General features: G+C 38.9%; 4 protein-coding genes across 15 annotated transcripts; 3 read left to right on the forward strand and 1 right to left on the reverse strand.

Annotated features, from left to right (window-relative positions):
* Positions 1-13,246: 13,246 nt before the first annotated feature.
* SLC10A4 (solute carrier family 10 member 4) lies at positions 13,247-16,001 on the forward strand. Its single transcript, XM_065837443.2, has 3 exons — positions 13,247-13,820; positions 14,194-14,404; positions 15,046-16,001. The coding sequence occupies exons 1-3, from the start codon at positions 13,435-13,437 to the stop codon at positions 15,559-15,561; spliced, it is 1,113 nt and encodes a 370-aa protein (XP_065693515.1). The 5' UTR covers positions 13,247-13,434; the 3' UTR covers positions 15,562-16,001.
* Positions 16,002-16,105: 104 nt separating this feature from the next.
* ZAR1 (zygote arrest 1) lies at positions 16,106-17,735 on the forward strand. 2 transcript variants are annotated; one of them, XM_065837667.2, is made up of 4 exons: positions 16,106-17,037; positions 17,126-17,218; positions 17,293-17,367; positions 17,437-17,735. In XM_065837667.2, exons 1-4 carry the CDS (start codon positions 16,222-16,224, stop codon positions 17,578-17,580), a joined length of 1,128 nt encoding a protein of 375 aa, XP_065693739.1. In that variant the 5' UTR covers positions 16,106-16,221; the 3' UTR covers positions 17,581-17,735. The 2 variants fall into 2 exon arrangements, with proteins under 2 accessions (XP_065693739.1, XP_071663582.1); XM_071807481.1 differs by having other exon boundaries at positions 17,293-17,735.
* Positions 17,736-20,792: 3,057 nt separating this feature from the next.
* FRYL (FRY like transcription coactivator) lies at positions 20,793-191,101 on the reverse strand. 11 transcript variants are annotated; one of them, XM_071807478.1, is made up of 64 exons: positions 190,970-191,101; positions 171,630-171,838; positions 115,970-116,169; positions 109,613-109,666; positions 103,868-104,007; positions 103,319-103,415; positions 100,907-100,986; positions 100,319-100,399; positions 99,682-99,850; positions 98,605-98,697; positions 96,039-96,137; positions 94,475-94,576; positions 91,616-91,660; positions 88,814-88,917; positions 88,083-88,191; positions 87,047-87,133; positions 86,227-86,398; positions 85,390-85,522; positions 85,045-85,152; positions 83,497-83,734; positions 82,669-82,854; positions 82,485-82,571; positions 81,435-81,703; positions 80,820-81,015; positions 79,757-79,881; positions 78,397-78,454; positions 77,331-77,422; positions 75,747-75,919; positions 75,113-75,273; positions 74,464-74,574; positions 73,302-73,456; positions 72,964-73,063; positions 71,646-71,814; positions 70,602-70,861; positions 69,519-69,659; positions 67,849-68,017; positions 66,482-66,566; positions 64,700-64,812; positions 63,978-64,128; positions 63,522-63,625; positions 61,718-61,903; positions 60,304-60,508; positions 59,264-59,385; positions 58,614-58,804; positions 57,829-57,923; positions 55,993-56,600; positions 55,260-55,357; positions 54,224-54,394; positions 53,107-53,247; positions 51,021-51,218; positions 49,603-49,764; positions 49,245-49,319; positions 48,359-48,535; positions 45,496-45,699; positions 43,802-43,972; positions 39,723-39,976; positions 37,376-37,583; positions 36,198-36,347; positions 34,968-35,066; positions 30,243-30,311; positions 25,808-25,825; positions 24,782-24,892; positions 23,242-23,438; positions 20,793-22,887 (listed from the first exon to the last, which is right to left on the reverse strand). In XM_071807478.1, the coding sequence occupies exons 3-64, from the start codon at positions 116,087-116,089 to the stop codon at positions 22,629-22,631; spliced, it is 9,105 nt and encodes a 3,034-aa protein (XP_071663579.1). In that variant the 5' UTR covers positions 116,090-116,169; positions 171,630-171,838; positions 190,970-191,101; the 3' UTR covers positions 20,793-22,628. The 11 variants fall into 11 exon arrangements, with proteins under 11 accessions (XP_071663579.1, XP_071663577.1, XP_071663575.1 ...); XM_071807476.1 differs by lacking the exon at positions 190,970-191,101 and adding an exon at positions 190,676-190,942; XM_071807474.1 differs by lacking the exon at positions 190,970-191,101 and adding an exon at positions 185,265-185,463.
* A 28-nt stretch (positions 191,102-191,129) lies between these two features.
* On the forward strand, positions 191,130-208,546 carry OCIAD1 (OCIA domain containing 1). Its single transcript, XM_065837614.2, has 8 exons — positions 191,130-191,271; positions 192,016-192,100; positions 195,797-195,850; positions 196,333-196,380; positions 201,350-201,479; positions 203,638-203,843; positions 205,176-205,325; positions 208,095-208,546. Exons 1-8 carry the CDS (start codon positions 191,221-191,223, stop codon positions 208,130-208,132), a joined length of 762 nt encoding a protein of 253 aa, XP_065693686.1. The 5' UTR covers positions 191,130-191,220; the 3' UTR covers positions 208,133-208,546.
* Positions 208,547-211,412: the final 2,866 nt, after the last annotated feature.

The following is a 211,412-nucleotide window of genomic DNA, read 5'->3' on the forward strand; positions in this document are numbered from 1 at the left end:
TCTCAGAGCACCCTTCCGAAGCTTGTTTCCCTTCAGACCTTGGCAGCAAACAGATCTGGGCAACCTGTTACCAGAGCTTCGTTATCTGACTGGCCCTCATGCCCCCCATCTGGGTTAATACTGCCCTGACATTCACAGCAGCTGCTGCTTCTCCTGTGCTACAGACGGATGCCAAAATGCTGCCAGGAGAAAGCCATGCTGGACCAAGCCTGGGGTTACATGGAGTTTGGTCTGCATCCTGGTCAGGGCTGAAAGTAATGCCAACTGCACCTGCTAGTTGACATAACCTGGTAAATGCTAAGTTAAAAAACCACTACATAGTCCTTCTTCTTCAAGCAGAGCTGTTTGTCTTGAAGAAGATGGGCAGGAGTATCTATCTTGTGAAATCTTAAATATACCTTCATCACTACCCTCTATCAGAAATTACATTTTATTGAAGCAAATACTGCCATTTTGAGTTCCCTCTCAAAGAGAAGGGGAGTAGAGGGAGATCAGGCAAACCCTTTGCTCTTTATGCTCACCCTCAGCTCCTGCTTCAGCCATGAATTTTTCAGATCCAGGCTTGTCCACTTAGCCCTACATTTACTCACCCAAACACTGAGCCCAGGGCGAGGTTGTGTTGTTTCTGCTCATCCGTTCCCCCACAGGGCTAATGCAGACACATAAAACCATTGTTAATGCTGCTTCCACTGACCTGTCTTCAAAGGAGCTCTGAAAACCTCGTCCTGATCTTCATCATTTTAAAGCCGTGCCTGGATGCTGGTGATAGCAATGTGGTGTCACCGCTTTTACTCAGCCTCAGGACGCCAGCCCAGAGCAGCCTCCTCCGTCCATGCCCAGTCTTGCTGCCAGGAACCGGCAGCTCGTGAGCCACAGGATGCCCCTGGTGCCCCTGCTAGCACATGCAGCATGGTCATGGTCACAGCAGCCACCGCTCACATCACACACCGCTCCTCCCAGGTCGCTTGTGCAAGGCTGGCACTGTTGGCTCAGTGCACACAGCGCTCCTGAACACCTGTGTGACCAAAAAAAAGAAAAAAAAAATATAATCTTGGTGCAAACTGGGCTACAGGAGACCCTCAGTTCCCACTGTCACACACACATTTATTTTCTTGAGGCTCAGTTCATCTTCGCTGAAATTAGTACCATAACTCCCATGCTGGGGGCACGGGGCAGGTTGTGCTGCTATTTAAAGAAAGGGTCAGCCAGTCAGTTCATATCTTGTCTGATACAGTGGGGTAAGTTAAGAACAGAAATTTGGTCGACCTTGGTTTATAAACCCAAATGTCAGAGAGCAGATAATGTCTATTGTAAATGTCAGAGATGAGGGATTTCTCTTTTCCCTTTGGAAAAAAAACCCAAATATTTAATTTATGTATGCTGTCACTCATTCAGGCTCAGCTCACGCTGAGGTGAATGGTACTGCCCAGGTACACAAATACCTAGTGGGAAGAGTAAAAGGGACTTGCTTAAAGGCAAGGGGCTGCTTAAGAGCCCAAGCCCAGCTCAGCCCTCTCTTTCAGCAGCAAAGCAGCTTTCAATAATACAAGACTGCTAAGGGCTGGCAAATTAAGGCTATTTCTCCTGATCAGAAAATCAGGATTTAACCAATATCTGGTGGGCATCTCACTTTTACGATTTTTTTTTTCTCCACGTGAAACTTTGTGTGGGGCAGTGAAATGAAGTCCTCTGCAGGCACTTGCACCCCTCCAGCCCTCAGCACCAGCCCTCCTGCCCAGTGGCCCATTCTCAGTAGAAGAAATGGAAAACTCCTTTTCCAAAAACACCTCACAACCTTCTGTTCAAGGCTTGCTACTGCGTAGCAGGCTCATACAGATTTCTAATCCTTATTTTCCCACCATGATGGAGGTGCCATGGCAGCTTAGGGCTCCTCCCCCGGGCCAAGTGCCTCAATGGCAGAACTGAAGCACGAAAAACAAGTGGTTCTTGTTATGTGGCTCAAACCGCACAAGCTCTGTGGGGCCTGGGCTCAGCACATCTCTCCCACTCCTCGTCCAGACCATTCTTCTGTGCTGCCCTCCCCCTCAAAAAGTCTCTCCACTTTTTTTCATCAACAGATTCCTTCTATCAGCCTGTTCCCACTTTCTGCATCCTCCTCATTATGAGGATAATTAAATAACATTAATTACCAAAGCAAATCACTGAAATCTGCCTCTCAGGAACCTCCCTTCAAAATTCAAAACAACATGCAGGTTACATTTACAGTCCGTTTACACACTCTTTTTAGCCCTTCTATTTTACTGTCTTGCGTGCCTTTTCTAGTCTTAGAAACATTGCTGAGGTTTCTTTTTTTGCTCCCTTCCCAGGACTCTCCAGACACTAGAGGGGGTTCTTGCTTTCTCCGATGCTTTTCAGTCCAAAGCTTGGTCTAACTCAGCTTCTATTCACCACATTGTCCTGAACTTACACTAAACTGTCCATGAAGTCCTGAATTAATTTAAATGCTGCATTTACACCAGGAAAGCCCCAGTCAGGAAAGACCAAGCCATGCCCAGCTGGCCACACAAAACACCTCTCGTACAGGTATGTGACTTTATCTTAAAGAGATAAAATTCAGCTTATTGTTCCTGCACATCACCTTTCATTGTTAGAGATGGCAGGCTGCACGCCAGGTCATTAGTGACTGCTCCAGCACCAGCTTTGATACTTTAATCTTGTTGCCTAGATTTTATGATTTAGGACTTTTTATTTTTCATCTGTACCGCAGGGTCTGAACTATCCTTGCTAGAATTTTTACTCAGTGTCAGGTGGATTTAAACCTCCTCCCACTGGTCTGAGTTTTTCCAACCAAATATGTAGCAACACACAGCATCACCTCATGTCTGCAGGATGTAAACAAGTCTGGTACTGAGCTACTCGTAGCTGGTGTGGATTATACGAGACATACACCCTCTCTTCTCCCCACGGCAGGTCCACCTGCAGTTAACACAGCACTGGAGTAGAGCCTTCCTCTGGAGCAGCTCCTCTGAGCAACCTATGTGCAGCAAAGAGCCACCAACTCCCACCAGCACAGCTGTGAAATTACAGGGGTGGGAGCCTGTGTCACACAGGGGTTGCCTCAGCTCTGGGGCAACAGCAGCACCTGCAAACTGATGCTGTTACTGCTCTGCAATGGGGAGGAGGAGCCAGTCTCTTTTTCTGCTTCCCTGGGGTTCCAGATTTGGGCATGTGATCCAAGAAATCCCCTGGGAAGTGGTCAGCTGCCACCTGCGTTTTCACACTAGCGACAGTGGAATTTGCATTTGGTATATTGGTGCTCAGGTCGTTGGTTGCCCGACTGCTCTCACTCTTTGTTATGCTCTTAAAATTGAATTTTGATTACTTAAGGTCTTTCTAAAATCCGCTCCTTAGTTCTCAGATAATGTCTTTTCATTATCTAGTAAAGGTTGAGGTCACTGCCCAGCACCGAGCACTTTGGGATCTGTTTTTCTTTGTGCTTCTTGGCTTCAGTCTGAAGCGATACACCTTGTGAGGAGGAGTTTCTGCATTTCCACGGGAAGTGGTGACTCTGTTGTCTCCCCATCCATCCCTGACCCCTGTCCTGCACGGGGCTCCCTTGCCCAGAGGGGTTTGGTTGGGTGAACTTCCCCTCTAGGCCCGGGGTTACTGCACAGCAACACTCACACCGGGCTGGAAGCACTGAGCCCTGGGACCTTACACAGCTCTTTGGGCACCCACTCATACAGTCCTGGTTCAAATCGACTTCGGCAGCAAGACTGTCCTGCTGATAATTACTCAGCATTTAGGCTAACCCATGTATATATGGGTAAAAATACCTGTTGCAAATACTGTATTTAGAAATTATATGTAAAAGATGTATATGTAATAGATGTTCTATATTTAACACATTAAAATTAATTTAATAATATTTATAATCCTTTGCTTTCTGATCTTATCAGGGACTGAGCAAAGGTAAGGAGCTCTTAAGGGATCCATTTTGTACACGTTCATTCTAATCTCTTTTTCTCCTTGAATTCTTTCACCCTGAAATAAAGCACCAAGGGCTTTTTATTCCTTCCTCCTACTATCCAATCTCAAACAGCTCTGTCCAAAGCCCGCTATCTGGCAAGCAGATAAGATGCTGCCAGTTTAACAAAATTCGCAAGTGGTTCAGGTCTGGGCTGTGAACCCACCCTGCCGCACCCAGCTTGGCCGGACCGTCTTGGACCCCCATGTGCTGCCAGTGGTTATCACAGCAGAGGACAAGGAGCCTTTGGGCAGGGTACCAGCAACCAGCCCCTCCACGCCGCCCCACAGCAAAGTCAGGGGCTGCAGCTCCTCCTGCCATGGAGGTGTTTGCCTGACCTCTCCCCAGCCTTCTGGTTTTATTTGCACCATCAGTATCTAATCTGAATCTCTCTTAGCACAGCATAAACCCACTGCATTGCTGTAGACTTGTGGGGTTATTTTGCAAAGCTACTTGCATTTATTTCCTTCTCTCGAACTGCTCATACTCTAAAGCAGCTCAACAAACCTTTCCAGGTTGGGCATCTTTACCTGCTGGTGAAGGCAGAGATGGCAGAAACACCTAAGAATGTAATATTTCCGAAAAGACAGGGCTTCAGACAAATCAAACTACTCACAAATTTGTGACGGATGTGAATAACTATTTTGCTAAAAATAAATATTTTAAAGTCAAAATGTAAAAAAAAAAAAAGGAATTACATTTAATTTAAAAGTTGGCACAGTTTAGAAACAGCATAGAAGCACAAAGGTTAATGAAAGATTGTAGTAGATTGATTTTTTTAAATAGCTTTGATTTTACTGTAAAACTGATTTTTCTTTTTTAGTTCAGCTCGAAGTGACATTCTCGCCCAGCCTCCTGTTCAGCACAGACACGAGGATTTCAGCCAGGTCACAGCATATCTGAGCCACTGGCTGCAAACAGCAGTTGCTGCACCCCAGCGAGAACATCTCTCACCTGCACCCAAAACATAACAAGTGATGGGGAGCTGGTCTGCCAATGCCCTTCCCATTCAAACCATGCACCCTCTTCCTCCTCTGAACTTGCCTTGTTTCCGTCTCTAAACTTTAGATTTACTCGTGCTCTTCTCCACTAGCACAAAAAAGGCTCTTTCCTATTATTAAGACTAGCAGCCTTTCCTGCCTGCATGTCATTGGAGACTTGTGGCTAAGTTCTCCAGTAGCTTCACCTTGGATACACAAAACAGACCCCCATCCCCTCACCGTTACGGCAAATTTTTCAAACTCAAGCAATTTCACAGCATTTTCTACATTGTAATTTATCAGAATTATTTTTAAAGATGAGACTCTAGAAAAAAGAGACTTTCAACTAGTGGTAGAGTCAACACCTCAGGCAGGAAAAAATACCCTCCTGGCTTCATACCTGGCATTTATGCTTACATACCCCAAAAATGAGATGAAATATCTTGTTGATGGAGACATTCATGCTTTCATCTTCCTGGCAAAACAACAGTTACACAAAACCCAGGGTGCATCTTCCTCAGCTGCAGCAACATGCAAGTTCTCCTGATACCATAGGTTCAAAAATTCAGAAGACTCTCTAGGTTATTAAAAAATGTCCTACTTTATCATGGTTTTAAAAGTGCACATAACAGGTCAAGGTTATTTTCATGGGATTAATATACAACATTATCTAAAACAAGTATTAAGAGATTACTATTATGTTTGAGATTTATTTCTTCCGTTTGCTGGAAATGTCTTTGTAGACAGCTTGAGATTTAATTTAGGTAATAGTGCACCGATTTTGAATGGCTTATTTGTTGATTTGCATTTCTGATATTTATTCAATAAAAATTTGGCGGCAGGACAAGAAGCATTTTTATCCTATGTTTATACAGTTTCTCACACAAAACAGTCTTAGTCCACATCTAGGTGCCTTAGATGCTGTGATACAAATGACAACTGAGTGCAAAGATTTTTTTTGCATGACTTGAGACAGAATATCGATGCTTTTATCTTTCCCATGGGGCTCACCATTAACATCCCTTTTAATATGGAGAAAGCTTTGGCAGGAGAAGGATGTAATTTGTCTTGGGAGTGTCTTTGTTCCAATTAAATGAATACTCTATCAAGCAAATGCTGCTGTAGGTATTATTAAATTTATTGCTGTATTTTTTTAATATTTAAACTATCCTGTGAGAGAAGACAGTCTCGGTGTCATTTACTCTGATCTGGCATTTTTTTGCCAAACCCAAAAATATATATTTTATAGGCACACAACCACATTTGTGTTATCTACCTCCACGTTACCTCCCTTGATTCAAGTTCCTAACCCTGACCAGGTTCCGGCACAGGAAATTCCGAGGGGGCTGCGAGCCTCGATGGGCGATGGAAGCCAATAAAACCAATAAACCCAGCTGGATCAGGGCCTGCGACTGCACACGCATCCTGAAGTCCCCCTGCACCTTCCTCTTGCTGCCGCAGGTGCTGAACGGGCCGTTTGCGGCGCTCGCGGGGAGGAAAATCAGGACGGCAGCGCCCGCGACGTGCCCGTCTCCGCACGGCTGAGGCTGCCTGCGACAGCCCGCGGTGCGGAATAACATTTGACTTTTAAAACCGAGTCCAATGCCTTCAGAGGCATTGGACTCGGTTTTAAAAGTCAAATGGTATTCACTTCACCCCCTGTCCCTGCCGGCCTGGACGAGAAGTTAATTTTGGCTCTTCTGGATGGAGGTATGCATTAGTCATCAGGTCATTTATTTTATTATGACTTTTCATCTTAATGCTGATAATACTCCAACTCAAGAAAAAGATCAAATGGCAAAAAAAGGAAACAGTGTCTGAGGCAGAATTATTTCCTATTTTAATTTGGGAAAGGTATCTCACATAAAGGCATTTAATTGCCTACAGTTGTAAGGGTACAACCTGCAACAAATGACAGTCAGCAATCAATTTACAAGATCATTCCTCAATGATCTACTGGTTTCTCCTCCTGAAGCCTTCTCCTTAATGGGATAGTTGGCAAAAGACCTCTGCACCTCATTTTTAAAAGGTGGATCACACAGCCTTAAACACTTAGTTCTAATTATGAATTATTGGAACATGGTGACCCAAGTCGTGATGCACTTTGTTGCTGATTAATGGTCTTCATACATCTTAAAAATAAACACAAGGGAAGACCAAGTATGATGGGAGGGGTTTGTTATAATAATTTCTGCCCTTGACTGCTAACCCAGAGCTTCAGTGAAAGGATCTGTTCCCAGCTGCTCAGGGAGACTGAACAGATGCAGGGACACAAAGGAGATGGCGCAGCCGAGCAATGAGGCTTATACTGTTTCCCTTCCACACCACTTCAATTTAATAAAATCTTGGAGGCTATGAGATGCAGAACACTTCTCCCAGGGGAGACGTAAATACAGAGTATTTATGTATGGACTGAAACAGGCATAATTTGGAAGAGGAATTGGAGGGAGCAGGGGACAGGGCTCCCATGAATGGAGGAATCACAAAGGCAGCAGGGAAGAGGAGAGGCAGACTCAGCGTGGCACAGGAGGGAGGAGGAGCAGGGGGAGGGTGTCTGGATGCCAACCAGTTTGCTACCTGGGCCAAGGGGAAGGGAAGGATGATTTGGTGGGATCGTGGCTGTAGAGAAGACAGCAGGGATGCAGGGATGACTCCCGCTGAGGAGGGGAGGAAGGGACACGTATCTATTTTTCCCCACACTGAAATTCAAACCCTGGTTCTGTTCGAGGGCACTGGCCATGGGGTAGAAGATGCTGATTATTGTAGAGATTCACTGAGCAGGATCGAGCTGCAGTGCCATGCTAAGGACAGGAGAGAGGGGAGTTTAAGAAAAGTGAGCTTGGGATGAGGCGTGACAGGGCTGTGGTAGGGCCAGGTGTCACGTTGAAGAACAGCAGAGAAGCCTGGGAGGCAGGGAGGACAGGTCTGTCCCAGCCCTTTTGCTCTACAGACACCTGTCAGAGCGAGGAACTTAGGGGAAGCCCACAGCTCTTGTGTGGTCTCCACCTCTGTGGTCCAGCTTCACTCTGCCTTTGTGTGAAACACAAGCGGTTCAGGGCAGGAGCAACACTGATTGATTAGAACATCCTCACCCAGGCACTTTTTGTCCGGCCTTAAAGGTTTCTTAGGAACAACTGATTGGCAAGGAGCTCAACGCTGCATCTTATTTTAAAAATGTATTTTCTTGCCTGTTTGGTGAACCAGCTCCCAAACAATATATATGTATATATAAAAGGCACTGTGACTGCTAAGATCTCATAGTTGCTGGTCACTGGCTCAGTGAAGGTGGGCTATGGGCCAGGGGTGGCCAAAGGTACAAAGTCCCATCTTGTGCTGCTGCTCTTGAGACAGGGAGTGGGAACCAGGTGTCAGAGAGGGACCTGGTTCAGCAAAGGACCAGCTGACACGTCCTTCCTAGCAGAAAGACTACCATGGAAGAACCAGCAAAATTGCCAATATCTCTGCACAATTATGCTTCAATTCCAAACTTTCCTAAGCCACAAACATGACCGCTCTGGATTTCAGTTATAAATAAGAATAGGTATATATTTTTAACGGATTTTACCACAAGCTTACCCTAAACTGCATGTAGGGATCATGAGATACACCTCAAGGATTATTTTTATCCAAGACAACAGCAAAGACTGTTTTCCCCCTTGCCACGGAAAATTATTACTGTCCTACTAAATCTTAAATTTAATTTTTATTTCCATTCATAACCTAGGTGCATAACAAGTAAAGCAGAAACAAAGGGATTACATGTCCCATTAAAATCAGAAACCGCTCCTGCTAGGTCTCACCCGAACATCACTTTCACAGCAGTGTTTTGTCCCAGCCTCCTTAAAGGTGCTGATGGAGAGCTTTCCATCCTCCAGGACAACCCCCTGGAGGGCTCTTCCTCTGCAAACACCCAGCACAGCTGCACAGATCAGCCGCCATGGACACGCAGAGAGGCGAAGCGTGACTGACAGCAGGTGACACCATCCCACAGGAGCTGAGCCCCGCTGCCTCCCGCAGACCTGGGCACGGCACAGAAGGAGCCAGGGCGGGAGGAGAGGGCAGCACAGCACAGCCATAGCACCATTTCCACTATTTAAAATATTCTGGGTAGCAAGTTGAAATGGGAAGAGCAGGAAAACAGAGGGTGCCTGCCCTTTGCTTTCGCTTTCCACCCCATCATCCTGCTTTTATGCAGTGCTCATAACCACAGCACGCACACACTTCAAGTGCAACACAGTCGGGATTTAGGCTTCAAAGTCCAAGAGTGTGATTTATCCATAACCTACTCAGTTTATCTGTAACCTACTTGGGATTTGTGAACCAACCCTTCTTGCCTGAGGCTCCTGAGTGTGTGGAGCGACGGGCATAACAGCTGCACAAACTGAACCTCCTCCTTTTGCCCCAAATTCAGCACAGCACACAACACACACAGTGGTTTCCTTTGGGGGACACTGAGGGGACCTCCTTGCATATATGCAATTATTGCAGTTTTGCAATAATCTGGGCTATGGCAGATGCTTTTAGTCTCTGGCAGAAAAAGCAAGTGATTGAAACAACATCATCTCCACACAACATGCTGGAGCAGTCACTAGCTGAGTGAACAGCAAGGTCACTTTGCTCATTTCTTACAGCACTGTCAAAATTCCTTACAAACCTACTCTTTATTTTTCACCTTTATTTCCAGCTAAATACAGGGAAGGCACAAAAGCTCGTTATAAAAGAGCAAACAGAATTCCTAGTGTTCGAAGAACTCCTGCTACTCCAGACCAGCTTATAGCATGAGTGCTTCTCACAGAGGCACCCCAGAAGGGCTCCAAGCAAATGAAAGCTTAAACCAACTTTAATTCAAAACCAAAACTGAAACCAAATGACAGAAAACAATGCAAGCTGGGGATAATCCAATATCAGGCAGCACTCCAGCGACATTTAGTAAACTTCAGGTTCGATATACCAGTTGGGGATATTATCACCATACGATCACACAAGAATGATGATCCACAGCGTGCATACACTCCCTCAAAAGAAGAGGCCTCTCACCCAAAGGTACCCAGAAGTAATAATCGCTTTGCCCAGGGAGGGGCAAAGGCTCACTGAAGGATATATTCAGGAGATACAATCACTCACCAAGGAGAAGGTGAGGGCTCTCAATCTCAGGAAGTCTCCGTAGACAGCGTCCCTGATCTAAGGGGAGGGCTCCAGTCAGTCCTGCTGCTCTCAGAACGCCACTCCAAGGGGGTTGAGGGCCCCATTTTATAGCCTGGTCGGCTGTGGTCATGACCAGCATGGTCCAGAAGCTTTTCTGGGCCTGGGGCACCTCACTGGCTGAGAACCTTCCCTGTTGACCAAGGGTCTTGCCCCTCCTGCGCCCCACCCAAGGGGTATATTTGACTGGAGTCTCCGTGCCCCAGGGGGTGGGGGAACTCGACAGTTGGCATCGCCTGAAGTGGGTACGTGAGGACAGCCACAATGGGGCACAAAAGGTGCTAAAGAGCCATCAACTGTTGTATTGAAAGCTCTGGACTTTATTGGGGTAAGTGAAACTGCCATAGTGCTCTCCTATGGAAATCAACCCCCTCCTAAGAAGAATAATGTAAGGCAATATTATTTATAAAAGTTACAAATTACAACAAGGTCATATTTCGATTAGTCCTTTCCCTCCCCCTTCTTGCTCTTGCTACCTCTTATCTTCTCGCCCATTTTTCAGCCGAAGGACTAACGAGGAATAATGTGGGAATGATATATGATCAGTTTTATTTGACAAGTCTCTTTCTACTCAAATAGTCAATCTGTTGTTTCCAGTAATAGCAGGGTAGGCAGTACGTGTTCTCCCACCCTTCACAAAAGAAAACAGAGAAGTAATTAGCCATTGATTTAGATACTCCAGGGTGTGCACTACGTGTGAGCTGGTTGCCGTGCAGCCAGATGCTGCAAAACTACTTAGCATCACTCCAGACTGCACTTTAACGATGACATATCGGGAAAGCCTGCAGCAAGTTAAAGAGACAAGAACCATGTTCAGCAGCAGATACAACATTTTTTCACTCTACATACTGGATGTGAAAATATGCCAGGTGCCACCGAGGGTGACAGATGGACAATTAGCGAAGCGCATCAGCTGGGTTCAGGTTTGGCTTTCCCTGAAGTCAGTGGTACTGCTCTTGTTTAAGCCAAGAGTTAAGCTTGAATTTTGGCTGATATATTTAAAAAAACTCTCAAAACGTCTTGATTTGTTACGATCTTCTCACAACATTTTCCCATAAGAAACGCTGTACTTCAGTGTCCCTTGAAACTGAAGCTTGCAATGACTGGGTGGTCTCTGAAACAGGACACATCTGCTTCACTGCTAATAGAGCTTCACCATATCTATGTTTACTGAGCTCCTCCTGTAACTGCCTATATGTTATGACACAAAAATATCTTCCCATGAGCAGCCCTGTTCTAGCAGCTTGAGGAGTGACACTCACAGATAAAACAGAAGGCCTGGCCTGTGCCCTTCACACCTGCTTGATAAGCAGCTGCTTGGTGCTCTGCACAACTGACCCAGCCTGGGCTTGCCCACGGTGATCCCATTCTTGGTCCCACTGCAGGGAAACCGCATGGGCATTACTTACAAACCAGGGAGGGTATGATAAGCAAATGACCTGCATGTCGGGAAGCCAAATATTGACTATGTGAAGGACAGGATAAGGTACGCAGTGGTTAAGTCTTCAAGGAGCACAATAAATACACGCCAGCACTTTTCTGCATGTGCCGATCCAAAAATTAAGTCTAGAGGACACCGTTGGCTCAGAAAGCCAACCAAGCCCCACACTCCCCCAGTGCAGCAGCACACAGAGCCCAAAAATATGAATGAACTAAAGTAATCAGGAACCTATTTTGTTGTTCAGCTCTGATGACTCATCTTCCCTGCACTCTCCTTAGGCTAATGACAAGGAAACAAACACAAGGAGAAGACTATTGAACTTGACATCATTTTGGCAGAGTTGCTGTACCTGGGATTTTGTCACTAGATGCTAGATACACTTCTTGTGTTGCCTGTACCCCAAATAAGAATTAAGGTTTAAGAAGCAAATAGTACTCTCTTTTTCCTCTTGAGTCACCAAATAATTTCTACTCAATGCCTGGGATAGCCTAAAATTTCACCAAAATAAACTTCTGAGAACTTGCTGCCTGATGGAGCTGAACGTGAACAACTGGTCAGGGTGCCTCCTGTACGCTCCTTAAATTCAGCGCATCCCTCTTGAGATGCGACTCGAGATGCTCCATGTGAAGCAGAGTGGCATGCTCAGTGTGGGAACCAAGGGGCAGCCCCTGGGGTTGCTCCATGCCGAGCTAGCTACTCCCACCCAGGAGCAGTGATGTGAAGTGGTGGCTGCAATCCCTCTAAAGCTGCCACCTGAAAGAAGAAGAGACGGCTACGCTTCCGAAACGCAGCCAGTAGCCATGCGAGTGCAGAGAGCAGGAGTCACTGATGTCCACCCTGCTTGCAGAGGCTGCTCCTTCTCTCTCAGGAGCTGCTGCCCTTGCGAGCCCAGCTTGGCATCCCATACAGCACGGGGTGACACACAATTATTAAATGAAAAGTACAAATAGTGGAAGCATAGATGTTGCAAAGCACAGCTTTATGACTGACAACACTATATCACCCTTGGATGTGATTTTTGTGTTGACGGTCTCCATTTCTTACCCTGGTCTGAATACTTGTGTGCCTGAGAGCTTGTCTGCTTCCTCTACCTGCGTCACCTGCTCTATAAAGCCTCTCCTTACAAGCTTCTGTGACTCACCAGCAGAAAGTGGTGGGCCCCCCAACCTCCTAGAAGGGCTCTTACTCCTTCCCCAACAATTCCCGCAGTTTTCACAGCAGCCGGTAATTTGCTTGAAGCAGCAACGATCTTGGCTGTCCCTCAGCAGAGGGGGACTGCTGCTGCCCACCCACATCTCCGGTGACATCGTGACACTGATTGCCTTTTTGATACCGATGCCGAAGCAAATCTCCCGATATCACATTCCTTCTGCTGGAAAAGCCGGGCCCGGCCCTCGGGAGGATGTAGGTGGCTGTGCCACGTCCCGAATGCTCTGCGGAAGGGACGCACCGGGGAGAGGGGCCGCGGCCATGAGCCCCCGCCTGCTCTTCCCCATGCCGGGGCCGGGCGGGGCTGGCGGCCGGGCACTGCCCGCCGTCGAGGCGGCAGCGAGACACCGCCCACGCCGGGGGTGGCCCCGCGTGGGTCCGGGGATGCGCGGGCGGTGCCCGCAGTAGAGAGCCGGCGCGCAGCGACGGACGGCGGCCGCGGCACAGCAGCAGCGCCCGGCCGAGCTGAGCCGGGCCGAGCCGGGCCGGGATGCGGGCTCTGCGGACCGCGGGGGCCACGCGGCTCCGCATCCCACACTGACGGCCCCCACGCCGCTCGCTCCCTCCTCCGGGGCTCGGCGGGGAGCCGGCGGCTCCCGGCGGCCGCGTAGCCCATGGCCGGCTCCGAGCAGCCCCCGACGGCGGCGGGGGGCGGCGGCCCCGACGGCGGGTCGCTGCCGGGGGGCGACGAGGCTTTCGGGGATCGCTCTCTCAACCAGGGCTTGAGCGTGCTGGTGGGGCTGGCGCTCTGCGTGACCATGCTGGGGCTGGGATGCGCCGTGGAGCTGGGGCAGCTGGGCCAGCAGCTGCGGCGGCCCGTGGGGCTGCTGCTGGCGCTGCTGGGGCAGTTCGTGGCTATGCCGCTGCTGGCCTTCCTCCTCGCCCTCATCTTCGCCCTGGACGAAGTGGCGGCTGTGGCTGTGCTGCTGTGCGGCTGTTGCCCCGGGGGAAACCTCTCCAACCTCATGTCGGTGCTCGTCGACGGGGACATGAACCTCAGGTAGGCGCCTCATTCCCTGTCGCCCTCAGCCCGCCGGGTGCTGCGGCGGCCTCGGGACGGGAGGAGGGGTTGCTGGGCACCTACCGGCGGTGGGACCGGGACGGACGGACGGACACGGCGCGGCTGAAAACCCCCAGCCCTGGTCTCCTGCCTTTCCCGAGGCCGACGGCTCTTACACGAACCCCGACACATACGTCCTGCCCTCTTCTCTAAAAAGCGTGCCTGCCCGCGCCCTGGCCGGGGTGGGGGCTCTTGCCGTGAGAAGCGACAGGGCGACTGTAGAGCCGCCTTCCCGCGGGGACTACGGCTTCCTGGGGCAGCCCCCCGGCCGGCCGGGCGCTGATCCGCTGTCTCTTTGGTTCCCCCGCCGCAGCATTATCATGACTGCGTCCTCCACGCTGCTGGCCCTGTTCCTGATGCCCCTCTGCCTCTGGGTCTACAGCCGCCACTGGATCAACACGACCCTGGTGCAGCTGCTGCCCCTGGGAGCAGTGAGCCTGACGCTGGGCAGTACCCTGCTGCCCATCGGCCTGGGGGTGCTCATCCGATACCGGCACCCCCGCGCCGCCGACCTCCTGGTTAAGGTAGGCACGGCACTGGGAACTGGAAGGCGGCTGCTCTGCAGGGGATGCCGGGGATGGCATTGGGGACAGGGTGGGGGGGTCCAACGGCAGTAACCTTTCTGGTCCCTCTGAACCAATAGTAGGTTCACACCGGCATATTCCACTACTTAGGTGGAATATAAGGACTTTTGTAGTCTGGAAATAAAGCGGTGAAACAGACAGCGAGGGGAAGGGCAGTGTACCCCCTGCATACAGGAAGCAAGGCAGCATAGCGCTGCACCCTGGAGCACAGGCATTCCCCGGCATCCTGCTCTCTCCCCGCTCCTGCTGCAACCAGGGGTAGCAAAACCAACCCCACAGGGATGGCAACACCTCCTTAAAACATGCAAACAAATTAGCTTAATTACAAAAGGAAAAGTGAGGCAAAATCCCTGGCTCTCTAGTTTCCCAGCAAGTCACCCCAAAGCAAAATGATGAAGGGCGATCTCGGCCTCTTCCTTTCCTGCGATATGATCAAACACTACCAAAGTCCTGAGCCAGGAACAAACCCAAAAAGGGCAGTGCAACCACAGTTTGCAATTTAGACTCTTTATCAAGTCTGTACCTGCTATGCTTATCCTTTTAAACTAATAACCCCCCTGTTTATCAATATCTGTTGCCAGATTTCCCTGTGGTCCCTGTTGGTGACTCTGGTGATCCTGTTCATCCTGACTGGGACCATGCTGGGCCCAGATCTGATAGCACATATTCCTGCGTCTGTCTATGCCATTGCAGTGCTGATGCCTCTAGCAGGGTATGCCTTGGGATACGGCTTAGCCACGGTCTTTAAAATGCCCCCGCATTGCAGGAGAACAGTGTCTTTGGAAACAGGATGCCAAAACGTCCAGCTCTGCACCGCCATCCTAAAACTCACCTTCCCGCCAGGGCTCATAGGGGGCATGTACATGTTTCCCTTGCTTTACGCCCTTTTTCAGTCAGCAGAAGCAGGACTCTTTGTGCTGGCATATAAGATGTATGGGAGAGACAGCTACAAACAAGATACACTTGGTGAAGAGGAAGACACGGATATTTCCTACAAGAAACTGAAGGAAGAGGAGGTGGCCGATACTTCGTATGGCACAGTGACAACGGAGGAGCACAACTCCATTCAGATGGAGCCGACGCAGACGGCGCTTTAGGCGCGATAAGGAGGTGACACCCAGGGATGTGTGATGTGTGTTGCGCTTGCAGCCAGGCTGGGGCCACGCTCATTGCTGCGCACGCGGAGCTGCCCAGCCTCCATCATTTCTCCAGCCACTCCCATTGTACAAGGTGATGTGTGTTTATTACCGTGACAGTTGTATTTCCTCAAAAATAAATATGAAAAAAAAAAAGAGAAAGTATCACTCCAACGCAAATAACTACATCCTTGCACAAGGAGCCTCCTGCCCACCTAAAAGTGCAGCAGGAATGGGTAGGAGGAAGGAGACGAGTGTTTTGCAGAGGCGAAGCCAATACGGCGCCAGCGTGGACAAATAGGCAAACCATCTTGCACGCGCGTATCTCTGTGCCTACCACCTGCTGTAAAAGCATTGTGCTCGTTGTTCTCACCACAAATACATGGCAAAGCTGAACCAAACCCACGTTTCCCGCTGATTAATCCCGTGGGGAAAAGTAAGGGCCGCGCTGTGCTGGGGGGCTGGGGGAATCCCTGACCGAGGCCCCACACCCTGATAAGAAAGGGCCCCCACGGTCCGCGCTCGTCGGGGGCGGAGGAAGCCCGGCCTGGCCGCGCTCCCGCCCCGCCCAGGGGGTATTTAAGGCCGCCCTGCCGACCGCGTTGCCCCGGGTGTAGCGCAATGGCAGAGGAAGCAATGGAGAGCTACCTGTACGCCGCCTACCACCCCTACTCCTACCGCTACCCGCCGCCCAAGGGCAAAGGGGCAGCGACGGGCGGCTGGCGGCCGCGGGGCAGCGGCTACTTCTCGGGCTACGGGGAGGCGGCGGCGGCCGCCGAATACTTCGACAACTACCAGCGGGCGCAGCTGAAGGCCATCCTCTCCCAGGTCAACCCCAACCTGACACCGCGGCTCCGCAAGGCCAACACCAAGGAGGTGGGCGTACAGGTGAACCCGCGGCAGGACGCCTCGGTGCAGTGCTCCCTCGGGCCCCGCACGCTGCTGCGCCGCCGCCCCGGTCCCCCCGCCGGGCCACGTCCCCGCGAGGCCGAGCAGGAACAGGGCAGCCTGGCCACCACCAGCACCCGCGCCGTGCGCTTCCCCCGCACCATCGCTGTCTACTCGCCCATGGCGTCCCGCAGACTTACCGCCTTCCTGGAGGAGCCGGGTCCGGAGCCGGAGCGGCGGCCGCAGCAGGAGGAGGAGGAGGAGGCGACGGCAGCGGCCGTCGAGGAGGAGACGGCTGCGCTGCGAGAGCAGCGGGAGGCGGAGGCGGCCGCCGTGCGGGCGAGCTGGGAGAAGCCACCCGAGAGTGGCACCGAGCCGTTGGAGCAGCGCCCGGCCGAGCCGCTAGAGCAGCGTCCGGCCGCCACTGCGGAGCTGCCAGCGGCGGGGCCGGAGGAGAACCGGGAGGAGGACGCGGCGGCGCGGGCAGAGCCGGCGGCCGCCCCTCAGAAGCGGGAGCCGGCGGCGGGCAAGACTCGCCTGCGCTTCCAGGTGAGGGGCGGCCGGGATGGGGGAGCGGAGCGGGGCCGGGCTGGCCCGGGAGGCGCCTGCCCCGTCGAGTAACGGTTGTCCCCGGCAGTTCCTGGAACAGAAGTACGGCTACTACCACTGCAAGGACTGCAACATCCGCTGGGAGAGCGCGTACGTCTGGTGCGTCCAGGGCACCAACAAGGTATGGCAGGCTTGGCTCATCCCGGCCCGGCGCCGCCCCGCTGCTGCCCTCACTGACCCCGGCCTCCCCTGCAGGTCTATTTTCGGCAGTTCTGCCGGACCTGCCAGAAGTCCTACAACCCGTACCGCGTGGAAGACATCACCTGCCAGGTAAGGGGCCCTTTGTTCTGTCCCGGGCCGCCTCGGCCCGCGCCCGCCGACCGCCATCTTCTCCCCCAGAGCTGCAAGCAGACCAGGTGCACCTGCCCCGTGAAGATGCGCCACGTGGATCCCAAGAGGCCCCACCGCCAGGACCTCTGCGGGAGGTGCAAAGGGAAGCGCCTCTCCTGCGATAGCACGTTTAGTTTCAAATACATCATATGAGTGGGATGTTGTTATTTTTTTTTGTTTGTTTTGTTTAGGGCTCTTCTAGAAAACTGCAAGCAGAGCAGATTTTTTTTTTTTTGGTTGTTCTTGTTCTAAGGTACTTAGTGAGGTGTAGGTAGGAAAGCATGCAAATAAAAGTATTGCAAAGCACACTCAAATGGTTAGGTGGCTTTCTGCTCAGACAAGGGTGCATGTTGCAACTTCTGTAACTTGCATGGGGAAGAGCCTACAAATATTTTGTAAATCAGTTACAGTTTTGGCAGCAACTGACTCAGGGTCTTGAAGAATCTGAGGTGGGAAAGGATACCAGCTATTGCTCCTACCCTTGAACTAATCATACGTTGAATGAAGCTCAACATCAAATTGGCGTCTGCAGTAGGTAGTAGGGAATAATTCATGAATAAAACACCTAATAGTATCCACTTACTGTGCATACTATTCCATTTAGAAGGTCTTCTGCACCTGTTTTTCATCACTAGAAAACAACTGAGAAGTGCTACATAAACACTAGGTCACTTCTACTGGCACAGCTGGTCTGCATTTAGCTAAGCTGGTGTTCTTGCCTTGTAGACTAAAGCCAAAGAATGCTTGCAGTTCATGCATCTTGGGGACAGATCTCACAAGCTGCTGTGATTGTCTCTTGGTAAATGAGTTGCCATCTTTACCTCCCCAAGGTTATAAAGAGAAGTGATACTGTAAAGGCTCAAGGTGTGATATTGCATCTGCCTGCCTTCCTCTTGTACCTGCAGATGATGGATAAGGAGCTGTGCACTTAGTGGCTTACACTTGATGAGTTTGATCTTGTTATGGCTTAGCTTTCTGTCAGTGGGGAAGGATTGAACTCCTGCACCCTTCTGAGACTGGGTTTGCAACTAGAAATTGTACTTCTAGTGTTGGGTGGCAATGGCAGAACCAGCATGGTTACTCCCAGATGATGTTCCCACAGGCCTGTTGGCAGTCAGTGGTAATGGACTCTGTAGGGCCACCTCACTTTGGGAATACAGCATCACTGTTTGAGCAGTCACAAGATAGTGAATCCTACACCTCCCACTAGTGTACCCTGTAGCCAAGGAGTTGGGTAAACTTGTGAGGAAAACCTAAATTTCTGAGAATGCTAATAAAGCTGTTAATTTTGAAGCTGAACATAATAATGCACAAAGTCTTTTGCAGAATTCTTGAGGTAGCTTCTACTAGGAAAGACTGAATTATCTTGGCTATAACAAACTTACCTATGCTTGTACCCAGCTTGAGACCACTCTATTAAAGACTAAATGGAGAACCAGTCTAAGCTGATACTGTGTAATGGCTTCGGTGCTGGGTGGAATTGCATCTCTAAATAGAAGACAGTGTATGCCAGGGTAGGCAAACATTGTCTTTTGTACCAACGAATGTCTATTTAGAGGGGCAGTGAGTGTTAATTCTGTAGGTGTAACTGATCTTGCCATAGATTCCTGCTTTATTTTAACATGCCCGTTTAAGTTGCTGCAGTAACTAAGCCTTAATGCCTCAGCACCCATTTATTGCCAAGTAATTTTATTTATTCTTGCTGCATTTTTTTTCTTGTGGCAGCATGAGGCACTCTGGGAACAAGTAGACCTACCACCCCGAGAATGTGGTACTGGTTTATTTTGTGCTTCTACCTGAAGCACTTTCCCCCGTATCACAGTAAAAGGAAATATTTCTTGCTTTACTGGCTCACTCAAAGACTTTCACATTAGTTCCATCCTTGCCATGTTCAACTTGGAAAGTACAGCTGCAGCTGGGCAGTTTTCTGTTGTAGATGCATGTGCCTTGCACTCACCTGTAGTTACAGTAATGAGCAGGGGCAAGTGTCCAGCTTGAGGAGGAACACAGCTGTGGCTCTCCTGGCAGTCCTAGTCTGCCTCAGCTTGCAGGTGCAACTGTGATCTGGGATGTCTTCATTGCCCTTGAAGGATATTTTTCAATATATTTTCCTGTTTGCCTTCCCCATGCTAAGGCCTGTAGTCTGTTTCCGATTGATGCAGTGTGGTAGACTGTGATGAGTCTGTGCACCTTGGTAATGAGTTTGAGAAGTTAAGCTCTGTGTCATATGGCAACTCACAGCAATATCAGCAGCTGAGTGCTTCCTATTTAAACAGATGTCCTTGCAAGCATTGCTTCGAGGATTACTTGCTGTGAATAGGGTGACTCTTACACAATTATCGGTAATATCTCAAAATGAAATCTAGTACAACTTACTTAAGAGTTGTCATCCCTACCAGCTACAGTCAAAGTGGCAATTGCTTCTGTTTGATGAGATGTAGACCAGGCCCAGTGCATCTGAACTGTATGGCATGCTTCTGCGGCAACTGCTAACAAGCAGCTGATGAAGGCTCCAAGTGGCAGGTAACAGCAAAGAGCCACCCCTGCTTTTGTGAACTGCTGCAAGGTTTGGAGGAGTGGAGTGCAGTGGGCAGCAATATTAAAAAGGCTTTTCTTTATCCTGTAGCATTCCTCAGTTCTACAGTAGCTCTATGTCACTCCTCTTACATAAATATATTCAATGCTTTTGCTGCTTGATGCCGAAGTACCATTCTTTATCCTTTTCCACTTTACTGCTGTCATGTCCTTGACAGCATCCGCTGTGTGTCACGAGCACTGGTTCCTGGACTCAGCAGAAAGAAGGAAAGCTGCTCATGACCTATGTGATGATGCAAAGCAGAAAGGAAACAGCCTTTGTGCTGCCAGTTCTTCAAAGATATCTTGAACTTGCCCTGTACAGCTTATTTTGCATGTGTTAGCTCAGTCAGTGCTGTATTTGCTGCATCTTACAGAAGTTGTCTGATGTTTCACTTGTTTCTGGACAGTTTCACCAGAGCTTCAGGTTTGGCACAGAACTGGCACCAAGTAACAGCTTATGAAACAGTTGAGAATGAGTAATTTTGGAAAAGCTTACAAAATTAAAGCAATATCGAAGACAATCGGCATGATTCTGCTCCATAAGGCAGGTTCACTAGTCATTGTAAATGGAGGAAGATGTTATAAGGAATTATGTATATTTAATTCAGATTTGAGTTGCGTGTGAAATCCTTTAACAGCTTCAGAAGATGCCTAGGAAAATGCTGTTGTGCTGATGGTACAGCAAAGGAAAAAAACCTATTATTTCAGCACACCCAGGCCTCTATTGTCAATGTTTAGTCTGTTTAGCTGAAATATTTAAACTCTAGCTTGTAAAAATACACAAAATGACAGATACAATGTCTTTTATTTTTACAAAAAAAGCTGGTAAAAGATGATGTAAATAAAAGTGTAATGCACCACTAAATAAAACTACTAACCCCAGTAAATACTTATTAAATAATTAAGAACACCATCTACAGTACCACAAAACCATCAAAATAATTCAATTTTATCAGGGACAGGGAAAACAATACAGTGATTATGGATGTGCCTTGACCAGTTACAGAGCTTGTTAGGATAACATAACTACTGTCAGCAGTCCAACAGCGTGCACAGTGCCTTCAGTTAATGCGCTTTCAGCATAATTACATTTCTAGTGGGGTCCAATTCCCCAAAAAAGGCAGAGCTAAGAATTTCAATTCTACATTCTAAACTCTAGAATTAGAGCCCATTAAAAAAAAAATCACAGTGGGTAAGAGATGTATATAAAAATACTGGGTGTTCCTTTCAAATCACAGGAATCATGGGACTACATTCTTTTTTTTTTCTGTTTTTCTTTTTTTTTTTTTTTAATTTTTTTTTTATTTTTTACAAAATGCTATTGGTTTCAACAGAATCCAGTTTGTTTTATGCTACAGACTTTGACACTGACCTAAGAGTATATTGCCTGTTTGCATGTTTTGGTAGTCAGTCTTCTTTATCTATATAGTCCCAATTCCTTAGGCTTAAGTTGAGTCATGAAGATGCATGTATGTGCATTCAAACTCTTTGAACCCTGCAGAGTACTTGGACTGCAAGTAATGTATGTGACTACTGACAGGGAGAATGCCCCCTTCCCCTCATACCTTTATACACCTACTGTCTTAACAGTGCATTGCACAAATTTACAAGAAAAATACTGGTTTTGCACTATACAGTTTCTAGAATATATACAAAAGAAAATAAGTTAACTTCTAATCAGAATTGCTGATGGGCAGCATATATCTTTACTATACATTTTAAAGTCTCTGCAGGCAGCTACTTTTTGGTTAGTTGTTATCAATATTTGTAACATAAGCACTGATCAGAGAACTGAGCAGCATTCCAATAAAGTTAACAGATATATTATTTCTTTTAGAAACACTGGGAAATCCCAGTTTAAAATATTATTAAATGTGCTAACATTTACACACTATGAGGATTAGATCTAATAAAATAAAATTTCTTCAAAAATAATCTTGCAGCTCTTTTAAGCATGCTCTCAGACCTTATTTAACAATCACCCATACCTTCAAAAAACAACTGTCACATAGCCATACATTCTAACTCACACACATCATCTCCTTGTTACAGACAACAGAAACAAATAAGACATTGAGAAGTCAATGGTTTTTGCAGTCGAAGTCATCCTACTCATGTTTGACCGCACATTCTTCATGACATTGCAAAGTGTCTCATTAGGTATTAGCTGATGATTATATCTACTGCTGCTGGAAAGCCAGGAAGCCTGCAGGTCTTCAGCCAAAATAAACCAGCCTTGATTTTAGCCTCATCCCACCTGCGATATTGGTTCAACCTTTAGAGGCTGTTACTGCAAACACCATTTATAGTTCTGTTACAACAGAAAATAATGCATATGTATGGTTACATTTAAGCCCTTTTCCTGTCATGTAGTTTTTATACATATATTTAATAAAAAAATACTACTGCCACACAGCTACTGTGTAGAAAGAGCAGTCAAGTAAGATGTTCATTTCAATTATCAGATTTTTACTCTTGATAAAACAATTTCTTGCTGTAATGAAACTGTGTTGGTTGTCCGGATTGCTGGAGGTTTTTTTTTTTTTCTATTTTTTCTTTACGAAAGGTGCTCAATAATAGTCTGAAGTGTTTTCATCATCAGTTCTTTTCTAAATGACAGCTGTTCAGAATCCAGTGCTCACAAGATTCATTCCTGGTTTGATTTTCCCTAGAAGCTGGTAGGATTGCACCATGCGGAGAGACTCTCGGATTTCTAGATTGAGTTCCATCAGCTTTGAGCTGGCCTCAGACATATCTTGGTTGGAGCCTACTACTGCGAAGCTACCAGTTTGACCAAGCGTCTGGTGACGGAAATATATATGCAGCAATGTTTGAACTGGGTCATCTTCAGAACTGCCAAAGATGTCATGGGGCCAAATAGATCTGTAAACACACAATTTGGATTTAAACATTAAAAAAAAAGTTAAAATATTCTTGATCTTTAAATAGACATTTGAACAGATGACATAGGAAAATTCTTTCTTCCCTATGGTCCTGATACTTAACCATTTTATTTTCTCAAAGATAAATTCTAAAGAACAAGTACTACTAGAATTGCTTTTTTTAAATTGCAAAATGCATATGAACAAGCAGTAGTGAAGCAAGAGTGCTTGTCCTTCTCAATAAGGACATCTAGCAGGAGCTGAAAAAGAACTGGAATAGTGCCTATAGCTATCTTTAAATTAAAAAGGCCAATTAACACACTCAGGTCTGAAAAAGTAATCCTTAAGCGCTTACCTGAAAGCCTTGACCTGTGCTACAGCTGATACAAACTCTCTGTTTCTCAGGGTTTCAAGGAGAGAGTGAATAGCTGTTTCTGTGCTGGCCTGGGAAGCCTCTGCAATTTCAATTTCTTCAATACCACTGTCAGATGCAGCCTCAGCCTCTTTCAGACAGCTCTCCAAAAGAGCAAGTTCATCAGACATGTTTATGACCTAAAATAAATAGAAGAGTGAGCCACTCTTTTTCAGCCAAATTAACTTTCAGCAGATCAGACTTTTCTTCCTTCTCCGTGCCATCATAAAGGAAAAGTATATCCAAGTGTTTGCTGCAGTTGCTTAAGTATATGGGTAATATAATGGCTCAAGCGTGTTTGTCAGGTACTTCCCCTGAAGAAATTTTAATCTCAGTTAAAATTTTGTTTCAAAAAAATACATTTATTTTCTCCCCACATCACTTAATAACAATTAAGCCAACACGAAGAGTTGGACACTTTGGGAAAGTAGAGCAGCAATTGTATTATGACAAGGACAACTTAAGTATGAAGAAAAAGTCTGGAAAAGTAGTAACGCAGCAGAATAATTGTAGTGCAGCCAGCATATATAGTGTTGTCTTTGGCTTAAGCATCAATATATGAGTAAAAGACAAGGCCATTGCTCAGAATATGATCCTACATCTGACTAACTTAGGTGGGAAGTGGGACAGGTGTGATGCCGACCTTCCACAGCATTCTCCATATGGAAATGAACTCACTTATTTGCAGCCTCAACAAAAATCTGGAGATATAAACAAAGAACATGCATACTTTTTACCTAAGCTACTCAAAACCCACAGACTTCCATCCCTCTTTTTCATTTTTCTCCCTCTTGCATCAAGCAAGGCCAGGCCTATTTTTTTTTCTTCCTACCTTTATCACCTTACAGACCCAGGGGAGAACTTTCAGAAGGCATTATTAATAGCCTAATGCATTCAGCTTGACTTGATTAACATCACATATGTACCACAAGTGCGCAGCTGAAAGACATTTTACTTCTATAGTTAGTACAACTAAAAATCAGGCGTAAGATGTCTAGAATGCATTACTGACTGCGCTCAGGATGGAGACTAAGGTTGCACAGTAATTGAGTGGTGGCTTAAGAGACACAGTTATATAAATCAGCTGGTAGCAAGTGACAGTGTTTGCAGTAGGAATCACTGGGGTGATGGAAAGGGGCTTCATCACAGAACTTGTAGATTGGAGTTGATGTGCCTTGATTGTAGCTTGATTAGAATACACCAGGAGTGCTGTGAAATATTTTAAATCCTCATCACTGGACTCCCTGTGTTCCTGTCTATTTAAAAGCTTTCAAGCTGTACAAAAATCACAGATAATTGAACATCTCAGGAAATTCTTGTGAACTCTACTTAAATCTTTTATTAATTGGCTATAAAACAGCTGGTACCCTCCTTCAGTTTCTAAAAAGATGTCCCACTGATGAACACGTTATCAAAATGTACTTTAAATGGTTTGGCTTTAAAATGTCAACAATTAGGAGGTAAATGGCATGGTTTTCATTACCTCTGCTTCTTTGTTGATTGTTTTCACTTGGCTGATAAGTTTGCAATAGGCTTGGAACAGAAGCAGCAACTGGAAATGCAGCTTGTATAGCCTCCGACACAACTCCAGCTCCTACAAATGTAAACATCATTATTATATTCAGGAAGTGCAAAACATCTGCTATCCAATACAAGAGAAAATCAATTACAAATTCTTCAGTATAGAATGCACAAAAATAATGGTAGTTATTTGGTTACTGAAGAAAATGCCAAAAAGATTTAGAAGCTAACTTAGCAGGAAGCTAACGAAAAGCAGAGGAAAGCGTCATTCAGTTCTAGATTAACGAGTAGTCTCTCTCACACAGGTTTAAAGTTTACTTTTCATAAGAAGCTACATTTCCAGAAAGGGGAGGGGGAACGTAAAATTTTTCAAAAGGCCTTTGAAACGTCATGTTCCAAGACAGTTTCATAGATCACTTTACTTTTATTGTTGCAATTTTACTGTTTTAAATTCAAGATCTAACATGCAAAAGAAACAGTGTGGTCTGTAAGTACAGGTATCTTTCTTAACCATTAATATAAATATGTGAGCACAGTATATAACCTGGCCCTTAGCTTACAATTGCCTGATGGAATAAAAGGAGAATAATTCCATTCTCAGAGGCAAGAATCGGGTAGCTCTCATTCTATGACATAAAACATCACATGATATATTCTTAAAGCAATGAAACATCAGCATTAATTTATGCACTGTCTTGATTCAATTTTTATGCGTCTAAAACGCTACTCAAAGGGCAGACAGTGTTAATACTGCTTCACGTACAGACATAAAAGCTAATGGAATAACCTATAATGTTCTACTAACTATAGGATCGTATTATCTAAAAAGGACCAACAGTTGAACAGGTTAGATGATGCAAAATTGAAGCACACAGCATTTTTGTAATAGTCTATGACAAGACATCACTATGTCACAAATGGATGAGACAGAGACCAGTTTGGTGACTGGCATGGTTAAGTATTTGATAAATCAAGAACCATCACTTACTGCTAGAATTTCCATTTGCTAAGCAAGAAGATGAGCAGGTCACAAAATACAAAGAAAGAAAAAAAGAGCAAGAATTAGTATAGGAAATAATTTTAATTTGGGTAAAAGATGTCCCAGGTAAAATGGAGGAAGAAATACAAGTAACATGCTCCAAATATACCATGAATGAAAAAAGTTAACAGACTGAATCTGAAGTGAAATTACTTGGTGCTATAACTAACAACAGACAGCACTGGCTTTGTTGTCCCACAACATGAGTAACATACTTCACTTACAACCCTGTCTGATCTTTATAGTCTTACGAGGTACGCAAATTTAAGGAAATCAAAACCAAGAACGCTTAGGCCTGAACATCTGTACAGTGTTCTTACTTGTTCTGTACCACTATAGTTTAAGTTAAAATATTGCCTTTTAAAATTTGAGATGTAATGTTAATTTGGATTCTGAATCAGTTTAGAAAATTCTTGGTTTTGCTAGACTCAGTTCTCAACAGCTCATTGTGAGATTTCTGTAATTTAATTGCACTTGGTTTTTACAAGCTACTTCAGAAAAACGTTTGGGAAAGAAGGACAGGGAGAGAAATAATCAGAAAATATATGTGTCAGACTAGGGACAGGAATTTGGTGCTTTGTACAGCACTAAGCCTATTGATGGCAGTTAAGCAAGTACAGTGGGCATAGTAAGCAAATGAAGATGCAATCAATGTCTGATTCCAACAGGCAGAAGCAGCTGAACTTTACTAAGCACACAGTTATACACAATGTGTATAATAAATTACATACTATGTTTTTAAAAGACTATGAGCATTGCATGTATTTGTTCTGTAGTCTGTGCTATCACATACGCAGCACAATTATTAGATAAGCAAAAACTTCCAATGCAAAGAACACCGCAGAGATAAGACCTTGAACTCCTGAAGTTGACCAGAATTCTGTGACTTGCTTTCATGAAGCACAGAGAATCAGACTGATGAGTGGTGTCCTGGTTTTGTTAAAAACCAAGTTTCTCTTTTAGTGAATTTGCCTGCCAGCTAAAGCCTTCATATTAGCTGCATTTTCCTGAAGAACCAGATACATGTTTTGGTAAACACAGCAATGGAATGTGAAGTTATTGATAAGCACGGATGGACATCTCACAAGAGGGGCAACGAGAAACAGGCAACCAAGAAACTGACCAACTGTGTACAACATTCCATTCATGTGAATACTTCATACAAAAGTGGGAGATCACAAGGATCTCGTCCCTTTTTCTCTTTTGCTTATGGCCGACATTAGGAGAGGACCTTGCTGGTCGTCCCTGCGAACTGAGGCCTAGTGAGAGACTGAATCCAGCTCCGGTTGGCTACAGAGTCTAATCCAGGACTTTGGGTGCTGGCTCTGCAGTTGCTGAGACTTTCAAGATTGATTTTGTATATTTTGTATTATTTTCTCTATTCTTATTAGTAGCATTAGTAAAACATTTTTAATTTTTCCAACTCTCTTCTCTCTGTCCTTCTTTCCCTCCTGATCGCCTGTGCTGAGTGGGAAGGGGGGAGAGGGAGGGGCAAAAGGGGGGAGGAGAGGAGGTTAACAATACATCTGCCAGGGTTTGATTGTCACCCCGCAATCTAAACCCTTGACAAGTGGCAGGGTTGATTATTTAATATTTTTAGTCATTAAATTCCAGTGTTCTTTAAGTCAAGTCTCATTATTACTGTAAGCCAGGGTCAAACTCATTTTCACTGGGGACCACATTGGCCTCGCCATTGCCTTCAAAGGGCCAAATGTAATTTTAGGACTGTATAAATGTAACTGCTCCTAAATTTATACAGTCCTAAAATTACATTTGGCTCTTTGAAGGCAACTGTGAGGCCGATGTGGCCCCCAGGGAAAATGAGTTGGACACTCCTGCTGTAAGCTGAAAATAATCCTTCTCTCCTCAGATTCATAGTTTGATAGCTATTCTAAAAAGTGAGGCTTTCCTTTAAAAATGGCTTTGTGCCTCTTCAATGTCTTTCACATACCTGCTCACCAGACAAATACTGCTTTTTTCTACCTGTCAGTCCTTTACAAACAGTGTAGCCAAAGTCCAGATGCATTCTTTCAGGCTTGTGTGTAAGTACTAATAGCAAAAATTCAGTAATTAGATTTACTTGCAAGTCTGCTGGCAATGCACAAGTAAGAACAGAATTAATCTCACTATTCCTTAGCTGTATTGACCACAATCCTAAAAATTAGTAAGAAAATCTTATTTGTGTTAGTGAATGAAAAATATGTTATGAATGAAGCAGCTCTGTTTTCCTAAGCAGGACAACACTTACATATTTTTAGCATTAACTGGTTGACTGGAGAGACTTAGCAGCCACACACTCCATTTACAAGGACTTTTGAAACAATGATCTTACACTTGGTAACATCTCAATCTCCTTCAAGTCACTACAAGCTTCTGTGAATAAATTTAGAACTTCTGTAAATGGTGTATATTTATGAAGCAAGATAACAGGACTCTGCTTTCTCAATAGATACTACACATTAAAATGATTTTAACTGAACCTGCAAGTGCAAGGAGCACATGAAGACAAAATTGCCAGTGTGCCTTGCAGGGTACAATGGAAAACTAATATCAAAACAGGTCTCCACAAATAATCAATGGGAATAGTCACATAACTTCTTTTCAGAGGCTATAGTAGCATAGAATGGTTTGGGCTGGAAGACCTTAAAGATCATCCAGTTCCAACCCCCCTGCCATGGGCAGGGACACGTTCCACTAGACCAGGTTGCTCAAAGCCCCGTCCATCCTGGCCCTGAGCACTTCCATGGATGGGGCATCCACAGCTTCTCTGGGCAGCCTGTGCCAGTGCCTCACCACCCTCATGGTGAAGAGTTTCTTCCTTACAGCTAACCTGAATCTACCCTCTTTCAGTTTCAAGCCATTACCCCTTGTCCTGTCACTACATCTTGCAACCATGAGGAAACCAGGAAGAACAGACAGAACCATCTCTCTGGGAATCCTGCATTCTCTCCATGCATGCCGCCTGCCCTCCCTTTCTTAGTTTCCATGGCTATGGAGAGGGAACATGAACATTTACCTTCATGGTAAGAACCGTTATGTTCTAACAGTTAAATGTTAGAACAGTTTCTTGGCGTATGTAACAACATTCAAAATACAGACTGTTGTACATGCTGCTTTTTAATTAATATATAGAACATTTACTGTATTGTAATAGTAAATGTTGTTACATATTTCTAAACCAGTCAGTATACAAAGATGTAAACCAAGTGTAAAATATACTAAACACAGGCAAAACAAAAATCCTTGCAAATGGCAGCAAATTATTTTGCTGTATTACCTCTGCTTATTTACATGAAATGGTTTTTTAAATGTGCAACTTCAATGCAATATAAAAGCCAAAAGTATATTACCACACTGTTCACTACTTTAAAAATTCAGGTGCATTTTGTGATTGAATTTAAAAATATACACATATATATATATATATGACATCAAATGAAAACTGTATAAAAGGAGAAATAGTCCATGGACACAGCAGCAATTTCTGTTGCTGAACACTACATTTTCAGCAGCAGAAACATGACCAAGTGCATCAATGAATAGAGTTTGATTGAATAAAAGGAATGAAATTCCTCCTTTTTCAGCATGATTTGGGTTTTCTGTCAAAGTGGCATTGCAAAAAGTTCATCTGCTACCTGCAATTCTACTTTCTTACATCTTTCACTGTTCTTATTACAGAAATCTAGATGGCAGATTCCTTGTACATACTAATAATAGTTTTTAGATTTTATTTTGTCTTTCTCTCCCCCCCCGTCAATATTATGCAGCTATTGTTTTAAAAAAAAGTCTTAGTCTGCTTGGGGAAAAGCTATCACTTCCTATAGCAATTAGTATGGATGACTGCCATGCAAATACATACAAAATATTGAACTAATATTAATCAATTACTTCACCTATTTTTGTTAGGTGATATTTTGACAAAAGTGTTTAATGAGATTTTTGCCATACTGCTACTTTACTCCCTGTTCACCCAAATAATGGCTCCAGAAAGGTCATACGTATTTATATAGTACTAGTTATATTAAATTCAGAAGAGGTTTTTGGCTAGACAGTTTATCTGAGCATATAAGCGATATTATAATCTTTCTTTGTTCTAGAAACAGCTGCAGAAAAGCGGACTTGCTGGTACACAGATCGTATCTACTCTGCTTATCTACTCAGTGTTATTAAGTCTAGAACCCAGGATGGGTTGCCAACTTTTATTAAAAAGAGCCGTATTTATTAGACCACTACTTCATAAGAATCTGTGTTTCCAGAAGATATTAGGATAACTGAAATGAAAAGCTTTTCATACATTTTTAATCTCTTTGCAAATATTGGAATTTTCGTGCAATAAAGGTGTTTTAAAATCTGATATCCAGACTCAAAAATGACATGCACCTACCTGTGCATCTGTGTTAGTGCCATGAATACCATCATCGGTACCAAATGTTCTTTTGCAGTCTTCTAGCCACTGCAAAATAAATATAAACAAGATTAAACATCTTCTGAAACAAAGCAAAATGAAGACTGTGCTAAAACTGTGTAACACAGTTCATCAAGTCTTGCTCCTTCTCAGATTACGTAAGAAATTGTGTTGGAAATCAACTGTTTACCGATGTTGTTTCCACTCATGATTTCTACTCTGCTATATCACTTAGTTTTTTATTGCATCCTTCAGTTGTACATTTCCTGTAGCTTTCGTTACCCCAGATGGGGATAGTACATCTTAGCATAAATACTAATCTGTGATTGAATCTGGGTACTGTTAGAGTGAGACATGGTAGGGGGTGGAGACAGAAAAATCACTTTCATTAAATGAGATATTTTCTCTTGCTGCACAAGGTTTACAACAACATGTTTTCTCAGCATTTAAAATATAGCACTAATTCAAACTAGATAGTAAGAGTAAGCCTGCTGTATTTCTTGGGACTGCTTTAGAAACAGAAGGAAATAGAACTCTCCTGTGTACATATGCAAGTTCAGGTTTACTGGATGGATAGAGAAAAAGAAATTATTCAATGGGAGCTCACACAAGCCAGGGAGATGAATTATTCTCACATCACACAATGCAAACATGCAGATTCCACTGTTTCATTAATACAGGGCTGTATTTAACCCCAATTCCTATAGCAGACAAGAAGTTTATTAATTTCAATGGATAATCTCTTCTTCTATAGTAGCCTTAACCAACCATGCAAATTTAAAAGTATTAATATAAAGCATTTGCAGAATCAAATATGCTCTTATTGGACAATACGACCCGATCACCTCATTGACACAGTGCCCAGCATATTTTTCTGTACAGTGAAAACAACAGCAAGCATGAGGTAATTCAGGTATTGAAATGGGAATGCGTCATGTTGAGATAAAGTGCAGATTATCTTCTGAAATGAAGAACAGGCTCTATATGTCCAAGGAAGAATAATTTAGCATACTGTGTGCTTGGTATCTTGAATCTCACAGGAAATCTTAGTGACCTTTTTCTAACCTTTGTCTGATGCAAGAAAAAGAAAAATGTGATTTCCCATCTGCTCAATTTAATAAAGGTTACTTAGTGAATTAACTAGGCCTGTGTGCTTATCAAGAGGAGAAATGGAATTCTCTGAACACTGTGGTGTCAGTTTCAATTAGTGACATGGATACCAATGTACACAGCAAATCTCATTTTTCTTTTATCTGGCAGCATTCATCGCTAACAACGGAGTAGGTTTCCAGTGGAACAAACAGCATCAGCAACTGGGAAGCCAGTATTTATTTTCACACACTGCCCTTTTAAGATATTTTTAAAATCTTAAAACCAGTCTGTCTAAAGGGTATGCCTAGAATGTTATGATGTACACATAACCTTGTATTTTCTGTTACACTTATCTGATTCAGTATCATTGCTCCTAATGCTCACATGAAGTCAAAGCAGTTTCCTTCCAAGGAAACAGAGCAATAGCTCCAAAAAGGTGACAAAATTGATCTAAAAACTCTGCACAGAATATATGTTCAGCACGCTAGAAAGACCTAAATTTTCTCTTGGGGAAGAGCAGCAGATTGTGTGACAACATAATCTTCTTAATATGTTTGCTTTACATCAATTTATGTTTTCACCATACATCTCCTACAGAGTGAAGAGCTTTACCTGAAAGCATAATATAGAGAAGTTTGTGGTTGGTCATGGTCATAGAACAGGTTGGTTTGCCAGATTAATCCCAAACCAGACATCCCAGACCACCTACTATAGGTACCTTTCTTATCTCAGTGCACAGGTAAGAGTTTCAAGCAACTGCAGCCCAAGCCTCTTACTTTTAAATTTGTTTGATGTGAATGCCAGTACAACTCATAGCACTGAGAGTGACAAACATCATCTATTAGGGTAAACCCTGAACAACAATTTTTCATTAACAAAGTTAATGTACAGAATTTTCCAGTGGTTGGTTCTAGAGGATACCAGATTAACATGCAAATTTTATTTATTTAAATATCTGTTAATTTATATTTACTTTATTATACAATAGTCCAACCAGCTTAGTTTGATCATTTTTCTGCATGAAAAAAAGTGAAGGTCTGCAACAAGCTCACTAGGTGTTTTGCCTAAATACTTTCAGATTGAATAGGATACATAGTACAATTGCCTGCAATAACAGAAATTCAAATTTGACTTGAGGAAGTCTTTTTCTATCATTCCCTATACTCTGTTTAATAGCACAGAGGAAGAAAACCAGTAAGCCATATCTGAGAAATAGCTTTGGGAGATTTTTTGTCCACATATGCTATGTAATACACACCACAAAGATATGAGGACCAACAGCTGAAGAAATGCTTTTAAAAAAGTTTTTACATAATAAATTATCTGAGATAATTAGTCACTACTTCTAAATTAACATGCTAAATAAATACTTAAATAATGCACCCAATTAGCTATATGACATTCTATCAAGAGTCAAAAACAATTTGTCAAAGCTATAGATTCTTTTACTCCTCAGTACTGCTTTTATTTATAAATAATTTAATAAAAATAAAACCCTGGCAAAATGTTCTCCATTATTTCAGAGCAATTACTTTCATCCTGTGAACCTTCTTCCTGCTCCAGTCACTCACAAAATCCTGTGGAGACGACAGGCTGACCACAGAAACATGTTACTGGACACCCTTTTGACAGCTGCACTACAGAAAAACAACTCTCACTATGATATAATGACAGAGGCCATCAAATTGATATCCACAGTCCTTTATCAAGTAAAATAAAATGCAAACAAGCTGTTAACATCCAGCGTGGATTTATGTGGATATGATATGTGGCAGTACAAAATTAGCTAAAAAATACACTAATTAATTTACTGCCATCTGAAATTGACACCATTTTAACTCGTCATACTTTGATCAATCAACCAAACAATATACTATTTTTATTGCCATGGTAAACTGTAGGTTAAATGAGGAGTTCACATAAGGAAAATTCCTCAGTGTTTGGATGGTCACCATTCTAAGGAACACAAAAGTTCCTCTCTGTCCTGCCTCGAATCTTCCTGTCTGACCCTGGGGCAAATCAGTCTCTCTGTGCCTCAGTGTTGCACTTTAAAATGAGGAATAAAATACATTATTTTCTCATAGGAGTGATGACAGCATTACATATTGGAGACTGTCAGACATGAAATATGACATTGAGTAAGGTAACCTTAGTCATTAGATGATCACTTTGTTTCTGATTAAGCCTAAATGGCAAAATGTAGCTCGTTATATTAGACCTCATGAGTTAGTTTACAAACAAATTGTTATTACCACAGAGCAAAAAAAGCAGCAACCCTTTTGCAAAAATGCTGTCTTAGATCCTAGAAACAGTTTTTCTACATTAACAGTGCTGTGTGGCATACTTTAGCATTGGTTTTAAGGAAACTCTGTTTCTTTTGAGATCCTTTCCACAGAAAAGTGGACATCTATTCTATTCTACTCTATTCAACAGATGAGCCGCAAGCAAGCTTTGCAAGGCAGATGCCATCGCTTCCTAATAAACTCTGCACGATCAGGAAACATGGAGCCACTTGTGCTGCACCATACAGCTCTGCCAAGATGTCACAGCCTGAATTCTGGTTCTGTTTCACATCACACTTGCCTATAAGTCCACTGTCATGGCCTCACAGTCTGCTGGTACCAGTTAAAAGTTCCTTCAGTACGAATCGTTTTTTCTCTACAACAAAAGTCCCATATATTGTCTCTCTCCATGGACGTGCAAAACTGATTGTAGATCCATGTTTTCTTTTGGCTCTTGAAATAGAAATCTTACCTGTTTCAGTTTTTTGAAGTTTGTATCTTCCTTCCTAAACGTCACACAAAGGTTCACAAAAACAAATATACAGACCCTTGCTACGGAAATGTTCAGCTTTTAAACTTTGCATTTCTTTGTAAAAAATATATAACCACTAGCATATATCTTGAAAACTAAACTGTATCATTCTAACTAACTGACACGAGTACCAGCCTCAATGGGATCCAGTTGCAGGATGAGAAACCTAAATTTATGTGTCTATGTATGACATAGCTGTTTAAAGCCCCCATTAGTCAGTGGAGATCCAGTCAACAAAAAAGAAGTCTGAAGACCTATTCAGCTGAGCAACAAGTCAGTATCTATATTAGGATAAAATGCATAGCCTTCTTGTTTTATTTTATTGTATTGACTTATACCTTGAATACTATGGGTGCTAAGGCACTTAATTCACATAGTTATCTATAAATCTCTTATTCCAGAGATGAACCTCACCCTTCTAGTCCAATAAAATAAGCCAGAACATTCATAAACAAAAAAATTATTTATTGACACTAAAGTTAAAAATATTTTAATATTTTTAAAAGAGGATTTTAAAAATTAGGAATGTGCTTTTCCCAATGCTTGTGCATTTGTGCAATGTTATATACTCAAAGTCAATTTCAGAAGTATGTGCAACAAAAACGAATTACACATAAGAAAAACATCAGGTTCAGATTATAAACACCAAGTAGTAGTAAGGAAAGGAAACAGGATTTTATTATAGAATATTTTCCCCCCAGTTTACATTTAGATACCTGTGTCGAGAGATAGAGACCTGCAACATTTTCCTGGTGAGTGGGTTCTAATATTTTTTGGTTTTAAATATAAGAGACTCACCTGTTCTGCTGCCTCTCTTTTGACATTATAGGTATCCAAGTGTTCTTGGAGCTCTAGAACACTGAACTTCAACGTTTCTAGCAGTCCACAAGACATTAGCTGAAAGATGAAAACAATCACCTCTGTGGTCACGTAACATCTGACTACAATCCATGAAGTCTAATACCTAAATTATATAATATGAAATTCCAAGTCCACATTTGGAAAAACCTCTCTTGATCTGCTGGCAAGTGCAAGCACAAGACTGATGACAAAATTTGATCACCCTTAACATCAAGTAAGACAATACTACAGTAATATCTGTCATTTTTCCACCATAATCAAGACATCCATGGACAGATTTCTCCCCTAAAGGGCTGAAAAATCCTGCCCTGCATACTCTTATCTTACATGGCAGCCATTCCACATATTTCATAATCTTTGTGGATCTTGCTTGGAAAGTTTTCCAGTTCAACTGTATTTTCTCTGAAAGCAGGAGACCAGAACTTCCCCAAATTCAAGATGTAAGTATATCAGGGATATGTACATTAGCTCAATGATGTTTTGTTTTGATGTCTCTTTTCTTAATTATTCTAGCATAGGTTTTTTTTTTTTTACTGCTGCTGAACACTGAGCTGACTTCTTGTATTAATATTTATTATAACTCACAATTTCAAGTTGCATAACAAACAATTCAAAGCCTTCATTGTATATTTGTAGCTAGAATGTTTTTCTTATGCATCATTGAATATATACATAAACGGTACTATTTTAAAAGGCAAAGTTGCTGCTAGATAAGTAGTCTTCCTTTTTCTTCTCTGTGCAAAGAATACAGAATAAATATGAACAAGCACGGAAGGTAAAAAATAGCAAGGGAATTTAAGTGATATCTAGTATCGGTAAGTTTCCTCACTACTGTTCATTGTTACAGCTGGAAGTTATTTTTGGAGGAAATGCACTTCTCACTTGTGTTTTCAAATGTTAGTGATACATAGTGGCTACCTAACATTTTAATTACTTTCTGATTTCAATTATAAAAAGCATCTTTTTTTTTTTACATCCCCAAATTATTCAGATGTTTCAATTAGTGACGTGTTAAAAGACAAAAATATAATTAACACACTTCATTAAAACCTTTGAAAACCTTCCCAAGCATTGCTATTGGCCAAATGTTAAAACATCATTTTGTGTGTTACTTAAAAATGTTTAAGCAGACAGGTATTTCAACATGTAAGTTCATGAGATTTTTACCGTTTCTGCATCCACGAAGACCGTTGGACATTCTGAACATATCATCATCACTTCCAGAGAACTTCTAAATTTGGTTCCAATGCGCTGTAGACTTTCGCCAAGAAAGCTGACCGAATCATTTGTTATAGATACAAACTTCCTTTGAATGGTCTAGAAACCAAATCAGAAAAAATTTATTTTACACTGTATTTTTACTACCCCTCCTCTGGCTTTTTAGATTAAGAATTTCAGAGCAAGAATTTTCCATCGTGAAAGCATATATTTTTATCGTTAAATTACAAACTAGTACATAATTTGTTCCGAATATTTAAACAAGTTCTTCCACGGATAAGGTAGAGTATGAATTCTTCACATATAATTTACTTCATGGTTCTAACCCCAGACCTCCCCATACATACAGGATAAAATGCATGCTAGTGTGGTAAAACAGAATGAGGCTTTCACTGGGAAATGTGATAGACCAAACAGCAGGCAAAATTAATATTGGAGATATAAGAAAGGGTTGGAGTTGTAAGGTCTTGGTTTGTAGTACTGAATCTGCTCTTAGTTCACATGGCATGTTGCCTGTAAATAAAATGGAATAATTGTGCTTCTATCCCATAAGAAGTTGCAAAGAATAATGTATGTTCAAGTAGTACCACTTTGAAAATGTAAAAAGCCCATCCCCTACACAGAGGGAGGAGGGAGCCAGAAAAAACAAGCACTTTGTGTTGGATACCAGGCCTATGAGGTAAACATAGTCAGAAAGGCATTTGAAACTTTCAGCTTTAGTGGATCTCCTAGTGTTTCAATTACTTTTTTTCAGGAAAAAAACTTTTCTCACAAGACAGATGTGAGATAAATTAATTGATGTCTGTCATAATGTGATCCCATAATAATGAATCCCACAGAATACCCAGGAGGAAGTAATTAATTCTGTAATCAGCACAGAACTTGGGTGACGTTCAGAAAATAAAAGACACTGATGCCACTCTCCCCACTCCCGAGTATAATCACTCCTAGACAATAAACAGTGTATGACCATATAACATTATTTTAACAACATGGGTTTTCTGTCTGCTTTTCATTTGCTTTCTAAGGCTTCTTGTTACCATAATCCTGCAGCTTTTGCAGTTACAGAAGGGAAAGCAGGAGGAAAGGGTTTCAGACAATCAACCAGGCACTGGCAATTCACTGACCTGAAACAATCTTGAGAAGACGTGAAATGTATAGACAGCACAAGATCCATCTGTATCTGACAGCATTTGATTGACATGGCAGCGCCAGGCTTGCTCTTCATCATCATATGCCACTGGTTGGAAAGCTGCCAATATGGCAGAAAGAAATGGTGAAGGAGGTGGGGAAGTTTGTACTTCTGGGAAACCATCTTGGTCGTCTTCATCTTGGCTACAAATAATAAAAACCAGAAATCAACCCCTCAGTAATGTTTTTAGGAAAAGAACCCTTTATTTTGCTAAGAAGAAAAAATAAGAACTTGGAATTCAGAACAGTGTTTTGAAAAATAAATAATCAACTATGGTAACTATGAAGCAATAAAAGAGCTGAAAATCAAAAACTTCTGAATTTCCAATATAAAAAATAGCTTATACTCTCAAATACCTCCAAAGTTTATTAAAACATGTTATTTCTACAAGTATCTACAAAGGGCTATTTGTAGGTGATATACATCTATATGCAGCACTACATATATAAAGCTTTCAGAAACGGATATTTTTTGCTTGCCCTCAATAACTCAATTAACATTCAATTCTTCAAATTTTTATCCATCTAGACATATAGTCCACCAATATCTATAACAAATTCTAGCTTTCCTTAAGAGAAACACAAGAGCTAAATTTAGCAGTGAAATACTATTTTATAACTGTCTTGAGTAACATCATAAGTGAAAGGAGACAGATTGGAACACTTTCATTTTTACGGGCAATCAATTTAATGGGCCTCTGTTCAAAGAGCATTCTGCAGCTATACCTTCCATTAAGCACCAAGCCTCCAATAAAAATATCAAAATATAAATTAATCAATGCCACTACTTACAATAATTAACTTAATTGTTAAAATTTTCTGTATTACCAGGAATGATACATTTTGACAGTTCTTGTATAATTGTACTTACACAGCAAAAATACGTGTGGGAGGATTCCAACTACAGATAGTTTATTAAAATAGTTTTTTAAACACATTATTTTTCTCTATAACAATCATGTCATTCACCGTGGCACCAAGTATGTCTTAAACAAGACTTAAACATGTCTTAAGAAGTGTGGGTGCTGTTTTTAAGGTACATTCATTTTAGTAGCACAAAGCTCAAGCTAAGATGCAATCCCTTTGAATATCTGTAAGGAGAACTTCAAAAAGATTTTCAGATATTTTCTAACTAGTGTATCAACCCTATAAATAATCACCCGTCACTCTTCAAACTAGAGCTATGGGGGTTTTGTTTGTTTGCTTAGTGTAAATAAACTAAAACCAGAAGAGATTTTTCAGTTGCTCATCAGGTAATAACTGCTATTAACTGGTACCAACCTTGACTTCTTGCAAGGCGTGTTGCAGTAGGTTGCACGTGGGATTACAAGAGTCAACTTCTCTGTCCCTGTACCAGCAGAAAAGCTCCTGTTGTGTCCTTTTCTGTAAAAGGCTCCTCTGACAGAACATACTCTGTGTTCCTATATACACCAAGTCTATGTCTTATTCCTCCAAACTTCTAAATAATTTTAAGTTTCAACAAGCCTATGAACAATTTGGATTTTTTTTGTTTGTTTTGGTGTGGGTTTTGTTTGTGGTTTGTTTGTTTGTTTTGTTTGGGGTTTTTTGTTTGTTTTCCCTCCTTAGACTGCTACCTTCAAGGAACTTAAGAGTTTCACTTGAAATATAAGTCAGCAAGCTAGGACTAACTATATTTTTTCCTCCCAATAATTATTTTCGCTCTCCATATTAAAAAAAAAAAAAATTAAAAAATGTTATTTTACTTTAAAATGCCTTAGAAATATACAAGAGACTGATTTAACTTAACACTGAAAATAAACCTTGTGCAAATTCAAAGACAAACTGGCCTGACTCCTACAGAAGCTTTGATTTTAAAAAATCCCAAACTTCCGCCCCCCCAGTCTTTTTGGGTGCCAAAATAGGTTCTGCCACAATTCAGAGCAATTTAAAGGCTTTTCCATGTTATACTGCTTGCAGCTGGTGGCTGCCAAGAAAATGCTCCAAAATGCCCTCTGACCTGTTTTCACATTTCTAGCCTATTGATGGTGATGAAATGTACTAGATTTCTTTATTCAAGAATTCTCATATTTTCCTGCACAGCTCTTTTCCCTGTACCAGAAACAACTGCTGGGCAAATTACTGAGTTTATTTGCTCTAACAGGCAAAACCAATAAAACATTGTTTTAGATGTGCAAACCATCATTTTAGATACTTATATTATGGGATGCATGGAAAAGCCCACACCATAAGAAAGCTTACTTTATTTGATTCCTGCACTGATAATAAGTAATTTCTGTTACTTAGAACCAATATTAATGTTACCTAGACAAGCCAGAGAAGTCAGCTTCTTCTTCTTCACATCTCTCATCTAGTTCTTTCAAAGCCAGCGTGACATCCTCTTCACAGACAGATTCAGAATAGCTCTCGGGAGCTGCTGCATCCACCAGTTCTGGGGTCTCTTCCAGCTCAAGAGACTCATGACAGACCAGGGAGTCTTGCTGTTCTTGTAACAGATACGACCCAGTGTCTTCACTAGCAGAGCTAACCTGTTCATCCCTTACTGCTGAACTGCCTTCCTGTGAATCAAACATACTTTTATTACTTTAATTGTCAGGGTTTATGTATTCTTATCAGTGTTTCTTACGGTAAAGTAACAGAGTTATAATGTTTACAAATAATCCATTTGTACTTTAATCACTCAGCCCTTTGGATTGTTCACACGGTTTTACTTGAGCAGAGACAGGAAGTCTATTTGCAATATTTATAAGTTCTAGTTAACACTGATATCCTACAATATGACTTATTATTTACAGCATATACAATTTCTCAAATACACTCAATTACATCTGTTAAGAGAACTTTCCTAGAAAAATATCTGCAAATAGCCTCAATCATATTTAGATCACAATAAACATAATCAAGACTTTAATATTTTACTTTTCCAGGTAAGGACTATTAATAAAAGTACTGCCTCATGCTTGCCTTTTGGGTCTGGAACTAGTACAGATAATTTCTTCTTTCTGTTCTCCATTTTAACAAGTTTCTAAAGCATAACGGACCAATAGTATAACAGATGAACAACGGAAAATGGGACATTCCACTGTTTTTATTATTTTGCCCTTACTGTTAATATGGAGTGCTCTAGAGGTTTAACCCTGAATCTCTAAATGTAGGCTTTCAATCACTGGCAATTATAAAGAGACAATGATTAAACTCAGCTTGGCAATATTAGAATGAACCTTTCTCCCTTCCCTCTTCCTGCATTAGCATTATTATTAACATCGCTATACTGAACAGAGGACTTCAGATTCAGTTAATTTACGACAAATCCATTTGAAACCTCTTATTGGATTTTTCTGTGGAATAAAAATAACATTTTCTTTTACTTGCTGTTTCCTAAAGGCACAGATTATCACAAGTTTTCATTCCTAGTTTGCTGGTCTTCCTCTACTGGCATATCCAAGACTCGCCAACAAACCTTTGGGCAGCCTCTAAGCATACACATCAGTTTATGGCTTTCATCAGGCTAAACAGATCCTCTGACAGACAAATTGCTGTACACATATTAGAAAAGGCAAGTCAGCTTTAAACAGAACTATATTATTTTCTTTCACAGTGATCCTAACCTTATCTCACTCTGACTATGGTACTCCTCAATGTGACACTGCTGTCACTTGACACAGCTAGTGACCTCACTTCAGTGCCTCTTTTGTAAAAGTTAAATCTGGAATTTTATCACACAGAGCAGCTAAGGCACATGGAAATGCAAGACACTTCTACAATACTACAGCAAAGTAATGTGCATTGAAGCAGTGCTCCATTTCTATTATAGATGCTACTGTACGATACAGAGCTGCAATGATCACGTCTGGTAGATGTACATATGAGGGATACAATTTTAGAAAACAGTTAGGTGCTAATTACTAGTTAATAAATTTACAGCTAAGTTAGTCTTCATAATGCCATGACTCCCAGTTTCTGAAGTTTTCTATGTAACATTGGACATGCCTTTACTACCAAAATGAATGTTCTTTAAGTAACTTAAAAATGGGATATATATAGTTGACAACTCCACAGAACCTGAGGAAAATGACTTCCGCCCACTAGGTTTAAGTGAACTATTTACGTAACTTTTCAGCATCCCTACAAAAGAAACAAGGAACTCAACTGCATCTAACCAGCACACACCCTTGTTTGTAAATAATGGCTTCAATTTAAAAAAAAAATTACCTAAGATAAATTTTGATACATATTTATTTATATTAAAAACATTTTGATAACTGACACTTGGCATGCAATGAAATGCCTGTATTGAAAGAATTATATAAAGTATATGCGCATAGGAAAAAACAACTGCACTAATGATTCTCTGCTGAGTTGTGCAGTATAAGAGTTCAGAACACAATCAGTTTTATTGGCTTCACAAATTTTTCATATGTGCATATTTCCAAGCTTATTCTGTTAAGAAGCAAAAAGGCAACAAAATCCAATCAGATAGCTCACTTTTGTAGAGAGGTGGCTTTAAATGTTTGAACTGTGCTTGAAGAAAAACACATGTATTGGACTGAATCCCATATTCTAGACAAGCATAAAATAAATGTGGAACACATGACATTTAGTGATTGCATTTATATGCATTAGTCATTAAACTAATTTACAGCTCAGTTTAAATGCTTTCAACATTTTTAATGACACTGGTGCTTTTTTGTGTGTATGTTTTCACCTGAATTATCAGAAGTACAGTGATTCTCTAAAGAGAGCTGCAGAAGAGCAGTGAATCCAAGTACCAAAGTAGGCTCCGAAAAAACTACAAAAATGTAACAAGTTGCAGCTGAGAATGTCCCACAAGCAAACAACAGAGAAGACGAAAGTTCTATCATGGTGAATTTCAGTCTATAAAAACCCAGCTTATATAGTGCTTCTCCCTTTTGAAATCTTAACACAAAACATCTATCCTATGTGGAAAAAAATAATCCAGATGAAGCCTTCTTCCTCACGCAAAATTCTGTTGGAACAAAAGTGCATGTTGTAGACAAGCAGACAAAGCACTAACAGAACAATCTGCCTGAAGGTCTAAGAGCAAGTGCTTTATGAAAGTTGAGACAATTTTTCAACTGCCATGTAACCAAACACTTTTAAAAAAAGCATATAGATAATCAAAATGGAAAAAGAATGAAAAATGTGGGAAAAAAGCTGCTTTAGAGAAGTCACAGTAATACACTTTTAGAAGGTGAGGATTTTATCATGGGAAACGAGTCACCCATATTTTCCCTTTGGTGTACTTGGAGCATGTGTTTTGTTCTTACAGTTATCTCCATTAAACGTTACCTAGGCGGGTGGTTTGCCTGTTAATAGGACTGATTTTCTATGTAGCAAACAGGTTTAATTAGAGCCTTTGTTCAGACAGGCCAGTCACCTGAACCAGTCAGTTGACTGCTAAAACCAAGTTTGCTGAAGACTTGTTCTGAAGTGTTAATGATGTACAGATTACTCAAATTAATAGTTTAATTTTCTGGAAAACTCAGTAAAACTGTACATTCTCTTCAAGATGGGATGACCAATGCTTGTCCAAATAAAAATAAGATTGCCAGTAGCACCAATAATTTTAACTGAAGAGATAAAGTCCACCTAAACCAAGCCACGTCAAATTATAAAAAAAAAATCCTGACAACCAACCAACCACAACCAAACAAAACCAACCAAACCAACCAACCCACAAAACCCAACATACTGAGGTTTTAAGCTACAACTCCTAAATATTGTAGGAACTGTAGCAGATAAGAGTATTATTTTGAGTTTTTTTCTTTTAAATTATTGAAAAGATTTCAAAACCCAAGAAACTGAAGTACTCACAGATTTGCAGGCGGCCAATAGCTTGAAATCTGTCTCAGTCCACATAGGCCTTTCCAAAAAAAGTATACCACTAGCATCTGTGGTCCTTTTTAAAGGATTAATAACGGAACCAACTGCAAACACAGCTGGCCTGAGGTTTTATTCCCATGTAGCACCAATCACATTAACCCAAAGAAAGCAAAAAAAAAAAAAAAAAAGGAAGGGGGGAATAATAAAGCATTTGAAAGAAAACGTTGCTCAAGAAGGATTTCAACCATATCAAGTCAAAGCATCTTGAATATTAGCCTATTTTCATTCTGCACCATGAAATGATCATTGTCAGCCCTTCAAGAATATTTTTAACCTGTGGAAGTTCCCTCAGTCCGTCCCAAGTAGTCTTCATACTGAGGGAACATTTTATAAGAACATCCCAACAGGTTAGAAATATTAAAAGCAAATCAAATAATCACTGTAACAGACGAAAATTCAGTTGAAAAGAAAGCCAAAGTTGCTACTAAACACTAGAAGGAGCCCAAATCAGCCATGCACCAGCCCACATTTCTCCCCACCTCAGGCAGCTGGTTGCTAGAGTTATCTAGAGAAGTTGCCTCCAAACTTGGGGTCTCAGTTCTGATTTGAAGCACCTCTTCTGTTCCCACACTGCTAGTGGAATCCTGAGACTGGAGTGATAAACCAGCATGATCTGATACTGTTTCGTCTAAGGCAGAATCACTGCTTACCTAAGACAGAAAAGACAGAAACGTGAAATTCTTCATAGTTTGTTGAACATACAAATTACATGGAAAAACACATCCATTTTGAAATACCGTGTATCAGTATGATCAGCTATTTGAATTTATTTACGTATTATGAGTTTTAACAGCTTTACACTAAAACCATTACAAGCTTCTGTCCTGGTTTTGTTAAAAACAAGTTTCTCTTTTAGTGAATTTTCCTGTCAGCTTAAGTCTTCTTACTAACTGGACTTTTCTGAAAGCTAGATACATGTTTTGGTAGACATAGCAATGGAATGCAAGGTCGCTGATAAGGATCCACATCCTGCCAGAGAGACAAGCAGTGAACTGAAACAGGTGACCAACTGACCAACTAAGTATTCCATCCCATTCATGTGATACTTCATATAAAAGTGGGAGATCATGAGGATCTCGTCCCTTTTGCTTATGGCCAACATTAGGAGAGGACCTTGCAAGTCGCCCCTGTGAACTGAGGCCCAGTGAGAGACTGAATCCAGTTCTGGTTGGCTGCAGAGTCCAGTCCAGGAATTGGGTGCCGGCCCTACATCTGCCAGAGCAGTTGCTGGGACTTTCAAGATTGGTTTTGTATATTTTGTAATATTTTTCTCTATTTTATTAGTAGCATTAGTAAAACATTTTAAATTTTTCCAACTCTCCTCTCTCTGTCCTTCTTTCCCTCCCAATCACCTGTCCTTAGTGGGAAGAAGGGGGCAGGTGGGAGGAAGGGGGAAAAAGAGGGGGAGAGGGGATTAACAAAACATCTGCCACGGTTTATTGTCACCCTGCAATCAAACCTTGACAGCATCACATGTATTTCTGTAACATTTAACTTTGAATAGAAGTTCGAAGTTATCCTTGGCATCCAGAAAATTATTTCCTTTCTTGTTCTTCAAGGTCTTTGGCACTGGTGAAATGCTAAATTAAAAACACGGAAGAGCAGAGCTCTTTGTTATGGGCAACCTTGCCTGAAGCCTGAAAAGTGGCATACTATCCATGCTGCTTCCCAACCAGTCAATTTTGTCCAAATTTTATTTATGTAATGCAGAGAGACTTCTCAGTGGCCAGCATTCTTGATTTTCCTCTGTTCCACGTACACGAGATTCAAAATCCATCATTAAATTAGCAATTTCATTGGTTAAACACAACAGAGGTTCCCACAGGATCACTTACTGCTCTTGTTCTTATTTAGTATTTTGGGTTTTTTTTGAAGCTAGGGATTCACAAAGACACAGTATATATAACGCATGCAATGTTGTGCTTAAACAAATATTCTAAGTATAAAGACACTAAAAAAATAATGTTGTACTGGAATTATAAACCTGTCATGTGTCATCAGCAGGTAAAGTAACTCTTCCCTTTCATTGATGTTGTTATGAAAAAGAAGCTTAGCCACATTAATTTAGCTCCTCTTTAGTTCACTTAGGCTGAAAGCATGAGCCATACTTATGCACTGAAAATGCAAGTGAAAGCTTAAGTTCTCAGATTCCTTTCACAGAAAAATAACTTGCCATCTGTGATCGAGAGAGTATCTGACTTGCAGTCAGGGCTGCTTCTTCTTCTGAAGACTCATCGGTATCTTCCTGGTTGGTCAAGTTCAAACTGGGTGTGCTACCAGAGTACTGACATTCTTGAAGAGACGGTGTGTCTCCTTTGTCAATACTGTCAAGAGAGCGCCTACGAACGCCCCAGTTGAAGTTGTCCATGCTTTCACCCTGTAATAAAAAAAGGTTACACATGTATGTATGTACGAATTTGAACATAAAATACATACACAAATGTAACACAGAAAACACAAGTACTGAATGCATTATGAACAGAGTTTCAATCAGCCCTTTAATTTCATTAGAATTGTAAATACCTTGTTAAATTATGTTTGTAGATAATTTTAAATATATGGCAAATAAAGTAGAAATCTTTCTAATATCTTCTTGGAAAGCAACTCAATATATAATCTAGAACTATATTGGTATCAATTTTATATATCTGACTAGAAAGTACAAACACACCACAGACAACAACAGATGAACAAGCCAGGGCACCAGGCTGCAACTTACCTGCAGCTCCTGGTTAGCAAAAAGGAAAACACATATAATTAGAAAGAACGAGGACAAACACTTAAAGATACTCTAGAACCAGGGAAAAATGTTTTATTACATAAGATTTGCCAACAATAAAAGACTGATTCAAGCTCTGAAAAAAAGCTTTAGTCAAAAAGCTAGTATTTAAAATAATTTCTCTTTCTAATGGGAGACTGATTAAAAAAATAAACAAACTGATGACAAAACACTAAAACCAGCATGCTCATGATACACTTCCTCTAGCATAACATGTAAACCAACTGTTTCAACAAACATTAGATGAAATTGTTTAACTAACACACACAAATCTAAACTGACCACAACCAACTGACAAAGCATCATCAACAATAATTATACACAGGTTGTAGAAAAAACAGTGTCCTCATTAACTTTCATCAGCTAATTTGTGTCAGTTTTATGAAATGCACCCTGAACACCAATAGCCAGAGCCTTTCTGTTTGCACATTTTAAAGCTGGGATACTTGGCTTTCAAACATCCAACATACTAAGTGAAATTCATATCTTAAAAATACTAGTGTCTTAATTCACAAGTACAATAATGATCTTTGATTTTCTCCAGCACTTTGTCAACCTTCAACAATTCCTCTAAGCAAGGTGGAAAACCTGAGCAGTTCACTTTGCCAGCCTACAGACAGTTACGAAAATACCACATCTAGCCCCAAATGTGTAAGCGCGGGTTCTAAAACTGCTCATACAGAGTGTCTCCTGTGATGACTCAGGAGATCATCATGACATGTTACATATGCAAAGCAAACTAAACATTTTGTAGTCTTTCACTTAGGGAGTTATTTTGCTCCAAAAAAGGTGAAAAGTTATGGTAAAGCAAAAGAATGCCAACAATAATGAAATAATACTTCTGTGGGCTAAAGCACTTCAATTTAATCTGAATATTACTCAGATATTAATGTAAAAGCCCCAGTTTATACTGTTGGCATTTAATTATTAGCAACAAGGAACATTCTGTAGTTTTGTGCAAAACTAGGCAGCTCTTTTATCAAGTGCACAATTTATATGTAATGCCCTAAATTTGTACAAGCTCTATTTTTTTTTCTGCAACTATAGCACTACATGTTGCGTACGGGCAAGTAATGAGAAATAATCTGTCTTTTCTTCAATATGATCTGCTATTAATACAGAAAATGAAGTTAAACTTGGTTTGGCAAAGTTTTCAACTTTTGGCATCCTGCCTGCAAAGCCCCATCTCATGTTAAAATATTTTTTTTACTGCTATTGAGCCTTGATTATTCTGGATTGTTTGACTACTTACATTCAATATAGGAAATTGTATCTGTATAATGCTTGCTCACATACATACAACAGACCATAATAAGTCTGTATTTTTCCTAGTAGATGCAAATATTGGCTGAAGTGAAGCATGAAGAAAGTGAGATAAAACCAAAGTATTAAGGGAAAAAAGCAAGATTTTGGAAAAAAGGGCTGGATTAATCAGAACAATCTCAGGGTTCAGACAGACATATATTCTTTCTTAGTAGTTTGTTGACTCATGACCTGCAAGAGTTTCTATTACAAATTCAATATTTTGTATGGACTGTAACAAATACACTGAAAGAAACTACAAAGTATTTGATTTCTTCTCCCAGTCCTTTTACAGTCATACTTTTAAGCTTTAGCAAACTCTAGTCTGAAACCTCTTATTTATCCCAAACAAATAACAATTGTTAACAGAATCTTTACTATTTCTCGATATTTAATTTTGCTTTACCTTCCCCTGTCTCTTTTTTTACAGGAGAAGAAGTGGAAGAAATGTAAGAACTGCAACAACCCAGGTATTATGTAGAAGTCAACGCAAACAATTATGGTGACCAAGTCAATTGTACAAATGAAACAGTATGTCATACAGTTTGTGACTTTGAAAACTATTCTTCACATTTTCAAAATGCAGAAACATGCCAGGAACAAAAATAATGCTATTTTTTTAACATATTGTTCCATAATTAAGCTTTCTGCTGCATCATACCCAGATGTTCAACCTGTCATTGGATAATACTGTCATATCACTTTCAGACTAAGCCACTTAACACCCCTAAAAAAATCCAAACTCTCACCCAAAAACCACCCAACAATTTGCAACAACGTAACACTGTAAAGTTCGCGACACAAGTTTCTTTATCATGCAAGTTCAATCATCTCATAAATTCTTCCCAATTGAATTAGTTAGAAGAGCTGCCAATTCTTTAGAATTGCACCAACATAACCTAATTTTTAAAACATTCTCAAAAGGAAACACACAGAAGAAATCCCAAGGTCTCACCTCTGCATCTTCCAATTCAACATCTAAAAAGTCAAAGTCTTTAAAAACTCCAAATTGTTGTTCACTGGTATTGTCTTCTACAGCCACTTCCTCCTCTTGAATCACTTCTTCTGTTGCTGAAATAAGACTAGTTTGTTGATCTCCAACGTCCAAGTCTTCATTAGAAGAAAACACAACCTGCAGATATGGGTAAAAATAGAAATAAAACCCTCCCATTTCTGTAACTCCAAAAGTCAGCTATTCTGCTTCCTGCAATTCAATGGCATTAGTGGCGGTTGGCTTACCACTACAATGCAAGTTTAGTTGTTTCAAGGTTAGTTGGATTTTAAACTACAGTTTAGGCAACAGAGTTAAAATTAAGTGCAGCCTCAAACACAAAACATCCAATTCTGGAGCAGCAGTGTAGTCCTGCTTTTCTGTGAAGAATGTCAAATGTTGAGAAAAAGCACCAAGAACTAGTCTGATCAACGGAGAGAAAAGACTTGAGTTCCAATCCAAAGTCTAAAGAAAAAGTCATGGTTTGATAACCACGTAAGATGAAAATTAAGAATTAAGAATTAATCCTAGTAATTTATCTTTGCTTTTAAACTTATAGTCCTCCCCCTACAAGACTGACATAAATCCACTGAGATGGCAACATTAATTTTGGCTGAATTTAAATACTGTTTTGAAACCTGTCTAGTGTCCACTGGACTTCTTGAGGAATAACAGTAATTTATTACTTATGATTCCATCTCTTTTTAATTCTTTGAGTGGATTTGTGAATTACTGAACCCAAACCAGTTTGTCAAAAACCGCTGTTCATAACTTCATCAATACCTGAAAACACAATAGCATTCTCACTACTGGAATTTAAAAGCCAGTACAAACCACCATCACTACTTACTGAAGGATTCTTGGGAAGGCCAGATTCTGGTCCACACAGAGAAAGCACGTTCATTAGCTTCTCCCTAGTTCTTCTCTGAAAAACATTCCAAAGAAAATCACATAGCAAGGTGTCTGCTGGAGGTCCACATAAAAATGTGAAAGTCTGCATTTTTAACTAGTCATCTTGCATACTGACATCCTCTAAAAAGAATCTTACCATTTTTTCTTTTCCCCAGTATTAGCTTTTAGTTTATGCTATATTCATTTACAGTTTTCCTAAGACACAACAGAGATTTCAAATTACATTTCAACAATAATTTCTGCATTCATAAACACCGCCTGTAGTATATGTATAATGTGCTTGAGACACAAAGTACCTGAGATAGTTGTGGCCTCTTCCAGCTAACAGGAACTAAGGCATTTGAATTGGAGCCTGATGAAGTTGAAGAAGTGCTTCGGGTGACAGCAATGACTTTCGGCTTCCCATTTCTACCAGCTGCACTGTGTTGATCACCATACTTATTTCCAATAATTGGTGTCTATCAAAGACAACAAATACTTTCTTAAAATTCAAATACTTATCAGTAAATACTACACATTTGATTTTACTATTTAGTATTATACAAAATGGAGGAGGGTTTGTCTGTCTGCTTGTTTTTAAGCATTCTATGAAGCCCATGCCTAATCCACTGAGCATCGGTGCACTGGGAAATAAAAAGCTGACTACTTCTACCCTAAGCAGCAGCCTGCCACTCTGCCCACTTGTGGTTTTTTGAATTATGCAAGTTTTATGCTGACAATCCAGTTACATTTTTAAAACACACTTTAAAAACAACTGTGTTCCAAGTTTAAAAGATGCAAAACTTCTCCATAGAAACATTCACAGACATCAACAAACAGTTTTCACAAACGGGCAATTTCACTAACACATTCACACTTCCAAAAACCAAAGACTGAATTCAGGCATTTGACAGAAAATGTTACTCCAATGAACTCTGTGGGAATTCATTTCGTCTTTCAATTATTTGCACACACTGAAATTTCCAGTAAGGAATTCACTTACCAATTTAAGTAATGCTCCTAAGACATCTGTATCTCCAATCAATATCTAGGGTCAGCTTGAACTGTGAACTCTTATTTTTGATTACTTCTAAACCTTCTACAGTTTTCACATCTTTATATTACACTGCAGCCATTTGGCTGTGCTCCATTTTTCAGACATAGAATGAGTATTGTCTGTATTAATATATTATTTTCAGTTCTCAGAAATCCTAACTGGGGGGTAGGAGTGTTGTTTTTAACTACAGCAGCTTTTTCTCCAGTTGTATCCATCTCACATTCAGGTTTCTATATTCTGTATCCCACTCTCCTCTAAATTTTCTCCCCCTCCCATAGTCATGCTAAAACTGCAGTACAGGGTTTTAATCCTCTCAGCCCTTGAACGCACAAGCCTTCATTTGTTGAAAGCCTGGAATGTTCAGCTGCAAGCAGCAGCCAGCTGCATTAGCCTGCTCTCTGACACAGCTGAAATACCCTTGAGAATAATCCTATTGACTTCTAGTAATTAACTCTCCAGACATTCAAATGGGTAAAAAAACAGAAACATAACATAATAGAATTCCAAATTTATCTTTCAATATGTCTCTAATTACATGTATGTAAAACTGCAACATCGGTTGTTCGTAAGAATTGTATTTATTTTAAAAGATATAAATGTAGACAGCTAACAGAAAACAAATCTGAGTTTGCAGCAGAAAGCCATTATTGCATTGTAATTTATATATATAGTAATTACCTCTGATATATCAAAATGAAAATCTAAGGTCTTCCCAGGTAACTCCTTGGAGACATTATTAAAAATTTTCGTGAAAGAAATTTCAGGAGAACCTATGTCACCTCCGTAAGACTTTGGAACATCGTTAGGTACAACAAGGCTTGCAGATCGAGACACCACCAGTTTCAAAATATTAAGGGCTTCCTTCCAATATGGACTCTAAAGAGAATGTACACAAATACACAAAACAATTACTTTGAAGAAGACAGCCATGTTTTATGTACAGTAGGATTTTGGACTGATTCACTGCAGGATTCCCACACCAGAAGCTCTCATCTACACGTGGTTGCCAGGTGCTAGCACAGGCAGGTCCTGCATGGCCCAGAAGACAAAAAATTATAGCATTCGAAACTAAAACAACTTCCACCTCCTGGTATTTTCAGTTATCTTACACTTATGGGCAGAGTAAACTGAATTTGAAACAGACAAAAATATTTTGTGCTTTACATTTCCTCAGATACTTCAAAGATCTTAAAAATGAGCAAAAAAAACATTTTCAAGGTTTTAATATGGTATCAAACCAATGGAGTGCTTAAAAAAGCAAGGGCAAAGTACAAGAACATACGTGGCAGAGCCTGAGTTAAGTGCATTCTCCTTAAAAAGCTGATTAAAGTAATGCAAATAATCCAGCAGTTTCAACTACAGAGACTGTGGAGGGAATCATAGAGGAGACTTACACCAAAAGCAGCACCTTGGGAGGGTTTAAGATTTACACTCCTATAAATGTTAGGATTCTACCTGAAACTTAAATCTTCTCGTTTTTGAAATCTGCAGGATGCCTGGAGAGTATTTTTTTTTTAAATTAGGATGCCATGCTTATTAATTTTTGGTCTTTATTGCATTAAAAAATGAATACCACTTTCAAGGCTCTAAGTAGTATATGCTTCTTTGTAGATAATGAGAGTTTTCAACAATTCCTGAATTTATGTGTATCATAAATATAAAAAATGTAGTCTCAAACTTGAACCATCCTGTAGCAAGTTATATTTCTTAAGATGCACTATGATTGCAGAGGACTAAAAAAGTCAGCTTAGTAGCACCACATTTAAACAATACATTAATTTAAGATCTTTTACCATCTATAGTAACATGTTTTATTGTCTCAAAAATACATGGGCTTCTCTGGAATTTTTTTTCTGATAGCTAGCATCTTTAATCACAACCACATTCCATGGCAGTGTGGGCTTGCACAGGAAGCTCAGATAAAGGTTGGAGGCGCAGCAGCAGCCATCAGGCCATGAAAACTACAGTTATGCTAATCTTTCCATTTTGCCTAATGCACTCTGACAGGAGCACAATATCTAAAGTACATATCCATCAATAACAAAACATCCAGGGAACACTACTCGTCCTAGTTAATTATGATTAAACCATTTGACTGAAATACAGTTGGCAATAATGGAATTCAGGAAAAAAAGAGAATGTTGTGCACTGAAATGGTTTTATGCTCTAGGCATTTTCATAAAATCTTTCAGCAAGACACTAGACCTTCTACTGTAAAATAGATTTTCAGTAAATTGTGTTCCAAGTACAAAGGATCAAATTACCTAGGGCAAAACACTCTTGTTCATCTTTCGGGGACTTTCTTTAATTAAAAAATGCACTTGAATTTTTTAAGCTGCACCTTAATGTTCCTCACAGATATATCAGTGAAAGTGATTTAAACATTCATTTGACTATAAAACTTCCTTTTGAAAACCTATACACTTAAATAAAACATTTGTGCAGTATTTAGCAGTAAACATTCCATTATGTTTTAATAGTTCGAGGATCATCTGCCGTAACTACATATGTAGTGTTGCCCACATCTGTAAATAGATGCACATTCATCCAGGTAACCTGTCCCACAAGATGTAAAGCAAATTGGACAAATACATATGCATATAATGAAGTACATAGGACAGAAAAAAAAAAAAGGAATCTGACTATCAACAACTGCTTTTATATCCGAAATAAATTTATTCTAAAAAAAAAAAAAATCAAGTGTAATTTCACTACCACTTTGATAATAAGCAGAAAGGCTTTTATAGTTTTTCAGAGTACCTACCTGAACATATTTACCAATAACTTTTATGATTTCCAAATTAAACTGCTTCACTGGTGCTGTGGATAGGTCAATATGACTCAGAAGACTGTAAATGATCTGCAGCAAGGACTGTTGCATACTGGATAACCCTTTCTCTAACAGCTAAAAAACAGGTTTACAAAAATACAGAATTAGGGCCTTTAATGGCAGTGAAAACAAATACTAAAATTAATTTCCACACATATTTATTTTTCCCTTCAAGAAACATAAGGGTACCACTTAATGCTTTTTGAAAATCTTGTTTTAGCATTAAAAAAATAACATAATGTTCTCTGTCCTAATTTTTTTTCCCCTGAATTTTGATGTATTTGTTAGCACAGATCTGAAGCACCTAATAATACAATACTTCTCACTAATGAAAGTATTCATACAAATTCAAAATCTCAAAGCTGCATGAAAAACACGTCTACAGCTGAGAGAAGGCTGGTATACACAAGATTATGAACAAAATAAGTACATCTAAGTTCATTCATGAGAATACAATAACATTTTTTAAAACCTGCATCAATTTGCAGTTATATACTTCAAGGACAAGCTCTACAAGTTTTTCATACAAGGTGCTTTTTTAAAGGTAATAACGGTTTTCCTGTCTGAATGTCTGCCAGTACCATTTATTGAATTCTATCATTTAAATGATCTTTGATTATACATGGTGCAATACTTACAAACCGAACTTTGAAATGAGTTTTTAGGTTGTGATAAGGACACTTTTGAAAGTATATTTGCCTAAAAAAGGTCTATTAAAATATGCACTAAGTATATTTTGCTAAAGCCAAGACAGTGTGTACATTTTATTCGTGTAGTACGGAATATAAATATCTATTAAAAAACACTGCTATGATAAAAATGGGTATTTTATTAGATGGATTATTATTTCAAGGTAAGTTTAAACTGTTGCACTCCCAACCAGCAGTCGTCATCCTTTTTCTTTATCCTAGAATATTTTATTCTTATTCTCCCATTATGGAAGATGTAGGGTTTTTTCCTCAATATTCAGAATAATGAAAAACTGGCAATAAGTAAATGTAATGTTGATCACAGATTGTCAACATGAGATACACTTTTATTAAAAATTTACCTCTGCAAGATAAGTGACGAGGTTAAACGTGGCATCTGAGAAAGAGTCATGCAAGTATCTACACACTACATTAATCCAGTTAGAACAGTCTCTGGAATAACTGTGTGTACTGTATAAACTCATCATATGAGCCAGATTGGCAAGAGTTGGTGACTTCTCCTCTGCACAAACCTGAAAAGCAAAGAGCATATTTAATTATATTAGAAATGACAATTTTTTAACCTAAGCATTCACAAGTCACTGTGGTTTTCTCAGATTTTACTTTGTTTTCTAGTAACTGAAGTCAAACTACTCATACAAGCAACATCCTCAGTTTCTGTTGAAACTTGAGTCTGGCAATTCACTATAAAACTAGTAAAGAGAATATTAGCTAAGAGACTTCAACTGCTTTTTCAAATAAATAAATGTTTGCGTCAAGTATAAATCAGAAAAGTTTAGCTCCATGTTCCTGAGTGGGCGACCGCACTCAGCAGTCATTCCCAAGCCTTGACCTGGCTCTCCCGCTTTACCATTCATCATCCTTCTTTCAAGCCCAGACCAGGCCCTGTCTACTAGCTGGAGTTGTAACAGACACTGCAGTTCAGAAGCGTCTCAAGGTTAATCACTGTGTACAAGTAACGGAAAGAACAGAGTACCTTTTCTTCCCTACCTGCCAGTATGAAAAGTGAGGATCGCTTCCTTATAATAAGCAAATTAGGAAATGTGCTTAAAAACTGATAAAGTTTATATTTAAGATTAAAAGTTCCAAAATCAGACAAGCAAGCAAAAGTAACACATTAACAAGTAAATATTTTCTTTACTTGTTTTCTTTGCTTGTTTGCACAACAAGCAAAATGTGTTTTTTCATTGACAAAGGGAAACTCAGGGGTTGATATGAGCACCAACTACACAAATTAGGACTGAGTCACATCTTTTAAAATACAACTTTCTACAGTTATTTCTGTGAAACTATTAGAATGATATCAAAGTATTGCATAAGGGAGCAGTAATGCAGGCAATGAACTCCTGGATACTCCCCAGGCATCATTTTACATACCTTTGCTATCCTGTCAGCTGTTTCTTTACAGAACTGAGTTGGGTTATCAAAATGTTGGATCAGATGAGGAAGTAGGCACAAGATGTTGAGGGGAAATCCTAAACACACACATAAACACAGTTATACCAGCCCAAATGATTTTAATATGACTTAATTTAATGCAGAGTTACGTGAGCATATAACAGCTTTCTGGTATTTAATAACCCTTAGAGTATGATACACACACATTCACACAGATAATATAAATTATATATTCACACACAGGTACCAGAAGTATGTATGTATGTAGAAGGTATATAAATGTGTCTGTGTATAGGTATAAACATGTATAAAATAAAAAATAATAAAAAACCAAAATCATCACCGGACCAATTAAGCAAAACTATCATGAAACTGGATAGCTTTAGGTAGTACAGTCAAAAATGTACAAATGTTTGACAGTCCTAAGCGAGCTATTTAGCTCATTAATATTACACGTGCTCTTAATACTTGCAAGCAAGTTTAAATTGAGTTAATAGTCAATACATACAGTTTTCATGGAGTACATCTTGGTAGATAACCATAGTCTGTAAGGTATTCCCACTATCTAGCACTGTAATATCACCAACTCCAAAAAGCATTTAACTGAAGGGTTTTTTTTTTTAAAAGGAAATGCATGATCACTACCGATTTTGATTACACCTAATATGATGGAAAAAAAAAAAATCATGACATATACAGTTATTAAAGATACCTGCTAACTGAGAAGGATCCACCAAAGCATGCCTGGAAATGGTGATGAGTTTACTGAGCAGATGAACTGTCATTTCTTGTGTAGATGCTGAAGTAAAGCCTTTCAGGAAAAGCTGCTGAAGGCCTGGAAAGTTATTCCACTTCAGTTTATTCTGCACCTTTTCTATCTTCTCCCGACTCTCTGATTTATCCAGAGGCAAGTGAATAAGAAGCTTGTTGAGTAGCTTGAGAGCCAAAAGGTATTCATACTCATAATCGGACTCTAGCAATGAAGCTGCAATCCAAAATATGGTGGCCATCAAGTTGACAGGGTCAGTAGTGGGCTGCATATCATACATCCCTCCCTCTCTGAGGGAGGAAAGGCTTCTAGTCCTTGCCAAACTTCCACTGTGATTTATCCTTCCATCCATTATATCCAGTGTGTTGCTCCGTCGACGGTCACCTCTCCGCTCACTGATTAAATTCAGTCTCAAAGAATTACTCCTTGCATTGCTGTAGTATCCCAAACAACTGCCACTATTCATGGGACTTGTGCTTAGATTTATCTGTCCAGTGCTTTTCCTATTAGCTGCATACTTATTTCCCATTACAGAATCATGGTATGAGGTTCTAAAAAGAGAAAAAAAAAAATCAATATTACATATTATTCCATGCAAAACACTTCAATGATATACAGTTTGGAAAAAGCGAAGAAAGGAAAACGATTTGACAGTAATCACATATCTACACATACAGTGAATCCTCTGCTTCATCATCAGAAAAGTATTATAATAGATGAAAATACAGAATTTCTAAATACATAGTTAAAACATCCTTACAGCATAGCATCCTGTTACCTCTGCTACCAAATTTATTTGTTACAATCCTAAAATAGCAAAATAATTACGCTACAATTCAGTAAAATCAGGAAAATTAGCCTACAGCACATGAAACATTACCTGTAAATTAAGATCTCGATTCCAACTTACTTACAGATGTGATAAAGGTAGAGAAATGAATGAATTAATAAATGAAATTATTTACTTATTACCTTATATTTGTCTGAAGTATTTGACCTAGAAAAACCAACATCTTCCAGTTCTGACACTGAGAAACTGAATATAATCCTAGAAATCTCAATATTTTTAAAAACTTCGCCATAACGTCAAACAAATAAAGGTGTCTGCATATTTAGGGATTTTTTTCAGTTTGATAAAATGTTATTGAGCTAACCATTCAGACTCTAATTAGACATGCAAATGACTCAGATTGTTGAATTACACTTCTCTGATATACAGACCACAAATCTGAGGCCTAAGAGAGACCACCATTTGCTGTAACTGAAGAAATTTCTTTCGTATTAACACTAGAAAAAAAATGTATTTCTTGCAGTACAAGAGTTTCACAGTGTGAAGCTTATATTGTATTTTAAAGATTGGTGCCACTACCTTCATTATACATATGGGGAAGAAATAAGACTCCTCCCAAAAATTATACTATTAATCAACGTAAGTAGTGCCTGATTAAACAAATAAAAGTTCTAAATATACTCTGTGGCTTTATCTTTGAGAAGTTTCAGAAGAACTGACAACATTTCAGAATTGAGCCATAAGGAACACCTTGAACAAGAGGATAAGTTGGAAAGGTAGCAAAAATCCTTTTTCAAAAAATCTCGATTCTTATGAGTTTTGCTTGTGGCTGAATGATAAAAACATAGAAGAGGAAGCAATTTTGCTATAAGGATACAACTGTTCTGCAAAGACGACAAGAAATTATTTCATTACATTGGTAATACAGATCTTTAACAATTCAAATGTATAAAAATGTGTCATGTAGCTTGACTAATAAAAGCACTTACTGAGAAAGGGCAGAAAGCAGATCGTAATGCTTCATGGTTTCAGCTAACGTATCAATAGCAGACTCTAAGGTCAGAAGCAGTTCTATGACAAAACCCTGAGGAAAACCACAGGTCATTATAAATCATGCAATATGCACAAGAAGATCACAGAAAATCTGTTGATGATGATATAAAATATAGAATCAGTATCAGCAACTAAACTACTATTTTGTGCTTCAATTAGAACACAATCCTGATGAGACAGCTCAAATTAGCAGTACAGCTTCAAGACAGGCAAACACTTCAATTTATTTCTAAATATTCACATAATTAATTCTGGTTTGCATTACTTTTAAGGATGGACTTAAAGATGGAGGTATTTAGACTCTCCATTTTGCAATATTAAAGATTAGATCCACTTCTTTAGAGGTACAGTTGCGCTAAGTTGGATAGTGGTTAGACACTTTATCAGGTTAAGTTCTTAGTAAAAGGTAACCTTAAATACTTTTAATATGGCTGATCTCAGGATTCTCTAACTAGAAAAGAGAAGGTGTTTTCAGGAAGCAGATGTATCTGAAAGTTTCTATTTCTGTAGAAGAGAATGTGCACAGCACGTAATTTAATTAGGTGAAAATTCAGAAAGTGTCACGATTAAAACTGTTTTGATATTTGAAATATCTTTCTCTAATACCAAAAAGCCACTGAATTAAAAATGCCTTTAAATGTTACTGTCATTAAAATAATAATGTAAGTATGTCATTTAGGCACGCAGCTTTCTAATAAAGTGTGGGAAAGATTTCAAATACCTGAGCTTCTTCTCCTGCATCTCCAACAGTTTCTACTAGTCTGGAGAGAACATCGGAAAGTGTAGATGCAGTAAGAGGCTGCTTCAGAGCCCTGAAAATCTGAAAGGACCTCCCAGCGTAATGTCGAGAGGAACAAGAAAGCGCAGTTTGCAAGGCAACTTCACTGAGACGGTGTTCCAATTGAAATCCTCCTATAAAAGCAAATAAACACTCAAGCAACACAATGCTTTATAAAAAAGAAACCCACTTGAGTTCAATGAAGAGTTATTCCTAACTTTAAAAAGCTTTCATCTTCTACATTTTTCTCAAGGAGTAATACTCTCAAAAATCTTTCCAGGCATATAAACTTCCACAATATTTAACAGTGGAGAGACTTGTGGAGAATAAAACATTTAAGATTTGAATATTAAGTGTCCACAATAAATTAATAGCATATTTCATCTCATTCCTAAAAGATTATACTTAGAACTGTCATAGTAGAAACAGGAACTGAAGTGTGCAATATAGAAGAAAAATCTATTACTTAGAAGCAGTAAGTGATCACCTAGAGCGATTTTATAGATAACCTGTAAATGTATAGGCATTAAAAAAAATTCATTTAGTTTGCAGACGTGGACATTTTATCATGCATTAACTGTTTCCTAACATACCTGAGCTAGACTGTTTAAAAATAGATACCACATGCTTTAAAAACACAGTTAACTGTTCAGCACTCTTTATATTGGGGTTCTTGGCTGAAACATCTTCATGATTCCAAAGCGGGCCTCTTTTCCTAAAAGTATAAAGTACACACAACAGATTATAAACCATAGCCTTTTCATTAATATTATTTAAATGTTATTTTAACCTTAAGGTTAACCGCAAAGGAATCTACTACTTACTGCATAAAAGAAACCATTTACAACTGCAGACACAAATTGGAAAGAAGTTTGACAACTGCCTGGTATACAAGAATATACAAGAAGTTATGACAAGGTGAAAAGCAGTATATCAGATTCATCTGAAATAACAGCATAAGTTTAGGAAGAGGTGTTCTCTCTTAGATAATATTTAGTTATCTAACAAAGAACTAGACCAAATAACACCACTATACACTTCTTAAAACAACCTCCTTCCCGTTTTCTTACCACCAATACACCTCACTATTCTAAATTTAGGCTGATGTAAAGTGTGAGTAATCAAAAGCTTTGAGAAACAGGCAGGATTTCAGATGTACACAATCTTGAAAGCTTTCTATAAACTATCACACAAACTGCACAAGTGTTGATGGTTTTACAGATGTTCTTTGCCATAAATTCCTGGGTTTTTTTTCCAGCTCTCTACTACTAGTTAATCCATAAACACCACACAAATCTTGCAGCTGCCTAAGCACATCTTTATGCATTCCGGTCCTAATCCTTTAGATGGAAAAGGGAATTCTAGAAACTGTGGCAAGCAAAAATAATCTGCACAGAACATGGCAAAAGACTTTTAAACACTCAGGTCATGAAAGAGTGTCCAAAATTCTCTGAATTTGTTGGAAAGATAGACTTGTTCATAGGCTGTATCACATAAAACCACTTCAGGAGTAAACTGTCTCTTACTGGTGATAAAACAGAGACAAAATTTGAGAATGTGATGCTAAATATTAAGAGGTTTGCCATATTTCCACAAAAATACATCTTTACAAAAATGAAAATTGAAATCTTACCTTGAGGTAATAAATTCTATGAGGGTTTTCACTTTTTCATCCTGCTCTACTGAAATGTCAACCTCATTGAGGATTGTGGTTTGCAGATGAGAAATGGCAGCACTTGTATTTCCTAAACTGATGCTAGAAGAGGTAGAACTTGAACTAAGCCCTGAGTCTGTCATTGGGGAGGGCTGGTAATCAGGTATAAAATCATGAACACCTGCTGAAAGAAACCCAAGATGATTATGTGCTCTCGACAGTATTAAACATATAAAAAGAAAAAATAACGCTCTAAAACATCAATAACATTGCAAATGTAACAAGATTAATTTAATGGATGCAATAATGTCAATGAAATCAACAAGTCTGATACATGCAACATCTCCACATGACTGGATCCCTTTCTAAAATCACTGCATTATGTTTGATTTTTTTTATTGGTAACATGATAGCTCATCGGCTTCTGAGGCACCTCATCTCAATAAGCCGAGAAAAATGATATGAACTACTTCCAAATAATGCACAGACAGGTCAGCTGGAAATGTTTGATGCTGATGTTATTATAGGTCCTAAGAGACGTTTTTGTATTAATAATACCAAAATACTGTGTCATGTTTAGACAGTTTTACCCCAAACTGTAAAGATCAGCAATGGATTGGTTTGTATACCATATAAGTGCACCGGTGAAGTTCTGCAAATAGATTTACATAAAAGAATTCTTCCACTGTGCCCACTTTTTAATTCCTCATTGCTATGAATATCGAAGTCACAAAACAGATGAGTGTTTTTGTTTAGTGACAAAACCACTTCTGGTGTGAACAAAACAGAATAAACAGATTCTATAGCAACATGCTGCCACCTACTGAAATAGTCTGAAATACTAGGTTTCAAAAAAAATGAACTATTTCACATTTCTTCAAAAACTACAATAGGCTCACACCCTCAAAATATTCCTTTCACAAAGAGATACATAGAAAATATATAATTTCCTGTATAATTACAATATTGTTATGTTTAAGGTGAACATGAAAATGTAATACTTCAAAACAGTAGCCTGATAGCCTATTGAATGATGCAACTGCAGCTGACAAAAGTCAGAAATTTAAAGTCATTATAAGGAAGCAAGAAATGTATCTTCTTGGGTTTTATATTCAAGGGCATTATAAAACCTGCTGTATTACAGATCCAAAACATAGAGCTGCCTCTGTGGTTTCCACTATTGTTGAACCACTTAACTGTGCTCCCTACTCCTGACAACTGGGCACTAAGTGCTAATGTGAGCTGTTTTCATTTTGACTTAAAATCTGAATAAATATATTTTAATGACAAGAGCTCAGGAAAATATTACAAATAACAAAAATTTTAATAATGCCTGGAAGAACAGATAACTTTCCATGTCATTTTAAAAAGTAACAATAAATCTACAGCATACCTGTGAAAGTATAATCTAAATGGGTAGTTTGCTTGACAGTGAGCACCCTGGCCTCGTTAAACTCTCTGTTTCTGAGCAAGACAGAAGCAACAGACTGGACATTACTGCCAGATCCCATCACTATCAGCAGATGCAAAAGCAGTCGTTTACAATGCTCATAGACTTCAGGATGACAGTGGTCAAAACCTAACACAAAACGAAAATGGAAAAGCTTTATTAAATCCAAAGGACATGCTGAATTTAATTATCTAAAAATAGCAGTATCCAAACTGGTCTGTTATACTTCACCAAATAACAGATATCTAATTCACAAAAAAATGTGGTTTTTTCAGTATTTCAATATAAAAATAAAAGCATACAGTTTAACAAACATTAATATATGTTGTCGTTTCTCACACTGCAATAAGAACTTAATCTGTGCTCTGTATGAAAATTACTACACGGAGAAAGAAAACATTTGAATTTTATAGTGTCTTCTACAAGACGAAAGGAGTAAAAGCGGCTCCAAAAGAAAGTGCCTTGAAACGACTCCAAAAACCTCTTTAATAATTAATCTTTATTAATATTTAGTTGTATTAATCTTTAGTTGATTTTTTTAAAATATTGTAAATATTAACAAATTAATGAGATCTCAAACACAATGGGAAACACTGATGTAAACGTGGAAAAGATCAGCCGCATAAATACCTCTCAACAAATCATTCTGAATGTCATCTCCAAGCATGTGGAGGAAAAGATGGTTGTCAGGGATAGTCAACATGGATTCACCAATGGGAAATAATGTTTGACCAACCTGATAGCCTTCTATGATGGCATGACTGGCTGGGTAGACGAGGGGAGAGCAGTGGACATTGTCCGCCTTGACTTCAGCAAGGCTTTTGACACAGTCTCTCACAACATCCTCATAGCTCAGGAAGTGTGGGTTGGATGAGTGCATGGTGAGATGGATTGAAAACTGGTTGGATAGCAGAGCTCAGAGGGTTGTGATCAATAGTGCAAAGTCTGGTTGGAGGCCTGTAGTTAGTGGAGTTCCCCAGGGATCAGTACAGGTTAGGGGCAGATCAGTTGGAAAGCAGCACTGCAGAGAAGGACTTGAGAGTTCTGGTCGATAACAGGCTGACCATGAGTCGACAATATGCCCTTGTAGCCAAGAAGGCCAACGGTATCCTGGGGTGCATTTGGAAGAGTGTGACCAGCAGGTCGAGGGAGGTTCTCCTCCCCCTCTACTCTGCCCTGGTGAGGCCGCATCTGGAGAACTGTGTCCAGTTCTGGGCTCCCCAGTTTAAGAAGGACAAGGAATTACTGGAGGGAGTCCAGCGGCAGGCTATGAAGATGATTAGGGGCCTAGATCACCTTTCTTACGAGGAGACACGGAGAGAGCTGGGTCTGTTCAGCTTGGAGAAGGCTGAGAGGGGATCTCATCAATGTTTATAAATATCTCCAGGGTGGGTGTCAAGAGGATGGGACAAGACTCCATTCAGTGGTGCCCAGCAATAGGATGAGGGGCAACGGGCATAGACTGAAGCACAGGAGGTTCCATCTGAATATGAGGAGAAACTTCTTTACTTTGAGGGTGACAGAACACTGGAACAGGCTGCCCAGAGAGGTTGTGGAGTCTCCTTCTCTGGAGACATTCAAGACCCACCTGGACACACTCCTGTGTGAACTGCTCTGGGTGAACCTGCTTTAGCAGGTGGGTTGGACTAAATGATCTCCAGATGTCCCTTCTAACCCCAACCATTCTGTGATTCTGTGACCTTTAATTCCTAAGTTACTAGGCATATTTCTGTAAGAATTTAGTTACCTATAAAAATCGCATGAAGCAAAAGATGCAAGTATCCTCCCCATTCCACCTTTACACTGTGGTCAACTATCAAGTCAGTTAAAAGGATCACTGCTATGTTGCATCTATAAACAAACAAAAATAATTTGTTAGAAGAACACAAAGTATGAACTTTATGAAGAGCTGCAAATAGTCTATTGTGCTATTAACAAATACTCTTTAAGTCTATAAACATCCACAGAATTGTATTAAGGGAAAAGATGAACACTCACTATGAAGACAGAAAAACTAGCCCTCCAAATTAAAAGGCTTAGAAATCTTAAATTGCTAAACGTGTGGAGAAAACTGCAGAAAATAAATCTACTGTCTTTATCTACTGTATTTAAATATATTGCCTTTAATCTCCTATATTTAAATTATATGTGCAACACAAATTAAAATATAATAAATTGACACCAACCCTGGTACAAGAGTTACCTGTGAAGAGACATGCCCGGAGGAGAAGTTTCAGGCAAGTAATCCACCAATGGTGACCAGCAACCTCCAGAGGGTGGAAAAGGTAGAGGCTCCCCTTGGTTGTGCTCCATCACCTTCAACCGCCAGTTTGAATACAGAGGCATTGAATCACCTAACATGAAAGATAATTAAACCAGAAATTAAAATACATATATATAATACGTTTCTGTATTATATAGTCTTCTAAAGAAATATTTTAAAATTCTTGAAAAGCTGAGATCTGGGAGGAAGAGAGGAGGAAGCAGCTGTAAACAGTAGTAGTTAGACATAGTTTAAAAAAAAAGGGTTATTTCTTTTAGCATAAGGATGATTACACAGAAGTAATTCAAGTAAGATTTTGTTGAATAGGTTCATAAAAACAATGGATGCACATAGAGAACATGGATGCTCGTACGGAAAAAAATCCAAAGTGATCTAATATAATTTCCTACAATAAACTCCTCCATTTGGGAAGATGTTCACAAGTCATTCCAGAGCACAAGGGAAGGAAAGTTTATTATCTCCCTTGCACATTCTATTGTAATCAACTGTATGCTGGACTTCCAATAGCAGTACTAAGACTGAGGAATGTAAAAAACACTGATAATGCCTGCTTCTTCACGTTCTACAACCTTTAACAGAAGTATTAACTTGTGAAAATTTTGTTTTCTATTCACAGAAATATTTTAAAATAAAAATATTACTTTTTTCCTCTTCGTATGACCCTCCAGAGCTGCTACTGTAGCGAGATTCTAGTCTGTGGTGCTGGCGGTTTAAGTTACTGTTCAACCCACTGTAGATGTCTAGATGTGCATAACTGTGGGAACAAATAGAACAGCATTAGTAACTGACATTCTGTGACAAAAGTTAATCAGTCTCTCAGTAAAACTGTATTTCAACAGAACTGTTATGCATTAATATTTCATCTTACAAGGACAATCAATATGATGCCAAAGCATCTCAGCTGTATAGACATACTTCCTCTAGCAATGTCAGATAAGGGGAATCAAGGAGATCATCCACTACAGATTAAATTTCTGTTAAGTCATTCTCATTAACATTTAAATACATTTACCATTATGAATAAGTTCTTCTCACTCGACCAAAATAATGAAATCCCTATTTGACCGGGCATAGACATAATCCTATACACACACGGTCCAAGATCCTACCTTGCTAATCTGATAAAGACATCAGAGGAATGAGAGTGCTAAAAGCACAATTTCCACGCCATATTTAGGTAAGTTTCTAAAATTCTTTCCTCCTGGCAAGTCCAGGATATACATGGTATATCTTAAAAAAAAGTATATACCCTGGGGATGTGTCAGGCAGCCCTATAGCAAATGCCAAAACTCACAGAGACTTTCAAAACTGCCTTTATCATTCTACAAGATTCTTCAGTTCCAGCCCCCATAGCAGCCAAATACTTGTCTGGGCCTTAGTAGGCTGAATTCTGAATGACACCTCAGATTCCACAGGCTTCTGTGATTTATTTTCACACAGCCCCCTCTCAATTTAATTGAAGTACTGGGGATGTGTCTATCAACATATTTACTAATCTAACCATATTGACATAATTATCCTTGGGAAGGAAAAAAGTGTCAATCAGGGAAACTATATTGGAAATATAATTACTAACGCTCTTGATCAAGTCATCATAAAATAAATGGGTTTGTGAATTTCACATAGTAGCTACTCCACAGTAACAGCACGTATACATTTTTTTCTGTGCACACTTTTTCTCATGCTAATTATAGAACCCCTACTCCCTTTTCACTTTAAGGCTAGCTATCTCATGTTTAACACAGAATGAGAGCATACCCACAGTCAGTTACTGCTAAGCTCCAAGCCCACAGCCTAAGTCCATGTCAGCCGTTTGCTTTCTACCACTCTCACACCATTACCACCGTCTGGCAAATTTCTACAAAAGACTGTTCTTAAGGAGCTCAAAAATTCAGGAGAGAGGCATCTGTTTTACAGCTGTCTCTAATGGCTCTTGCCACAGATACCAGGCATCCAAATACCCTACCTGGGAGAATAAACTAGCTTTCAACACATGGGCACTGTTGATTTTCAGTGAGCTAGGAAATCAATTTGCAAACTGGCTACATTACTAAAGATTTGCCCTTGATGTATCCATATCCATCTGCAGTATAATTTCTCTCATGTAGACATATGCAATCCAGCGTAACAGTAGCTAATTTAGGCATCAATAACAATATAGCTAAACAATACAAACCCTGACCTGGATGAGTCCCTTAACTTATTCAGTTTCCTCTGCAGCTTTTTGAGTTCAAATTACAATTGAGGCTGCTATTGTTAATCCCCACAAGTATTCCAGTTCTGTTGCTTATAACTCATAAACTTACATTCGTATATTTCCTGCAATGTAGACATACCTGGAGCCACTGAAATGCAAGTGTTTATAGTACCTAGCAGGAATTCCTATAATTCACCTAATAACTGCTCTTTGAGGAGATACTTACTTCTCTTCAATATTATCTTTTATATGTTTACTGTCAGGGTTGCCATCTGTGGGAGCTACCATTGTATTGCTACTAGAAGTGGTACCTGTGAATTATGGAAAAATAAAAAGATTGGTCAACAAAAAAGAGAAGCACTACAAAATGACATTTATTTCCTTGTCCATGCCAAGAGCCCTAACCAGGTTTACAGTACAGCAACTGGCACAAATACAAACTGAGCCACAGACATGACTTTCACATTAAAGAAAAAACTGTTGTTTAGACTGAAAGATTCAGAGCTGCTACCATTATTTCACTAACAGGAAAAAATCAAAAGAGTCTACTGCAGGAATCTCTGAATCTTCAATGTAAATTAAGTAGAAAGGCTTGTTCTTGAAGCCTACCTAGAGAGCTACTTCTTTCTTTCCTGTATGCTATACCTCATAGTAATCCATAAAATGTAGTTGGAATTTGGTACGCAGTTAATTCAAAACACAAACAGATTAGGGGTTAAAACCTAACAGCCTCTAGTGAAGCTTGTATCGATTTATTTTTAAGAGAAAATTACAAGTATCACAATGTATATACAAACACAATTTGAAATCATTTTGCACCCTCCCCACAGATTTTGGTACTCTCAATTATACTTTAGTGCAAGAGCTCCATAGGGTTTTTTTTGCACTTTTTAAACACTTTCATGAACAAGTGCCAATGCATCTATCTTGTGATCAGTCCAGGTTGCTTCACAACACTGACAGCTTCGCAGCACAAAAGCGAAGTCCTTGCTTAGACACACTTCCATCCACGCCTTTTGTGGCTCACTTTGAAAGATGCTTCACCAAAACCAGACAGCTTTTCCCCTGATTTCGCAGCATGGTCTTGGACTGAAGCATGAAGCAGACACTTCTTTTTTTTTAAATGATTGATCTATTGTTAATTATTTCTAAATAAATTCTCCTAAGCAAGTTAGGAAGTTCACTTAAATCCTCTTCAGCAAATCCCTACAGATGCAGCTTGTGTCTATAACAGATCCTAAAATGTAACAACTTACATAGATTAAAACTTACATAAGTTTTCCCAGTTATTTGACTGCATTGAAATAAAAAGTGATATAGCAAGGGGAAACAGTGCAAGATCTGAACACAGACAAAGTCTAATACATATATTAATACCAACCTGTTACTCGTGAACCTATCAGATGTTCTTTAATGAGAACTCCAGGTGCACGAAAACTGCAGATCTTGTAAAACAAACTTTCAACCTTATTTTTAGAAAAATAATACTGTACTCCTATTGAGTATTTACAGATGAACTCCAGTATTATAACTGGTGGATAAGAACATGTTTATAATTGGCAATAATAAATGTTTAAATTAATAAACTCTCACCTGAAGTGACAGAGGGGATTTTGTAACTGGAAGTAATGCGGTAATATGGTGGATTATCCATGTGGGTGACTCCTGAACTGACAGGATCTGTAAGCTGAAGTTCACTCACCAGCTCTTCTAGTAGTTGCATTGTTTTATCTCTACCCAAATAAACAATAACTTTCTTTACCTGCCATCAAAAACAAGTATATGTATATAAAACAGTTATGTACATAAATAAAATTCTTCTGCAGTGACTTAAGAAAAAATAAAAGGAAAGAGAGTTAAATAACACAGCTTTTTAGAATAAATATCTACCTCAGCTGTCAATAGCAGCAGGCATTGGAAACATATCACAAGAATAAGAAAGCCAGTCTGAGTTCAATGACAGTTATTTAACACGCAAAATACTTTTTTACAAAGGTTTTAGCAACATCTCAGATCAACACTGTAGCAAATGTATTCTGACATCCTTTCTTGATACTTCACAGTTGTGTTCTACACTATTTCTTTTCCTGCAAGTATTGTATTTTGCCTCATGCTATTCTACAGTGCTTTCACATATGCTTTGACAAAAAGTAAAATTGGTTTTGAGGAGGCTTGGAGTGGTTTTATTTAATAGTTATCATGTGGGAATAATGTTACTGCCATGATGTGACATATAGTGTGACAGGTGCTTTATTTCACTGTAGTATCTGTCTGCTTTTTGGGACTACCCCAAATTATAGCACAGGAAAAAAACATTTAATTCCCAAAATGCTTGAGGCCTGTATATACTCTGATAAGACTAATAGCTAACTATAGCGATATTTTATGAAGCATATAGTATAATAATTAAGGATTCTCCACTGCATCTTCAGCAAAATATTCCTGGTCACTGCTAAGCAGCAGCAGATGGCTGCTAGTCTGTGATTTCTCCAGGCATCAGTAAGTTCATATTTTTTCTTCCGACATTTTCTTGAGTCATTACTGCTCATTGATTGATTTCCATCCTTTGAGAGAACTCAAAGATGAACATTAAACAAGTGATCTGGGGCATTTAACTTGTGCAATTACTTTGTCACCTTGTTCAAACAGTACAGGCAAAGAATTTGGGCTAGAATGTTATGCTAGATTTCCTGATTTGCAATGAAAACAATTGCCAACCAATGAAGAACTTTACTTTTTATGACAAAGGAACAAAAACATGCTAAGACAGACGTAGACGTCTCATTTTCCATTTTTTATTATTTACTCACTAAATAAGATCTATGGTCCACCTAGTCCACCTACTCTGAAGTCTGACAACTTGAAACTGATGAGAGGGCTAGTGGACTGTTTCAGACTTACAATCCTAATTGTAGTAGTCAGTAAGTTGTCTTAAGGAAACCTCAGCTATTATATCTTTAAGGTGTGATATCCTTTCTGGTTTATTTACTTTCTCAAGCCCATTCTGTGAATGGTGGGTTTAACTAAAATTGATACTGAAATTTTGGCACAGATGTCCAAAGTAACTCAAACCAAAAAAACTCAGTTTGGTTCGTTCATATTATTTTGTGGTCACAAAATACAGGGATGACATTATTATGTGACTGGAGATTTTGAATCTAGAAATACTACCTCATATTTTTTGTTTGGTCACCTTTGCTGCTTGACACACAACTCATTTTAAAATATCAACAGTATTAAGGAGAGACATATCACATACTCACATAAGGCAAAAGGCTGGGTTCACTGTTCACTCCACAGATACTGATCAAGAAGTGCAAAATTATTTTCAGATTCTTTGGCCAGCTGTCTGCCAAAGTAGTCCAGACATTCTCTATCTCTGACCAAGCCACTTCATCACCATACTAGAAAACAAAATAAATATCTCTTCTGAAAACTCCAGTAGAAAACACTGTATTTGAAAGTGATCTGTACTGACCAAGTGGGGCAGGCTCTAGAAAAAGGAGACGTAAATCCTGTAAGAAGCTATTGCCCTTTTATCATTCCAGAATGAAGCTCTCACATATGTTCATTATAAACACATTCTGGAAATAACTATTTTATTTTATAGGTACAAATATACTGAAAATATATCTAAACATATTTGCACATATTATCTATTTTATTTTTATATCATATATATATTTCTATACATTATATAAGTATACAAACATCTATATGTGAACTCCTGTCTATTTTTTATGTATTTATTTACATATAAACTAAAACAAAAACAAACAAACAAACAAAAAATCTATCTACATTTAGCAGAGACCCATTCTCCCAGGTGCTGACAATCTTGAATAGAATTCCATGGGCCACAGGCTGCCAAGAGGTTTTAATTTGTAGCTTAAAACATGATCTCTCATCAGTAAGATTGAAACACATCAAGAAGTGGCAGGAGCACTACACATGACCAAAACCTTCTCTCTGCTGGAAGTAGCTGTCATAGGAAGGAGAAAGGTCTATTGGCCTCAGGCAACTAGACATCAGTTCTGAAACTCTACTTTGAGATCACAGGTATACAGGCGACTTGGTGTTATCTATACAACTAGACATCTATATTGCAAAACAATGGTTGTACACTGTTACTATATGTAACAATTACTATAGCATTTGTATACTATGTATTTCTCATAATACCTCAAAACTATACGGTATAGTTTGAGTATACATAAGCAACTCAACAAATATGAGCAACAACCCTTGAAAGTCTGGCAGCATAGTATCTCTGAAGAGCATTTTCTCGCACCCTAAACAGCACAATCCACTGGAACAAGGCGGAGCACTTCAGTGCTTAGTTTTACCTTTGCAGTCATATACATCAGATTGTTCAGAACCATAGCTGTAGCCTGTGGTGATCCCCAGCCTTCTCCTCGTAGCCATCGTCTACTGTTCACCATTACTTCTCTGTCTTTCAAAGAATCTTCTTCATCTTCATCTTGCCGACGAATGGTTGGCAAGGGTTTCAAGTCTACCAACTCAATATTGTTCATCCATGGCAGCAGATAATGCAGCATCACCTGTCTCCCGGCTGGGTGAGCTGTTTGGATTCTCTGACTTACTTCTGTCATTCAAAAATTAGGTAAATACATGAATTGCAAATCATTAATGAGAATTGTTTTGGTAATAACAATAAACATGAGCCCAGCAGACCAATAATAAAGTAATACTGATACAAACATTATTCTTTTTGCTTAGCTGATTAGTGCTATTTCATAATGATAAAGTCTGAAGTCTTCAGTAGAGCTAACTGAAGACACTGCTGACAAACAGTATGCTGAAGAAACCGTATTAGTATATGCATGTATATATATATATACATATATATATATATATATATTCCTCTAATTGTAGAAGGGAACTGAAAACCCAGAGCACATAAAAAAGTACCAAATTGGGCAAAGAAGCACTTAATCTTTTTTCTTCCTCATATTAGTCTTGGTAGTTTTTTTAATGGATGTGAGAAGTTTTTATTCTGCAATTGTTTAAAAAAGCTACGGAATAATATCTTTAAGCAATCTACAGTAAATAAGAAAGCACTAGAAAGAACAATAGAAGAATAATTTTTAAAGAGAGTTGAAAATTATTTATCTAAAGTGAATTTTCACAGCTATTAGAAAGTCAGTAGAAGTAGCTTTGATTTATGTTGTTTCCTGTTGAATATATTTCAAAGGTAAGTAAACAAAAATTTTCACTCAGTAAATTCAATTTTCTCCATGCATTATGACGGTGCTATCTTGTTCTCCTGACTTTAGTGAATTACATATAAATTAGTTATTGAAAGATATGAATTACACATTTGTTGCTTTTGACCTGATGAAGATTTTTGTTTTGTTTTAAAACCATACCTGAGAAGATAGCAAGTGTTAGTTCAGGATAAGTCCTTGCTAATTCTTCTGACAGTTGATAATATGACACAGAATACAGATGTGGTAAAGGAGAAGGCTGACCCAAAACCCCATCCATCCGCTGAACTTCCAGTTTGTGAGCGTAATGGAACATCTTTGGCTCCAAGATCTACAACAGTAATGTTCAGAATTTGAAGCTAAGTATAGCGCTACAATGCAAATCTTTATATAAAATCATCTTTTAAATGCAGGTATCTACTCTCATTTAATGTTTCACATCTATGCAGATCCCTATATATCTACAGTATTCACAAATGCTGGTAATTTCGTAGAAGACTAGCTAAGACTTACTCCACTTGATGAGTTTTCAGCAATAAATTCCAGAAATCTGTTTTCACAAAATACTGCACTAAATATAATTTTTTCTATAACAAAATGTGAAATACTATTGAACACTTGTATTTCCAAACAATATCAATATCTGCTCATCTCTGAGACATGGATAGTAGGAACATAACCTTTGATGTGGAAAGATGCAGCAGGAGGCTACCGCAGTTTGATACTTCAGAAGTCAGTTTTGGCTGACCTTAAGCAGAGATGTTCACTCAAGAAGAAAGAAAGGGTTGAAAGGGAGGGTGTTGTGAGTGCTGATGTATCAACAGGACTGTGACTTCAGTGGGGACTTAACTGTTGAATTTAGCTGAAAACAAAAACCTTTGAAAAAAAAATGGAAGACTCGTGGTCCGAGCCACAGGCAGCACATACTTCTTCATTTTCAAACATGAATGCTGTCTGTAAGATTAAGCTTACCTCTAAATGAACCTGGAAAGGAATATACATAAGTAAATTAAAAGGCTAACAAGATTTTCACTATCATCTCTCCACACAGATAGATGAAAAAATGTATGTACGCAAAAATCAGAAAACAGACTTCTACCCCAGCAGAGTAAAGGGACAGGACGCAACAGACTTCTCTCTGAGGTGCTGTTGGACAAATGGAGCTATAGATCACTCTGTTTCAGGGCCAAACCAGAAGCATCTTGATTTAGGTTTTGTATCTTGAAAGAGCAGGTATTATGAAAATAGAAGTCTTGAGTGCTTAGTTCATAGAAACAGACAGACTTCCACTGAAGTCTATCTGTGCCAGGTAAGGCTCTGGTCTAACTATGTACTAAAATAGAGGAGAAAAAAAATACACATCATATTCCATTACCGAAGAGACAACCAAATACCAACAGATTATGTTTTCTTTAAATTCACAGGGACAACTCTTTATTTTAAAATTAAAAAAAAATAACATCAAAATTAGCATACAAACCTGTAATAGTTGCATAGCAACTTCATAGATAGCCCTAGTAGAATCAGCTGCTTTAAATAATATCAGATTCAGGAGGGTCACTGTATCACACTGGTAATCCCTAGGAAAAAAATTGCAATTATGAAATAAGTAAAATTAATTTGTCTGTCTAAAATTTGAATTTATTAAAGTTTAATTGACAGGCATTATGGTATGGGATAACATTTTAAAATGTTTCTTTGGTAACACATACACACCAACAGGGGTGATCTCTTTTCTTTGGGGGAGGAAAAACCCAGTTCTACATGAAAGCACACTTTGAAAATGAAAGTTTAACGTTTTGAAAAATGTTGTAGTACCTGTTTTGGAACACACTGGCTATTGCTTTGAAACAGCCAGCTGCTACCCGCTTGGAACCTGTGTAACACCGGTCTACGGCCCAGTACATGAGGTTACTCTGGTCAGGGTTGAGTTCCAAGAGTAGCATGACTGCCTCACAGCCTAGCTGGTGAACCTGTATTCCAGAAAAGAACCCATATATATTTATAAATATAGAAAAAATGACCAACTTGCAAAAATGGCACAGAACAGGTTAAATAGATATTTAGTTAAGAAAACACAAACAAACCAAAACCAAACCAAACAAAAACACAAGGAAAAAACCAACCAACCAAACCAACAAACAAACCACCACAAAACCAAAAAAAATGCAATACACAAAATTTTCTCCATCTAAGACTGATGAGACCCCAGCTTAAAATACTGAGCAATTCTATCAAACTGTTTAATGTTCAACTGCACACACAGTCATAAATTATTGAAGCAAATAACTAGATAGCTCTTCTGACGTTTTTGTCCAAAGTTCCAAGGCTACCCTGAAGTATCTACTATTTTCACTCGTCTTACTAAAAGCTGAACACTGACCTAAAAGCATCAGATACAGAAAAGCACTTAAACATACGCAGGAATTCCAATGGGACACAAGCGACAGATCTACACAGAGACCTGCGTATTCTCTTGAAGCAAAGTAGCCCACTGAATCTGTATTTTTATTTTTATGTAGTCATAGTATTAGTGCAATGGAAGTCCCACCTTTTAAATCTAAATCTTGCCTTATTGTTTAGATGGTCTTAAGACTGGTCCTAACTCCACAGGACCCCAATGGACTCTACAGTCTCACAAGAGTTCATCTTCAAGATCTCATATCCTTTACATTTCTAAAAGATCTCCTGATTACTACAACTAAACCTAACTGATTAGTTTATAAAAAATAGACAAAGTTTCACTTCTTGCCCTTTCCTCTTCCATTCTGTTTTGTCTGTTCTTAGACTGCGATTAGGGACTGCCTTCCTCAACAGAGCGAGTACACATATTGAGGACAGTGCAAAAAATTGCACTACTGAAACAGTTTTGAGCTTAAGCCACTCTAAAGCATTTAGGGCAATCTGATCACAAAACTCATTAAAACATACGTTGAAGGCACTGATGGTCACAAACCCATGTTGACATTGCCTGTATTACCTTTTTATCTTGTGAATCCAAAATATTATCCAGCCATTTGTATAAATAGCCATCAGATGAAAGCCCGACGTTATCTGCAACAGGGCCACAACACAGTACAGCAGACATAGCCTTTAGAAAGTAATTGGAAAACACTCCATTTTAATAACTTAGACACAGAAAGCACTTTAACCAAGTCCATTAAAATATCAGAAAACTAACTTCTATCTGGTCAAGGGAGGAAGACCAAGGCTAATAAAAAAACGTTTAACATATTATTCAAGAAATTATTAAAGCACAATTTTCTCAACTACTAAATACAAGGAACTATCCATACAGATATGCCGACATACATAAGCGTTAATACGTCACTTTGATGGTTAATGTACTTTCAAATGGAAGCCTTTCTCCTTAGGCAACTGAGGACTAAAGTCATAGGAAGTGAACAATTAGCAGTAATTTTAAGAAATTCCTACAGCAAGTGCGGTAATTTACAGTATGGAAAAAGCCAAACTGTCATCAATTTACATGTAGGCAGAAGAGAAAAATAACTAAGTCATGAATGGCAACAAGAATGTGAAAACCACATCCAAAAAGCCCTAATGTTAAATTTGCATTAGAAAAGTTATCATAACAATCTATTTCCAAAATTCAAAAAGTGCTAAAATACCTTTAATGCACAGTATTGGTGTCTGTTAATTCGCATGTTCCTATCACTGTATCTGTCCAGGGGAGTAAACATGATACTAAAAGGACCTGCCCAATGACTGAACAACATGAACAGACTGTGGCGTAGACTCTGCTGCGGAAAGACACTTCTTCTCTGGTGTACTGTAAGAAAAGCACAGTCAGATGCACTCCTCGTGACATTCCTCGAAATTAAGTACGTAAAACAGAAACAGATCCAAACAATGAATACAAAAGGAAAAATTAGTGTAGAGAGACAGTATTTCAACATCATAATAGCTGGATATAGGTTTACTATTGTCCTTTTAAATGTCACTAGTGTACAAGAACAAGCTATTTATTAGTCTACAAAATTTAAATGCACTGCCAGCCAACAAGGCTTTTGCTAAATAAGAAAATTACTTGTATGCTTCCAAACAGTACTAAAAATTGCCCTGAACAACTCATGTTGCTAAAGTTATATACAAAATGGATGACATAAATTACTTTTATGGAAGTATTCTGAAACTTCAGAGAAAAAGTGGATTTTTGTTTAGTTTTCATTGTTGTTTTGTTTGTTTTTAATGTAGTGCATATTGAAGACAGTAATCAGACGTTTTTACAGCATTTTTACATACCTGGAACATTTTGAATGATATTTGCCACTAAGGCACTAAAATGGCATCGGATATCTTTCAATGTATCAGAATCCTTTTCATTTTCTGCTTCTAGGAGTTGTCTCGTTAGATCGACATACTCAAGTAAAGTGTTGTTGAGGGAATGTGTTTCATTATCAAGGCCACCACTCGCACTTAAAAATAAAATTTAAAAAAAATCAAATAGTATGATACATACAATGATTTTTGAAAACAATTCTTTATTTCTTTCTCTTTAAAAAAACCTACAACCTCATCACTGCAAATATTTACTTCAAAGTAATTTCTTCACCTCGCTTCTATTTCAGTGTTAAATAAAAAGCTTCAGTGGAAGCAAATAATTAAGCCTCACTACCAGAAGTCACTTTGCCTTCCCACAGACTTGGTTCTCACACTGGGGACAAGTGTTAAAAACAATAATAAAAAACCCCAAACAACCAACACAGCTGACTAGACATCAATACTAAAACAAATCAGAGATTAAAGACTACATGTGATTCAAACATGCCCTCCTTTGAAAAACAATGGTTAGAAGGGTCATTCCTTTCCTCTCAGCTCCCTCCTTCCACTTGTGTATTGAAGACAACTGAAATGCGTGCCTTGCGCACGATCAGCAGGATGGGGAGATTTATGTTAGCCCATAACTGCCTGCTGGCTTCCACCACAGAGTCAGACTGGCCTCGAGAGAAATGCTGACAGGGTGCAGACTGTAGTTAGGAGGTATTTTACATACACTAATTAAACACCAGTGAGTACCTTAAAAGAAGGGACGCTACGATTTTAATGGCTGCACTCTGAAAAATCAGCAGGAAGAAGGCAAGAAAGGCATTTTAACAGTGTTTCTGAAGCAACATTCTGAAATATCCTGTTTACTTGCTAAAGATTGAGAATTTCACGCTGATTATCTCGCCAACGCTGACAAATAAATCCTTAAGTAACACAGTCTAACTGCCTAACCGTCTCCTAACCTACTTGCCCTTACACAATTCCACCTGGATAGAAAAAAAATTTGCTAAGAGACTTACAAAACACATGCTAGAATTTTAAGTCTTCTTTCAAAGTGTCCCTACACAAGTAGGGTGAACTAATTAAAAAACAAACCCAGTAACATTCTGCCTCCCTCAGAAAGGAAAAGGTCCAATATTAATGAGCAGTAGTCTCCTCTGCACAGGACACACCGACTCGCATCAGGACTCTACATGAGGAAGAATTACAGACTGATCATCAAACAGTTGTAACTTGGGTTTTCTGATTTGTGTAATTGCTTTGATGTTTGAGCTCACACACAAACAAGAAGAAATTTGACACACTGCCTGTTCAAAGCAGTATCTCAGAGAATCTCAGCATTTTAAATAAAACACAGACCACTGTGATAAAAAGCACGGGGACAGGGAAGGATTAGAACCCAGCAAAATTCTGAGTTTTAGAAAACCGTGTCTATTTATTTAGTGGTACTACACTAAAAGTCACTGAAGAATTGTGCATGCTTTTTAGACTGGGTCATAAGAATACTAGCGACTTAATTTAGATGCATAAACAACATATTCTCATCAATGCTGCCCCTACCTGTGACTAATGACACCAGCATCTGCCAACAGCTCAAATATTCGTACTAGTTGTACTCGTAAAATATCTCGACGCCTGCGTCGTTTCATGTTCTGTTCAACAGAGGAAACACAAAATTAAATGAAGCAGAGGAAAAACTACGTATAAAACCAGTGCGGTATACAAAAGCACTATTATATCTGTACTACAACTGGCACCAATTACCAGCGGTGCCAACCTTTTAAGATGAGTTACCAAAATTGCTAGCATTTTTAGTAAAACAGACAATGAACAAACTTTTTCCCTGTCATAACTCCAAGATATACTAGCTTTGCTATTGCATGTATTCTCAAAATCATGTTTTTTATCAGTCTCCTGTTGCAAAGTGCAACATATAAAATGATGAACTGAAGTACAAATGCCAATCTTTCTACATATTTGCATGCAAGACATAGCCCAGTAACATTTTCAAAGAGATGTTCCATCCCATCATCTGTACTTAATTACAAATTTATTACTAATAAGAATATGACAGTAACCACAAAAAAAAGAGTAATCATCTCTGAGTTTGTATTTGCAGAGATTATTATTTATTTGAATACCTACCGAGGCTTCTAAACCTTGCTATAAAACAGGCTCTCCATCAGCAAATTTTTAATCATAGCAGTCAGTCAGGTGAGCTTACAGCCTTTTTCATTTAAAAAAAAATAAAGCTGCTGGACAGCAGAACTCGATTCTGCATCTCAAGTACTACTAATTGTGGGCACATTACTGATGATACAATGAAATAACAGCTGTGTAAAACTGTGCTTAGGTAAAAGAATTAAAACCATGTGGAAAAGGTTACAGAAATGTTTTCATCACTTGAAACAAAAGCTCTTTGATACAGGAATAATACAGAGCTCAAAACAAAGTTCTTCTAATGTAAACACCTCACAATCATTTTAAAAAGTAATATCTCACCCTTTTATCTGGTATATTGACAGTTTTTAGGAGCAGAAACTAAAGAACATAACATTTCTTCACTACCATTTGTGAGAAGATAGTTAAAACTGTGTAGTGAATATAGTAGAAAATATCTAATTACCTCTGGCCTTCTTTCAAGTGCTTCCTTAATTATAGGATGTAATTCTTCTATTAGTTCCCTGAATTAAAATAAAAGAATTAAAAGAATAAAAACAATCATTAAATTAACACCTTAACTGAAAGATGTTTCACAGCAACTAGTGTTACAATATAACTTAAAACACCCTCAGGTTTTCCTTCTTTACCTGTAAGTTTCTGAAATAAATCAGCACTTAAGGGAGATGTTTCCTAAAAAGATATTTTCCTAATTTGGAGACAAACTACCAAACGAATCTCTCAATAATTACCATGAAATTTGCATTCACCCAGTATTATGGCATATTTCTACCACAGATAATTTTCGTTTATTTTCATATCCAGGGTTCAACAAATCTTTATGGTGCAAATAGATACTATTAGGGAAAAAAAGTATGGTGGCAGCTTATCATACAATTCTCGTTCAGTTACGATGCATTTAGTTGTTAATGAAGATTGTTTCTTTAAGGCAAATAATGCTATGCTGACAGAAGTCAGGCTGGTGTCTAAGAAAGCTGAAGAGTAACGTGCTTTGAGGCTGTGGTTACATTCCCAATTTGTTCTGAAGGTTCACAGTCTTTATTACTACTCAGTTCCTTCTGCCAGACTGAGACTCTCTTATGACTCCAAAAAGCCAACAGGGAAAGGGGAAGGACATCAGTAGTATGGATCTATGCAGACAAAACAGTAAGGTAAAAACACACCGGTTTTACTTTAATATTTGTTAAGATAGTAAATACCTCCTCCACTTATATTTTTTTGAGTGTGACATATTTTTATTAGTTTTATTAGTGTATTAGTTAAGAAGTTACAGAAAGCTTACTTAGGAAAAAAAAAAGGGGCAGGAGGTAAAGAGGTATGTGCCATGAATTTCAGAAAACAGTTGTAACTGGTATTCTTCTCAGTTTCATCCAAAAACCTCTTTTTGGAATACAGTTATCGTGAACTTGCCACACAGAAAAAGCTCAGAAACATGTGCTTGTTGGTAACACCAATAAAAAAGGTTGGGTAACTCTCACAAACATGACTATAATTAACATTTCAAATGTTAATAGTCCACACAGTCTTTCCTTCCATAAGGGCAGCTTTTCATATCAACAAAAGGCATTTGTTTATTGTTTCAACTAACTACTTCTTCTTTACGCAGACATGACCTCTATGTAAAATTATTTCAACCTCTAATAATCTTTATCACAACACTAAATGCTAGAAAAGACAATAGCAATCAGTTTTCACAGCTTTTTAAAAACTCTTAAAAGAAAAAAAAAAGAAAGCTTTGTTTCTGAGCTCTGATTCCCCAGCTTTTTAATCGAGTAGCGTAAAAACAGATTAAACACAACAGCTACCTGAAAGCTCCTGGATTGGTCCTGCCAAGTCCCAGCACAAGGGATTCTGTGATTTCCATGCTCTCAGAGCGCATCATTGGAACTATGTGCTTAAACAGGGAGGAAGGGGATGGAATGCCAATGATCTAAGGGAAAAAAAAAACAACACAACAACCCAAAACCAGAATAAACCAGAATGAAGTAGTTACCAAACAATCAGGTGGTGTGACATTAAACATCTGCTGTAACTTTACAGTATTCTCACACTGAGCAGTGACTTAAAATTATAAAAATGAAATTTTGTGTCTTTAACATGGAAAGAGACGTTCTGAAATAGTAAAGTCCAATGAATGGCTCAACACGATAAACAGATGCTTTGCATGTTTAGTGCACCTGCCCTCCTTAGGGAGAGGAAGCAAATTTCTGGTGCCCAACACCTTACATTCCACTGCTGCTCTCAAAAAGAACAAAGCTTTCAGTTTACAGTTTCTCACACTTAGGGAAAGGATCCTGGTAACAAATGGGTAGAACAGGCTGCTCCTGTCAAAATTTTGCTACACAGTGCATGAGTTATCTTCCCCTCTACTGTACCTTCTACAAGAAACCAAAAAGGAGAGGAACAAAATGAAGAAGGGGAAAAAAGAATTCTGCAGGAGGTATGAAGCAAGGCAGATAGAAACCAGCCTGTGGTTAGGAAAAACATGACAAAATACATAATGCCTGAATAGGTCACTGCTTCAAGTTACTGAGAGGAGGGGCTATTCACTCAGAATTGCAGAAGTCTACTGACAGAAAACAAACAAACAAACAACCTTAATGGGAAACAAAACATTTCCTCATTGCCACTAGATAAGACATGACATGATCAGATTTTGTCTGAAAAAACATAAGCTTCTACAGCACAGACTGGGAGAAGCAAACAAAAACACTATCCTAAACAAATGAAAGACAACTACATACTAAAACTTGTTTTCAGACAGACTACACAAGTTTCTAAGACCATTATAGTTATATTATAAGCCTCAGTTGTTCCTACTTCCAATAACATGTAGATTTTTTTACAGCAAGCATTAGAAGAACCTACTCTTGAATCAATGCTATAACCACTGTCAGGAGTAGACGCCAGCGTCTCAGGAGGAGAACATCTCACAGAGCCTGCGGAGGTGGAGGAGTTTGAAGATGATGCTGCACTGCAGCAAAGAATCAGGTAGTTTCTCCACAGCCCAATATAGGAGTCACTGCTTGTAGTAGTATTCACTTTCTTTGCATTGATAGGGCTGCTATTAAAAACAAAACAAAAAGCTCAGTAGAGTTAATAACGCTTACCAGGTTTCACTTTGTTTTTCTACTGAATTTATTTTTCAATTATGTATATGCCATTGCTTCCAAAACTGTTAGCACAGTAAACTCTGAATAAGTTATTCAGAACAGATCTTTACATCAATAATATATGCTTTTGTAGTCAAACCTGTTGAACTACGATATGGCTGAAGGCATGAATTAATTAATCTTTAGAGTAGATAACCTTTTTCCAGATAGAACTGCTTTATGTTTTCATTATATAAAGTTGAATTAAGTCCACAGAAAATATTAACAGTTCAGATGTCACTTCACTGAAACATAACAACATTATAATGATGATAAAACTTGAAGGAATACTCAATAAAATATATTGTATTTATTTTAGAAATTAACTTACTTGATATCCACTTGTGGAGACAGCAGTTGGAGCCTGGTATAAGCAAACGTCCAAGCATAGCTTACAGCTGTTGGGCAGTGTTTTGGAAGATTTTCCTGTTTCATAAAACTTGAGAGGCTTATAATCCATGGATCTTGACCTTGGGTCACATGTGCAAATATCCATATATGAGATGGACTGACCACATCAAACTGGTGGCTGATTGGGGAGGAATTCCAGTCAGCCAGAGTTTGTAAATCTATTGAACTGGGACAGTACAGTAAAGTAGTCTGTGTGCAAGAAAAAGAGAACAAGGCAATGTTAAATAACAATCTCCTCATTGTTCAATATCTAATAAAGTATCAGTGTCAAAACCCCATTTGGAATAGATAAAAACACATGACTTCATATATGTGGTTTTGTTTGTTTGTCTGTTTGCTTTCCCCCCTGAAGTTCCTAGTGTGGACAGTTATATAAACATGCTGGAATTGGCTACTAGGAAATAGTAAATTCCAGAAAAAGACCATTTCACTCACAATGACTTAATTCTTCCAAAATATTCCAGACTCTAAAAGCCTTAGTACTGACTTCCAACTTATTTCCTAAACCTAAAATCGGAAGAGCTTCTCCTTAATATTTAAAAGTGAATGATAAATATATAAATAAGGAATTCAGCTGTTACTCACTGGTAGTTAATATAGCTTTCATCATGGATAACAGATACATTGTTAGACACTGTTTCAGTGCAGAAAGAGGCAGTGGTCTTTGCTTCAAATAAATTGTAACATATGAGCAAGAGGAAGAAAAACAGAGCTGTCTGTGTGTACACTGCAGTCATAATGACACACTATCGATCAGAAAGTGTACAATGGTGGTATCAGCCTCACAACATTCCTCGTGTTTTTTGAGGGTTTTTTTTTGTTTGTTTGGGTTTGTTTGTTCAAGGTGATAAATTGCTGATAAAGTTGGCATGGTCAGTGACACTATCATTTGAACTATATACAATTTATTTGGGACAGTTTTGCAGAAGTACCTTATCTTACATCTGACTTAATGTAAAAACTCTCCTACCTGGTCAGCCCCAGTGAGATGTATGAAACTCTCCAGGATAGTAGCACTTAGTCTGTCCATTACATCTATAGCCAAGTCATCATCACTCTACAGAAGACAAAACGCAAAGCATAAAATATTAACAGAAAGTCAAGGCAAAAGCAGTTTCATTAAGCAGTCACAAGAACAGGTCATCGACTCTTACCTTAGAAATTTCTAAAAGTGTGAACAAGGCCCTAATTTCTCTGAGAACGCTGACAGCTAATCTCCTGGTGGCAGGCCTTGTGCTGCAAAGGATGACCAAAGCAAAGCCTTCCACCACGTGAAATACACTGGAATAAAGGGTCCTCTCCAGAGGAAGGGTATGGGCAGCCCCATTGGATACACCACGCTAAGAAAAAGATGGCAGAAGTTGAGCAAATCAAGAAAATAATAAACACTACCAAGCTATAGTTCCATTACTGGCAATGGCAGATTTAATCACAAGGTATTTAGATCTTGTTTGGCTACTAATCAAATTTTGCATTATGAGAAAGGCATAAGATCAACTACTTTGGTTTTTTAGTATCTCTCTGAATTTAGTCCAAACAAATATCACAAGAAAGTTTTTCATATTTCACTTTCTGGCAAGAATGATGTAGTGAGAGTAGAATTAAAAATACATAGTACTGTTACATATAGGATTGTATAAAATTAAATTATTTGAACCCTTTCTGTTTGCTAGGAAAAAAATGGTACTTTTTTTTCTAGTTCTACTGTTTTACCACTCCTATTTAATATATTTCCAGTTACACATTATGACTTTCGATGTAAGCAAAAATGTGGCCATGAATAAATATTTAGGGAATATTTAATATTATTAATTTTTTTTTCAAAAATGCTGATTTAACATAATAGGTTTAAAAATCTTCAAGCACTGTAAGAAAGTAAGCCAAATTGTTATTACTTAACAAAACCAATAAAGCCTACTAATAGAATTGTATGTAGATTCAAACCACGTTTTAACACATCAAAGGATCTTATTTAGAAATACCTGAGAATCTTGGGTTTTATTGTGCATTTGAGCTGCTTGTTTCCATTGATTTATGAGCTGCACTAACATTTTTACTGCATTGTCAAGAAGCGTTGGGTGGACATCAGTCACTTCACGCACAATAAAATACACAAATCCTGAAAGAACATCTTCCCGCCAATCTGGAAAATCAAGCATTAATGCTTGGAGAGTATTGAAAGCCAAGGCACGAAGTTCTTCATCCATATGAATTGTCAGCCTGTTTAGAAAAAATACCAATATCATCACCCTAGATTGGCATACTCTTAACCAGCCTTTATACACTAAAGTTTGGTGTTAACTCTTCCTTCTTTGCTGTACAATGTAGAATATTTCCATGCAGATGAATTTCTGCACTGAATACACTGAAACTGGCTACTAACAGAATGTGCTACCACTAAAGCAAAACACTGCAAGACTTCACAAAAAGTAGTATAAACAAATAATTCTCAAGAGAAATGGTCAAGTCTTTCATACAGTGCAACTTCGCATGGATCTGAGCAACCACCTTAGAGCTCAGCAGGCAGCCACCCTGTGATGTACAGGTTGTCTTCTTCAAATTAAAATGGAAAGCTTTACTTCAGATATGAGAAAAACAACTTGCAAAAAACCATTTGTATATATACTTGAAAATACGTCTCAGTCTGCTATGACAGAAACTTATCCGTATTGTATTACCATTTAATACTTGATGTCTTTTATGCCATTTTTGTCACTGAATAAAAATTGTCAGAAAAACCTTAGTCTCTCAAATAATTACTTTTATATATATATGTATCTCAACACACTATATACAAATCAATACCAAGACCATTCCCACATTAAGCCTGGAAAAAAAAAAAAAAGCGGAAAAAAAAGCGAAAAAAAAAGAAAAAAAAGCAGGGGGGATTAAAAAGAAAAAAAAAAAAAAGGAAGGTTTATCACTCTAGCAATATGTAAAGTCTGTCTGCATGTTCCACAACTACATATTCTCAGTGAATGCTCAGTTTACCCACCTGGAAACACTTGGTTGTCCAGTTGCCTCAACTACTTATGAGTACTGATAAGGTACATTCAATTTAAACTGAGATAAGAGATGGAAGAATATGGGTAGTGTTGGATCAAAAAAATGGAAAAAGGAAGTAAGATTAGTAGAGAATACGACAAAAAGTTTCCCGTAAGTGCCTGCCTCATGCTTTGGTCATGTCAAACAAGAATACCTTTATGATCATTTACAGTATTAGCAACAGGAAGAAAAAAAATATAATAGTAGTAACAAAAAGTTAAGAGAAGTTCAAAAAACAAAGCAACGGGAATAAATTCCTACTTTTCAAAAAAATGCTCTCTAAAAAGAATTGTAAGATCTTCAGCATAAATTTACCTCCTGCTACTCTGGCCAGTAACACTTGATCAGCTGCAGAAGGTGGGCAGAAATATGAAGAATGGATTCTGGACGCCATAGACTTGCATCACTTAGTGCACTAACAAACTTTTATACAAACAGCATTGAAAAAGAAACATCCACCAAGAGCAGAATTTCACTCCCCTTACCTTGCAAGCAATTCAATGAGGTCAGTCCTGCTCATGCCATCTGGAATCAGTCTTGGGATAGCAGCAATACAAGTTCTGAACAAATCTATCTTAGGTTTTCTCTCACCCCTACAAAAATAGTTTGTAACAAACAAAACAGGAAAATCTACTTCAGTATACAACAAATATTTTCAATTTCATGGCAAAACTAAGGAGCTAACAATTAATTAATGAAATCACCATTCATTTAATAGTCAAGTAAAAAGCCAACACTTGTAATGCATTAGTGATGGCATCTGCAACATTACAGCATAAAAATACTAGGACATAACTGTGACAGTGAAAATATTGTAATTCAGTACGTACGTAATCATGTCTTCAGGTTCTTTATTGGACATCTGCACACTAGTCATGCACATGGGCCTTCCAACTTCTTTGTCCAAATGCCTAAGAATGCTATCTAGCGCTTTTCTGACTTGAGGGTAGTATATGGACATTCCTGAAAAGCCAAAGAGTTCTGATCACTTCTCTCATCTGTTCTCGTTTAATTTTCACATTTTTATTAAAATATTAATCACTTATTCAGCTCAGGACAAACTTCTTCTTGTACAAAAGATGACATGAAACTCACACTCTCAGTGTCAAAAGAAATGTATGAGTAGGAGGAGGTATTATATAAAGCAGAAGCTTCTTTTAGAAATAACATAAACAAGGAAGCAACCATTAGTTGCTTTTCTGTTTTCTCAATTCCAAGCATTTTAGTTCTAGTTTAAATTGTACATGTTGAAATAATCCTTTAGAGATGACTACCTCATCCACAGAATATCAACAAAAGACAGGGATCAAAACTGTCTTATGCCACTTCAGCTGTGGGACATTGGGAGGGACATTCTGGAGTGACTGCAAGGCACCAAAAGTTGCTATGCTATTTACTACACTAATCGCACTCAGGCTGCTCTGTGCTAATCAGACAGCGCAGAACACTTCAAAAAAAAGCCATGATTTAGTCCCAAACACCAGAAGGTCAATACTGACTGGCAGCCCTCTCTGAAGAATTAAAGCAATTCTGTTAGAACAGACTATCATTAGAGTCTGGCTAACTGTTAAATACAGAAATAAAGTTACACAAATGAACTGCTGGGGAATAACTGAGAACATATAGGCACATACTGGACTGCCAACTTACAAAAGAATATAACACACCTATAACTTTCGCTTCCTCATCTGTCAGCGTTTTATTAAGAAAAATTTTCTTCACACGCAGAGTATTTCCTGAGGGAAGAACAACTCCTGTTGTTGGCATTGGTGGTTCACCATCTTTCTGCTGCAAGCTATCTGCTATGACAAGGAAGACTCTGAGGCCGATATTCATCCTCTTCAACAACAAAAGTGGGAAGAAAAAGGAAAGAGAAAACAGAAGAACGTATAACATTAAAGTAACACAGATGAGGCAAAAGACGAATTGCATTTTTCCTCTCTTTTAAACCGACAGCAGTACGGTTCCAGTAGGACAAGCATTATTTGAATCTTACGGTAACAAAAGTAGCAAGAAAAAGTTCAATCCTTCAGTGCCTTCCCACAACTCTGATTTCAGTTGACTTAGCACAGACTAATATACCAAATACTTTATAGTACAGAGTGCTAAGGGACTTAGTATGAATCTCAACAATGACAAACTGAAGACAGACATTGCTTAAACATCTACTCTGTTAGATCGGATCGTGAGCCGTAAGAGCTGGGTACGACTTCCCTGAAAATAGGCTTTGCGCATATGCTGTAACAAAAATTCAGTCATACTGACTGAAATTATTGTTGAAATGAGTCTGCACTGTAGTGCTGCTAGCTTACTCACTGGAAATGAAACAGCAAGCGTGCACAACTATTTCTTTAGTTTTAGCAGATCACCCTTTTGGATATTCATTAATCTGCTTTCATTCCAGCTCAAAAGTGGTTAACCACTTTCCCCCAAGAAATTCCCCAATGTCCTGTTCTCTCTCTGCAGGCAAATAATGTGCTTTTTTACCTCTGGATTAATAGTGAAGGTTTTCGGTGATTTTCCAACACTAAGGAGATCAAATATGATTTCTTTCATCGCAAAATCCAAACGTTCCTATAAAGGAAAATAGATTGATAATCTCTTTTTCTGTTAACATACATAGTTTAATTCCTCGCCTTTGCAAAGGTGCTGAGCAGCATTTCTTAGAAGTTTAAGAATATTCAAAAGTTTTAAAAATATTCTTTTTATTCTAGTTATTCTTATGCTTTAATGTTCTTTTAAAAATATAGTACAATTCAACACAGCTCACCCCCTGATATGGTTGAACCATTTCTCCTTAAAAGAAACCCAGACAATTCTGCTCAGGTCAAACACATTTCTACAAATAAGCTGAACTATTTTAGGTAACTAAAAATTATTGATAAAAAGAGGAGCACTAGGAAACAAATATAAACATTGTAAGGGTTGTGTGTCCTGCCTCACCCCTGCATGACCCGAAGCAAACAATTTCGGGAGCTGAAGCAGAAACAAGCTACCTGTAAGACAGTAAAGCATGCCTCTCATCTATAAAGTTAAAGATGAATGGGAGTTTATCTTTTGAGATCATATCCTGCACTTGATATTATGAAAACAGAAGCACGTAAAATAAATGATGATGCAATACTGACTACACACTACACACATTGCATATTTTTTCTGTCTACAGAGGCTAGTTTCCAGGCTAAATATAAATGAATACTACTGTTCAAATGCTTTGTCCCTTATGAAAATATTATAATGTAATATACGAATTGTATTAGTGGTTTTTTTAGATATACACACACACCAGATGTAAATAATACTACTCATAATGTTCTTACACAAGAGTTACTGAAGTAAAATAATTTTGCTACTAGTAGAAACAGAATGAGTCACTTCATTTGTTATACATATTTGGGGAAATTATGTTCACAATATAAGGCCATTAATTCAGTGCAAATATTTCAAAAACTAACCTTAAATTTACATTTCTTCAAAATAATGTTCATCCTATTCATATAGCTCCACCTAGACATATTCTTACCTGAGCAATGAACTGAATAATCTTCACAAATATATTGAGAGGTGTGTCTCGTGGGACCACACTACGTGATCCTTTTGGAAAAAGTGCTGATACAATGCTCATGAGACGGCTACAAGAATTCAGAAACAAAAAGAAATTTAAAAAAACTTTTAAAAATAACTTTTTATAGTAGCATAGATGTCAAGAGATCAAATCTGGAAGAGTGTGGAGGGTTACAACTAAATAATGCAGACACATGCCAAGTGGGACCACCTACAGAAAGCACAGCCCTCTGCTGTCACAGGCACCAGTATCACAGGCTCGTTTATGAAGTGACCAGGATCCTGCTCTAACGTAGTAACGGTCAGGAGGTGGGGCCAAATCTGAATGACTATTCCAAACGCTCATGATGCTAATTTATAAAGAAAACCTTTGCGTTTCCAGCCCATACTTAGTGACGGCCACTTCACACCCTGTTTGTTCTGGTACCATTACTGCCTCTTAGCTTTAATAAGTTTCTTGCTTCTTGTATCTCCACCCTCTTCTATCCCTACAAAGACAAACTATTATTTCTCCTTGTCAAAGTAATCAAGTTTTTTTTGTTTGTTTTCTCTGTTAAGATGAAGTTTTTGTTCACCTGTTTACACAACTAGACCATCCCTGCGCTGGCTTCAAGATCTCTTTTGATATCACTAGAGGAAAAAAAAACACCACCAATCAATGGTTTCAAATCCTTTGCATAATGAACTTACCTTTGAGTTACAGTGTTGCTTTCACATTTTATTCTAATAACATAAACCCACAATAACCTATACAAAGATTCCAGTGCAACTCGGGACATTTTGGGATCTTTATTCTGTAAAATAAATGAAAAATACAGTTACCGTTGCCCATGAGACACTCAGAAAATTATATTATTACTCTTTTGACTTTTAAAAATATTTTCAATATTTTTAACAATGAAAACTGATGTGTTTAATACCGACTACAAGTTTTAATGTGTGTTCATAAAAACAACTCTGTAGTGCGTATTTCCAAAACTACCTGAATATTTAACTAGTAATTCCACACTATTTTACACATCTTTCACTCTGAGAGCAGGAGTAACTAAAAAGCAGATTTTCTTTTGAGATGAACACCAAGAATGTATTGCTTCCACAAACTTCCTCACTAGGCCATTGGTAACAAATACCCACTTTATAGCAAAAAAACTTATAGTTTGTCTAAAACATTGGAGTAGCTGCTTTGGATTGGGCACAAAGTCTAAGTCCATCATTCAGTTTATGACAGCAGACAGTAGCAGGTGCAGAAGAAAAGAATGCAGGGCAGGCACACAAAGACGCTTCTCTGGGGGTGCGCTCCAAGCTTCACTCAACTTAGCATTTTTCTTGTGGGCTGTATTTTTGTTATAACAATTAAGAGAGCTTTTTCTTGAATTAATATAAAATCTAGTGGCATAACTCAGTTTGAACTATGCACTCTATGAAAAACATTTTTTTGTCTTAACGCTGCTACTAGGAGGTTAGTTTTGCTCTTCCTAGCTCTTAAACTGTGTAAAACAGTAAGCAGCTAACATTCGTCATACTAACTCCAGCAATCCCTCTTCCAACTAGAGATTCTTGGTGTGTTTATAATCTTGAAATGTCCAAAGAGATTCTGAGAATCAGAATAAATGATTCCCAGTTATCATCTTTTTTGGAATTCTCCCAGTCAACAACAACAACAAAAAAAACCACAACAAAAACAAACAAAAAAAACACCAAAAAACCAAACCAAACCAACCAAACAAAAAAAACCCACAACAACAAGAACCACCTCCTCTATCTCCAGTGAAGTCCCTCTGCTTCAAGCGTCATTTATATGATGGCTTGGACCTAACTAGTCTCATATTTTGTGGCCTCTTCCAAAAGCCAGAGTGTCAGACAAGTTTGTCCTCGCAGGGCAAGCGGAGTGCAGTTTCACAAAGGATGTCAGTGGATCTGTGACCACACTGTTGGAACAGAGATGGGCTCATCCTCTGCCACCTCACTGCTCCCTCTGCATTGACTCCAGCAGTAACAAAGTCCAGCTCACACCAGCAAGCTGATCCAAATAATTTCACGGCCATATCTGCGCAAAAGACTATACAAAGGAGAGTAACTTGGACGGCTTTAACATGGGTGGGTTGGGACTCTCGATTTTTGCAGCAGGTTACTTTAAGAAAAGATAAAAGCCTATCACAAAGCCACAGAGGTAAAAGTGGTACTTCACAGACAAATACAACACATGACTGTTTAGCAGAATATCAGAGGGACCATCTTAACGCAGTCTATGTCAGTGATAACACTGTCCTACACCCCCCACAAAGGGGAGCTTCATTTACAAGTCCAGAAGAAAAGCAAAAATTTACACCTAATAAAAAAATGGTAAAAGTAGCAGATATTTTACAATGTGTTAACAACATTTCATCTGTTAGAGGGTTTATCATCCAGTATAGCTACTTCTGGTGAGTTTCGACCGAGTTAGCTTCTTCTTTATCAATAAAATATTTTGTTTAAAAAAAGTATGTATAAGGAGGCATTCACCTTTAAAAAGGACTGCAAAATAAATACAGCAGTACATCCAATTTCTTAAGCATTGAAAATTTTCATTATATCTTCCTATAACTAGGTACTAAACAAATATGCTAGAACAAAACGGCTTTTGGGGTCTAATTCATGGCACACTTCCTGTACACTTGGTATTAATACGTTCCTTTTTAGCTGATGCCTGTCAGATTTTAAAGCATTCTATCTGGGTTCTTTTCAAACACAGTCTTCTTTAGAATCCTAAAACTTTTAACATAAATTACATCAGCAGACTATTGAATAAGCTGTCAAGAACTGTATCTCTGTTACAAAACCAAAACCGTAAGGGCAAATCTACAGTGGTCTTACATGACACATTAAGATAAGTCAATGAAACATATCTCAATAAAGAAACAAAACAGCATTTTTTCCATGTTAGTCAAATGTAGTCACTTACTGATTCAAGTACTTTTTGTTAAACTTTTCTTCTGTTCTGAACTAAAACAATTTCTACTTTTTAAAACCTGCAAAACCAACAGTGTAAAAGTCTTTCAAGTTAGTGTACTGCAAGTTGTTATAGTAAATTCAGTTTCACATTTTTTCATTGTGAAAATGTTTTCAAGCTTGCTCACATGCAAGGCACTTTTTGAGATGAATTAACAGAAACCCATACATCTGAATAGGTATTTTACGTAATTCCAGTGGAAAAATGCATTGCTGTTCGGGGAAACCAGATGTGATATTAATACTTAATCTCACAAAGCCACATTTTCAAACCCATGGAAAAAGTGATGCTATATCATTTTCTGATCTTTCTCCTTTACTCCTTGGCAAGAAAAAAAAAATCTTTGAAACATCAGCTATTCTTAGTCCTGTTGCTTCTTAACAGTACAAACAACAATTTTACAAAGAAAGCACAAAATACAACAATAAACATAGATATCAAAACAAAGCATTTACATGAGACAAAGCAACGCTTCATTGAGTTATAACAACATATTAACTCACCTGCAGTGTTTCTATTTGTTTTCTGATACTGTTGTTAGATGGCATCTAAATAAAGCAATGTGAGACAGCAAAACATAACAAACATGAGAATGGGAGGCACATGCATGTTAGATGAAAAAAAGCACAAAACCAACAGATAGCTGTCTAGTAAGGACTCTATTCAGTAGAAATACAGGGTTTGCTATAGTGGCAGAAAACATCCCTCCAGCTTTCAAGGTTTTGCGGTAAGAGACACTACAATTAAACTGTGAAAAAAAGTTATTCTTTTCCACCCAACAGTGGTGCAGAATGATAGACACTTCCCTCTCCCATTTCAGCAGCTTTCTTAAATGTTCCTTCCTCTCCCCCGAAGAGGTGGTACGGATACCATGACAACTCAGCTTCATCCAAGAATCTATCAGCTTTCCTACAAACCGGCTAGAATTAGTCTATCTAAATACTAGTCAAAAAAGTAAGCAAAACATTTTACAATACTAACCCAGTGTTACTGTTTGCTGAACGAACTCAGAATTTTGCCCACTACAGTGTGTAAAGAAATGCCCTGCTGGGCTCAATGCTGAAGCAGCATCCCAAGCGCTTTGTGGGACAAGTCCAACTAGATGTATAGCAAAAAACACCCTTTGGCACATTCCCGGTCCACAATGACTGTCATAACTCACTTATCTGCTCTTTGCATCAGTCCAGACCCCTGCACTTCCTCCCTCCAGCAAGGCTAGGAAGTTTTCCTGTACAATAACCATGTTTTGAGGATAACTAAAGGCAGTGTGCACTGAAGCCCAGTACAAAGACTTTACAAGGGCAATAAATATTGCTAGAACTGGATAAGGATTCACAGCATTCTCAGGAGCATTATCAAGTACAATGCAGCACCAAAATACTGCAGGGTGAGGCAGGGTATGAACACACTGTACATCAAGTACTGTGGAGCAACTGCGAAGATGTGAGCATTCACACCATGGCAAATGAGCAATTGCTTATTTCTGTCACCAAAGTGTGACCAGATGGTGTTCATTGCTAGGTAAGAGTTTGCACTGGGCAGTCACCAGGGAATAAAGTGAGCAGCACGAATCTATGACCTATGTTACCTCTTGACAACTTGCTAACGGGCCTGTGCTCCTCATACAATGTGCCTGTGACAGAGTCTAAGTGTTGTCGTTATTTCAATTGTTAATTTCTTAATTTTAACTAGTACAGCAGGGATAGATAAACCTTTTCAGTACTCTGACTAGTAACTCTCCCAGTAACTCTCAAAATTATTTCACTCAATAACAAAGACACTAGAGACAAAGGATTTGGAATCCTTATTGCATTTTACATACTTAAGGAACTGCAAATAAAATAACTTTAGTCATTAGGAAATCACAAAATAAAATGGGGAAAGGGAAATCTAAAAGACTAACTGCTGTGAAATTCAGATTTATAAATTAATGAATTACTTATTACAGAGTGCATGCATTTAATTAGCTTCAGAAACAAAGAGGCACATTAATTCATAAGACACATGAGGACAGTGGAGATGTATTTTTCAAGACGAAACTCAACAAAGTTTCTGAACAAGGTAGGCATCCAAAAAAACAATAGTATTTGGTGGTCCAAATTAAACCAAGCCATAAAATATCCCAGAGAACTCACTGATGGCACAGCATCATAACACTCTAAATTCTGAATTGCAGAAATTCCTATTTAGAATTTCTGCTGAATAGAGCCTTACAGTAAATGTGTTAAGCTGTTAGTGGTTAACAAAACTAAGTAAAATACAAAATGCATGCTCAGCAACTACAAGTTAAACTCACTGGCATTTATAGTTTTAATACATCCATTATCAGCAATGGACATCATGCCAGAAAAATGCAACTCCTAGATTGTAAGGATTTTTTAAAAAGCTTTAAAAACAAAAGCAAAAGCAGCCTCCATAAGCAAAATAAATGACAAAACAAAAATCAAGGCAAATATTGCAAAAGAACTGCAATGTTAGATGAAAAATATACAAAAACCCAACAAGCAACAGAAAAGTGTGAAAGATGTCATGAAAACAAAATGACCCTTAAAAAACAGTCCAAGCAGCTAAACCTGTTTCCTTTTGACTTCATGCTGCTTTATGTATTTTACTAATAAGCTTTGGAATTGTCACTCATACCTAACGAGAATTAATATTGTGAAGGTGGATGAAAGAATTTATTAAAATTATCAAAATCAACACATTAGGCAAAATCATGAACTATGTTAATCAAAATTAAGGAAAGAACATGTATCACATTTAATGCTACAAGGAAGTCACTAAAACAAATCCCTAATTTCTAAGCATCTTGATCTCTTCATCAATCATCTCATGTTTACAACGCTGTCCTGAAGCAAAGAGTCAAAGGGACACTGTAATTTTTACTTGGAAAATATGTATCACAGGCTGTAGACAGAATATCTTTTCTGGAACCCCAATTCATTCTCTGTTCTTTCAATAAGTGAACAACACAAAGAAATTTTGCACTTACAATACATTCCACATGGAGGAGTAGAGAAGCCATGGATTTTCTCACATGTAATTTGCACATGAAGAATTACAGTTTGTACTTTCTCTGGCATAAATAGTGTTTATTAGCAGATACTTCTGCAGATTTTACTCAATAAAACTGATGGTCCCCAAGGCAGCGACATCTATTTCCAGCATTACATAGCATCACAAAAACTTACTAAGTTTAATACTAATGAAGACTTGAGACACTTAATTTAAAAAAACCCAAAATCACAGTGTCCTTTTAAACAGCCAAATATTCATTGTTTGTTCGGCATGAGAATGCCGAGAACGTACTAGAATAAATGCTATTGATTTGCAAGAGTTCCTGAATTGAAAAGGAGTCTTACCTTTAGATGTGACAAACAGTTCTGCAGGAAAACGTGCCAGTTATTTAAAAAAAACTGTTTCTGACTGACACACAACAGGCAGGTGATCAATGGGTACAAAGCCTATGAGCAGGGGGGAAAAAGAATTTATGAGATTGCTCTTTGCAGACCTCCCAAGTCCTGTACATTAAGAATGAGACACACGGTTGGTTCTCGCCTCTGTCTCTCCCTTGCCCAGCACCAGACCAGGCATCATGTCCTGAGTGTGCTGGGAGAGCTCGGGCTGTCAGACCAGGACAGTGGGACCGTGGGGAAGCTCAGCCCCCAGCAAGGCCTGACCTCCAAGAAAGACTGTGAGCAGATCTCACCCTTAGTAGAATATTTGCCCTTTCCCTGCAACCACATGATTCAGTTCATGGGGTTCTACGTGCTTGGAGAGGGAACTGCCTCTAAGAAGAATATTCAGGAAAAACATCATCAACTCAATAAAAAACCCAGGCAGACTTTAGGCTGTCAGAAATGTTACTTCTCCTAAAGTTCTACTTTAAGTAGGGAATGAAGCATAATCTAATAAAGTCTGTGATTATGCAGACCAGTGCAACTTTGCTTTGTTTTAGTAACGTGTGATTTGTTTAAACACTTAATACTTTAAGAGAATACACAACGATGATTCATACCAAATCTGACTGCAGATTATTTTGTTATGTATCAAAATTTAAGAATGAGGATGAACAGGTAAATTGTAATCTTGATGTAACAATTTTTCTGGCTTCATAAATTAAATGACACTGTAAATACTAACATCAACTATTTTATGTTATTCTTACATAGGAAGTTTAACCATGTACAATGACATATGCCTTATATGCTCAGAATATCAGAACATAAAGCTCATCCCTAAGATAAGATAAATCATTCTAAATTCACTTCCATTTACTGAATATGCCAATTGTAATGCAAAATTTAGCTCTACATTTCCAGCAAAATGAAGTGAATGAACTTGAAATATGGCTGCCACAGTCATCAAGAATTTCCAAATACTGCATTAATAATTAAACCCTTGCTAAGATGCAGTTTTAGGGGAAAATATTTGGGGGATGGGGGGGCGGGGATAAGCCACAGATATCCAAAAGAGATAATAAAAAGATGTTGGAAAAACAAGGGGTATGAGGAGAGGAGGAAACAGGCAGAGCAGGACTATTAACAGGCTCATATTTTGCTGGAAAAGTCTTGATACTTGTATTTTTTCATTAAACATAATTTAAATACACAGACTCCCTGAATCAAGTTCTCTGTAGAAAACACATTAGGTTAAATTATTCTGTGCTAAAATCCACTAAAATAATCAAAACCAAGCACTGATTTCAATACAGTCTCACAAGTGAGAGAACAGAGTACGTATCTTCCACAAAGAAACAAATCAAAATTAGAGCAAATGCACATACACAGTGTGAATTTAATTACACTTGAACTGTGAAGTTAATATTTAAATTAATAGATGTGTTAGCTATTCCTTATATAATGTACTAGCTTAAGAAGTCTAAGATGAGCAAAATGGAGAAGTTGAAATATTTCTTTAAAATACCAGTGAATGCTTCTTTCTTGAACTCAATTCAAAGGTAGTCTGATAAAGCATCTCCACAAAATTTTTCAAACATGGCACATTCACTTCATTTTTAACAGCCTATTAAAGAAAATACATACATAAATGGGTTTAAATACTTATACAGAAGGCAATTTGAATACACATTAAGTTGTCCATGAATTCAAGAACATTCAAAAGTTAAATCTCCATTAGATAAATATTGGAGTGTATTTATCTGAAATATAAACAGAAGCATAAGAACCTATGTCATACACTATAACCATGCAGTTTAAAAAAAGAAGAAACAAACACCCACAAAAAACAAAACAAAACACTAAAAACCTCAGTGTTTTAAGAATGTGGCCTGTATTCCATACTTAAAGAACAAAAATTATTTGCCCGCAACTAATGAATAAAAACTACACTGAAGCTCTTTAAAAGCGTAATTTCATATATTTAAATAAATAATAACCAAAACTTTCTCATTGTTCCCCTCTACAATGCTCCCTTTTTCTTCTATGTCCTCCAGTTCTGAAAAATGAAAACTTATGAAATGATACAGAGGATCACCAGTCAACCAGCCATGTAAGTGATCTTTGTTCAGCTTTCAGAATCACTGAAACAGGTGCATGGAGCCCTACACCTCTTTTACCCACTTCGTCCTTGCATATAAAATAGCATTCCTACCACAAACCAGGCAGCCACCTTCATCGAAACCCCTGCAAGTCTCTCAGGCTTCTCTCTAGATACCTGTGATGATCCTTTTAAACATTATTCTCAACCTACTGTGTTTATGTTTTATTTATCAAACTGGGGGGTGGGGTGCTGGAAGGGGGGTTGGCTTTTTTAGAAGAGATCTTCTATACTCATAATTTCCCTATAACATAAGGTAATTTTTTGTTAGTTTTTATTATTCAAAGTTATTAAGAGATATGTCATGTCCATCTTGCTACAAACACTGAGAACATTCATGATGCGAAGTATAAAAAAATGGTGTTTAGTATCTCTGTAACATGTACAAATCCTAAAAGAATGAACTGAGAAGGTACTTATGTTTTAAATCACTTCCAAAATTATTTATCTTTTGCTATTCTTAAGCTAGAAGTTGATCAGCACCCTGCTAGCTCCACATGAGAAATTAGTCAGTTGTTGCCAGCACTGCACTGTTGCTTTGGGATATAACCTTGGACTAACAGATCAGCCATAACGTCCCCACTGTAAAATATGCTGTCATCTGTCACACCTGCAGGGTCCAAATCAGCTCATATTTTAAAAAATGCCTGAATGACTAAGCAAGAGAATGACAGTAAAGAAGTCACAATGCCAAAACGTACTAGCCAACTTGCTTAAGCAAGTTTCTTTGCCAAGATACAGAAAAATATAGATTCAGTTCCTTCATCTACCTCACCAAGACACAGAAAAATCTAGATTCAGTTCCTTCATCTACTTCAAAAGGATTCAAACTTGCATCTCACATCTTCCAAGAGAATGACTAACCCTCTCAACTGCATCTCAATCTGGGATGGGGTTCTCTACTTCTATTTAAGCAGTTCTACTTGTATGAAACGATCAGCAACTCTGAGTCATAAGGGAAGATGAAGCCTCCCTCACTAACCGTTTAAAGCGCTGATTCCGGCCAAGCTTGTGGGAAGTGATCCACAGAACAGCACACACGCTCCGCACCTCTGGTGTGCCTGCCTCCGTGGTTACCACCAGGTAGTCCCCACTCCCAAATACTGCTTCTGCCTCAGTATTGTACCTGCAGATTTCACTATATTTAAATTATTCTTTTGCTAACTAATGTTCACATTTGCCTAAATGCTAAGTACTTTCACTATGCACCCCCACTCTGATTGCCGAGCAGCTACGGAGTTCAAAACAACAAACGTGTTCACTTTTTAACAGGACATGTAATTATTCTCTGGAAGAACCTAAGTATGACCAGGTAAGATCAAGACTTCAGTCAATAAACAGCTACTACTAACACCACCTCTCTGTGGTCATGCCTTAAGAAGAAAGATTGTTTCCTTTCTAATATTAAAAACAAACAAACAAACAACAACAAAAAACCACAACCAAACAAGGTTGAGACCATTTCCCCACAGCTCAGGGTGAGGCAAACCATTTGACTGACAATGCAGAGTTCAGAGATTTCTCTTCCTTTTCCTGTGAACTTGTTTAGTCAGCATCCCCACCTGGCTAGTCTTTGTAGATCCTTTTCTACAAACTGGGATCTACACACCCCAGTTCTCCACATAGAGCAAGATGTGCCCCTATAATCAGTTGTCACATGAAGCCATACCCTGACACTTCTCGGAACAATGTGCTGAGCACACTGTACCCTACCTCACCTTTGCTAATACAACTCTAATTTTAGGCAACAACCACAGCAAGTGTGTGCATCTTACTACGATGAAACATTCTGAGCTTGTGGTAAAAAGTCAGCGTGAGGTCTGCAGAGCTGCTGCAGCTTCGCATTGGCCTGTTGATGAAGCTTTACACAAGCCAGCAAAGAGAGTCTAACGGAAAGTGAGGGGAATAGCAGGGGGGGAAGAAAAATACTTACAGCAGCCACAGGAATGAGGATTTCCACAAACAAACCGGCAAGTGCATGTTTTATATCTTTATCTTTTACTTCCAGGAAGTATTGAGCACATTCCTTAGTAAGAAAGCATTAGAAAAATATTTAGAAAAAAGAAGGCAAGTGTCACTATGCCACAAAAACCACTAGCAGTATCACATCAATTGCAGTTTGAATTTAAAACATGCAGTGTTTAGTTAGTCATACATTCCTTGACAATATCAACTTTACAAAACATCAGAAACTTTAAAACCTGTTTCGCCAGCAACTAGAAAGAAATTGAAAGGAGAACATTTGTAACACCAGACAGCTATTTACTTTCTGCTCTCTACTGAAATTATTAGAAAATCACATTTTATTTTTATATAGTCACTTTCGTTATCAAGATGACTTCAATGCAGAGAAAATTTTACAGAGAAATAATCCATCCATACACATGTACGCATACTCCACTATAATAAACTGACCACTCTGGACACAATCTAAAGCACCTACGTGTACACTATTTAATTAAGGATTGAGATCAATGTCAATGGCTGTTAAACAGCTCTAATAAAATTTAGGACTAAGTTGCAAGGACTTCAGTTCCTGTGGAATAGGTGAGTTATCAAGTAAGGCAGTTTTTAATCCACAACCAAGAGAAGCAATGAAAGAGATTTTAAGTCTCTCTGAAAATAAACTGAAGTTTGTTGTTTTGTTTTGTTTTGTTTTTTTAAATGTTTATTGGCATCTCAGTTGTTAAAAAAAAATACTTTTTTTCTTTAACGCATTGCTTTCATAAAGAAAGAAAATTATTTGATTGCTACTCATTTTCATTTAGTCTCTAATATATTCATATATGTTTGCCACACTACTGAGACAATTGAGAATGGGTTCTCATTATGCTAGGTACTTACAAACTGCACAGAAACAAATGATTCATACCTCTGAGAACTTACTAAACAGGAAAGCATGAAGAACAACATACAGGTAGAGTGAGCAGTTGCTCACAGCATCATTGTAGCTTCATGACTTAAACAATCAAAATCATGTTCATTCCAGTTTTCTGTAATATTCATTTACCTGCATGAACTGAAATGATGCTTCAAAATCCTCCACGGGATACATCTTTACTCGAAAAAACTTCATTCCCATAATCAAACTGATGATACTTTGTACTACATGAGGACTCTGTTCTTTTTGTCGCAGTTCCTTTAATTCAGTGACAAACTTCTTCCTAACAGCTTGAAATCTGAACAAGGAATATAGATTGCAATTACGTGCATTCTTAGTTACTTTTATGTGATGTCTATAATTCTGAACTGATTTCTTTAGTCTGTTAATGATAACAGCACCTACAGTAAAATAAACACAATCAAGATGAACCCTGTTACTTGAAATCTAGGCATTTAAGAGTGCCCATGATAATAAGCACATTAGAATATGCTAACTTAACAACCACTGACTGATACCAGGCCTCCTTTCCCTGCACCTACTAGTTGACAACAAAGCAATTCAGTACTGCACTAAAGATTTTTTCTTGATTTGTTCAAATTTATTGTACTGGAACACAAGATGGTCATGCCAGATTACACCTGGCTATGCTTCACACTTAAAAGATTAGTTACTGGGGTCAGTAATAAATGCTACTATATTAAATAGCCTTTAAGTCTAGAGTCATTTTTCTCCAAATCCAAGAAGAGTCTGAGATGGAACTTACTTTGACTGAGCAAGAACTCCTGTCACTTCTGCGTATAAATCTGCAATAATATGCACATTCCCAGTGTTGGTTCCTGAATACCTATAGAGGAAAAAAAAAAAGGTGGGAGGGAAGTTGAGGAGTGGTGGAAGATGGGAAAAAAGGTGCTAAATACAACTTTGTTTTTCTAAAACCCCAGTGCGTTCTCAGTTACAAAGAAAAAGTCCATTTCATAGCAAGGTGGATTAAAACCATAAAAACAATGACAGTCAACCATAAAATGCATAAATGACATCTAAAGTGAGGTAGTTTCATTGAGCAGATACAGGGGACATTCTGCATAGAAGTTTACTATAGTTCGCAAAACTCGTACTTTCCTTACACTGGCTGGTCATGAAAATCACTCTGTATATTCTAAGCAAAATAAACTCAGCATTATATTGAACACAGCTGTGTTCTTTCAAGATATGTTTTCAGTTTAAAGATATCAACCAGTGTTAATTTGCAGTATTATCACATATATTACATGTGAGGCAAAGGAGAATGATCACAACAATCAAGTATATTCTGGTAATACACAGTATATTTTAAAGCACACGTGCAACTTACCCTTCCTTATGTTTAAAGTGCTTAAAAGCCAAGTTTAGAACTTCATGTACTAAAGGATCTGGCACTGGATGAACAGGTATCTGAAATGCAAGTATTGTTTATATGTACGTAACTATGCTTTTATATATACATGTATATATGAAGTAAATAAACAGTACAGATGCCCTGTAGAAATCTCTCCCACTACCGTGAAAGGATACATCCTTTGTTGGCATACAATATCAAGTCTTTCTGCCATATATGAACATTTACACAACATGTATTGATGTTCTCTTAAATTATTTCGTGTACTGGCTTTTAGGGATTAAATTAATAATAAAATAAAAACCAGTAATGTAAGCACTATTAATTTGTCATCAAAATTAGGTTAACTATGCATCTTTTCACACTTTCTACCTTGTGTGGGGTTACTATTACACATTTATCCTCAAAATGAAATTAATCTCGATATAAATGAAGACAAAACCAAATAATAAGAATGGAGAAGTTATTATCATCTCCATTTTAGACTTTCTGCAGATGAAAGCAGCCAAAACATGTAAGAATCTTTCTAGCAATAAGTAACAATTTGGTGAGAAACCAAAACCAAGCATTGATTAGAAGGCCCTTTTTTACTGAGTTTCTCTTTGACATGATCACTTTTCTCAGGTTTAAAAGAGCACATTTTTTAAAAAATCAGATGTATTGAATAGAAAAAGCACTATATATAACTATGAAGTCACAATATCTTTAACATTTCAAAGCAATTCAGGCAGGGACTAGGATAACCCTACTAAACATTACTGCTTAAGAGTGCTTAAGACTGTCACCAAAATATATTAGAAGAAAAGATTACCGCCTCGTCTACAGAAAACAAAGCACTCACTGCTTGATAATTTCATACTCTTCTGCATCAAAAAGCTATTTGTCCAAGAATGTCCAGTTACTGGAAATGGCTATTTACATGCATATTCATACAATGAGTAATATGTAGTCATTTAAGCAAGAGATTTTTGTTCCTACATTGGTCACATCTGTCACCCTCTCTCCGGTTGCTCTGTGCATATTACAGAAAGGGCTGGATCATACCCTTTGCACCCTCTAAAGCCAGTTTCTAAGAATCAAACAACGATAGGGCTCCCAGGAAAATGGTTGTAATGTGAATGTAAATACATCTATTGATCAAAAGCCATCCTTTCTGCGCTGTGTTTGCCTAACTGAAGATTCACAATTACAGGCAGAACACACCAACTCTCCTTTAGACAACTTTTAATGTTAAATTGATGAAAGGGTTCTCTCAAGTGGTGCATTTATGTTTAGTGGCCCACTGCAGGTCTCTAGCAGAAGAAAATATCTTTATTAGAAAAATACCTTTTTTGTCTGGAGTGACGGTGAGAGGCTCCCCAAGCATTATAGGAGTCATCTCTTCAAGACCAAAACTTTGGCACCTCTCTTGATATCCAAGTCACTGACAACATGTATTCTACTCAGCAGAAAAGCTAGTACCAGTTCAAAATACCGAAGCTACCAATGCAACCCTGCAACCCTAAACAGCCTTTTCCAGCTCCCTTTTTCTTTTGTACTGATAAAAAATTTAGGCAGGGAGACACCATGAACTAAAGAGTTTCTGTAAAACACTAACACATAAGAGTTCGATTGATTTAATACTGTTCTCTGCATCTCTGTGCATGCAGTACACAAATATCACTTTGGATGATTGGTTAGTGTCTCAAAGGACAGGCAACTCTTCACAACATGCCATACACAACCACATAAACATAAATCTCCTACAAATTATTTGCAAACTAAACCACAGACCTTACTGTACTTAGTACAGAAAGCCACTTAATTTTCCTGTACCTATGCATAAAAGACATTAACTACTTACGCACCTTAAACATGAAATTTGCTCATTTGCTTTGTTTCAAACCCTTTCTTACAGTAACTCTTTTCCTCTCTCAAAAAATGAGAGAAAAAAAATGCTGCTACTTGAAGCCAAACTCTACCATCTTGCAAATTTGATATTAACAGAAATTGTCCCTGACATCATCTAGCACTGAACTATAAGGGCAAGAAAAATTACATACCCTTTCTCATTTTTTTGAAAAGTGACATTTAAATCTTGTCATTCAATGATTTCATGTCCTATTTCAAAAAAAATTTAAGCAGACAAAAGGTACTGAACATAAATAAAATGTTATTTTTTACAGTTTTACTTCTTGCAGTACATCAGTAGCTTTGAATTAGCATATCCAAAACATGAAATAAGATAATGCAGGCAGGTAAAGAGAAGACAGGAGAGGCCAAAGGCTTTACGCAACTGAGAATGTAACTACAGTCTTGCATACACGCTCCAGTTTTCAATTAAAAAATGACCAAAACTGACATTAAAAACAAAGATCAAAAGAAGTTTGTCAAAGCAAAAGAGCTTACCTGTTTTAGAACCTCTATTAAAACTAAACAAAAAATGAAATCTACAGCTAAGTCCCTCCTTTCAAGTAGATAATCTCTTTCACGTTGTTGGTCATCCCTAAAAAAAGAAATCAAGAACACATGTATCATATACAAAATTGAACACAAATATTGCAGAGAAAGGGAACACGTGACATTCATGCAATCGTTGTTGCACACGTATATAAAATGGATGGTTAGAAAGACTTTGGGCTTTGGTCAATCACTGACATCGTTGTCCTCTCCTGAAAGGAGCTGCCAACAACCAAAACAATTCAAAAATGGGACAAACTAGATTGGAATTATTAGTCTCCACCTTCCTTCTGTATATCAACTCTAAAATCATCAAGTCACTTTATGTGTACCACTTATGCAAGTTAAATATACTACACCTCACAGAAGCCCATGCTCTTTCTACAAAGATTTAGGTAATAACAGATCCAAATACAAAGTACTTGTCAAAAAAGTACAAAGCACACCATTTCTTACAAGAGCACACAAAAACCAGACTTTTGCAAGGAAAACTCTTACCCCTTCGATTTTGTGCTAGACCGAGGTCTATATTCATAAGATTCATCTTCTGTTCCATTCTGACGCCTGTACCAGTCAAACAAGGTGCGTAATAAGGAGGGGAGACAGTGCTCTGCTACTGAGCTCATAGAGCTTATCAACTGGAAAAAAAAAAAAAAAAAGAAAAATAGTTTAGCATGATAATCTACAAATCCTAGACTTATAATAATTCTTTCAGATTGGTATTAACATTAAAAACTGTGTATCATATAATTTTACAGAGTGGCAACTTTATGTATCATTTTCATCCACGACAATTACTGTAAATATGACGCTCTAAGTCAATTATTATGACAAATTTAAGTAGACAAAGTGTTTCAAAGTTCACAGGGATCAACAGAATCCTATTTTTTTTTTTTACAGATAATCCATATAAAACAATTAAGAAAACAGCAGAGACTTTAGAATGTCCCTGAATGCTACCATATGTATCTTTTAAGTATATATACCTTTACATTACAAACAACAGATAAGAGATAACCCTCCTACGCCTTCCAAAACATGCTTCTTTGGTTATTATACAAATCAAAATAAGAGGTTTTTATATATTCTACTCTACTTTTAATACATTTGACCATCTAGATTTCAAGCTTTATTTATTTTCAGCATAACTCCCTTATCTACTGTCCTCTTTCAGAAAACCCACATGAGCCATAAACTTATCTGTGAAACAGTGGCAACAGAAACCATTATAGAACAAAGACCTTAACCTGGTATGAAACTTAAATTCCTGAGGCTTCCTTTAACTCATCAGTGCCCAGGCCTGGAGAGGAGAAGAATGACTGGAGAAAGACAGCACAAAGCAGCTATAAACTCCCTGCAGGGAGCAAACCCACCCCCAGAACACTGGCTGGAAAAGGAGTTACCACATTGCTCACTGGTGCCATGTATTAATTACCTCTTGCATCTTTCAAATAAGAGGTTTGAATAGAAGTCATCCTCAGTATTCTGGAGAAGCCAGATAAGACTCAAGCCATTATTTCTTTGTCCTCATTTGAAGCATCCTGGTTTTTCAGGTTTGGGAAAGGGATGGGGCAGGTAAACCACATGGAAACCTCAGGAGGACCTTTCAACCATCTGAATACTTTACTCAGCTTGTTAATCAGTCAGTTACTCAAGACACAAGAATTAGAAGTAGCTTTACCCTCTGAAAAATCTCTCAATCATGTAAACGAGTGGAGAAACTTCCTCAAAATAAGTAAAACCACATTCTGTAAATTCACAAAAATTTAAAATTAATCCCAATGTATCAACAATCTATATATATTCTAAATCTGAACAGGAACTAGGTTTCATTAATAACTTTTGACTAGAATAATGAGATTACTTTTTCCTTATTGTCTGTCAACTGAACACTCACTAACAATGGACTCTGAGGAAAAACCAGGCATGTTTGCTGCATGAAGGGCACGCAGGATGAGCGAACTGCACAAAAAGAGGAAGGCAGTTATTGCAGGCAACACAAAACCGCAAAAGTCTTTTTAAGACAGAAAAGAAACAGAAGCTAGAAATACTCTGTAGGCCTGCTATAATGTCTTGCATCTCAAAACAAAGGCTAAATTTTAAGAATACTTTCATTCTTATACTAACATACATTTAAGTCTTTATGACTTGCCTTGGAAACCAAACATGTTGTAAACCTGTTCCTTGCGCACCGATAGCCATACAAAGTAAATACCCTCTCAACCAACCAACATACATCAGACTTCTGAAAGTGGACACTAAAAACCAGATTAATTTTACCACTGTAAAATTACACTGTGATCAGAAATGAAGCAGCAAGAGATGAAAAGGAAGATGTACAAATTAAGATGTTGCTCAAGAGAATTTTCTGACATGGCAGAGGTCTGACAAACTTCCTTGGAAAAACAACCAAACAAACAAACAAACAAGGCAAAAACTTGTGAAGAGGGAGAGGAGAAGAGGAAAGAAAACCTATGAGGAAATTTGAGATGCTTATGGACTACTATTAAAGCTATCATCCTTCAATAAGAGGAAGCATCAGAGGACCAGTCTGTATTGATAACACTTCAAAACCTCTTCACTGAGATTTCATGTGCAAGAAATGGCTGTTGCTTCCATCAGCTTGGGGTACTCAGACATCTCCGCTGACGTCACCCCAGTCACAAGCAGAAATCACAAGCTAAAAGCACTACTGTATTTGGGGGGAAGAAAATGAAAGATTCGGAAAGCAGAAAGAACGAAGCCTCATCAGTTACTAAACTGAAGGTATTAGACTCAGTACCAAATCATCAATGTAAATGACAATCCTTAAAATGAAAGCTAAAGCTAAACTTGATAAAGAAGGGATCTATCACCAAGTAGAGCAATCCAAAATGTGTGTTGCCTTCAGAATTTTGCCTGCCAATTCCCATACCCCAGATAACACTGGAGAAATACATTGATTTCCCTTTCTCTGAAAATAATGATATATCCAATACGTACCCACACAACAGGACAGGAAAAGATTAGGTGAACAACTAAGTTACCCTATGCTGGCAATGTAACATGACTTCACAAAGCACCTCTCCTCTGTCCTCCTTCTGAACTGATGTGTTTATCAGTAGAAGAAAAATAAGGAAACTGCATTTTAATCTTTACCAAACCTTTTCCTTAGTTTTTCCTGCAAGCTTACACAGTACATAAATACTGCTACCATTCTCAAACATTCCAGAGGTTAGGTAATTTACATCAACTTCCACAGAAACAAGCTGTATCACATGCATTGAAAAATTCGTCATTGATTAAGTTCTAAACTCAGAAACTACTGGCATTATAAAGCATTTTCCTCTTGAAATGAATTGTCAGTTTTATATTTGTTAATTTCCTAACAAGTTTTGAATCCTTAACATTCTAATGAAAAGACATTGGAATGATTGGGAAGATTATATCTTTGCTCATATTACAGGGCTGCTAAACAGAACATGAGCTATATGTTTATTCTTTTTATTTAATTACCATACTGTTTGGATACCAAATGCAACCCCTCTTATTTTAGCATTAAATTATGCCTAGGTTGAAGGCAGCAATCCAGACAAAGAGAGATCCTGTAATGCCCAAGAGGACAGGCAGGGCTAGACTGGGCATCATGACATATTCTCACATTGCTCACAATGAAACAGCAAAGTCTGCTCCAGTTTTAAAGGCCAAAACACATTGTCAATTGCTGCACTTATTGTACTCAACAGCACATTGAGAGATAAAAAGAGAGAGATACAAAATTACAGGAAGAGGCCAGAGACCAAATCCCAGCTACAGGCAAAATCCTGATCCTGAAAACATCGCTCAGGTTGTGCCTAATCGCAAACAGCCTGAAGTGGCCTGAACCCCAGAGACACATCTGCTTTCAGCAAAGTCACCAAGATGGCCTCTGTGCGCTCATAAAGTTTTGGTGTCTTATGACAAGAGTAGGAAATTGCCAAGTATGATTCCTAAAACAAACAAAAGAAGAAAACTACAAGCTATTTCAGTTTCAAGCTGTACAAGCAAAAATATTTTAAGAAATGCCATATATGCTCTATAAAAAAATTCCCTTCTGGTAGCTTCTTGAAGCACTGGGAATGATAAAGGGAAAGCATTGCTACTAAAATGCTACATTTTTAATAGTTTAGAAGTGTATCAACATAAAAATTTCCTTATAATTTTCCAAAGTTTCATCTCTTTTAGCTAAATTTACATTTTTGTTCAAATTAAAACCCCAATGACAAACAAAAGAATTGTACTATTTGAAAATTAAATACTATGGGTTTTGCACACTCTGATCTAATAGCAACCCTCTTGGACTAGTTATGCTTCCAACAGAAATAACTTATCATCCCATTAAACAGCTATTTTACTTTCTCACGACAGGGACAGGCAACACTACACACCGTTCTCTTCCATCCCTCTTCCTCATCACTTACTAAGCTGAGAGAACAAGTGTTAACTAGATACCATCTTACTACCAGAACTCCTCCTGTGTTTCAACTGTGCTCTTCATATTCACAAAGTACAGCTAAAGCCACTTTTTAGACTCAAATTCCTAACTCTCTAAAGATCTCCAGGTGAACAAGGTTGGCCCAGTAACAGCACCAGCTTCTCTGCTGTGTCACTGAGTGCTGCAGCTCTGCATCTGGATCCTACTCTCTCCCAGACCCCAATAATCTCTTTTTACTCTGCCGTCTCCTGCCCTGATGGACAATTGATCTTAACACGGGTTTCATACACCCAGCAATGAACCAAGAGAAACCATCTGAACTCCTTTTGCCAAACGATGTTCAAAATTCCAGATCAAAACTGACAATCCCTGTCAGCACAAGGCAGCCATTCTGCTCTGACTCTCTGAAGCACTTTTTCAGTACCACTAAAATTCAGATCTCAATGAGCTCCAAGCAGATTACAAATATCAAAGGAACAAAATAAGAATTCACGCACACATATATATACACGCTATCAGAGCTAAGTGTTTTTAAAGTACTACGTTTTCAGGAAAACTAGTTTATTTCTATATTACAAGATTTCAAAATTTAAATGCTTTACCTCTTGTTTTTCTAAACACAGCACATTTTTAGAACCTGTATCTAGTTTAATACATGACTCCCAGTGATTTGCAAAAAAAACATGTTTAACTGAGGAAAAATGTCAGAGTAGGAGGAGGGGCAGAGTTAGCAGAAAAATCAGTAATATTACAGATTTACAGATTTCCTTAGATCAATCCCAATCATGTATATTATTTAGCTTTTGATCAGTTTTGAAACAAAATACTGTAGCTACCAAAGTCTTTATGTCATATCCCACCACACCCATTTTCCTTCTTATGAGTAAACTTTAGTTTAGGAGATAATGGCCTTACAGCAGGTTAGATGAGAAAAGATTAAAAGGCTATTTAAGGTTTTGGTAGCAGCTTTGGTTTTGTTTTTCCTTGTTTCTTTTTCGGGAGGAGGTGCACAGATGTCTATTGATTGAAAAGCAGGGGCAGGTCCACAGATTTCACTGCAATGTCTCATACCTATATCTGAGGAGTAATGGAAAGCATAAAGCAAAACTCCTATTACAGAAGGTATGGACAGAACACCAATCTTTGTACAGTAAGATGCTATTCAATAATAGCAAAGAACAGGCAATTAATGGAGATTGATCTGAATTCTGCCTGTCCATTGCAAGGAAGCAGTTATAGGACAAAAAACACGTCCATACGATGAAAGAATTAGAAATACAGACAATAAGCGTGAATAAATTGAGGAGAGAGTTACTCCAGTTCACAGTGAGACAGAATAGCCTCAAAGTGCAACCAAGGGCAAAGTAACATGCTGAATCTACCTTATGTCTTCTGCCATAGAATAAAAAAGCCCTCAGTAAGCCATGTTACTGAAATTTGCTAATAAAAGCAGAACCCCAAACACCGAAACAACAAGGGATACGAGCTGAGGTCACAGAAAGCCTGTAACGGGACTAGAAATATATTAAGTCTTTTTTGTCCTCTACCATATTTCAGCGTCTTTCCTCCAGCAGCTTCCACTGCCATCTTTAAACAATCAATCTACTCCAGTAGTTTCTTACTATCATATTCTACAATGGAAAACAGTGTCTTCAAACGCAAGGTCTGAATTTTCTCATGCTGATTCAGACATGGATATTCCAAGTCATTGCAACAGTGGAACCATCATTTAGCAAAAACAGAGGCCATCTTGATCTAATAGAAACTGCCTTCAATTATGTATCTCCTACCTGATCAAACTGAAGATCTTCACCTCTTTGAAGAGATCTGGACAAGAGCTTTTCCTGTAAAAAAAATAAAAACAAACATGAATTTCACAATGCAATCAACTGTAATCAAAGCCAGATTCCTTCTTTCTTAGTTATGTCACAGAACAAAGAGATAACTTTTGATGTGAATATTTGCATTATTTTTCAGCTAGAACCATTTCTGAAGATGTAATGTGTACTCACAAAATAGAAGAATACAGACCTGAAATTAATTTGGTAGTTTAACAGTAATAATGTTAAAGCCTGACAAAGAGGAAATGTCCAACACCTCTCCCAAGCAGAAGGGCCCAGAGCATTGCGCTCAGCAGAGACCACTGGCTACGGGCGTCAAGCGTAGCTTGAAGGGAAAGCCATTCCCTTCTGAATTAACAAGCGTGTTCATGTTCATATAAGGCAGTTGTTGTAAGTTACAAGAAATAATTTTAAAATGCCTCCGTAAAGGCAGAGACAATTGTGTAATGCATTTCCAATCTGCACTTTTCCTGAACTGCAATGAAAAATAGCTAGAAAACCTAGTCCAGGAAATGGACAATGTCAGTGTTAATCTGCTTTATATTTGAAATAACTTCATAAGGTACAGAAAATATGCAACGTTACTAGAACATAACTATTACAATATTTTGTTGCTAGCAGTACCATAAGATGTACTGCTCTGTTAACAGCAAAACTAAATTATATTCATGACGAAATAATTTGAGACTCAAAGTATTGAGGAAACAAAACACATGAACTGTAATATGCAATTCTTACTACTCGCTCTTGAGAGTACTGAATTACACAGTTACAAGAAAGAAAACTTGTAAAAAAAGCAAACAAACAAACAAACAAACAAACAAAAAAAAAACAACAACAAAAAAAGAAATTAAAAAAACCACAACCAACAACTGGCTCTGAGTGTCAATGATTTACCATAAGCCAAGTGCCACAATAACAGCTTGAAGGCCATGTGAAACATCAGTAAGATATATAAAGACATGATGAGCATTTTCAGCTCATTTTAAACTGCTTTTCACTTGATTATAAGTGAGTTTAAAATGTTATCTTCTACAAGGAAAGCAGAAAAAGTACTGAAGGTAAGGAGTTCACAGCTCACATTGGATTGCAGTGAGCAAACATAGAGCTTTTATGGAGCATGTTTAACAAGTCCTAAGCTGGAAAAGCTGTTAAGTAGCCTGGTCTGGGTTGTAAAAGGAGGTGTCAGCAGTACTGATAAACAGGTTGTGTCTCAGTTCACACACAATAACTGCTCAGTGGTTTACTACGAGACAACACCCCTGCTGTCAGGTTGTTGACAGAAAATTCAGAAGTCCGTATTGCTTGGCATTTAACACTTGTAAGGCTGCAACAGACAGGTTGGCAGATACCAACTGGGATCGCATGTAACAAGTCCAAGATTCAAACTGGTACCTTATTTTTGCTTGTCCTAATCATAATCTTGAAAATACATGACAATATCTGGCATTTTCTGCTAGGACGTCAGCTGCATTTGGTGTTCAAAAAGACAATCTCTAGCAACTATTACAGCCTCTAAAAACTTGAATTCAACCTTGCCCAGGTAAAAAGCATTTGCCTACTCTAAAGGTATAACTTGAAATAACATAGGTGCCAATTCAAAAGTCAGACCATTTCACTTCCTATAATCCAAAGAAACACACATAATTGTCTAAGAAAACACTGTGATTTCTGTACATCTCTAGTATGTCTAACTAAAAAATATTTTTAAAAAGAAGGTGGTTTCAGGAAAATGCATTTAATATCCTCAAATAGTTCTTTTTGTTCATCAACTGGTGTATTAGCCAATATTCTTTCACTGTGTATTCAAAAGCAAGCAAACTGTTTCAGATACTAGCAAATAAACACATTTTGGAAACTTATAGATTCATATAATTTCACATGTTAAATCTGTTTAAAATAGTGTTACGAGAATCAACATTTTGCAGCAGATACTAGAAGATCCAGAGAGCACTTGCAAATCAGAATTCCCTTTTAACTAGAATTTCTCCCTCTCCTTTTTTAATAAGGAAATGTCTGCTGTGGTGAATTCATGTTATCTGCACTACACTTTTAGATAAATTGCACAAATAATTGTAATCTTATCTATAAAGCTGAAACACGAGAAATGTTCCACCCTATATAAACATTGTATATTGCTGAATAAGCTGAAGGAAAAAACCCTATAAGACTATTTCCTGAGAAGACAGAGAATTGACTTTCCTGGAAGATGGTAAAAAGTCAGGTTCCTTGAGTCTCCTTATGATATAAATGCCCCAACACATCACATTTCCATCATGGTACTACAAAACTATCATACAGGTGAACAAACACTGGGGTTTTTATAGCCACTGCATGTGTCTAAAACGCAAAATAGATAAATTATAATTAAAAAAAAAATCAAAGAGCTGTGAAATAATCTTTAAGTCTTTAGATGACAAACTTGAAATTCGTGTCAATAGACAGCAAACTATTTTTAAGATAGTTCTGAAAGTTTAGCTCCCCCCCCCGGTCTGTACTCATTGATAAACTGTACATTAGTTGATATAACTTTTAAGATTTTTTTGTATCAGAAAGAATGAAGACCTTACAAGTTCATAATCACCTCTATTATTTTTCCTCAGCATTAAAAATCTTCACTGCTAAAAGGTAAACATTACCATAGTTAATATAACACTGACCAAACAAATGGGACATGACCGAATAATACTCTTTAACCCAGTTACAGGTTTATCAAAGCCTTTGAATTATTCATAAGGCTTTAAAATTTATTTTCTTCCAATGTCTTTTTCTAATTCTGCTTTGTCATGGCCCCAGTCATTTCACACAACTTCCAAAAATCTATCCAACAGCATAAAGGTCTGGAAACTTTCACTGAATTAATAATTTAAGATTTATTTTCCTGGCTTCCTGAAGTTCAGAGAGAGATGGAAACAACAGGTCTACATTTATCTTTTACAAGTGAAACAAAAAAACCCCACTATTGAATTAACCAAAGAGCACTTTGCATCCATTGCATAAAGCAGAAATGTCAACATACGGCAGGCAGCAGGGATCAGGATGTAGACAGACGTGCGGCTGCTGTACAAACAACTGCACCCCTGGAAAAAGGTCCCACCCATTGGCCCCTTGCCAGCATTCAGTGGCCCGGCCCCTGGCGGCCAGCAGGACCAACGGGGCAGCCAGGGTGAGCACAGCAAAACCCACGTCCTTGTCTCTGTGTCCCGGCAAGAAGCCAGAGCAGCGACACTGCCCCTCGCCTCCCTGAGCCCGGGCGCTGGGCAGCACCTTGCCCGCTGTCAGGGCAGCGTGTGAGAAACACCGCCCTGAACACACGCCGTGCGCTAAACTTTACAGATTCCTGACAAGCTTTGGGAAGCACCGAGACAAGACTTGCAGAAGCGGACAGTACCAGTCTACACAATGTTTAGTATCTCCATGATGGAACAAAATCGCTGGCGCTGGGCAACACACTTAAATACTCTTGCTAGTTCTGACTTAAACATGAGAGTGAGCTACAATTTAGTGAGTTAGCAGCTTACCTAGTTCACAGCTTGGGAACTTGGCAGTACCATGTCAAACTCTCTGCCTAAATTCTACTCATCTATATTTACATGCAGCCTGACAAAATACAAGGTAACTGAGTTTGTCACTAATCTTTTTCACTGGTACGGTTTTCTTCACATCTGGGGGAAGGCTGGTATTACATCTCCGTCATCCTTGCTCAGCTGAGAAAGAGTATTTTAAGCTACAACAAATTTTGCCTGAGCTCTTTTTCCTTTAAAACTATATACTGCTACAAAAGACTTAGAAGGATTTAGAACAAACACAAAGGTGTTTTAATTTAATTTACCCACTAAAAGGATGATCTTCCTTCCTGTTACTTGAATAATTTATTTTAAGCATTTGCTGATAAGCTCTTTCCATAACTTCGGAAACTCTGTGGTATTAAAATTTTGCAAGCAGAGACCTCTTAATTAAAGCAGTGAAAGGAAACTACTTTGTTACTCACAGAGTATTCTAAATAAATTCACAGCCAGAGAAACCATTTAGTTACATTTTAAAATCACAAGCACTTCTAAATGAAACCCATACATCTAGCCAAAATGGTACCATCCCCTCACTCCCAGGTGTCGCCTTCATCTGAAGTTACTATTTTTTTTAATTATTATTTTTAATTACTTTTTGCTCCCCTGCTGGCATGTTCATTTTCAAGTTTTAAAAAGTGTCTAGCTCCTAACTTTAATTGGTCTTGCTCCAAATTCTCTCCAACAGCTTCATCCAACAGCCTCACTTCATCTATCACATTAAAGATTTATGTGACAGTATATATATTCTCCACATTATTATTTGTGGCCAAGTCATCCCACAAAATCAAATCACACTAAAATGATAAAGGGCTCTCCCCTCTTCTGTTAAAACCTTTTCTTCAATCATAGTCTCTGCCTTTCCTTTGCCTCGTCAGCCTTTTTTATTTTTAAATGTTATACACTAGAACTGAATATGCAGTATTTATATTGAATACTACGTACAAAAATAAAACCACTTCAGTACTTCAGTGCTACCTTTCATTGAGATACCTGAGGATCCCTTTCTACCTTTTTGGGTTACACAGACTCAGATTGTTTCAGTTTTCCACAGCTTTTGGTGCTTCTGGTTTTCTATAGAGTCTTTCTATCAATATAAAGAAAGGAATGCTGGCTCTATGTGTAAAAATTGACGCGTGACTGCATTGAAAAATATTTTATTTAAAGGAATTCAACTTAGCAAATAAACCCAGACAGAACTGTTAAATATCTTCACAAATTACTACTCCATTAATATTTATAATTTCTTATTTTATCCCAGAGAATTTTAAACATATTGTATCCAGATTCTGAATAAGGTAGACTTCATGCAGCCACCACAAAACCTCAGCAGACAACAGAGCTGAGAATCATTCTTCTTTGAAAAGTGCACTATTTCACTGGTTTCATGAGTTTTCTTATTTTTAATCTTGTGAGATGTTTGGATCTTGTAGGATTAACAGATTTAAAAACATTTGCTTAAGAGTCAACAGCATGGCAGGGAGACACAGCCTGGGATTGTTGTTGGAGTATTTATTATATCTGGTGTAGGATCACAACCAGTCCACTTCATTCTGGCCAAGCACGACCCTTCCTGTACGTTCAGCAGATGAACAAAGGGGCCGAGGCAGTGACACTTGCAGCAGGAGGCTGGCAGACCCCTGAGCAGAGTTACCTGCCTTTCACGTACGGCACCACCACCCTGGAGCCCTCCTCTCCCTTCTTCACCATGCACCCTTCACCATTTGCGAGCCCTTTTTCCTACAAACCTTTCTGTGCTTTCTCATCAAACCCTCCTGAATACCTGACTCTTTTGCATGTCTATAAGGGAACAGACACATTGTGTTTAAGTTATAGGCTTGCCTGGTACGCACACTTAAAATAGACCCAAGTAGATGTTTACAAAGAAATGTTTCCTTTTCCTCAACCTTTGATCTACTAATGGTTTTACTTAAAGACGATTCCATCAGTGAGATCTCAAAACATGTTAGCCCCATTTTTGCATTCTTTTGGACTGCTCCTTAATAACATTTTTTCCTAAAGTTTCAAAACTGGGGCTGAAGCGCTCACAGGTGCACTTCTGCACATGAACCTTTCTGCACCCAGCAATTGCAAAGAGGGGCCCTCTGCCACCTGCAGTGTCTTGCCTGCTCAGTGAATTTCCAAAGTTCTATGTTGGTTTTGTTTGGTGTGGGTTTGTTTGTTTGTTTTTGTGGTTTGTGGGTTTTGTTTGTTTGTTTTTCTTTCCCAGAATCCAAGTTTAAAAAAATCCATTTATTTCAGGATCATGCATCTGGATCACCAATAGAATTTTGCACATTGCCAAATCTGCACTATATGCTGCCTGCTATATTCTTCCAGGTGTTAGTGTCATTACTTGGGAAAACCAACCAAATGCATATTTTCTTGAAAATATATTGTCAAAGTATTATTTCAAAGACACATCAGCAGGAAACACATTTGGCAGCGTTAACGAAGGAAAATTTTTTGTTGTTGCTATTTCCTTTTGTAACTTTACAGAATTTATTAATACTAAGAGGTCTTATTTCCAGTAACCACTACGTGACAGTTTTAACGGAAGTCAATAAAACATAATCCAGGCAGCAACCCTGTTTGCAGAAGCTTAGTTGAAGTAATTATTTTGAAAAGTCAACAATATCTGGGGATGTATTTTTCAGTAACCATACATACGATAAATCAGCTTACTTTAGAAAAAAAGCAGGATCATTTCAAGGGATACTATGAAAAAAAGAGGACTCACCAAAGGTTCAGCCATTACAACTTCAATTTTCTTTTCAGCTTGAACAGCAAATTCAGCAAAGAGGCTTTTGATGACATACTCGCCAGGTTTGACATCTGGATCAATAGTAATGTTAGACATGATGATGCCTCTCTTTTCCCAGGTGGAAACAACACTTGGAGAAACTCTGCGTTTATTTACTCTGCTGGGTGGCGTGGAGGCTATAAGGAAAAAAAAAAAGGAAAATAAAAAGCTATAAAGCAGAGCTTCTAAACACAGTGCGTGTCACTTCTTCACTTTCCCATCCACCACACAGTCATATACACATGGTAATTCTGTAAATCAGAAGAAGGAAATAACTAGCTATAACATCCAACACTTTTTTTTTTTTTATTAGGTAGGAAATTCTACTCTAAATATAAGTTGCATAAGGGTTTACAATGTAACTCACTTTTGTTAGTGATAAAATGCAAAACTGTCTTGCACTGTGTGAACCGCCTAATTCTGAATACAACTGCACGATGACCATGGTAAAGATTACAGCTTTAAATATCTGGTACCTTCGGTTCAAGTACGACTAAAAATGAAGTGTTTCAGTGTAAAGGGTTATCTCTCTATAGTGTGAGAGGCATCCGTTTGATTCAATTTTTATAGATTGTCCATGAAGTTCAAGTTTCTACTTGGTGTCCAAATATCTTCAAGAGAAATATTTCCCTGGCCCCTCTAGACATTTTTTGTCAGTAAGCTCATTTTCCTAAAAAGAACCCGAATCCTTTCTAGACATGCCATGCTAACTAGTCTCTAGTCACAAATTTGAAAGACTTGTTCCTTATCAGAAATATTAATTAACTGATCGATATAAATAACATAGAAATATTAGTCTCCCTCTCTAAGAATTAGTGCTTTCATCCTTACACTGAAATTATCTTATACTAAGTTTACATATATTTATCCATCCACCTTTAATTTTATTTTTTCTCCCTAAACACTGAAAAACATTTGTTTTGTATCACAGCTGCACCCCATGTGAAGTGCAGTACCAAAAATCAGGTATCAGAATTCACTCATACATGAGTCCAACACATACATAAGAATTACAGTAAATAATTACAATTCTTGTTTTGCACACATTGACATCTGTAATGATGCCCCAGATCTACTCAAAAAGTTCTGATGTTTCTCTAGCATATTCCAGGACTGCAATGTTATTTTTTTAATTGATATTAAGAATTCTTACCTAGTGATATTAAGATTTTCCTAAGACAGTTGTATAGGGAACCTAGTCTCAGTCTATTTTATTGTTCTACATATCACGATTTGTTCAGAAAGGCTTCTTTAGGGCTTTTTACAGCCAAAGTGTGAAGAGGTGCCCTTGGTCAATTCTGATGAACTTGCAAAATTTTTGTGTGTTTCCAAATTGTACATGTGCAATTTCTATTAGCTAAATATTATCCACAACTTTTACTCAAACATTCTTTCAGTGTGCAACTCATTCATGAAAATGCTGGTTGCCACGGAGACCAAACCTGTGGTACTTCACATTCTCCCAAGTTTGAGTCTCAGCCATTCATAATTTCTTTAATCAGTTCAGAAAGTTACATTTTACATAACTCAGAGTTCCTCGATTTCCACAGAAAGCATTCATTTACCAAACGCATTACTGAAGTCAACAACAAATCAGCATGAGTGAAAGCAGAATGGTCACAACTACTTTATCCTATAATCAAAAAGGTTACCTTGCATAAGGTTGGGAGTACTACAAATGACCTGTGGTTTTTCCCCTAAGATTTTTTTGCATAAACTTGCTGTTTTCTTGGAGTAACGCATATTTTTTCCTGCACACAAATCGCAGTTTGCTGTCTCAGAGGCTGGAAGGACTTGCCAAGGTCACAGAGCTGAGTTCCTGGCTACCAGGGGCAACACCAGAACAACATGCATGCACACCGCATGCCATAAAACGTTTATGAACATCCTCTAACACTTTGATCTAGCGCTTTGATCTCTATAACAGAGGTCCTAAAAGACACAGAAAAGCGTGAGCCACACAGCACAGGCAATGGGAGATCAAAGATGCTGCCATGTTCTAGATCTCTATGGTGGAAGATGGCTGGATGAAAGCACACAAAGGTGTCACAAAACAGACCAAAGCACATGCTGCAAAGAAAGGTAACAACCCAAATATCTGACTCGAAATAAAAATTCTGTCTTATCCCATATCTCATGACTGCCTTGCCCCTCAGTACAGAAGCATAAATGCATCAGGTACTTTAAAAAAACATTTCATTTCTTTACAATGTCTACATTCTCTAGTATTCGTGCTCTTGTCACTTTTAAGCCCCGATGCTTCCAAAGACAGCCCAGGAAATGAGAGAGATGTATTATGTGTCAAGAACAAGAGCACAGAGGTTTGAGGGGATAAGAAAAGAAAAGAAGGAATATATCCTTCCTAGCCATAGCAGGTATCAAACAGAAACACCAAGTATGAGACTGACAAAATAGAAAAATGATGCAACATAAAGATTTTGAACAATTCTCCTTTCATCTCCATCTGCAGATGAACAAAATAAAAAATCAAGTACCTAAGAACTCCGAAGAGATATCCCACATTTCTAGGTAAACAGTTGCTTCTATCCTTAATACGAGATTTTCTCAGAAAGACAGTGCTTTGTTACACTCAACAGACAAGGTGGACTCTATTATTTTAAATCACATATTGAAGCTATCAGACTGGAAACAAATTAGAAGTTTAAATCTCCTTTTGAATATCATTAGTTGTGTCTGGGCAGAAGTTGTTTAACAAAGCAGCTGCTTTGGCTCCTTCTAGACTTACTCACTGGCGTGTGCCACAATCGCCACATGATCAGGACTGGGGACCTGGAGGAATACGCCACAGCTCTGGTCCAGTCCAGGCTCCCAAACAATGAGGTACTCAGCCAGCTCTTCTTGCTCCATAGGGAAACTGAGAAGGACCAGCCTACCCAGAACTACATGTAGATTTGCTTTATGTAGACAAGTCTTAATAGTGTGGTTACACAATACATTTTGGTCTCCAGTTTTCAAAAGATTGCCTTAAAAAGCCCGTGTCTTTTAAGAATCTGGAAAACATGAATAGCTGATCATCTTCAAATTACTATCATTACTTTGCATTAGTAAACTAATCCTCAGTAGCAAACCATCTTAGGATGTTACCTTTCAAGCTACAAAACAGTTTTTCTCACTAAGAATAAATCCCCACGGCTGTTTAGGCTGATCTAAAACCAGGCACAGTGCAGGCAAATCCCACCCACAGGCTGATGTGACAACATTGGAAATCAACTCAAAATCGGTAAACTGGACAAAAACCTAACCCTGGCAGGGAAAAAATAAGCAACTGGACTACAATCAGACCAGCTCCCAGAAGCATTGCAGAAATTTCACGGCAAGGCAGAGGGCACGACCACAAGAGCCAGGGGAACGTGGCACCAGGACAGCCTTACAGGAGCCCGTAGTGCCACGGACCCCTCCTGGGCTGCAGTTCCCCACAGCCCCCTTCAGATGGTACAAGCTGCAGCACTGAGCAGGGACACAACCCAGCCACGTCCTGCCCTGTTCCAGCCTCCTCCTGTGCAAGCAAACACAAGTGGGCAGCTGTGTAATGAACAGAACTGGAAAAGCAGCATAGGTACTATTAACTTTTTTCCCTCAGGTTAATTTTGACACAATCAGTTGTCCAACTCGCTCACATGCACAAACTTTTCAGTTGGTAACAAACCTCCCCCCCCAAAATAAGAGGAAAATGTCAAACAGAAGCAGTTATTAACGCTGCCATGAGAGGATTACAAATATCTTAGTGCAGTGACATGCCAGTGTATTCAAAAGGCAGAATAAAGATTAGGATTTACTTTCATCTATGAACTTGCTGAGGACTCTAATTCATGACAGCATTAATGGTTCACATGAACGACTCTTGTTCATGGTTTTATCTGCTATGTAAAACCAGTAAGTTAGTTAAACACACACAGAAAAATACAAAACAAACAACAGTATAGGAGGGGAAAAGGCAAGGGAGCTTGACTGTGTATAATACTAAGATTTATTGTAGTTCCTTAGAGAAAAGACAAAATCTTTTATCAGATTTCTTAACTAGGTCAAACAACATTATTATCTGGTGTAACTATGTTCAGTGGGATTCATTTACTCATGAACTTGCAATCGATAACACTGTAGGAAGGGTCTATGTGGATTTTAAACAACATGTTTAATGGAAAAAAAAATCTAATTACAGGACAGGACTAAGTAATTTCTTTCTGTTATTCTTTGTCATTAAAGCATAAGCCATTCTCTGCTGTTAGCTGCCAGAGAAAACTTGAGTTTCAAACATTGCTTTGAAGCTTCAAAACACGGACCATTCTACAGAACTTCAGCTGAAATTTGGAACCAAAAATCATACCACTCGATCGTTCAAAAGAAAAAACTACTCTCATAAATCGCTTGAAAACACTGGATGTTATTCACTTGAAACAATATCCTGTTTGTTTGCCCTGCTGCGAGCTAGCGCTACTGGGAAATCTGGGAGCAAGTGCCGTAGGAAATCTCTGTTAAGCAGTATTGTTTGGTTGCTAGGGCCACACCAAATTGTTTGGATAGTTTCAAGGAACAGTAAAACAATACAAAGGATAATTAGACAGACAACATACTCCAAGGTCAAAAGGCATCACACTCTGATGTATGCTAAATTAGAAACAAAGTTGTTTCATGTTAAAGACAAGTGTCCAGAACTAGGAAAGGTTTCTCGATACACAAGTTGATATTAAATAGTACTGTTTTTATCATCCTGCTTTGCTCTGTATAGCACAAACACATCAACTATTTGAGGATATAAGTAGTGTCCTATTTACCAACAAGATTATTCAGGATTCAAACATACAAAGCAGGTACCAAAAGGTAACAAACGCACCCCAGCCTGTGACAGTCCATGAGTGCTTTTCACTTCACAGCTATTATGAAATGATGATTTTTAGCTTTTGTATACTTTTTTAGTACTGTTTTACACTTAGCCAAGTGATGACCCTTCATATGTGCTCTAAGTAGTACTTTCTAAGTTTTTCATGTCTTTATCTGAAATGTGCTTTCTTTTAGTTGCTGCTGTCTCTCAGCAAGATGGAACGGTCCAACCGAAGCACAACTTTTGTCAGGTATCTCCCCTCTTTTGAGATACCTGAAATTATACCTAGATATCTATATCTAGAATAATTTTATGGTTTTTTGTTTTTTGTGTGGTTTGTTTTGTTTCAGTGTTTGTTTTGTTTTTCCAACCATAAAATAAGGACATTCAACACACTTCCAAGAGAGCCTCCTCAGTTTTCACCAAGTGGATTCTTGGTTGCTATTTTTAAGTTCATTGCTAAGGTAGCAAGAATACTTGCACGTCCAACTGACAATATGAAAATTCCCAAAGATTAAAAATATTATCTGTGTGGTTACTTAAAGGCATTTTAATTAAGCTCCTTGTCTTCTATCCTGATAAACATCGAGAACATTTCATGCTGCCTCGCAGAAGTGACATTAATATACACAGAAACACATCTGTAACAATTGTTAGAGTGTTTCATAGCAACAAATCTTCAGTTATTTTACCAAAGGAGTTACTATTTTCTCCTAATAAGGATGCTGATGCTCAAAAGAGATGGCAACCTATCCAGTATCATCCCAAGAAATTATGAGGAGAGCCAAAAAAGTTAAACGTAGGTCTCCTGTGCCCCAGACCAGCAGTCTGTTTTCTAGAGCAGGCAACTTCTTCAACAACCTTATCATTATTTCACAGTTTCACAATTCCTGTAGACCATTAGGTTTCTATTGTTTCCGAAGTTGTCTTACATCAATGAAAAAAACTCATGATTTGAATGAGAAAAATGGTGAACATCTTGTCTTTATGAAGACAACAAAGTTCAACATACACTGCTCTAACAAAGGATGAACATTCCAAATCTTAGCCTCTGGTCTACAGACAAAGCACCAAGGCACCGTTCCTCACTTAAATCTCTAGGGTTTGCTTTCAGGGTAGTGACAGGAGGATGTAGATGCTTCTCATTTATCCAGCCAGTTTACTTGGTTTCCTGAGGTATGTGACAGCAAATACACCAGCCTGGGCTACTTCACTGGGTTTTGTCCAATCAATGCACCACTAGTGATAGTGCGTGAAGTCTGTCCGTAAGTTGGATTTATTACTGGTTTACTAGCTCTAGCTGTAGAGAGATTAGAGAGATTCTGCGTTATACTGCACTCATCCAGAATTTTCCATTTATTTCATTAACGCTCCTTTACCAGCAAAATGTTACTCATTTTAAACTGTGCTAACAGATTACAAAAGAAGAAATTGCAGACTTGTAAAATATACTTATTTTAATCACTTCTAGTTATATCTTATATAAATGCATTCAATTTTTTTTCAGTGATGTACATTATTCTCAATGATGTGCTTAGATGGCCTAAAAGAATAAGTCTCTGCTAGATGCCATTTTTTGAGGCATTCTTATGATGTGTACAAAAAAACCCAACTACCTAATAAAGATACTATTCTTGACACTCGTATGAAAAGTTGAAAGTGCAAGGAGAGGCATAACAACCTTCTGACACCAGAGTCATGCCACTTTACAAGATAACCTAAATAATTCAAATAAATCCACAGCTGTTGCCAGTGAAATTATGTATCTATTAAGGGCCACTGACCACACAAATTTTCATAGGCTGTGTCACCTAGATATTCCTTTGCTTTACATAATATACACCTACCTATCGGTAGCACAACAAATATAAAGACGGCAGCTGAAAGTGAAATCAGACCAAATACATTAAAAAATACATGAGCAAGAAAAAAAAAAAATCTGTTCTTTCTCCCATATTTCTCCTTAGTCTGGATATATAGTTTCTGATGAACAAACATCCTATTATATTATCTTCGATACAGACTATACTATAAGTCATCCAGTGACATGAGGCATGGCGTTCTCTCTTCTTTCTCTGTGTTGGCAGTATACAGTGAATTATCTTTGGAAAACGTTTAACAAAGATCATGGCTCCACGTGTCCACACACACTACATGAACAGCCAAAGAACCGTTATCTCTAACAAGCCACATAGACTAAAAGCTCAGATTGCAAATTCCTATTCACTTCTTTCTCTCTCAATGATTTTATGTGAATTTGATGAAAATAATTAAATAACCAGCAGTAACAGCTGGTACTTCTGTCAAGCATTTATGAAATGTCACATTACTAAGATGAATGGAATACCCACCTGTGAAGTGGAAACAGGCTTTGAACTGGCTTAGTTCAGCGGTGTGGTTCAGTGTGATGTCTGTAAAGCCAAGCCAAACCTTTCAGTGAGAGGAAGTTATATATGTATTGATAACTTCCCATACATGTCTAAATCAGAATTTACATTTGACTTCTGCAGTAGAAACACTTTCCTATTGACAATTTATCTAAGGAGCTTCAGATATGTTTACATTACATTTTAGCCACGATATGGAACAAAGAAACATAAATGCTGCATCAATTAACAGTAGGTTTATTTCAACAAGTAGCTAATAAAGCATATGGCTAAAATGTGAAGGATGCCCTGAGGGGGAATACAGTAAGTAAAAGTTTTGATTGTATTGTGGGAACTGCTACTATGACAGCTGAGGCTTCATTTTGACTCCAAACCAAACCAAACACCCCAGAATAAAAACCTCAAAGAAATCTTCTGAAGCTTTACCATACAATGCATTTTTCTATCCCCAACAAACATGAACATCCTTTCTTTATGGAAAGTTGACTCAACAAGGAGAGCAGCTGCCAATTTGTCTGGTTAGGGGATTTCACATGAATCTTGTTTGCTGCTTTCAGAGCCTCTGAAAACACAGGGAAGAAAGTTAATCTTAGCTTTCCCCAAAATACAGACTCCTCTGCTAGCAAATGGTAATAGAAACATTACTTCAGGCTAACACAGACATACAGCAAAAATTCCACGGCATAAAATCTTAATCTGGAAATATCTAGTTTTACAGGTATCTGGGCCACATCACAATCCTTTAGCAGTACAGTCTTGCTGCTACTGATGATCTTCAAATTTGAAGCTGTGCCTTATGAACTAGGTAGTTTTGTCCTTCCAAAGATTCAGTAGTCTTTTTACCCACTGCTGTTAATGTTCCTGAAAATTCCATTAATAAACTGCAACTCTTAAGATTTATTTTGCCATAATGCTTTCTAGAAATCTAACCAGTCTCCTGCAAGAAAGAAAGCAAAAGAGAAACATGTTTTGGTAACATAGCTTCAAACTTAGAAGTGATGGGTTTTGTTATTTGAAAAAAAAAAAAAAAAATCCATTTACGTTTAGGAGAAAATTTCTCCTCCGTCTTTTCCACACTTATGAACATGGTCTGAGATGTATGAAGTCAATCCCCTGCATATCAAACACAGACAAGTTCTTGAAAGGTCTCCCTCCCCTTTCTAAACTCCCCATCACCAAAATAATCTTGAGACTTTTTGCTATATTTTCTGCCACATAGTGCCTTTCCCCCTTTCTTGTCCTAATATTCAGATACTCCTTGAGAAAGTGTTGTGAAGAGAACAAGAAATTCTTTTTGCCAAGCTGCTTTGATGGCTGAGCAAATTCTAACCAGCAAATGTTCAAGTCCCTGTAAAGGACTTCAGATCTTGCAGTCTCTTCTTGAGACTTCTCAAAATAAAATAGGTATATTATTTCTTCCCTGAAACTATGGAACAGACAGAAAGACACAATAGATTACAGAGATAAAAATCAGGAAAATTATTTTTAAATATTTCTTTTGCCTAGTGTCAGATACATGAGAAAAGAGAAATATGGCTACAAATTTCCCCAAGTAAATCCTACTGGCTTCACCACTTCTTAAATAAAGACTATGCTAGTCATTCCTCTTACTTTTATATGTAGGTGAGAAGCAGCAACCCTGCTAAACCTTTTTTAAACCCCTCTCATCTGTGGAAAGCAGCACAACTACTAATTGCAAAACACCAGTTTAAGTGTTTAACCCTGAGCAAAGCTTTCGCTCAGGTCAAAAACAAAACAAAACAGAACACTGCAATCCTTAAAACTGTTAGCAAAGTAACCTGTTATCCTCATACTTTATGTAGGTAACCTGCTTGTCTATAGAATTGTGACTGACAGAATGAACGACAGTCACATGCATGACATACAATCACCTAAATCAGATACGCAGGTATTTTATACCTATGGAAGGTAGAAAACACAGACAGTTTTGTTAAGAAATTTAACGGTTGAAAAAGAGGTCAGATCTGCCATTCAGGACAGTGTCAGGATGGCCAGGGCAGCCAGTCAGAAACAGATTGTCTGGGCTCACTCCGGCCGCTGAGAATGTTGGACTGGAGAGCAGCAAAGGCTGCTACAAGCTACAGTCACAAAGATCCCTGCTGAAGCTCACCTGATTTCTCATGCTAAATCATTCTAATTTAGTTAGTATGGGACGGCAGGGCAGCATGTCTCATCTATGGTGCAAGTAACTACCTTTGCAAAGAAGAAATTTAAAATTAAATTTAAAACACCACCACACACAAAACACTAAGATACATGCAAGACCAATTTTACGTATTTAGATTTCAAAAAATCCTTAACAACATAACAGACAGGATATATATGAGAAAAACTGGCTGAAACTGCTACGAGCCCATGCACAAATTGCAACTGATTATGTGAATCTCTTTGTGGATTCTCCTATGGTAGACCATGCATGCAGATTATTATCAGACAGGAAAAAAAAAGAATAAATTGAAAAATAATTTGACAGCACGAGATGCCAAAAGACCAAACCATAGACATTGAAAAACAATGTGATAAAGCACAAAAATTGGACAGGGAAGAGGAAATAGGTTTGAACTCAATTGTCTCGGGTCCTTGCTATTCATTCTTGATTATGGCATGCCATCAGGAAATCCTGACCATCAATGTGTTAGACCATTAAAAATGTAGTTTATGTAATTCCTTTTCTATAACAACTGCCAGAATAGAAAGCCTCTTCAGATAAACCATTTTAATTAAAAATCATATTTTGAATTTCACAGAAATCCTCATTTAGAAAATGAGATTTATTTAATAGCGTACTTCTAAACCGCTAATATATTTAACATGCTTTAATTCACTGTCAGAAAGCTGTTCTCATGCAAGATCAACTCAAAAGAATGTAAAGGGTGACTCTTTCATCTGTCCATAATCTAAAACACAATCCATCACATATGGAAGTAAGATAAAAAGTTCAGGGTTACAAGTTAAACTCCCAATGGTAATCTTCCAGAACACTTTTTCTGTCCTGAAGTTTTATTCAACTGTAGCTTTCAATTCAATTTAAAGCTGTACATATAATAAAGCAAGTTAGACTTAATATATTAATTTCTGCTGGAAAACAGTTCTGTAATTAGTTGCAAACTTCTCCGAGAAAAGACACCAGTCCAAGCACACGTCTGTTACCTACTGTCTTCTTTCCTAGTAGACTTATTGTGAAGTCTTAACATGGCCTTACTGTCAAAATACTTCGCACAGCCCCAGCAAAGTACTAGTGCTATGTGGTCAAGCAACAGAGGTTGTGTAATCTGTTATCTCCATTTCCTTCAAAACACTGAACTACAACATGAGCATATTTAACTCCCAAGTTTCACTCTCTTACGAATTTTGTATTCCCTCAAAAAAGTAACCACACAAGCACTAAAACACCCCAAAACTTGTTTCCTTACTTCCTATAGCTCGATGTTAAGCTTCTACAGCAATGCAAGTCATGCCTTAATTAACGAGGCAAACACAGAAGCAATTCTATTCCAGTTTGATTAAATTGCAAATATAAGCTTACAGTAGTAATTTTAAAGAGCAATATCTGATGCTTATTTTTTATTTAAAATTCTTACTGCGACAGAAGATGACAACTTCCTTTTGAATATGGAGAGCAAGGATAGAACAACATAACTTTGGCTTCTTCTGCCTGCAGGAAAACATGTAGCAAGCCACCACTAAGTCTGAGCTAGCAGCATTCCTCATCTTTCAAGGGGACCTAAGCTCAGGCACATCACCACATGAGTCACGGTTATTGTGCTTTTTACACAGTGCTGTGCAGTCATGTAACAGCCCAGAGACCACAACTCGCGAAAGCACCACGCACCTTTCCTTCAGCTCTAGCTCCTGGAGTCAGAAGGACAACTGGAAGGAGCTCAGCTCAGAGGTCTACTCATCTGGCATCAATTCCAATGATTCATGACATTAATCTTTTCTCTAAACATAAGCAATTACAACTTTCTTTGACAATGTAAAAGCTAAAAATGTTGACGTCATGCCATGGCTCATTGCTGGATTCCCAGCCTGGTTGCAACATTGACTGAAAATTCACCAATAAGGACCCAGAAACAAGGCACCCACTTGAGCCTTGCAGGTACATATAATCCTGTATCAATGTTTTCCAGTATTTTGCCATTAGCAGGCTTTTTTTTTTTTTCTTGAGGAAGTTTCCAAGGGGAGTGCAGATCCCCACTGAACAAATTCAAGTTTGCAAGGGCAGTTAGTCTGATTTCCCTCCATCCTCTCTCCCTGACAATGGCTACAGTTTAAGAGCTACAGAATGACAGTCAGCTTCTCAAGTGACAGGTAAGTCTGTGGGTAAACTTGCACGTACACTTTCTCCTCCATGGCCTTTCTGCTTTGTATAGAAAGTGTGTCCAGTTCAGCCCATGGGGATGGGGGAAGCAGGGCAGAGAACAGAACATTTGCTTTAAACAGAGAAATGCATTTTTTCCTTCCTGGGCTATCAAATCGAAGGCTGCACTGGGCTGAAAACACACTGATGCTGCTCTGTATTCTATGTTAAGCATGAGCTGATAAAGGCAATAAAATTATCACAGTGCTTGGCCAAATGATGTAAAAAGCACAAGGGAGGCAAACACAGCAGTGGGAAGATGCACCAGTCAGGCCTGGAGCCTAGAAGAGTAGAACGAGAAGGAAAGAGACTGATATTTGCTAGTGTTTATTCCAGATTTCCATATACATTGTTCTACAAATTACAGAAGTATTCATTTCCACAGCAATGATGACAGCGAACTTTCTCCGAATAAAGACTAATTTTTATGGTAGGCTAATTACGTGAAGAGAAAGAAAAGCACAATGTAAGCCCTAAATCTAAAGCTTTAGCTAGAAGTACCTAAAAAACTAAAGTTAAGGCAAGGATATAGCATCGAAGGAATAAAACCACACAGATATCTGGGTTGCACAGACTGCTTAATTCTAACACTTGTCACTGCAAACATATCTATGATGAGGTTCTGTTTCCTTTCAATAGATATATGTACACCACACACAAAAAATGCATCAAGTAACAAGGTCAAAGTGATCATAGACATGCCTTTGTTAACCAGTGAGCAGAAAAAGAAACCTAAATACTGTCTCTCATCTTCCCTAATTCACATTCCTCTGGAAAAACAAAACTCCACATCCTCTGAGTTAGAACAATTCAGGATATTAAAAACCTCATTGATGCACTGTACTGAAAGAGAAAACAATGTCAAAATGCTTAACAAGTTTATGTTTGATATTATTTCCAAAAAGACAGTGTCAGAAGCCAGAAGCTTTTGTGACGACTTCTCTCGCCAAGCACAACCCAAGTAGTTTGTTTAAATTCCCCCTCCCCCTGCCTGCTTATTCTTCCCTTGTGAGGAGAGGGCAATTCCAGCTCCCAGCAAAAAGAGGAAAAGACTTTTCCTCATTATCCCTATTATGCTCATTATCCTCAATTATCCTCATTAATGTCAAACTGATATCTTTCCTGAGTAAATGCAGTAAAAAGCTATTTTGGAAAAGGATTCTGGAGCATCAGTTATAAAGTAACTGATAAATTCAAATCACGTATCATTTAAAAAAACTATAAAGAAACCAAATTAGTTTCTTTTAATATGTTCCATATAAGCATATTAATATTTCAGATTCAAAATATTTCTACAAGTTACAGCTCAAAAACATTACACTGGCCCAGACTGGGTCCACTTGCAGAGAATTTTCATATCTTTTAAAGTAACTGCCTAATGAAATATAAAGAAATATCATAACAGTATTTCTGACACTGAAATATGGTTTGAAAACTAAAGTGTTAGATACACACACAAGGATTAAAAAAGACAATAAACAAGCAAATACATCTGAGCATTGGAATATGCCGAAGCATACACAAACCAGGGCTAGAGTAAGTCTCACTCATTGTGCACCAGTTTCAGGAAAGAACAACTGTCCTATGCTCTGATTCTGTCAGTTTTGCCTAGTTATCCTCCTTATGAACATACAATCTGAAAAGGGAAATAAACCTCTGAAGACTAACTCAATCTGTCACATTTAACACAAACATGCCAAGGAGGCAAAAAAAAAAAGAAACATTTTCAGAAGTATATTTTTACAGTAAGTTTGCTGAGGAGTCAAAGCAATAAATAAATAAAAAATAGCACATCCAGAATATCTTACAACATTGTTATAAATCCTCGGTTTTTAAATTAACTACAGTTGTCTGTGATTTTTTGTCTACCCAATATACTCTGCTGAACCAAGCCCTTTCATTCATCAAACTCTACAGGAACAGAGCAATCAATGTCTACTGCTGAGCTGGTGATGGTCTGTGATGTCTATTTTCATTTTTTTCAAGGAAAAAAAGTTTTATTAATATAAAAATTAGAAACATGTAGAAAATTTAGGATGGTTCACTTGGTAACTTATCCAAAGTTGTTTTGCTTCTGTGGTTAGTGTGGGAACTGTATCTTGAGGCTCCTCAGCATTTTTTAAGTCTTTACCAGAATAAGGTAGTGCTGAGTTCACATGAAGCCCTAGTTAACAATATTTTTTTAAAGTAAGCATGAGACACTTGAATTTCTAACTGAACCTTCTGAAGAAATTCATCTATGCTAACTGCAAATAAAAAGTTAGCTAAACTAGCAAGAACTGGAAGTTGTCCTACTCCATAGAAAAACAGCCTTTGGGCTTTAAGTCTTCACAGACAGTGCAAGGGCACAGCACAAACCTGGTTAAAAAAATCTCATGTAGCACGCAGACAGAGCCAGTGCTTGAACTGGACCACTGTATGAAGACAATCCTAGGGGCCATGCAGTGCTATTCTTAGCCACCATAAACACACCGAGCTTTCAGAGTTAACAGCTGTTTTGTCAGTTCCAGAGGAAGAGACTAGTCACATCTGAAATAAAAATAGGTTATCATATGCTTGCTCATGGAACTCCAAAATACACAGCTAAATTGGTCATTTAAAAGATTTGTGCTGTACGTATTGGAATTCATTGAAAAAAAGAAAAAGCTTTTTTCTCCTACCTTCCTCAACTTTCATTTTAACTCTTTGTCTGCTTCCAACTTCCTTCGGAAACCAGTTTGTTTTCTTCACAATAAGAACCTCTATCTGTTTTCAATACATTCTTACAAGCTCTGAGAAGCATTGCAGGGAACTGTAACGTAGAGGCTCAGACTGGTATGAACTGGGAGGTCTGGCTGTGGAGGCACATGGGAACATGGGGCTCCCGCCATGGCCTGTGTGAACGGCACCCAGGTGAGCAGTTCATGGACACTGTGGTTTCACAATGTGCCCAGATCTGGAGACAAAGAATCACTCACAGAGGTGGGACAGAACAGAGACAGTGATCACTGTTCAGCTTCAAAAACACATCCTAAATCTGTTAGCAACCAAAGAGGAAGTCGGGACATAAGCAGAATGTGGCACCTGGTATCCTTACCTTCCATATCATGGCCACGGATTCCAGACATAACAGCTGGACACAAGTATCGTGGTGCCTTTTTGTTGGACACCTTGAACACTCCTGTCCTGGTGCTCAGCTGCTGGATGGACCTCTTGGACACTCAGTCTGAGGTTTGAGAGACCGTGAGAGCAAATGTAAACTTCGTCCCCTCACCTCAGTTACCACAGTATCACAGTATGTTTGGGATTGGAAGGGACCTCAAAAAATCATCCAGTCCAATCCCCCTGCTGGAGCAGGAACGCCTAGGTGAGGTCGCACAGGAATGTGTCCAGGCGGGCTTTGAATGTCTCCAGGGAAGGAGACTCCACAACCTCCCTGGGTAGCCTGTTCCAGTGCTCTGTCACCCTCACTGAGAAGAAGTTCTTTCTTATATTAACTATCATCTCCTTCCCCTTTCATAAGGTCTCACATTTACACCTGAGCCACTGACTACAGCTGGGCCATTAATGCCAAGAGCAGTATGTGGATGATATTCAGAAGGCTACACAGTTCATCACAAATATAAGAAGAATAAAAGAATCTATTGAAAGATAGGAAGCTATCAAGATTCTGCTTTAAAAATTCTCCAATGTCTGTCCCTCTTCAGCACGAAAGAGTAAAATTTTCCTAGCAGAAGCTATCACCAAAAAATGGTTGCATAATACATAATGCTCCTTACAACTGCTACATGGAGAAAAAAAAATAAGGTCACTTAGGTTACTGACCAGAATCAGCACAGATAAGCACTAGCCAATGCTGCCATCTCCCAGGTTGCAATATATAAATATACTGCTAGAATTATTTTGGAAACAGAGCAATACTTGTTTCATTCTTGCTCAAGTATACTACTACCAAAATTGTTTTCAGGTGCTGCCCAACCCTGGAAATCCCAGCTTCTCTCGTCAAGGTTTTGGATCCCTAGCTTCCTCAGTACATCAAAGTTACACAGGAAAAATCTGTATGTATCTTCAGAAAACATTACCTCATTATTCATTATACAGTAATAAAACATAGATTAACAAGTGAAAAACTTTTGAGTGGGGCAGAAAAGGGAGCAGGGAAGCAGTGTGGCTATGGTGGGACTGCGCAGGGACTGCAGAGCTGGGTCAGGTGTCAGGGCCTCAAAGCAGGGAGCGCTCCGGTCCTGGCACCTGGAGAGAGACCAAATGTAAAACACGAAACAATAACGAGCTCTGGCCTCTGCTGAGTTACACTCTCAGCCAGTGACCTAGAAATCTGAGTTTCACATCCAGAGCTCACCGCTTATCTTCCTCCCTAATGATGTGGTATTTAAGTTTGTATGCTCACATACGGACAACACCATAAAACACTAAGTTGTTGTTATCACGTTATAAAAGCCCACTTTACCTCCTGAGCTGACTAGAAGTTTGCTAGACCCACAGAAGAACGAGATTACAGTTTTCTTCCCCTGAAGATGGAGAAAAGGAAGCAGTCTGACCATCACCACACTACTATGCCACAGCCACACACACAGCTTGAGGGCAGGGGCAGCATTTAATCTCCAGAAAAACTGTATCAATACCTTGCTCAAGCAGCTGCATTTGGTAAGAAGCACAGCACAGGAAACAGAGGCAACTTGAGAGAAAGCTATCAGTTTTTTTCGCAATTTAAATGCTGATGAAAACTTGTGACCCTTCAGGAGGGTCTGCCAGCTTAATGGAGCCAAAACACAGACCACACAGGAGCAAACATCATAACATCTCCAACGCCAGTAACTCAGAGGGTTAATTCAGGTCTAGCCAAGCTCTGGGGTAGTGCTCTCAGTCAGGAGGAGTCAGGGACCGAGGGTCCTGAGAATTATAACCTTGCAGAGAAAATCCTCTCAAGATGGCACAGCTGCTCTTCCACACCTTCATGGGTCTCTGCCACCTCTCACAGTCCCCAAATAGCTAAAGCTGTCCAACGTTCATGATCACGTTTTGGCAGTCAGTCAAAACCTCAGTCTTAAAACTGCAAATATAAAATGAAACCAAATAATTCTCGAGGATTTGACACCATTTTTTCAGCACCATTAACATAAATGGTCTTAGCAGAAGCAAGGAAGTACAGAAGATATACCAAAGCTTGAGGAAGAACTAAAAAAGTGCAAGGCTGTATCTCATAAACCAGTATCTAAACTAAAATTAACTCAGGCATCAGTACTTCCCCATTTCAGATCTTCAGAATAAGCAGTGCGTACTGGTTTTTTATTCTGAAAATTTGTATCATCTCTATCAAAATCAGGCATAGTTCACTTCAGGAAGACACCAGATTTGGCACAGCAAGATTCAATTTTAGTGAGGTTGAACTTTGATAGGTTTCAAAATCTTTTCATTCTCAGTGGTGGCATAATTCACACCTTTCACCACAATCCAGGTGGTAAAATCCTACAGGCTTGCTTCCAAAAATATATAATTAATGTCTGCGCCCTCCCTAGAGCCCTCCCAGACCCTGTCCTGCCATCCTCTCCTCTACTCAATTAAACAAGCTCTCTTCTTGCTTCCCTTACCCTCTCCAAGATGAGGACCTTAGTAGGACCTCCAGTATCCTCTTCAGGAATAATGCAGCTATAAAAGACAGGCACAAACTATAAATAAAAAAAAAAATTTAAAAATCAAACAATCCTTTGAACAGTGCTATAGTGACAAATGCTAGGAAAACTTCTAAAAGTGCAATCATTTTCCTTTCGGTCACCTTTTGCCATATTTACAAAGCCTGTTTTTGCTCATATTACTTTGCTTAACGCAATTATTTCAGACTTAGTGATACATTTTTACTTTATTTCTTGTTGAGGAATAATAGCTCGAAGTACCCTTTCAGGGCTTTTAAAATATTAAGATGGAAAAAAAAAAGAAAAAAAGAGTAAAAATATTCCAAAATCTTTCTCATCCATGCACTCCTGGCAGGGAATTTCTAGGTTTTGGTTCCTCCTTCCTCTTTTCCTATCCTGTTAATTTCTGAAGAGAGAGGTTCAAAGGTAAGAGTACCTCTACAAGCAGAAATGCACGACTCCACCTTAATATCCCCTGATCATTGGGTTTCTGGCCACAGTGTCTCAAACAGCTATCAAAAAAAACTTTGAACTTCTCAGCCAAACCTCAGTACATCTGGGTTAGCTTCCTTCTTTCTTTGCTTTGCTGTCATGAAAACAAAGCATCAGTTGCCAGCCTGTCTTTTTTTTCCAGGACAAGACCTCATTTGTAGCTGCAAGAACAGTAAAAATCTGGTGATATTTGGCCCAACTGCTACATCCTGCTGACAGGCAGCACAAACAAGATGTCAGAAAGGAAAAGGAGGCAGGTCTCCACTGAGATGTCAGACGCTTCATTTTCTAAGCCGCATGAAGATCTGCTGAGCTGTTCCTTATCAGCGACCCTGGTGCACCAGCAGCCTTGCAAACATCACAGCTCCGCACCTGAGATCCCAAGCTCTGGTTCAGCAGTGCGAACACAGGAAGCAAACAGGGATGATGCATAAAAGAAGCAAAAACCAACGATTTGGAAAAACAACAATTCCAAAGGCTACTTACGCTGCTTTCATAGCACTGTGGATATAACAATTCTTTCCAATATCCATTAATGAGTTAGCATTGATGACCAGGGGTATAAGGCATTCATTCATACCTCAGCATTCACACATACAGCATTCCGGTCTGTAGCGATTGTATACAAAGAAAACTTCGAAAAATAAAGCTGAAAATATCCCCAAATCACATGCCAGCTGAGCCTGACAGGCAGAACCAGAAGAGTCATTTATACTTCCCATGTTGTGCTTTCTTAAGATCTCTTTGAGAAATTAATTACTACTACAACTTGAACTAATTATTGAGCAAGAAATCTATAAATATTAATGTTTTAAATGAAAACTTTTAAAATGAAAGCTTGAATCAGTTGCTCTATTAAACTCTTAGCAGCCTGTTTCTGAGGCTATGTAAATCTGAAGAAAAGTACTCTTCCTCCCCTTTGGATTTTCAAATTCCTGATTCTTAAGTGAAGAATGAGAAAAGGTAAAGAGTGAAGAAAATGAGTTTTATATGCCTGTTGTTTTCTACTACTACTTTGAAAGTATTACTTATTCATTAGTAATATTTATTCTGAACTGAGTGAAATATATCTTACACACACAGTTTGTTTGTTCTAACCATATTTATTTAGGGCATCAAGTCTAAAATCTGATGAAAATAATTAAAGGGTCATAAAACATGTAATCTGTAACTGTATTGAAACATCCTCCACCTCTAGCTTTTTGACCATCACAATTTTTAAATACTTCTTGATCGGTCCATAGAAACTCCTGGATTTCTCTAATCAGTTATCAATGCAAAGTCAATGATACGAAATTTATTTCTTTCTATACCTTAATTTTTCAGTAATTAACATTCTAATATTAAAAGTAATTAAAACAAAGCAATTCTATATGCCTTAATATTTTATCTTCTTCCACTATGGTAACTTGCCAGTCTATTATACAAACCATATTTCAGTAAATTCCCTGAAATTTCTCCAAGAAAATAGTTCCTACCAGACCTACTATACTAAAGCTTTGCTTGTTACACTCACACAGGCAACTGGTAATGTCAATTTATATTCACAGTAACACGGCCCAGTATCTTATAGGTTCTGAGTACTCCTTTTTATTTAGAATGGCCTTTTCCTCTTGATGTTCAAATTCATCCTTTATTTTGCATCGTACCTAAGAGAATTTAAAAGCTCCCTTTGACTAGCATCATCACTTTTTGTAGAGGAATGAGGAAGAACATTTCTTTCTATACAGGGAAAACCTGTAAGTACACATAAACAGGATGTAATACAGCAAACAACAGTTTTGCTCCATAGAGTGTTCTAAAGTTGGCAGCCACCTTTCTAAATGAATAAATGCTGTTTTGTCAGTGATCCCTTAAATGCTATTAAATCTCTAGTGTCTGAACCTTTCCCCTTCAAATACAAAAGCACCAGAGCTAGAGTTTAAAAAAAAAAAAAAAAAGTCAGCAGAAATGGGGTATTTGATAGGGGTTGTTGCAATTGGTTTATCTGGAGCTTTCCTGAAGTCTGTGCAGAGCATGCAGTTTATTCTAGCAATTGTAGCTGACAGAGTAGTTTGCATGTGGGGCACTTTCTCATTTCAACAGCATTCTCTTCTGCAATTTGAATCATTACAGAATCTATTCATGGCTTTAGCAAAAAGGATATTGCTTTAATAGAAAGAATGCCCCAAATGAAAGCTCATTCTAGCATATCTATGCCTGATGAAGATAAATCATGCATATTCCAAAATATAATGCACTTAATAATACAATGCAGGAATCTTATTTAAAAATTAAGACAAAGAACCTCACACATGACATTCTTAAAAAAAAATAAACCACAGTTCGAGGTTTTCCATGTTGATGTGCAGAGAAGTTGTAAGTAAGGCCCAAAACATAAGATAACCTTATTTACTTAGGATTGGTAAAAATCTGGTTACATACACATCCCTAATGAGCATGCATGCCCTTATGCCCAATCTACACAAAAAGTGTTATAATATAGACTGTAGGTATCAAACAGATAAGGCAGGGGAAAAGTATACATGTAGGTATGAATGTTTAGCAACAGTAACAGCTAGACCAACCAAAAAGTACCCAAAAAAATAATAACGCAGCTTCAGTCCCACAGAAGAAAAATGAGCAAATGTAAACAAGGCTTCTATGCAATACACATGAGAGCAAGGGTCAAGGATCCAGCTGGGCTGAGACACCCAGACATGGCCATCAAGAGAGGTTGTCAGCCTCACACAGCTCGGCAGATGGTCCTGACCCTTCTTCTATACCAGCCCTCATGTCCAACTCTCCTTGCCTTGAAATGATTCAGTTGGATAATTTAACAACAAAATCCTTCACCTTCCCAAGAAAATTTCTGAGGACGTTATGACCCAAACCAGCTCACTGAAAGGATGAGACAAGTACTGCTGCTGGCAGGTGGAAAGGTGACAAGGCTGCACTTCTAGGGACAAAGCCACCGCTTTTGGCAAAAAGAATGAGCTCAGCCATCATATGGAGCTTCCCTTGTCTTCATTCTGCTCACTTGACCCACATCTAATGGAGAGGGATTGAAAAAGTTCGACTACTTCAAAACTTTGACTTATGTACACTGGGCATTCTTCAGCTTCAGGGTAATGCACTGGTTTGACTGGTTTGGAGGATCTTCATTGCACTAACAAACTGCAACAGATGCAGCAGATCTGTTAAAGCCATGCATGCCTCCACATACACCCCATCTCCCAAAGAACAAGACTGGCAATAAAACATTTGCTCCCCAGTTCTTCCTATGGTCCTTTTTCATGTATGTTCCTACCACAGCACTTTAAGGTGATCTCACCTGTCTTATTTAAAATACAGCTTCATTGCTGTCATGTAATGAAAAGCCACAGGATAAAAATGAATCCATTACACCTACTTTGTTAAATACTATATTATCAAAGCAGAACCTCTCTTGAGACCCCAGAGTTGAGTTTTGGTTGGTAAAGGAGGGAGTAATCTTCAGCCGAGCTACTCCTATGGGAAGGTAAGCGATTCTCCAACTCCAAGGGTTTTTTTCATTCACAGAAGAGTGATTCAGAAGTATCTGCCAGGCAGCTCCCCAGTTTTCACGTGCTTGTCAGCACCTGGCAGCCGTAGCTCCAATAATTCACTTCTCTTTAAAGTTGCACTGTTTCTTTCTGATTTTATAACACATGTGCCAAAAGGACTCCTGCACAGACAGATAGAGCTTACTTTCCTGCTGAGACTTTGCTCCCAGGCTCACAAGTCTAAGTAACTTTGAAAATCACTGTCACAAACCCCCACCAAAAAGAGGCCTCAGTGTACCTTTGGCAAGCAAAACATTAAGAGCAGCCCCGTTCTCGTAACCAGTGAGTTCTTGACAGACGTGCATGACTTCTGTATTGAGCTGAGCAAGATGATATGAAAGTTTCATGAACCACCTCCAACGTGGATGCATCAGAGGAAGGGAGAGGCGAGCTCAAGGACAGAGAAGCACCCACCAGCCAGGTGTACCCTTCTGTTTACCAGACAGACACACCGTGACTGCAGCACAGCCACAGAAAGTTGTGTATTTGTTATCAGAAAGACAATAGATACATGGGTTTGTTCCCTTTTTATTACCCAGAAATAATTTTTCCTAACAAGATCACTAATATAGTAAATATTAGAAATGCAGAAGAACTTTTAGAAAGCAGTAATAGATCGATCCCATGTTTATGTAAAAGCAGTTGTTCCTGTCTGGACTGTAAGCCCTGGAAATACATGTATGCACCCAGGCCTCCTTAACCTTGAACAAAGGTTTTTGCGGCCAAAATATGAGAGTTTTCTTACACCAACTGACATAAATAACAATCAAAATGAATATTTTTGCTACAAAATCAGGAACCTCAGAAGAAGGGTTAAACAGACCACATATTGAAACTGAAATGGGTTTAACAACAGAATCCATAACTTTAAGAACATGAAGTTGCATTATCACAACTACAATTCCTGAAATACTATGGAGCTGAGCAACCTGAGGACAAGGCATTATAAAGCCTCCCATTACCTCCACAACTTCAGTATGCAAAAAATTCTTAAGCGGGGACATCCTCACTTCACTGTTGGATTAAAAGAACATTCCTGACTCCATTTAAAAAGAAGTAATGCCTAAAATTGTTGGCACAGAGACAGCATTCTGAAACTGGGCCATATGAATGTCACTGCATTGTTGTTACTGAAAGAAAAAAGATCAACTACAATAAAACCGTAGCCAGCACTGCAACATTATGCCAGCTAAGCAAGCCCTTCACCAGACCCATGGAGCTTTGCTGCCTTTCTGTTATATACTTAAATGCTCTCTACAGATGCTTCATTTTATGCATATGGAAATACATGCAAGCATACCCATCCCTCTTCTCATGTTCTTCAGCATACAAAATTCTGAAGTTATCATATAAACCACAAAAAGTAGCATTTGATACAAAAATTTTATGAAAACGCAAGAAAAAAAACCTTTCTCAAGTAATTTCTTAGCATATGCGCATTTATTGAATTTCCAAACACATACTCAACATAAATATTGTGTATTTCCTGGTTCTGCACGTGCTGCATAATTTGACTGGAAAACATTTTAGGAAAAAAGCAACTGGCTTGCCAGCCCAGCTCAATTCACAAAGGTCTCCAGCGAGTCCCAGGAGCCCAGGCTGCAGAGAGGGCTCTGCTGGTCGGGCTGCACAGGGAAAGGCAGCAGAATGCGACTCTCACACATGCACAGAGCAGACAGGCAGTCGTGCTGTGATCATGGTAATTTTCATAAATAAAGTGACAATGGTGCAAAAAAAAGTGAAGTAAAGCCCAGCTATCTAATCAGATAGCACAGAATATTAAGTTTATTGGCAGACGATCCAAGTACCACTTCCTGGCAAAAGAGTCAGGAGGATCTTCCTCCGTTGTGCTTACATAACAGAGGGCATACAGGAGAAAATACAGCATCATATATAACCTCTTAGGTATGCTTTTTATTATTACTGTCTACCTTACTACAGCTGACAATCATCTAGTCCAGATTCTGCAGTTTATCTCCTTATGTATACAGCAACTATTTATCTAGATGTAGACTGGCTTTATTGTATCTGAATGTATCCTAAGGTTTACTTTAGTTTGGAAACAATATACAGTAAAAATCACCTTCAAGGAGTTTTAATGCTTTTCGTGAGACACCATCTTCTACTATAAAATACTGGAAAAACCCATCTGGTTATCTTTATTTCAGCAGGAACGCTCATAACTACCAAGTACTATTCCAAGTACTATTCCAGTTTCGAGCAAATACAGTTAATCTGCAAGACACAAACTAAACAAACAGAAAAGCAAAACCTATATGGATGTCTGTTTCAAAATATTCATAGTTTTATCTTAAAAGATGTAGATCTTTAAGTTATTAGTCCAAATGATGACAGCACTTAGTGAAAAATGCAAATCTCACATCTGAATAAGTTGTTACAACAAACTAAATATCTGCATACTCTCCTAGCACTGATTAGTATGCTGTAGAATAAATAACTTGCTACTAATGCCTTCAAACAAGACACAAAGGTAAAACAAACAATGATGTATTGGGTTAAAAAATCTGAGGTATTTCGATAAAGTGTTTGGTGAGTGGAAACTGCATCACAGTACACCTCAAACAGTAATTAACGAAAAACAACTTACAGCTGAGATACTAAATACCTCCTGCTTTTGACTTTTTTAATTTTTACAAATACAAGAAACTCAAGACATACGAAATTCTTAGCTGACGTACAATGACGTCATCTTTGTCATCCCCCAGCATCCTGTCATTAAGCTGCTGTGCTTAAGGCAGCAGAGCTTGCTGCACAGTGCACAGCAGCTCCTGGGCCGAGCCCCTGCATTGAAGCTCGTGTGAAGGGGTGATCTGAGGACAGTGGTTTTCTTCACCAAGAGCAGCATCCTTGCCTTTGCTGGTTCATTTAAGACAAGAAATCATCATAGGAACTCTACATCCAGGCCATTTAGAAGATCAAACTGGGCACTTTTTGCAGGTATAATAATGGGTCTGAGGAACGAAAACAACACCCCCTGTAAAACACTCCGAGGACAGCTGCTTGAGCTTCAAGGGAGCATTTGGAGCTTGGCACAACTAAGCTACTGTGTCAGCATCTAATAACTCCGCAGAGATGAGCAGCTACTTGTCACCTCACTTGGACAGCAAAGGGTGCAAGAACTTCATCGAATAACTACAGCCTACAAAAAATAATTTTTTTTTTATTTTTATTTATTTGTATAATCTTACATGATGACTAGGAAAGCAGACAGCGTACTTTGCTTGCCTCTCACACTGGCCATGCCAAGTTGCACCAGCAGAGAGAACCGCCAAAAACCTGGGGTTTACAGCGTAATTTTACACAGCAGCATGCAAAAAAAAAAAAAAAAGAAAGAAAAATTCGCTGTGGCGCTGTGGCTCCGTGTGCAAGCGACATACTTACTGGTGCCGCCGCTCCAGGACTTCAGCAGAGACTTTATGCTAATCTCGAAGAAGAGGGAATCCTGCAGGCTGAGCATGGTGCCGGCGCGCGGCGGGAGCGTGCCGCCGCCCGCGCCGCTGCGCGCGGCCACCCGGTGACGCAGAGACCGGGGGGCGGGGCTGATGGCGGCTCCTCCCCCCGGGTCCCCGCCTCGCCCGGTAGGCTCCGCCAACAGCCACGCCCCCCCCCCCCCCGCGCGCTCTGTCGGCTGCAAAACCGCTTCCCTCCCCCCGGGAACCCGCCGGGCGGAGCACGGTGCGGCTGGAAGAACGGGCCCAAACGCTTCCCAGGGGATGCTACTTACAATTAAAACCTAAAAGGACCATAAAAGGTTGTTTACACTTTACTGAGTAAACTTCCCAAAGATCTGTTAAAATTGTAGTGGATTAAATAAACGGCCTGACATCGATTTGCACAGTGCCAGAAGCATGACACACCTTCTGCACTAAAAGGTCAGCAAAATAAACAGGGAAAAAAAACCCATCCACGAGAAGCGGGTGGGAAGATCGCAGGTAGAATTCCCAGGGCAGGGAACGGCAGGCAATATGGCCTTGACACCTGCAACTATTACTAGCTTGGGGTTTTTCCACAGTATCTTTTAAATGGCTTAACAATACAACTTTGACATTTACTTTGTTCAGTGTTATCTCAAAGGTCGCAATGGAATGCATCTTAAGTGTGAAGTTTCTGGATTGCAAGGGATGCAGTCCAACACCACCTCCGGGTAGGGATGAGGATTTATCACCATTCTTTCAGGATAAAGCAAGATAGCCCATCTATAGTCTTTGCCCGTTTCAGCACAGAGTAAAGCAGTTTAAGATAAACCTCTTTCCCTCTGCCCACACTACCAGGTACAATCAAAAGCTGGTGGCCTTCTGTCAGCTTGAGGTGTTGTCTTTACACATGTCAAAAACACATCTGAAAGTGTCTCCAGATTTTAATGGACAAATAAAAGTAGCTGAAAATTTCAGAAATGTTATGGAGAAAATAATGCTTGTTTCCATAACTGCCACCTAACTACAGATATAACTTTACCCTTGGCTCAAATACAGAAAGTTGAGAGAACTGGATACTGAGATTACTGTGACACTGGCTGCTAATAGTAGTTTAATTAGGTCTATTTAAACTAAAACTTGACCCAAACCATTCAGATGTACTAAAAAAAAAAAAATTCCCAATCATATGGGTCTAAGGTACATGGATTAACTAAATCTGGTTAATTTTTTACGAAAATCTACGTAGTTTCAGAACTGTCCCACACCCTCTACTAGGAGTAAACCAGCCATGAGGAAAAAATCAATACCTATGCTCTCAGATAAACTAGAATTATCTGAAGCCGTTGAAAAGATTTAAGAATGGTGTATGTAAAATACTTTAAAGTTTTGGGGTTTGCTGGTTTGTTTTTAATCTACACACACAGAGCTCCCAAAAAGACAAAGTAATTATCAGTAACAGGGAGGTAAGACAGAGCAGGGGACGCCCAGCTGAGCGGTTCTCAAGAACAGGTCTGACAGCCCAGCGGAAGGACGCTGCAGAAAGAGTGGGACAAGCGTGTCACTGCATTCGCCTGTTCAACCATTAAGATGGCTGCTGTCTAACATCCATTCAGGAGATTAACAGCTTTATTAAAAAAGAGACTGGTGTGATCACTCAGTTTTCATAGATCAAAAATAATTCTCATTTTCCCATGCAAAAAATATTTTTCTATAATGAGATATTAAACTGCTACTTATATCTGGATAGTCCTTTGTGTTTCTTCCCAGATAGGGTACAGAATGTGTATCCACACAGAGTTAACTCTCTGGGACACTACATCAAACTCTCTTTCGTAAGCTTGTTTCAGGTAATACTGCCTATGTAGTACCTCCAATTACCTCATACTCCTTTTTTCATCACTTCTTTTATGAAGACATTCAAAGTTATACTCCAAGCATTCCTTTTTCCTCTTACTAAATAAGATATAACAGAGGTTGCATTTTGTTACGAGTAGGGCATAAAGGTCAGATTTTGGAACCGGCTGATTAATTTCACCACTAATTTGAAAGACTGTATTAATTATGGTTGGTCTCTGACTGCCTTGAACACTGGGCTACAGAGAGCTCTTCAAAGGAATCCTTGTTAACAGCGTGCATTCCAGTATCACGAGCCAACTCTCCCAGCACCTCAAAAATAATGACTTTTTAAAACACACTTTGGGTTCTTTGTAGTTGCCCTTCTTCCCCTCCCCCTTTATTCTTTAAGTTATTAGCACCAGAAACTTATTAAAAAACAAACACAACAATCATCCCAGAAGCCCCAGGAGATAAACTAAAGCAACTCCACAGAAATACTGATCTCAATGTTTCACCTTCTGCAGTCCTCTTAAGAAGACTTTGAGCAAACAAAAGACCTACCAGTATTTCTGTAAAGCAGTGTTTCCAAAGTTAATGACTGTTAGGAAATCTTCTTTAAAATCTGCACTTATTTATGATATTGATGTGTTTGGCCAAGCAAGTTACATCACTTTCCACCATGTTATCTGATATTTGTTACACTATTGATTCATAATATGAACTACTGATCACTGTTGATAGGGCTTCCTCAAGGATACTAGCAATTAATTTTAAATGCAGTTAATTCAATAGCAAATGTTAGCTCATTAAGAACTTCTAGGATGTTAAGAATATTTTGAGAACTGTATGTACCAAGAGCATAAGCTTTTCCTTCCAGAGATTTCAGTAGAAACATACATGCACAGACATAAGAAGTTTGATTAAATGGACATCATTAATTTACAAGATTTAGGAATGGCATACATCAAATACTTCTACTGCTGCCCTATCCCCCCGCCCCCCCAAAAAAAACCACAAACACACAAGTCCATCTAACAACAGGGGTAATGGATATGTCAGTATCTTAGCATTAACATTATCTTATCATACAATTGTGCACAAGCCTAACACTTCTTTTTCCTCACAACTGAATTTACATGCTTTTATAATCGAAGATGCATAGATGACAACTACTGCCATTTTGGACTTTTTGCAGTTTGTTTTGCCTTTTGAGTTAATGAAATAACCTACCAGATACTAGAATAAACAGAAGTTTAAAATGCAACCTCCTGATCTATTTTTAATCAAAGCAAGAATAGTACAAGCAGGAAAGAAAAGACATGGATTACAAGCCTTTGAACCTTGTTAAGCACAGACAAGGCTAATTCACTCAGAAATGCCCAATAAAGCTAACTGTGTAGAGTTACAGGATATCATCATCATGTATTTCTAAAACCATGTAAGAAAATGTCATTTATGGCATGGATTCTTTGCCAGTTTCTCATTTTCAGAGAGGAAAATGAAACAGACTTCTGGAAAGTACACTGCGTTTAAAATTGAGAGCAACAAGTATCCACTGTGAGTCTAAAAATACTTATCGCTTTGGAGTACTTATATGGGAAGTCTTCCATAAGATTATTATTTTACTACCTAGAGAGAAGATAGAACAGAAAGCACAGGAATTTAACTATAACCCAACAGCTTTGATCTGGAGCTGGCTTATACAAGAAAAACAATCCAAAAAGAAACTCAATAACTGAGGATTTGTGCATACTTATATTAGTAGGTTAGACATTACAGAATTCCAATAAATATGCAGTTTATATACTGATCCAAATATCTGCATACCTTTTGATTCTGGACCAGTTATAAATTTCACTATTACAGGTAGTATGCTACTGTAAAGTCTACGGTTTTAATACTTCCTCAAGAGTCAAGGTGAGGTATGTATGAATGAGCACACGGCTATCAGTAAGCTCTTAAAAGAGCACGACAAGAATAGGACTGTGAGTGTAGTAAAGCAGAAGTGCTAAATCTGCAAACGCAAGCTGTTTGCACTCTAATAAAATTATTAGTGCAAGTGTCCAGTCCACACTATGCTTTTTGCTCAGATATGAAAACCTTTTAGTAAAGAGGATGGCTAGAAGCACATTGGTTGAGCCACTTCAGCAATATATGTCTGCAGACTTTGGGCTGCAAATAGATCTATACATTATGAGATTCATGCACAGTAAAAGCCCACCTGCTCTGGGAAGTATTAAACCATCCGTTAATGGTACAGTTCACCCACAGCACACTTGATCTATACAAGCAAGGTCAATTCAACACTTCAAGAACACATACCTTGTAGATGTAATATTCAGTACATGCACAGTAAGCCCAGTCACACAACAGGGAAGATTTGCCCTGGTGTTATGTTTGGGTGTTATATGTAGCTATGGGCCTCAGCAATATACGAGACCAGACACTATGGTGCTGTAGATAGTACAGATAGCAGAAGTTTCCTTTTCTTTATTTGTAGAATTTGGAATTCAATAAAAACATTTCTAAAAGGATCACTATACTTACTACAATCAATACATTTACTACAAGCATATATGCAAAGGTTGTTTGTACAGCTTTCATTAAAGTAGCATCAAGCCATTTTCTTGGGGCTGCCCAGAAACACTGCTGCCAGCTATTTTGAACAATGTACATAAAATAAGTGCAGTGCATAACAACTGCTGTTTCTGTAACTGCCAGAGCTGAAGCCTGTGAAAAAAACAATATGTGAGAACAAAAGAAAAAATTTAATATGGTTTACATAATGTTGTTTCAACTTCACCTCTACAGGCTGAAAATCAGGGAGATTTTCACGACTAAAGATATTGCTGAGCAAGTTATCTTAAAAGAGCATATTTAACTTTTTAAAGTTTGCTTTTAAATTACGAAGAAATAACATTTTGTATGTCATTCATTTATGTTTCACAGGGAACATTACAGATTTTTAGTCTCATTTTCTTTTTTTTTTTCCCCCCATTTGAAGTGTTATTCTCCAGTTCTACAATAGTTTTGTGTCTCTAGGAGTCTATTCATATCATACTACTTCCCTTCCCCAATACAGTTCTTGCTCTTTTCTACTGGGATGGCTGAGATAACAGAATATGATTTGTCTGTTTATGCCTCTACAAAATAATTTGCATTAATCATTCCAGTATAAATATCCAGTTAAAAAAAACACAGCTAAAGGCATTCTTTTATGTTATGTAAAAAACATGCAGTCACTGTTGCTTCCAAAAGTTTCTTTGAGGTTTTCAGTCCTACTACGTTCATCTTCAAGATGATAGGGACTGACAGAAAATGAATTCAGGCAAAGAACTACAAGTAATATTTCTCATTTAAAGTAAAATATGAGCTTTCCAACTGGTTCTGGCAGGATATCGAAGATGCACAGCTTTCTTGCAGAGCATAGGCTTTGAATAAGATCAAAGAGGATACTGCTAATATTTAACTTTTCAGTAAGTTAACATTATCTTGATTGAATAGTAATCCTACCTTAAAAAAAGAGAGGAAAACATATTTTTTAAAAAATCCCCCACAGCTTTAAAGAAATAATAATTACATCCTGCAAAATCAAATAGCTTTCGAAGTAGTTTGACAAAGACCTTACCAACTTCATAAGGATTTAGTCTGAACAGATTTCAATCTTGCCCTTCCTGAAAATCCAGCTTTCCAGATCAGCAAACATCATAAGATTACAAGGAAACGAAGCAGTAATAAAAATGTGAAACATTTCAAACAACCCAGCAGGCAGTTCTGAGATGATATTTAACCAACTCCTCTTCAAGAGGAAATGAGACAGGTAAAATGATACACAAACCTGTAGCTGTTACCATATCTCATGAGCCTAACAAATTTGAGTTTCTCAATTTTCACAAGCACCCTTGTAGTGAAAATTCTAGAGAAGATAGTGATTTAATCCCTCTAAGATGCCCAATTTCAACCTTCCACAACTGCAAATAAATCTTAAAGGTATAAAGCTTGATTAGGACAGTTCTATGTTAAGATAACCTGAAATAACTGCCTCAAAACCTGATCTGCCCAATTCTGGACCACATCAGCCTCCTTCCTCTGTTTCAGCAATAACGTACTAACATACTGGTTTTGGGGAACCAGCACTCCAGTTTTCACGAAACTTTTAAAGGTAACCTGGAAACAGTTATGGAGCTACAGAGAAAATCCCTGCTTAGTTGCTGGGTGTTTAAATGGATAGAGTAGGGAAAGGCTTAACTCTGTTACCCTACAAGGCCTTGAGACAACTCAGTTATGTTTCTATTTTTGTTGCTCCACCCAAGCTGCTGGATGTCTGTGCCACTTTTATGGGAAACATTGTATTTGCAATGTGAAGATCAGCCAGTCTATCCCTATAGAAAAGCATGGGGGCGGGCGCAAGGGTTTAAGACTCACGCAGGAAAACTTTAAAAGAAAAAAAAGTGAATTAGCTATAGCAGTAAACTCAGCATAGAAGTCCCAGGTCTGTTAAGCCTCACGAGTGCAATCATACTTGGGTAGCAAATGTTCTCGGATGCAGACTCCCACTAGACTCACACAGCAGCTGAAGGTAGAGTGTTTGCCTCGCCCTGAGCAACATTGAACATTTGCTCCTGAGGCACTGCTGCTGGCAGCCTGCAGCCCTTTTCTGTTTATACGCTACAGGGCTTTACAGCCCCGCATAGTGCAGGTGTGTCTGGTTCAACCACCTCTGCCACAGAGGGCTCACAGCAGGCAGAGGGACAGGGGACTGCACAGTAACAACTGGGAACCACTGCGGGTATCTGCTAAACCTCCTCACAAGCACAAGCCTACCAGGTTACTCCACCACAGCTTAAATGCCTGTGTAGGTGGCAGTTTTACAAGCTCTGCACATGCAATATAAGGACTTGAAAGCTTTGGTTACAGGCAGGAGAAGGAAAGCAAGGCATGGATAAGCAATTTTCTTTTGAAGTTTCAACTCCTGTAATTGCCATTCCAATATTTCAGTTCCACAGGGCAGGCGCATAAGGAGCTCCATTGCCCAATATAATAAATAAATACGATAATTACATTAACATGACATTCTTCATAGTTGAACTAAATTGGCGTATTTCTTCACTCAACAACCAGCATTTTTAAATGTTTTAGTTACCAGGATTTAAACAATTAAGTGTTTTTAATGCTGAATTTTACAGATTTTCCATGTCCATGAAAAAACAGATTTTTTTTAGGAACCTGAAGCAGAAATACAAAATAGAAATGTTTTTAAAATTAAAATATATAATTAACATGCATACATTGATTTGCAAGTCAGAATTAATGGAAGTCGTATGAGTGCCATTTCTGTACCTTTATCCTCAGCAAGTGTGCTGTCACATTGAAGAAAAGCGCGAAAGGAAATACAAAAATCAGGAAGCGAGAAAATGAGAAGTAGTAACAAACCCAAAGGCAGCTAAATGTAAAAATTAGATACCAAACACCTAACACACACTCAAAGTTTACAACAAGCTCCCATTTGTTCTGCAAACAGTCCACAGTACAAAGCTCCCTAAAGCACCCCAGCCACCGGACTATGAAGTAGCCTTGGGCAGTAGATGCACGTGTGCCAGCTCTGGGCGTGACCCCCAGCACACATGAAGTTCAGTAGCTCATCGCTCCTCCAGGGATGCCGCACGCAGCTTTCCATCCACACGCCCGCACCTGGCAGAGCAAATCCAAGGGAAAGGGACAGAATCACTCCACTGTAATCCCTACTAATTAAAGAAAAAGGTAGAACTGAAATCGGGTGGCAGAAATACGTTCAGGTAAATGGAGAATATGCTTAGACTTTCTCTGTTCAGGGAACCGGCTGCTCGATATTTGTCAGTCATGTCATTTCTTAATAAAGCACTAACATAATCTTAATTTCTTCCAGTAATTAACATAAACACGGTAACTTTCCAAACGTACGATCTACCTACAAATATATAGTTTCTGGGCAAATTAAACTGTTCAGTTCTACACTGTTCCTTCCACTAAATAAGAGTTTATGGAAATCTCAACAAAAGAATGAATAAAAAATACTTTAAACCTAATTCTAACCAACAGAAAACAACATACTGGAGAAATACAGTATTTTTACATAAGTTATGAGCTGCTTTTATGTGTTTTACTTCCTGTTTTTTTCCTGCTTTCAAGTTAGAAAATATTCTGAATTAGAAACATTCTTCCCTCAGCCAGTCATCTTCTCAAAGAAGCAACTGAGACAAGGCTCACCCCAGTGCATCTTCAAAGAGGCCAAGAGACAACAGACATTTTGGGGTCAGTGTCTAATACAACTGTGCAACAGCATCCTGATGCTAAAGTATCTAAAGCTCACATTGCCATACTGGTCTTATCAATGAGCAACAAAAGCCTCCAAAGCCATCAGGGTCCACCACAGATACTTGTCACTACAGACCCCACTGGTAATAACGAGCTAAATAATTTTTTTTAATGCAGTATGTCTATATAAAGAGACCTTGCACAGCTTATAAAGTGGCCGTACGCCAACAGAATCTCCCAAGAGCCATTTGCAGCCTTGCGGAGAAGGACTCGGGAGTACTGGCGGATGAGAGATCGGACAGGAGCCGGCAACGTGTGCTTGCAGCCCAGAAAGCCAGTCCTACCTTGGGCTGCATCAAAAGGAGTGTGGCCAGCAGGTCAAGGGAGGGGATTCTGCCTCTCTGCTCTGCTCTGGTGAGAACCCACCTGGAGTCCTGCATCCAGCTCTGGAGCCCTCAGTACAGAAAAGACATGGACCTGTTGAAGAGGGGCCAGAGGAGGCCACAAAAATGATCAGGGGGATGGAAACCTCTCCCGTGAGGACAGGCTGAGAGAGTCGGTGTTGTTCAGCCTGGAGAAGAGAAGGCTCCGGAAATACCTTATTGCAGCCTTTCAGTACTTAAAAGGGGCCTATAAGAAAGATGGGGACAGACATTTTAGCAGGGCCTGTTGTGATAGGACATGGGGTAACAGTTTTAAACGAACAGAGGGGACATTCAGACTAGACACGAGGAAGAAATTTTTTACAAGGAGGGTGGTAAAACACTGGTCCAGGTTGCCCAGAGAGGTGGTAGATGCCCCATCGCTGGAAACATCCCAGGCCAGGCTGGATATGGCTCTGAGCAACCTGATCTAGTTGAAGATGTCCCTGCTCAGTGCAGGGGAGTTGGACTAGATGACCTTTGAAGGTCCTTCCAACCCAAACTATTCTATGAGTCTATGAAAAGCATCATGAATTTCTGAACAATGTCATATCTGCCTCTTTCATTTACAATGCACTTTTTCATTAGAAACAGAAAAAACACCTCAGAGGAGATTAAGACTTGTTCGATCACCTGTAAACTAAAACTTGTGCATTTGCAACATGGACTCTCTTCATTTTCAACTGAAAATAGCTGTTTAACAAAACGTTCAAACCGTAATCTTTCCATAACTTAAATCTGAATTGCTGATGTCACTAGCATAGCATCTTCCTATGCAACTGCTGATTTAACCCTGCTAGTAAATACTATATCAACTTTAGAAATACTTTCTTGAGCAGTAGGAGGGTGTTATTTCGGATTTTTAGCCCAGTGATCAATTTTAATGTGTTTTAAAGGATAACTTTTTTTACTTAAAGGAAAACAGCTCCTTAAAAATAACATGAATTTTGATTTTTATACACTGTCCAGCCTCTTACAGACTCTACCTTGGATCGCAGACAGACATTACAGAAAACAGACAGGTAGCAGTGTCAGAGGTATGCTTTAAAATCTGGTTTACATGCAAGTAATTTACAGTGCGAATCACAAAGGAACACGCTAAACCCTTTTCTCCCTCTCAAAATGTTGCTTTCAAGACCTGTGGACAAGTTAGATAGACACAAAGAATTAAAAAGAATACTTTTGTGTCCTTATATTACTAGCATACCATAAAGAAAATGGTTTTACGGTAGCATATATAATTATTTTTGTAACAAGTTTCTCCACATCTTTTTGACTTCAGCACTTCACAGCTCCCCTCAATCAACTGTTACGTGTTGTTCTGAAGACTTGCTTGTTTTTCTGGCTATATTACATTTTCTCTCATTCTCCCCATATTATCACCTCTCTCTCCCTCTCCTTCAAGCCAAAAGCTTTATTTTGTCCCTCTCCCAGCTATCTTAGTGTAAAGTAACTGTGGATTGGAAAGGTAAAGAGATATTGGCTTTATTTACAATCCCCTCCTAAGTTTAACTCCATTATCTCAAATAATTAGCCTAAAGATAATGTTTTAAAAAATATTTGCATCTAAATATTGCCCGATTTCACCTCTAATATTATGTTTTCTTTAATAAACTGGAGCTCTCATTACTTCTGACTTTTTGGCTTATGATCTGCAGGACAGAAAGACAAAAAGAACAGGAAAAAAAAAAAGCAGCCCATACACCAAGATTACTGACATTCGCTTCCCAAATTTGCTGTCAGTTCTTTCTCAGTGTTCCAGTTTGCTGCCTATCCATTAGTATTGGGAAGGAAGGAGGTTTCCTCTTGGTTTAGCAAATTGTCACTAAAGACGGACATGCACCAGGAGCGCCAGAAATGAATACACGAGACAGTTACACAGGTAGAAGGGTACAATCTCTTCTTCATGGCATTGAGCTATTACATTGGTTCAGCCATCACATGAAACCTTATACTAACATACTTAAGCCTCGGAAAACCTTTTAGGTGCTTTAAGTCCAAAAGCTGCATAAAAAAACCCTGCAAATGTGGTACAGATGTAATCTACTAAGTGAACAACAACAAAAAGTAATCTCTGTACACCATATCTCAGCGGAAAACAAATAAATTACCTCCTCATGAAATCCATATGAGTAGCTGTTAAGTTAGGAAGAAAAGGCCCCTCTAGATCTACTTTGAGTTGTAATGACACCCACCTTGAACAAAGCACTAAGTTACAATTACTTTGTCAGTCTTTGGGATGACGTAAAGGTAAGGTTTGGAAAGAAAGGAAGGACAAAAAAAACCCCAAAAAACCTAACAAACAAACCAGAACCAAAATACACCACACTGTAAGAAAAAAAAGTACATTCATTGTAAATTCCTGCATGCTTATTCTGCAGATAAAACCCTGAGACAAATACAGTAAAAGTATATTCGGCATACAGCCAAGTAAGCAACACACAAAGAAGAGATCTCTAAAAAACAGAGCCAAAAATCATATTTGAGATATCTCCTAGAACTAAATCATACCAACTTTTTCCTTTTTTTTTTTTTTTAAGAATTGAATATAACTATAGTCAATTTTCTGCATTAATAGTAAAATGAACAAGTCAGAGGCATACTTGCCTTGCATGCGGCCTTACTTCTAAAAAGCTTTGCTGGACATTATTTCAGTTCATTACTGGGTCCATCTTACGCAAATACCTTACTTAAAAATAATTTACCCAATGGTCATTGTATTTGCTTATAAGCAGTAATGATAAAATGTATAATCACTGCACTTAAAACTCTGGAGAGTTGATTGAGTTTCCACTTATCTAAAATATTAAAGAGTTCGTTTTCCACAAATCAATATATTTAAAACAGAGGGTATCCAGAAGGTGACTGCTACTTTTGGCGACAAGACATGTAATGCTGTCTCCACTACTGACCAAGAAAGCCCTCTCAGTGGGTTGATTCTCGTTGCCAATTCATCTCAAAAATACTGCCCCAAAAATATTAGAACATTTTCTGCTGGCTTTGTGAAATCAATCAGCTCAGGGCAAGGCAACACCAGTGCTCAACAGGGGACGAGGAAAGACTGCACAGCTGGGAGCGAGATTGCCCTTTTCACTGGCAGTGAACTGTTAGATCCGTCTGATCCGCTTGTAAAACCACACTTGAAAATCTAAACAAAATCCCCTTCCGCTACCCTCTGTTGCAAAGAGCTTCCAGAGCAGGTTCCAGAGGCCCATGGGAAAGGTTCCTTATTATTCTTATGGAAAATACACATAAAACAATTTCCTGCAGTATTACTCAAGCAAAACAATGCTATCTGCTGTGGTAACAGGAGAGAGGATTAGAGATTTTTATGTAAATAGCACTCTGGATCCCAAACAGTATTATGGAGCAGTCTCTGAACGTAAGCAAGAAGCAAACAGAGATTGGAGGTCAGGGGAAGCCATGGTACAGAAACTGATTTTTATTGCAAATAGATGCTGGGCCTCCTGGTCATCCTCTGTTGTACAGGGTTGATCAGAAATGCGACACGGAGCTGAATGTGCCCTGCAGAGTTGCTGGTATGACAGGGACGCAGCACTCGTAGGCACTTTATGCCTATCCAGCTCCTGCTGTTAGCTCCCTGAGGCAATTACAACTCTACTACTCATTTCTTTACCACCTAAGAACACATTTCTGTTGGTTTATTTCTGTTCCCCTAGCAGAGGCACTTGAAGGGAAGCACATTTAATGTTTGCAAAAGGAGATGTTTTCCATACACAGAAATAACGTGGAGACTGTGAGCAACGAGAATACTCACATCGCTGATAAATGTAACATCCCTTGTGCAGTTAGTGCAGATTTGACTGTCACAGCTGACCACCAAGACTGTTCCACAGCATTTGCTACCCTGCCTTACAACGCAGCCCAAGCCCCAACCTGCAGCAGAAGGGCACATGTCACACAGCACGGGTACAGCTGCCACTTGCCAGTTTGCACAGAGCAGTGGTGGCGTTCCCCTTCTTTAACGCTACAATCATCAAAAGGGAGAATATGACATAATTTAGAGATGTGTCTGTATGTGTACAAATATTATGCGTTTTTTAGTACAGTAAAATACTTTCTCCAGATCTTCCAAGCTCATCTTTCTGTTTTTAATTTGGACTATAGCTTTTTTGAGACAGAAACTTTTAAAGTTGCAAACATATCAACTCTTAACTACTACAGTAAGTTTAAAACAACTACTTACTAACATCTATTAAGTGTTATAATGCACATAATCATATGCAAATACTTCAGCAAGTGAGTTTTTTTTTCCCTAGAGTTCTCATGATGTTATAAATCTAAAAAGACAGTTAAGAAAGACTACTAAAATACACTTGAAACCAATCTGACAGAAGCCACATATTTAAAAAGATGTGTCACCAAGTGCATATTTCTAAGGCCTTCTTTAAAAGTAAGTTTAAAACAAAGTATATACTAATTAACATTTTGAAAGACAATACTAATAAATACTTTAATCCTAAAGAAAAAAAAAATAATCATCACTTGAATTCCATACAAAATATTTATGTCAGATATATGCAAACCCAACTAAGTGATATTATCAAAATAACACTTTCATGCTTTGCATGCCAGGAATAGTTTAGTTTTGTTGGTTTGTTGGTTGGTTGAAGATCCTCTGAAATACTTTTACATTTTAAACTAGTTGTCAGACTCCGTATTTCACCTAAGCTCTTATTAATACAAAAATGTTCCCTAAACAGCAGCAATAAGGAACAGAAAGTAAAAAAAAAAAACAAAAACCCACCCACTTACAAATTCAAACAGATCTACAGGACAAACCACCTTAGCTGTAAAAACCTACTGAGTTCCTCAACTGCTTCATTATATTAAATCCGGTGGTGCATTAATGCCACAGCTGCTGATATTAAGCAAGTAAATGTTGACTATTTTTTTTCAAGTCATTGTATTGTTTTATTACCTGTTTTGTCGACACCTGCCTCCTGCAGCATACCCAACTGGCAAACACAGTAGTTCTTTTGCTCTATTCCCACAGAGCAGTTCATTCCATTACCAAGATACAAAAATAGAAATAAGCAGATAATTTAAAGAGGATTCAGTTACTATCTGCTATTGTAAAAGCATGATCCCAGAACAGACTATAAGTCTGCATTTCGCAAATGACGACATCACACTATTAAGTGATATTAGTTAGGCACTACTGATTTCCACAAAATAACTGCTAGTAATAACCATTTGGCAAATATTTAATGAGCAAGAAAGGAGAATTCATCTTCAACCATGGGAATGGTGTATTCTGTTTGTTATCCTCATTTGCTTGAACTATTGACAAAACATTGAACAAGGGTGAATGAACGCATCTGTTTTGTCTCCAAACTTCACCCTATAGCATTTTCTTTTAACCTGGCACAAAGACAATTCTATTTATTCTGTAATTGTAACATTTGAAATAAATTATTATTTAAAAGTGAGAGCTATAAGGAAACCATAATACACCATAAAAGCAGAACTGATGAGATATGCCTAGGGAGGTGTCTGAGTTGTGCACATCACAGTGGTATCCAACTATAAACTTCATGGCTCTACAGCATTCAAAGTCAAATGAGGACACAAACCTGGCTAAGAGAGCATCACCCTTTCAGACACCATGAGCTCACCATGAGCTTCTGATCAGAATTTTCAAGCAACAGGCAACAGAAGTCTTAACAGACCTTTCTCTGTAACTAGTCTTCAATAGTCCATACAATTACAATATTAACTTGTTCTAATTTGTTACACACAGGAACAATTCCTTTAACAAAACAGATCTGCCCCTGCTTTCCCCAGCTGCCAACATTACTCAACCTGACAGAATAATAATAATAAATAAAAAAAGGGGGTTATATTACAATCAGAAAGGCAGAGAAAAGTCTTTCCAAGGAAACCCCTGTATCCTACCACCACCACAAACTTAATTCCATAGTTAAGGCTGCAAGTTCACCAGCCAATAAAGACGGATGTCACCACCTCCCAGCACTGCACTTAGGCACCTAAGGGAAAAAGTTTCAAGGCCACAATAATTCCCAAAAATAGCCACCACATAGCAAAGAGGAAAACTTTGTATCTAATAGCCATCAGGGTCCAAGACCATAAAGACTCAAGACCTTATAATCTTAGCTGAAGGCAGAAAGAAGGAAAAAAAAAAAAACACCAACAGAAAACAAAAACACACACACAAACATTAAAACTGGACTTTCCATTGCCACCCAGCTGAACTGTCTGAAAAACAAACATTAACTCATTCTCTTTCTTTTTATTAGCACAACACACTGTAATATTTATACACTAACAGGTAGTTAAAAAAAAAAAGGGAAAAAAGAAAAATCTTCATATAGGCAAGCTTACTTGTGTTTTTAAGTTAAAAAATCTTTATACAATGTCTATATTTTTACTTAACCTCTTTAATTCACATATTTTTTAAATTTTTTATTTTTAAAAAATCTGCAACCTTCAAAACACTAAAAAAGGAAAGTATAAACTTGTTTGAAATGAAAACACTCTTAAAAGGAAAAGCTTTAAAAACTATGGGGATGTGAAAAACAGGGAGAGAAAATATGACAAAACTTGAATCCTGCACTGCAGTCCTAATCCTGTGCAGCATACATCTGCCTAGTCAACTCTTAGTGCCTAATCACAGCTACATTACAGTTTTGAAACTTAAATAGGGATACTTATCCCAAAAAGGGAAAAAAAAGTCACACAGGCATGCAAAGACATGAGCACATTAGAAATCCTGTAAAGTTACTTTCAAATAGGTCACTAACACATGAGAGTGTGTCAATTATAAAATAGTTCTAAAACTCAAGACACTATTATCATAGTGACTGTGACAAAAAGGTCTTTTATAATAAAATTCGGCAATTTAGCAAGGCTATCATGATCTGAAGAAAAAGCTTAGTAATCGGCTTTTACCAGGTTGATGCCATGGATACATACTGTAAGCAGGATGTGTCTCCTCGTCTTCATCTATTGTTTGTCCTAATGCAAAGAGTCTGACACGTCTCATCTTCAGTAGCCTTGGGGAGCTTTCACGGGCAGCACTCCCAGCATCCAGAACTACATCTCCAGAAACAGCAGTGGGAACAATTTTTTTCAGGAATTCCATTTTTACATGCCCTCTGTGTTCTCAGCATTTACTAAACTCAGCGGTTTAGCTACACTTTGCGCAGTCTGGCTCCCAGATCAACTTCCTTGAGCAGGGAGGTGGACTACACCGCACTGCTCCTCATGATGTCACATAGAACCTGGGTGGTGCCACCACCAGCACGTCAGCTGCCAGCTGCTCCAAGGCAGATTTTAAAGACGTCTAACTGTACAGACTGATAAGAAAACCAAACAACAACAGGCCTATATATTAACCAACGCACGCTAAAATCTGCACTTGTAGAGGATACTGTATTTAGCATTGCAACAATTTTAAGCATTAATAAAATGCACAGCGTATTTCAAATTCCTATCTGACAGAGTTCAATAGCTCTTAATTTTCATGAAGTACACAGTGTTCATCTGCATTTGAAAGATAACATTTACCATTCAGAAAGTCTATGCACCAGCTTTACAAAGTGTCTAACAGCACCACGATTCAAACCATTTGCATTCTCATATAGTTTTAACTACTAGCTACAAAGTTACTAACATTTATTAAATATTAAGTTCTGTTTTGCAGAGACACTAATGCTATATTTACCACTTAAAACACTCAAGCCATCTTCCAGAAAACGCCAAGTACAGAAATAACCTGTCTCATTTTGTCCAAATGTCTACTTTATCCCTAGAGCTGCTTCTCCATATACGCCTGGTTTAGCTGAGTTTTTTGATTTTGTTTGGGGGAAGTTTAAATGTTTTATATTTAGCTTAAAGAAGTCATTATGAAAGATTCCTTGCGTTTGGAGCAGAAAGCTCTGGGGAAAAATTATACATTACCATAGAAGAGTGTTCCTTAATGCTTTCTACATTTGGGAATACATATCATTGTATGACTTAAAGTATTATTTACTAGACTTGGAGATCCACAGACACACTACTAGGTAATATTCTCGCCTCGTCTGCCACCAAAGATTGTACATACACACCCCTAGGAGGAAACCCACTGATACTCACTCTGAATATCTGAGCAGCGGCATGCACGCTTCTGTTATTTTTATGAGAGCAGTTCAGTCTCCAAGACATTTCTGAATGCATTCAACACAAAGTTATCCAGCTTAAGCATGAAATATACCACACTAATATACATTCCTTAACAGAAGGTTCTTTATCTGAAATTCACTGTTGTGCCTAGCTCTTCTTAAAAACAACCCAAAAAACAAAAACCAGCACAAGCTATGAAAGGCAGAGTAACCCATTTCAGGTCTCAGTTCCAGCAGTTCAGTGCTCGCAAGGGGCTAAGGGGCTACTCACTCGGATTGAGCTATCAGTCCTTTACTGACCAGCTCTACTGTCACACTTCATATGCCACAACTTAAAAAATTTGGTACAAGTTCACTAAAGCTGTAATGTAAGAACTTTTTTCAAGTTCTATATAGACCAAAAACGTGTCATATCTTTAGTATTCAGATCTACATTAAAATTCCCACATATTGAAGTTAGTCTACATTTCCCTTGTAAATGAATACAAAATTCCACAAGGCCTGACCTTATCACAGAAGACATATTGTTAGAATATAATTTCCTGCAGTGAAAGATCTGGGAGACTGAGCAAAATAATTGTCTGTATCGTTATTTCATTCACAGTATTTTTCCTACAAATATAAAAAAGTTACATGTAATATATTTTCAAAAAAGTAGTTTATGTGTTTTCAGAACAAATAAGATACACAAAGATAATTTGTGAGTATAAAAGATCATGACTCATTACAAACTCAAGCAATCCAGAATAGCATTACTTTCCATAGAGTTTCTGTTTTTGCCCTTGAAATCTTGCCACAAACCTACTTTGCACTTTCTGGCATTTGGGAACAAGAGAGAAATGCAGACACTCATGTGAGACTGAGAATGCTTCCAACCATCCATGGGCCAAACTGCAGTCTTCAAAGAAGGGAGTAATCGGATATTTCAAGTTGTACCCAACTGATACACCCTCCGAAGGGTTCACATCAGACACCAAAGTGCTCTTAATCACACTACATAGGTTTTAGCACATATGTGGACACCGGGCAGAGATGACAGATGAAATGCAAGTACCCAGTGCATCATTTCAGTTCAATGCATAAGGTGTGACTTTCTAAACAATATGCAGCATATGTGAATTGGGTGGAAAAAAAAAAAAAAAAAAAAAGGTTGAAATCACACTTTTTTAATAAAACATAACAGCCTTTCAAGTAACAGGATTTACAAAGAAAACATAAAGAGTAAAGACCACCTGACATATACATAATCATATTTTCAAGATTAAACTTGACAAACTGATACAGCTTATATAACACAGGTATATCCAAAAGCTTTTGATTGATTTTTTTCCTTCAGGATGGTGTTTGACTCTAAGAAAAGGATATCACAGAGTTTTCTACAGAAGATGGCTGGGCATGTATAGAGATAAATATATGTATATATTTTATTTGTATTTAGGTATGTATACGGATGGATGGTGGTTATCTCCAGGACTTCCATATTTCATTACATTCTATAAAAGCTAAGATAGAAAGCTAAGGTTTCTGCCTACATCATTTCATGTATGCTACTCTCACAATTGCTCTTACCGTCTTCCTTAAACAGTACAATGTACAACTGTGGTTTTTATACAATCAGAGCAAGCTTTACAGATAATCTATCAGTGGAAAACATCTGAGAAGTCTTACAACTGTTATAATCAAATTCATCCTTAAAAGAAACCAAAAGAGGCTACAAAAAACCTTATTTGATAAATTTTAAGCCTTTCTTATTCTGGAACCTCTAAATAAATAAAAAGAGGATTGGCTGACTTGAGCTTATATAGAGTTATTATTTGTATTACAGTGAGTCTTCTGTGTGCATTCCACTTTTGTTGCACTCAAAGCATGACTCTGGTTTTGCACTGAAGTGCCTTCAGGCTTCCCCTGCTGCAGTTCTGCAGCCAGTGATAAAAACAGCAAGATAATGTCCAAGCTCCACATCCCTCACTAACAGGAATACACATCAGAAGGCCTTCCCATCAGAAGGGAATACAAATAGATCATGAAACATACACAAGAACCACGCTGGGAGAAGCGGTGAGTGATCAGAGGGTAACAGCACTTCTCAGAGCACCGTTCCTTTGGATTGAACCTTTCAGGACACAGATAGCTGTGCTCGCTGGTGGGGGTGCACAGGAAGAGCAGATACACAGGGATTCTGTTGAAGCAGATGACCCTGCTGATGAAGAAACACCCTGAGGAGAAACACTGAAAAACACAACACAATCCATGAACGAAAGATCCACGTGAGAGAAACTACTTTTAAGTCCCTTGAGTTCACGTCTAGAGAATTTTTAGAATTAGCAATAACAATAGTAAAAGACAAGTATGAAACAGACAACATACTTAGAAGTGTAATTTTAGAAGACAGCCTAGATGCCCTGTAGCCTACCAAAAACACGTGTTATTTGATGCGTCTCTTCACAAACAAGCATGCATTACAAACCTTCAGTTTTGTAACACAGAACGTTTTCAAAACTATCCTACCTTGCTAAAGTGAGCCCACCCCAGTCGTACCATCTGCCACAGAGAGGACACACTATTTACTTTGAATCTAACATATCAGCTGGCAAGCCAGGTCCTGGGGTTTTTGGAGGCGGGAAAAAGAGTAGTGCCCTTTGGACTAATAGGGATTACGGTGCCGATAGGGGAATAAAAGGTTCCGAAAGGTGACCCCGCGCTGCCCGCACCCTGGCCCATAGCGCCCCCAGCCGGCGACGCCCCCGCGCTGAAACCGAACCTCCCCGCGGTGTCACCGGGCACCCACCGCCCCGGTGACACTGTGGGGCGGCACAGCTCCTGCGGGCACATGGGGCCCCACCGCCCCGGTGACACTGTGGGGCGGCACAGCTCCTGCGGGCACATGGGGCCCCACCGCCCCGGTGACACTGTGGGGCAGCACAGCTCCTGCGGGCACACGGGACCCCACCGCCCCGGTGACACTGTGAGGTGGCACAGCTCCTGTGGGCACACCGAACCTTTGGCTTTCTCATGGCTTCTCAGAGACATGACCACGTGTGGTAGGACAAAAGGAGAGTGAAACTGCTAAGGAAATGGAGCAACTACGATAGTACCCACATATTTTATTTAGAGGGAAAAAATATAGGAAGTTTCTCCTTTTCAATCTCAGAATAGAAGTCTAATTTATAAGAATTTGTCCTATCCCAATGAAAACTGTTCCTCTCCCCAAAAAAATGAAAGTCAGACATACATAACTGAAAACAGAATAGAACAGTAGAGTTAAACACTGAACCTGCAGTCTAGCCTGTAAGTATAAATTGCCATACCTGTATTAAACACGTGAGAGGTGCCGGGTTCTGGCCAGCTGCATTATTACTTGCTAGCCAATTAGCAGGATACGGTCATAATTTCACACAGAAGACTGTAGTGGTAGGAAGACAAGTCCCATTTCTTTCTCTGTATACGCCATGCTTTGTAAAATGGCAAGACTTTTTGCTTTAGAACTGCAACTTAGCTACATATATATATGTGTATATATATATATATATTTTTTTTTTTTTTTAATGCAGAAACTAAACAGATAACATAACCTCAAAGATGTATGCATAGGGAGAAAACAGTTTGTCAGACTGTGAAGTCATCTCACCTTTTGGCAGTCTGGACTAACTACTTGTCAGAAACTGACATATTTGAGGGATTTAACTTTGCATGTCAGAGAGTTCCATAATTTTAAAATATATTTAAAATAAAAGGCCACCCTTCATGTAATTTAAAATTATATTTTACCAGTTAATTCCCAAGCTACTTAGCATTAATGGTTTTGTTGGTCCAGTTCAATTTATGTAATTCAACAGCAAAAAAAAATAAGGACCAGTATTTCACAATAAACCATTTCTGTATTGGTGTAAACTTGTAGGCTTAAAGTATTTTTAATGCAAAATAATAGCTAAGCCATTTAGTATTCCTACAGTGGGTTTGTTTGGTTTCTTGGTTTTGTTTTGTTTTGTTGTTGCTGTTGTTTGGGGTTTTTAATGTAAACATGCTATTCTCAAAGACAGACTATCTTTCTGTTTCCTGAGAAATGAAATGAAACTACCCAACAACTGTCAGCTTTTGGTGAAGTTTCGATTTCTTGTCAGTCACTTAAGCTGTATTTACTCTGTATGGAGGACTGGGGGGTGGGTTTAGCAAGTTCTGGGACTTTTTCTTTGAAAGGCTGGGGGTTTTCGGAGTGCTTGGGGTTTTTTTTAAGAGCTAAGCTTAAATTATTTTAGCATTAGTAGAAGTGAAATAAATAAATAATAAATAAAATATTTGGCAAAACATTGGAAGTTGAACATAAAACACAGCTGTTATGTTCACTGACTGTAGTATTATCCTGTTTAATTAAAAAAAACCCCAAAATTTTACTGTTTATATATTAGGTAATAAGTGTTCTTATCCTGAAGTGGCATGCAAGAATGCAATGCTTTCCTGAACTCATAAGCAGTTCCGGAGAAGACCAAGGTATTATTGCCTTATCCTTCAGCTTTGACACTCCTCAGTCAGCATAATGATCTGAGCTTTCTCTTGCTGACCTCTTGCTTGTTCCAAGTACTGATGTATCACACAAGATCTTCCAAACCTATTGATTTCTTTCACCAATAGGTTTTCTTCAAAAAGAACCTGCATTTCAAAGCAGATCTCAGAGCAGTACCTACTCTGAGTCATACCCATTCCCATGCAAGTAGGAACATCGAGAGAAAACATAATTACGCAATCCCACAAGAGAAGTGGCCAGATCTTCTACCTTATTAAAGGATCAAAGAGAACAACAAAAAGTATAATGTTGATATTTCTCTGCAAAGGACACTAAAAAAACCCAACATTTCAGGAACAAGGCTTCTGTGGGACAGCTGCCAGTAAGTCAGACCAACAATAGCAACATTGCTGTGAAACTGGATCTCTGAGGAATTGAGAGTTGAAAACCTTTACCGAAAGCTTTTCAAGTGCTTGACAGAAATACAGGGAAGAGAGTTGCCAACCATTAATGTAGGTTTGCCTATAGAAAGGCCAGAATATAGACAGTAAGTTATAAGTTATCAGAGTGCAGAGGAAGATGATGAAGCTGGTGAGGGGCCTGGAGAACAAGTCCAGTGAGGAGCATCTGAGAGAACTGGGGCTGTTTAGCCTGGAGAAAAGGAGGCTGACGGGAGACCTTATCACTGTCTACAACCACCTGAAAGGAGGTTGTAGCATGGAGGGTGTTGGTCTCTTCTCCCAAGTAGCAAGTGATAGGACAAGAGGAAATGGCCTCAAGTTGCACCAGGGGAGGTTGAGATTGGATATTAGGAAAAAACTCTTCACGGAAAGGGTTGCCAGGCATTGGAACAGGCTGCCCAGGGCAGTGGTGGAGTCACCATCCCTGGAGGTGTTTAAATGGCCAACTTCTAAAATCATGCTCAAAGTATTAAAGTCAAATGGCCTGGGAAAGAACCTACTGTTCACAATAACCTTCATTCCAATCTCAAAAGTGCGTACATGACCAGTTTTTCTTGTTTGCTTTATAAAGCCTGACCTAATCTTAGTTTACTGCTTAAAATTTTATACAAGGAAGGTATGTTTAAAATGTTACTGACCTGTGGAAACTATCCTTTTTTCATTGCGACTCTCCATAGCTTCTATTATTATTATTATTTTTTTAAATAGGAAAAAAAGAAAAGAGAAAATAAGAAGAAAAAAAAAAGAAGAAAACAGAAAAAAAAAAAAGAAAGAAGCGAGCTTGCCAAGTCCACAGCACACAGGACAAGCTCAGTTTCCAATACCAATGAAAATATTCTGGACACCTAGATTAAATATAGGTTCTGTCTTGGTTTACAGAGCATTCGTCCACTCTCATCTATTTTAGTTCTTCCCTTGCAAAATGGTCAATCTTTGAAATATGGTCACAGGAAGTTTATTTACATTGCACAACAGAAAGTAGAAATTAATACTCAACCTACTAAAGAAAACTGACTGGGTAAATTCACAAGTCCATTTGCATGCCCAAGTCTCTACGATTTTAGGCACACATCCTCTGTGCAATATTATACAGACCATATTACTAAAACTCTGAAATGCTATATAAAATATAGTGTTACAGTGAAATATATTTATATCACAATATTCATGTTAGCTGAAGAGCAATTAATTTTTAAATCTCATGATATACAGTACTCCTATATAAAATTTCATACTGTGATCTCTTTCCTGTAACAAAACCACAGTGCCAAAGGATGAATAATTAGAGATCAAGATTCATAGGTTAATATTGGAATTAGTAATAGAAGAAAAAACCTGCATTTTTTAAGTTACATCTTTGTTCAGCCCCAAGGGCAGTTAAATCAAGTTGCTGAACAAAAATTATTTCTCATACAGAGATGCTATCTGTGGGACTTCAGAAGGTTACTCTTAGGTAGAGGATATAGGTAGTTAAAAATCATGTATCTATTTTCTAAACAGAATATTGCCAGAAAAAAGCTACATATCATGTATGTTTGCTCACAGATATGTTGGGACAATAAAACTTCTCCCTTCTCATACCTTCTATCACAAAACCAGAAATAATATTATCTAAAGCATTACAATATTTTTCTAGTGGAAATACATAAGCTTTCAATGATAAATTGTAGTAGTTTTCCTCTTTAAATCCTAAATAGAATACTTCCTTCAGTGTAAGGCAACAGCACTCCAATTCTTCTGCAAGATATAGATGTGCCTACCCCTTCTTTTTACTTAACTTGAATGTACTTCCACTTGATAACCTGAATATAACCAGAAAGAATAAATGCTGCTGACAGAACTATGTAATTTGGTTTAAATGAAAAACAGTCCAATCTGTCAGTTCTTACAATAAATGTAGTTGCACTGGGTACTCTGGGCTGAAGTCTTGAACATTCGTGGCTTCCAGGAAAGATCGGCACCTGTATTAAAGGAAAACACTCACTTCTGCTCATATCAAGATGCCTTTCTTACTGATCAGGGACACATAATTATTATATTAAATTCAAGGCAGTGGAAGATTAAGATACTTAAGGAGCTTACTTATCAGATAGTACATGATCTGAGCATGATTTACCAAAGTCACACACCAAATGAAAACCACCTACTAATTTAGAGCAAATCTTTACTGTAAATTTTGTAACCCTAAAAAAGAGTAACGGTCTTTCCCATACACAAACACAGATTGTTTACGTTTTTTTTTAATTGACATTCAATTGTCTCCCGTCTTAAGGAGAAGGAAAGAAAAAACAAACCTACCAACCACACACAAACAAAAACACAACAAACACCACCTCCCTGAAACAACCCCACCCAAGCCAGTAACAACCACCAGACACCCCATCAAGAAGAGCAGAGGATGCTCCCAGTGGGCCCATGGAAAGCCCAGTATTGCAGCTGCAGTACGGAAACATTTGTAAACTGTCATTCAAGTTTAACAAAAAACAGAGCTATCCTTTCAATGCTATAGATATTCACATGTAGCAGAACTTACATGTTTTAAGTGACTATATTCATTTCTAAAAAGTAAAGCAGTGGATGTGGTCTACCTTGACGTCAGTAAAACATTTGACACAGTCTCCCACAGCATCCTCTCAGATAAACTGAGGAAGTGTGGTCTGGACGATTGGGTAGTGAGGTAGACTGTGAACTAACTGAAGGGAAGAAGCCAGAGAGTCATGGTCAATGGTGCGGAGTCCAGTTGGAGGCCTGTATCCAGTGGAGTGCCACAGGGGTCAGTACTGGGGCCAATATTATTCAATATATTCATTAACGATTTGGACAAGGGAATAGAGTGTACTGTCAGCAAGTTTGCTGATGACACTGAGCTGGGAGGAGTGGTTGACACGCCAGAAGGCTGTGCTGCCATCCAGCGGGACCTGGACAGGCTGGAGAGTTGGGCAGGGTAAAATTTAATGACATATAACAAGGGCAAGTGTAGAGTCTTGCATCTGGGCAGGAACAACCCCAGGTTCCGGTATAAGTTGGGGAATGACCTATTAGAGAGCAGTGTAGGGGAAAGGGACCTGGGGGTCCTGGTGGACAGCAGGATGACCATGAGCCAGCACTGTGCCCTTGTGGCCAGGAAGGCCAATGGCATCCTGGCGTGTATTAGAACAGGGGTGGTTAGTAGGTCGAGAGAGGTTCTCCTTCCCCTCTACTCTGCCCTGGTGAGACCACATCTGGAATATTATGTCCAGTTCTGGGCCCCTCAGTTCAAGAAGGAAAGGGAACTGCTGGAGAGGGTCCAGCGTGGGGCAACAAAGATGATTAAGGGAGTGGAGCATCTCCCTTATGAGGAAAGGCTGAGAGAGCTGGGTCTCTTTAATCTGGAGAAGAGGAGACTGAGGGGTGACCTCATGAAAGTTTACAAATATGTAAAGGGTGAGTATCATGAGGATGGAGCCAGGCTCTTCTCGGTGACAACCAATGGTAAGACAAGGGGCAATGGGTTAAAACTGGAACAAAAGAGGTTCCACGTAAATTTGAGAAGAAACTTCCCCACAGTGAGGGTGACAGAGCACTGGAACAGGCTGCCCAGGGAGGTCATGGAGTCTCCTACTCTGGAGACATTCAAAACCCGCCCGGACACATTCCTGTGTAGCCTCATCTAAGTGTTCCTGCTCCAGCAGGAGGACTGGACTAGATGATCTTTTTAAGTCCCTTTCAATCCCTAACATTCTGTGATTCTGTGAAAAGAGGTAGGGAATTCACACTTTTTTAAGTTCTAGAAAGGAAAGAGAGTAGATCAAAGTTAGGTTTGTTTGGCAAGGTTTGGGTTTCAGGGCTTTGAGCACTGGAGAGGAAATACTAACTTGCAGTGTAAGATGTTGAATGAAATCCCATTTGCTCTTTCTATTCGAAAAGCTACAATATACTTGAGATGAAACAGTGGTCTGCCTAAGTTAGGTACTAGATAAAGTCCAAAAATTTTTCTAATAAGTGAGGAAGAAAATAACTTTAAAACCTAGAAATTTTGGACTATCAGCAAATAAGAAAATGTAGTTGCTAATTGCACTGCTAGAATAAATAATTCTCAGTAAATCAAAGTCACTAAATAAACAAATACGTGGGAAAGATGAAGAACCTAAATCAACAAATTGTTGAGCCACCAAAAAAACCCACAGAACCATTTATGTACGCCCATGCAGATTTGCTCACTTAAGGTTAATAATATTATCACAGTAAAGTTTATGAAACTACAGAGAGCAATCAGGGCAAAGGTACCGCTCCTTCACACAGGCTCTGCTGCTCAGGCATCCTGACAGCGACCTGGGGGCAACCAAAAAGCTCAAATAGCACATTGATGATTAAATCTTCCCAAGTACCACAAGTCAAAACAGATCTATAGAACAGGCACAACATGAATGACAACTTGAAAAATACAGATTGAGACAAAATAGTGACAATGTACATTTAACTAACACCTACCATCAGATTAAAAAAGATTATTCTAATATCAGAAGAAACATGTGAGATCAGCATGTACTGTGAAAGAATTTAAGGAAAAATTCTTGATTTGGAAGAGAATTGCAGAATTACACTTTATCTGAAGGAGAGGTTAAGCCTGCTCCTATCAAGAATGACAAGAAAAAACCTACCTTTGAAGAGCAGAAAGAGACGACCATTGAAATTTAAGGACACAGCTGAAAATGATCACCCAGCAAGGTGAGGATTCCTTTATTTAAAGAAAAATTAATGCTCCAGTAATCTGATTAGAATAGAAAGACTAAAGAAGATCTGCGTCGTTTCCTCACTTGTAGCTTTTTAAATAGATTAATAACAGACTTCTAATTGTCATAGCGAAAGACAGGAGGATTCTTTTTCAAAGAAGTTTCAGAGGCTGGAATTACATCCTCCTTAAGGAGGATACCACAAAACAAACTTTACTGCTTTCCATTTCTTAGTAACTAATTTTCAAAAACATCCATTCTTTTCAAGTTAGCATGCATTAAACAGGGATTTTAAAAATATCTAAAGAGTAGGTAACACACATTTTAAAACACATAGAGATCATCTTACAGTATGATTGTTTCAAGCCAGCAGACTAACTACAACTGGAAATACACATAGGTGTCAAGACTGTCATTTTGTTCACTTAAGGATTACCTTTCATCATTCCCACAGAAAACCCAATAAGATACAGTTAAAATTAAGAATATTAGCTAAGTAGAACTTAGAGAGGGCCTCTTTCCTTGCACAGCACTGTTATTCCTTCCTGACTCTTCTGTACTTTTTAGCCTCAATCTTTACATCCTGTGAGGTAATGCCTCAAATAAAGGGATCAGGGACTGTTGTTACTGTATTGTCTGCAGCAGAAGTGAGACTTCCTGCACTCCATAAGCCATTTCTGAGCTAGAGACACTTACTGAGGAGCTGAGGAGGACAGCAGAGGTGAGAACTTTTATCAGCTGTAGGTGTAAAGTGCCATGGGCCAAGTGAGGCAGGAAATGTTATGCCAGGCCAGACAGAAGCACAAGGGAGGGGAACACCCAGAGTTTCCACAGGGAAGCTCTGCAGCTATGTAGGAGATACCAGAAGCAGTTGCATCACTTGTGCTTTACACCCAAACCTCTGAAAACACACCTACCATTGTCTCCCAATCTTGAAAGTACTTGTTTTGTATAAAGACACACAGTGTTTTCACTAGCTACTCACCAAGGGAGAGACATTTTTCAGTTCCCTAAAGACTTCTGGTTTCCGTTCTATTATGTATCAAAGATTTAAAATATAACACAGAGGCCTTACTGTAGAGTAACTTGTGGAGTTACTTCACATCTTGATAAAGAAGTTGCTGTTTCTTTTAAATCAAGTACCTCTCCAAGGTAATTCCTTTCAAGCAAACAGCTGCTGGCTACACATGGGAAACAGCATCTCTACAACCAGTAATAAAACAGTTCTCTGATCAAAATGTGTTAAAAACAAGATATTAAGATGCACATGCCTACAGACAGCTGTATATAAATAAATTTCAGAGCTCTAAGATTGAAAAGTTAACCAAAATCAAAGTTGGTTAGTAGACAAGAGTTTCCTTCTCCACTGCCTTTTTGCTGATGCAGTATTCTAAGCAGACTTCTAAAAGAAATCCACAACAGTTCAAGCCCCTTTGAAGGCCAATTGTATTTCATTTCAGGCATTAAAGAACACCACTGATAGTGTCCTATTATATTCAAGTAAATTATGTTAAAACAAATATATTGTCATAAGGAAATCTTACTCAAAAACTAGCATTTGTGATAAAGATACATAGATGTTCTCCATGGCAGGAAGTTCAAAAAGAAAAAGCTTCACAAAAGGTTAAAAAAAAGGAATTTTATGAATGTTGAACATTGCTAAAAAAAAAAAAAAAAAATCCTCTGACCTTCTAGACTGGAGCAGTACACACAAGCAAAACAAACACAACAAAACACACAAAAACCAATAATGACAAACACACCGGTATCTTGGAAAAGAGAAATCCTACAAGACAGGTTGAACAGTTGGCTTTTTTTCCTGGTCTGACACACACAGAGCTTTCCAACTTCACAAATTCAGCAGTTCTTCTGTGTCCCTATTGACATTTTCATCTTCTGTTTTCTTGTAGATGCGTCCCAGATGTTCTGCATTATTTGAACAACATGAGGTATCATCAAGCGTGGGGCATTCTGCAAGTCGCTTGTCACTGCAAGTAAGCAGGTTCTACAAAGCTCTTCAGCAGAAACACACCTCTGGCTGGGCAGCAGAGTGAGAACTAATGTTCAAAAGTAGCAGGGGAGGGGCAGGGGAAGCCCACAGAAAAACCCTACTAAAAGTTAGTGAAGCCCATTGAACTATGTAAAAGACACATCTTCATAGTAATTTTGTAATTAAAAAAAATTGTTTCCATCTATTTCCCCAATATCCATCTTACAATTAGAGACAGGTAATAAACAGCTGAGCAGGGTCATGAGTACCAAGTACTGCTCTAATCCTAAATCATTATTTAAGGAGAGGAAAGAAAGACCAAAAAACCAAAACAACACAAAACCACTATGCACAAACAACAAGCACATCAAACTTTCCTCCTCTTGATGGTCATTTATTTTCTTAATTTCACTGGAAAAAAACCTTAACCAAACTTAAGTGTTACACCTGTGAAAACACTTGAAATGCATGAACAGTTACATGAATTGCTCCAAATACTGTTTAGTAATTGCATTTACAGACAGGAATAGGCTTTTCAAGACAACTGATGCTCCAGACAATTTTTCAGAGAGATCATGTAGTCTTCACCATCAGTTCTTTTTGAGACCTGACTGGATAAAGCACTGAGCAACCAGGTCTGATTCCAGGGAGTAAATTAGGAACACAAGAAAAATGGCAGGCGGTGCATTTTTCAAGCTATATATTGTTTTTCCTTCTCACATGTAAGGAAAGCACTTCAGATAAGACTCTCTCTGCACTCTCTGACAGGAAAATATACCCTGAGAGATTACTTGTCTTTACCTTTTACTGAAGTGAAAAAACCCCCAAGTTTTTGCCTACACACAACACAATGGGTTTTTAATACTGAAGACAGACAACAGATAGAAAACCTAAGGACCCAATGCTAAGGTTATTTTTTTAAACCTACTACCTGATTGCCTTTTAAACATGTAGCAATAGCTACAGAAAGTACAACAATTACTGAGTAGTATTCCAAGAGCTAGATCAGCACTGAACAGCCTTGCTTCCTACAAGGATAAGCTACACAATTCAACCCTGAATGGTTGATGTTTGTCACTAGAGTACATTTTCTATATAAATACATAGAACATGTATAATCAATAAACCTTTTAAAGTGAGGTAAAACCAGAGCTGCCTAAAGCATGATAAGCACCCAGAAGAGAACTACTTACAGCAAAAATTATACTAACGTCCCGAAACCCCCTGCCTTTATTTTTCAATTTCTTTTGAAGATTGATCTGGAGTTCCTGCTCTAATGCTAAAAACTATATTTGCCTTCCTCGGACAACAGAAAAATAAGGATGTTCAAGGTAAATTTCTCCAGCAACAAATTTATTATCTCTTGAGAGAAAGAATATGTACATCATATAAACAATAATTATAGCATAAAATGTAATATAACTAGGAATGAAAGCTAGTGACAGAGGCAAATAACAGCGATATGATACACTGGAGAAGATCCAATGCCAGAATCCATTCACATTCTGTTGTACTGTATACTTCTATAAATAATACATTGGATAATACAACAAAGAAAAGCAAGAGCTATGGTAAAAATATTATTGTATAATATTCGAATTGTTCATGATAATTAGAATTAATAATAGTACATATAATATTCTACTACATTCTGTAAAGTAATATTATAGGATATATAATAAACACAGAACACCTTGAATACAGAAGTCCACATAGCAAATAGCACAGAAACAACAGCACTTCAATATTTTCCTCCTGTCGTGCCATTATGCGCTCTGTTCTCAAAGGCCAAAAGGAAGTACGGTCCGTCATTTTTACTACTTGACTACAGGGTGGCAGTACCTTGCATTATTTCTGAAGGACATTTTAGATGTTGGATTAGTTAGATAACATTTCAGCACAGAAGTGCTTTACCCATAACGACTGCCCTGTGCTGGACAGCAGTACAGATCTACTTACTACTGACAAAATCCTTACGCGAAGAGCAGTAAAAGGCATTTAAGTAAGGAATTGTGGCTCTTTACTAATTAGCTGCATTACCTGGCTTCATCCACAAGAGGACAGAGCTCAGACACCTGACTGCACACGATAAAGAGGACTCTATTAGCACCAAGAAGTCTGATTTGCAATGAGCACAGAAGTTGGTGAAAAACAACTTAAGTATTGAGCATACAGGAACTAGTTAAGAGAACTACTGATTGTACAGCAACCACATCTGGTTTAGGAAGTCCCCAAAGTGCAGGTCACTGGAAAATGGGAGCCCGCTTGTCCTGTTCTTAACCTCTTCTTTAGATGTACACTTTTGGCCATGATCAGTTACTATGTTAAACAAGATGTCTTTGTTTAACACAGTACAGACACCCTTCTATCCAGATAATTGATATCTGAAGTAGTAGTAGTTCAAAGTGTTAACAGTATAATATACATAACAAAGACCAAACCAAAAAGGAAAAAAATAGATGCATGAAAATTCATTTATGACAAAATTGTGAAAAAGGTCTTACCACTTAGAAGCCATAGTTAACCACCGAGGAGAGCTGTTAGCGTATCGCACTTAGGATGGATCCATCAAGACATTTTCTCCTGAGTCCAATGTGTGCTTAAGAGAAGTGAGGAGTAGACAAAGATGCAAACAGCTACGAGTCGACTGGTATGTAGCCAAATATTGGAAAAGGGTCTCCAAACACAGTACAGATAAACAAAATATAAAACGCTGAAAAGAAAATGAGAAAAAAACACAGTCAAACCTCATACACTCAAATTGGGGAAGTCAACATTTTAGAATTCTGATCTTTGTCACTGAAGGATCATAAATGTAACAGATTTTTATTGGTTATCTTCAGAATTTTTGTTCTGCTCAGAAGCTAGTGATTCCTAATGACTTTTTTTTCACTGAAAAATTAAAATTGACATGGGAATAAAATCTAGCTTCCCACACTCAGTATATTTTATGCACATTCATTCTTTGTGGAGAGTTTTAGTTGTACTTTAGTTATGAACCTACTTTATTAATCACATATACAATCGTTCCCAAATGCAAGTCATTCTGAATCATAATTTTCATATTAGTCCTTTTATTTCTTTTCTGATTTTTGTTGATTTTTTTTCCTGCTGCTTGGTTAGTGGGAGGATGGGGTCAGAAAAGGAAACAAACAGTCCTTCAGCTGTATTGGCTGTAACAAAGCCTTGAGCACTTCTGGAGATTCCTTCACAACAGAAATTTGTATGCAACTTGCACACTTGTCTAACATGCTTAAGTGGCAGAGTTTGTTTTTGTTCTTCTATACTGCCAAACTACAGTAAAAGCACTTTAGCATTTTTAATTTTACCCTGAAGGCAGATCAAGCACTTCTAACTGCTTTTAACAACTCAAGTCTCAACACGCCAGCATTCCTGATCATCCACTGCATATGGAGAGACAAAAAGCTGGGGTTTTGTTTGTTTTCAGTGGTGGTGGGTTTGGGTTTGATTTTTTGCTGTTGTTTTGTGGTTTGGTTTGTTTGGATCTTTTTTGTTTGTTTGAGGTTTTTTTTTGTTTGCTTGTTTAATAGTTTTTTAATTTTTTTTTTTTTTTTTAAGCCATAGCCTTAAAAAATGCATGTACATAAAAAGACCTGTACACCCAACGTGACTGTATCAGTGCTCTGATGCATCATGAATGTACTAGTTTCCTTTAGGGATGTGTGAACCATTCATTCAGTCACCATTTCTTTTATGTACAGTTTGTTCTACTTCTTAATTAGTGTTTCCAAAAATACAAAAGAGACCCACATAAGAAGTGCAATCTAAAGGTAAAAAAACACATTCCAAATATTTTAAGATGTAAAAGAAAGTTTAAAAGTGGGACTTAGAGACAATGAGGAAAACTAGATAAGCCTTTGCAAACAGGAAGCAAGATGATGTTTATATATAATTTGGGAACATACTATGTAATTCCTTGAAAAGGAAAAAAAAAGTCAAACTCTTAAAGACCTAACCAGTTATAAAGGGAAGTATTTAATGACATAAAATTCTAACTCTGAATTTTACCTGCTAAATTGCAACTCTCTAATCAAAACATCAACTGCTTTCTGTAGTTCGTGCACTTGACAGTAGAGTGCATCAAATCAGCATCATTTTTTCCTCTGTAGACAATCAGGGCAAGAAAACACTTTTCTATGCAGCAGAAATTTATGACCTTTCAACCTGCCTGCTGACATTTTATCTCACTTTCTCAAGCAAAATATATATTCACAGACATGAGTCTGTTCTGCTTCAAGGCTGCCCCCTTCTCACTGTGCCTGGGGCAAACCCAGTCTGTGCTCCTCACTCATCTTCATTCTTCACAGCATCAGATTCCACCCTGCCCCAACACACCACCCAATTGCCCAGCTGCTTAATGGAGGAAGTAAAGTTAAGCTGAAAACCAACTGGGTTGTCCAAGGTTTCAGACAACATACTGATGTTTTAGTTCAGCAGGCAGAGTGTTTAAAAAGAGCGCAAAGGGTGGGAGGCACAGGAAAACTCATTGGAGGTATTCAAGCAACACTGAGCAACAATGAACTTCAAATTGCAACTGCTTCCCAGAACTTCAAGTACAAGTACAGTTGTATTTTAATACAACCTAAGGTGCCCTACAGAATCAATCTGATCAGATTAAGCCTGACTACAGGAAAGAAAGGTATCAGTAAAGATAGCAGTAAGGTTGAAAGTCTCCCACCGATGTGAACCAAGTTCACAGTAACTACAGCATATTGTTGGAAGGAAGTTCACTGGCTTCATTTCCCAACTGCAGCTTACAACTTAAAGTTAAAATGTAACTATATCAGATCTGAAGTCAAAAGTATCACACAGAAAGAGGTTCAGCATTTGGGGTTCATCCCTACAGAAGATTCATGAAAAGCTAAGAAGCAGAACATGGCAAAACTATGTAATAAAGTCCAAAGTACAAGAGGTTAGCTATCACAAGGCTTAGAACAGTAATTCAAAGGACACTGCTGCTAACCGTAAGCTTTCATAGCTAAAAAAAAAAAATAAATTCAGAACTCCTCTAACATCCTGAATTGGAAAACACAGCTAGAAGTCCAGCCAACCTCAAACCTGTCCAGTAACAGCACATGTAACTTTTATTAGGTGAACTTTTTTTTTTTCTTTTTTTTTGGGGGGAAGAGGGTGTTTAAAAGAGAATTTTTATCTCATTTTTAAGTTGATGTATTATGTTCACAGAGTAGCTGCTATAAAGTTGGCTACCATGCAAGACTGAATTCAGCTGTACCTTCAGTATACTATGTTTGCTTTTACAAAGGTAGAATCAAGGCAGAGTTTAATTGTACTAGTTTTTGAGGCATTATTTTTAAAATCACAACAAAAAAATGCTAATAAGCCAGTTTAGAAGCAAATGTTTACAGAATGGCACCATGGTCACTCAAACATGTGGCTGACCTGGACTTTAGCTCGGCTAAATAACTCTCTGCCACAGGCACTGCTAACATAAATAACACAATATCCCCTATGAGCTCTGGTTCTCTGTCACTGTCCCGCTTGCTCCCTTCCCAAAGTGATGGCAGGTGCGGAAAGAGTCCATACAATGAGGAAACATTATCAGGCCACAGGGCAAGGTAAAGCCAAGCTGCAGCCCAAGGCTCATGACTTACACCACCCCTCATGCAGGGGGTGGAAGGAAAAGAACACATGATAACTATAACTCACATTTATTCTACAACATATTGACCATATATAAGACTTTCTTGTTACAAACCAACCAAGCATATTTTCCACTACAGCACTGGGAGATGCTAGCAGCAGAGGCTGAGACATTTTCAGGGGCTGCCCAATTCCTCCATCCTCCCAACCTTATCTTCAGCAACAGTCTGCACAGCTACACTGTACTAAGCTTACTGTTCACTTTCCTCACAAATAAGTAATATTAGTGGCTGTACCAGAAATTACCAAAAACAAAAAAAAAAAAAAAACAAGTTTAAGAGCACCTGAATATTACAGAGGGCATTTCTGAGCTAACTACCCCATGAGACTAGATTCTTTATGAATAAAAAGGGGGAATGCTTTCCAGGTTGCCAATGTCCAAATCTGCCCCATTTCTTTACTGTAGCTTGGCACACTTTGTCTTAACAGAAGATTTTCATTAACCATTTGGTTCTCCTGCTCCTTGCAAAAGTTTTATTAATAATTTAACAAATATATAACAACCACATTATATAACAACATATTCAACATCACAAACTAAAAAGTTACATGATGAATTGAGTGTTATTAAACACTATCAAGAACGCAGTTGTCATGCAGTACTTTCCCAATTTCACCAACCATCTCCTTACGGAAACCCAGCCTTTTTTCCATTCCAGGATTCACACAACCAGTGAGGCTGGGTGCCTACTGACCAGTTAACTACAGGGAAGGACAAAAATCATAAACAGGAGAGAAGCAGGGACTCCAGTGCAAAAAGCAAGTACCTGGGGGGCTTAGGGTGGTGGGGAGAAGAACTTCATTCACCACAGATATAACTGGAAGATGCATAGACTATCAGCAAGAAATTGAGGTAGGTTCAACTTCTGCATAACATAACAGAAATGAAATAACGCTCAGGAGGCAGATCAAGATCACCTAAGGGGAATTACAGGAAAAGAAGAAAAGGATGAGTATCTCGGTCATATCAAAACTCTGGAATATAACCAAACATCTGCACCTGAGAACTACATTTGTTATACTGGTTCAACACTTTCTCTTCGTAAGAATTAGAAATAGCTCTCCATTTACAAACTGACAAAGTTCAATTGAAAAGGCTCCTATAAAATCCCCATTTGTAGTTGAAAGGGATTTTGTAAGAAACTTCAGATGAGTGCTTGGTACCAAATATGTAATAACATGTCCACATAACCCAAATTTTAAAATGTATATATTGCATACTCCTTTCCTTAGTACGAAGAAAGGAAAAAAGCACATGAATCACAAATCACATCCATTGGGCCAGTGCCACAAAACCTGCCTATTATTTAAATTTTTATTTAACTTTTTACTCTTTGGAATCTCATTTCAGACTGCTAGAAATATGCCCAAACTCAACCTGTGTTTTTACCAGAGCACAGTGGATATTTCCATCTAGGCCTAAGATCTTTCAAGACTCTCACATTAGCCTCTTAATAAAAATTGCCTTTACTAGTGCCAGAGCCCAAGAAAACCACTGCTTTCAGAAACAGAGTGATAAAACACTTGTTCTGTTACACTTTCCCTTAGTGCTCATGTCCTCTGTCTCCCACCTTTACCCCTGCTTTTTTCTGATTGTTGATTTAAAAGCACATTTCCCCAACTGTAGTACATAACCAATTATTTTCTTTTGGGCCCCAAAAATGGGACCTTAGTTATTTTCTATTATATCAACTATAAGTTGGAACTTGGTATCCGAAATAAAAGATTTCTGTGCTGCTTTTTAAGAAACTCCAAAAATAACAGTGTCTGATCTGCAGGTGACCAAGAAATCATAGCTCTCTCCTGTTAGCGTCAGAGGGTGTCAGCAACCCATACATTAGGATTAACTCAAACAATGTTGTTTCCACCAGGAAAACAGCTAAAACTAAGTCTGCACCAGCACAAATTTTTAAATATTACACACAAGTATTTCAAAAGGAAGTAATAAGACTTGAGCTTGCCTAATCTTATGTCACCTAGAAATTTATCATCACTTGCTCCTTCTTATTTCATATGCACTGGGTGGAGGAAATGGTAGACTATAACCAACAGCAACAACCGTGTTCTTCCTCAGACACACTACACAGTGCTGCCTGCACTGATAAACAGGACAGTGCATTGACAGCAGTCGCAGCAGCTCCTACTAAAGCTCTCGCAGCCACTGATCTGAACACCATCATTCACCAGATCAACATGAACACAGTTTCAGCAACAGGAAAAGTGAGAATTTCCATGAGTTTGCAGTGCAAGCAAGAAGCCTCAAATTCTGATCTCTGCACCACCACCACTACAGCAACAACAGGGAAAATGCAAAAAAAAAAAAAAAAAAAAAGGCAAGCCAAGTGGCTCTATAAACTAAACCCTTTTTTTCCTTTTCACAAAATAAATTGCAAGCACAGACCAATCTAAAAATCAGCATGTAAACATGAAACTAAATAACTAAATCCGAAGAACAGGAAGCTTATACCACACTTTCAAATTGCTTTTGGTGATTTCCTACTTTTGAAAGAATCTCAAACCAAAACCAACAGTCCTTTCCAATTCAGTAAGCTTTGGGAGATCAACATCTAGCAGGGTTCAAACACCTAGAACTACTGAATGAAAAATGAACAGCTCATGTACTACTTTTAAAGAACTATATTTTTAGCTTGGAAGAAGAGTGCCAGAAACTATTGAATCACTGACCAGTTTTACTACTGTGCCTGTAGCAAGAAAAATACGTGGCAATAGAATTTTTCTTTAGTTTATACATACCATTAGGAGGAAACAACGTGAACTTTATGCACATCAGTACCAAAGGCTATGTGGATTTAAATTAAAAACAAAAGCAAACATACACATTAAAAAAACCCAACACCTCAGTTTACTCCCTTGAACCAAAGTAAGGAGCTGCTTTCCCCACTCCCTTCCCTCGAAGCAACAGCAATAGAAGTTAAACTCAGGTCCTATATATAAAATGCTAGTAGTTCTTCAAGTATGCTGACCAGACAATGTTGAAGTATAAGTTAGCAGATTTCTTATCTACTCACGCAGTTGCAGAAAAATATGCCTAAATTGATATATCCTAGTCTAGTGCAATATTTTCTTGCCTCCGGAAATCTGATACAAATACTATCTATAAAAGGTTAATTGCTTTTTAAACACAACAATCAGGATGAGGACCCTCTTATACTTGCAGACCATCTCTACCCATTCTTTTTTTCTTAAGCAGCATTCAACCTGAAGAGTTCAGAGTCTGTATTTACACGGCTGAGACATGGAGTTTCTGTTTCACTTTAACAGAAGCCCAAATGAGGCCAGTCTGCATTCTCCAGCATGACAATAAGATAAACAGAAATGTGTTTGAAATATTCTTCTTGTTTCTAGGCACAAAGCATTATAAAAGCCCTATTGATATTCTGTCTCTCCTATGCATCCTACTCTTCTCATAACAAAGGCATACCAGTTTTCAAATAGCCATCTGCTGAACTCAAAATATCTTTTGAGGACTTCTGTCACTAACATAATCCTTAAACATAGAACATCTGCATCATTCTAACTAGAGTCACATGAAGATTGCATGCATTTAAACTATATAGTTACATGCTGTAGTTTTATCTACTAGATATGGTTTTAAGGGAGCATGCAATAAAAGCTACTATAAGACTATAGAGACTAGGAAATACTTGAAAATGGAACTATTTATTATTAATTTAAAAATGCAAGCGAAGAGAATAACAACTTGCACTACAGCATAACACAGAACACACTATGCAGTACCTTTAGATTTCCTCCCAGGACATACAAGGTTTGGCTTCAAATTGGATCAGGTCAGTTGCACACAATATACTCGCTCACACCAAAAAATACAAGTATAATCTGTGCCTACCTGACTACCTATTCTGAATAACAGATTACAATATCAAAGGCTGATCATGATGTACAGTAAAAGAAGTGTCCTTAAATGTTTTTAAATTGGGCTCATTTTTCCCCAGCAAAAGGTCCAAAGGCATACAAAAGTGTTAATTAAATAAATGTGTATAATGGTAAAAACATTCAGATTTATGCCCCAAAAGCTGGTTCTATTCATTTTGTACTTGTATATACCTAACTTCCTGTTCTCACACTTCTTATACACCACTTCTGACCTGTACCAGCTATTGTATAGTTATTCACCTGCTAATTCTGCAGGTAGGTACATGCAAATGTAAATATATATATGTACACACACCGCATATGTATCAACTCTGACTCTGATGAATATCTCTGACTCCTAGTTTTATATGCAACATCCACTACCAAGTAGGTTCAAATGAGGAGGCAGATGTGAGGTCCAAACTGCAGGAACAGATGGAATGGGCAGGACCTCCACGATCTCTGTATTTATAGGAACCAGAGAAACGGGTGTGTTATATCCAAGTGAAGGGGTCAGGGAGACCTACCATACTGCTCCTCCTCCTGAGATCAAGAGCACTCACTCCCAGCTTCTTTCTCTTTCTGAGCCGAGGTGGGTATCCAGGAGCTCTGAGCCACTGCAACAGCACCAGCCATCAGGGGACCAGCTACTATTTGTCACCCTGCCCCAGGGAATACAGAGGCCAGGCAGCAATCGCAGTGCACAACACAGTAATTCTTCAGCTTTTTTGATGTCTTTTTTGGATGAGTCTACAGAGGTAGAAATCTTACCGTTTTTGCTTACAGCAATCTTTTTTAACATGACCAGTATTACTGGCAGATTAGTTCAATTTAAGATCATAAGAGTTCTTATCACTGTCAAAACATTCAGCTGCAACAGACAACTCTAACGGTTCTTTCTGATTTAGCACAAGAACAGAAGTGGTGTGGATAAGGACTATTCTCATGCAATACAGATGAAAATGCCTGGGAACACTTCAACCTATCTTTCATGCTAGCTTCTCTACAGAAAATCAGTCCTTGTTCAGGTGTACTGGTAACTCCAAGTCCCATTTAGGACATGGTGTTTACAAAAGAAGATGCTTCATTATTTTGCAAACTGGACAACATCACTGGAAAAGTAAATTCAATCTTTGCAATATCAACTTCAAATGTGAATTCCCAAGACCTGGTTTCATCAGAGCATTCTCAAGCCTTCTAGTATAGATACTCCACTTTTCTTTTTTCTTTTAATTAATTATACTTCTTTTATTCTTTTTTAACAGGCTCTCACACTGAATTACAAGACCCTTATCTTTTGGACCAAGTACAACAAACTATCTGTATTTGTAGTTTTCACCAGTCTATCCAGCTGTTATTTTATAAACATATCCAGCATTATATTCAGTCACTCCAAACAAATAAATGTAACTAAAAAGGGTTGGCAAAACCCCCACAACTGTTGTCTTTGAGACTACTACAAAAAACAAGTAGTGAAAGATAAACAGCAGTAAGTCTTCTGTGAAAGGCTAAACAAGCAGGGTTGAACACCGCAGAGCAGGTCTTACCCATATTCTCACAAGGATCTTTTCAGCACATACTTCCCTCTAAAAATAGTACCTGGTTTTTCTTTCCACTCTTCTCCTTTGCTTATTCACACATTGCTAGAGGTGTCTTTGAGCTCCTTGAACACCTTCTGCACGAGTATGCCTAACATGATTCCCACAGTGACCCCAACTATGGCAGGCCCAACAACCATCGGCAACAGTGATACTTATCAATGCTGTATTTAACTTACAGCTTCTCTTCCCATTTAACATAGTTGAGTAGTAATATTTTTTGTCATAAGTTGCAGCTTATAAAGATAAAGCAGATAAACCTTGAGAGGACTGAGGAGAAAGAAAACAGTATTCTACGGTTTACTGGCTAGGTATCTCCACCAGAGCACTAAAAGACCTCTATAAAGTCCCACTGGAACTTGCTCTGATATACTTCATACAAGTCTGGTCAATGCATGCTGAAAGGATTAATTCATATATGTAAAAAGGCAACAAAGGGATTTTAGGATGATCAGGCGAACAGGAAGCATCTCACCCGAACAAGAGAGAGTCTGGTTTAGCAGAATAATACTGTTACTCTCTAGAAATACACTGAAGAGAGTGAAATAAACATTACAAGCTGAAAAGCAATGTTGGCAACAGCCACTAACAAAACTAACCTACAAATTACAAGTACTCCCAAGTATCAGTTATTTAGGTCTGAAGCAGTCTTCCAATAGTTAGACAACAAAACATATAAAGCTTGCTTTTATTATCATGATCTCATGTAACTTCAGTTAAAAACCCAAGGAAAAAAGCAGAGAGGAAAAGGTCCAAGCCAAAAATCTTCTCCCATTTTCTGGAAAACAGGGAGAAAGAAGGAAGTAGATCACCACACTAACTCTAAAGTGACCAGCAGCGCCACTAAAGTGTGCAGGTCAATAGTCCCAGGTCTTCTGCTACAGACTCTGCTGAAAGCCAGCCCCAGCACTGAAAAGTACAGTTCACTTACACTTGTACAGACCATCTGCCAAAGCAGTGGCTAGAATGGCAGAAGAAAGGTACTCCTGTGAGGAGATCTGTGCACACTTCATGCAGCTCAGCTTTGTCTGTCATCACTAACTGCAAAAAACAATTCATGTTGTTCACACTGACAATGGCAAGAATACCCATGCAACAAACAAACCCAAAGCTTGTGATAACAGCTTCCGAGCACTAGCCCATTGTATCAGACCAGATATTTAGACATTTCAGAGAATCTCAAACTCAACTTCAAAAGTTCATTTTTAAAAATAATATTTGTTCCTCTTCCATTTTTGTATGCAAACATAAATCACCATCTAAAACCAGGGATAAACACAAAAATCCCTCAAAACCAAAGCCACATCAAGAGCAGACACCGTTGTTCAAGTAGCTTGAGGGGACTTATTCCTTTCCGATATCCTCCAGCGATGGTATTGGACACTTGCTATCTGAGACTGTATTCTGTCATTCTTCCTGGGAGGTGTTCAAATCTGTTATAATTAGGAATTGTAACAGATTTGAAGGCAGGGAGAGAAGGAAGGAAAACACAAGTCTTAGAAGAGACAGAGCTATACAGTAGTACACAGACATTTCAAGAATTAACTGCCAAACACTGAGGATAAGTGAACTAAATACTAGAAAGAAGAGCTGCTATTTTAATCAATAAAAAAAGGCATAAGCAACCCTAGCTGAGTCAGTCTGGTTAGCATCGGTTACTGAAGTTCACTGGGATTTGGAGTGAGACTGGATAAGAACAACCCTGAATCCTGAAATCTTCAAACATTGCAACACTTCTTCTCCAGCCCATAGTCATTCCTGGGAGGATTATTACAGATACAAAAGTCATAAAGGTTCAAAGTTGTTTGCGTGTAAGCATGCAGCAGCAAAACAAAGCAGTAAACCACAACTAGGCCGTGTACTAGGCCAGCTGCCCTCCCGCTGATGGATAAGCTACATAGCATTTCCCACCCGTAAGGCAACGTAACTGATAACTACAGTTACAGGGTCACAAACCCTGTACTATCATCCTCTTTTTTCTCATAGTAACTCACGTAACTCACATGTGCATATAGTACATTCCTCCCACATCATTATTTGCACACAATACCTATGATTCCTCCTAAGCTATGGCTTAAATATAAGCAAATATTGTTAAACATTTATGGCTCTCAAAGCCAGTAGGAGCATATTATATACCCACGTTCTGTATTATGCGAGTCCACTGAAATGTGAAGTTTGCCTATATGCCTCTTAAAGAACTCAGACAAAAATAAATTTGTCATTTAGTCCTTCGTGGAATAACGAAGTAGCCATCACTGGACATGATGACCAAGATAAAACTCCCTGAAATACAAAACTAAATATAAAATAGGCAACTCATGACGCAGAACATGCTGCCTTCCAAGTTGTTTTCCTTGATGCATAGCCACTGGGAGGGGGGATAATTATAATCTCCTTAAGTTCTTAGAAAAAGTAAATACAGACACCATGTTCTCAATTGTGTTAGCAAAAACTTTCAGCATACCAATTAATTTTACCCCCCAGAAGCAAAAAGACAAACACTTGCCGTGACAAAAAACATGTGAGGCCCACTCTTGAGCTGTTGAGGGGATAACACTGGTAAGTGTTAATAAAAACATGAAAAATGGAACAGTTCCACTTTTTGCCTTACAGCTCTACAACTCTCCAGTTTCCCTCCTCAAAGGTACTATGCTACTACATGAGAGTCAGCTATCACCATGGTTCAGTTTGCCTATGCCAGCCAAAGAGAAACAGAATTAGTTGAATACTTCAACTTTACCTTAACTAACCCCACCGAAGACTTAAACAACTTTTCTTCTGAAATGAAGCTCAGCAACAGTTGTCTACATCTCAAAGCAACATACCACTGCTCTACTCCAGGGAAACCACTTCCAGAGAGAAGTCAGCACAGGCTTTAACCAAATCCATTTTGGAATATAAATAAGCAGCCATTCACAGCGCCAATTTGCTCAGGGAGGTCACTTGTCTACTGACAACAACTGCCATCAAGTTCCACTAACTAGGGGCCTCCACAAACCACAGATAAAGAAAGCTTTTCATAGAGAGACTGTCACTCTCATCTTTAAATACTTGACTTACTAAACCTGCAACACGATTTTTACCGAGGAGTTTGTTTCCTTCCTGAGATAGTGTCAAAAGATAAGAATCGGTGTGTGGTTTCCCAGCACCAGGCTCAACAATCTTCCACAGAGATTCTGAAGTATTCGGGGCATATCCTCCTCAGCATGACAGTAACAACACAGAAGCAAAGTGACTGAGGCAAGTCTACTGAGGAAACAATACATTGAAAAAACACTTCTTAAGTAACTACAGTTAATTCCACTCTTTGCTCTACCCACAATAAGCAAATCACTTTCTGCACGGCAGTACCCTACATGCTCCGTATTGCTTGTTCCTGCCCACATGAGCAGCTCTTCACTTACAACCTCAATAACTTATAACCACCTTTGTCTGCCTGGTCTGCACTCACATGAAGGTGGCTTACCACCTAAGTCTTTCTCAGTACATGAAGTCTGCACTTGGGAGACATGCAGCGTATGCAAAAGTAGAGAAGAACTTGCTTTCTACTTTAGTGTATCTCTTTCCTAAGGCACGTTTCAGATTTGTAGGTCTGAAGGAAGTCTAGGTTATACTCTTGATACTTTATCTCCAGATGGTCTTACTGTTCCCTAAAACTGTATTAGCAAACATCTTTCACAACTCATATGGTATGAGTGACCACCAAAATATTTTGGCTTGCTTTGTTTTTAATGTTTTCCCCTGTGATTCCTTAGGATGTTTTACCTGGAGCTATCCTGATCGCTGAACTAGTGATTTCCGGTTAAGAAACAAACTGAATTGTCCACTGAGCAGCTGAGTGTCATAGTCAACAAAAACTTTCACAGAGGTGTACGTATATATATACATATATGAGAAAGACAAAACTACTTAAGCCCCTACAATACTTATAGCTACATTGGTAACGTCTATGTGAGACTGCTAAAGTGCTGTTAGGACCAAGTTTGGTCACCCTCAAGTGACTCTTCCAGTGAAGCGCTACACACTGAGCTAAGGGCACGCACACAGGTACAGCACTTCACCGCTCAGGATTTAAAGTAAGTTTCATTTACCGCCGCGGGAGCGCGGCCAGCTGCGCAGTGGTCGGGGGGGTCGCTGCCCGTCTGCGCCGCCCTGCCCACCCGCAGCCGGGACGCGCGTTTCCCCGTCGGAGCTCCGCCGCGCCCGCGCAGCCCCGGGCACCCGCCGGCGGCGGGGCGGGGCCGGGAACAAAGCCCGGCTCCGTGCCACCCTCCCCGCTCCGTCCCGCCATTCCCCGGCGACCTGGCACAAGCCCGCCCCCGCCACCCTCAGCGGGGTGGCTGCCTCGGCGGCCGTCGAGTGCCATAGGCCGGTGGCTGCCCAGTCCCGCTACCGCGGTGGACGACCGGAGCCAGTCGGACGGGTGCGGGCGTGGGGCGGGAAGAGCCCGGCGGCGGCAGCTGCTTTCCGCTCGGCCCGTGGGGGCTGTGCGAGCGCCGCGCCCACCCCGGGGGCTCCGCAAGGCCGCCGATCGGGCCGGAGAGAAAGGCCGGGCACGCACCCCGCTGCCGGCGGCCGCGCTGCACGGGCGGGGCCGAGAGGAAGGGGCGGAAGGAGACAGGGCGCGGGCCGCGGCGGTGGGGGGGGAACCGGAGAGGGCTCCGTCTCCCCAGAGCGGGAGTGCCGGAGCCCCGGCCCGGCGGGGAGGCGGACGGGAGGCGCCAAGCGCACGCCAGCACCGCCGAGCCCTCCCCGCGTCTCCCCGCGGCGGCGGGCAGGGCCGCTCAGCGTACACCGCCCTCCCCGCCGTAAACAAAGCGGCGCGGGCCGGGCCCGGGCCAGCAGCCGGGACCGTGCGCGGGGCAACACTCCCTGCCCGCTCCGTGTCCGTTGGAGCAGGCGGCCTCTCCTCCCCCCACACCTCAGCCGCGGCCGGTCCCGGCTCCGCCGCCTCCTCCTCACCTGTGCCGCGGGTGGAAGCGCTGCCTCTCGCCACAACCCCGGGCGCCGCTACCTCAGCGCGGCTACAGTCCCCTTCAGAGCGACTCCGGTGGGCGCCGATGAGCGACTCGCGCCGCCAGCATCCCCCTCCGGCTTTATCCCGACGCCGCCTCTCCTCTACGGTAACTCGACGGTCCGGCTCGTCCCTCCCGCCCCCTCCACCTCCCCATTGGCACGCGACGCTCCACCAGGAACCGACGCTCACTGGGGCAGGCGAGCGGCACTCACGCGGGACCGCCCCTCTGCCTCCTCCCCGTTGGCTCCCGAGCGGCCAGCCCGCCCGCCCAGCCCCGCCCCCGCAGCCGTCTGACACCTTGACCAATCACAAGGCCGTGAAGGGGAAGCCGCGCCTCCCATTGGCGGCGCCCGCCAGCTTCCTTCGATTGCAATAGGCCGAGGCGGCAGCCAGTTCCGCGTCCCCGCCAGCCCGCCGGTGGGTGCGCTCTGAGGCGCTGCTTCCCCCACCCGAGCCTCCCCGGCGGGTGAGGGACCGCGGACAAACTCCCGCCCGAGCAGCCTGTCCGCGGCGGGGACCGCTCCGGCCAGAGGGGTTCTCCTGGGGGCGGCGGCGGCGGATTCCCCTAACGAGAGGGCGGCGAGAGCCGCCGACGGGACAGGCAGGAACAGCCGCCTGCAGCCCAAGGAAGCCTCCGCGCCATCGGTGAGAGCAGGACACATCGCTGTCCTAAAAACAATTACCGAGGCCCGTACCGCCCAGGTAGCCGAGAACAGAATGGCCCTCCGGGGATGCACTTGCGTGGCTGGGGAAACATGGAGGAAGGGTCCGCGCTAGCGAAGAGATGAGGCCCCGCAGGCTCCGGGCCGTGCCCGCTGCCGTGCAAACGCTCCTCGCAGCGCCTTTCGCCCTGGGAACCGGGTGGAACAGAACGGCCGTCCCCAAGGGAACAAGGGCAAATACTTGTGTCCCGGCCAGCTGCACAAACGCGCCCATACCGCCTTTTCGCCAGAAATTAGTCGCGTTGTTCTACCCCGCAGCAGCAGCCTGGCTCCCGGGGAGGCACAACTAGTAAAACACTGGTGAAAGCAGCCCCATCGGAGCTTAACTTTAGTTTCACGTCCTTCCCAGTGGCAGCAATTCGGGAGGTCTATGGTAATGCAAGCCACAGAGACGGAAAGGCAAGGTAATGAGGTAATTCACAACAACATGCTCAGAAGATTCATCTGATATTGGGACTGGCCAGGATTCCACCCACAGAACAAGTCTGGTGGCTGAATGGAATAATGTATATCTGAACAATGCAAAGATAGGGGAGCCGATGGTAATAAAAAGAGAAACAGTACCAACATTAAGAGATTAGAAAGAACTATATTTTCTGTTGGAGTGCCTCAAAAAGACAAGCATGATAAAATTTTTAACTTCAGATCTGCAAAAAACAGTATTGGAAAGAATACTGAAGTCACCATTTTTCCACTGTCAAATATAAGCCTGTCTTGAATAAGTATATCCAGCAAAACAAGAACTGAGTAAAAAGTATGGGTTTTTTGTTTTGTTGGGTTTTTTTTGTTTGTTTTTTTTTTTACAAACAACAAATGCGCCAGCACAACAGTTGCCTATCTCTGTTACGAGGAGCTCCCAGTTCTGTTACACGCTTTGTACAATTTTGGTTTGTTTGTAGTAAAAGGTCCCTTCATGCCCAACTACTCATGGGCTGCACACTCTTGAGATATATAGTGTACATCAACTTGTAAAAACCAAGGAAGTGGAAAGCAGGAGTGGAAAAATAAGAATAATATACTGGTAGCTGAGAATAATATTTCAGGTTAACTCTCTCCTGTAGACTTAAGAATTTTGTCAATTGAATTAGATTTTGTTTTTAACTCTATTTTAACAACTATACCACAGCCTAAATGTTGAGTAATAGAACACCTAACAAGAAAAACAGGATTCATTGCTACTGGTGTTCTGCATATTTCAGACAATTGGTTGAAGCAAAGTATGTCACAAGTTGCTACTGATTTTCAAGTTATCCCAAGTTAGGAGCTCAGCCTGATCTTCCAAATAAATGTGTACACATCCAAGCAACTGAAACAAGAGCGGCTGAACACTGCTGCCAGTGAAAAATCAGACCATTAGTATTTATCCCTGAGCACCTGAACTTTACAAGATGCACAATTATACCACTTTCAGAACCCAGATTCTCCTGACTGGTACCTGCCTGCTTTACAAAAGAGCCCTAAGGATTACTTAGCATGTAAAATACTTTCCAAAGTATGTTACAGTACCAGTTGTTAGTAGTAGTAATTATTATCAATGTGGGTAAAGTCTTTACTAATTAAGGCTTTGAGTATCAGCTCCACAAAGACACCTACTCTTGTTTCTTGCTGATGTGCCATAATGCTTCAGGCAAATAACTGATCGTTTGCCACCAGTTGCAGTAGTAATAGCAATGCTCTCTTTGGGTTTGTTTTTTTTTTTTTTTGGTATGAAACACTGTTATTTCTTCATTAGGGATAGTGTGATTTTTTTTCCAAATACAGTCCCGTTAACTCTTGGCAACCACTGAAGAGTCAGAAGCTCTCGGCTACTGTGTTTTACTCTTTTGTGCACAGCACCAGGCAAAAAACAACAGCCAAAGAAAAAAAAAAAAAGAATCACCGTTCCAGCTATGTACTCAGCACATAACCTTCCAATACTCGTTTTGGCAACCTTCCTTACCAGATCAGCATATACTCCAACTCTTTCACACGTTTACTTGTTTCAGTTATGTCTTATCCAATATTGTAAAACTAAAGCCAACTCTGTTTTGCAGTGGATCTGTATAAAACCTGTCACTAGCTGTTAAACAAGGGGATGAAGAGGAATTTGTCCAGAAGAGAAGCTCTTAAATCACTTGACAGTCTCACAACTCACCCTGTTAATTCTTGAGCTCCAGCTTCAGGAGTTCTGAATATTCACCAGTGACTTTCTTTTGCAAAGTACTGCAATTAGAAACCATCCAATATTCACATCGACCAACTTCTTGTTACATAAGTAATGAGTTCACTTTAAGAGAACCTTTTTTTCCTTAAGTTTTCGTTTTTCCTTCTCTGAGGCATCTTCTTCAAAATAAATTGTTTCAAATTTCTGAAGGTTAAATATCAAATTTCAGTATTACAGTATTTTAAATCTCAGTGTCATCCAAGAGTGAGGAATATAAGTCATAAAAAATAAAGTTTAGAGTAATGGATGAGTTGTAATGCATCTATTTTTTTTCACTCCTGAAGCAGTGCAAAAATACTTAACTTTATACTATTTACAAATTATCAGTTTTGTAGATTATACACATTTAAAAACATGCACAAAACAGCAATTAGAAAACAGTTGCTAAAACATACAAGTCACTGCGCATGTCATTAAAACAAACAGCTCAGAACTCCCTGGGAAATGATGTTACTTTGTCATCTCTAGAGGACTGCTCTAGTGCACACATTTTCAACAAAAAATACCAAATTGGGTAATGGCACCTGTCCAAGGAGAAGGTAGGAAAAATAATATTCAAGAGATCAGATATATAGAAAGTGGTTAAAAAGCCAGCCTTACACCTTGCCTGAGCACATTATTTCATGTAATGCATCAGAAGGACTTGACTGTATGGTCACCAATTTTAAACTTAAGTTCTCAATAGCTGCAAGAAAGATGGTATAAAGGAAGTGGTAGAGGTAGACCAGATGTCAAAAAGGTCCTTGTTAAGATTTCTTTCCATGGGTGAACTTCAAAGAAAGATTTGAGGACAGAGAACGAAGTGCCAAGGATGTGGATATGCTCTGCCATCTCTAATGAATGCAGACCTACAACTGCAGTTCTAAGCAAAAAAACATATATGTAACCAGGTGAAATTTTTAAGTACCTTTAAGTATTTCACAAGCAGACTGCATTAGGTGAGCTTTCTGAAAGGATGGTAAACTCACTGGTTTGCTGCATTACTTCATTTTTTTCTCCACTGGAAGTAAGAGGGACTTGGGGATAGCAGAGTGAGGAAACTGAATGGATAACTATAAATTTTACCACAGAGAGGCAAAACAACAAGTCAGAGTCTTTGTTTTCTTCAATGAAGGAGACTGATACTCCCCACTGAAACTCCATCTTTAGAGATGGTATAGTCCATAAACATGTCCTACCCTACAAAAACACAGGTTTTAATAAACCATTGCAGTACTCCACCTAGAATATGTTGAAAGACAAGCAGGAAGAAGTATGAAATAAACTGCTGGCTGGAGGTGGGGGTCAAATGCATTTGCCACACTTAATAAATGTGCTATAGCCCCACAAATAAAACTACTGTGAGCCAACAAGGCCAAAATCTTTTGGTCTCTGATTAATAATGTGTATAATTCACATCCATGTATTGGGCAGAACTTCATTAGGGTGGGCTCAGGTGACTGGCAGAAATGAAAGCTGGAAGTAATCTACATTATCAGGTAGAGCCATCTCACGGAAATAAATAATTTTTCTATTTAATGATGAGCACTATGAATTAAGAACTTTGCAATACGTAGTTTCCGGTTCTATCCTCCCACCTTATTTCAAGAATCCAATACTTAAAAACTTATCTTCTCTACAGCTTTCTCGGTGCAGCCAGCCACTCCAGGTAGCTCAACCTACTACTGTACACACTACTCCTATATCCTTTGAGTGCCCACAGTGTTCATTTTATAGTCACATTCTCTCCTAGTTTCAGACATTCCACATCCACATTTCCTACTAATTTCAGACACCTTTAAACCCTTCCCTCTCCTATCTTCAGGCAGGGCCTTTTTTTGTACAGCCAGCAGCAATTTAAGCCTCTTCAGCTGAATTCCAGGGTGAACAGACAATGGCTTGCTGCAGGAAAGGCTGAATGGGAGTAGTGCATTCCAGGCAAGTAGAGGCAGATCAGGTTATGGTAAATTCAAGCCACCGCACTGAGTGTTTACGACAGAATGCCACAGCCTACGTTGCACTATCAGAAACATATTTTTGTTTTTTCCTCAGCTTTTGCCTATTTCTGACAGGCTGCAAGGATCCACTAATGCTGCCACTTCAGCAGCATTAGCTGGAGCCAAGCACGCAGACCTGTCATCTCCCACTTCATTACAATCCCAGCCAGCAAACCTCTACCACTTTCAGGTTCAGACAATTGCCTGCCTGGTCTTTGCTTGGTCCTAACTCGAACTCTTTTATAGATATCAGGGATCCTTTCTTTTCAGTCATTTCTGACCATGTATCTATAGAAACCAGTTAACACACCTATTGGCAACATACCTATTGTTCAAGCTAGGCATGGACCCATGAAAGGTCTTTGTTAACATTTATCCAAAGGCCGTCACAAAGCACAGAGGTCCCGTGGCAGGTCCTAACGCTGTGTGACACACACCAGCCACGGATGGGTTACCTGGGCAGGGACCCGCCGCAGCTGAGGCAGCGCCTGCTTCCCAACGCGTCAGCGGGCAGCGTTCTTTAAGCGGACAGGAAACAAGATAAAGAACAGGACGGAAACATTCTCGACTGAAATGAACGCTCTGAGCCTCAGCTGTTAACTCTGGCTCCTTCCACCGTCCTCATTCGACCTTCACAGCGAGGAAACGCCGCCGCTGAACACAAACAAACGCACACCGGCCCCCGGCCGCAGCCTCGGGTTCACCCGCAGCGGCGGCGTTTTGGCAGCACCGCGGCTCCCAGGACCTACCCCGAAGCCCGCTCGCGGGGCCTCTCCGCCGGGTTTCAGCCCAGGGGAAGGCCGCGGAGCGCGGGTGGGGTGGCCAAGGCCCGTCCGCTGCCCAGGCCCCAGAGGAGAGCGCTGGTGCCTCACGCCTCTTAACGGGGCCGCCCGGTCCCGCCCGCCGCCGCTTCCACGCTTGCGCAAGGAGCCAGCGAGGCGAACAACGTCGTGTTGACTTCCGGGTCAGCGGCTGTTCGCGCTGCTCTCCCCGCCCCGCCATGGAGGCTGGGCAGGGTCCCGGCGGCGGGGAGCTCGGCGACTCGGCCGAGGTACCGGTGTTCGCTTCGCGGAGCTGTCCGTGGGAAACCGCGGCAGCCTGGTGGGGCTTGGGGTTGTTTCTGCTGAGGGTGAGGCGGCAGGACGGGGGCCCGGGCAGAGGGATTCCTGTCAGCCCTTTGCCCGGCCCTGCCAGGAGCGGGGTTGCGAGGACGGCGCCTTGGAGGCCTTGCCGGTGGCTTTCCTGAGGGAGGGCGTCTCTGCAGGTGTGCTGCCCGGTTCCGGCGGCCTTTGTGCATCTGCCCTATCCCCCGGCTGGCGGTCGGGCAGGGTGCCCGGTCACAGGCCTCTCAGGGCACCTCTGGGAACAGCTCCTGGTCTGCTGGCACAGCAGCTGGCCAGCCCTCTCTGGGGGTGTGCACACAACTCGCAGTGTGCAGTTAAAACCCTGGCAAATATTTTTGAAAGGGATTTAACCAGCTGTATGAACTCCTCAATCTGGAAGGCTGGTTGCAAGAAGTGAAGCAGGTTTTTCTGAAGGAAAAGGAGTGAGCTGAGTTAGGATTTGATCCTGCTCAAAATATTTTCCGCTCTCTCGTGATTTGTAGAAGCATTGCATTTTTTAAGTGATATGTTTCATGTGACATTAATAGACAAAGTGCACCAGTTCCTTAAGTATAGCTGTGTGAAAGCAGAGACACTGCAATGTCTGAAAGTCAGACAAAGTTTTTACTTGAAAAATCCCCCCTTGAGCTTTCTTTTGCTTATTCTTATCTATTTTATTTCCCTAATGAAAGAGGGAAGTACCTAAGCCTTATGTGCCGACAGAGGAGGAAAGAAGGCTCCTTAAGGAATGTGCTGAAGAGAGTGCCCGTTATAGAGGTAAGTTCAGTTTACTGGTAAACTTGGTTTGCTTTTCTTCCACCCTTAGATTTTGTTATCTGAGGCATTAAGGAAGGAAGGCCCAGGTCATTATATCACAACAGTTCATTAACAAAGTTCACGTGGTCTAAAATTGCATGTAAATGTTGATCCATGCAGGATTAACATTTGTTAAAAGTTTGCAGGACAGGAATTTTGTAAAAGGTGCAGCATGTTTTGTAAGGTTTATGCTTTATAACAGGATCCCTTCATATTTTAAATTAATGTGCTTATTAGAAGTCTGAAAATAGATATAACTAATGAAGTCTCATTTGTTTCTGTATCTAAATATTCTTTTTGTTCTATATTTTTATTTTCAATTGTTGTTGTTGTCTTTAGAAGAAAAGAATAAGATAGTTTAGTTTAGAAGCACTACTTTCCCTTTGCTGGAGATCTGTGAAGAGAACAACGTAGAAGTAGTCGCTCATCCCAATTTTTGGAGAAAATTTGTGTGTCTGTGCATGGCCAGACTTTTGGGCTTTTTCCCTGTAAATAAAAGCTAAGGTTCTTAGGCATGATTCTTCAATCAGTAATGATTTCTGTACTGCAGCTAGTATAAAGGAATAATAAACCTGCATTGTTTTCACAGAGTACTTTGTGTCTCGTTTTATTTGAAATATCAAGGTCATATTGGGTTTTTTTTCCATGAAACATTGAGAACTGATTGCATTACTTCTTGTTTCTGTAATCCAAAGGTTCTAGATATACCTGTTTTTTATGGATCTGGTCAAGAGATTTGACCAAGCCTTCTGATGAGATTGTGACCCACTGTTTGATCACACACTAGTAGATGCCTGCTGGCTTAGCAGAAACCAGGACGGATGAAGAATTTAGCAGCTGATTTGCTAAATTTAGCACACTGGGGCTCTGATTTCTCCTGGCAGCCTTTCAGGGACCATTTCTAAGGCATTGTGAATTTGAATTAACAATTCAAAGTTCTGCTTTATGTTTCTCCATTACTTGACATTCTCCTCTTCCACTTTTTTCAAATCCCTGGAAAACTTCAGCAGCTTTGCTAAAATCTAGCCATTTTCCTGGTATTTTTATAAGTGAAAAGAGTCAGGTTCATTAGTAGTAAGATGGTGATTGGTTATGACTTATTGACAGTCTCTCTCCTGGAAGAGGGGAGGGAGTTGTTTGTTCTCTTGAGGTGTTCTGAGTTTTTGGTTTGCCACGCAACTTACTGCCCCATTGATCTTCATGCAGAGACTGAAGAAACATCTCAAAGGTATTGTTGAGAAGTCCCTTATTAGTTTCTTGATTGATCTCACTTCAGGGACCTACAACAGTAATGGAAAGAATTTTTTTCAGGGGTCCCGTTATCTCAGCGGAACGGCCTAAGGCCTGTTGCTGTTTTCTAGGTCTCCTGTCTTTGTTTCATTGTTCTGCGTTGCACATACCTAGATTGTTGTTGCGCCTGTATTAAATGTATATTATTTGAATGGCTCTTTGCAAGAGGTGTGGGCTGCCTGTGTGACTGCCCTGATATTCTCAGTTCTTGTTTTATCAGCTCTTGTTATTCACAGATCTTACTATAAATTTGTGTGATTTCAGTTTGTTTATTTAAGTTTCAAGCTGTACTTAATTTTGCCAGTTCTTACAAACCCTGTTTTGATGTAGTTTCTGTTGACAGCTTCTACTTCAGAAATGCTTGCTAGTAATTGTATAATTCAGTTTAATAGGTGCTTTACTGGTATTGTGGTTTTTTTAATCACATTACCATATAAGGTAAATTCTAATACTGTAAAATTCACATTACAATCTACAGTTTTTGCTTTGCACTTTTAATCTCGCTAACAAAATCAAACAAGATCAATATGACTTTTTCACATGAAACCTTTTTGACTAGGGTACATTACATTCACATCCTTAATTATGTGCTGTTGATGCATCTGCTTTCCATTTTGCTTCCTAGGAGTTGTTTTGTTCCTGAAGCAGAAAAAGTACTTTTTTTCCCATAGCAGTGAAAAGTATTTATCTTTTCTGATTTATTAAGCTGCTTTTGGTTTGGTTTGGTTTTTTTCTACACTTGAAAAATTATTCATATTGATTTTTATGTGTGAACCAAATTTTCATTTACCTATTACTCTCTTAATTTCCAGTTACCATTTTGGGCCATTTATATGCTCACGTACTAGCAGCTGTTTCCCCGGAAGTGTGTAACCTGCTTTTGATGTCTGTTATATGTGTGTTGGGTCCATAAGTAACTTCAAACCTGGAAGGGCAGACTGAAGTCCTCTGTAATAAGTTCTCTTGTTTTCAAACACCTTCCCTTGTTTTTTTTGTGGGTTTTTTTGCTGGGTTGGTTTAGGGGGGTTTGTGTGTGTGTGTGTTTTGGTTTTCCTCTCACAATTTAGCTTGAATTCTGCACTGCCATTCTACACCTAAGAAAATCTAGAAGTCTGAATTTTGGAAAGTCTAGAATCTCTAAAAGCATGAGGGTTTTAAACTTCAATAGATTGGAAGATGTTAGTCTCCATAAAGTGTTACTTTAATTTTGCTTGTGAACCGAGGAGCCAGTACTTTTTCTTAAAGGTGATACCCAGTCATATTTTACCCTAAAATGCTGGTTGGACTTCTAATCTACTTTCCATCTGTCAGAATTTGTGAAGGAATAAACTGTTAGTTTACGAAGTATGTTTTAATACTGTGCTGTTCACATTCTAAAAATTATAATTTATCTTCAAATATGAACCTAGTGAACAGATCGTGTGCATCAAAACACTATAAACGTAGTGCCATTGAAAAAAATTCTCCACTAGGTAAAGTCATTGAGACTTTTTGTAATGTCTACAGTTTCAGACTTGCTTAAAATGTGATTTCATTATGACATATGTACATCTTTACTGCAATGAACTTCAGTCTTCTGTCATGTTTGTTATTTCAGTGTCACCGTATCTCGTATGGGCATTGTCATCTTTACAAATAGTTTAAAAGTTAATCTTCCCAATATCATAATTATCATTGCTTGAAATAAACATTCCTTTTGTTTCTTGCCATCTTCAAATGCTTCTTGCCACCTAAAGTCTTTCAATATGATAAAAACTGATTGTGATGGATAGTAATGCTCTCCCATGTTTATTGTCTTCTCTGCATTCCTGACCCTACCCTGAGTTGTATAGTTTGATCCATAAACTACAGAATGTGCTGGTGCATATAACCTAATTTACCTAATTCTAATCAATGTAGTTTATATGTCTATTAGAGGTATACTTTTTCCAAAGTTCTTACGTTAAAACAAAATCAAGACTTTTGGTTTTCAACAATTTTTTAGAGATATTGGCCTCTGTGTAACTGCCTTTCATCCTGGATAAGTGTGTTGCTTCTCTGGTTTAAAGTTCTGCATCTTGATGCTGTTGCGGTTGTAGCTACACCTGTAATCTTGTCCTTCCAGCTTTGTCCCATCCGGCACTGGCTTTTGTGTTGTAGGAAGCATGAAGTCTAATGAAGACAGGATGACTCATTAACCACTACTCCATAATTTGTAGTGGAACTTAAAATCTGGAACTGAGAATGTTTTGTAATTCATATACAGTTTGTTAATTATATATATGGTTGTATTCTTAGTAAGGCCTAGCAACTGTTACTGCATGTTTGTTAAATGTAGTTGAAAATATTGAAAATCATGTTTTAAGTAGCTTTTCTTCTTCTTCACAGCTTTTCCTTTGGCTGCAGTGAGCATGCTTGCTACTAGTTTCTTAATAAGAAGAGGTAAAGTGTAAACATGCTTTGGGTTAGTTTGGATTTGGTCAAATGAAATATATTTCTGCTGCTAATAAAGTTACTATAACAAGATAATATCTAACCTACTTGTAATGAAAAGAAGTTCAGACTCTTTAACTACATGACTTGCAGTTCCTGAAACTAAAGAAGGAGCAAAATTTTAAAGTAAAATCAAATCCATGTTTATTTTATGTTGTTTGGCAAACTCAGTATCTCAGTGATCGTGAAACAAAATGTTCTGTAGTGTGTAGTAATACTGTGTGTGATATTAGAGAGGTAGTTCTTAGGTATTTATAATTTGGGGGGAATTCAGATGTTCGGTTTTCTTGATTATTCTTCAACATTAAGTCTAAAAGAGTAAAGTGCTACCTATGAACATAACTACAAACTAACCTACAAACATAACTACAGTTAATGTTTTTCAGTTTAATTCTTATCTTATTACTAATTATTTTGATTCTTATTTTCAGGTGTTTTACGAGATAGCTCAAGATTTGGCTCTTTTACAAAAGTTGCATGTAAGTAAAAGCTACGTATAAATTCAGCTTGTATTTGTGCCTTTGGTTCTGGAATCTGTTGCACAGATGTAATTCCCATGAGACCAGCTGGCTGATTCACTCTGACTCCACTCTAGAATCATCAAGTATCTCAGCTTGGAAGGGACCCATAAGGATTGTCGAGTCCAACTCCCTGCTCTTCTTGGGACAGCCTAAAACTAAACCATATGACTAAGAGCATCGTCCAGATGCTTCTTGAACTCTGAGGAATTTGGTGTCATCACCACTTTCCTGGGGAACCTGTTCCAGTGACCGAGCACCCTCTCAGTGAAAGAACCCCTTTCTTTTGTCCAATCCAAACCTCCCCTGACACAGCTTCATTCCATTTTCTTGTGTCCTGCCACTGGTTACCAGAGGGAGGAGATCAGCAGTTCCTTTGCCTCCCTTGAGGAAGTTGTAGACTGCGATGGGGTCACCCCTCAGCCTTCTCTTCTCCAACCTGAACAAGCCAAGTGACCTCAGCCGCTCTTCTTCCCTGTGAGATTCTTGCCCTTGAGACCTTTCACCATCTTGGCCACCCTTTTCTGAACACACTCCAGTAGTTTGATGTCCTTCTTGTGTTGAGGTGCCCAGAACTGCACACAGTGCTCCAGGTGAGGCTGCACAAGTGCAGAGCAGAGTAGGACAATCACCTCCCTCGCCCGGCTGGCAATGCTGTGCTTGATACACCCAGGACACGGTTGGCATCTTGGCTGCCAGGGCACACTGTTGACTCATGCTCAACTTGCCATCAACCCAAACCACCAGATCTCCTTCCATGGGGCTGCTTTCCAGCCTCTCATCCCCCAGTTTGTACATTTAACCAGGATTACCCCATCCCCACATGGAGAATCTGGCACTTACAGAATGGTAGACTCAATGCTTATGCTGATGCTGCTGTGCCCAATGATAGGAGTAAATGATCTGATATATCTGATAAATAAGTTCCACCTTCTTGCAGTTAATTTTCCGTCTGCAATGTTTTAGCTCTGTTTCTTAACTACAACACCTCACACTGCAAGAACCCATCCAGTGTCAGAGGTAGAGCATTTCATTTGTTCACCGTCCTTGAATTTGTGAAGCACGTTTCAGACAAGTTTTGTTTACAGGCTTTCCATAAAATTGTAAGATTTGAAATGTGCTTGACAAGTATAAGAATTTAAGATTAAAACGTTGTAAATAGATATTGTAAAGCTTGTTTTAAATTACTTTGCCAGAGTATACCCACCCCTCCCTTCCTAATTTGAAGGTCTTTATTCATGCATCTCACTTGTGCCATTCAGGCTATTTTAGTGCCTTTTTTCCTGGACATTATGTATGTACAATTGTAGGAAAAGAGCAATTTAATGTGAATGATTTTGGATTAAATGTCATAAAAAATGAATTAACAAATTAACCTTTTCAATGTAATCCATGACAGTAAAACAGGAAGTTGCCATCTTGCCAATCTGCCCAACTCCAGGCAATTACTTGTACAGTTTATTTCAGTGGGAAGAGGGTAAAGCCCATGATTTGTGGTGAAGGAAGTGTTGTTTAAGCAGATAAATGAATGGGAGAGACTAGGGCTGCCATTTGTTTATGCTAAATTCTACTTGCTTTCTTTGAACACCAAACAATGTTATAACAAACATTTCTACTAAATAATAGAATTCTATTTCCCTGATAGCTCTTAGAGATTTCTAGTTAAGGGCCATGTTCCTCCTGTTTAATAGAACTAAGTTTTGAAATCAAGGGAAAAAATAAGGAGCAGCTGGACCAGACCAATTATTCTTGATGTTAAGGTTATATAAGCCAAAATACTTCTTGCTTTTCCTTTTTGATGTACATTGGTAGGTATATAGACTTTCATTTTATCCTACAATATTTTCCGTAAGGTGTGCGTTTTGGTTGTTTTTCAGCAGGTAACTTCTTGTGATTTATGTGCATTTTAAATATGGGGATTTTTCTAGGATGTAGCTGGAGGGTAAAAGGCCTGAGTTAAGCAGGTTTCATTTCATCCTCATATTGTTTCGGTCAGATGCACCTACAGGATCTTCCTGAAAACTATTGCCAGGGACATAGTTTACAGTCCAAATGATGTCTCCTAATTTAACTGCACATTCCTCCTGCAGTGAAATGTGATTAAAGGAACCAATGCAGTTGTGGTTTGGTTTGTTGTTGTTTTTTTTTTTTTTTCCTCCATGAGTTCTGACAGAAGAGCAGATGCAGTTCCAGGCACTGCTGCTGACTCATAGCTACCTGACGTTAAACAACAGTAATGCAGTTGAGACAGTTCTTGCTTTTCTGGTGTCCCTGCTCTGAGTATGTTGCTACTACATCTATTGATTATAATAACGGTCTGTGTCACTTCTGGTTATTAGATTCTTATTCTGAAGAGTATCCATGCCTGATTACAGTAATTGCTTTTTAAATCTAACCAACATAGCTGAGTCAGGATTTTTTAGTCTCTGTCTTGCATCTTTTCCTGCATTGTCCCTCTTGATTTTATCTGGAAGTTGAGAGGTGTTTCATTTTCTAGGTAGGGATTTTCCGATTCGTGGATGTTCTCCCTATAGAAATTACCAATGACTTTCTTCAGTAGTCTTCTAAGCAGTCTGACAATTTAATAGAACTTCTAGTTAGTTGTGACTGTTGCACCACATTGGCAGCATCCCCTTCAGCATAACATAGAGCTATTGGTCCTCCGTCCCTCATTGGCAAAGAAGGGTGAGATCCATGTGTTCACCTTCACGTTAGCCGTCAGCGGGACCTGGCATCTTCTATCGATCTCTGATCGGCTTCTCTAAGGGCTTGTCACAGCGAATACAGAAGCAGCAGAGAGCAACACTATCTCATTTAATGTGCTAACTTTGAAAATGTGGATCATCTGGCTGTTAGTTCTGTAGTAAGAGAAAACAAATACTTTAGCCAATAATTACTTTGGGTGAAACAACTTCCAGAGAGATGTTTTCACTTTTTGTGACTGGAAAGCCTCAAGAAAATGATACTTTCTCTTTGCAATTTATGCTGCTTAGCTTTATTTTACTAAATAGTTAGTTTAAATTCTTGTTAGACTGTTTTTCCTTTTAGGGGCTTGTAGTTCTTCCCTTTGTGCATAGTTGTAGTATTTGAGATGTCTTCCAAATTCGTTTTTGTTTGGTTGGTTGGTTTTGGTTTTTTTACCTGCTAAACAGAGACACCCTTACATTTCTCATTTGTAAACTTCACTTGTAGTTGTGGCTGTTCTCTTTTCCTTTGGGCAAGGATTTTTAACCTCCTTTTGAAAATACAGACACTGGGACAGGGATCGCAATTTTGGTACCAGTACAGCATGATTGGGTAAAATAACCTTTTGTATTGATTCCCAGTAATTGACTCTTTCCCAGCTTAAAGATGATTGAGAGTCTTTAGTCTTTGTATTTAGAAAATACTCGTTGCATATGAAAGAAGGATCTAGTCCTTTTCTCCTACAAAGTCAACAGCAAAACTTCTATTAATTGCCATTGAATCCTTCATGGTCCTTCATACTCTATTTGACCCACTTGTCAGTTGATGGAAATAATCAGTTTTAAGCCCAGAAGGATCTATCATGATTTTTTCACAGAATCATAGAATGTTAGGGATTGGAAGGGACCTCAAAAGATCATCTAGTCCAGTCCCCCTGCTGAGCAGGAATAACTAGATGAGGTTACACAGGAATGTGTCCAGGCAGGTCTTGAATGCCTTCAGAGTAGGAGACTCCACAACCTCCCTGGGCAGCCTGTTCCAGTGTTCTGTGACCCTCACTGAGAAGAAGATTCTTCTCAAATTTAAGTGGAACCTTTTGTGTTCCAGTTTGTAGCCATTACCCCTTGTCCTAGCATTGGTTGTCACCGAGAAGAGCCTGGCTCCATCCTCATGACACTCACTCTTTATATATTTATAAACATTAATGAGGTCACCTCTCAGTCTCCTCCAAGCTAAAGAGACCCAGCTCCCTCAGCCTTTCCTCATAAGGGAGATGCTCCACTCCATCATCATTGTTGCCCTACGCTGGACTCTCCAGCAGTTCCCTGTCCTTCTGGAACTGAGAGGCCCAGAACTGGACACAATATTCCAGGTGTGGTCTCACCAGGGCAGAGTAGAGGGGAAGGAGAACCTCTCTCGACCTACTAACCACCCCCCTTCTAATACATGCCAGGATGCCATTGGCCTTCCTGGCCAAAAGGGCACAGTGCTGGCTCATGGTCATCCTGCTGTCCACCAGGACCCCCAGGTCCCTTTCCCCTACACTGCTCTCTAATAGGTCATTCCCCAACATATACTGGAACCTGGGGTTGTTCCTACCCAGATGTAAGACTCTACACTTTCCCTTGTTATATTTCATTAAATTTTTCCCTGCTTAACTCTCCAGCCTGTCCAGGTCTCGCTGGATGGCGGCACAGCCTTCTGGCGTATCAGCCAGGAGCATTATTCTTATATCCTGTCTAGCAGATGAAAATAGCTCATGCACTAAATTGAAAGCATTTGCCTGGTGATTGCAAGGGTTCAGCTAATTCAGTAGTTTGCCTTTTCAAGATACGACTATTCTGATGGATTAAATTTACTACCTTTGTTTATTCCTGACTGTTTTGTCATATTTGATAGTTACTTGTTATTTCTGGATCTTGGAAAAAAACTGATTGCAATTATTTTCCTTTTTGTCACCTGTCATTCATCAAGTACTAGCTGAAATAAGCTGATGCTCATGCCATGCGTAAATCATTGCTCTATGTCTCTGTTCAGTTGTTGCTTTTGTTTTTAGTGCCCTTTGTCTGCAAAAGAACCAGAGAGAGATGGTTACTGCATGGTTTTAGTTTAGATCTAAACTGTTTGTTTGGGTTTTTTTCTTTTATTCAAGGTACTGTATAGTTTATTTGAAATTATTATTTTAGAACTGTGATGAATGTTATGATACAGCATATAAAACCATCTTTTTTCTCTTTTAAAAAAGTTGCTGGAATGTGTGGATACCTGGCTGGAAAGATATCCTACTTGCCAATCTGTAGCGAGAAATTTAAGAAACTGAAGGATTCCCCAATAGGAGATGTTCTACGACAAGCTCAGAGACATAGTTCACATAAGTAAGAATTTAATTCTCTTTTAAATTTGAAACTTATTATTGAATAGGACATTTTGAACACTAACAGATCAAGACTACATTTGCAGCTTTCAAAGACCTTCAGAGCTGCACCTTCTCTCTTTCACCTATTTCCCCAAATCTTCCACTTTCAGGAAGCCGTATCTGTAGCAGTTGGTCTAAACGCGCATGTTGAGCTTGTTACGTACAGCTGATCACTTTGAGGAGTACAAAAAGAAACATTTTATTTAGCAAAATGTATTCCTTGTAAATTAAGATGTTGCTTTCCTGTGGAATTTACTTATGGTAGTTTGACAGCAGAAGTTGCCTCCTTAGTTTAGAAGTAAACTAAGTTTACTGAAATAAAATAGTGTTACATTCTGGAAGTTTTTCCCATAGTTTAGTTTTGATTGAAGTAGGAAGAGGGTGGAAATGATTTCAGTGTTTATCAAAGGAAAGAGCTTAGTAAACAATATCAGTGCAGGAAGAAGCATGGTGGTCAAACTTACTGCTGTTTGTTTAAATCCTTTACATCTGCAACAGCATTATGAGGTACATATGAGAAACTCATCAGGTTCTTAAAACTATTTCCTGTTTTGTTCCAACATGTTTTCTTGCCTCAAGTGGTTTTTAATTGCAAAGTACTTTCGGAATATCTCACTTAAACCCTTGACTCGAAACAGGGAGAAGAGCATTTGGATAATGAGTAGGAGTCCTGCTACGTATGTGCTAAGATTTGTTAAATGTTTAAAAAGGACTTGATTAAATTCTTAATTACTTTATAAATTCAGATTTATGACAGATTTGTCTACAAGATTTACCTTTATTCTGAAAAGTTTGGTTTTTATGGCATCAAACATAATCTTAGGAACTACCACTTCATACATTTACTGTATAAATTCAGCTGAGCTCAAGCTGGACTTGTCCCTTCACCCTTCTCCCCTGGTTTCTGGTAAGAAATTGTCGTGATCATTAACCGTGTTTGCTCAAGCTGAGAACCTGTTTGAATGCCATCATCTGCGGCACCAATAACTCCCTTCAACTTTTAATGGACCATTCTTTTGTATCTGTAAAAGTTTATTTCCTAAGTGATAAATTCTCCTTTTATTTTCTTGGTTGAATGATTAAATTAATTCAAATAGCATTATTGCCCATAGATGCTCCTCTCTTAAGCCAGCAACAGAAATCATTACATTTTCATGGTCTTTATACATCTACTAGTTAATGTATTTTGGTAATTCTGATTTGCAGTAAAAATAGGGAGCTAAAAGATTAGATAGGTCTTTAAAGCTGTATTTGCATACACTTTAAAAATATAATTGAGGCAACAAGATGGTTTAGGTCTGTATGTTTTTTGTAAGAATAAAACAAAGACTAATTGCAAATGTTTTTCAGATGAAACTAAAAGTATAGCTAAGCAGAAATTTCAAGTAAAAAAATAATAAATACTCTAGAGACATTCTAGTGGCACCAAGTGGTGGCATTCTTGATAAAGAGATGTGTCGTGTAGTGGTTTGCAGGGCCATTCTGAGTATGTAGCAAATGCTTTAGAATATCAGGCCTCAGTTTCCAGAATATTCTTTATGTGATCTTACCTTTCTCTCTTAAGAGAAAATTCATTGTTATTTCTGCTGAATTTGGCTACGCAATAGACCTTCAGAATTTAATTTCCCCAAGATAGCTCTTCATTCTCCTTTTTTTTTCTGCTGCTTGGTATTGATTAATTACTGCAGCTTCTAGTGATGGAGGGTTTTAAATTGCAAACTCTTCCTCAAGATCTTTAATTGTAGTTCATGGTACCATCCTGTGCTATTTGTGTCTGATGGGTCTTTTCTGCGTGAGGACTCCCTGTGGGAAGGGATTGTCTTTTTTGTCTTGTAAAGTGCAAAATACTTTCTCTCTTTTGTCTTCTGTTCTGGAGATTTTCAGGTACAAGTTAAGTTTCTGAGAGGAAGGGAAGAGTGTTGGGGAAGGGATTCTATAGATCATTGCAATGTAAAGAAAAAAAAACAACACTCCAAACTTTAAGATGATAATTCATGTTGGAAATTAAACCATTTAAAGTAAGAGTATTTTCTTGAGCTGCACATACTGTTACTCTTATAGTTCCATTTTAAACTTTAGTATTTCTGTATTTAATATTTAATTGCATTATTTTCTAGCCGTTCTGGTCGGAAGTCTGAATTTTCAGACATGCCTTCTCAGTCATTTCCTGAATCTTCTCCAAGAGCTGGGTTCCCGCTTTCTTCCAGCTACTCGGATGATTATAGTTCAACAGATAGAGCCCTCTCCAGTTATGAACCTGTTCCATTCAGTGCCTCCCTGAATGAATCTTCACCTACAGGAATTACTGATTACACTGTTCAAGGTGTGTTTTGTCTTAATATTTAGCAGTTTGTAGTACAATGACTCTTGCCTTTGACTTAGATCCTTCTCTTACTAAACTATTTTCATCCCATGCAAACATCTGTGGTCCAATATAGTGGTTTTGAATGAAATAGCTTGAAGTTCCCAGAATTGTGTTTAGACAGAACTGCAAAATAAATATGGCTTTTTTTCATGTTTTGTAGCTCTCATTGCAAGTAAAGATCATAAATTAACTTAAAAGGTTTAATCTGTTGTGAAACTAAACCTGCAAAAAACTCTGCCTGACGTGAAGTTCTTTTTGATTGAAATTCAGATGTATGTGCCATCCTTTCACTGCACTAAATGGACCACGGTCTCTACCACTGGTCTGCCAGCCTTTCAGAGGTTATTTCATTGTCACCAGCAATGAGACTGTAACTGTATACTACAATAATTCAGTGACATTAAACTGTTTTTCATAATGTAACAAACACTTAAATCTTCTGAGAACTGAGCGCATATTGTTCTGTGTGGCAACAGCTGATTTTCTCAGGGAGCACTGAAATGGTTTTCAAGTCCTGTTCTGTGCAGCTGTTCCCCTCCTTCCAGCATCAAGTCTCCTCAGCTACTGCAGGGGTAACACACAATTCGGAATTCAGGGCTCTGGTGCAAAAAGGAGGAAGTTACTGTCAGGTGCAGAGTTTCATACTTTGAATTAGTTTGGATTTTTAAGTCCTTTATGGAAAAGGTTTTATTTCACAAAGAAAGCCCTTTCATGCAACTCCAGTTTAGTTGTACGAAAGTATCAGATGTGAATGTGTCAATTGTCGTTACACTTCATCACAAATCAATAACTGCTAGAACCTTAATTACAGAACAAGATTTTGCATTATAAATGTAGATAAAAGGATAAAATGTTGATCAGGTGACATATGATGGACGTAGCCCTAATTCTTTGAAAGCAGAATTTAAAGCCTGAATGCAAACCCTTGAGCTTCACTTAGATTTCTCTTCAGAAATCATAAATATATGAAATGTGATTATAATAAATTTTACATAAAGTGACCAGTACTGTTTTATCCCTCAACAACACATAGTTGCTAGGATTTCCATTGTGTAAAATGAAGAAGATTTAACTGCCAATCTGCCAGAGCAGTTTGACAGAATGAAAAGAATAAAAGGAATGGATTAATTAAAGACCACATACATGCCCAGTTGCATTTAGGATTGCAGCTGTCATGCTCCTTTTCATTTGGGGTTGAGCTGTAATTAACTGGCATTCTAAAATAGGTTGCAGCCAAGTTTTGGTGTGATGCCATTTCTAGCATTTTGATGTTTGTGGTTTTTTTTTCAGAACCTGCTCCAATTCCGGAAGAAAGTCGTAAAAAAAAAGGCATCACATATGAGGAATTAAGGAATAAACACAGGGAGACATATGATGTAATGCTACCACCAAAGGCAGAAACTCCAAACAAGTTTTCACAGGAAAAACCAGCTAAGGAAGGTAATATACTGATTTACGGAAATACGTAGTAAATTCAAATATTGGCAGTTATGTTAAAAATGGGTTAATTCTACTTACCCTTTAAACAATCTATTTTTACAGTATTTGCAAGTATCTCATGATGTGGTCTGGAGTTTCATATTTCAGATTAATTATTGCTTTAAAAATATTGATCTTCTAATAGCAAATTATAATTCCTCTTCTCCAGCCACATTGCTCAGTGCCAGACTAAAGATCTCATAACTTTTGGTGTATTTAATGTATTGAGCAACCTCTTTCAACAAAGAATTCTCTGAGCTCAGAAAAATAAGACTGTGAGCTATGGAAGGGGGTGTATGTTCTAGATAGCATTGTTCTCTCACAATAGAGCATGTGGTTGATGGTTTTGAAGGGGGGGGTATTTATGAGTTGTTTCATGTGGAATTAGAGGATTTCTATAGAGGCATTGTTTGTAGAGGTTCATTTTCTACATTAAAACTCAAAAGAAGGAAACTGTGTTTGGCAGCAATATCGAGAGCTGTTTTCACAGTGAAAAACAGAACTTTACACAGCAAAATAAGAATGCAACATCCTGAAGAATAAGATGCCATTCAGTCAGCTTCTGGACTGAGTTTTTTAAAAAAGAGACACTGAAGCAATTCATAATTGCTTGCTCTAGAAGTTTTTTATTTAGTGTGACATCTGTGAAAATGATGTTGGCAAGAGGAACGTTTTGCCATTTAACGCACTGCTGGACCAGTCAGCTTGAATTGTTTGGGTTTGTGCGCAGTGTCCAGTCTTGCCAATCACATTGCAAGAAGATTTGCAGGAGTAGCTCATGTCTCCTATGAGGCATAACAGGTGGTAATAAGTATAGAAAAGTCTATTAATGCAAAAAGTTCTGAAGCAGTAATAGGAAGCTTTGGAACTGTGTTGCATAAGAGCATCAGTGAATTACTTTCTCCAGATCATCTGTCGTTGGCAAATCTTTATGGTCTTGAAATAAAAATTATAAACAATTATTAGGTAATGATTTAAATCTGTTATTTCAAAGATGGAAGCCTTTTTGTCTTATCACGTGACTGTGCCAAATGAGACATTACAACACTATTGAAGCTGTAGTTTCAGATTGTTTTTAAGCTACATCAGCTGACACTTCGTTGATTTACACACATTTCTTTTTCAAGATATTTCTCCACAAATAGAAAGCCTGGACATGCCACTTGAAAACCATACACAGAAATCTTAAAGCAGCATTTTGTAAACCTTGTTATATTCCATGGCAAATCTTGTGGCTGTGAAATGCGAATATGCATTCATTATTTTCTTTTTAGTTATCTGAGGTCTACAACAGGCCTCCATAAAATGTTGATCAAATATTGCACTCTGTTATGTTTCTGTGTTCTGTTTGACGGTTGTACTTTGAGAACAGAACTACACTGAGCAGTGCATGAGATTTGTAAATAAACTTTTAGGAGTATCTCTTGATATTTTCAGGGAAAAAGAGTAAGGATGGATTACAAAAGTTCAGAAATGTTTTAAAAGTGGAAGCACATTTAAATCTACAGTTCAGGGCTTCTGCTGATGTTGTGGGCTAAGATCTGATTTAGCTTCTTGTGTCCCACTGGACATGTTACTTGCTGTATGGCTGAGTCATTCCCCTTTGTTCCTCCTCATATCCCTGTGTTGTAGGAACCAGACTAGCAAATGGGAGACAGTGGTTTCTGCAGGAGGGAAAACAGACCATGCTTAAACCAGGCTTAAGCACCTCTAACTTCCATCTGCTCGTACCTTCTCTGTTCATTGTAGCCATACAAATCCATGCATTGGCAGAGTGATCTGAGCTGGACTGTTTTCCAGGGAACAAGGGCAGCCTGCTCAGCTGCCACGGGTAATAGGACTGGAAATCAAATGGTACTTTGAGAGAGCTGCTCATTGTGCCTCACTGCAATACCAGTCAGCTTAACAGAGGTCTGTCTGTGTATTATGCCAAGTTTGCTGACATCTCCCTGAAACAAGGAGCACGCATTCTGCTCTGTTCCACTGGTTCTACTGCAGATAGGTATTAATAAACAGTGGGCTTTGGAATTAACCTGCAAGTGGATTTGTCAAGGGGTGCCTGACTGGTGTCAGCCTTCCCACGGGACATACAGATAATCTGTTACCCTGTCAGTGGTGGCGTCTGTCACAGCCTGCTTTGCAGCTGGCTCACTTGCAAGAGAGCATCTATTCACTTTTTGGCCGTTGTTCACTTAAGCGTGACATATTTCTGAATAAATCCATTAAGACCAGTACCTTGGGGTTTTTTATGCTCTGACTCACTCCTATGCTAAAGGAAGCTGCCAAAGAATAATGGCTGAGTAGTTTCCTAGTAAGGATTGCTGAGTTTTGTTTGTTTGTCTTTGAACGTGTTTTTAACTATGCTGAATCCATCTAATTGTGCACGTAACTGGATTACATAGCCACATTATTTATCGTAACACTCCTTGCCTGTTTCCTCCAATTGTCTTCGTTTCATCCACATTACATTTGTTTCAAAGTAATTACAAATTCCATGGAGCAGGAATTGGCACAGTAGGACTCTTGACTGAATATTAATTTATTAAAAAATAATTATTAACAAACTCTTCTCCACATTCAAACTAGCTTTAATTAGGTGTCTGTTTTGCTGTGACTGACACTCCCCACTTAAAATGATAATGCATTTCATCATACTCTTGGCACTGTACAAGATAAACTTTTGCTGTTAAATTAAGTCATATGTGACTACTTTTTTTTTCTTTTCTTCAGTTAAGGTAAATAAATATGGAGATACGTGGGATGAGTAAAAGCCGAATAAAGAACCGAAGAAAACTGTATCCTGTCAGCTAACTTGAACTTCATCTAGATTAATCACGAGTATCGGCACTTTCAGTGTGTTCTGCCAGGCACAGCTATTAGTAAATGAGGAGAAAATCCTGACTTGCTAGAAGATTGAAAAAAAAGAAAAAAAACAAGTATTTAGGCTTGGGTTTTTTGATTTTGCATAAACGGCAAGTGAGACTATTGTGAGGTGTCATGATTGTGAATCATTTGTGCTATTGTTTAAGAATGAAAAGGGTAACTGGCAATGACTGATATAAATGCATAGCAAAACGTAAAAATGTATGTAAATAAATGCAATCACATGTGTTGGGAAGGGAAAGATATCAGAATCTTCTCAAGTTTTCAAGACTTGCATTAAAAGTTACCTGTAGAACTCACCTCTCACTTTGTTTTGTCTGAAAGTGATATGCCGGAAACCTCAAATTGTAGTCATGCTTGATTTGTAATCTCTGGAATAATACTGAACTACCCAGGGAGAAAGGGCAGGGGAACCTAGCCAAACATGAAACTAAGCATACTTAACCATTTTTAAAAACTGTTTCATGGTGCCAGCTATATTTTTAGACTGAAATTTTGACTTGCCCACACTGGGTCTCTTAAGAGAAGAAATCGTTTTGGAAGAAAATGATTGAATGAAACTGCAGATATTTAAAATAGCTGTATTTAAGTGCAGAAGGTTAAAAAGAAGTGACTTAATAGTTACTGTAAAGCTAAGTAAATTTTCTTTTATTCCACAAAATAGATTTTAACTACATTTAAAAAATTAACTTATAGCTTAAATCAAACACCAGGAAATTAGTCTGACTGCTTTACTGTGGGCATTTCTAAAAAAGCCTTAAAGTAACTGTTTTCATAGTTCTTAAAACTCCTAAAAATAAGCAGTTGCAGGGGCATTTGAAAGGAGCCAGCAGCATTGTCCTCGAGTCAGTTGTTACTAACGTGTGAACACAGAGAGGGTTGTGAAAACGTGCCTCGGCTCTTGGACAGCTGGTCAAGCTCCACCAAAACTCCCAGTCTGGAATGTTTCTGTGTTTCCCCAAATTCACAGGCATGTTTAGAGTCCCAGGTAGGTACAGTCTGGCCTTTCAAGAGATTTGTTCCTATTGAAGTTGTTTGGAACACGTCTACATTAAAGAGAAAAGTGTAAATGAGAAATAGCTTGATTGGCTTAATGAAAATCGAGCGGATTTGCAGAAGCCTGGGGGAATCATATGTACTATTCCAAACCAAGCCCACAAATTTCTTGCCTCCTTGAAATGCAAGAAGAAATCCTGACTTGTCTGCTGTTTGCTGTAAGTAGAAAAACTTGTTTGTTTTCCCCACGCTGGACTTCTCATTTGGCAGCCCTCAGTGAGGCTCTTGGTGAGACACCCGCTCAGCCTGTACGCACTGCAGGATGCACATCCAGCTCAGCTCCTTAGCTGTCACACACACGTCAAACCTTTCACAGGAAGGCTCTGCTTGCAAGGCAGTCTTTCTGACTTGCAACCAGGATAAGTTATCTCTGTCATCTCTTCAGTGAGACAATAGCACTATAAATATCCCTTCACTTTTTTCAGTTTGGTCACCTATTAAATGTGTAGAAATCAACAAATCGTGTTTGGATTTTAATCTCAAGGCAATAAATGGGTCAATTTGCATCTCATTACTATTTCAGGCTCTGGCCCTGGGTCTGTTCATATGGGTTTACACAAGTTCAGCTGAGCCAGTGCAGGTTTGGACACAGGCATGTCTTCAGTTTACACTTTATGTATTTTCTTTGCTAATGTAAGAACTGGACATAAGCCACCAGCACCACGCAAAAGTTTTGGGGCATCTTTGAGTACCTGCGTTAAAAGCCTGAACCCAGGAGTACCAGGGGGTCTTAAACATGAACGGCCTTGGCCAAGGCATAGAATTCCAGCTCATAAGATCATCAAGTGAACTACTCTTTCCAAATAATGAGGAAAATAAAACAACAAGCATTTTTATTTAACTGAAGTAAAGCAATATAGGGAAACCAGAAATGTGTAACTGTTCAGGTTATAAGATGTGACAAGAAGTAAATGGATTCTTGGATCTGACAGTTACTGAGAGAGCTGCTGGAGAGTAGATGACAGTCCCTTGGGGATAGTTCGCATGCATTTACCTCAGATAAATAAAAACATTATAATTCTTAAAGAATCAAAACATTAACAGCCATGATTCAAATCATTTGTGTCTGTTTGTTCTCTTCAATGCTAATGAATACCAGTTACTCTGCTACTTATATTGCTTTTTTAATACTTATCACACGTTTACTTTTTTTTTTTTTTGATTGAGCAATTGAAAATGTCCAGAGATTTTGAGATACAGGACAATACACGGTAATACGTAGTTTCAACATACAGTCATAATGTCCTCTGTTTAGTAGAAGCATAGCTTTGCAAAACTAAAAAGCAAGAGTCTTCTATGAGCTACTTTCAGAATGTGATACTGCAGTAAACAAAAAGGGATGTGTGACAAAGGTATTGCACAATCATCTGATAAAAAGGATATTAAATCACATACAACTTTAATTTATCCTTGAAATGAGAAAAAACATGAAGATGAAAGAGAAATGAAGAGTTTGATAGATTTCCTTTGCCAAAACTCAAAGTAAGTTATTTAGGATTAAAAATCCACAGCGTATAACCTTTCTGATGTTTTTCCAGTTGCTCGGTGATGATGTAGAACTGTTTTCAGGATATGCGATCTTGGCATGAACTGCTTCTAAATCCAAAAATTTTCAATTCATTCCTTACATGGAATGCTATACATTCTTTTCTACTCTCTCTAATCCACAGTAGAAGCACATTTCTAGTGCATTCATTTTTTTTTTAATTAAGCTAAGGTTCTATCTAAATCTAATTACTAAATAAATATTTTTGTTTGGCTTAATCCTGTAGGTTTAATATAATTGCTAATCTTAACTATTTTAGGATAACAAGCATTTTTAAACAGTGTAGCCGATAGAGGAAAGGATTAATTTAGTTGCAGTGCCTGATGCTTAAACATCAATGATGGATTATTAACAAGGTCTAAATTGTCTTCTAAAGAAGCCATGCTTAAGCAGAAATCATTTCTGCTGGTGCAGTGTCATGCAGCCGGTGTGTATGTCTGTGTGCTTGAGTTGAAGAGACAAGTGCATTTTTAGGGTCTCCTTAAGCTGTTACGAAGGACTGCGTTCATCTTTCCCCTCTCCCCCTCTGCCTGCTGGACCAGGTGCAGCTCTGTGCTGATTTC

This window comes from Patagioenas fasciata, chromosome 4 (assembly GCF_037038585.1).
Source record: "Patagioenas fasciata isolate bPatFas1 chromosome 4, bPatFas1.hap1, whole genome shotgun sequence".
In the NCBI taxonomy this organism is placed as follows: Eukaryota; Metazoa; Chordata; class Aves; order Columbiformes; family Columbidae; genus Patagioenas; species Patagioenas fasciata.

Coding starts and splice junctions, on each gene's coding strand:
- ZAR1 (XM_071807481.1), top strand. CDS start 16,222: ATGGCAGAGGAAGCAATGGAGAGCTACCTGTACGCCGCCTACCACCCC. Junction 17,038..17,125: donor AGACTCGCCTGCGCTTCCAG/GTGAGGGGCGGC, acceptor TGTCCCCGGCAG/TTCCTGGAACAGAAGTACGG. Junction 17,219..17,292: donor GCGTCCAGGGCACCAACAAG/GTATGGCAGGCT, acceptor CCTCCCCTGCAG/GTCTATTTTCGGCAGTTCTG.
- FRYL (XM_065837610.2), bottom strand. CDS start 156,440: ATGGAATTCCTGAAAAAAATTGTTCCCACTGCTGTTTCTGGAGATGTA. Junction 88,918..91,615: donor AACAAATAGAAACACTGCAG/GTGAGTTAATAT, acceptor TTTATTTTACAG/AATAAAGATCCCAAAATGTC. Junction 68,018..69,518: donor AACCCAGCCTTTTGCCTTAT/GTGAGTATGTGA, acceptor TTTTGATGGCAG/GTAAAGAAAGTTATTGTTTA.
- OCIAD1 (XM_065837614.2), top strand. CDS start 191,221: ATGGAGGCTGGGCAGGGTCCCGGCGGCGGGGAGCTCGGCGACTCGGCC. Junction 195,851..196,332: donor TAGTTTCTTAATAAGAAGAG/GTAAAGTGTAAA, acceptor TCTTATTTTCAG/GTGTTTTACGAGATAGCTCA. Junction 196,381..201,349: donor CTCTTTTACAAAAGTTGCAT/GTAAGTAAAAGC, acceptor CTTTTAAAAAAG/TTGCTGGAATGTGTGGATAC.
- SLC10A4 (XM_065837443.2), top strand. CDS start 13,435: ATGGCCGGCTCCGAGCAGCCCCCGACGGCGGCGGGGGGCGGCGGCCCC. Junction 13,821..14,193: donor GACGGGGACATGAACCTCAG/GTAGGCGCCTCA, acceptor CCCCCGCCGCAG/CATTATCATGACTGCGTCCT. Junction 14,405..15,045: donor CCGCCGACCTCCTGGTTAAG/GTAGGCACGGCA, acceptor ATCTGTTGCCAG/ATTTCCCTGTGGTCCCTGTT.